The sequence below is a fragment of the Nesoenas mayeri genome (assembly GCF_963082525.1).
Source record: "Nesoenas mayeri genome assembly, chromosome: 1".
Lineage (NCBI taxonomy): Eukaryota > Metazoa > Chordata > Aves > Columbiformes > Columbidae > Nesoenas > Nesoenas mayeri.
In genome coordinates this window covers 36,310,244-36,598,601 of record NC_137541.1, presented here as the reverse complement: position 1 = coordinate 36,598,601, position 288,358 = coordinate 36,310,244, and the positions used below count along the sequence as shown (strand labels likewise).

At 41.7% G+C, this 288,358-nt stretch overlaps 3 protein-coding genes across 3 annotated transcripts; 1 reads left to right on the top strand and 2 right to left on the bottom strand.

Moving 5' to 3' along the window:
- Positions 1-57,440: 57,440 nt before the first annotated feature.
- MSRB3 (methionine sulfoxide reductase B3) lies at positions 57,441-141,162 on the bottom strand (the record flags this gene model as incomplete). Its single annotated transcript, XM_080363266.1, is given in 9 exon segments — positions 57,441-57,605; positions 62,754-62,851; positions 94,924-94,952; positions 105,427-105,504; positions 107,278-107,386; positions 121,066-121,192; positions 140,956-141,024; positions 141,027-141,071; positions 141,073-141,162. Coding segments are annotated over 9 exon segments (810 nt in total).
- Positions 141,163-143,025: 1,863 nt separating this feature from the next.
- On the bottom strand, positions 143,026-191,146 carry LEMD3 (LEM domain containing 3; the record flags this gene model as incomplete). Its single annotated transcript, XM_080348128.1, has 13 exons — positions 143,026-144,380; positions 144,631-144,709; positions 144,809-144,914; positions 145,402-145,483; positions 152,821-152,999; positions 153,226-153,328; positions 154,321-154,422; positions 156,496-156,644; positions 156,720-156,799; positions 158,644-158,711; positions 166,348-166,414; positions 168,754-168,791; positions 189,637-191,146. The coding sequence occupies 13 exons, from the start codon at positions 191,144-191,146 to the stop codon at positions 144,217-144,219; spliced, it is 2,727 nt and encodes a 908-aa protein (XP_080204254.1). The 3' UTR covers positions 143,026-144,216.
- Positions 191,147-210,131: 18,985 nt separating this feature from the next.
- WIF1 (WNT inhibitory factor 1) lies at positions 210,132-250,969 on the top strand (the record flags this gene model as incomplete). Its single annotated transcript, XM_080363295.1, has 10 exons — positions 210,132-210,264; positions 210,391-210,530; positions 233,675-233,783; positions 236,614-236,754; positions 240,655-240,750; positions 242,261-242,356; positions 243,696-243,791; positions 247,870-247,965; positions 248,549-248,644; positions 250,848-250,969. 10 exons carry the CDS (start codon positions 210,132-210,134, stop codon positions 250,967-250,969), a joined length of 1,125 nt encoding a protein of 374 aa, XP_080219421.1.
- Positions 250,970-288,358: the final 37,389 nt, after the last annotated feature.

The window sequence follows — 288,358 nt, the reverse complement described above, 5'->3', positions numbered from 1 at the left end:
ACATGTACAGCAAACTCATCTTAGTCCAGCTGAGTTCAGTTGGAGAACAACTGGCTTAGATCTGCTTCTACTATTAAGGGAGGAATGCCTTTATTTGTATTACATACGATGATTAGTTCCAATTATCTCTGAAGAACTTTAAATAAACATGGACTTTAGTGTCTGTTTAAAGAAATAATGAGCTCTGAGTTATTTATTTCATGTGAGTGGAATTTAGGGAAATTCCAGATCTGAACGAAACCCCAGAAGTCATGGTCCTCCCCTTTTATAAGGCATGTATGCAGTTTCTCCAGGCCCTACCTGGTCTTTCTCACATGGTGTAAACCAAGACAGCTTTGGTGGCATTAGTGAAGCAATGCAAGTTTCCACCAAATGGAGCTCTAGATCTATTTTTCCTGCCCACCTCTAAGAGTTCTTTCTGCAAATGGGCTCTTGCCATGATTGTGCTTCCCAAAAAGGACACAGCAATGCACCCATATACATTTTTCTGCCACCCTGTGAAGTATTTTGCCTTCCTGAGGAAAAGGCTCTATGCCAAAGCTTCACTGTTTCATGATACGGAAGAGTTATTTCCATACCCTTCATATTTTTTAGTCAGATGGTTTCCCCGCAGTAAACAGGAGACATGCATATGCATATGATCAAGGCCAAGCTTCAACCCCTTAAAGAATCAACAGCAGCCTTTTCATGGACTTCCAAGAGCTTTGGATGAGCAGAAGCAGTTAGACATTTCTTCTACTGCTTTCAGACTGCAGCAGAAAGATGTTTGGGGAAGGCTGGGGAGACATTGGCACAGCAAAGGAGTAGAACCACTATGGTTGCAATCTAGATTGACTCAATGGTAAGATTAAGATTTTGGTATTGACCACCAGAGAGACTAAACCAACTTAACAGCACAGGGAACCGAAGAAGTATGATAGGTATTTCCCCAAAGATTAGCTACCCACGTTGCCATTGTAAGGGAAGGAAGGAAGCTTCATGCTCTTTAACAAAGCTAGAAATGGATCATTAGAAGCAAGCAAACCTCAGAAACCTTGACCTGCCTGAGACACCAAGAATTTCCATGCAAAAGAGAAGAATGCGCTAAGGGAATGCACCAATGTTACCTCAAATTTCCTCAGAAAATCCTCAGGAAAAGGAAGCCTCAGTGTGTAACTAAAAAGAGATAGTAAAACTCACATAAAATATCCACTGGGGAGAAAGGCGGAAGGAAGCTAGTATGCATGGCCAAGAGCTAAGGGGAGAGACACAAAACCTAGCCCCTCCATGTGGCTGTGCAGGGGTAGTGTATGTCAACATACTATTACCTAGTTGAAAGAGGAGTTTTGCCCCATTCTGGAGGCTCCCCAGAATCATAAAGGAGCTGAGAAAGGAGAAGGAAAATCTCTCTAGAGTCTTCTCTCCTGAGCTATATCTTACAGTTGCTCTGTAGGAGGTTGCAGGCTGCCCAGGACAGCCAGTGGATAAATCACACAAGTGCTGCTCTGGTTACTGAGGAGAGGGTCTGGCTCAACATGCCATCATTTAGGTATGAGACATATGGAGTATGCACATGAACAGCTGAATCCTAAGTCTTAGCCTCAAAGGTATTTTAGTCTTTGAGTCCAATCTCACCAGAAATCAGAGGAACTAATTTTCTAAGTCATTTCGAGTTCAACTTTTACCTCATATAGACATTTTCCAAATGTTTAACCATCTCTTGATCTTTACAGTGCATGCAAATCTCGTCTGTTTGCTATGCCTTTTAGACACCAGGGAGATTACGGTCAAAGTTGGGGAATTTAATGTCTATTTTCATCTTCTTGGTGAAGTGTGTGTTTGTGTGAGTGGAACTAAGGAGATGTAGCTGGTAAGATTCTTCTATTCCAATATGATTGGAACAAGAGACCTATGAAAGGTTTTAGTTAGTATATAATATAAAATTTTAAATTGACGTTTTCCCTCCAAGGATCTCAAAATTAACAGACTGCAGAAAGAAACTTCTCAGGAGTGCAAATAAAATTACTTTTTGACATCTTGAGGAGCAGGTCTGACCTGGGCAGGTCCCTCTCTACTGTGGGAAGTGGAGCAGAAGGAGGGGGCACATATTGGTTGGTGAAGAGCCCTGGAGGGCCAGTATTATTGCCGCTATGGTAGATGAAAAAGTTTTGGCAAGTTTGGGAATTTTTTCACTGGATAAATTCAGGTCTAGGCAGGTCATCACCACTTTACCTCCTCTCTGCTTTATCGCTACAAGCAGCTTCTCTATTTGTGCTATGCCAGCACAGAGAAGCAGCACTCAAACCACAGCACAGTAGGTTAGAACAGAACATGATCAAAGACAATGTTCTTCTCTTTTCCAAAGAGAAGAAACGGAAGCAAGGTTATCAAAGCTGAGGTGCACAGGACAGCCCTTGCAACCTGCACTTTGCTTCCTGATTTCCTTAACCTAGGATCAATGGGCCAGCAGGGTAAATGAGATCAGTGAAAGCTCTTCTTGAAGACCTGAAGAGAAAAACTGTGTCACATCAGGTCCCATGGAATATCACCCTATGCTGTGCAGTGAATTGTCCGCATGTGCTGCAGACTTCAGGCTAGAAAGAAGCCCATGATTTTCCTCTGAATTTAATCTGCAAAATTAAAATTCACACACCTGGTAGCCCTTTCAAAGAGATGAAATTTGTTCCACCCTTCATGCAATGCCCCCTTTAACACTTAGAAGAAGTAATATGCTCTCCCACCAGTGATGTAGTTCTTGTGAAAGGTTACAAATCTGAATCTCAACCTTACTTTTACCCACTGTTGATGAAAGCCAACAGCAATCTGTTATTTCTGCCTTTTATCTGATGGGATGCATGAATGCACTTACCATTTGTACAGTACCTCTTCTGAAATACACCATTGTTACACACAGATAACTCATGTGCTGCTCAGATGAGATGGAGCCTAGAAACCTAAACACATCTAATAGGTCTTCTTCTGTGCAGAGGCACGGGTTCTTTCTTCTTGTTTTTCTGTGGAGCACAATGGTTTGGCATTCAGAATGTGGACTGCGCAAGACAAATGAAAAGCCACAGTTTAGCATTAGCTTTCTCTTACCTTCTAAGGAGTAAAGATATTTGCCCCAGATTCAACACCATTGTCCTGGGTGGTGATAGGGGAGGACAGCATGGGGATGCTGCTCTTTCCCTCCACTCCGTACCATGTAGCCAAAGCTTGACAGTCCTACTGCCCACAGGTTTAGAGAAAAGCTGTGGTATACAGGTGGAAGGACCAAGACAGCTGTGGTATGGTGGAGGCTGACCAAGTAACGGCTTGGTGCTGGGGGCAACGTGTCTTTATCCCCATGCCTCCCTCCTTCCCTGAGAAGGAAGCAGGAAGCCAGAGTAGGGGTGAGAGGATGAAGTGAGGACAGGCAGTCGGGGAGGGGGAGGGCAGAGGAAAGGGTGCTTGGCAGAAGGAGTAGGGTGAAGACCAGACAGAAAACAGAGAAAGCGAGGATTTCCATCTCTCCCTCTGACACACCAGCACAGTTCATGAGAAAGACAAGCTTTTGATAAGGAAAATATTTTATTTTCATTGTTAAGTTAAACATTTGCAGACCTCTGAGATCAGAGAAACACTTTGGGATGCAATCACACACTCAGACAGCCATCACATTAAAGGTAGGAATAAGCACAGCAATATTACCCCAGCATTATTTTAACCATGAACGAACAGGGTAGTCACCATACTGAGGACTGGGTGATTACAGATGAAATCAAGTGGTGGCTCATAAGTCAGTCTTGTCCTTGAGAGCAATTTCACACCCTATAAGAGCTTGAGCGCATCTGCAGGAGATTCGTCCCCCACAGACCTCGCCGCTATACCTCCACCAGATGTGAGGGCCTATGGGCAGCATCTGGCACTGCACAACTCCAAAAGCGAGTGCACCAACGTGATGTGAAAATCCACATCACACGCTGCACACAGTAAGTGAAAGCAGAGTGCCGCAGGAGAGGTGCAACATCAAAAAGCAGGCTGCCAAGGAGTGTAATCTTCCTTCAGGAAATTTATTGCCTGGAGGCCTTTGTGCTATTGCCACATGAAGATGTTTCCTGCTGGTGAAGCCATTGGCTTGCCCCAGGTGCAGCGGGCACAGTTAGGGTGCCAGGACACCCCACAAGCAGACAGGGGCAAGGCAGAGGCATCTGCTTCTCCTTCCCCAGGAAGCACAAGCGGCTGCACACCTGTGTATGGAGACACCCTGCTGACACTACCAGCCCCACCACCCTGGTAGTCCTTTTCTTGCTTTGGCTTCTCTTTAAGGACTCTATGGGTACATCTCCATGGTGGGCCACCCCTGCAAAATGGGACAAGAGCTTTTGCTTTATGCCCACGGAGAGAAGAGGGGTGCAGCTTGGGTGCTGGCGGGACAAGTCTGCTGATCTCTGTCCCCAACTGGGTACCACCACACAAAGTGTACTTTCCAATGAAAATGAAAAGGCAGCCCCCCCCACTGGCTGGGGACCAGCTCCAGGTGGCTCAGAAATGCTAACGGCATATAGTCTTGCTTCTGTCTTTCTCATTTCTGTTTTTACTAACCTCACACACACAAATGCTATTTTTAACCTCCGAAAATAAGTTTGTAGGAATTTTTTTCCTATTGGCTAAAAGCTGTGGTGAAATGACTTCATATATTGACTAGAGTTTGGCTCAAAACATGTTGAAATATTTGTGTGAGGTTTGTGTATTGGGACTCAGCAGAGTGCCATACAGGTTGATGCAAGTGATACACTGGTTGCCACGATACTGCAAACGTTGGGATCTGTTGACTGGCCCAAGCTCGCCTCAGTGCACAAAGCACTTCTTATACCTGCCCCTGAGCAGCCCAACCTCACACTAACAAAGGCTGAGAGTTCGTTTAGCTCATTGCAATCTGTGGATCCCAAACATTTTACAGCAGATGTGCAAACCCCTTTAGAAATGTCACATGCATAGATGGCTGAGCAGTGTATATGAACTTGCTTTGCTTCATCACTTTTTACACAGTTCTTAGAAACGCTTGGCTCCCAGGCCAAAAAAATACAGATTTCAGTTGCATGCATCGTTTCGGCTTTTTAATGGCTCCTCTTTGCTTCACTGACCATGCTCGACCAGAGGAAATGTGTCTTGTACTTAAACTCAGACAGAGGAGAGTTTGTTTGCTTCTCCTTCCAGTTTCAGGTGTCAGAGGAGATGCCTACTGTGCCACAGACTCTGCTGTGAAGTTTTTAAGCTGAGATTACCCCTGGATGGTTGGTGCTGCCAGAGCCAGCTTGGGTGTCAGAGATGTCTGGAGGGCACACTGAAAATCATCCAACCTGCGGGGCTTGGGGCTGCCCCATGTGGCTGGACCACCCGTCCCCAGAACGCATGGGGTGACATGGGTCACCCTGTGCCAGCCTGGCTGTTTGAAGGCTGGGACATATTCGTGGTGCTGCAAGGCAGGGGAAGGTTGGGAAGTCTTTGGGAAAGTGATTGCCTCCAGAGCCATCCCCTTTGCGTGGTGGTGGAAGGGATTGGTGCTGGGTGGACAGGCCTTGGCATCAAGTGTGTGTCCATCCTCTTGGCCAAACCATCCACGTTGCCAGGTTCAGGCCAGTCTGTGGGTCTGTGCTCGCAGTGACATGGAGGCAGCTGGCTGGACTGGTCCTTGTACTGCCAGGAGTGTGGCACCATGGCTGGGAGTAACCGTGAATGATCCTTTTGTCCCCTTTAACCCCTCCCCTTCCTCACACCAATGCATATATATTCTCAGGTGGCCAAGGCCCAGGGTATAAATTTGCTTCTCCTCAGTCAAAACTTCCACTAATTTGATCATGATTTTGCCAAGGAAAGAGTAAATATGGAGCAGAGACTTAGGGGATTTGAGCCATAAAAGTGAGAGCTGAGGAAGCCAAGACTGAAGAAAAATTTTGAAGCAAGCGGTCAGATCCAGGCATCCTGGCTGCTTCCTATACGTATTTCTGGCTGAACCTCCACCACCCCCGCTTTGACACCCCCTCCTGCACAGAGCACAAATTACCAAGTGCCAGTGGGGGGACCATGGGGCTGGGGTGCTCACAACATCCTGAGTTTCATGAGGGCCAAGTCAGCTCTAGGTCAGGCCAAGCAGCAAGGGTTGAGAGCCAGCTTTCTACTTATGACCCCATACACGGTGCTGCGCACAGCTCTTGGTCCCAAACCTCTGCAACACACAGAGCATGCCCTTACTGAGGCAAGCTGGAAATTTCACACTTCTGAATGCAAAAGAGGTCACTCCATACAATTCCCCCATTTGTGCAGGCCTATTTAGTGTTGGTGCCAGCATACACATATTACTAGGTACAACCTATATCCCTATCTTGTGAAAATTCAGACGCTTCTTGTCTACTGCCTGAAAACTTGAGATTTGTCTTTTCCATGTAAGATTTAATGTCCTGTCTAGGAGCAGTTTAAATACCCAGAGGACTGGGGTTAAAACCAGCTGAATGACCCCCAATGCAGTCTTAAAAATGAATTTCCTGTTCCCTCAGGTGGGGGAGTCCTTTTCATGCATCTGGGCCAATGAATTGGGGAACTTATTTCTCTCTCTCTCCTCATTTCCTCATTAGCCAGCATGTAATAAAGCACCGCAGGCATCAAGCATGATTTAAATCACCACTTCTACCCCTGCTTGATGTGCATTTCTGTGTAAGGCGCTTTTCTTGCTCTCTTTTCTGTTTCAATTCACTCAGGAGTATGCTAGTGAATACAAGGGCTTCAGACTGCAGAGAGTTGAGGCTAATTTTCTTATTCTGTTTGAATAAATGGCTGTTGGCTCTTACAGGAGCAGGTTAGCCTTCTCATGTGGTTGTAATCTCCTTAGTTCTCAGCCACAGAGCTCCTAATGCCTGTTGTATAAATAATCTGCCTTTCATACATGGCTGTGTTTGTCCTTGTTTAATTCTTTTTTTTTTTTCTGCATATTGTCTCTAAAAATGCTGACCCTGGGAGGGTCCCCTTGTAAAAGTGTTTTTCTAAGTGTTCTAGTTCCCTTTGCTCAGGTAGCTTTTACCACTCCCCCTATGTCCTACTACCAAAGGGAAGCTTCCAATACCATGGGAAAAGAATAAACCTCTTGCTGTAGAAAGCAGGGTCCCTGTGGCCATGAGTGAATTTCAGCACACACCCTGCACTGGAGAGACTGGAGAATGAGATCCCAGTTTGATACTAGCCTCTTCTGTAGTTCAGGATATATAATCTCCCAGGCCTTGCTCCTCCTGCTGTCCTTAGGATTCTTGGGATAACATGCAGTGAGTGCTGCAGAAATCTTTCAGGTGTCCCTAGGGATATATGGCTACCAGGGAAGCTAAACATGTAGAGCTCCAACAAAATTTACAGCCTGTCATGGTGTCTTTCCATCCTAGTAAGCTATGCACTGTGGTTATTCACAATAAACCTGGTGGCACCCAAAACATTTTTGACTTCTGTCATGGTTATTATGGTTATTGTCTATCAATATCCAGGAATTAATCAAGTCTGTTGCTCCATTTCACACATTTCCATATGGTAGGGTGACTGATTTCTCTCTCTGTAAGGACACGGTTTCTGGAAAGTGAAGTGTTGAGTCCTAAAGATGGAGGTTCACAGTCTCCTTAAATCTTCTAGCATAAGGCAATGCTGCTGTCAGAGTGGGAGTTGCACCCCAGATCCCTGCTCCTGGGACCGGCCCTCTGCCAGCGCCTGCCGTCACCAGCCAGGCAGCTGTGAAACCACACACCAGGGTTTAAGCGCTGCTCTGATGGTCTCTCCATAGGCAGTCCTGGCAGTCTGTTAGGGTTTCTTGGACAAGAAGTAGATAATTTTTTTACAGCCAAATACTGCTTGTGGATGTGAGCCAGCCAGTGGGTTATGCATTCACATTCAATAAGGCATTTTCAGGTGAGGCATCAGCATTTCTCAGTGTAAATCCATGTATTTGAACACAGCTAGTGAGATCTAAGGGTCTTCCCAAATGCCTAATACAATTGCCTCTGTAGAAAAACCTGTCTCTGTTTGGAGAAGTACAAATGACACCCTGAAGTATAAAATGAAGCTGCTCCTATATTTATTTCTTCTCAGTCATTATATAGAAGCAAAGAAAACAAGATGTGTAAATATTCTGCCTCTGAAACATCATAGAAAATTGCTACCTGTCAGCTATGTCATCTTTTGATTCATGGAGTGACAGTCACCTAATTTCACCAAGTCACCTGCATGGTACAGATGTTGCTGAGGTGATTGAGCCTCCAGGTTGTGCAGCCTTGCAAGGACGGGTCGCTGCGGCCAGGATGTGGTCTTCCACATCTTGGGAAAAGGTTTCAGGGGGGTGTCCCCTCCTTCGGTTATGCATGTCAGAGGCATCTGTGGAGAATGACAGAAGAGATGTTGAAGAGCACCATTTCAGTGGTCATAGACTCTGCCATCTTCAGGCCTAGGTGAGAGCTGAGAAATAAGCTTTAGAAATGACGGTTTGAGATTTAAATCCCTAGTGGAGCTAGCATAAAAATTTCACATTTCAAGTGGTTTTGTGGATCTAACACCCAGATCTTTGAAGGCCTAAATGCAGCACACTTGGCAATTAGTTACAGTGTTGAGAACCAGCTATGTACAATAAAATACCTATCATATTCTATGGATGATAGGGATTTTATGTATCATTTTAGCACTTGGGATGAAAAACCATGAGCATGAGGAAAACTGATGGCTATCCACCGTGTCCTTTTCACGACACCATTCTGTCAAGCATAAATTGGCAACGCATTTCAATTTACTTACTGTCCTGTCTCAACCATAAACATTCTGAAAGGCTTTAAACACTCAAACCTTGCCACAGCATTGCAAATCTAAGCCACAATAATGACAAGTGCAAGTATTTTGCAAGCTGAACAGCATTTGGGTTGTTAACAGGTAAAAGATACATAGCATAAATTAAAACTTGGTAAAGTAAACTTTGAAGGACAATATACTTCTCCTTTTAATATTTATTGTTAACTCAAAGGCTTCAGGTTAATTTAATTTCCTCCCAGCACACGAATCAACAGTTTGACTTTTCTAGATGGCACAGTTCTGTTCCTCTGAATCCTAAAAGCATATTGTTTACATGACATAATCAGCAAATGAAAATGATCTTGTTCATGGAGGGTCCAGTTCCCACAAAATATCCACACCCTTCCTTGCTCATGAATTATGGATGTCTGGGGTCTGCACTCTACCAGAAACTTGGCTGGGCTATGTAAAACCATTTTCTGGAGAGTGCGTTTTATTTTGAATGAAGCAAGCAGGCAAGAGGCCAGTAGGATTAAAATGGATTCTTTATTTAAAACAACTCACGGAACACATCAGCTCCTACCATTTTGTCAGTCTCCCCTATTTCTCTCCAGATCCCTTTTCCAGGCTTCGGCTGGTGCTCTCCAGTACAGTCTGCATCTCTCAGGGGTACCAGGGGGTGGCTGCTACCCAGGGCCGGTTGCCACCCAAGAGCCGGTGGACATGAGAACAAGGAGACTCTTGTGGGAGCCCCAGCCGCCGAGTCACTGGATCCGTTATCCCAACCCTCGCACAAGGAAGGGACATCCATCTTTCTGCTCCTTCAGCTTATGGGAAATAATTCCTCAAAGTATAATTCGGAAATACCGTGAAGCTTTAATTCTGTACCTTCATAACAAAGAGCTTTCAGATTTCCTGATGAAAAAGGGAATGCTCTATATCTGTCTAATACTACATTGCATCCAAGGCTCCCTGAATTTATTACAACAGTATTAACAGAAGTTTATTGAATACAGGCAAAATAGTCAATAAGCCCCATCCACAAGAGCTGGAATACCACGAGGTACTCTGGCAGTGCTGAGAACTGTCCTGCTTGACCAAGCACAATGCAGTCACCTTCTCTATTCTTGGCAAAATCTACATGCATGATCCCCTTTAAGTCGCTGCAACATTTTTCTACTGGTTCCCTTTCTCTCATGCAAACTAGAGAAAATAGCCAAACCTGAAACAGGAAGGATGGACCTCCTTTGCCAAAGAAGAGGTAACCTGACAGCAACAAACAAACAAACAAACTCAGGTGACATGAAAGATATTTAACTGAGTATTGTACAAAATGCTTCTGGCTACTATGAAATTTAAAACTGCCAAATCATCTAGCTATGACCTCTGACAGGAGAAATTAAGTTTGTGGCTCAGAGTCCCACCCCAATTAGTGTTTGAATGCCAGCTGTCCATCTGCTGCCAGACTTGGTGAGTGCCAGATCCTGCCTTATGTGTGTATCAGCAGAGCTGAAATGTTGCTGAGCTCAACCAACAGCCACTCTTAAACCCCTGTGCCTGCTCCTACCTGCTGCCCATTGGGTCCTCACCATACAGGATCCCTTCTAAGGCCACTGCCCTGAAAGAAGAGACCGTTCTTTCACCCCCCAGAGAGCCAAGAAATAACTTCTCCCAGACCAAAACCTCTTTCATTCTTTGTGGCACCCCCATTACAAAAGTGGCCTTTCCACCTCGTCAGTCACTGCTTCTTTCTTCTTATTTTGTCTTGCCATGTTCACTGCTTATCGGTTTACTCAGCTTTGAGTTTTAATCGGACTTTGAGTTTTAAAGGTTGTCAACACCGTAGGTGTCAACTCTTGCAGAGTGCCCCGAGTCATGGGAACCAGGTTTGCTGCCACCCTATGCCACCTCCCATCCCAAAACTGCCTCTTTACTGTGCTGTATCCCACAGCTGGGGCTTTGATGGGCAGAGGCAAGCCCTTCTGGGCTGGGACAAATGATATTTAAAATGAAGGGGAGAAAAGGAGAAAAAAAAAGCAAGAGCCCTGTTAGCTGCAATTGGCAGCCACTGTGTATACAGGAGGACCTAGAGAGCTCCAGAAAGAAAGCATTTCTCTGTGTGCTTTCCAAGATTTGTTTTGAAAAGATGCCAGGCAGAGCTCTGCAGAGCTAAGTGGAAGTAGCAAGCATGATGGTGACATCTTTAAACCTGGCTGGATATCAATGGGCTTTTACAGGGCCAGAGCGATAAGGCTGGTAGAAGATTATTTTCTTGTTGTTGTGAAATCTCATAGTCCTTGTTCTTGATAGCTGTGTAGGTATTTATCCAAGAATATGTGTTAAAGAAATACCTATGTCACTGAGACAAGAGCAGCCACCATAATTTATATGAGAAGGCTGACAATGCAGCATTAAGTAAAAAAAAAATCATTATTTTTGCCATTTTTAAATCACCTCTGGGCAGGATATCCAGTCAGACATTACCACAGCCCAATTAACCTGATAAGAGGAGAGACAGCAGCTGACATTCAAAAATACACAACCCTCTCCCCTTGCCTTGCGGGGAAAGAAAAAATAATGAGAGTGGGATTATAAATTTGTTATAATCAGCCCAAGGGCATGCAGAAGAGACCTTTTGACAAAGCAGAAATTAATAAGGAGTAGTTTAGGGAGATCTGCTTAGAGCAGATTAGAATTGTCTTTAAAAATGTTTCCCCCCTCCCCATAAGATGCTTGGAGTTGCAGTATCATCTAAGGGGGAAATACTGTGAAGACTGCCAAAAAAGCATCAGAAGAAAATTAATACAGAGAGGAAAGGCTGAGACAAGATGGTTTTCCAAAGGTTACGAGCTTAATGTTCAGAATGTCTCTAGTTCAGCCTTAGTCCTACCAACAAAAGGTACTGAGTAAAACTAAACTATCCTCTATTTCTACTTGCAGATATTACTGAATTGTACGTAGTAATTTATTTCCTACATTACATACTTTTTCGGCTTATAAGTGAACTAACATTGAGAGATCCACCATATCACAAAAAGTATGTCCAAAAGGGTCATGTCTCCAACTTTTTATTTCTGCTCTGAGTGATGAAGAAAATTATTTTGGCATGCAGGACAGAAGGGCCAGCTTGAAGCCTGTGGAAGTTAACAACGCTTCAAATCAGAGGGAAGAAGGGGAGGAATATTTCAGAAAATGAATACATGCGAAAAATCAAAGGTACTGGAAGTCACCACCAGACACTAGAGTGAGAACTGGGTGTTAAGGGTGTTCAGTGCTTCAAACAAGTGAGAAATGGAGACAGGGAGGGAGAGGGATAACAGGGCAATACTTTCAGTGGCAAATTACATCCTGGAGGTATATAAATACCCTTAGACAGACATGGTCAAGAAAAGGCAACAGACAAGAAGATGACCTATCCAAGAAGACAAGCAGTAAGACATGCTGATGAAATTATGTATTTTCCTGGTGTAACGCCACTGCTGCATATCCTGTTTCCTTCTGGTCAGTTAGGTATGTAAAAAACAAACAAAACAAAGCAAAATTCACTAGTCCCTTTTGTACTTCAAAGTGGAAAGAGAGGAAACAGAAAAAGACATGCTGATTCCAAGGGTATGCAATTAATCAACTTGTGTAGAAAAATGGAGGCTTATAAGGGTCTATTGCTGAAATAAATTCTCTGTGCATGACAAAGCTTCCTAGCTTAACGCTGTCACTGATAGAAGGTACCTTCTCCCATGTACATTAAAACTCATCAGAAGCAGTCTTGTAATCACACCACTTAAGTTATTGCTTCCTTTCCAAGCACAGTGTAATCAGGAGAGTGAAGTGCTCCTGCCCATCATATCCTAGCAGCAAGGGTGGTGTTACACAGAAGAATGGCTTCCAAATCGTCTACAGAAAACATGCTCAAGGGACTATGCCTGACAGCTGAACACAAGTATCAGCTTGCTATTTCTTTGGGCAGAGCATCAAATGGGGTGAGTCACCCTGGAAAGGTGGGAATAGAGTTTAAGGAACCTGGCAGGCATCCCCTGGTGAACTGCACAGCGGCTTAAGACATAGGAGTCCTTGTGCTGCTGCTGCCTTCTCTCTCCCCTGGAGAAGACCATACCCACAGCAGGGACTGTGTGCCCACACTGAACCCCAGTGAAGGAGGCTGCTCTGCAAGCCTTACTGCCTATGGTTCACCATGCACAGAGGCAGGGCAGGGCTGCTAGCTGTGAGCCAGGGCTGAAGCACACCGAGCACGGTTACCACCTTTCTGGTAATCTCTTGCAGCAGTGTCAAGGCTGCAGGACTCTTCTGAGATGTTGCTGGCTGCAAGGGCAAACAAGGTGTGCGGGCAGCCTGAGTCCAACCAGCATGGATGCCCAGAGCTGATGGCCCAGAGGCTGCTACATGGCCACACCAGGCTGAAGCCTGCTCCCTTGTCCAGTACCTCACGGTCAGAATACACATGTACTCTAATTCAGGAGTGACAGCAGCTTTTTGTGATTTAGCTTACACTGTGTGGGACAGGGTTATCACGTCTACTGGTTAAAATGTGCTTCACTATATGCTTCAGTGTACACAATTAAAGACAAGCCCTTAGTGTGAAGTAACAGCAAGTTTTTGTTTGTTTTGTTTGTTTTTTCCCCAGGATTCAAAGCACTACTATTTTTTTTCTATGATATTTGATAAGACTAATGTGAAGTAAAATAATTGCTTTGCAAGAAGACCCTAAGTAAGAACATTTGTGAGCAATTGCATGTGATAGGCTCATTCCTAAAAACCAAATAAACAACAACAAAAACAAACAAACAAAAACCCCAAAACCCACACCAAAAACCCAAAACCCAACCAAACAAAAAAAGAAGGCTTAAGTGCATGAGAGTAATAATTTACATGAAGAAGGGAAAGGTGGGCCACCTTTAGTTTCTACAGTGTGAAATTCTGTGTCTTTTCCTGTGTCTGTGGAATTTAACACATATTATCACTCAAACTGTGACAGATATGTTTTAGCACAGCAGTAAAGAAAATCTTCCCCTTTCTATCTGCTCTCCAAGATACCGTAGTAACACAAACCATTCCTCTCTCCATCTGTCTGTACAGCTCCTCATTATTAACTGTATTTCCCAAGGTTCAGGAGTGTCTTCAGTAACCTTGGAAAGTCTTGTTTTCAAACTCAAAATGTGGTTTCTTCCCTGATCCTTCTTACGTCCCCCTCTTTAAAATGAAAGGCTCCCATTCATAATTACCCTTTCTTTCCTCCTCTTTTGCCAGTTTTCAGTCCAATATGCTCATTGTCCTTCTATTCCATGACTTCAGACCTTAGACATTTTAACCAACAGTGGAGAATGTTGTCAAATGCTTTCTGAAAAACGGAGTCTATAATATCCTTTCCCCTTCCTTACCAGGGCAGTAATTTCCTCAAAGAATTCCAACAAATTAGTTAGGCATGATCTCCTTTCCCTGAATTGATGTTAGCTGTCTTTAATCAAGCTCTGCTTTTCCAAGTGTTCCCTATTTGATTCCTTAAAGGAGTTTCGAAGTCTTTCCCCTCAGTGCAGTCAAACTGACAAGTCTGATTTTTCCCAGTGTCTGGGAAAGCTGCCTTCTTAAGAAAAATAGATGAAAAATTAATGTCCAGTAATTTCAGCAGGCTCTCACCTAGAGACACTTATTCACTCAAATTTTTAAGCACAGATTTAGCTATCAAGTGGGGGGATGCATACTAAGAGGGTGAGAGAATAGAGAGACACAACACCACAGATGACAACTTTGTATTATTGGGTTGTATATTTTGAAAGCTGGGAACCAAATGATAACAAGTATTTCTGATGAAGCCTGAGCTTTGCTGGATAAAACTCATGTCCAGGTCCTCTTGCAGGCAAACAACACTGGGATCCATACCAGCCTACAGCACTTCCCCATGGACTTTGCTGGGGAACATTTGTTGGGATGTGAGGTGGTTTGTGTTAAAGCCTTCAGTGCATTTGTGTATTTATTGAGGCTTTGCAGGCTGTTCCCCGAACTAGGCTTTAACTTCAGGTGTGAGTAAATTGCGGAGAGGGGTTGTGGGAGATTAGCCCCCCTGCTGGCATCAGCATTGCCAGCCTGTGTGTGGCCTTGCACACACGTATGCTGTGGTGCATGATCTGGCTTCACGGTGGCATGAGCCTCTCCCCACGCACTGTTGAGAGCAACTGCATCTGTGTTGACATCATTTATGTGCCACACAGTGCCATAGCCTGTTTCCTGCTCCCAGTGGACATTTGCTGGCCATGGCCAGTAACCTCTGATGGCACTTGGGACCAGCCCTGAGGAGCAGGTAGACCACAGCAAGGTAGGAGGCAGCATCCTCACATTTGGACCTTCTCTGCCCAGCCTCACCTGCAGTGCCGCATCTACAGGTGGGGTTGCATGGGGAGCCTGGCACAGGGCGCTTACCATATCCTGCCACTCTCAGGTCTGAGTTTAGCTTCTTCTGTGGCTGGGTTTCACCATAATCTCTCCATAAATCATCCATTTCTGCAGAGGCAAGCTTAATTCCCACTGTTCTCCAGGGACAGAGCTGGCCCAAATGCAGTAGGAGAGCTGCTGCAGGGATGGCGACAAAGGCATGACCATGTATGGTGGCCTTGCACTTGGACATTGTAAAATGCCCCATGCATGTAATTGTATCTGAGAAAAAGAACCTAGAGGTTTTCACCACCATCACTGGTAGGAAAAAGAGAAATAAAAGAACCTTGAATAAAAGAAGGAGGTTCTGCTTCTTGTGAAGTAAGAGATCTGCTCCAAGTCATAGCAAAAAGCACATCCCATGATACATTACATTTTGATACAAATTTGAATTGTGTGCACTACATGTTTCTTAGGTTCCTATCTCTGCAAGTGATACTGTATTGATCTAAGTTTAACAATAAGAAATCCCTGTATCAGTAGGTTTCTTCCCAAAGTGAAGACAATTGTTGGATTCCCCTCATTTCTAAAACAGAATGTTAACACAGGCTGTTCTGGGAACACATCATTTAGTGCCCAAAAGGAAGAGATTCTGGTGGCTACACCTTTCACAGGTAAAGAGTACACAAAAATCAGTAATTAACTGTTTTACTCATTCTGTTTTAAACACAAGATAGCCCTCAAAGTTATTCCTTATGTTTGAGAGAACAATATCCATTACCTAGTTCTGACTTTTTCTCCTCTTACTTCCTTCTTGCCACTAAGCACTATTTATAAAGCATCCTGAAAAGGGACTCTTGGATCACTAGTTCTAATCTGCCAGCATCATAGGCAATTGCACTAAGTAATCCCTTTCATAAACTCTCTCTTAAAATCCTCTTCCTCTTAAAACAAACAAACAAACAAACAAACAAACAAACAAACCCCTTTGAAATAAAAAGACGGGTTATTTGCTCCTGGTATTCCTACAAAAGACTATTCAGAAATTAATCTCTCTCCTATTCTGATTTTCCTTCCTAGACTGCATTTTTAATGACCCATTAATGTCCATTTGTCTTTGTGCTAAAATTTTCCTTTGACTTAAATATATTGTCTTGTTTCCTGAAGGCCTCCTTTCCTTCTTACTTTCTCTTTTTACTATTCTCCTTCATTTCTTGCTTCTTCTCTCTCTTTTGCAAAGTCTTATCTCATGCATAACAGATATTGTCTAGAAAAAATGTTGATGGATCAGGTACCAAATTTGTTCCACTGGGCTGAGAGACTCTATAATTAGTTTTGATACATTAGCAGGGACATGACTCAGAGACATCAGCTGAACTGCAGGTAACTGACCTTAACTTGTGGCATATGTCAGGTAAATCATATCACTTCAAAACTCAGCAGAAGGGATTAAAACTAATATTTGAGACATGTTAGGAGCATAAGCATGGTCATTCAGTTGCATTGCTTAGACCTGTTCTGGAACAAAATGCAGCAGATATCCCAGCTTCTCTAAATCTTACTTTAATTTTGTAGTGGGAACTGCAGCTGGCAGCTGGTGGTTCCCAGCACAGTTCTCTCCCCAGCCCTGGCTGGAGACCAGGAGGGAGTGGGCAGCCAAAAGTGAGTTTCATAGCATTACTTGGGAGACCACACCGTACCAATCTTATTATTAATTCCTGCAATGCTAATGAAGGACAATCCTGCATGACTGGTGATGCAACAGAATAAGGGCACTTTTAATTATATTTATAAACTAGTTGGAAAATATATCATGTGTTGTCCTGGTTTCATGCAACAGCCAGATAACCCTCTACTTTTATAATCAGCAGCTTTTCACCACGGTGGCTGCACTGTGTTCCAAGGGCGCCCAGTGCATCATAGGGAACCCAAAAGAGGAGCAGACCCACTTAACCTCTGACATTTCAGCCTCATGACAGCTCCAACATGCAGCATTAACTCCATTATTAAATCTCAGCCCAACTCAGAAGGTGTTTCCAGATCTTCTCCAGAAACAATAAAATGTTGCTTTTAAAAACCCAGGCATGCTAGTGTTTTGATGGGCCGTTAAAAGACACACACTGCTACAATTTGATCATTTGCCTGTGTTACCAAGACCTACAGCAGCTTCTTCCTTTTATCAGGTTTGACATTTTCTGATAGCTTCCTGATCGACTGCACCTGGAAAATGTATCCTTGCTACATATCTGGCATCTTATTAAGATCCACATTCACTGTCTGTTAAATACTATGATTCAGCTGATTTAAAACACTTCGGGTTTGCCTTGAAAACAGGCCTTCAGTTAAAAACATGCCTCCTTTTCCAATTCCTTTTCATAGCCTGCTTTCCAATGCTGACTGCTGGCCTGGCTCTCAGTAGGCAACCCCACACCACCCTCCCCTAGTCCTTACCAGGACTCCACATGAGTGTGGATGTGAGGACAAGAACCTCATTATGTCTCTTTGATTCCCACCGTGTCCCTTATCCTGACTCAGCATCCTGGTGAGAGCAACGTGATGGCTGCCATCACTGTCGCTCACCCATCTGGCAAGGTTTCCCCTGCAGTTTTTTGCCTTCAAAGAGCACCAAACCACCTCCCTGGGGTCTACCAGATGCAGGTTAGTGGTTCCCTGCTTTGTACTACGTGCCCATTGCAAAAGGACTTTCGGAAGAAAACCACAGAGAAATGAACTGTAAGTGTATCCTGTCATCCTCCTATGGTGGGCTCAGACTCACAGCACTGTGAGCCTGCCTCAATGAAAAGTGATTTCTTAGCTGACATTTGGGCATGCAGAAGGCTAATAAGTGCTTGCACTGCTTTTCAGCCAGCTAACAAAAATCAATCGTGGTTTATATCTAGTCTTTACCTCCATATGCACCGAGGAAATAGTCACTGGTATTGTCCATTGAAGTCATCAGCATTTTTTCCATGGCCAGTCAACTCTCAATTTTATTCTCAATAGACTAATACGGAACATATGTAAATTGGACTGTAAGAACATATTTAGTACGTTTAGTTTTGAAAAATGAAGTTATGATGAACAATGAACATCAAGGGGGAGGGGGAGAAGATGTCTGGGAATATTTTTATCAGGGCACAGCTAATCCACAACCTGGATGCGCTGCTCCCAGGTGACCAAGATCTGACTGAGTTTCAATCACAAACGTGGCTCCTTTCATTTCTGCTTTAAACCAAAGTGAGCTTGAATTCTCTGGGCTAACCTACATCTTTTTCTCATTGCAGAACTTGGCACTATCCAGTACAAACAGCAAGCCTTGCTTGAGGAACTGCAAGAGTAATGAAGGCTGGGGCTTTTTGAGCCGTGCCTGAGATGCGTTAGCAAAGCTGTGGGGCAGTACTCGCAGCACCTGCTTGGGCTGTTCCTGGTGGCACTGGGAGCTGTTGGGTTTTCCCTTTCCTCATCCCCAGATGAAAACAACTTTTCAAGAGGTGGTTCCAATTGCATGTTTGATTTTGGCAAGTAATGGCTGATGCTTAGGTGGGAAGAAAAAATCATCCTTCCTTTTTCATCGCGACCTCTTTACCTTAGTTTCACTCCACATCTGGTCCTCTTAGCCCATGCCTCTGCCTCTGATACACCTTTTCTTCTCTTCGTTTCTCTCTCGTTATAACTTATCCCCCTCTTATGTTACCACATTTCAGAACCATAATAGCCTAACATGATGTTTCCTGCTATCATTCCCTCCTGACCTCCTCACCTGTGGTCCTGGTTGCAGCCATAATCTCTTTGGGAAATGGACTTTCCACTGCCTCCTTTTTGCATCTGCTGGAGGGGGGCTCCAGCCCTAGTTGCTCTATGCACTAATAAACATGACTAAAAGTAGTGATAACAAGTAGCAAGTTCACTCCTCACCTAAGTAGTTCCTACATTTTGCTTCTTTAGAAATTGCATATCCAATAGCAGAAAATGGGAATTGATCTAGAATATTATGTGTTGTCAATTCAAGGGACAGAAGTCACCTCACCTGAGCTGCGCTGCTGGCCTGACACAAAATTCATTTTGAATTTAAGGGGAATGAATTTTTCATTAACTGTTTGAAGATAAAATTACTGAAGAAATTAGTGAAAATTTTTGTGTAACAATCAACAACAAGGAAGTCCTGAACTGATCCTGAAGAGTTTGCAAGTCAAAAAAGTGCTGAACTTCATCCAATAAATTATTCATTGTGAATTGCTCGCACAGCTGTACTCTACTTACAAAGGAAGTTCAGGGGGTCTAATAATCCCACTTCATGCAGAATATTTTCTTACATGGGGAAAACGACAATTCAGAGGATGCTTAATTTTCATGCCCTTGTAATAAATTAAGAAAATATTTGATTCTGCATTTGTGAGGGAAACACTTTATTTTTCTTCATTGCCATGAACTATCTCAGAATAGTTATTTAATGGAAATTATCAGCATGGTTGCCATTAAAAAATGAGTGTTGGTCCAGCAATTACTACACAATCCCAAATAATGTAGTAGAGGAAAATATATTTATCCCTGAGACAGTGTGTGGTAACTTATGGTAAAAGTTGCTTCTTTAGGAGCAGCCACCACAACTCCATCTGTTTTAGCTAAAATAACTGTCCAAGTGACCCCAATTTCAACTTTATGAGACTCATATTAATAGGGAATCTGAAGAAAATGAGCCAGAGTTTAGCTTTATGTCACTACTCACATTTTCAAGCTCTTTATCAAGTATCTCTTAAAAGTGTCCTGTATGCTAGAGCTCCAAATGCCTGTCTGTAAGTGATGGACTCGTCTTTAAAGAAACAGGTCCACTTAATGTGTCCAGATACAAACATGAGCCTATTGGTGCATATGAACTAACATGTCACCCTGTGATTGATGTTTCCCTATTACTCTGCCAAAGTACATTAAGTTAAGCTTCTTTTCATCTCCACAAATAGTAGGGACTACAGATGGCCCTCATTTGTAATCCTCAGGAACCAGCAAAACCGAGCGATGCAAGAGGATGCTGGTACCCACTGCCTGCCTGAAACAGATTAAGGAGGCTTCTGTATGGAGCAGTGTTACAAGAATAAAGTAACGTAGCAAGTAGTAATGGAAAGGAAGGGGTGCTGAGAGTGGCTGTGAGCATTAGCAAACTGTGCAGACAACAATACTTTCTAAGCAGACGCTTGTATTTGGTGGTGAGTATTTTAGTAGCGTGCATAACTCAAATCTGTGTGCTCTTTGCCACTCATCTCTCATGTGCCATGATCAATGTGCACCAGGGGAAGCCACATCCACTGCTTTGGTGGCATCCTGGTCCTGCTGAAGCCCATGGCTAACTTACTGGCAACAGTCATGGTCAGAATTTCATCTTGGACTGGAGTTTGTCGAGGTCCTGGGTGAGAGGCAGCAAAAGGAGTCTAACGATTGATGGGCACCTCTCAAAGTGTTGGGTTTTTTTTCCTCTGCAATGTTTGTATAGGGAGCTTGAGTGACTTAGGGGCTGGCCAGATGACTACTTTTTAAGGTTATACAAAAAAAATCCCCTGAGGCTTTGCACTCAGGCTGTTTGCTGGAGGCTCCCAGAGTAGCTGTCATGGCCACAGTCGATCAGGGGAGCTGCACTCTGATAGTTCTAGGAAGAGGAGACCTGAGGCGGACTGCAAGGCTGTACCGGTTCAGGCAATGCAAAAAGGCCAGGAAACCAAATATTTGGGAAACTGAGTGCTGAAAATACTTTCCTTGGGTGGAGATAATACTGGCTTTTGCAGGACACCTCCAAGGCATACCTTCTCAAAGGGCTACACTGTGTCAGCAAAGAGAGAGGAGAAAGGTCCTCCCCTACCTTCACTGGGATGGGGACAGGCAGGACCCAGGCTGCCGGACTCTTTGCTTAGGGTTCTACACTTGACACTGACTGAAGCCAGTTTTGGACACGGCATATGTGTGCCTGCTCGCCAACAGACATGTCCTCTCACTGTCCTCAGAGCACAAGCGTGCAGGGTCCACATGGGCCAGCCCTCGGCTCTGGAGCCTGCCAGGGCTTCTGTGGGAACAGCAGGGGATGGGAGGGGGACACGGATCCTCCTCTCCCATGGGTATCATTTTACCTCATGTCAAAGCTATTTCCATCTCTCATGTAGAGGGAGCGCGTTGTAACACAGATGGTCTTCGCTTGACGCATATTACAAGAGTGAATTTATGTCACTTCGCTTTTTAAAAGAAGATAAAAAAGTGAAGAAAGCAAACGCAATGGTAGTTTTTGGTGAGGGATTTGCGAGGTGGGAAGTGAGCTCCCGACCCGCTGTGGCAGCCGAGCGACGCTCGGAGGCCAGACAGGAAGGGAGCCCCAGCCTCCAGACGGCATGAGAGATAACCACCATCTTTCCAGACATCCTTATCTACTCCAGCGAAGCACTGGGACTGGCCGACGGACCTTCTCCAGGGAAAGCCACACAAAATTCCTCAGAGGTCCGTGCTTAGCTGGGAGAATGAGCCTGGTGTGGGTTTGCGCTCAGAAACTGCAGAGACGGGGATATCTGCATCTTCTGCAGGGCTGCTGCTTGCAGCCACCCAGGAGTCTGGCTGAGCTGGATTCTGGCCATGTGCCAGATGAACCAATACCATTCTTCCACATTTTCACATGATGTAGTCTGTCCTGATTGAGGCTGAGAACAGAAAGGTCCTTCTGGAGCTGGTGCCAATCTCTGGTGCTGCCTCAGTTTCCCTTCTGCACCACTCACTGCCAGCTCCATCAGTGCGATGTGCTGCAGCTGGCCCCCAAAACCCAATATTTCTGCCATGAAAGTCACCATACAATACAAACTCCAGGTCTGGCTGTTCATCCTGGGTACTGACACAGCAATATGCCTCCCAACATCCCTCCTTTCATCATGTTGATGGTCATCACCTTGCATGTTCCTCACTCCTTTCTTGCCTCTCTGTGCAGAAAGAGGTGCACCAATGCCTGGGATAACCCAGGGACATCCCAGCCTTCCTCTCCCCATGTCTCAGCCCGAGCAGGCACACACAGCCTCTCTGTGTGTCCCCAAGGACAGGGAGCAGTTTCATGGCATCTTGCAGCCCTGGGTGGATTTCCCCTCATCCAGCACCCCAGTAGGATGCCCAGGGTCCTCAGCATCATGGCCATGGTTGACAGTTTCCCACCACCCTTCACCACTCACGTTTCTCTCTATTCTGCCCCCACCACAAAGAGTCTCGAGACCAGCTTTCAGGGGAGACGGGAGAGTTTGGAAGCTCTCTCTGCCCCCCAGGTGGAGAGACAGTGGGGGAAGAGGGAATGGTGGGCAGGGGAGGAGGAGAAGATGAAGTGGTGGGAGAAGTTGGAGGCTGGGAGCACAGTCTGCGCAGAGGGTGACTCTGAGGTAAAGGGCTCTTTCCCCCTTCATCCTAAATTGCAAGTAGCTTTTTCTTTCCATTAAATAGCAAACTTCATAGAATTGCATAAATTTTCTTGTCAGAGATTCAGTCTCGGATGTTGCATTCAATTTACTGGTGTATCTTTATCTTAATCCAGTTGAATTTAGATAAGACTTTTTTCATTATCTCTGCAGAACCGAGTGTCTCATCCCAGAGTCAACTGCATTTTCCTCTAGAATAAAGCAGTTTGTGTAGTAAAATACATTTTTTAACAATCGCATTTATAGATTCCAATTAGGACGAGGTTGAAAATAAAGATACAGTGAAAAGATAAATACACTTGGGTGGTAACTAAGTATTGAACATGCAACATCAAAATACACCAGTGATGACACAAGCATGTAATTATACAAGCAAAATATCCATATTTGGGTTATATTTGTGTGCATAAAAGCATGCTTCCTTCTCTTATCTGGAAAGGCTATAGGTTGAACTTCTGCATCTGCTTTTCGAAACAAAAAAGACTCCTGAAATGGAACTCATTAGTGCAGGATGGTCTGTATTTCCAGGATATCTGAAAAGGTAGTAAAAACAGAATTAATCCCTTCTCTTAAAATTTAAGTTTTGCAGATACTTGGATGTTTCATATCTACAGAAAGAATGTTCCCTTTTTGATACAAATAGCTTGATCCTGCAGCCGCTCTGTAACCATATGGAATGAAATTGAAAACAAAAGCCATTTTCATATCTGCTGTCAGTCTTCATTTAAAAGGTGGAGCTGAGTGAACCTTCCTGTTCACTTTCTCAAGAACATTCCTGTGAATAAAATTTTGTTTGCCATGGAGTCAAACAATTGTGGGCTTTCACATGGGGCACAGTTGGTACTGATGTGGGCATGTTCACTCCCTGGGTTTAAAAGGCTTGCATGAAGAATCAGGTGTTTTAAGCTCTCCCTCAGCAAAGACATATGTAGGTACCTTACTGAAGAGAAGGACGAGAGTCTTGGAGAGGAACTACACAATATATTCCCAAAAAGAAACCAAAACCTGTCTGTGCAGTACTGAAGGAACTTGAAGGAACCATGTGGGGAAACTTTTATTAATATTTTCAAATCTGATTACCTCACTTCATTTATTGTATCTTCTATGAGAAAAAAAGGTGGATCTTGCCCTCAGTATTTCTTTATGTTACACAGAAGATGCAATCCTGCTTTTCTAAACAGAAAGAGTATCACAAAAAAGGATCTGCTTTCTCGTTAATCTCCTCAGAGGGCTTAGCTCCTGTGGTGCAACACAGCTGCTCATTGCCACAGGATTCAAGGGTATCCTGGAAGGTGTCTGGGCCAAGAAGTTCAACCACGGATAATTCTGGGGAGCAAGGGACAAAAACTCTTGCACCAGGGGTATGTAGAGGCTAATGTTATTGAACTAGTAAGTGGTTTGCCATAAATTGAGTCGGACTTTTCTCATCACAAATTTTGTTATGCTAAAATAACCTAAAAAAATACAAAAATATGTCATTTCCAATGGCACACACAACTTCCACTTTTTATCAGCCAGTAGGTAACCTTTGCAACATTGTAGGTTCACTATGTGTCACTGTAGGAAAACAAACTTACATTTGCAAATGGTGTTTTTAAAAGAAGTGGAGACAAGCAGTTCACTACAAAGTTATTGTAGCTCTATAAAGAGTTCAGCTTTCCCCCTTCACTCTCTCTCTCTCTGCTGAAATCTGTTCTAGTTCAATGCATTTAAGTGGAGTCTGAATTTTCCTCTCCCAAATCTCTGTTTATAAATCTCAAATGCTGACATGAGCCCACAGTTTTCTCTCTTACCAAACATGCCCTTTCCATAGGATGCAGGTTTTTTTCCAGGGGCTAATGCAGGATTTCACACAAACGAGCCAGCCTTCTGCATCCCAGTGCCTTATTCAATTTCTGGATCATCTGCTCAGCAGCAGCATTTCAGCTGCTCATGGAGTTTTCTAGCATCCTGCAACCTCCGTTGGGTGCATCGAGGCTTTTATTCCGTTGTTGGTTTCCCCACTATGCTGCCAATGGCTGACGGCACACATATTCCCCCCGAGAGTGTGATGGACTGTGTATAGCTCACCAGGGACATCCTAGAGGTTTGTGAACCAATGCAGGAAATATTGTCAACTATGTGTTAGTGATATATCCCAGCTCTTCTCATGACTCATATCTTTAAAGGTTTCTTGTTTGTTTTTGTGTTTTTTTTTTCTTTTCTATTCCAGCAATTGGTGATGACTGGAACAAACTAAATCTGGTCATCAACCAATAAAGATTTAGTTTAAAAATATCTTAAGTTAACTAACCAATTTACTTTCAGAGGACCAATTGAGAAGTCATTTATTTAGTCCCTGTGATCATATCCTAACAGGATGCTTAATTTACAGCTGATTCATCATCGTGCATCTTTAAAAAGGTGACGCACCCAGGAGTTCAGCTGCACAAGGCAAAATGAAAATCAGCCATGAGGTGGAGGAGAGGGAGCAAGTGGCAGTGCTGCCTGGGGAAGGTGCTTCTCCTGCACCATGGGGCAGCTTGTCCTCCCTGAGCCCCCCAGCCCAGCCCTGCGCTCGGTCCTGGCTGCGGCTGGATGTGTCTTGCAGACAAATGCATCCTGCACGCTCACATGTACATGCCTTGCACCCTCACATACATGTCTTGCACACTCACATCTCACTCGCTCGCACACACGTCTGTCCCCAGCCTCCCTCCTGCTGTGGTATCAGGCCTTTCTTCAGCACCTCCAAGAGAAAAACCTGACAGTGAAATGAAGGACCTTTGTCTCCTGCAAATCTTCTCCTGGGCATGTTGGGAGGCAGTGCAGTGGAAGAAAGAAAACGAATTAATTTTTTCTAGTCAATCAGCCTTTGCTAATGAAGTATGAGCAGCTTTCTCTCTCCATGTCACTATGGAGAAATGTGATTTAACTGCAGCTGATTTTACTGTTGCTTTACCAGTCACAACAAAACAAATAAGGCAAATAGATGTGATTGTTGAGCAGTTGTCCGTCACCAATGGGTGGGGAAACAAAAGCAGAAGCAGAACCCCTGCCTTCAGCCTGGGGCAGCATCACCTACGCCAGCAGCCCTTTGAGCCTGTGGGTGCAGCAAGGCACTACTTGGTACCGTTTTTATGAAATGTTGTGCTTTCCTGATCCCAAATATCTATCTTCAGCAGGGAAGAGGGGCTGCCTACACAGCCCAGACATCTCTGGGCACAGGAATGAAGCTGCTTATAAAGGAGCCCAGATTGCTAAAGATGTTTTGGTTGTATTTTAATTGACACTGACTTCAGTGCAGTTAAGCAGCCAACTATCCAGAGGAATTTGGTTGATACCATCCTGGCTATCAGATATTCTCCCACTTTTCCACCAGTCCACTCCTGGATTGCAGCGCTGTGAGGCTTGATCACCTCCACCTTTCACCCTCAGACACACGGTGTGAACTGTGGGACTGTCATATGCAGGGACAGGAATTGAACTCAATGATCCTTGTGGGTCCCTTCCAACTCAAAACATTCTATTTTTCTATTTAATTTAATTAATGATTCTATGCACAGGCAGCGTGGGACCTCAGGCTGGGCTGAGGACACGGGGTGTACCTACAGCACAGAAAAAGGAGGGTCTGTCACTGTTAGAAACACACTGCTTTAAAAACAGCCAACTGCTTGCTGATACCTGCAGACAGCCACCAGCTCTTCAGTGGCAATTTGATGTATTTGTGATGGTTTCATCCAAATTATTAGTGAATCAGGATGAACAATACATTAAAAGATATCCCATAAACTTGGTGACGAGCTAAAGAGACTAACCACCTTCTCACTCTTTCTAGCTTCTGGATAAGTTCTATTGTCTGGACAAAGAAGATGAATTTAGGTTTTTGACAAATATTATAGTCTATTTAGTAAGCACAGATATTCTGTAAAAGGAGTCATTTACCAGGACACAATAAATCTGTTACAACTTGTTTGCTGGAATTCAAACTGACAGGCAGTGTAGCTAGCTGCAACTTCCCAGCGACGCACACAGTATCCCAGATCAGAGAAAAATCCACAAATCATGGAGAAGTGGTTAAAGCTATGATAATTGCTACAGTCATGTATTTTCTACTGGCAATGAAATCAGCCTATAACTCCTGTATGGAAAGAATTATTCCGTACCACTGTCCATTGTTCTGGATCATTACCAGGAAACAGGGTTATTACAAGATCAGGTCTCTTCTGTTAACCCTGGCAAAGAAAAGAGATACATTTTGTTTTTAAAATATATTAAAGAAAGAAGAAAGTAAAGCCTTTCTGAGCTGGTAAATGGCTACTGTACACATTCATCAAAAAGGAAAAAGTCTTTTTAAAGGACATCACAGGCACAGCATGAACCAAGCAAAACCAAGAAAAATCAAAGTTAAGGCAGGCGCTGTGTGCTCAGCTAAACCAGGGATAGTATATTAAATCTTTTCAAGAACACCAGAGCTGAGCTGCTCTGTGTAGCTCTGCTAGGGAGCAGCCACATCCATTATGGACTTTATAGCAAACACCAAGCATAACCCCAGCCACGACTCAGTGGGCTCCTACTCTGGCGCTGCTGCGGATGTCCTCTCCCTCCAGCTTTGATGGTGGCCTCCAACCTGCAGTAGTTTTGTGCCATGAAGCTCAGCATCTGTGCTGAAACACCTCCGTAACGCAGGAACCAGAGTCCCCTCCTGCAGGACACACCTACAGCCAGAACTGGGGTGTCTGTGGCTTTCCCAGCACTGGGTCAGGACTGCTGTAATGTGCTGTTTTGATACACTAACATTTGGGAAGTTTTGGTTCATTTTTTTACATTTAGATGAATTATAACAGTAAATAACAGTGAACACATGCTGTAGATTTTGCTGTAGTATGCACTTATACACCATTTGTTGCATTATAAAAAATAAAACAAGCAAGTCAAGGTGACAGTCATTACACATGCTTTATTTTAGAGAAGTGGAAGGATGACATTAAAAGGAGACAACAAAGAGGTCATTTTCAGCATCATTGCCTCCCCGTGTGACATTCTTTCTGGTGCATGGGAGGAAATGGAGCTGTTCCCATACTATTCCACATAACATTTCTTTTATCTGCTCTAGTCATCATTTTCAGGTGCTTTTTGTTGTTTGCTGCATGGGAAGCAGATTTTCCCTCCACCGACACGAAACCATAAAAAGGAAAGACTGCAAGATGAGTAGACAAAAGCTTCCAGCCTCTCTCACTGAAGTGAGAGGCAGGGCAAGAAAGGGCAGACAGGTTTTCACCACATGGACAAAACTGCCCTGGCCTATGTTGGGGCAAGAGGAGGTGCAGCAGGTCTGGGGGTTGCCCACCCTGCCTGCATGTACCTGAGTACCATGGGTGGACTTTGGAGATGCTGTGCTCAATTGCCCTCTCCCAGGAGCCCTACTGCTCCTCAGCCAGGTGCCATGGGCTCTCCTGCACCAGCATCGCGCACCCTGCCCACATCTGTGGCTTGGCTCCAGGGCTCATATCTGGAAAATGGGTTATCCTGGGCAGTGGGAACACCCTTCTGGGCACAGTACTCAAAAAGCTTGTATCCCATCTGGCAGGCTCACACAGTCAGCCAAATTTGCACATGTACACCCAGAAAACATGATATTTTAACGCCTCCTTTCCTCTCACCAACTCCCCTGCCACCCCCGTTGCCTGTGACTGTCTGTAGTTACTTGGATGTTGAATTAGAAACATTTAATATACTCTTTGATCCTTCACTAGAAATGGTAGCCCAACATATTTGGCTGTTGGCAGATTGTGGGGACTGTATGTACAGGCCTCTAATGCAAATATCTTTGGTTTTGTATAGAAACCCAGCTGTGCTCGTGCACGTGCCATGGCACATATTGCATTGAAGTGTGATGACAATTGCAACTGAAAACACAAGATGCTTTGAAGGTCTTGTAATTGAAGCAAAAGAAGAAAAGCCTGGGCTTAGAGCCCATAGTGATCAGTACCAGGCCATGCACTCAGCAGAAAACTGCCTTGTAACCGGCGGCATTTTACAGACTTTCTAATTGGCTTCCAGGGCTGGTGGCTGTTGCTTGTGCAGAATTGGAAATCAGAGCCATGTGGGGACAACCAAGCTGCTGAGGTCTGTGCTGCCTGGCTTTGCCTGCAGCCGAGTGGCAGCAGAGGCGTCCCCCAGGGGAGGTGAAGCAGGAGAAGAAGGGCTGGAAAGGGGAGGGCACTATCCGGGGCTGCTTGGGAAGATGCCTTGCCACACCACTGCCCTGCATCTTGGCCAAGGGAATGGTGTTTTCTGCTGGTGGCAATAGTTTCATGACATGCCTATGCCTTTTTGGGGTGGGAGACTTTTAACACGAATTCAAGATGCCAGTCCTGCTGCTGAAGCTGCCTGCGAGCCCATAGCAGCCTTGGCTGGGATGTAATTGCTGTGCCACCGGCCAGCACAGGCCTGTGTAATGGGGATTTCATGTTTCTTATCTTACCTTATTTGGCTTTCCACAGATGAGTTTACTCTTGCCCTCTCCCTGTCTTTCCCTCTTTCTCTAAATACATGTCTGTACATACCCTATAAGTATATGTAGACCAAAACACACTCATTTATGTAGTGTACTTGTGGTAGTGTTGGCTTTTTTCCCTAGGTTAAAGGACTACATGCTAAAGATGCCCATATATGCTTGAATATTCACGCAATCCTTTGGCAATTATTTATTGGCAGTCTGATGGGCTGAATTTTATTTATTGCTGGTAAAATTTGGTGTCATGAACTTAAACTTGCTGTCCAGAGACCTGGGAAACTAAATGCCACATGTCAAGGAGCAGGAAGGACTAACCTCTGTGCTTACCAGAATTTACCAGGGCTTAAATAAAAGAGGTTTACAAGAAGAGCTGAAACAGAGAAGGGAAACACAATAAAGCATCAGCTTGGAAAATCTGGTGAATCTGCCCAGACTCAGAGAAAAGTATGGAGAAAGTTGCTCTTCCGCACCTGAAATATGTGTGGATTCAGGGAAGACTGCAGTATATTCCAAGCAAAGTAATCACACCCTTATGGCTTGGCAGAAAGACCCAAGATATCTATGCTGGTATTTTTATTAGATTCAGACTAACACTATCTTGCCAGATACTTACTGCCATCTATCTTCTTCTTCTCCACCACTTCTTCTCCACCACCCCTCACTGTCCAAAAATGCTCCAAAGTACTCCAGCCTTTTTGAAATAAGGAGCAAGAGCACAACAGTGTCTCTTAGAGACATATCTGGGTAGTCAGGTATTCCTTCCCAGAAACCCTCCCCATTTCCTCATGTTAACTCAGCCCAAATCTTGCTTTTCTTCCTACCTCTGCTGGTCACTGGTGCTTCTGGAACATGAGTACTCCATTTCTCTTAATTTTTAAATGCAAGTATTTTTCACCAAAAGAAAATTTCAAGTTTGGTTGCAACTGGCAAAGAAATTCCAGCTGGTGCGGTCAGCTCTTTGTGCTTCTCCATCTCTGGCAAGGGCCTGTCTGGAGCTCTCCTGGCCCAGTTGCCCTTCCGTCTGTCCTGTCAACAGCCACCAGCACTGAGCTCTTTCCTTTTTAAGGCTTCCATCCCCCAGATTGTTCATATGCATGTGGGGAAAACAAACAAACAAACAAACATATATATATACATATACATACACACATACATGCATGTGGGGAGCCCATGGGAAAATGGAAGGAAACAGAGAATCCTCTGACTTCCCACCTACCCATGGATGCACTGAATTCAGGAACCAGAATCATCATGTGAAGTACCCCAATAATAATTTTAAAAGATTAAATGAGGGACAACGCACAGAGTCTGTGCATTGTAAACTAAAGGCACCCATGCCATGGACAGTCTCCAGGGAATCTCCACATTAGGATGGGACTCATTTTGAAGGCATAGCCAAGCTTTGCCATGTCTGAGGTTCAAGACCTGTCCAGAGAAACCCTGGCTGGCCCCAAGTTTGAAAAGAACTCTGCTAGTCAGAGTTCTACACAGCTACACAGCTACTAAGCTGTGTCTTTCTTAGCTGGCCCATAGCAGAAACCACGAAGCTATGACAATTCTGTCTGTTCAGCCACTGGAAAATTATACAGGACCAATATTTTCCTACTATATTTTCAACCCCTTTTTCAGAATAGCTTGAGGTCATGTGCCCAGTTTCATTGTTTCCCTTAAAAATACTAGTTCTATATAACAATATCAGTCTCGACTTGTCTTCATTTTCATAGAGCTTTTTTTATAATTAACAAGAACATTAAATCAAGAGAGCACTTGTTTAACATTTCAACACATTTTTGTCTGAAGTGATTCACTCAGCTTGTTTTCCTGGAAAAGGTGTTTTCTGGGCCTGTAATCCCCTAGGTATGTGTTTCATCTTCCAATATTGAGCTGGTATGGACACATGGAAATAAAATCTTATCTTGTTGAATAATATCTAATACCCTTTCCAGAAAAAACAATAATGATTTGGCACCTCTCCAGCCATTAATGCTTTAAGAGTAACTAACTCCTCAATATGCAGAGTTTTCATCCTTCTTCAGTACAGGAACAAAAAGTCCCAGGCACACGAGGCAGGAACAAGAAGTCCCAGGCACACCAACCAACCTATTTGCCAAGTTTCTCAAGCACCACATCATCATGTATTCCGTAGGTGTTCATTGTCATAACAAAGATCATGGTATATTCCTTGGTATTTATGTGGTTATCTCATGTAATTCATGAACTTGCTTGCTTTTTCCTTCTCTCTTCGGATTTTTACTTCAACAACAGGTATGAACTCTATGCATACTGCAGGGAAGGTATTTAATACACAACAGTTGTTCTTTTACATGCAAGTGGCTCCTATAAAAAAACCATCCATCACTGCTATATAATAAGCCACGTCTTTTTCTGAACGGTCTGTCCTTGTGAACTGACAAATGTGGAGATAAACAATATCCACTGCAAAACAGGGAATATGCAAATACCAAAGTTACTCCTGGAAGAGTTATTAAATTGAGATAAAACTACTGAAAGATCCCAGAGAGCTTATGTGTCTAAATCCCATTTGCAAAAGCAGATGATGTCTAGAACAGTAACAAGATGTGGATGTCTAACCAACACAAATAACCTAAACTCTAAGGTGGTTGCCCCAGACCATGTTTTAGATCTTCAGCCCTTCTGTCCCATACAAGCTGCATATTCAAACTTCCATTAGTGACATCCCCTGGGCTCATACATATCCATAGGATCACCTCAGAGCTTTTGAAGCTCACTCTTATTTCCTGCACAGGTTAATCTCTTTGATATATCTCCCTTCTCACACTGGTGACTGGTATGAGACCCACTATCGTGTCCAAGACCCATAAAGTTCTTCACTGCCCACCAAACCAACATGGTTCTTAACTAGTCAGGAATTGAAAATTCATGAATGGTGGTACATCAAAAACAATATGTTTCATGAAAATATTTTTGATTCTGGAAACTTTTGCCATTCACAGACTGAAGCTTTCTTGGCAGCCTTGCAGGTTGGTTGTCCTTTGGCAGAACCTGATAAGCAGCAAAGCTCTGGGTCAAGAGCCGGGGCTCCCAGGGTCTGCTGCAGAGCTGGGCATGTGGCAGGTCTGGAGGGACAAGAAAAATGGGACTGAGGAGTTTCAATCCACCACACATCTCAGGAGCAGTCCAGGGGCTGCTGCAGAGATGCCTCTGACACCTTTGCACTTCAGACTTGGCAGCCATCTGCTAAGACACCACCCCCAGTGAGCATGTCTGCTGCATTTGGCTTCAGAAGAAGTGGAAAACAATCTTTTGAGCTTCCCAGAACAAAATATTTTCAGAATTTCATTTCCACAGAAAAGGTAGAACTTTTTTAGGCTTTGTTACAATCCAGAACAAAAACTGTCTGGAAATGTCAGGATTTCCCACAGAAAGAAAATGCCAAGTTTTCACTCACACTAGCCCTAAGTCACTATTTTTAAAACCATTTTTTAAATGTAATAATTCACTCCCAAAGCATGGGAATATTGCTAAATATTCTGTGGAAACGGTAGCTTCAAAGCCCTTGTTCCATGTGAAGATATTTCAAATTTCTGCACCCACGTCCTTCACCTGGAAGTCATCTCATCCATACGTGTCTCCCCATGACTGTGTGTTATACTACTGTGTTGTGGGGTATTTCTGTCCAAGTGTGGAACTATGACAAGAAAGAGAATGTCAGCCTATCTGTTTAAACCAGAATTAAATGAAATTTCAATGAGCAATGTGTTACAAAACCATAATAATTTGCAAACAGAAAGGACCTGTGTTTTTCTGGACACCAGAGGGAATTTGCCACACTTTTGCTGATAATACAGAAGGATGATGTATGGTCAGGTCCTTTTGTATGCATGGGTTTCTTAATCTTTCCTTGCACAGATGTGGTGGGTTGACCCTGGCTGGATACCAGGTGCCCACCAAAGCTTCTCTGTCACTCACCTCCTCAGCTGGACAGGGGCTATAAATAAAAGCTCATGGATCAAGAGAAGGATGGGGAGAGATCACTCAGTGATTACCATCATAGGCAAAATGGACTCAACTTGGGGAAAATGAATTTAATTGATTACCAATCAAATTAGAGTAGGGTAATGAACAACAACATAAAATCTCAAAAAACCTTCCCCCCATCCCTCCCTCCTCCTTGGGCTCAACCTCACTCCCAAATTCTCTACCTCCACCCTTGAGAGGTATAGGGGAACGGGGAATGGGAGTTGTGGTCAGTTTGTCACACGTTGTCTTTGCTGGTCCTTCCTCTTTGTGGAGAGGGCTCCTCACACTCCTCTCTCGCTCCAGCATGGGGTCCCTCCCATGGGAGGTAGTTCTTCATGAACTTTTCCAACATAAGTCCTTCTCAGAGGCTGCAGTTCTTGATGAACCACTCCAGCATGGGTCCCCCATGGTGCCACAAGTCCTGCCAGCAAACCTGCTCCAGTGTGGGCTCCTGTCTCCACATGCCCACAGGTCCTGTCAGGAGCCTGCTCCAGCACAGGCTTCCCATGGGGTCACAGCTTCCTTCAGGCATCCACCTTCTCCTGAGTGGGGTCCTCCATGGTCCGCAGGTGGGTATCTGTCCCAGCTTGGACCTCCACGGACTGCAGGAGGACAGCCGACCTAACCATGGTCTGCACCATAGGCTGCAGACGAATCTCTGCTCTGGCTCCTGGAGCACCTCCTGCCCTCCTTCTTCCCTGGCGTTGGTGTCTGCAGAGTTGTTGCTCTCACATATTCTCACTCCTCCCTTCCAGCTGCTGTTTCACAGCAGTTTTTACCCTTCTTAACTATGTTATCCCAGAGGTGCTACCAGCATCACTGATTGACTCAGCCTTGGCCAACGGTGGGTCTGTCTTGAAGCTGCCTGGCATTGGCTTTATTGGACACAGGAGAAGGTTCTAGCAGCCTCTCACAGAAGCCACCCCTGTAGGCCCCTGAGCTACCACAACTTTGCCACACAAACCCAATATAACAGAGTGTGGCTCCTGAGCTATTGGTGCAGGACCTGAACCCCTCCTACATGCTTGGAGGCTCTCACTTGCTCCCATGTAAAGCAGCCCTATGAAGTTATGACAGCTGCATGTGGACATTCTATATCCACTTGCTTCCTTCACATGCAAAGTGACCCTGTTGGCCTCCTCAGAGTGGCTGATGGGAAGTTAGAGAGTAGCCAGAAAGCTGAAAGTATTAATTTCTAATGCTCTGAAAAAACACCAATTCTCATAAACACAGAAGGCTAGAAAGAATCAAAATGTTGCAAGCAAGTAAAATCCTTTCCCCTTCAAACATTTTGCCTGAAATTTCATACATTGTCTTTCAAGATGGCAAAAAGCCCTGGCATCTCCTGCCCTCCTTCTGCGTGAGAGGAAGGAACCTGGCCCTACACAGGACAGCCTCCTCCATGGGGATCCAGTGGTCAGCAAGCTTCAACTCCCACTGGCCAGCAGGGTCTCCAAACGTCTCATTTCCATCTTAGCTACATGTTCCACTCCTTGTTCTGAATCCCTATGTTGTGGCCTGCACAGGTAAGAATCTGGATATATAAACGCAGAATAAGCTGAAGCTACAAAATTTTTCTCTCTCCTTAATTCATGAAATTGGGTATTGCAGTGGAGGACATGAGTCTCACATATTTATCATTGTTATCTGGACATAATCACATGCTTTTGCTAAAGAAGATCCAGATTCTTTTGTGGACCTTCTTAACACGCCTTAACTCCTAGCTTCTTGATACCTGCAAGTGAATAATTCTGCTTGCAATAAAAAGTAATCTCCCAAGAGGCCCTCTGATCTTAAAACAAATGCTGTTTAATTCACCACTCATTAGGAGTGTATCTATATTGATTTATTGAGCACTTCTGACCCCAAATCTTTTGAACAGCATTCCTTCATGATTAAACTGGCAATGGATTTGGGCAACACTTCTGGCAGGCAGACTGGAAGAACACAAGTGATTCTTAAAAACATTCATATCATGTAACTTAATGAAAATATACTACATGTTGGCATGCACTTGGCCCAGACCAGAATGGATATGTTTTTTAGCCAAGGCTCAAGTAACTTCTGTAGTAAATATGGCCAGAACAATTCATTAATTATAGATTTGTGGTTGTCCCATCTTTGTGTATTTTGAAAATATGCAGTCACATTCAATCAGTCATAAAAATGGCAATATCTTTGGGTCCAAAGGAAATCAATGTTTTTGGTAAGTAAATGACAGACTGTAGCAGCAGAAAGTATTATATCATCTAGAGGAATCAGTTTCTACTTGCCGCTTAATATTCAAATAACAGAGAAATGCAAAAAAACTATCCCGGAAGGCTTTTATAAGTGACTGGCTACAGACAAATGCTTTCTAGATGAGAAAAACAAACTTTTTGCTAGTCGTACCCAAGTAATTACAAGCATGAAGAGACTTGGCCTCTGTTCTTTGAGCATGTAAACAAAAAACTTTGAACCTTGTAATAGGAACCAAGAGCGCAAAATATAACCGCCTGTCATATGCCTTGCCATTCTCATTTGGTTGCCAAAGCAGGATGAATCCATGGTTGCTGCATGGAATAGGCTGTTGGCTGCCTGTCTTGTTTGGCCAACAGAGGCATATGCAGTAAATCTGGTATGTGCCTTCTCTACACACAGTAGAGTGCAGTATCTGGCTTGTCTCTCCTTGCAGAGATCCAAGAGCAGAGAATTTGCCAGAATATTTGCATCTACGTAAATCATTAAGAGCAAATGTTGCTTTAGGTGCCACTCAAATGCTAAGCAATGCCATCAGCTCTCATGACTTTATCAGAACATTCCTCCAAAAAGTGAGCTATTATTTTTAATCAGATCTCACGTTTGTAGGAGATGAAGAAATTGGTGACAGGCTTGGTTAGTGATTTTCGAGGACGTAGACTGGGTTTATCACAATCAACTTTATGCACCGAATTTCCCAAATCGGGTGCCTATTTCCAGTGGGCTTCCCCTGTGCATAGTGGAGAGCAAGGGCTCCTTCAGACAATGAATTAGAAGACAGCAGGAGGTTACAGTGATTAAGGTCCTGAAGTAGATGCCTGTTGCTTGAAGTTAGTAAGAACTGAGCGGAAAAGACCTACAATGTCAAACACATGTCAACAGTAAGGATCTGATGGCACAAACAGAGGATTTTGCTGTGCAGTGTAGGCAGGTTCCTGTGAGCATGCTTCATCTGGGACATGCAGAATCAAAGTTTTTTCCCAAAAGAGGGACCACTGGGCTGGTTCCTCCAGCTGTTGCATTGGGTGTCAGAAGGGTCAGAGAGCAGCATCCCTTGCTCTGTGAGCATTCACATAGGTGGGAAGGGTGAGCTAGTTGGACAGGTACACACATCTCCCCAGGCCTCCCTGCACACAGGCTCCTGAAATGGAGTCAGGTTGTCCTCATCGAAGCATTGGTCCCAGGAGAGCTGACCCCTCCACAGGCAGCTCCCCAGAGCATCTCCCATATGATGAAGTTGGGGACGGCCCCAGCTGCTTGCGGAGGTAGGTGCCATGAGGAGCAGCCCATGTTTCTGTAGTGGCCAGAGCGGGTGGCTCTGAAGCTGGCCATGCTTCCAGTCCTGCTGTGGCATGCCCTGCTCCGATACGGCCGGCAGGCTCTCTTCTGAGACGTGGAGAGGAATGGCAGAGAGGAATGGAAACTGCCCATCTCCACACGCTGTCTCACCCAGGGAACAGGACTTCTCTGTAGTGCAGGCTGGGGAGGAATCCTTCACTCAGTAGGACCTCCACACCCAAGCATGACACAAAGCCATTAATTACCTTGCACTGCTAACAACAGGTGACAGAAAAAGCTTTATATCTTACACCTGCTCGCTGAAAGCACACGGAAAGTTTGTTCACTCTTCTGAGACCTTTCCAAGGGGCCACACAAGTGGTGAGCTGAATAAAGCCAGTTTCAGCCAGATCTGCCTTTCGCTTGGGCCTTCTGGATGAAAAAATATGTGGTACATGAAAGAGCTCTTTGAAGTGACTGATGTTGATGCTGCAGCGCATTTGGGTGAGTGCAGAGAATACCACAGCTGATGGTGTCGGGAGTCAGGGGGGCTCTTCCTCTTCGCACAGGGAGAAGCTGAGGATATCCGAGAGCCCTTTCTAATATACTATATATCTATATTTAAAGGACCGGGTAAATTTAGCTTCTGCTGAAAAAGGAGAAGGGTTCATGACACGGCGCTGAAGGAAGAACAGCATCTGCTGCTTTGCAGTGGCGCCGTGTCTTGTCTCGCAGTGTGGCTGCGTCGTTGAGCCCACCTTTCCCTAGGTGGCTGCTACAAATTATTCTGATGGTGGGGTAGTTTTCTGACATTGGAAAATGTTCTTCACAGATGTCAGTGAGTGGATTTATTTTTAACCTAAAGAAAATTTGTGATGTAGGGTCTCCAGAATAAAACATACAAGCACCTACAGTAGGTGATAATTTTAACAGCAACTCAAAGAGCTGCCAAACGATATTTCTTCTCTTCGTGGTGAAATAGTTAATCGTGCTAGAGAAGGAGTCTTACATGTAGATCTGCTGTAAGGTAATTTGAAAGAAAGGGAAAAAGAGCATAATGAAAAAATAATAAAGAGAAAAACATCAGCTTTGTGTCATATCCAGAGCCCCTAGAAAATCCACATCATAAAACAGACTGAAAGTTTGTGCAGTTGATAGAACTTTCTTTGCATTAGGAGGTATTTTAAGTGTTATTTAGAAAACAAATGTTTAGCGTCTCAGGCTGAAGGTGTAACCAAGAAAATCCAGTCTGCCCCCCTCCCTTCAGACCGACAGGCAACCACATCACCACCCTGTCCCAGCTAAACCCCTCCTGGAATGGCTCTGCTGGCTTTAGGACAAGCAGGTAGGGGTGATCAGTGGCACTTTCCTCTGGGAAGGCAAAGGGTGCAGAGGATGGGAGCTGGGTGACCCAGCAAAGTCCTGGCAAAGGAGCAGGATGGGGCTTGTGTGCAAAGAAGCAGCAGGAAAGCTGAAGAGTGAAGGAGATGCATGAGGTCACCTTTGAGCCCTTTATCTCTGCCATCCCTTTAAAAAGGGAAACTCTAGGGCATAAAGGAACCCAAAGATGAATCCAATCTGTTCAGCTGGAAGCATTTTCCCATTCATAAAGTCATGAATACTTCTCAAATATTTCTGTGTGATTAAAAAGAGGAAATGCAAATACAGTATAAGCTTTGGGCTATGCGATTAGGACTGTAATAGTTTTACTTTGCTTTTTAAAAAATGGGCCTGATCCTGTCCCAGTGAACATGATGGGAGGTCAGTTATCAAGCCACAGGGGAGAAGATAAAGCTCTATTTCAGTTGCTATTTTTTACCCTTCAAGTTATTCTTATTGGGCCCAGCCCAACTTCATCTGAAGTCAATGAAAAGACTCCTGCTGACTTTAATGGGAGTTGGATTGGCCCTATTGTCCTTTGTTGAGTAAAGTAATTTTAAAAGGTCAAGAGGTGAATTAAAAGAAAAAGAAACAACTACTTCGATAAGCTTTATTCAATGTGCTCACCTTATAGAGAAGAAGTGTTGTCTTAGCTGGTGAAAGTAGTTCAAATAAGTCCTTGTAGACTCCAGCAAGGATAACAAAGTATGGTTTTACTCAAAAAGACAAGTGGAAATGAAAATTGCTGAGTTCTGATTTAACAGTCTCCCAGTGGCTTCTATCTGCTCAATTTACAAATAAAACAGACCCTAAAGTTAGAGCCTAATCTCAATGAAACCTAACTTGTGCTGATGCAATTCCACTGACTTTAATGGATTTCTCCTCGATACTTGAATAGCTTTATTTTTGATTGACACTGATGTGAGAGCTAAAATAAGATGTTGTGTTTCTAATCACTATGGCTAGGGTTCAACTTAAACTATGGACACCTTGCTCTGCTTTCAGTGTGGTCACTTCTCCACTTGCAGCTGAAGAACCTAGTAGCCAAAGTGGCAGTGGAAAAATGCTGAAGGAGGATTAGTTAATAAACGTGTTGATGGTGTAAAAATGAGCACAGGTGCAGCTCATTTTCCAAATGCTGCCTTGTCTATGAAGGACTAAGAAGATAAAAAGGAGAGAAACCTACAGCATGTTTTCCAGTTATGCTGTGTGAACCTTCTGGGTTTTTATTTGTGCTCTGGTTCCTCTCCAGCTCCACATAAGCGGACCACAGGTTTTATCACCACACAGGCAGCAGATAAAACTATCAAATGAAAAGTTGCTATTTTTACACAATACCTTTTCAGAGTCAGTAGCATTGTAAATTACAGACCCATCTCCCTCAGAACAGCTCTCGTGCACCCGCTGTCGGAAGATGCTGTTGGCAATCAGCTTCACGAAATTTTTCTTTTCCAGATTATCCCTCTTCCAGGATGCGTTTTAGGATCCAAGAGCATAAAACATGCTGAATTTCCTGGGAAATGGCTGAAGGAGTTTGGTTTTGATTTCTTTGCATTGTCCTTCTAAATGTTTCATGCTGTGAAATTCGGATTGTCTTCTCTGATACAGGCAGTAGCAATAGGAAAATTAAAGTGTACCCTCCCCCCATAATTTATTGCCATTTTATATATTAAAGAAAATCTCTAGCAAGCTGAGATGAATCAGAGCCATCTTTCCAGCAGATGGTTAAAAATGAAGGGAGAGAAGGATGGCTTCATTGGGCTAATCCAGGAAAAGGAAAAGCCCTCTGAGCAGTTCCCTTTCCAGGCAGGTTAACAGCCCTGCGCTCAGCAGGTTCTGACCATCAATGAACTAACCCTTTCCTCCAACCTCACCTCCTGCTGGGCAGGAATTCAATGCATGAGCAGAGGTCAGTGTTAATGCCATCTTGCTAAAGGCATCCAGCTTTCATTCATAAAACAAACCACTTTACTGGGTTCAGAGGGAAAAGGAAGCAACCCAGAAGAAAAAAAATGCGCAAAGATTTTCTATTAAGTGAGAATCAGTTTACCATATAATACCAGTCTCAAAAGGGTTGAATCAAACGTTGATATAATATATCTTTAAAGCATCTTCTTAAGTGAGAATCAAGGAAAGATTATTTTGCCCATGTCTAAGCTTAATGGCACACTTACACAAATAAGATGAGAAACTACAGCTGCAGTGAACACTTGCACTGCCCGCTGCAGTTTACAGAACAAACATTTGGGATCTATCTGGCTAATCATGATATATTTTTCATGTGATCATCTGTTTATGCTTCTTTGGTTTATATTTCTTGGGACTGGGCTGTGTGCCAAGGGGCTGGGGGCTGGAGTCGGCAAACACCCCCTCAGCCCCATGGGACCCTCGGCGGGACCCTCGGCCACAGCTGCTCCAGCCCCACATGGGAACAGGCCCCCTCCACGCTCCTCCTGCCCCCCGGCAGCCCATCCCTGAGGATGCAGCACTGCTGGGAGCTACACAGCTTAACCCCTCCTTTTCTTCCCACAGCCCCTCTTGCGCTGAAGCCATGGACTGGGCATGCATATGTCAGGACATCTGCATATGCTGTTTAGTGCACATTTTAAGCAAAAAATTGCATGGTGCCCTGGGGTAGCTCGATCAGGAGGCGAGACCACCGATGGAGGCACACGTTTCTAGACTTGTTTCAAAAAAATCCTTTTTTTCCTATGTGGTTCATGCCCACCAATCCCCACTGGTCAGCAGCAGCATGGTGGACTTGCTGTGGTCACTCACCATGTCCCCAGAGGCTCTGTACCATGGTCTCTGCACCAGACCACCCTCTCTATGCATACATGACTCCCACGGCTGTTGTGCCAGTCAGAAACCTTCCTTTCAGCCATGTGCATCTGCAGAGGCTGTGCTTTCCACCCCGGATATCTGCCCTTTGCCTCCCCATCCGCAGTCCCACAGCCTGCTCATGCCCCCGGGTCCAAGGCTGATTTCTGGTCCCCTGGACCACAGCCAGCAGGACCAGACCATCCTGGTCAGGGGGTGGCCCAGATCAAGTCACTGGAGGTGCTGCTGTGCCCATCGCAGCCCCCATGGCCTCCATAGACTGGACTCAGTGTGTGCTCCTCCCTAAAGAACAGGTGCAGGAGCAACCTGTTGCTACTTTGACAATCAGATCGCCAAAGCTGAAGAAACAAAATCAGGGTGAAATTTTGGCTAAAGACTCTGGAAAGAGGCCAGCTGCATGTGAAAACTTCTGTTTCTCTCCCATAGAGGGAGCACAGCTTGTCCAGAAAATGCTGAAGCAGATGCAGTTACGAAGTGATTGCAAAATTAAAAAGTTAAAGGAACTAGAAATCAGTCAAATAATGGCCTATGCCTCCAGCTCAAAGCAAAGATGCTTTTTAGAAGTGGTGCTGCTGGTTGTCTGTGATGCAGCATAAGTGGGGTCTCCTCAACATCACAGCACTCCTGCCAGGTGGGTTCGGACCAGAACCTTAGGATGGTTCTAGTTTTGGCAAAGAACTAAATGACTTTGAGCCCCTGCCCAGAGTGGCTGGGATCATTCTGTACCTTCGCAGGCTACAGCACTTCCCTGCAAGCAGAGCTCTGTGTGTGGAGCCAAAGAAAGTACAAAAGAGAGAAGAAAATACAGAATGAACCTAGACAAAGCCACATATAGCTCCATAACAATGACACGCACTGTATCTGGTTACTCTGCTGATGGTCACTGAAGCTATCCACTTTCCTGATTAAGAGGCAAATAAATAATACCTTGTAGCTTCTTTCTTCTCCTTCAATTGTCACACAGCAGCCATGCAGCCCAAGCCCCATTTCTCATACAGCAGATCTGGGTCCAGTTCCATGAGAAGCAGAGCCAGTTTAACCTCCAGACACATCACCCCTGAGCCACATCAAGCTCCTCACAGCTCTTTCTGATTTGGAGAACTAGGGTCCCATTCAACCTAGAAAGCACTCAGGCTGCATTTCTGCAGGAGCCCTGTGGTTTTTTCATTGTTCAGCTCCATTTCCCAGCTATGACTGTGTTTAAGCAATGGTACTGAAAGGCTTTTGCTGCCTGGAGTAGGTCTATGGGGTAAGAGGAAGCCGGGAAGACCTTGAAGGCACACGCTAGGTACTCCTGCCCATTTCCAGCCTGCAACCACCTCCTCTTGAGATGCAACCTCGGCAGCTCTCCCAGCAGAAGCAGAGGACCTCAGGCAAGATGCTGGGGCAGGGACATGAGGCCTGTGGTGTGTTCGTGCCATGCGTCCTCTGGAGGTGCTTACCCCACCTCAGCCAGGCTGGGGGCTTGCGGGGTTGTCGCCTCTCCCAAACGAAACTTCAGCTGGGACCTTACCCTTTGCTGTGGCAGTGGCCGGAGGCCTCGTGGGTCCTTCTGTGTACACAGACACCGTGACTCTGGGGGTCTGGCTTATAAGAATGGGGGCTGTTATGTCCTGCCTGCTCTCCCAACACTGCAGGATTTTGAGGGATGGACATCACCTCGGCAGCCAGAGAGCTGTAAGCAGAAGTTGTCGCATCCACTCTCACTCCTGGCAGGATCCAAGCCATCGCAGGCAGAAAACAGCTCCTACTCACATCCCATCACCAGGAGAAAGACAGCCAAAGTCACCCTAGAGAGCAGCCTACTCATCTGGAGAGAAATGTGTCTATATTTTTCAAATGCCTCAGACCTGAGAGCCTGGCTCACAGGGCTCTGCAACCTCGGTGGCTCCTGGCAATGCCCAGAATAGCAGTGCTGCACATGGGACTGTCATGCAAAGCAGAAGGACATTAAATTCCTGGTTCAAAAGGGTGAGTGAGCATTTTCTGTGCAGTCTCTACCTCCCTGAAGATGTTTGCTTTGCTCCTTGTGCTTCCCCTCTATTTCCTTCCTCTCCATTTTACACCACTAATACGTTATGCATAGACTAGCAATGAAACTGAAGAAATGAAAATGCAGTCTTGGCAGCAACAGCTCTCAGACTATGCTAGCAGAAGAGCAAGGTAAGATGGGTGGCTGAGAGAAGGGAGCAGTGCGCTTGTCTGGTTTGTGGTCCCCTACAGGGAAGCCCAAGTGCAATGGGCTCTTCCTTCCTTATGTCCCCATAGTGGAACACTTAGGTCTGTGAGAACACCTTGCAGGTGCAGCAGATCAGAACCATGCAGATTTGACCCTAGCACAATCAACTGCCACCAAAATTACTGGTAGGTGTCCTAACTACTACTACACAGGGTGGCCAAGGAGTAAGACAAGGAAGCACAGTGAGGCACTGTCAGGAGGAAGTCACTGTCTCAGACTTGGGATGTCCCAGCTCACACACTTTTCTAGAGAACTTATTTTTCATCTTGTTTAGAGATGGTTACATAGTGTAAATCCTCTTCCTTGTTGTTCACCGTCATCACTGAGTCTTTCAGAGCCTAGAGGCCTTTTCCTCGTGTTAAATGTGGTAAGTCCCATGAAGGTGGTGGGGATGGCTGAACAAGAATACATTTGGCTGACAGAGAGGCGGGTGGTTGCTGCCTTGGCAATTTTTCCCTTCCCCAGCCATTTTTAGGCAAGCCAGGATGTCCCCTTCTCTCAAATCTCTACCTTAAAACACAAGTCCCAGATTGCTTAATGTTCTGGGTGTTGAGGGAATTTCAGTTCCCTGCAGCGGGACATACGTCTACAGAAACTCTTTGTAGTATTTAAAACTTTCTGTAATATTCAATTTTTTTCTCTCTTTCTACAATAGCAACATGAGAAAGCGCAAAGCCTCACATATCTGATGATTGCACAAGTGGGAATTTGGGGGGTGGAAATTATTTCAGTCTGATCTTTCTCCATTATTTTTTATTTAACTCTACATTCCTCAGTTCAGCTCTGCTTAAATGAAAAGTAGGAACAATGATGTGGCCCCTGTGTGAGGAACAGACTTGGAAGAGACAGTCCCTGGGAGAGCGCAGGTGCTGGTGGCCTCGTTTTATAAGAAGGGGACTGATATCCACCAGTATCTGGAAACGCCAAGTATATTCATACAAAAAATAAATCTCATGTGAAATACGGGCTTTTATGGATCATCTAGTAAAGATGAACGTTTTTTGTACCATATTGCTTACTAGGAAATAAAAAGCAAAGTGCACTGACAGGGTGCATCAACAGTGCCTTTTCTTCAGCAGATTTTTATGTGTTTTCCAGAGTCTTTAATTCTCTTATTTCAGAGTCCCTCTCACTGTGGATTTATGACATGTTTCCTGCCTCCCTCCTCCTCGTCTGTTCCCCCATCTCTCTTACTTGAACTACTTTAAAGTGACACGTTGACACATATCCATGTGATGAAAGTGAGCACATAGCTCCAGACCCAACAGAGCATGTTTCTCTGCGGCTCGGTGACCCCAGACCAGCCAACACACCCTGACAACGTCTGAGCCCAAATGCAGCAGACAGGCAGAGGGACACCCACCTGGCACGGACAGGCCATGAACTGGGAGATGGAAAATCCTGGCCTGCATGGAGCAGTCAAGATGTTGCCTTTTTCAGCCCCTTGGATGCCTACTTGGGGCTGCTGGGTGAGAAGTAAAACTTCTAATGCTGTTAAGTCACGACCCATGATGGCAGCAGTTTGATGATCACATCTGGAATAGCTGGCTTCTGGTAACTTCTGTTACCTACTACAGAAGTACTCACCTTGAAAACCCAAAGGCACCCCACCATCCACCAGCGCTGTCACCAGTGACACTTATTGTCCACCCGCAACCTCCCTCCTCGCCCTTCTTCTAAGCTCAGGCTACACCTACTTGATCAAACCTCAAGTAGGGGGCACACAAGGCCAGCATCCCCTGTGTGTCCCCTGCATGCCCATGCGTGTCTGGGGGCTAAAGCAAGGACGGCAAGTTAAAGATTCCCTGCTCTCAGCATTACTGCATGACTGACCTCAAACGGTTCATAACTGTTTTTGTGCCTTGGTTTCCTCCTACATAAACACTATGAGTCTATCTGTTCTCATGGCTTTTAATTTTCTTCCTTTCTCCCTATGTTGCTTCCCCATTCTTACAGATCCAGCTCAATGTCCAAGAGCATCTGCATTTGCTAATGTTTTGAGGTGAAATTATTTGAAACATCTTTTTAAGTCCTTCTGCTTCTCAGTCCACTGCATCTCATAGAGATGTGAGATCCTACCGCCAGGTCCAGGTCCACAAGTTAAGCACACCAAATGCTGTAGGAGATCGCTTCCCCATCCCCACCAGTGCTCATCCCTGTTCCCTGGCGTAACCCAGGGGATCCCATTCCTCACTAAGACATGCCTATCCTTAGGGCAGCCTCACAACTCTGCAAAAAGTGAAATGCTGAACACCTTTACAAATACAGTGTTTGTTAGTAGCTCCCAGGCAGCCTTTCCAAAGGAAAGCAGCAGCGATCATTCATCCCACAGAAAGAGCAACACATCGCAACTTGCTGCCTTTGCCTTCTGCTGGACTGAGGCTTTTGAGAGATTTGCAGTTTCAAGGGCTGTGTTCATTTACCACTGAAACAATATGGCTGCTTCCTGCAGCTTTAAAGAGGCTGCACATAGCCTGGCTACATCGTCATAGGGAAATTTCTTGTTCCTGGTCAGTACAACCAGAAGTTAAATCTCAGATGTTCTCTCTGTAAATGCTGCACCCAGAAAAACTTTATGGTGTCAGAGCCTGGAGTTTCTCTGTCCCATAATCACCACATGGAGGATGCCAATGCTATGTAATATTACAGCTATTAATGAACTTTTCCCTACCAATAGAGTTTAAAAAAAAAAAATAAAAAAAAAAAAAATTAACCATAATGCTTTCAAGCATTAGAAGGGGTTTGCTAGCTATTTATATAGATGGTGAAAGAGCAGTAAAGTTACATCCTACAACACAGCAACTTGGCAGCCCCATTAGGGGTGATACGTTGTTCCCAGTGTCCCTTCTTCCAGTCCTCCTAGTCCTAGCTCCTCTTTCCCTCTGCACTTGGCTACTGGATCAAGTGCTCACTTCACCCTGTTCTAAGTCAGTTCACATCAGCAGACCAAGTGACCTGCTTCTTTGTTGCTGAGTTAGTCTTCTGTGGCTTCATAAAGCTAAACCAGCTCAGCACCACTATAAAAGCAACCAGCGTGAGGGAATGGCAGGAGTGGGGGGACAGGGGCAGAAGGAGGGGGTGCAGGACCAGCTTTCAGCCAGCAACAAGCAGCCAGTGATGGGCCAGAGACACACTCTTGTTCCACCCACCATTATTCCCATTCCCCTCTCATCTTCTCTCTTACAGAGTCATGGAGCACACGGCACTGCGAGGGGTTGGGCAGGATAAGGCCCTCAAGCCACGAGAAGTGATGTTTTTGCCACATGCAGCTGAGCAGTCTCAAACAAACGTGCTCTGCGACATCGCTCACACAAACAGCACAGGGCTGAGGAGGCACAGAGGAACCATTTCTGCAATATGCTGTCAGCTGGTGAGAAACTCAGCAGGAAAGAAAGTCCACAGCAGCTCCCAGCTGCCCTGGGCTGCAGGCGTCAAACCTACAGGCAGCCCTGCTGACACGATATAATTGTCCACAAGTAGGGTAGTCTGAATGGCACCCTTTGAATCACAGACTTTCATGTCTCTGGCAAATGGAAAAGCAGACATCGATAGATGATGAATATAGTGAGAATTGTATTCTAATTGGAAATAAGACGTATATTACCTTGTACTGGATCAAATAACACGAAGGATTAAAATGGCTGTGCTGAATAATTGAGATCCCAGTTGTATAATTTTTCCTATCATTTTAGAGTCATGCCACGGAACCAGCAATATTCCACTAATAAAAAAAAAGTTACTCATGAAAAGGAAAAAATATCAAAGAGCCACCAGTGAATAGGAATGCTAGAGAGAGAAGCAGAATTTTCCCACTCTTCACCTTTTTGTGTCTGCAAGTACTACTTTATAGGCTTTGATTCTTTTATAAAATTACAAACACAAAGAAATTAATGATGAGCAGCTAGTGTACTCATACAAGCACATCGGATGTATGGTGATGCTGGTGACTTTCTCTTTACCCTTCCATCCCCACAATGCTGCGTGCACTTGAGGTGCTGTGCTGTAGTATGGAACTAGCAAGAATTGGCAAGACTCGACTTGATAACCAGAGAAACAGCTATATCCAGTTGTAAATCTGGAGGTTCAAACCAGAAATATTTGTGGGGTTTGGGCCAACTCCATCTGAAGGGATTGCTTTCTAGATCTAGGTGTGAGTAAACAGATTCCTTCATACTGGGGCTGCTTGCCCTCAGTACCGCACAAAGCAAGGGGCTGTAACCATAGGCACATTCAAAGCCTCTGTGTCATATTACTAGCAGCTTGAAATTCAGACTACAGCCTCTTTTAAAAGATAGTATTTTTCCAGAAATGTTTATTTTAAGTTTAGAGCTGTTATTGTTATTTCTTCTCAGTGGTGTAAAAGTCCAGTTGGAAGAGTTTTCTTTCCTCTGCATTGAGGTTGAAAATTCCTGGAAAGCCATGACAATATTCAGCATTCATGATTACACAGACAGACATATTTCATGAAAATTGCATAGGCCTTTAATACAGGATTATGAATGAGCTCTAATGTTGAAATTATATTAGATTGAATTTCAGAACGTATTTAACATATTTCCATACAGCAACCTTGGGATGTCTTTTCAGTAACAGTGATTATTACAGGCAGGCTGTTTTTTATGAAAACATTTGTTCAGGGTGGACAAGGCTTCCTGAAAAATGTTGTACATCTTTATGGCTGACGTTTTAGTTGTTTTGAACTAACTTTTTTCACAGCCAGAATGAAACATTTCACCATATAATTCTTCATGCATGTCTTCAAACACACCCAGAGACTTTGCTGTGAATTTTCTAAACTGTAACACCATCTCAGGCATGAAAACGCTTTGTGGCTGGAGGTGAGCATTTTGTCCCAAGTTATCCTATTACTCTCAAAATATAAATATTCTTAGCTAACGTCTGGCTTTTAAAAGCAGTTGTTGTCTCAGCTGATTTGAAGGCATCTCTAAGTATCATCTTGTTAACAATCCCAGGCTTAGTCTTACTCTTCTACAGGCCTCCTACAGCTGACTGCCCAGCCTGTGGATCTTGATAAGGACAAGCTGCTTGACTGAGTGGACTAGAGTTCAGATTTTTCTTTGCATAATGGCAAACACACTGAGATTGCACATCGCCCAGGACAGCGTCTGCATTTGGAAAGCAGAAGTCGACAACTCACCTTTGTGATCTGCCTGTGAGAGCAGTTTTCGCGTCTGTCACCATTGGCACGGCTCAAGGATGCTCCCCTGGAGTACTGGTTCAGCTCTGACATTTTGCCCTTTTTTACCTCCCTTACAAAAAGTCAGAGTTCATATTCCTCGTTTTGGAATGTCAGTGGTTTAAAATGTAGTTAATTCAGAAACATGTTTACTTTATAAGGCAATTTACGTGATTCTCTGCTGGGGTTGCTGGCCTTCTTCTCCATATTCATTCCCTGCCATGAAGAGCAACTGGACGACTGCATTACATTGATGCTGCATCCTGTCACATGGGTGTCAATCGGAAGTAACCCTACAGAAAACACTTTAATTTTACCAGTGAGAGGCACTGAAAGGCTTTCCCTCAGCCATTAGCAAGTTTGATAGCTCTCATTAGTCCAGTTTAGCCATTGGAGAAATGAGATGTGTGTTTCCTACACTGGTGGCATAAACGCTACCCTCACTTTTATACTGCTGGAAGAAATGTGTATTTTCAGGGCTAAAACAGTAATCCATTCACAGTATGCTTCTAAAACCGACCCTATTTTATTCACCTCTCTTAAATGGTCAAAACTGTGTAACTGGATGCCACAGGCTCTATACTCCTAACACCTAATAGAGATTCTTTGAAGGGATGTTTTGAAGACATTTGAAATAGGAAGCTCTGTGCCCTATCCTCACTGCTGTTGTGAAACTCTAGGTGACTCCACATAGAAGTGGATTTTTATTGCAGTTTAACACTTCTAAACACCATTTTGCTGGTTAAGAATGGGCTGAATCATCTAAAACTGACTTTTATTTTTGCCCTCTAACTTGACCAACAGAATGTATCTACTAATTAAAAGTCAACAGGAAACAAATGTCTTCACAGAGGGAAAGAAGCTATCTGTGGCAATTTTGGTTTGTGATGAAGAAAAATATCCATGTACAGAAAGTCACATACATTTTAAACGGTTATAAACTCAGGCATGGCCACCCAGCTAGGGATGGAAACGGCTGGAGACACACAGTTCCTCCAAAGCAGATTCAATAAGGTCTAGCAGACCTTTTCAACTGAGCTGTCCTCAGATGTGACAAGTTCTGTGGGCTTGGCCACTCACCAAGGAATTGTGCATCCTGCTCGATCAGCCTCAGCCCTGTGACGCAATTGAAAAGGGAAGAAAAACTGCTATATAAAAGTGCTTCCATTTGTATTAACAGTAGGAACCTTTCACACTGTTGTTTTTCTTGCCACTCTAGATCAACTTCTCAAAGATTCATTTCTTCTATTTTTCCAATAATGACCTAGAAGGAAATCTGACATGGAGAAATCTCTGTAGTCTGAACAGTTGAACTAACCGAAAGATGAAATAAAATACCCAAAGGGAAGAGGAAAACCTACCACCTCACTGGCATCTGGGTGTAGGAAAAGTGCTGCTCCATTATGACCAAAATGCTTTCAGATGCAACTCACTACTGGGCCCTGTCTCAGCCTTTCAAGAAAACACTTTCCACTGTAAACATTTACTGTTGTCAATGTAAAATATTTATTGCTCTCATCACATTTGAGTTTATAAGTGAGAATACCAAATATAATTCCTGTTGCATGTACATCAGTCAGCCCTTGGATGGTCTCCCTCTATGTCATGGTGTCAGCAAGGATGAGTGAAGCTGCCCTTTGGCCAGACAGCTGTTTGGTTTATAACCCTAGATTGGAGAGTTGCTAAAAGCACCTCCCACCACTGCTGTCCTTGTTTTCCAAAGTAAACAGCCTCTGGCGTCTTGTGACCTGAACAGCCCCAAGTGTCTGACCTTGAGAAACAAAAAATATTTTATTTTAAAAGAAAAACCTGCAGTCTAAATGATTTGGGGCTCTGCTTTCCTTCCGCAGCAGGATGCTGGAATGCCCAGGCTTTGGTAGGAGCTACTTACACACCACAGACATGCACAGGAACATATTTGCCCTCTAATGATATATTAGGCAATGGTTTTGAGTTGGCAAGCTACTAAAAGCTCTAGCCAAACAAAGATAAAATTGTAATTTATCAACACAGAATACTGAATTCATGGCCACTGGTGACTGCTGGGACTGATGGTAGCCCACAGAGCTGAGGTTGGCAACATGGAAACAACAAATTCTAGAGATTGCTTAGAATTTTCTCAGCTTTGGAAAAAATTGTTTGGATTTTTTTTTCCTAGAAATTGTTCAAACTAGGAACAAGACCAAATTACCACCTTTCTCAAAATCCTATCCAACAGGGCTGAAGCAGCAAAGGTGTATGAAAACACAGTGATTGCAAGGATCTTCCGCAGCACATAAAGGAAGGTATGAAAACAAGGGCAGTAAGGACACAGGCACAGGGGCAGCCGGGGACTGTCTACCGGGGGGTCAGCAGTGCTCTGCTTTAGCTGGTACAGACCTTTCTTTTGAGACCTTGGTCCACAGTTTTTAGGATTCCTATTCTCTGTACTAGTTATTTGGAGGAGTAGGGTTTTCCAAAGGCATCCTATTCCTATGAAAGATTTTAACGAGTTTTGAAAATATTTAAAGTATGTTGAGGAATCTTTCTCAGTAGACCTTTGTCCTTTCCATCCCTGCATATTCAGAGTAGCTTTGTTTCACTTAAGTCAGTGGTGTTAGATACTGGGATGAAGTTAAGAACTGAGACCTATTTTAACAGGGGCTCAGAAGCCTGTGTTATTTCAATTGTCCTGAGTTAAGGGTAATCTCACAGTGCCATGCTGGAAACCCATGTAATTTAAGATGAACGGGAGGGCCAAACAGCAAGGGGGAAAATGCAAACTCCTCTTTCCCCTTCCCCACCCTCCACCTACCCTTCCATCTCTTGACTGCTCCCAGGATAGAAACTGACTGCTCTTACAGCGAGGAATCCAATCTCCTCACCATGTGCAGCATCAGCGAGGCTCTCAGGGATACTGCCACAGTGTTTTCTGTGAACCAGTACCAGCACCAACTGATTTCACAAAAAAACAGCAGACAGCTGAGAAATCACCAGGGATGCTGGCTGTTACCGACCCAGGCCAAATGTGAAGTGGTGTTCTGGAGGTGAAAGGATCTCTACACCATTACAGACCTTCTAAGTTTCCCAGTCCCAGGGGTGTACTTTCATGGGAAGAAAAACCTGTTTCAGATCATGCCAGATATTTTCTACGCTGCCCAGCAGTTATACCTGAGGATGTTCTCCAGATGTTCGTGTTTGTATGAAACATACAATAATAAAGTTGTAAACTGGAGGAGACAATACCCAGACTGCAAGAAGAAGGACTTTAGGGCAGCCTAGAAAAACATGAAAATTAACTAGCCCACACACAAAATCAACTTGTCTGCTTTAACAGGATGATAAAGACTTATTTTGTTTGCTTTTCCAAAGAACTGCTACTTTTCCCAGCAAGTGGGCATACACAATTTGTCATAGTTATTATACTGCTAGTAGGTGATTGCTTGCATTTTGGAGAATAGTTATTCCTTCCACCTGGGCAGACAAGAAGTGAGAAGTACAGGGTCTAAGACAAGGTGAAGCCACAGTCCAGACAGTTTTTGGGCTACAGTGAAGAAAAAAACCCAAAGCAATACAAAACACCACAACGTTGTCTGGAATGCCAGCTATTGAGAAAAACAAAAAAGAAGAAAATCCTTGCGGCAACTGAAAATGGAGGGGATGGAAACAGACCTGTTGCATTAGGGCAGTAAAATTTCCTGGCTAAAAGAAGTCAGACCCCAGGTATCATCTGTACTGAAACTATAAAGAGCACCAAATGAGAATGTGCTGGCTAAGACATCTGTGGAATGAAATGTCTTCAGTGTTTGCAAGCTGTCTAACAAGAGGTGAATAAAACTGGAGTTTGACACTGGAAGCTTCTTCTCTTTTCTTTTCTGGAACCACTTCTCTTTTTCTGTTGGCTAAGCGAAAGGTCTGAGAAGGCTGGCTACAAGTCCTTGATCTCTGGGGAAGGTTTCTGAGTGTACTATTTCTGCTTAATTTGGGCTGCGCAAGCGGGTCCTGATCCCAAAAACATGTGGACATACCTGAGACCTTTTTTCTTAGTGCTTTTAATATTACACCGGTGGCCTGTACAAGGATTTTGGAACGCCACGTGCCTAAACTGCTCAGAGTTTGTCTTTTTCAGAGATTTCACTGATTGGGGTGCATTTGGAAGTCTCATCGCACATTTTTTAAAAAAGTGACTGTAAAACCAACATAGTTCCTGACTGCTGTCATGGCTTTGATCTGAAACGTATAATCAGGCTCTGTGGTGTATGACTTCTCTTTATAACAAAGCAGGAGCAAGCCAGACTGGAATGCGGCTCTTCAAATACACAGGACTAAATATTTTTGCAGGTTGATTGTGGGACCTGTAGATGGCCTCACTTTAATAGTCAATAAACCAAGAAGTATTAGTTCAGATTCTCAATGAGCTAAGCAATATTTTGTCTTATTCTACTGAATTTGGCAGCTGAAGAGGCTGCTTCTAGTGCCAATTAATACTCTGTCTTTTGTTCTGTACAGAAGTGGGTACAGAGCACACTGATTTTAATTCGGTTTTATTTTCATCCTTATATTTCTTCAAGGGTGGGAAGAAAGAGGGCATGATTTTGAAACGATTTTGAGTTAGGACCAGTAAAATAGCCTGTATCATGTATTTCACATTCCCGCCCCCAGACCACGGGTGAAGGAGCACAGGACTGCTGGCCACTCACTGACATTAACCACAGACATTTTGTAACATACCGAACAACAAGAAAAAATAATATATAGCACATATTCTGTTAGAGAAGGCCTAACTTCATGGCTTACCAAATTCAGTCGGGAAAATGGACTGCAAAACAAGCCTAAGAGAATTAAGACTGAGACTTTTCAGTACAATCAACAGACTACCAACATCCACATCCACACGTGGGATCATGTTTGTGACAATGTGTTCTTCAGTATCACCCCAATAGAAACGCTGACTGATGATGTTCTTTGATTTTACTGAGCCATTTAAGGGGTGAGGAAGAAGAGGAAATATAAATAGTGCCACAGAAAGCTCCATCTTTGTCAGCTGTTGAGAGGGGGCAATAAGCTCTCATGTCTCATAGGACCTTGGGCAGGTCCTATCATATGGGCCATTAGTATCACTATTTTGTGTGGGGCAAAGTTGTGTGCTTCAGTTCCATCTTGTATTTTATCCTGAGAGACAATAGGGCCCTCAGACACCACTTACCTGTGAGCACAAATAAGAGGCCAATGTATTACTTCACAACAAGCTCCCTCCCCTTTCTCAGAGTGACATCTTCGCTGCATAAATCCAGATGTCAGCCCACCACCATCCATGTGGGGAACACGCTATAGCTACTGTCGTAAGACCCCAGTTTTCACCAGTTCACATACACACACTTTGCTTTTTTATAGTGTATGAGAGCTGATACAGCTTGTGAAAAAGGCTTACTGTTAAAGTGCTTTTAATATATAGAGGCCATCTAGCTACAATGATAAGAGAATCACAAAGCGCTTCATTAACTGGCCTCACATAGTTCATCCTGCTGCCACTGCTTCTCCCACCCTGTGGCAGAGAGGGAAGCAGCAGAGAGAGAGTCTCTTACTAGAAATTTCCCTGGCTTTGAAGCGGTGGGGTGTACACGTCTTAGGCACAAAGGCACACCAAGCACTGCAAAGGGCAGCCTGCCCTGAGCTGGACTGGAGCACGGAGCTGTCCCTCATGTCTGCTGCCAGGCCAGCAGCAGCAAGAGGACCACACGCCTCTGAAGGTCTGCCCTGGCACAGCACCTCTGGGTGCCGACAGACTGGCCGGGTTCTGCTGGAGGTGCACGGCAAAGCCACTGCGGGGCACTCAGCCGCATCTCATTTTAGTGGGTACCAGTTAGTTGCCCATTTCAGCTATTCAAGTATTACGGTTCTGAGAGGGAACTACAGTGGGTGGGCAGGAGGGAGAGGGCTACAAGGGATTAATTTTTGGATTAAAAGGGATTACACTAAATTTGTAAGACAAGTGTTCAGTGTGTCATCTGTCACAGGACCCTCTGTGATGTTTGAGAACAATTAGCAACTAATTTTCATGTCACTCTCTGGTTCCCACAAACATAAAAATGAAAGTTGGTTTGATAACAGCCTGCAACCCCCTCATCGCTCTCTTTTGGAACCTACTGCAGAGCTGATCCACCAAGCAGCAGTAACCTACTGCCAATGGGCATTCCAAACTTGTATCCTTGGAGATGAAACCTTGACAGAAACCAGCTTTCCACCCAAATTCCTCCACTGAAGACTGAGCCTGGGCAACATAGGGCTCCTACAGCACACTTGGGACTCACTGCATCCCACACTGTGACTTTCCAAAGCAGTGAAAACTTCCGCCAAGTAAAAGTTGAGCCTTTCTCCAAACATTTACCCTCTCTGTTGGGCCTGGGTGTTTGCAATGGTCTCCTGAAAGCAGGTAAGTGCAGTGACACATGGTACCTGGCAGGGCTGTGTCCCTGCCAAAAACCTACTGGGTACATAATATGCACAGCAAGTTAAGGGAAAGAAAAGTAAAAGCAGTTCCCTAAGGCATGCGGCAGCTAGGGGTGCAAAAATCTGCCATAAGGAAGGAGATCAGCACTCTTTATAAAGAAATTTATTTTATATTTGCGTACAACAAATATATGAAAACAAATTTAATTTGAAAAATGTATACTCAATTTCTTAAAAGCATTGAACTCTCTTAAGGAAAGGTTTTAGTTATTAAAAAGGTACCGAATGCTAAAATTATACTTGGATAATATATGTGTGTGTACGTATATATATATATATATATAAAAACCGTGTGCAATTTTATATATATATAGCATATATAAATAACATGTGACTTACATGATATTTTAAGGTATGCTATTTAAACATCTGAGTAACAATAGAGATATTATAAAATATAGTTTGCTATTTCTATGCAGTTTGCATTCAATTTTTATAAGCATCTAGACAGTGCAAAATTTAAACATACAGAAATATTCTCCTGTTATTCTATACATTGTGTTCAGCTCCCAAGTTTCCTTTGTCATGATGATAACCAGACCGAACCAAACTTGGAGGGTTCAATACTAGCCCTTACTAGCACCTTCTAAGAGCAATAAGAGGAAATCTGTCTTACCTTGCACTGTGCTGTAGTATAGTTTGCGCACAAGACAGAACAATGCATTTCCTATGTTAAATGGTCTAACTCCCAGAGATCACATACACCTCACCATATTGACTCATTTCATTGCACTCCATATCCTGCAAAAATAAATCTCCTGTAGGACAGCATACATTACTGCGTACTGAAGTTTAAGTAATATATTTCTTTAACATAAGGCAGGAATATACTGAAATTTGATAACACTTAAATCCAACAGCAATCTGGAATTAAACCACATTTATGTACCACATTTTTATAGATGCTGCCTTTTTAATGTTTATGTCAGAAAATGTGGTAGAGAAAACCTACTTTTCTTTAAATAAAAGCAAGGGATAAAAGCAGTCTTTCTAGAAGAAAATGCTACAAAAACATGGGAACAGGAGAAACTCGACCGCCTCGAAACACCAAAGGTCAGTCTGTACAACCTTTCCTGCAGCTGACGAGCAACTCCTTGCATGTTATCTAGGGGAATATTCATCTGAGTAGGTGCTCACTGCAGCAAAGCCCGAGTGTTTTAGCTCTAAATATTTATCATCCTTATTGGCATCAATCTGATGTTAAGGTATTGCATGCTTTTTTCATATCTTTAACATGTTGCTAAAAAAAGGCAATTCTGACCATTCCATATACTTTTACAATAGCTATATTTTAACTGAAAGATGTTTGTACTTTAGATAGCATGTTTATTATCACTGACATAAAAACCTCAATCCTGCTTTCATAAAAATCAGTGGTTGCTTTGCTCCTACTAGAAATAAAATTGGATCCAAATACGTTAGTCATAAAGTTTGCTAATAAAAGTGAATACTATATTCATTAAATCTCTCAATGCTTAAAGGCAAAGTGGTGTTAGCAAATACCGTATCTTAAAGAACAGTACTATGCACATTTCTAGACAAACGATTACTCAAAAAAATTCTAAAAGCAGCAGTGAAAAACATCTGATGGGACAGCAAATTTTGATGTGAAAATTTCTGGAGCTCTGACAGGCTTTTTGAAAATCCATTTCTTAAACCAATCCCCTCACCCATGTCCTACGCTGCAAATGCACAAATTAAAGGCTGTGGCCTTGTAGGCAGTGTGCATCCACACCAGCTAATCTTTAAAACTGGATACTTCAGGAGGATCTCCCTCTTTCTGCTGCATTCAATCCTAAATTCCCTTTCAGCAGAAACTGTTGTGTTTCCAAATCCTTGTAGCAACCGACAAGATAAAGAGCCCAGTGTCATCCCTCATCTACTTCACTCCTCGAGTTTATCTCTGCACTTGTCCATATAATTACCCCCTGCAGATTCCAATTTTAATTCGGATTTGAGTTACAGTTGATGAACAGGCCTCACAAAAAGACAAAGCCTCATTAATAGCTCACAAAAACAAACCTTGCTAGTGAAAACCTTGACTTAAATGCCAAACAAAGGGGAAAAACAGATGCTGAGACAATGTTTACATCCTTTCAACCACACCCTCGACATTTTGGCAGTAAATTAGCCAAATGATGGGCTTTACATCTCATCCATCTCTTTGAGTTGGGAAGAACATCCATAACTACAAGTTTTTGCAGGGTGCGGCTGATGCAGGGAGATGGCTGAATACACATGACCAAAGGCGGCATGCCTCGCAAGTCACAACAAAGCAGAGATGTGCTAGGAATTCAGGATTTTCTTATGCCCAGAAGTTTCCTACAGACTGGAGATAAACACAAGTCCCATCTCCCACACAAAAAGCAATAGTGTTCAAACCTACAGTAAAACAGCACCAAGAAGAAACTAATAACTAATTATACCAAAGCCTCTCGATTTAAGGATTCTCCAAAGCAATCTCAAATAAAACAAAGGAAAAGAAAACCTGTGAAGTCAGTCAACATATTTTTCAATCCAATTATATAGCAAATGCACTGGCAGGCAAGGCCTCAGTTCCAAAAAGGTGAGGAAGAAGAAGGATGGTGCAAAATGCTTTCATAAATTTAAACATTCTTAGGATATTAGAAAGCAGGCAACTCAGAAAACATTCCTTGTGAGCTGTGTGGGATCAGCGCAGTTTTCAGCAGGCTTTGCTTCATCCTACAGCTCAGCTTTGCCTGTTTGGGCAGGACTGGCACTACCGCTGCCTTCTCCAGCGTTGTTCTTGTCTGCTGGCTTGAAAGATAAGGAAGCAGAGTTTGTGCAGTACCGTTTGCCAGTTGGGCGAGGTCCATCGTCAAAAATATGCCCCAGGTGAGCACCACACTGAAACAAAACACAATAGAGCATCAGTGTGTCTCTGTGCAGCTTGATGGCATCACTGTGATGTTAAACAACGATGAGAAGCTGCTTCCACGGAAGCACCCTGGTGCCTACATCGCCCTTTCAAGTGGGATTTACAACCTACATTTATTGGCAAGAGTGATCCAAGAAGATGATCTCCTGAGATACCATGGGCGCCTAACACTTCAAGCCCAAATTTCCTGGGTGTTTCCCGTTGTACCACTGCGTATGCTTGCTTAGGCCACTATTTCTGAGAAGCCGCTTGTCTCTGTAATGATCTCATGGCAGGAACACAGTTACAAACACAGTGGTGAGGGCAGCACTGTCCACATTTCACTTACTGCTATAAGGACAGCTGTATAAGAAAGGGGCAGCCCGAGCTCCAGGCCCTCCTCACCCTGCAGCTATCTGTAAACCCTCAGTAAGAAAACACTAAAACTCTTGAGTAATATCGGCAAGGACATAAAGCAGTAAAGATATTCTTTGGAGTATGTACTCGTACTCTTTTTTTTTCTTTCCACAGCCTGTCACGCTTCTGAGCATCAGGGTCCTTCTGAATGTACTGCTCCTCACCCCTAGAGGGGATGAAGCTCATCCACTACTCACCTCATACTACTTTCTGTAGTATGTAGGAGATAGGGACAGGTGACCAAAAAGGACCTGTAGTGAAGATATGTAAAATACTTCTGAATGAATAATCTTCAGCTGAGAGTAGTTATAAATAGGAATTATGTTGAATTTGCTTTTTGTAAGGAATATGAAACCACAGGTGGCCTGTTGACACTTTTGTTCTACATGAATCAGCCTCAGATACTTGCAGTGGTTGTCAGGGTGAACACTACTGCTCCTGTCTATGAAAAAGGTAACCGTCCCTTGCTTTAATGAAGAGGACAATATTTTGAAGAAGCTGATCCAATTGATTCTTATTCAAAAATTAGTATCACTATCACTGCACATTATGTCTGACAACTTATCTGGATAATAAGAACTTCTTGTAATTAGTCACTTAAATTCCACAAGTTCATTTTTACAACCTGCCATGAGAAATAAAAAAATAAAACCTTGCACTAGAGAAATATTTATCTTGAACAGGAAAGTCATGCTGCTTTACCAAAGAGCCTTGGCCTTTCAAGTCAATAGCCAATTCCGGTGAGAGCCGGAATGGTGTAACTGAGATCACAGGGCTGCTTGTGGGCTCGCAGTCAGACAGCAAAAATTAAAGACTGCAAATTATTTTTAACATTTAATTAATTCATAGTAAACCAAATGCATAGAGGCAATACTGATTATTCCAAACTGTGAATGAGTTAGTGATGGCAAATCTCTACCCTGCAGTTAATGTGTTGCTAATGTTCTCCTGCTGTTATGGCCTTTAACTCACCCAAGCAGTAGGAAGGGTGTCTGTAGAGGCAGGTAAAGTCATTGGCTTCAGGTTAAACTCTCTCAAAAGACTGAAAGGCTGGGGGAGGCTCTCACGCCAGCTGGGAGGGACAGAAACTCTTCTTGTTTAATGACAACTGAACCAATAATCCTCACTGATGCAGGAGCAGGACAGGTGGGCATGGGAAGCCTCAGTGCTCCGGCCCATCCATCCCACCCTTGCAGCCCCATCCCAGGGCTCCCTGCTCCCAGAAAAGTGTCACTGAAACAGCCCGGGCAGTCCAGCAAGGACCCCAGTAACAAATGGGGGTGCTTCTAGGCTGTGGTATCTGCAGGATGAACTCCCAGAGGCAGTGGGAAAAGGCATGGATGATTTTGGGTTAAGCAGCAGCTGCTCAGCTTTGTGAGGAAGGAAGAGAACACATGGCAAATAAGGAAAAGGCAAAGGAAAGTTGCACGGGAACTAAAGAAGACAAAGCTTCAAGTCTTGTTCCTGAAAGATTACTGTCTTGCCACCCTTTCCTCCATTCTCCACTGGTTATTTTATTTCATGTCATTTCCCTTTAGATTGAAGACTTTTCTTAGGCAGTCTGAGCAGAAAACCTGAGCTGTTTCTCAGAGTGGGGTCTCTAACAATGAGGCACTTCACCTGATTATAAAGCTTTTCCATACCTTGGGGAAAACAAACAAACAACCCCCCCAAAAAAAAACCCCAAACAAACACACAACCAAAACCAAACCAAACAAACCAAAACAAAAAAAAAAAACAAAAAACAAAAAACAAAAAACACTAAAAATCTTAAGTGTTCCAGAGAGAGTATTTTTCTAAATGTTCAGCATCCTAATTAAATCATCTAATCTCAACTAAGAATGCTTCAAAACCTCCTGGCTAGAAGTGTCAATCTTTTTCAGATTAACATTTAACCAAAGATAAATCATTGCCTCTCCACTGGACTGAAACAGAACAAGAGAAACCATAGAGAGAAATTATCTGCAGGGGTGATATACTCACATACAGACTAAAAAGACAATCTATCAAAAAGGTTTTCCTCACAAAACCAGAGAAACTGTGTGAGAGTCCAAGGTAGTCTCATTACATTTTCGTGTGATGGCAGAATCACACCAGGATTGGATTACTGCAAAATTTGTTACCTTTTGAGATTACCTCTCATCAAAAATTTATGTGGCGATTCTCTCTGTAGAGGACTCTATAACTCATCTGCCATGAAAAGAAACGCAATTCAATCCTTTATATCACAGTCTAAGAAACCTGGCCCTCAGCTGAGAGTACAAAGGATGACTTGATTTTGCTGTCCTCCCCAAACGTAATAGGTGACAACCATTTTTCTAGGACATATATACACATTTGCAAAGCCTCCCAAAAAGAAACAATCATCTGTTGCAGCCTTGGACATAAATATATTGGGCAGGATGCACTGGGATGGTGAAACGGTTAGGGTAAAGCATTTGAAGTATGTGTTTGGGAGCAGGAAAGGGGGGTCACTGTGAACTGTCAGTATGCTTGGATCTCTCAAGCCTCCTGGTTCTAATATGCTGCTGGGAGGCACGGAAAGCAGCTTGCAGTCAGCTGCTGTAGCCGAGTCCAAGCTATCCATGTGCAAACAGTACTTCTGTGACTACAGAATTTTACTGATATGTACAGGTACAAATAATAGCTAGGGAGACCTCAGGGGAAGGGACTCCTGAGCAGGAAAGAGAAAAAAGAGATGTAACCCATTTTACAGTATTCCTCAAATGCATTCGTAATTTACTTCTATCTGTCACTAATCATTGACCTTTTAAATATACCCAGGGTGATGCGTTTCCAAAAAACTGTAAAAGTTATTTCTAGGATAATGTCATGAATGTCTTTGATTAACATTACAGCAACTTCCCCCCAAGTGTTTGCTTTCTATAATGGGGAACATTAAAAGAGAAGGTTTTTTATTCTCTCAGACAGGTGGAAGGACCTTTAAAGAAAAATCAACCACTTTTTCATCTGCAAAAGATTAATAACGTTTTGGGTGTGGGAGAGGGTATTTCCCTCCAGTTCTACCAAGGCTTGCCATATCAATCCCACTGCTTTCCAGGCTGCAGTAAAACTGTTGGGTTTTTTTTTTGCAGCTGCATGTGCACATTCCTAGGGCTCCGAGGAACGGAGGAAATGGTTTTGTTATGGATACACAATGCGGCGGTATTAACTGAGCTAAGTGATGGCTGCAAAGATGCTCAGCACTCCTCAAGCTATTTTCCTGCATGACTTGATCATCTGTGGGGTTATTGCCCCAGGAAGCTGGAGTAGCTGGTAGGAAGTTGCCATTGGATTATATAGCAACCTTGGTCGTATTTTTTTCTTAATGCTTTAAATTCAGCTTTTGGTTTTGCTTTACTTTTATGGTGTCTGCGTGTGACTGCTGTGAATACTGCTGGCCTCAGGCCTGCTAATGCTATTTTGTTTGGCAACAGGCAAATGACATTCCCAGACTCCTTGGCCTGACCACAGGCTGCCTTGGGCTTCCCTCAGGTGAAACCAGGAGCTCTGGCCATCTCTTGAAAGGTGTCAGCAGATACAGGCTCAGGAGGTTGGCAATAGGCTGATTTTAGCACTATTCAGGCCTACTAAGCAGAGCTGAAGAGAGTGAGTTGCATTTTTTATTATGCCAGTAATCACTGGTGAAGCACGAGATCCCCACTCTGCAGTACTATTGCTACCTTGTTAGGGAATTTAGGGAAATGGATGTTCCCAAAACGTGTTAAACGGATCTTCTAAAGCATATAATCAATGTAAACACTACAGAATTAGGTAGTACACATGACATATTAGCAGACACACTGATTTGGACATTAACATGTTGGGCCAAACCCTCTACCCAGACTGAAGTTAATAGATTCTCCATAAAGATAATCTTGCCTCTTTTTGAGAAGCTTCTTCACTCACCCTGAGCATTTATATATGAAGACTGCCTGACTAGTAAGGATGCACATTCTCAAGGATTAAATCATTTATCCTGCCACCAATACTTTCTGGAAAGAGAGCAGCAAATAATCACTTTCTAAATGTAGCTGTTGCTTCTCTCAGGAGTTGGAGCACGTGGAGGTGGAGGACTCCAAGCTGCTAGGGACATCTGCTGAACGCCAATGCAGCAGCTTCTCACTTTGCTAGGTAATGATAGTGCCGTTCCCTTCACAAAGAGGAGGGCAGCACAAAGGATGAAAGTAGAACAAGACAGATAACGGAAAAATTGGGCACATCTTAAAGGACTATTGACTTCATTATTACGGCAGATGGGATTATCTGAGGCAGCCATTAGGACTGTGCTGGGAATGAGTGTTGGGAATGAGTTAGCATGGCTGCACAGTAATGCACAGTGACGGAATCAGCACACAGACAGTTGCTCCACTGCTTTTGACTTCCCTCTCAACTGCTCACGTGTGGAGCCAGTCAGGCTCAGGAGCTCCTTTGGAGGGACCCTCTTCAGGAAGACAACTTCTGTAGACTCAGCATCAAGTCCAACCATTTACATCTGCTCCGTTAAATCTCACACAAGACAACAATGTGCATTCCAACGAGCCCTTTGTGCCTTCAGCTCGTTCCACTCAGCTGTTATACCTACGACCCATTGTGCTTTCTCACAGTGATTACTGTTTAATGGAACTGAAATGTTTGCAAATCTTAGGGAAAGTACAGCGCGCGGTAATGATTTTTGCAGCCTTTGCCATCGGAATGGTCTGTGTGTGCTATAAACTAACCTGACTGCAGGATATTTCAATCCGATGCATCCCATAGGAGAAATCATCATTGAAAGTAATTGCATCAGGACTGATCACATCATAGAAGGAAGGCCAACCTGGAAAAGAGGAAGAAGATAAGTAAGAAAAGAGGGCGCTTTCATAGCAGACGGTATTGTAAAAAGCAAGACATAATCACGCTTTGAAAAGTGTTCAACTCTCTCTAGGGCCTGGAAACAATTGAAATGGAGATTTTGGATCCTAAATCACTTAGGTACTTTGGAAAATTTCCCCCCTAAATACAAAATTGTTTACAGGCAAAGACTGAGCTGCCACTAGCTGCCCATCTTCCACCTCAAGAGAGATGCCTGCACTCCACTGCAAGCAACCGTAGTAGGTTAGTTCAGGCATGAAGGTGGTTGCTCAGGTAAGCCAGACTCAGGCTCGCCGTCTGTTTAAAAAAACCACAAATTCCACGCTGAAGACAAACAGTGAGACTTTATGGAACACAGGTGGTTTTGCTTTTGCAGTGTAAAGGTACTTCAAAAAAGAGTAGGTAAGTTGCAATTTTAGAGCCCCAAAACCTGCCTTAACCTTTGCCTTCACCAAGGCATGGTCATGGATGTGCTCAGGCGCTGACCCATCACACATCAGAAGCTGTGAGATGACTACTATTATGCCTAATTTCAAGACAGTACTGAGTGCTTCAGATCAGCCATGGGCAGGTGGAGTCATAACTATGCCTACATTAGACACTAGTAGATGGTCTGCACGTGATCTGCATCCAGGACAAAACAATTGCACTCATTAACATACATGTTGAACACAGCTGTTAGCTGCGACAGAGCAGCATGACCTGACACCAGATGATGATGAGATGGTATACCTGATCTATCAGTAATGGCCACTTATCATCCAAATAATGACCTTGCACTCCTTAATTATTTCATGCCAAGTCTCCCCCTCTCTACAACACAGGTAAAAAACAACACAGATCTGTTCAGTGTCCCAGCAGATATCCATTACCCAGCTGTAACTTTTCAGCCACCCCTCAATAACCTGTCATCATATGCTCTATTTCCTGAAGCTGGGTTCCCACGTAAGAACCTGATAGGCTTCAAGGTCATGTCAACATCTACCAGGGCCCATCTGAAATCCCACTGCCTATCTGTCCTTCTCATTCAGTCTCTTGTCAAATATAACATGCACAGGCAGCTCTTGCTCTCTGCGTATTACACACACATCCATATATACAGAACTTCCTTGTTTTTTCTAATATCTGTTAAGCATTTGCTATTGATGATTTCATAAAATAACTTGCAATGAGCTAATAAGAAACACAGCAGCAGCTGTGAATCACTGCATGTAGATTAATAAAGGATGTACACAGCTTCCCATAAGTAAAGTGAGTAAAATTTCCTATACAGTAAAAGGAGGTGTAGAAGCTATCAGTTTTTCTGAATGTGGGTAAAGGAAGTGTGTAAACTGGAAAAAAACTCCATCTGTCTTCAGTTGTATCTTAAACCACTAAATATGGAAGAATACTTATCAGGATGCAAGTATAATAAGCCTATTTTTAAAAATAAAAGAAATGCTCAGAAATGCATTTCTCTTCCTTTTGGGATCACCCATACAGTCACATTTCTAAGCCCGCAACTTGACAGCATTGCAAGCCTCACGTCCAGTGCTCCCAAGGTGCCTACTACCATCACAAGTGTTTCCATCTTTTTTTTTTCTCCCAAAAAAGTATTGCAAATGGAAGAGTTGAAGACACCAGATAGACTGAAGAGCAAAAACTCTGAACAGGGAAAATATCCCGTAAGACAGGAACTCGGTGCAGCAAACACAACTGTTAAAAAAATTATATATATATTTATATAAATTCTTCCTCTCATGCAAAATATCCCTTCCAAACAAATACCTTCACAAACAGAAAAGGAATAAATGTATGACAAGTTTTGCAAAAGGGGCTATTCTGTTGACAGAAAAACTGATGTCTCCTAAGTGGTGCCCCCTTTCCAACACCATTCGTCATCTTCTTAGCTGGGCCTCTGTCTAATGAAAATTGAGCCAGTCAGAATATTTGTAATGAAGCCTTTTTAGTTTTTTAAATTTAGTTTTGCAAAACAGACATATCATTTTGCTCTTGTGTGATGGCAGAGAAGTTCCTAAGAGGGAGCTCTTTGGAGTAACCAACTATCTGATTGTGTGAAAGTCTTTGGAGGAGGAACACTTCAGTGCTGCAGAAATTCTCAAAGACAGCCCTGCCTCCTCCGTAACAGCAATAAGGGGGAAGCTTCAAAGGCTGCTACACAGAGATTGAAGCAATCTGTGTCTTGCTGAGAAAATTACCCTGTGAGAAGGGTTTGGAGGAGACGTGTTTATGTCAGCTTTGACATTAAAGAAAGACCAACCATCCTCCTTTCTCCAGACTTTTCATTTTGGACTTCCCATTCACCACAGAAAAATTATTTGCTTTGGATGCACTCCATGCACTTTTATAAAATGAAGTCATCTGAAACCTATATAAACAGGCAAGCTCCTCCTAAAGTAGCCTTTGTACCCAACTGGAGTGACTTCAGTTTTAGGCTGTCAGTTCGTGCTACACGTGACACGTGTTCCAAAGGCTCCACCACTGCCACATATGGTCCCCAAGACACGGGCTTTGCCTCCACAGCGTGGACTTTTAACTCTCAATCAAGCCATCTCTATTTGAGTGACATGGCGGGCCAGGCACTAGAATTACTGTGATGAACCGGTAATTCCACGAGGGTTGACTGAAAACTGTGCAAACTCTGCAACAGAAAAGGTCCTGAAGGGCACAGTGAGACACGCTGTCACTCTGTTGACCTTGAGAGGAAGACAAGTGAACTGCTCATTGAGTTGATGAGCCAAACTCACCAGGAAAATCAATCCCCTTCTGCTGCCTCATTTCCTCTCCCGAGCTAAAGTGGAAAACCCATTTGATAGTTTGCTAAGCCTTCTCTGGCCATTTTCTCTACTTCAAAAGCTGCCAGGAACAAGCTGCAGAAGCCGTCTGCTTGCCTGCACCTCAGGCAACTCCCAGTGACACAGAAAGCCAACCAGATCCCTGTGAATTCTTCATACAGTCTTTCTGTCTTTCTACGTGAATGACCCACCAGTGGCCTTGACTTTGCAAGCCCCAGGCAACTTCTGCTGTCCCACTGGCTGCTGCTCCTCTGCTCCTGTCCCCCTGAGCACCCACCTCCATCCTGCCATAAGGCTGCAAAATGGCTGGCTCGCTCTGCATTTTAGACAGCTCAGCCTGCTTTTGAAGGCTATCTGGCTGCTTGGAAAGGGCATGCTCCTGCAGGAATGCGGGGGGAGAAGCCCATGTTGCACCTCTTCTGCTGAGCTGAGAGAGAGAAAGAGTCACCCTTGGCACGGCAGCAGCTGAGCGCTGGAGGAGACCCTCTGCAAACGCCGGTGCCGAGGCTCAGCCCTCCGCGGGTGGCAGCTTTCTGTCAGGTCTGGCTCAACACGTCTGATGGGCAGCGGGAGTGGAGGCTGCTGTCTTTGGAAGGATAGTAAAACATAACAGCTAGGAAGAAATAGCTGCTGGAGGAAAGGGGCAAAGGGTAATTGTGGGAGACAAGATGGGGGTGGGGGGAGCCTCCCAGCTGAGTGAACAACTTCAAATGACATTTGTGCTTTTTTATGTGTGTGTGTGAACAGCGGCTAAAGTTTGTGAATACATTCATCCTTGAATGTAAGTTTAGTTTGAGGGAGAGTATGACACAGTAACAGTCAGCAACTTTTATCCCATTACAGACATTTAAAATGGGCTCATTCTCATCTTCACTATCACTTTGTAATCACACTGGTAATATAAAATTGCTCTAATATAAAAGGGTCTGCTTTGTTTGTGCTCACCCTTTATATGGGAGTCAGGCAACTATGTCATAAGGGCTAATTTGTGGTACATTAATAAGCTAGCTGGGGAGATGAGTAGTTTTCAGATGTATAACAAGTATCCTTTCCTGGATCTAAAATACACTAAATAAAGCAATGAAATTTTCTTCTGCCAAGTACTTAAGTGAAAACCATGTGTAAACTGAACATTACACTCCATCCTTTATGAGTAATAGAAAGGATCTTATGCTGCTGGGTGTCACACACACTGAGTCATGTCCCGTTCTTCTGGGACATCCCCCAAATATTTCGTAAAAGCTGCAAGGCATTTCTAAAATTCACCCCACACCCCCTCACTAAAACCTAACCTCTTGTTTTTCATAATGGTCCCTGCTCTGGCAAAGCAGAGACAGCGGTCCTTGCCTCTTTGTCAAAGATGCTTACTTCAGCACAGAGATGGCCTGGAACTGCCCAGGGCAGCCACAGTGAAGAACAAGGAGGAAGGGAAATGTTGGCTCTGTAACCTGTGCTGGATGCTGCTTTTGCAGCCCTGGGCACAGGGTTTCAAATCATTCAAAAGAGACACCTTCTTTCTCACTTTCAGCCCTCCTGTTCCAGGCACCTGATGGAGTCTGTATTACTAACGAGCTGCATTAAGGCAGGTACCTACACAGGCAGCGGGCAGAAGGTGGATATGACAACACAGGCAGCCAGCACACAGCAGTCCCTGAAAGCTGACAAATGGAACAGGTCTCCATAAACTGAGATACCAAAGTAGCTGTAACGCCTGAGTAAGGCAGCAAGAGCAAACAGCGTGCCCACAGTCCAGCCCGCTTTGGGAATTCCTGGTAGAGATATGAAACCCCAGCAGGAGGAGATTGTTTCTCTCACATTAACCCAGGATGCTCTAAAGCACTTCATCTTGTGGGCTCCTCCAGGACTCATTCTTGGGGCAATGCTGACCTCATACAATAAAAGAAACATTTTGTTCCCATAAACTTTTGGAAAGCAGACCAGCTGTTGATTGATTGATCAATTTTAGAAGCATCTCAAACCTCCTTCCAGTTTTGGAAGTTCACACACATTTTGTTGTAGTTAGTTCTCCAACTTCCTAATAAATGGATGCAAGCACTCAGACATCTAACCGTTAAAATATGAGTCTATAATTATTTGCAGAAGCAAAACGGCAGGCTGCTTTTGAAAATCAGCCCTGCTAGACTATTTTTTCTCCCTCTCATGAACCAATACTCCTTTTGACATTTTTTTGAACAGCACAATTGCAATCCCAAAGCATCTAATGCTCTGACATTATTCTCATTTCATACACCTGCCGACTTGAGACCTCCACAGTTTTTCAATAACTGCGATGCCTGTAGTTATGTTTTTCATTTTAGATCCCAAAGAGATTAAGTTCAACCTGCATTTTATCATTCTTCACTGTAATTATTCCAAGCATTTACTTCAGTGAGTTATTTACAGATGGAGAAGTAGGGGGAGACGGAAGATGTTAGAACTACCAAATGGCACCAGATGGAAAAGAGGATCTTGACCTGAAAAATACCCTGTTTCTCTGATGTGCTGTATTTTTAGAATTCTGATTCCCTTTTAACCTAATGCGGATTAATGAAAACCCAAAGGCTTTTTAAGGTAGAGTCTCATCATTTATCTTCACTGAGAAGCTATGTCTGTGTAAAAACATGAAGCGCATAGGATTTTTAAAAAAAGGTAATAAAGCTTCTGCTTTGAAACTGCTGTAAAGCTGAAGGGCCTTCACTTTTTTCTTTCTCATAGGTTTATTGAAACAGAATCTGAAAGACACAGGCATCCACAGCTGTAACTTCTCACATACAAGTTTAATGTAGAACTACAAAGTCACATACTGCTATTATGTAGAATGCCAGTGCAAATATAGGGCATTTTTTTGCCAAACATCCTGGGTTATTTTTCGTACTATCTCCATGACAATGAATGCACAATAAATATTCTTTCTTACAAATATTTTACCATCAGGTTACACTACTTTCAGTGAGGTTCATTTAATTTACCCAAGTGTAGCGACAAACCAAATCAGGCACAGAAACATTTTTGCTCACCAGCAAATGACTTTACAGTAGATATGTATCCCACTGGAAAGAAAACAGTTGGTCCTTTCCAGATACAAGAATGATGACATGGTCCTGTCTTTCAGCAGAACATTCAGAGTGTTGGAGTGGTAGAGAGGTAGGGGGTGGAGGGAAGACAGGGGGAAACAAAGACAAAATGAAGCTTGATTTTGGAAGGAAAAGTAGAGAGAGGGGTTATATCTAACATGCTGTCTCTAACAGCAAAGTTGGGTTACCGCAGCAGGCACATACCACTCTGACAGAACAGTGTGGGAAGGGAATTTTACAAAACAACTGAACTTCTAATAGCAGCTTTTATGAGACAATCGTCATCTGTTTTTTTCTTTATGTTTCTCACTTGGGAAATAAAAAAGTGAAAGCCATAAATAAAGGTAGTATTTGTTTTCTTCCACTATGGCACTCTGAGCATCAAAACAGCTTACTATGAAACGGCATATGCAATCCAGATTTATTTCTTTGTTACTGCGAGGAGGATTTATATTTGTTTAAAATGATCGTTAAGGGAGATCTGAAACTCTGCATCTACAATTTCATTTGACATCTGAATTTTTCAGAACAAGAGTGCCCCTGATGTCTCCTGAGCATGAAAGCAATTAATAACTGTACCACAATACCGCTATTGCCCCAGCTGCTTCCTTAGTCCTTTCACTGTGCTCTAAATACTGCTAAACATAAGCCGACTCTTTTAGAGCTTTCGTCTATAACAGTCCCAACATCTCCAATGTCTGGGTTGCTGCTAAAATCAACAGGTAGGCAGGAGCCGGGATGTTCCTCAAGTCTTCTTACAAAGATTGAGTTACTAATGGTTTCTTTCTTGGTTCAGGTTCAACAAAACTACTGAACCCAACTCACTTCCTCCCAAAGGATGGGTCTCTCCCCTCATCTGAACAGTGTCTCTTGTTACTTTAAATCACAGATAATGTTTTTAAAAATATATCTTACACATAAGTCAGCTGTAGATCTTCAGCATCAAAGGAACCAAACAGAATCATGTGAAGCAGTGTAACCTTGAGCTATAATTTTAAAATGCCATCAAGAAATGTCTCAAATAGTTCTTAAAATTTACTGTTGACCTAGTAACCTCAGTCCAAAGCATTCAACTTTGAATAAATGTTTTTGTTTTCCTTCCAAAAGCAGTATTGGTAAAACAAATGTATGTATTGCAAAACATCTTGTAATCGGTATACCTATCTGCACAATTCACTAAAATAACTAAGGCTTTCATACAGGATGAGTAAATCAGGATAGCAGTAGAGCTGGCAGGCCATACGATGGAAGTGATTTGACAAAATTGGAATCCTAATGCAGTGTGTTCACAGAGAAAGTAAAAACCCAGCAAAAGCAACCTTGTAATAATCAGCATCTGGCACTGAAATGAACAGCAGTCACAGATGAAGTACATATTTGAAAAATTTGTCATGGGTGTTTCAAGTAATGAATATCCACAATTTGTTTGTTGAAATATTTTCCTGTAGTACTGTTATGCATGTCTGGGAAATAAAGTTTGTAAAGAACAGCGTGAACTCAGTTACACACTAAAACTGAAACTACAGAGGTGGAATTCTGACAGAACTATTTTTAACTCAAAAAAAGTGCCATCTGTACTGTCTTCCTTCTGCAGTTATATTCCTTCTACTGAGCAATGTACCTCCAGCACTGAGTGCTCTGGCAGACAAGCACCCTCCTCATTACAGCTGGACAAACAGGCTCTTTACATTGCAGTTGTAAAGTTCTGAAACAAGGGAAAGAGTTATTACACTGATTAAAACAAAAAATAAGACAAGGCCCCCTTTCTTCTGTTTACTTTAGATACTGAATAAGATGTCTTGGTGAGGGAATGTGGTCACAAATACCTAAGAAGGCACATAATTTTCTTGGCCATCAAAGAAAGCTTTTGTCAGGATTTGGGCCAAGACTGGAGCAGTGTGCAGATGGCAACATCTGCCCAAGGTTGACAGAACGGAGTACTGAACAGCAAGGTGAACACAGAGCCACAAACCACCAGGTTTGCTGTTAGGGCCATTTGGCCACATGACAAGACTCTGTAGGAGGGTGGGATACGGCTCCTTTTGTTGCCACCATGAACAGGCAGAGAACACCCCTTCCCTTGCCCTTTGCCTAATATAACAGCTTATCCACTGAGCTAGTCTGTAAAACAGATACATTTCCAGAGCAGAATTTTCATCCCAGCGCAGGAACATCTCATCATGAGCTACAGGCTCATCAAACCTCATAAAGAACCTTGCCATGAAGCCCTCCTTCACCTGGAAAGTGCAGAAGCTACTCACTGCAGCTTCACGCAAAGACTTCTGAGGTACTTCTGTCACTCAGGCATGGTACCCAGGGTAGCTTTACATTGCCCTTTGCCTAAGACTTTGTCTTTACAACACACAGCTGAACACCGTGCTGTCATGCACAAAAGCATGTGACAGCTGTAGGCACTGTGGAAAATCCTGAAAGAAGAAAAAAACAAATTATTCGTAGAGTTAGATTGCTTTGAGTTAGTGTTGGGACGAGAGGGGGGTTTAAATCTTTATAACCTCTTATGCAAACAAGAGGAGGTAGGTAATAATGCTGACTAGAAAATAAAGACCTTTCTTCACAGAAAAGCCTGACAAAAACAATATACATGTGCACACACACTCCCACACACTCCTTTTCCTTAAAGTCTTCTGTGGAAAACTTCAGCTGTACTTTGAAAACTTCGGAAAATTGAAACTATTGAAATGGAAAAGTTAATATTTCAGATTATAATGTTCACCTTCTGTTTTGCTTTCTGTTGCAGTTTCTAAAGCAAAGCATGTCCTTTCTGCTAAACCCCATATTTTCTTTCAAGAAAGATTTCAAAGGAAAAGTTTACATAGCCATGCTACAGAGCCAGTGACACAGTCCAAGGAAAGAAACAGCAAAGTGCTTGAAAACAATCTCATGAGGACCTGTTCTCCTTTAGTGCTCTGCTGGGGGAATCACCCAAAGCCTGAGCAAGCACTAACACAGTTGCTGCGCAGACCAGCTCAGCACAAGTCTCTTATTTGCTCAGGTGCCTGCGCCATTCCTTACATGGGCACCACTTAGATTTCTTCTTTTTTTTTCTGGATTAGCCTTCTAATATATTTTTTACTTGAATAAATAATTTAAACAAAACAAACGTGCCATACACAAACTGCTCAAGGCATGGAATGAGCTTCAAACCTAAGCTAAGAGCATTTCTAATTAGGCACAGTAGGAATGGTCACAGTGGAAATCGATTATACTCACTAGATGTTTTTGCAGACAAATAATATTGGTTTATAAACACCCAACTCACTTCGGGGTCTTGTTTTCTTTTATGCTATTCTAGGTAAAGAAATACATAAAAAGGAGTAATGGGCTTGGAAAAGAAGTCTGATGCAATAAGCAAGAGGAGAAATAAGAGAAGTCAGCAAAAAGGAAATGGGCCAATGTGCAGGAGAGGGGCAAGATGCTGGGAGTAGGCATGCAGTCCTGTGACAGATGCCTTCAGCATCTCAAGGAAAACACTCCATCCCTCTGGGGGTTTGTCTCCATCACACAGTGCCTCCCATAGCACCAGGCCAAATGCAGTCCACATCATCAGCTGTGGACACTCTGTGTAACACCAGGCGATCTCCCCTGGGCCATGCAGACGTCCCCACCACCCTGCCGGGGCACAGCCCATGGCTGGGGGTCCCTGCAGCCCGGGCACAGCCAGCCCGCCCTGCAGCAGGCGGGCACGGCGGCTGCTCGGACGCTCACAGGCGAGAAGAGGCTGTGCCACGTCCCGCTGTTCCCCCGTCGCAGCTGCCCCGCGAAGGGCTGTTTGCGGCGCGGGGGGCCCGCGGCCAAAGCCCGGCCCGCTCGGGGGTCGCGGCCTCCCCCGCCCCGCCCGGGGCTGCTCAGCGCCGGCGGCCGCTGCTCGGTGGGGGAGAGCGGCAGGGCCCGCGGGCAGGGCGGGAGCGGCGGCAGCGCATTGCCTTGGCCTTGTCTCCACCTGCTGATTTTATAAGCAAATATACTCGGGAAAAGTAACCCTACAAATAAATACAATTGCCGCTTGTGTAGGAGCCGTGTTTTGGGGCACATATCTAGGACCTCCAGCCACAACCAAGCACTGCGATCTGGGAGAGTTGAAAAGACTAACATCCGAACGGGTAACCAGTTTGGTTGGTTTGTGTTTGGGTATTTTTTTTCCTGCTTTTTCACGCAGACTTCAGGAAAACAAGCATGGTGCCATTCTGCCATCTGCTTCCTCTTGTTCAAAGACGTTCAAAGGCACCAGTGAGCATCAAAACGGAGGCAGATGAAGCTCTTGTGCAAGCAGGCGAGCTGGCACTACAATCACTCGATACATTTCTGGAGCTCACATGTCAAAAAGCATCACTTTCAATTCACCCAACCCTTCAAAGAAGCACACACCAGGGCTCCAGCCTAACCTGGCACTCGCCCTCCTCAGAAAGGACTAAAAAAAGGCTGGGAAGGGATATACAAAGGCATTTCTCATCAACTGCTAAATGGTCCAATATACTCGTAACCTTAGCTCTCTGCTTTATAGCAAGTGAGTGATGAAAACCTGATGGGACAGGAGAGCAGGCTGCACTCTGAGCCACGACGGTGCATTTTTGGAATTGGACAAAAATATTCTGGACACCTGGAAAGGGCATGGGCAGCAAGGGGATATACTTGGGAGAAAGGAAGAGTTTAAAAAGATTAAGAAAAATTTCTGATTAAGATTTTAAGAGGTGAAGTTTTGGCATGGATCAGGTTTCCTGAAAAGCATGAATCAGGCTCTGAGCTGGCTTCTCAGATGCTATTTGGAGACCTCAAAAGCAGAACCATTTAGAAAGAAACTTCTTCAAGGAGTCCAGCTTAAACTACAAAGACATAAAATTCCAGTCAGACACAGGAAATTCTTAGGGGAATACAAGAATTTTATGAGTCAGAAGATAAAAATCCCTCTGAATACTTAACTAAACTAATCTAATGAAGTAATGACCAAGAAAGGAGTGTGATGAATCTGCATGTCAGGAAGGACAAATTTAAACAAACAGGAAATTGAACAACCTGAAGCTGTTTTCAGTTTTATTCCCTGTGCCCGCTCCCTTTTTTCTTTAAAGGTGCAAACAGAAGAAGCTGCCGTGTGGGTCTGACAGGACAATTTCGTTTTAGATGAAGTTTCAATTTAAAAGAAATAAATTGCCTGGCTTCCTTTTGCAAAGTTGGGAAGTAATTTATTTATGATTCATTATTTGCACTGTTGTAGACCCTACAGGCCCCAGTACAATCAACCCACTAATCATTACCAAAGAATACAGGGAAAGACAGTCCTTGATATAAAGTTTGTAATCCAAAATTTAGCTTCCTACCCAGCATGCAGAAGTGAGGCTAAATGCTTCCTATTAGATATTTTACCAATGCTGGTAGCTAGAGAAAGGCTTCAATCCTAAATGGTACAGCTAGCTCCAATCCAGCTTCACGCTGGGGCACATGCTTAGCTTTTGACATGGAGAAGTTGTCAGAGAGGTTTCCAGAGAGATCATCACATCCATAAGGGTCTTGACTTTAGGTACAGAGGATTCCAAGAGCAGCTGTGTGAAGCAATTTTAGACAGAATGCTGTCTCCTCTACATTGCGGAGCCAGGCGGCAGCTACACTTACGAAGAGGTTTATGTATGTGCAGTATTGCGTCTTGGATGCCTTTTACAAGGAGTGAGGAGCTTTTTCAATTTATAAACTTTTTATTACAAATTCTCTCATTTAGGAAATAAATTTTAGCAAATTGCAACTCCTAAAACTTCAAAGAGTGCTACTTTTCTAACAATGTTGCTTCTATACTAAAATTAAGTTTGCATTAAAGCTCTTCTGTTACTTCTTTTTTTACTTCAGCTTGAAAGAAATAAACTTGTACAGAAGACATATTTTTTTGTTTGTTTCAGTGAGTGTTGTGATTTCAAATGTCTTCATTCCACAACGGACAAAAAGAAAAAGGAAAATTCTCTTTACACAAGGCTTCCTCCAAAACTAGTCTTGGGTTAATTGTTTCATTATACAAAAAAATCATTATAAGAAAACCAAAATACTTTAATTTTGATTTTCATATGTGTGTGTAGTATTGCATCTTGTATGCCTTTTTCATGCTAAAAATTTCTGATAAAAAGTTGTGCTAAAATGATTTTGAGATGAAAACAAAAGCTTTCATCCCAAAAAGACATGCCACCAGCACAGCCTAATGTGCTGCTGTACACAGTAAGTCAGGCATATACTGAACTGACTTCAAACTACTTTTTAATAAATTAGGGCACTGCTTAGTTTCCTATCTGAACTGCCTGTTTAGATCCTACTATTTGGGGTTGATTCTGGACTCCACTTAAAATACTAATTGTTTATATTAAATAGACAAGAGAATGTGTGATGTATTTTAACTGTCAAAAGTGTTGTGAACAGCAGCAGCTGGAAGAGGAATGTTTAATTCACTCCGTTACCCCCAAGCCTTTTAGAATCCTGTATCAGCAGCTAAATCTTAGTCTTGCAGGCAAGAAAAACAGGGTATGAAGGGGTAGCACAGCAAAGCGGCTTCTACAGGAAAAAAAGGAGGGCTATGTGAAAGCCACAGTATTGTCATTATTCAGTCAAAATAGAGCATCACTAAATCTTCAAGAGCATTGATGCATCCGTGAAAGCTGTGCACGTTTTTGTGTGGAAAAGCTCCCATTTCGTGGCTCCTTTCTTGTGCTGTTTCCTCACACTTAGCTGATGCCCGAGATGTGATGCAGATAGCGATGGAAGATATCACTTGAACCATTTGCTATATGATACCCCTAGAAAAAGGAATCTTGATGCTATCAGTTACTGTAATACTCTTGTATGTTCTGGACAAGAGGTCAGAGGCTGGTGTAGAGCTGTGAGTAAGGGTAAGTTTCCTCCCTTGCACAATTTATTCTCACAGGGCACCTCACACACATACTCTGGACGCTTCCCCCGTGATAATTTTTTGCAGCATAACCTGGTGCTGGGACCCACAGAGCCCAAAACAAGGGTAAGAGTTGTTACTTAAGAGAAATTAATAAAGGCATTGCTAAGGAACAGCACCAAGTTGTTTTCAACATTTACAAAAGCTTCACATTTTAAAAAGTAGAAAAAAAAATCTAACCACAATGATACTATTTTGTGGATTTCCTTGAGGAAATCTTCGGAGTAAAACAGCAAATTAGCTGCACACAGACAAATGATCACTCTAATGTCAAGGGAAAGGAGGGTCTGAAACACTAAATGACGAGATGCATAAGCCTGTGCAAACTGCTGTAGTGCAGGTTTTCCTTGGGAGGCCTGACTTCAGCCATGTGATTTGGGGTCTTTTTTTTTAATGCCGCATTTACAGAACAGGTTTGGCATGCTCAGGAAAGGAACACTGTTTTTGTTCATCCTATCCATCTTTTACTTGTCCAATTGCCACTACTGTATTAGTAGAAAAAATAGACCCGACAAGGTGTAAAATAATGCTCTGCATTCAAAGACAGCGCTGTACCTCATTTCACTTTAATATTTACTTCAAAAGTAAACTCTGCTGAAACCTTGCATAAATAGCACTGAATGAGTTTGCAAGGTATTCTGAACTTACTGAAGCAAAGTCGACTCATGTCTAACACACAATTGCTTATTTGGTTCCTTACTGCCAAAACATCTGCCAAGAGAGCCCTGGGATGAAGCAAGTGGGGAGACAGAAGCAGGTGAGGCTTGACTGGAATAAGAATTGTTAACAAAACAGATGTTAGCCAGCAGAAACACAGTCCACACCAACTGACAGTAAGCAAGAATAGCAAAGCTGAAAAGTAGCTGCAGGCATGGATTTTAATTAGATTTTAATTTGATTAAATTTTTACTACCGTATGTGTCCAAATTCTCATTTTCAGCCTTTCCACTGTCTTCTGTCCATTACTTTTTCCTTATGCTGCAAGAGATCTTTCCTTCTTTTCTTTTTTCTCTCAAAAAGGCTGCAAACTGGGTGTCTGAGCTTCCTCTCAAGCAGTGTGTGCTTGGGAGTGTGAGGTCAAGGAACTGTAGCCTTGATTAGACTGGATTCTGGAAGGAGCTGTACAGAGATTTTGTTTAGGTTTGAAAGATGAGTTTGTGGCTCATTCTAAAAGTAAATTCTTACAGAGACTTTCACCAGAGAAGGCAAAATATAAAATCTTGACAAGGGGTCAGCAGGAAGTCTTCCATAAAAGCAGGTTTTCAAACAAAAGAAACATGAAATGGTTGCTTGCTGGAATCAAATGTTTTCATAGGGATGTCCCTGCTTCACCAAAGATGCACTCAGCCCAGAACAGCCAGTAACTTGCTGGTCAGGAAGTCCAGTGGGAGATGCATGGGAGGCTTCTGTTCTAATCAGCTTCTAATATTTTGCATGCAAAGTGGAGAAGCTTTAGCAAGGCTGACTTAAGGGAAGGTGTCATAAGATGGTTGAAGCAATCAATCAGCTTCCTGCCCCTGCTCTCAGCTGTATTGGTTCTGCTGCTTCCTCACCATTCACTGGCTCTGGTCTCCATTTGCGGGGAGAAAGTTCAGTTCACTAAACCAGCAGAAAATTATTCAGCTGTTTTTCTGTGCTAGCTAGCTGAAACAGTTAACTTAGAGGGGTCAAACAACCACTGGAGGCAATGCAAGGCCAGGGCAAGGGGTGTACGGATGACAGAAATACAGCTGTGACGACTTACTGCAATGTCCCTGATTGGCAGAAAGACTACCTTTAGAATAAGGTAAACCTCTGAGTTCAGCACTGACACTACATATTTGCACTAGTATCACAGAAACATGACTATAAGCTGACCATATGAACAACGGATTTGACTAAAAGTCTGCTGGAGGTCATTGCCTTTATAATTCAAATAAGCCTGTAATCCCTCTGTTCCAAAGATCTCTGTCTCAGCATTACAAAAGGCAAAGTGTGCAAATTTAGAATTTAAAATACATTATCTGGGTTATTATCTGGGCTAAATATTTCCTCAGAGAGCAGGTAGCAGAGGATGTGCTTTCCAGGAAAGGGACTGAAACATACTCTACTTTTCATTCTCTAAGCATGTTGTGAGAATTTAAAACAGATCATTCAAGAAAAGCTACAGTATGGCAGTTCCCAACCTTATCTTGGATATGACAAAATCTAACCTTTGACACCAAGCTACCCCAATACTGATCCAATTCTATTCAACAAACTCAGACCTTTTTTTAAATGCTGCATAACTCCCCACACGTACAATGTCTGTTTACTGAAGTTCTGAGTGGGCAAAGTGGATTTAGCAGCATTGCAACAATGGAAGTTGCAGGGATGGGGAAGGACTGGAATGCTGGAGGTTGCTGGGTTTTCCCTCTCTACCCTTCACACATTCATCAGATTGCAACCAAAATAATGCACATTCTGGCTGTGGAGCAGGAAAGGTCTGCTTTGGGTCACTAAAAGGGACTGTTCTGAGCAGAAACCTCCACTGAAATTTAAAGGGCATCTAGTACCCGAACAGTTTGCAGTCAACCCAAAAGCCTTCGTGTACCCCTAAACTTCTTCCCAGCTCTCCAGGAAGCTGAGGCACGCCCATGGTTTCAAATGCTTATGCTGTAATGCTATCACTCCAGGTGTTCTCAATAGGATTCCTTCCTGTGAAACAACTAAAGGAGTAAGATATGGTCCAAATCTCTGCAGGAAAAGAACAGAGCCAACAGCGCAATCTGATTCTGAAAAATGACTTGGTTCCCATGCCGCAAGCAACAGTCCATAAAGCATCTCACAGAAAACCCAAACAAGCCTTGCAGCTTCTGGCTTTAGAGAAAGAACTGGAGGATCTGGGGACCTCCGACCCACATTCCAAAATGGACCCTAAAAAAAGACTTCCCTCCCTTGTAGGCAGCTTAATGACAAGCAGATTTTCAGTACAGGCCATATGTGACATCAGCTTCAGAGCCTCACCTTCCATCAGATTAAAACAGTTGCACATTTTAATGTGAAACGGGATGGTGTTTCATTTGCACAAAGCACCATCTCATTGATCTGTTGTATTTTTGAGAGGAGAGGTGGAGTGGGGAGAAAGAATTCCTACTTTGTTGTATCCAGAACAGCTTCAGTAGCCAAACTTTCAGTGTTCAACCTTTACACTTCCGTGTCCAGCACAGGTATCACCACGTCTAATACTGGTTTCACACTGTTAGTCCAAGCAACCCATTTTTATAATCTACACCCTAAGACATGTTAGGTCTAAAATAGTTGCAAAACTATGAGTAGTTTTCTAGAAAGATCTGAATCAAAGTGATCACCCTTTGGAGAGCTATGTGTACAATGACTGATCATCTCTATTGTTGGCACTCTCAGGGGTGACTGGGGGCTTCAGCTGCATTGTACCAGGGTAGCACCAAAAAGAAAGGCCGTCACAGCCGGCTGGTTGTGCAATCTAGGAGACCAACCTGTGGGTGTCAGTAATTAAGCATCCAATTAATTTGGGCCTGAGTTTTGAGTTGATGGCAGGTTTGGGATTTCTTTTTTTTTAGTTTCTTTCTAAATAATAAAACTGCCTTAAACAGCAGTCTCTAGGGATCTAGAAAAAAATATTGAAAATTTATCAAATTTTGTAAAAATTTTGACTAGAAAAATGGCATAATTTGGACAAATTTCAAATAGCTCAACTGTTTTTGACTCTTCATTTTGAACGCATATAGTTCAAGCCTTTGTTTGAAACGTTTCCTTTCCAATTATCAATTTTTTGTTAAAAAATCTGAGGGCTATACACCCTGCTCCAGTTCGATACATTGAAAAAACCAAAATCTTTTATTTCTGCTTGCCAACTTAAAGAAAACTTCCCTGGACACACATGTCCCCAACCTGGTTTCCATATACAGGTTTGGTCCCCAAATAAAAAGTCCGATTGTTTTCACAGTTCTAGCTGTGGCTGCCCCAGCCTCTGGGACTAACTTTAGCCCCCTCTATTTGAACATTTTACCACTTTCTACAGTAAAAATGTATAGCAAAGGCCACACATCCATACAGATATGTAAACTGGGTGAGCAGGGGAAACAATAATTTTATTTGCAGCCTTGTACTAGCATCTTTCTCCTGCCCCTGTGTTTAACAATCAACTTTTCTATGTCCATCCCATGAGATTATTCTTATTTTTTTCTTCACTGATCTTTATTAGATCATTTAAATATTTACCCAGGCTTCAGTAAGTATTGGTTCACTTCCTGGGAGTGTAGCATTCTTCACTCTTCCTTTCAATGTGTTTCAAATAGCTGCTATCACTGCTGTAACTCTAATTCCTCATCATTCATTAGTTTTAAAACAGACTTGCACAAATAAACCACAACATTGAGCTAATGAGATGTGGGTGGGAAGTTTCTATAAATACAGCCTGAATTAAAGGTAGAATGTCTGCATAACTTAGATAATCTTATTCTTTACATCGCACTGAAGACGACCCTGAATGCCCTTCATTTATTAATCTTTATTTATTTGAAGAACACCCTGCCTTATTCTTTCAGCTTCTTTAGCAGACCAACTTTATGCTTTCAAATATATATTAACATGCTCCTATCCAAATGCTAAAGTAGAACTGCAGGCTGTAATATGTTTGATTACTTAGGCATTTTAACATTATCGTCCACTTCCATCTGTGCAAGGTTTTTAAGCCTGGCAGTGGCCAATACAGTTTATGAAAATTTTTAAAAATATACACGAACTATTGGCAGAGGAATGAAAGAAATACACTGTTACTGCTCGTACAAATTATGAGAAATTCATTAGAGCTCAATCATTTGTGGATAAGTAAAAACATTCTTAGAGGCAAAATGCCAGTGGAAATCTCATGGGTTTCAGCTTCTGAAGTTTCCCAATAACCCCCTTCGCTGTGGGAAGATGAAGATGGGAATGGATGGACAGAGTCTCTGTATGGTCCACATCTTTGATCTGATGAAGGAAGATCAGATCACCTTAAGGCCAAGGGCATTTAGATGAAGGTCTGTGTCTTCACTCTCACCCAGACACAGTCAAGTGTGTCAACGTGGGTTTCAGACTTGGACTTGTGCACAGTCTTCACAGGAAGTGGGGCGGTGGTCAGGAACTCATTCCCTCCTCCCCAAACATGAGCCAAGGAGGGGGCATGTCCCACTGGAGAGTCTCCTGGTCTGGACATGTCCTGACCAGGAGTAGGTCCTTTGGGCACAGATCTTCATTGTGTGAGAAAGCAAAGGGGAACATGAGAAGCTGTGTTAACGTATCATTAAAGAAATTACTTCTACAGCAACTAGAGCAAGGGAGTTAAGGTTACAGTTCTGCTACATACATTTCTCTACTTTTTTAGGAGTGGGACTTACTTTTTATCTTGTCTATACTGGGATGCCTGGAACCAAAGGAATAAAAGCAGCTGCCAGCATGCGTTTCAGAATCATGCTGTTCTTCAACAGTAAAATGCAGCCCTATTTAATCACACTGCCTCAATGACACAGATCCAGGTACACTTGAGATGTGTCATCGTTGTGGGGCAAAGGAAGAGTCTCAGATATGCAGACAGTAAAGAAAACAGAATTGATGAAGATGAGAGCTCCTGTAATTCTCTTCTCCAGCAAAGCCAGTTACCTGGGTAAGTGATGGCCAATGTAACTTCAATTTGCCACAGTCTAACACTAATACTAACTCATGACCTAAAGCTCAGCTCTGATAGTTCTCTTTTAATCAGGGATTTCTTCCTATCCTTGCAAGCAGGGAGGGGTGAAATTTCAGTGAAATACTGTATCTTCCCTTCTTGCCTTTTAAACTTGTTTCCAGAGCCCTAATGCCCCCAACACAATATTTTATGCAAGAGATTTTCATTCGCCCACACATGTTTTCCACCACTCTTCAACCTAAATATGTCTTAAGCAGTTTCCAGATATTCTATCAGCACTAACAACTGACATTCAAAATCCCATCCCTCTGCAAACCTGTATTCCTGGGACTCCATTTAAATCCCTTAAACATAAACTGTGTAGCAGGGCAAAAAGAATCACTGACTCAAAGGGAGAGAATAGTATGGAAGTGAATATATGAGCACTTGGAAACACCAGAAATCTTATGGGTAGACACTTTTAAAATGAGAATATAAACAGGGGAATTTTGACTAACTCCTTGAAAAGAGGCAGAAAACGAACACTCGTATTTCTAAATCTGAGTGTTTTAAAAATATACCTTTCAGTTTTTGCATCTGCATTTATTGTGTCAGGTGTCCTTAACTTGGTTAGAATTGTTAACACAGACTCAAAGACTTCAACTTCCTAAATGCTCAAGAATCGCAAAATAAAAGCAGCAAAATCTCTGCCTACTGAGCTTTTGGAAAATTCCACATACTTTCTGAAACATGAAAAAGACCAGCTTAATATTTGGACTGAAGCTAAATTTAATACATCTACAACATTTCTGATTCACTCTTGCTACCCGTACACCATCTCTCTTTCAGTTACATATTTCTCTTCCTGCCCATGAATGGATGAACAGTGATGAATGATCTATTTACAAACCACATTCTGTCAGTTTTTTCACATCTGACAAGTCTTAGTCATAACTCAAGAGGAAGAGGTGAAAATCGCTACAGTTCTCTGGGGTAACAATAACCGGAGACACATAAGCGGATTTGGTGGTTTTGGAGAAGAGAGAAAGAGAGAAAGAGAGAAAGAGAGAAAGAGAGAGAAAGAGAGAAAGAGAGAGAGAAGAGAGAAAGAGAGAGAGGGAAGGAAGGAAGGAAGGAAGGAAGGAAGGAAGGAAGGAAGGAAGGAAGGAAAAGAAAGAAAGAAAGAAAGAAAGAAAGAAAGAAAGAAAAAGAAAGAAAGAAAGAAAGAAAGAAAGAAGAAAGGGAAGGGAAGGGAAGGGAAGGGAAGGGAAGGGAAGGGAAGGGAAGGGAAGGGAAGGGAAGGGAAGGGAAGGGAAGGGAAGGGAAAAGGCATACATGTAGTAACAGAACTAAAATAATCACAGGTAAACTAATCCTTCCCATAAATAGACTGCACCCAGCCTCTGTGTATGGATGTTTTACTGACATTCAGCAGAAGAACTTGACAGTAATTGGGCAGCTCTCCTCTTAAATTTATTAATTTCTCCTACTACACCTCCACAGCAACAGCTGTGGAAAGTGACTTGGGGATCACACCCACTCATCCCCAGCTCTCCGAACATCCATTCCAGAGGGAGATGATCTCTCCCAACTTTAACCATAAGTTACATGCCCGACTCTAAAGGTGATGGGCACTCACAAGGGTGACTCAGTGCAACCCCAGACAGACTTCTCCAGCAGAAGGGATGAACCCCTCTGAGGATGTTTATATCTTCCAACTGACTCTGGATGAAGCTCAGAGGAATATGTTAAGGTAGATGGTTACAGTTAAACAAGATGATCCTGCTCCCCCTGATATGGTAATTGCTTGTACAAAATTTCCCTCCAAATGCAATGCTGCAATTTCTCCAGACACACAGGGACTGTGTGAAAGCTGGACACAGAGATAACCTGAAAAGGTTATTATGCAAATAATCAAAGCACATCAGTTGCTACAGCTAGTAAAGAAGAGTAAAGACTAGTGCTAAGTTAGATGCACCAGGGTTTATTCAGAACAACCAATTGCTGAGAATCTGGATTTTGTGATCTTGATAAGCATGCTATTTGGGGAAGGGCACACAGATCTAAGGTTGTTCAGACACCTGAACCATGGCTGATGACAAAGCTGGGACAACTTACTCTGTAAAGAACAACAGGCAGGCATGACAGTGCTATACCAAAGAACAGAGAATGGTAATTCAGCCTCTGATGGAAAACAAGGTTGCCAAGACTCCTGATCAGATCACATAGGGATGCAATTCATTCCTTGCAGAAATACTTCCAGCCCTTGTAACTTAATTCACTGTTGTCTGGCTTAAGACCTGATCGTGCTGTCCTTACTTGCATAAAACTCAGTGCAAATTGTGTCTGACTTAAACTGGCAGCATTAGACCTCATTGGTGTTTTGACCTAGGAATTAATCCGAAGCAGATGGGTGTTCACATGTACAATGGCAGCTGCAGTGGTATGACACAAACTTGTCTACCATTACATCTTAAAGGCTGCCGTTGCCACTAAATTAAGTCAACAAAAGACAAATTAATGTTCTTTGCTTCATACTCAGATCAACACTGTAACGATTTTGATGGTGATCACTGAACATGCCAGCTTGATTAAAAGCAGCTTGCATTTTTCCCTTTACTTTTAGCAGTACAAAACCTGAAATCAGTTTTGATAGGAGACTAAGATGTGAAATAGTAAAAGCTGACATATCTTTCATATGGTTAAACTTACAGCTCTATATAATGAAAGAAAAACATGAAATATTTTAATCTTTATTGAATCTTCTGTAATTAAAAATTATCACTTGGCTAGTCCGTACAGTCTAATGACATGAAACAGGTAAATTTTTTCAAATAACAGATTTCTTCCAGTTTCAACTAATATGGAATGATATCACTCTCATCATCTTGTATAGAAAAGATGCTAATGGTTTTTTTTCTCTTTGACAAACTCAGAGGGAAGAAACAAAAGCAGCTTTCACCTCTTTCTTGTTCAAATTCATGACCCCATAAGCCATGCTAATCAAAACAGATGATATGCCATTTTGGACAACATGCACTTAGCCACAAAGGTACTACTCTTAATGAGACATGGCCTAAAACCAAAACAGGGAAATGCACTTCACGGTAGTGAGAAAAAGAGTGGACACATTGACCATAACCATCCTGTCCTGTTGAATTCATCAAGGCACACAAGCAAAAACTACCTTAGAGGTCCTCTTTGCCCAGTGCTTGGCTGCTGACTGTCCCATAGATAAGCTATTGAAATCAAAGAAGCCATCTGACACATAGTGTATGGATGCTGAGGTCTTGCCAAGGTCTTGCCCTCTCATCTGTTCGAGAGGTCTATGAAGCTGGCAGTGTGGTGCTTGTCCCAGTGGTTTTACACAGCCCTAGATCTCCTCTGGGCCCAGTTTAGGTCACAGCATTGACAAGCACATCTGGATGGCCACAGCTTAAACAATGCTATTGCTGGCTTAAGTTGTTGCTGTCCTTATTGAAGCTGTGGATTCCTCCCAGAGCAGGAAGGGAGAGTCAGGGCGGATGAAGAAAAGCATCCTAAGCCATTCTTCTCCCTCGGCCAAAACCAGGGAGTTTGGTTAAGTTTGGTTTGATTTGGTTTGACTGTGAAACTGAAAAGACAACGTGAAGCAGCTGCCAGATGCTGTGGACGAAAAGATGGGAATGCTCCTCAGCTAAAGAGCCACATTTTTCATCATCTTCCTCTGATTCAGTAGGGCATCACATGAACAGAAGAACTTCCCTCCTCCATGAGAAGCCAAGTAGGAACTGGATTTTAGTATCTCACAGAAACCACTCTGCTTTCTCCTCTTTTGATCTGGTCTATTTTCAAAGAGGTAGTGCTATGAGGAGCAAGGGACACCTTTTCAAGGGACAATCGATGCAGTGATCCACCCAAAGAAGGGTCTAGGAATTATGGAGTCAGCATTTTATTTCCCAGCACAGCCTTAGTTACTACCTAAATCAGGAAAGGACCCCAGCACCACATCATCAGCTGCTCAGCCTCCAGAAAAATAAAAGATGAAAATTTTCATTATTCACCAGTAAACGGAGCAAGAGGAATTCTCAGGTGAGTGGGAATAAATGAAAAGGGAATGGAAGTACTTAAAATCTTATTAAACTTTCCCAAAGGGTGGAGCAGAGACCTGCAGTGGAGACTCAACGTAGACCTCTAGAATAAACAAGGCATTTACTGATTCAGAGTAAATTCAGGCATATTGGGAGAGAGACACAGCTTTAAAAGAGACTACTTTTTAAGGAGAGAAAATAAATTTCTCTTGAGAATCCATCACATTGTATCAAATATAGTATATATTAACAAACTGCTTATTGGAATTCATAAATATTCACAAGGTACTGTCTCTTTGATTTCACCTGCTTTTCCCTTCAAAATCAGTATTATTGCCACAAAAATGGAAAATGGCATAGAACTGATCCATGACAAGTGTGTAAGATCTTCACTTCTCATGGCCTGCAGAAGAGATCAGATTGCTCAGAATCTTGCAAAATTCAAACTGATGTCATGAACTGATGTTGACTAGAACATTTAACATCCTTCAAGCCCCACTATTTTAAGTGTCACTTGCATTTTCAAATACAAGTGTTTTCTTCAGAAATTAATACATGGGTGAATGATCCTGTGATAAATAGGTAAAAACCTGCTTTCTTAGACCTCTATCACTGATAGGAATATTATTCTTAAAGGGATTTTGGAAGTTTTACATTCCATCAGTATTTTCTGTCCTATGTGCCTAAGCCCTCAGATTATATTTACATGTCATTTAAACTCCACTATTATGACTATTAGGCTTTATTAGGCCTTTATCTACAGCCACAGTCATACATTCTGCTGCAGAAATCATGCTGTTCAATTAGGTGAGAGATTCTGGACCTGGGAAGACCATTTGCACAAACTGAATTTCTTCTGCACAGAACTGAGATCCCCTTGACACAAATTTTGTGGTATGGGTCACTGTGTAGACAGAGTGAAAAACTCTAATTCAGTTGAATACATTTACCATGCTGCCTTTTATATTGCTTTCCAGAGACTCTTTCTAACATAACTTCATTTACTCAGTCTTAAAGGAGACACTTTGTAAAGGCTACTCACTATTTGATTTTTAGCGGACCTAGGAAGTGATATAAACTGAGGAATTCTTTCCACTGCACTAGGTCTTGGATGCCTAATAGCAAGAGATAGGTCTTTCCCTGAAAACCTTGCTATATACACAAACTAGACAGACAATGGGCAGTAGGAATAAGGTGTAGGGAAAAAGTACTTTGCCCAAGATCACAGAGCTATCAGACATGCTGGAACAAGGTACAGAATCAGCAGATACCCATACTAACATTAAAAATATGAAACAGCCATCCTAATTGTGTCCAAACTTGCACACTCCAGCTATTATACCTATATACACCCAGATGGATGACGATAGCTTCTGCACCAGAAGACAATAGAGATGTAAAGAATTATTGTATCCTACAGAATTCTTGTTTCCTGGCACCACGCAGTGAGCTAAACAATATCCCATGTTGCCATTCTTCAAAATCTCTGCAGAAGTATGTACATGATGCATAATGCCGTAACACTCCACTTACAAAGGAATTATAGTTCAGCTTCCAAATTATAAAGCAGACAGGCAATTTTCCCCCCACACTTCATGGTTTAAGTGAACAGAGTAGTAATAAAGCAACGAAACAATACAACTGGAGCTCTACGTGGTGTGGGTAAGTTGCCTCTGAGCTATATAACTATTTCAATGAGCCACAGCTGTGACCAGAAACCTCCCTGCTTGTCCATTCTTGTGGCTTCTCTTGCACATACTCCATTTTTGGCTAATTAAATGGGACTACGGCAAAGTTAATTATCACAGTTAGTCTGTAATAGGGTTAATTTGACTGAATGAATTGTTATTCAACAGGAACAGAAAAACTCTTTACGAAGTTTGTATATATAGGCTAATTCAAAAGTATCACCAAAAATCTACTACTTTGTCCACTGAACAAAACTCCAATGCAAGTAGCTCTTGAAAAGCAATTAGGTAGCCTTGTTCAGTAAAAATCTGAACAATGATTAACAGTTTAAGCAAGAATCACATCATTTTTGTATTTAAGAAATCCAGCCCTCCAGAACAGTAAAGATGTTACGCTGCTGAATGTTGCTAACTTGAAAGAGCAATTTGCTAACTAACAATAACTAACTCCCCAATAGACCAAACCTATCTGAAGCAGCTTTACTTAGAATGACTGAAAAATACTCAAGCAATCTACTTCATTGTTTATAATTTGACTGAGCACCACAGTTTCCAATTCCATGTAATAAAACTATGATTTATATATTACTCATGTCTTCTCAGACTACATTTGCCAAATTGTTTCTTAAAGACAGCCTTTTTTAGCTATTTGTAATGAAATACAAAATAGAAAAGATTGTATTTAGCACTTAGAAAGAAGGGCAAAAAATTTCTCCTAAGTAAATCTGATGAATTTGTTTACATTAATGACATTAAAATGGAAAACCCAAGTCTAAATATTTTCATTACACGACCAATTTAAACACATCGCAAGATCCTTCTCAGCAAGATCGTCAGAGCAAGGCAAGAAAGAAGCAGCAATGATTATTAAAGTATACGTAAGACAAAAATAGAAAATTTTGTTTGTCTTTGTTGATATTATATTCCTGCCTCCAGGAGCAAGGCCCTTTCACACACGGCTCTTCCCACATGGGGACAGGCAGTGTGTGGTGCATGAGGGCACAGCGAGCATGTGCGCTCGCTCACAAGGGAAGAGCATTTTTAAGTCTTTGTCCCATTAATGACAAAACAAACAGGATTTTTTGGAGAGAGGAATATATTATCCAAAAAACCCCGCATTACACAAGTTATTCACACAAGAAAGATTTAAGGTTGTTGTGAGTCAGATCAATGCCGCTGGCCTCCGTTGGTAGATTCATGGACCTAGCTTATGGAAATGAACAGGTTTCCTATTGTGCTACTTCGACAGCTGGGAAGAATCATGCCAATGACAGTAAGGAATAGCCCAGCTCAGCTACCAATAAGATGAACAGAGAAAATAGGAGAAAAAGACCTCTGCAACTGCAAAGCCAGTATTAAAATTTGGAAAGTTACACATTCTGGCAGCTGCCTTCTTCAAAAATCCTAGACAAGCAAGCTCACTCGTATACTTACAAGATTTTTAATCATCCCTCCATAAATTAAGACGTTGCTCTATACATCTAAATAATCTGACCAATTTTGCCATCCTTTACAAGATATATAAGAGAAGGGCGATGGTCAGTTATCATAGGCCAGTGCAGCTACAAGCACATAGTTCACTGGGATGTACTCAGGAGATGTACCAGCCATCTATACTCCAAATTGCATTCCAGTATGGCCCCCAAAATATTCAACAGATGATTCAGCTTGCATCTGGATCTAAAAGCTCATCTCACTGCTAAACAAATATAATAGACCATGCTTTCCAGCTATTGCACCCCTAATGATCTGCTTGTAGAGCTGTTAATACCAAGAACAAAATAGTACTGACAAGTAACGACAAGTAAGATCATCTGAACTGCTGTTCTGCTTATGTAGTTGCTGTCTCTCTGTGTCAGCTCATACACCTTTTCAAGAATCCATGTGCTGGTGGTGGCCAGAGAGAAAGAATTAATTCCTCATAGTTGAAAGAGACTCTGCTGAGGTTACTTGCCTCACCCTGAAAGCTGTGGAGCATCCTTATTCTTCAGTATCTCTTGATTTTGCCACCTTTCCCTGTTACAGACTCTTCTTACATTTTTAAATCAAGTACTCAGTTTGTAGGGTGACTGATGAACTTGTCAATATGATCTTGTCATGAACACCAAATGTGTCTTCCCTGTTCCTGAAACTACTCAGGCTTTGCTAAGAAGAAATTAAGAACTGCTCTATCACAGCATGGGTGAATAAGCTGACATCAATAACATTTAGGAATTGATTTGTTCATTCTGTACTTAGATGATTCGATTGATTAATGGACGATATTAATAAGTGCCCTGCTGCTTCAGGGACCTAAGGTTTCACACACGTTAAGTTTCTTTTGGGTTTCCCTAGTAGCAAGTGTCAGTAAGAGATGATCACTTACAAGATGCCTCTTGGTTTTCATTTCTTTCTTACTCGAGTGAAGAGTCCCTTGTGCTCTCAATAGTTGCATCAATGACTTTCATAAATTGGGATCGCTGACAGGCTAAGGGAAATCAGGGATGATAGTGAGAGTTTTGAAAATCTATTGCTGAACATCTGGAAGTGTAACCAAGACAAATTTATGAGAGGAAAACATGTGGACACCCCCAACCTTACAATTTTCCTCTGACTGTTCTCTAGCACCTGTGCTGAATCATGCAGCCTGGCAAGTCAGGATATCATAGACGCCACATTAAGGGAATGGTACCAGTAAATATAAGAGGTGAGAAAGGAAAGGATGGCGACTTTGATGGGAATAGAAGGGTGGCATCACTGTGCAGTGCTGAAGACATGGGGACACACTCATTCTGGTGGAAAATGTGATGTGCAAAGAGGAGAAACAACCTGTGGAGTCACTGGCTGGCACTGTGAGCCCAGACAAGACAGGCAAAGGAAATTCCAGGAACTGTTGGGGGCTCCTTGACTTGCTTTGTATTTGACTGCTGGGGCAGCAGGGATCCAACAAAAGCTAATGTGTAGATGTCTCTCAGCACAGCTTCCAGCTGCACAGGCTGCTATTATAGCTTAATTCCTCATACTAATTGGAATGCTTCCAAAGTATTGACACAAACGGTGATACGAAATCACACAGGTAATCTCTACATTTCATTTGATCTGTATAGAAGCAGGGAGACAGAAGAACGGCTCTTGGAGATGCATCTCTCATTCTGAAGGAGGCAGGAAGCTGGCACAGAGGATGGTGAAGAACACAGCTGAAGGCAGTGCGTGCCCCTGGGCACTCCTCTCTCCTATGCCAGGGCTCAGATGTGTTTCAACAGCACAGTGCTGCCACAACTGTCACTTTATTGCACCCTGCGCTCTCTGACTTCCTCCATCCTACACTCTGAGTGACATATACATAAAAGAGACTCCACTGGAAGCCAAGTGTATTGTCTGGGGATTTGTCCTTTCTTTTTAACAAAGAACAAAACTCAAATTTCTTCCCCTTTGTGATTTCACTGCCAACACTATCACTTGGATATCACATGGCTCACCTCCACAGTGACATGCAGGATACACCAAATATTACAGAAGATGCCACAAGAAAGCTCCAGCCCTCCCACTAGGTAGTAGGAAACTCACCATTACCATCCCTTGGTGACCAGTGAGCATGCTGAGACGGTTGTTTGCATTTTCTATGCTTATTTGTCTATTACTAAAGTGGGATTAACAGTGTTCAGTGACAGCTTTTCAGACCTACAAATTCTTCCTGTTATGGAAAAGCATCATGAGACCTATTTTTCCCTAAATTAAAAAAAAAAAAAAAAAAAAATCTTCCATTAGCTGATTATTCAAATATAGTTCTTATATTCTTAAATTCTAAAATTTGCTAATTAAGCACATAGTGCAAGAAGCATTTTAGACACTACCAAAATACTAATAATTAGAACAAAATTGTTTCAGTTGTGGTTTTTGTGGTTTACTTTGTTCCCTAACAGATTTTGAGAAAAAAAAAAAAAATCCTACAATCTTTTTTGCTTTCAAGTACTTTTTCAGGGGAAAAAAATATCTATTTTCAGTACCCGTGTAATTCATCATATTATGACAGGAAAGCAAAATTGTTTCATTTCATAAAATTTTCTAACAGCATGAAGCTAACCCCATGGTCTCTGAGACAGAAATTCTGCCAGCTATAGACTTATAAAGAATCAGCAGAGAAACAGAAGTTTCTCAGATGGAACTGTTAGTCATGATGTGAAGAATGTGTGTCCCCTACAGATGTTATAGCTATTTATATGATAAATCCCGATCATCACTATAGGAATTTTACAGCCTTCTTTTAAGTTAATGCTGAAGTTCAAATTAATCTTTTTTTGACAATGTTTGCCTAATATTTCAGTGTTGAACAACATTTCCAGGGTTACATTTACAGTGAGCCTACTGGGCACTTTTAAAGCTGTATTCCAGACTTTGTACTTGCTTCAGAAAGACTTATTTTAATTCTTCAGTGCTTCACAAATTTTTGTAGGAAACACAAGCGCAGTAAGCATTGATAAATGCTTACAAGGGCACATCTAGACTTGCAAGTTCATTGGAATTAACACCGGGGTTAATTTAGAGCACACGACAGGTTGCAGAACAGCTCCCTGGAAGAAAATATTCATTCTAGAATAAAATTACCTTATCCTCATAATCAACACTTGATCTGTTTGAGTAACATGAGATAAATGAGAACAAAGCATGTTTGTTCCAGTTTGCAGGATCATCGGTTTACTCAGGAATCACAGTCTGGGGAATTCAAAATGAAATGAGGGATATGAAAATACCTTAAGGTGTCTCTAAGGAATTCAAGGTTGCATAAATATAGAGTCATTGGTGTCAAATAGCAGCAGCCCTTTTAAAACCAACGCTACATTTACATACTTCAAAGGCCCACGTTATACAGAACGTGGTGCTACATAGGTCACTGCATCCCCCCATACCAGAGAAACACTTTCTTATGAGGATGTCTCTCTGCCATCACCAACACATCCGTCCATTCCCTGCCTACACCCTCCTGTTCGCTCACAGGCAGCAGGAGGTCTGGGCTTACTGTCTGGTTTTAGAAAAGGATGGCAAACTCTTAGGTAGGGAAACAAAAATAGTGATGTTTTATTTGGGTGATACAAGTTGACTTGATCTCAGTATCTCCACTTCTCCTCTGCTCTCTCATATTGGGAACAAAAGATAAACTTGCAGTTGCTTGCACTATCTGACTAGAAAGAAAAGCTTCTTGGTGGAAGAACTGAGTTCTATCCCTGCAAAGGGAAGGCTGGTGTATTTTTCACAAAGATAAGGGTTTTTTCAGCCTTGGCCATGAGATGTGCTTTGAAGTTATGGAGTTTCTGTGACTTCTTTTTTCTTAAAATGCCATTTGAATTGTGTGCTTAGTATGTTTTTTTCTACTATCTTTTAACATCTACCCTTGGTTGTTACCTGAAACCCGTGATGAAAGAGGTAGCACTGATGAGACCAAGGCGTTAAACTTCAGTAATTCTCAGTTCCGAGTACAGCATTTGGGGCAAAGAACACAAGACCAGGAGCCCAGGTTGGTCTGGCCAGCCACACACATTGGTAATCCACAATGGATCACCAGGTGAGGAGCCGTAAAAACCTTGGGGGTGGCCAGGGTCCCATAACGGTAGAGTCTGGACTATTCCAACCAAAGCCTTCCCCATGGATTTAGGGGAAAGGCATCAAAAGCAGAAGATGAAAGTGAGGCTCTGCAGAAAAAGGAAGAATAAACCTAAGAAATTCCTCAGACCTAGACCTTCCCATACTGTATCCCTGACAGTATACAAAGTGCTTTGATGTTCATGGTACTTGTTCATGGTACTTGCTGACATTGACACTCAGCAAAACAGTGTTAATCACCTGCTGCAGAGAATCCTGGTGTGCATGCAGGGAATATTTAGGTGCAGCAAAGAAAGAGTGGAGACAGAGAAGATCTTGGGTCTTTTACTGCTTATTGACATTGATATATAAAAATATTTGTGTAGTCCCCTGTAAAAGGTCTTTACTTCAAAATCCTTTTGCAACTTTTGTGTGCTCTGTGGTCTTGGGGAAATAAAATTGTCTCAGGCATTCACAAGGCCAGAGCTCTGGCCTTGTAAGAACCATGCCTAAGGAGTGTCTTCAGAAGAGCAGAGCAGGGAGAGCAACTCTAGTCCTCTGGTCTTTGGGCAACTGGGCTTTCCAACACATTTGTGTGAGAAATAAGAGACAAACTGAAGGAAAACAAGCCTACGGAGCTCACACAGATCAAGAGGAGCCATTTAAAAGCTCATGCTCATCCTACAGAGTCCAGTCACAGAGGCCTGGTGACATCGACTGAGCCGGCATTTGCCACACCTGCAATAGTGCCAAACTTTTACAGCCACCCTGTGCTCCCTAGGAAATACCAAACCCTTGTGGTCATCACCCAGTGCCCCTGACAGGAGAGCTGCTTCCAAAAAGAAAGTCAGAAAACTGCTTATGGCTTAATCAGCCAAGCAAATCAAAGCTCTGCAGAGGGCATTCTCCCCTCAACAGAAAAGTGAGACGTTTGACACTCTGCTCCATACCCTAGTTTTGGTGACTTTACTAAAAGCAAGGGCGTAACGGCAGACAACGGGTGAAGCTATCCCCCCACGTAAAACTGTTTTGTCAAGATCCAAGAAGCAATCTTAGAACAGCCATCATTCAAGCAATATTTAAACCAAGTAACCTCAAGCTCAGAGACTAAAATCATAATAGAAGCAAGATGACTCAAGTATACAAGATGTAGGAATTTGCTCTATAAATGCTTCCTGCTGTAGATACCATTCCCATATAGTTCCAAAGATAAAATCTAATGTGGAAAGAAAAAGCAATGTAATACCTCACATTTCAAACCCAAATCATGTTGTATCTGGGATAAAAGGAAACATGCTATTTCATAAATACACTGATTAATATATATAATAAAATTCATATCATTATAAGCAACTACAATCACTGCATTAAGCAAACTATATAGAAGATAACATTGGCCTAAATACAAAATTGCCACAATAATATCAGGTTTTCTGCTTAAAACAGTCTTTTTTCATCTTAACAATTTTGAATGACCTTTTCAGGTAATGGATATTTCAGCTAGTTTCGGGACAACGGACTGTTCTTAATTTACTATTGTTTAACTTTAAGGAACACCCAGGAATAGTTAACTGAATAAATAACAGTCTGGTATTAGGATATCTGTCTTTTCCCCAACTGTTCCCCTGTTTGCTGTCCTGTGTTTTCTGTCTTGTTAGATACACATTAACCTGTTAGACTGACCTTCACTTCCCTCCCAATCCCTACAGCACATTAAAATTCTTTAAAAAGACAACTTGAGAGAGATTGCCTTTTGGTAAACCTCCTAAAGCGAGCACTACAGACTGGTCTGGCATGCATTGTGTACATGCATCTGTCACGAAAATTTGATGACAAATCATCTGTTTCCTGACAGATAGGCTGCACTGACTTCAAATTCCCATGAAATGTCTTTGTCCACCAGGAAGAAAAACATTCTCCTTTAAAGCAGTGATCATTCTCAAACTTCACTTCAGTCCTCCATTTGCTTTAAGTCTGTACTATCATTTATTTGTACTATAATTTTTCTGGATCAATTAAAGCCTGTTGCAAGATACATCTTCCTGATCATCTTTTGGGAAAATGTAAAGAGACAGGAACTAATGAAAGGAATGAAAACAAATGTTTCACAGTAATAATGCTGTTTTCAGAGGGTGAGAAATGAAGATCCTTTTTAAGACTGACCTACCCCAGTTTGTTTAAAACTAAACTGAACTTGAACTGATAAACTACTCTTTTGAGATTAACCTGAATAGTGTACATTCAGCAAAACACTGTAAATCTAAACATACCTGAATTGGAGTCAAACTTTGTTTCTGACCTGCAAAAGAAAATAAAAGGATCGTAAGTTACAAGAACTGCTTTATGCCATAAAAGTCATTTGTCAGACTGATCACTGAGCAAATATCGTCTTTAACAAGACTGTCTGCCTCTGTACATTAATACTTAATGCATTCAAGTGGATTTGAACCCAAATAATAACTATTACCTTTACCATGTTAGGTTTTTTACAACATAGAGTTATAAAGAAATTTTAAAATACAAATCACAAAATGAATGCAGAAAATAGAATATAAATTTAAAACAGGATTAAATTATATGCTGTGAATCCTGCAACACAGTTGTTCCTATGAAATAAATATTGTCTTCATTCATTTTCATTTTTGAAAAGTCATTAAGAGGATTTAATTTATTCATGAATGTTTCCAATCTATTTTTGAAGCAGATACCGTTTCATTAATGTCATATGTATTGTATCCAATGATCTGTACTTAATTGTACAACATCCTAGGAGGGTTTTGTTTGTGTGTGTCTTCAATTTACTTACTCTGCACTAGGAATAAGCGGTTTGATTTTCTTAAAAGTGGAAAGCAGGGGGTGGGGGAGAGAGAGAGAGGAAGGGAGGCAGACCTAAATTTTAACTTGTTTTAAGTCTTTGCAAAAAGACAATAATGTGTGCATTATGCATCATTAGTTTTAATTGTGCACTGCAGATTTTTCTCTCTCTAACAACTAGTGTTTTTTTCTAAGGGCTTAGCACTTAGCAAATGAACCCTATAACCTGTATATTTAATAAAAGGAAGAAAAAATTAGCCCTTGTGGGAACATCATGTTTCAGATATAGGTTAATAATACTTGTAAATGTAGAAGCCTTTGAAGATCTCAATTCAACTGTGGGAAAACTTAAGTTGGGTAATTACTCTCAAGATGCTGCTGATGTGCTGTCAAGCAGAATTAACCCTATGACTAGGCCTATCTACACAATCTGCTATAAGACAGCATTGTCTGTATCGAGCTCTCAAACCAATTAACAGGCATGTTCCAATCAGATTTATATTGCCCACTAACAATGAGTTTTACACATGGTCATGTCTGTCACAGCAGGACACGAGGTCTGACCAGCAAGAGACCTGTTAAAGGATGTTACGTTGGCAGCAAAATGCATTTCCCCAGAAATTCTAAGGAGGAAGTACAATGTTGGATCCTTTCACATTGCATCAGGAAGGGGGTGTATTTTGGGAAGTTACAGTCCTCGTTTTTTCAAAAATAAATGACCGAAGCTCAAGAACTAATTGCAGACTTATTCTCTTCTTTTATTTTATAAGCTTGTATATGCAGGTACATGTAGATGTATTTTACACATACTATATGTAGTTGATATAATTGGCATTGTAATCCTGTACCAAAGGTCTGTGCTACATCCAACAAATATCAAACCAATCATGATATAAAAAATTAACATGTTCACACCCTTAGTTACAGTTAAAGCCATGAAAAAGGAAACAACTCTCTTCTTCTTCCTGCTCATTCTCCACCTTCCCCCACCGCTCACAATCTATAATGTCTTCCATGTAACTCTCAAGTGATGAATAGATGGAAGGGAAAAAAAAGCATAACCTATGCTCCTAGTTGGTGCTTATAAAGTGCCACCAAAAGCATACAACAAATACATTATGTTGCTGATGTACAATCACTGCTCCTGTTGGTGGTGTATTTCAGCTGGCATTTACACAGTAACTTCCCACAGGATGAAGTCCTCACCCCATGAAAGGTGCACGTTGGTAACTGGGGGAGAATTCCCCTGAGTTCTAGGGAAATCCACTTAGCATTTTATTTACAATATTCTCCTCACGCTGCAGTATATCTGTCTAGACTGTTCTCTCTTGCTCATCACTGTATCAGCACCACCTCACTACCTACATAGTCAGAGACAACGTATGAATCTCAGCCTCATCATCTGTTTATCTCCACAATCAACTTCTTTGCTGCCTAAATTCTAGATACTTCATGTTAGCAGGTCAAACAAAGACCCTGCTTCTCAGCCTGCATGGCTTGGCATGGACATATGCACTGCAACTTGTGGCATCAACAAACTGGCTAAGGGGCCAAGGTGGCAGAGAGGACATGGGGAGGAGGGTCACAAGGGTCACTGGGTACTGCAATGAGTACCAAAGCTTCAAACAGTCATAAATTATTGGGCAACAAATCAGGGAACTGATACGGGGCAATAAATGAATAGAACTTTGTCTGGCAACAGCAGCATAGCTATGAAAGAAAACACAACATGGGAGGTATCCCTAGGAGCCAGCAGGAGGAGAAGGGTCACCTGCATTATGGTCACCATGTCACTTTGGGAAAACAATGCAAAATTTAGGACACAGTATTACAGAATTGTTAGAGATCTTAGAAAGGCACAGAAAAAAAGAGAGGAAAATAATGAAGTGTCTTGGGCATTGCAATTAAGCAACAACTAGCAGAAGTGAGAGAAGCACTCTGCAAGAATACAAAACCATCTTGACTATCTGAAGGACTGACAAAGCTTCCAGCAATTTCCATGCAACCAGCACTTTTCCTCTAGATCTTCCAATATTGACATCTTTTTCTTGACAGAAGGCTAGACAAAGATACTAGAAACTAGTTGCATGTAGGTATTAAAAATATGCAACTGAAAATGAGCCAATAAATAGGATAAAATAAAATGCTGAAGGTATGTTCCAAAGGGACATTCTGCTACATGCAGAAATATTCACTCTGGCCCCTTTATACTTTTAAAACTACATTAACTAGAAGGAAAAACTTTTCTGTGCATTGATTTTTATCATTGTACATATTCCGATATGCAACTTAAGCATCCTACCAAAAATATACATCTTACAGAGCCAGGCACTGACTTCACAAACTGTCTTTTCTCATCAACCACACCAAGAGAGGAAAGAAACCCCAACAAACAGCAAATAACTTTCTGCATAGTTTCTCTATTTTTGCCCCACAGGAGTACTCTGAAAGTCACAGAATCATTCATAAATATAATTGGAAAGGAGTCTATATGCATAAAGAGAACAAGAGAGTATTTATAAAGTGCTTTCCAACTGTGATGTGACTTAAATACACACATCACACGGCAATCCAAATGCCAAGTAGTTCATCTACTCACACACAATATGCAAGGAAACAGTGAGCTACTGCAAAGGTTTAGCTCAGGACAAGGTGCCATGATACTTTTAAAGATCCCAGAAATAATTAAATCGAACACAAACTGAGGCTGCATCTGGAGTACTGTGTCCAGTTCTGGGCTTCCCACTTTAAGGACAGGGAAATACTGGAGGGAGTCCAGTGGCAGACTACGAAGATGATCAGGGGTCTGGAGAAGAGACTGAGAGAGCTGGGTCTGTTCAGCCTGGAGAAGGCTGAGAGGAGGTCTCATCAATGTTTATAAATATCTCAAGGGTGGGTGTCAAGAGGATGGGACCAGACTCCTTTCAGTGGTGCCCAACAATAGGGTGAGGGGCAAAGGGCACAGACTGAAGCACAGGAGGTTCCATCTGGATATAAAGAGAAACATCTTTACTTGGAGGGTGCCAGAGCACTGGAACAGGCTGCCCAGAGAGGTTGTGGACTTTCCTGCTCTGGAGACACTCAAAACCTGCCCGGACACATTCCTGTGCGATTTGCTCTGGGTGAACGTGCTTTAGCAGGTGGGGTGGACTAGATGATCTCCAGAGAACCCTTCCAACCCCAACTATTCCGTGATTCTATGAAACAATAAAATATATGATGGTCACTTTATCTGTACTGCAAAGAGGCGCAGGATTTCGACCTGTTCCTTTTAAAAGGCACCGTAAAACAGATGTTTGTACTGCCAGCTACTGAGAGAGAGAAACAGAGTACTGATAATCACCATGTGTTCCTATAGTGTGAATTTTAAACTACTACTTTCCAAAGTATGACTGAAGTGCAGTTTTTCAGCGCCACATACTATGGTGTGACTAGACACACTACAGCTGAAGCTAACACAGATCTCCTATTGCCAGAGATGTGGGCTTTTGGCAAGGAAAAGGGCAGAGAGAACTTGCCGCAGAACCTCTACTCTTGTGTTACAACTGCCTTTTTCTTTCACCCTTCTTGAGGAAGTCTTTTTCGGGTTTATTCAGGTTTTGTTGAAGCCCAGCATTGGGAATAGCCTTTGAAAGCCCCACAGCTCTCTCAGAAAGCACCTGATGAAACCTCTACAGTTCTGATCTTTTTAATACTGAAGAAGTCATTGACTCCTCTTGGCTTTCTTACACCTCTGCATTAGCAATTTATACCAGGTTTAATTTCAGGTACACACATACACATAGTAAAGCATAATGTAGGTTAAGACTAACTGAAAATTAGTTCTGACAAGCAGGGTGACTGAAACAGTCTATACAAAGCAGTGTGAATGTCAAACAGGCAATTATGTATCAGACTTAGAAGTTTACATAGAATCCATTGAAATTTTACAGTTAAAATATCAATTAAATTCTCAGTAAAAGCAGTAGAAGGTAGACATATAGACATATATAGACATATATAGACATATATAGACATATAGACATAAATATGTCTATGATATGGGAAAAATTTGCATTTCTTTCCTCTTATTTCTAAGTGCCTTCAACAATGATTTGCAATTCAGCCGTGCTCAGCAATAAGTAAGTCAAAACAATTTCACAGGCTTGTCTCGATGAGACATTGAAGTATTTAATGTTACATTTCAAGTCCCCTTTTCCTTCTTTTTTGAATCCTGACACATTTCTCTTAGGAAATCTACATCAATATTTGCCTTTTGGAAAGGATGCTTGCTGAAATGTACTCAGCCTAGCAAACTGCGAGATCCACCATATACCCTCTACTTGTTTTCACTGTTGGAAATGGCACCCCTCAGAGAACACAAGCAGAAGGAAATTTCAGGTTTGCTGTTGTATTGGCTTGTAGCTCATTTGACTCGCTCCTTGCCAGTGACCTCGGTGTGCAGTGATTCAGACAGTGCCTTGATGCATTTGTGGGCAACAACCAGCTCAGTACAGTGGAGCTGAACGACTGAAAAAATAAGAGTACGTGGCTTGTGGATCAAGGAAAAAAATGAGATGAAGTGTTTTTTTGTTTTCCAAACTTGCTCTCCTAGTCCTTAACATAAAAGTCTTTCCAGACTTCAGACTTCATTGGCTCATTGCGGCAGAGAAATGAAGGTTCAGCACCAGCCAAGAAGCTGCCTGTTAGAGGATATTAAAAACTACCCATGAGCTGATTAGGAGCGCAGAAGCATTTGCTGTAATGACTACAGCTTCTCTACTTGCCAAGCATCCAGTGAAAGAAGCCTTTCCCCAAGAGCCGCAGAGCAGATCCACCCAAGGCCAGAATTGTACTGTTCTTGCTCCAAGGGGCTCTTGAGGACCAGGAGGACAAAGTCCTGTTCCAAACCACTACAGAAATTAGTAATCACCAGCTCAAGCTCCCACGATGGCCCCAGGCTACAGCTGTGATAAGCTTAGCACATTTTCAGTATTTGAGTACATTCAGATGTGGAAGATGCCATGGACTGTATTCACAAAGCAACTTTACTGAAGGGATTGCAGTAAATACAGCATTCATATTGAAGGTCATCCTCAGAGGTGGACTAAACTGCCAGATTCTAGATGGCTCCAAAGTAGATGAGCACTCTCCTGTTTTCATTTTTGGTGAGGTGATTAGGACTGCATAACAATTTGTCATCCAGCAGTGACACAGTAGACTCAAAACAGAGGCTTCAACCAAAAACTGAGTAAGCAAAAGGAAATCAGTGCTCAATGATAACAACGTTACCGATTTGTAACTTCACCAGCTTTTTGTAGGGGACAAAAAACCGTAGAAGTTCTTGCAAGTTTTAAGATCCTCAAGCTTCTTGGAGCTACAAAAAACCTATTAAAAATCTGAGTTTGGATGAGAACTGGTTGGTAATACTGCCTACTGACCAACTCTTACACTGCAAAAGCTTAACTTACTCCAAACAAATTTTATTAAACAGAAGCTCTTGGTTTTGACACACAAAACTACAAGTGTTTTGAGAAAATGGAGAGTCAGTCAGGGCAGATGAAGTTGCTCAAGTGGTTCTATCAGATCTCATTAGAGATACTACAGCAGTTACTTCATATGGGCTCTCCTAACCATATAGCCAGTCCTGAATTGTCATTTGGCCGCTCAAAGGATACGAAGACTATTAAGAAAGCTTAGAGGCCATTAGTTAAGCACTCAGCACCAGGGCAAGGAAATTCCTTGTATAGATCTAGCCTGGTGATTGAAATCCTCCCTTGTGTTGTGAAGACGAGTGGTATAATGCTAATGGCACTGCAGCATTGCCCAGCCGCACTTTGCTTTTCTCATGATTTGCTTTTGGATGTGTGAGAGATGTTGAGAAGACCCGACACAGTTCAACGAAAATCAAATGAAAACATGACAATGAGTAAGAGTGTTGCTATTTCTCCTAGTGCATGTTCAGAAGAGCCAACACCATTACCAAGAATTCCTTCCAGGAAGCAATAAAGGCAGCAGTGGGTGATTTATGAAGACTTGGCAATTCATTCCTTGGCCCTAAAAATTGGAAACTGACACAACAATAATATTTCTTTTTTTAAAAGGAAATCATTCTCCCAGGCTTCCCAATTGCCATCTATACCACACCTTTCTCGCATGGTGCTGCATGTGGTTTACTAAATATGGAATAGATCCTCTCCTATGGCAATAGGGTGAGTTGCAGATTTTACTCTGGTCTGTTCTAACCTCCTTTTGCCACGGCTGTGGACAGAATGGTATTTTTTGCATAGTGTACAAGAAAATGACTTGAAAAATTAAAGTAGGTGCAACCTTGCAAATACACTTGGCCCTTAGAAAACACCAAGGATTTGAGTGGCGTAGGTGCTGCTCTATGAACTGACACAGAAACACAGAACCTTGCTGCATGGGCTGTCCAGCCATGATAAACATGGCTCACAACAAATGAACAGGAGCAGATACAGCTGATAAGCATGACGGTTTTTTCTTTGGCTGATTAGTTTTCTATCAGATCAACGTGCTGCATTGAGACACACTCCAGCCACATCAGGCGAGGTCCCGTGAAGGGGAAGCCTTCCCCTCTACTCTGCCCTGGTGAGACCACACCTGGAATATTGTGTCCAGTTCTGGGCCCTTCAGTTCAAGACAGACAAGGAACTGCTGGACAGAGTCCAGAGCAGGGCAACAAAGATGATGGAGTGGAGCACCTCCCTTATGAGGAAAGGCTGAGGGAGCTGGGGCTCTTTAGCTTGGAGGAGACTGAGGGGTGACATTATTAATGTTTAAAAATATATAAAGGGTGAGCGTCACGAGGATGGAGCCAGGCTCATCTCGGTGACAACCAATGGCAATGGGCAGTGGGTTCAAACTGGAACACAAGAGGCTCCACTTAAAACTGAGAAGAAACTTCTTCTCAGTGAGGATGCCAGAGCACTGGAACAGGCTGCCCAGGGGGGTTGTGGAGTCTCCTTCTCTGGAGACATTCAAAACCCGCCTGGACGCTTTCCTGTGTAACCTCATCTAGGTGTTCCTGCTCTGGCGGGGGGATTGGACTAGATGATCTTTTGAGGTCCCTTCCAATCCCTAACATTCTGTGATTTTGTCTGAAAAAAACACCCTAGAGAAAGGTGGGGGGAAGAGAGCTGCTTCTTTTTGCATAAGCCTGCAGCTAGATTGGAGTCATTTTAACACAAAACCACATAAGGGGTGGCTTGCAGAAAAAAAGGAGGTCCTTGAGATTAGTTTATTGTCTCTCTCATTTATAGCTTTCTTTAGGCAGCTGTACTGGGATGTAGGAGACTGTCTGGTGTGAAAGTTCAGAGATGGAATCATTAGATTCAATGTCATGATTATGGATTTTATGTGTGAGGCACCTTTGATTGTGGAAAAAGTTAAAGTATGTTATCCATAAAGCTTGGGAGGTTTCTCATAACACTAGTACAAGCAGGTAGATGAAGAGATGTTAAATTCCTAATTGTTTCTTTTATCTTTCCTGTGATAGAGACAGAGTTCTGTTTTAAAGACGTACCAAAACCCAGGTCTTTCATCTGGAGTGTAAAATTCATGTGTTCCTTGACCTCATGTGTCACATGGTAATGAAACAACGTAAATCAGAAATGTTAAAAGTTGAAGTTTGTTAATATTACTGCTGAAGCTCCAGTCTCTTTCCTGGTTAAACTGACAGGTCCATAGTCCAAATATATATATTTACAGATTAGAACAACACAAGAGAAAAAATTAATGGACACCCAATAAGAAACAAATGGAAATGCAAGTTTCAGATTACTATCTGGAAATAAAAAATAAAAATTAAAAGAATATTTTAAAGCCCTGAAACTACCACAAAACCAACTTGCATTTTTAATGTGGCAATGGACTTTCTTTGCATTGTACTACCATCTTACTCCTAAGAGAATACTTTGGTGATTCACACTCTCTGGGGAAAATTTAGGAAACGGGATACATTTTGCGTTCTCTTATCTGTGTTTCCTTCTCACTTTTTTTAGCTGTATGGGCTGAAGCAGTCACCAAGATACAGGAATGTGTCTTTCTGAGTTGAGGAAGACATTATATACTGATATTTTGAGGTCAATACACAAAAGAAGATGGACACCTATCAGCCTATCCATTTGTTCCTAACCTTGCCAGCAATTTCAGAACAACTGGCTGAATTTGATGTAGACCAGAGGTGGCAGGAGCTCACAAAGCAACACAAAGACTTTGTGGAGATTGGGCTAAGGCCAGTCAAGCCTTGGGACACAACCAGTAAGGTGTTTTTTTCAGGTGCTCACTGGCCTGGGATTTATTAGAAATAAAAAAATGACTTCCCTCTTTCCCTCTCTCTCTTCCCATAAAATCCATGGGGAGTCTCAAAGAGAATCTGAAAACAGGGACATTTCCATATAGCTCATTTCACACAGAGAAGTCCAACTCATTAACTCAGAAAGTCAAGACTATGCCAAAGCATACTGCGCACTTGAGATAATCACAGGTTAAGTCTCATATTGCAGTTTTTTCCCGTATTAAATGGATTGTGAAAGCAACTGGAAACTAGTTCACATTCATTTATGTGAACTATTGCTGTCCAAATCTCACCCCACAAAAAACGTACTCTTTCTCCAGCAGACGATGGAAAGGAAGCCTGTCTTGAAGGTAGAAGGTGAAATCCTGGCTCCATTGTATTCATTTGCCGAATCTGAATTAACTTCAACAGAGCCAGGATTTCCGCCATAAAGATTTAGCAGTACTAGGCAGGGGATGTCTAAATGGCAGAGTAGGAAACCAGGTAATGGGGACTTTAGATCCCCACTTTGTAACCCCATGCTGGGCACCACAGTAACACATGACATGAGAATATTGCCTTGGCTAAGTTCGTAACGATCAGTTTTCCAACTCAAAAGATTCACGTTATTGCTGAAGTTTCTGCAGGTAATCCTCCTAACACAAGGAAGGAGGAATCAAACATAACAGAGATGAAATGCTTCTTTCATCTTTACAGACAGTCTCTTGAGAACAACTATCACTGCCACATCTGGTGATCCTGGAGCTACATCAATTTTATTTTCCTTTGTAACCTATTAGTGACCCAATTTTCTCTATTATTAGCACTATCCTGACCATCCTGCTTCATGCTGCTTTAAAGGCACCTCTTCAAGTGAGGGAGCCTGAGTCAGTGTGAAGGACAAAACAAGCAAAAAAATTAAATTCTTCATCAGAATGAATACAAGCAGCCAGAAATAAGAAAAAGCCCATAAACAACTGAATCTGTGCAGGACAATTCAGTGACTGAGATAATTCAATCAGCACTGCTTCTAGCACTAAATTTAGGGCTGTAATTCCCACACTACTTCTAAAGAGTATTTTTCCTGCAAGACATGAAAGCTGTTATTTCTTTCTTAATCATTGCTTCCGTTCCTAACCTAGCTCTCCATGTGCACTAATTGGGATGCATGAAGATTCAATAAGCAATGCTATTTTCCTGGATTTCGTTTTCTTAACTGCTTGAATTCTAAAAAAGCACCTACTTTTTTCTCCATTATTGGATACAATGCTGTATCATGGGTGCAGCATTGCTGGTCAGGATCTAGATATTAAAGCTAACTGTGATTAAAGCTAACAGCCAAAAATCATATCTAGCCGTACAGTGAAATACTGTGTTAAAATTACTTCACATGGCTGTATAAGAAGAAGAAGGGAAAAAAAATAATTATTAGTTTTTACAGTCAATTACCTATTTCACCAGAATGTTATCTTATTTATTTACTACGTTTTTATCTCTACTGTAATACTCATTTTGCTATAGCATTATTATTTACACTGCTTCTCATGTATCCTTTGTCAATTTGAATGACTTAAATGATCTGATACAATTGCGTAAGTACTGGAGTTTACACAAGATTATACGGGAACACAACACATAAACTAAGAAACAGAAATCTCAAAACTGTGTTTAGCATACTCACTTGAATAAAGGAGTCCCACAAACAACACATTTGTATATTCCTTGAGCTTTATGGTGTGTGTACTCCCCCTCAAAGGCACTGGGAAAACAACAACACTACATTTTAAAAATAAATAAAGGAAATTTGGGGGTTTTAAAAATTATTAAATTAGCTAAGACTTTAGAAAAATGTTACAGGAAAAAAAAAAAACAACCAAACAACCACGATTTAAAAGTTGGCAGTTGTTTTTTATTAAAGGCAGCAAATAAAGCCGGCACAGGAAAAGGGGAATGTCCCCATTAGCGTGCCTCAGGTGTTATGTATCATGCAAGAGGAAGCGAATTGTCCCACAGTTCAAAGGACAGAACAACAACAACAAAACGGGAAAAATGGGGGCCTCCCCCAATTTGGCAAGTGAAATGCAAGTTTTCATAAACACGGGTTGTTTGACACGTAGCTCAAGCTGAGGCACCGCTCTCAGGCCTGTGTCGGGGACACGTGTGGGCAGCGGGCCTGGCCGCGGTGTGAGGCGCGGGGTGCCGGCCGCCCGGGAGCCGCCATGCCGCGGCGCTGGGGCACGGGCAGCCCGCCATGGGGGCTTTGTAGCTGAAAATGAAATAATTGGTCCACGATTTCAAGCTGTGAGCGCCTTATATTTTTAGTTGAAAAGCAATATTACAGCTTTAAGGGAATATTTTTCTAAGTTAACAATCTAAAAGGCTAGGAGGTCATTCATCTAATACGAATCAGCTGCGCAAGCCCAACAAAAAGCCTATGTGCTCGGCAGCTTGTTTTTATTATCCTTTCACCCTTTTTATGAGGTCCAATTTTTTTTTTTTTTTTTTTTTATAAACAGGATTTTTAAGAATGACCTAATCTCCGATTGTTTGTGTGCATTAAATCACGTTGTTGGTCCTGTACACAGGAGTGAGGAGGGTCGGGAGGATGGCAGGGGCAGAGGACGAAGGGGGCCGGGGCGGAGAGGGCAGTCGTGCCCCCTCAGCACATCCAGCTGCACGCCGTCAGGAAGGTGCTGCTGATCAAGCGGGACCCCACGTGCGGCCGAGAGCCCTTTGCAGGTCATGAATGAAAACAAGCAGTTACATCATTAGTACGTTCAGAGCAGAGGTAAAGCCAGGGCCTTATGCCAAGCTCAGTGGTATAAATTAGACAACAAAAAATGGCTGGGCCTTGGCAAGTTACCTTCACGCTGGAATCAGCTGAGAGAGACTTTATTCACTAAAAACAGTCTTGGAAGCGAGTCTTTTTTTTTTCCCCTCCAGGACTCAGGGCTGGCTTCCAGCGACTAAAGCCATGTGAGGGCAGTTATTGAAAATTTTTGACATTCCAACCACAAATGAGCCAATAAATACCTTCTCCACATGTGCTTCAAAAAGAAATTGGAGTGGGGTGGAAAAGAACTAAATTATGCTACCTTCTTTCTGCAGCCAAAACGTCTATACTTACAATGGCCACCTTCAAAACTTCAGCCTCCTGGCATGGGGCCATTTCCCTCGTGGTTCTGCTTACTGCGATGTCTTCCAAAAAAAGTGTACCTAAACCACTATTACTACCACATATTTTGTAGTAAACTAAAAACAGACTTTAAACATGAGCCCGGTGACTTTATAAGACATGCAGTGTTCATTAAAAGAAAAAGTCACACAAGACCCCTGGCCTCGGCCCCCGTGCTGCAGATGCTTGTCTTTGCAGTGGTGTTAATTTGTAGGGGTTAGTAAACAAGTGCAGAAAACCTGGGGAAAAAAAAAAAATGCCCAAACCTTTGCGGAAAAGGTGAGGAAGCCCCACTAAAAGGAGAGAAAAGGAAGATGCCTGTGTTTGGAGGACTGCGTTTCCTTCGTCCTGCCTTACCTTTCGGTCCCCTTCTCCTGAGTGACATGGTACTGCAAGGGTGTCAGCCGCTTCCTCAGCTCCTCCTGGGAAAAGACCACCTTACAGTCCTTTTTATCCCTACATGACCCTGCAAAGGGAGAGGATATGGGAGAAGGAGCCTTTTTAGCTTAAATCCCGAATAATTGCTTTGGCAGACGGCCACAGCATAGCTTCTGCATTCACTTGTCAATGACCAGACCGATCCCTAATGCACGAAGAATGGCTCAGCTGAACTGCAGCTGATTATTTCTTCAAATCCAAGTTTAAAAATGAACTTGGCTTGACTGCCAGGTGATTCCACTGGAGTAGTGACCATGTGCTACAGCCAAAGCCCTTCGGTGTGTTACACGCTCAATTGTTGCGCACACAATCATTCACAAGCAAGTAACATTTTTCCAATCGTTTAAAAAAAAAAAGAAAAAATCTGCAAAAAAACCCCAACAACTATGGCTGAGACGTTCTTTACAAGACATCTATATTGGAGACTTACGGTAATGGGCATATGATGTTCAGCCAACAATTTCATTACCCTTTAATGTAGCTGAAAAACAATTCTAAATCTTTAGAATTCCAATAAGGTTGATTTAAGATCTAGTCGCATCCTCATCCTTCTACTTTATAACATTAACCATTGTATTTTCTCACTCTTGAAGCACTAGAACTGGAGCCCTGAGGAGCAAGTCATTTCCTTACGCACAAAGCCGTACGAGGTTCAACAATAAACTTGTCGTAAAAATTAGGGTTGCTATTGAAATTAGCCTCCTTTGAAAACCTCACCTTATGTTTTGCTTAATTCACACAGAAAATCCAAGGAGTACATAAGGATTACTGTAGGAAAACATTTGTATAGTGCAGAAATTCACACCACATCAGGCAAGAAAAAACAACAAGAAGTTTGCTTTTGAGAATGAAAACTCCCAAAGTAGTAACAGAAATTGCCAAATATTCAAGTAACTTTGATAATTGCTTGCAAAAATTAGCTGACAAAAATACAGCAGGGAAAAAGCACTCTAATTATGACAGTAATTCAAATACGGCACAATTAGAAATAAACAGTCCCAACAAAAATATTTTTTGCTAGTAATGTATATACACTCATAAAAAGACCAATTGTGCTCCCGAAGTAGAGGGAACAGAGCTACCCATCTGTATGTCATTTAGTACAGGAGAGGCAATGGCAGGTTTAAATTACATGGTATTGGATTGCAATTTCCTAACATTGGATGCTTTTCTGCTTTTTTACCTTGAGTCATTACTAAGGAGTGTTCATAAAAAGTAGCTTAAAGCACAGATGCTTGCAAATCATTTAAGAAAAGATGTTTCTTTCTTCCTCCCCCTCTTCTTTTCTCATTTTTTTTAACGTGTGGGGGTGGGTGAATACGGGAGAGAGAAAAAGAATAATGCTGTTGGTCACTACTGACTAACCCTAGGAAGTATTTTCAGGAGGAAAAAAGTAAAATTGAAAACATCTGATTGAAGTAAATAGTGCAAACATAAAAAGCTTTACTAGTGAAAGAAAGGTATTGAAAAGCGACTTTATTTCATAGATTAGAAATTACTTTTGATCTAAACATTCTTAAAAACAGATTGTTTTCCACTCCGAGCCATCTCATTAGCTGTGCTGCAGAGCCTTCGTTTTAATGGCAAGCTTTGAAAGAGCACTGCTGTATGCCTTTGTTAGCTTCAATCTTATTTGGGAGAGGGATAAAGATTTCATTCCAGGTCTCTTTGTTTGTCTTTCAAGAACCACTAAAGCAGTATTCACACAAATTTTGCAGGAATGTGCCCTGTGCCATAGCTTACAAATTATTTGGTTTTGGTGCACTTAAAGGTCACCTTCCAAATTAGCAAAATTTTCCTACATCCTGGCTTTTCAACCTTAAATGTAAATATTGTTTCCTAACTGTAAGTGAGGTTTGTTCTTTATAACATTTGGTTGCTTATTTAAAGATGTCAAACTTTGGAGGTTTTTATTCTCCGAACATGCAGGGCTCTAGGACTAATAAGTCTTTCAAAGTATAGCTAACAGGGAAAGGAAGCATATGCATTATATAAATAGCTATTGTTATGTTGCATTACACAGCTCAGAAAGAAACTGTTCAAGAGACAGTCTTTCATCTAAAATTTCAGTATTAAAAAGTAGTGTAGAGAGCAGCAACGACTCTTACAAATCAACATCTCTTCACCTTTAAAAATATCTTGCAATTGTTTTTTTTTTTTTTTAAATTCTATTTGCTCTTTAGATGTTGCAAAAAAGCAAACTAAGCATAACTTCACTTTGGAAAAAGCCAGAGAAAATAGAGAATGTTTTAAAGAATGGCCAGTATTCCCTCTTTACTCTCCTTGAATAATTTTTCATCTATTTTAGAAATCTAGTGTTCTTCAATTAATGGGCTCACTATCTGCACAGAAAAATAACTATTTGATCCACAACATAGATCAGAAGTAGGAAGCGTGTTGGAAAAGCTTTTTTATCCCTATTGTTTTTAATAATTAACTGCATGTTTCACAATACAGACAAGTACTTATGTCTACAGGGGAATTTTGCCAAACTGCAGTGGGGTAAACTGCAACCTACCCCAACAAAGGACTCTCCAGGTTTGTAATTTAACGGAGTATACATCAGCAAAAAGTTGTAGTTGCACTACAAATCAAAAAGGAAATCTCTTGGTCTAATGCTCAGCATTCAAGAACAGCCCTATTCAATTAATTGCACTTATTACTTAACTGCTAGCAACAAAACAATAGCTTAGTAAATTGGTTGCACTATTTCTGTATTGCAAAAGAGCCAAGGAGGTAAAACAAGACTCACCCCTGACCGCGGAAGATGTCAGGATAGGTTATCTGAAACAGGGCTAGACCACAAGCCTCAATAAAATGCAATGAATCCTAAAAACTACTGGATGAGATTTGAGAAATACAGTCCTTTGTTCAGGAAAAACAATTACATGCAAGAGGAACAGAAGTGCTCAACTTGCAGTACAAGAGTGGCTGCTTCTATTTTTCCAGCTGCTCCTTTACAGCATATATGAGATGTCTGCTGCATTCAAGCCAAACGTCTTTATCTTTAGAGGGGACAACATAAAGCTACACAAATACATGCCCAGTATGAGGGAAACTGCCTCTAGAGTAATGCAGCTGTTATATTGAACTCATTATTAAAGGAGAGAAATAAGGTGCAGGCTGAGCACCTTCCTCAGCCTGGTTGCCCAAAGGGGCCAGGTTTGAGCTGTAGAAAGGGTTACCGTACAGGCAACAAACTTCTTTGGCAACTGAGGCATAAAAGCAGGCTCATCGCTCATTTGCATATTATACAGTTCAAGGCAGAAGAGAAAAAAGGTCATAAGTTTTACAATAGCACAACACCATTAAAGGTGAGGCTAAATTAAATACACTGTGAGGATAACAGAGTCTGGATTCATTAGATCTGTATTAGGACTCTGGATTGGATTTCACTTGCTCTTCAGAGGTGATGCTCTCTCAGCAATGACTTTTAGAAGGGCCCAGGACAGCTATGGTCCTGACTCCAGCTAGATCCCGCTGTTAGGAGAGGTGAATAACAGCAGACAAAATTCCCTTTACATACCACTGCAGGATTGGAGGACAAATTTAATCTCTCTAACCAGCGCACCTCGGTGCCTTTGTTGGGGTTGGTGCTCATTATAAGAGAAACACGGGCAACTGTTCCACAAACGGGCACCAGTGTTTCCACATGAGACCACCTGCCTTTAGCCTTTTCCAGCAGCTACAGCTGCCCTAAAAGCCACTAAGATTCCAGAGCAGGATGGAAGGCTTTGTGAAGAAAAGGCCAGGCTCACAAATCTTAATGCACAAACATTAAAAAAAAAAGCTGAGGAGAGTAAAACAAACACCAGCACAAACCCTTTCAGACTCTTCATGGTGTTCCTGTGCTTAGGAATGGCTTTTCTGCAAAGCAATGCAGTGCACACTGCCATTTACTATTCACCCACAGCCTACGGGCATTTCAGAGTTCAGCTCTGGGGTCCTCTGTATAAATGAAGTGAACAGAAAGTATTTTCTGGGTGTTGACCTGATAATGAAGACATTAAGCATCTCACCTCACATATAAACTCCAATTTCAATTACCTTTTCAAATCTGTGGTTCATAACACAGGCATGTGCTATTTCCTTCCACATAAGCAATCACAAGAAAACTAGCAAAGAGCTACGTCTAGACAGACGGACACAAGTTAGCAGACCATTACTCCTCACCACTCAGCCCTTCACCTGCTCCAGCATGCTGGAGGGTGGTGATTATTGTCTGACATGCCCTGAAATATCATGGCGTTTTGCCTGATGGCTTTCCCTCTTCAAATAGTCTTTTGAACCGCTGAATGATTTTCTCTTAGGTTTTGTTGCTTCCTATCACTGAAATTAACTCAAGATTTCAACTGCGTGGAAGACACAGCATACATTTTTCGCCCTTCCTGCATGCTTATGTTCCACTAACATTAATGGACAATCATGCACTGAGCACATACCATTAAGACTTCCTGAATTAAATACGGAAAGGTCAAATATTCCAGCCGAGCACAGCCATATAATAAATCGGGCTTCTAGTTTTCAGTGCTACTTCTTTTAATATAGCCAAGCAGTTTTTTAGGGGTGTCCCAGCATATTTTATTATTCATATACCACCCCAGCCCCAATCCTGCAATGTGACCTGTGTGGGCAGACTCTTGAGAATACACATAGCTCCAACAACTACATAAGGGTCTACAAATGTAAATTAGATTACAGGATCTGGCTCTAAGTATACATCTCTCCTTCTCAAAGCCTGTCCCCTCATGAGTGGGTCATACCTTAGTCACCGACGGTAAATTATTTCAAACTGACATTAAGAGGAATCCTGCAAGGTTAAAAAATATTTGCAAACATTTATTTAAATAAATATCCTTACATACGCTGTCGCTAACATTCAGTATTTTTAAAAGCAGAATATCCCATTTTTATTATTTCAAATTTAATTTACACCATTTATGCCCTTGTTTACAGTTATGTTTCTCTCTGTGCTTAAGAAAAGACAAATGTACAACCCTCTGTTTCGCTTATGTTAGTCTGTTCTCTGCAGCCTTTAGTCCACAGCCTTGGGAGAATGCCACAGCATCCTCTCACTGCAAACAAGCCAGGAACTGCTCATCTAGTTAAAAAAAGGAAAACAAACTAACCAAAAATCTTGAAAATGCAAATGGATGCAAATCATTCTATTGGCTTGTAAGGTGGAAAACACTGTTTTAGAAAACCCATGTTTTACACGATGGATCTTTTTATAATCCCATCATAAGCCATTTTAAATTACACAAGCATGCTGCTGACTAGGATAGATGCTGCAAAAGATCTCTGAAATGCGGGGAGATAAAGTTTAAGTAAAATCCAAACTTCATCATTAAAAAAAACCTTATAAATGTTTTACATGTTGCAGAACAGATCTGTGTTTCTTCGCTAAGGGATGGCTCCTCTGCTTTCCTGCTGTAGGTAGCTAACTCCCACCTGCTGTTGAAATACAATTTGCAGTTTCATGCAAGCATTAGGAGCAATGGGGCGAAGACCATTTCCACTATATTGTGCATAGAAAATCCAAAAAGGAGGGTACCAGGGCAATAGTTAAAATTTTGGGTCAAATGCCAGGTTCTATCTTTAAAAAGTACCACCCCCAAATTAATTGTATTTAAAAAAAAAAAACAACAACAAAAGAACTTATTAACACCCAGAAGGGTCCCATGGCCACAAGGGAAGGGCAAGCCCCTTCTTTGTAACACCCATGCAACACTTAACAGACCTGTCACATTTATTTTTTCCACTGGGTCATCTACATGGCTTGTGTTTCATATACATGTATATATTCTGAGTCACCATCAGAGCTCTCCTGTATATGAAAACAAACTTCTCAAGCACTAAAAAGACCCAACTATAAACTCCCAACTAATGCATCTCCCCTGTGCACCCATTTTCTTTCCAAATAAAGTGGTACTGGAACTCCCGTGGTCCCAATACAGGCAGCATCAATGGGAAGGGAAGCTGCCTTGTTGTCTCCTCAGGTCTGCAAGTATCTTTGCAGCAGGTTATATGGCCAAGATAGCCACACAAGCCAAAGAGACATTCCCTGGAAAAGAAATCTGAAGCTGCCTCCCCTCCCTGCAAATGTAGAAAACATTTAACAAAAAGACTGAAGTGTATTGTGAAGTGGGGAAGGGGGAAGAAAAGCAGCTCCATTTGTCTTCTCCAAGGATGTCTACTTTACTTCCTTATCTCACGTTGATGAAATAAATGTCAGTACCAGCTACAATCTTGGTCTCACAAGCTTTCACAATTCTAACCACTGAGGACTCCAGCTGCACCCTGCCCTGGCTGGTGGAGGTGAAGGCGGCTTCCCCTGGGGCTTTTCAAGCTGTCATCTTCACCAGCACTACAGCCGTGGGAGCAAGCGGCTGCTCAGCCAAGGTTGGTGAACAGAAGCAGCTTCAATTAAGTGGAGCAAAAGCTCATTATGTTATAAACTGCCACTTTTGTTAGCCTTTCTGCTGAGACGGCCAAAGACGGAGTACACGGGGCAGCTGACCTATTTGCCTTACTCTTGGATGCAAACCAGGCAAGACAAGATCAAGATCTATTGGTGCAGCAGCAGAGGAGGGAACATTAATAATGATGGATTTCTCTTCCTCTCTCCCCGATCAGATAGAGAGACTTCTGTTTTGCTGATATGATCCTAGCACCTTTCACAGGCACTAAAGTTTAAATCCAAAATGAGTAAGGCAGAGACAGTGAGCACTCTGTATCTGGTCAGTAGATTTCTGTCAGAATCAATAAAAGGGTGCACAACATATGGAAAGGCATTTTATTAACAGCAGAATTAAGCTGAATTTAATAAGAGTGCTTTATGCTACCTTTTGCATTTAAAATATTTCAGTAAGCCATCAAAATAAGTTTATTCACACGGCTTTAATAAAGGTTTAACCCTGCAGTGGAAACAATTAAAAAGTCAGCAGTGCTGTGTAGCTTATTGTGGCATTCAGGCTGTTGCTAAATCCTCCTGCTGCTTCCTCCACAATAGTGATGTGTGGCCTGTGAAATGAACACTGCGTTTCAAGAATCAAGGTGCCGCAATTTACACTTGGGGTGGGAGTGGAGAAGAAGGAGCAGAGTGGGGAGAGGTCTCTCTTCTCCTCCAGTTCCCTACAACAGCCCAGACCTAAACCCCTGCAAAACTCAGTCTGTCTCCAACTGTGCAGGACTCCTTTAAGCACAGACGCAAGCAGGCACAGCCTGCTCCATGGCCTTCCATGCCACATCTCCAAGTGCTGAGGGACGTACTCAGTATGAGGACAGGAACAGCTGGAACACACTGTGCTCCAGCTGTTGCTCTGCTATGGCTGCTATGGCAAACACTATTGCCCCCTCCCCTCTCAACTTGCTTCAGGACTAAAGGTAGAGAAGCAGCCAAAAAGGTTAGTAACTGCCAACTTCTTTCCCTGGCGGACCTTGCGGACTTCCCTGTGTTTCTGTAAAATTCAGCCATGCTTTATGGGTCAGGAAGATGAGGTCAAGCCCTAAAAAAGGGCTTTAAGAGGACTTGGTCAGGCCCTTCTCCTGCTCTGCTGTCCTTGGGAGTCCTTGATCTGGGCCAGGGTGTTGAGCAGGGAGACCTTACCTGTGGTGCACAAAGCTGCAGCGCCAGAGCAGGGCTGCCAGCAGCTGCCGTCCCATGAGAACCTCTCCTTCTGCTGGAGCAGCGGGCACCTCCATCCCTCAGCCACACACCCCTTTCCAACACAGCTTCTTTTGAAGGAAATCACGAGATGAGACACAAATTTAGCTTGGAACTAAGAATAAACATTTTCTGCTTCTCAGCCATCTCTGGGACAGAATTCCTCTCTACTCACTTTCTCCCAAATCATGATCTATGCTGTAGCAACCTGCAGTTAACCTAACAGTTAAGCTACAATAATGTCTGTGTCACTGGTACCTGACTCCCAATCCACACTCTCTAGACCCATTCAAGGTACCATCAAATTCTACACCTCCTAAGCTGCCCCCTGGATCATCTCCTCCATCACTTCCAAACACACACCCTCACTGACTTCAGGGTTCATGTGTCCATCCCCCTAACTTGCACCTTTTCTTGCTTGCCCTCCCTCAGCTTAGCAATATATAAAATCTCCTGCCTTTTTGTGTGCTGTCATTTCTCCTTTACATCACATTCTTCTCTGCAACCTTCATCACATACTTCTCAGAGAAAGGACAAAGCTGGGGACTGCTTTTAATTGAAAAAAGTGAAGGCAGTCCTTAAAGGACTCTCAGACCTTCTGTTATAAACAGACAGTCCAATAAACAAAAACGTAGCTTTTCATGGGAGACTTTAGAACACAGAAACATTGTTAGTGCTGCAACTTCATTTTTCCATACCCAACTAAGCAGAAAATGCAGTAAGCCTGAGCTGCAGAGGGCACAGGAATGGAATGCAGGAAATTTATGAGCTCCCAGAATTAAAACATTCCTGCAAGAAAGGTAGAAATGGCTTGCGGTGGGTCCTTTATGGAAGCAGGAAGGGAAAGCAAATGACCTTAAGAGATCCGTCAGGGAACATATGAAGGAACTGGCTCTGTGCATGGTCTGGGAGCCCAAGAAAAATCTCATCATCCCTGTGCTACTCAGTGCCAGAGTCACTGAGGAGCCTCCTTCCAGACGATGCAGGGACAAGTGACTTCTGTCTATCCAGCCGACGAGAGAGAGTGCAAAACTCTGCCAGAATAAGGAGTTAATAAGGGGAGAAAAGCAAGGTACAAACATAAAGGGTATATTAACAAGGAGGTTCTGGTCTTCTTTATGATCCCAACTCTTGCAAGCATCAGGCACAATAAGTGTATTTCTCCCAAGGAGATATCTACAAATAAATTTCATTCTAAACTGTATTAAATAAGACAATCTAAATGGAATACTATTGTACAAAAGAAACATTTGTAAATACAGAATAACATCAAATATATATTGCCATTAAGACCACTAGATACACAAAGATAATTTTTAAAGCCCATTTTCAAGCCATTCCAAAAATATGATAATGTTATGCTCTGTTATGATAATGCTACTATCACGTTATGATAATTCCACTATCACATGGCTAGGAGGCAGGCATGCACACAGACATTTGTATAATAATGACACACGAACAGCTTCACATGCTATTTACTGTTGCGCTCACATACTGCTTGTTTTCAAGACCCTTCTCAAGCATTTATCAAATTCCTCATAACTGCTGGGAGGTAGTCAACTAGGTAATTTGTACAACTGTATTTTAAGTTAAAAAAAATCAATTTTTGTTCCAAATAAATATTTGCTTATTTAAAAACAATAAAAAATCAGTGCCATAGAATTTAATTTTAATTTTTGCCCCCCAACCTGTTCTGAGGAACAAGTACATTCAGCTGAGACTTTGTATGACGTATTTAAACCCAGAGCAAATTTTTATGTTCAAGATATAAACCCCAGAAAATAGGGATTTATAATGAAAACATTGCCAGGCATTTAACCATAGCCACACTAGCAGGTATTGCTATACAATGTATCAGTCTTACTTTTATTTTCTTTCAGAGCATGTGAAGAGACATCTGTAACAGTACATCTTTGGTGATACACTTTACGGAAAGCTATGGGAAAGTTATAACATACATTATGGAAATTATATCTGTAAACATAAAAACATGCAGTATGAAACGTTTAGACATACTTAAGTAACACAAAGTTTGATAGCAACTACCATACTTCGAATACAGGAGACTAAGGTCTGTTCTAGAGTTTTTGTTGTTAAAGCCAGATCTGACAAACACTACACACAGAGATAACTCCACTGACACGAGCAGCTTGATTGTTCAGAGAGACACATGCATACAAATAGCTCATGTATGTAACTGTTTGCAAGATCTGCTCCTAAAAGCAACACTTCATGCCAACAGATTACTACTAAAAATCCAATTCTGAAATGTGGTAATTTTTTGTTCACTAACAATTCATTTCCATTTTATGGAAAGACAGTATACTGAAACTTGGAATTAACAAAGATTTAATAAAACAAGTTAGGAGAAACTATACTACATACATTTACTTAATAAAGACTTGCACCATATGCCCAGCACCATCTTCATACAGATGTATTGTACTTTAATCCAATCCTAGAAAAGTATGGTTTCCTACTAGTAGTTATTTTAGTAATTAAACACTTCAAAACAATTTAATATTATCTAGGACTTTATTATTTCATACAGAAAAAAACCTCTAAGTCTACCACTGTAATTTCTTCATCATTACTTTTACTTAACTTTACAAGCACCATAATTTTCTTAGATCTACAGGAGAGGAAAAGTCAAATTATCTCATGCAAAAAATGTGATGTAAGCAGCACAACATTCAAAGTGTTAAAGAAATAAAGGATTTTTTAAAGAAATTAGAACCCATAATAATTAAAAGACACAGCAAAGCAAAATAAGCCAACTTTTTACTTTATAGCTTGGTGGTCTGCTCCAGAAAACTTATGTACATGGAATGTGCATAATCGTTACTTGTATCAGTTACGTGCTGGTGTTCACTAAAGCAGCTGAAGTAGTTTTTACATTAAAAGTTTGGAGGGTTTTGTTGTGGGTTTAGGGTTTTTTCAAAAAAAAAAGATTGAATTTCTGTGAACTAATCCTGGCAGGTGCTGAGTGCATCCTACATTTCCAAAGAAATGTAGAGCATTCAACTCTAATAAAGGGGGCTGAAGGAGCAACACTTCTCCATCGCACAACAGACACAATGGAGCTGTAATCATTCCTGAAAACTAAGAAACCTTGAACCAACGTGAGCGTAGTTTGTGTACAAGCAGAGATTGACGTGATTTTTCCCAATGCTCACGCTTTTCTCAAAATACTTGTAAATGTTCATAAGGTCTCAGGATGTACTTTATGTATGAATGACTCCTAAATGGGAAGCTTTTCATAAAGTGCTAAGCATGCACAACAGCATATGCTTAGTGCCATCTACTGGGAATGTCTGCTTGTGCTCCAACTTCACAATGTCAGCTATAAAAAATGTTACAGGGGCAAACTGTGCACCAGGTTTGCACAAACTGAAACGTTTAGTCCTAACAATGGATTTAAAAAGTATTTTAAAATACAATTTGGAAGAATAGATCGGCACTCCAGGTGCTGATATAGAAAGAGAGCAAGTGAAAAAGCTTCACGAGCACAACTGTTAATTCGGTTTATGAATAACCCAGCGTAACTCGCACACATGTACAAAATAGTGTTTCAAAGAAGAGGCAGGTCACTTCTGTTCTAAGACACTTCTTAGTAGTACTTCATTTATTTAACTTTTTGGGGAAAAATAAAAAAAAAAAAAAAATCACTTGCTTCTGATCTACAACTATCACTTTATACTCATCACTTTTTTGTACCACTTTGTTCCTTACAGGAAGGACGGAGGTTCCATTCCAAGCATAAAAACCAAGGTGATACTTTCATTCAGGTCCTTTTCCTGCAAATTTTTAACCGCGTGGACTCTAAAACTGCTTCTGGAAACCAAATTTACAGCTCTGCCGGCACTTTTCTCCCTCGCATTGAACGAGCAGGGGTGCGAGAAGGTTAGAAAATCTCCTTCCATATCGAATTTGCCATTAAACCAGCAGAAGATCAAACTCCACACCACTCCAGACTTGGTGGGGACACAGCGCAGTGCTATGGTTGCAGGGCTGCAATTCACACAGAACTGGGCGGTGGGAAAATTACTAACTCAAGTGTTGTGTTATGTTATGAGAAAGCCATGAGAACCTGGGGCGTTTTCTGTGCATTCAAAAGTTAAAGTCACAGTGCACTGTGGCATTTAAGCAGATGTTGGCTCCAGATATTGTTCCCATGTTTAATTTGATACATGCTATACTATTTACTTGCAATCCTCTCCATACACCCACTTTGCACAAAAAAAAAAAACCAAACCAAACCAAACCAAAAAAACTAACCAAAGGCAAAATAAGTCTACATTAATTTATAAGCATCTGGGGAATTTAGATTACTCTTAAAATATGTGAGATATGTGATTGTATATTATTCCACTGCTAGTAGATGAATATGGGTTTATTATACATATATATATGCACATAAAGTAGCCAGTCAGTGGAACTCAATCTATTAATGTCTGCACAGTTATGGATCAAAGAGACAGGAATAAACAGCAGCGTTAGGAGCTTTTTATTCCAAAATGTGACTACTGGATTGTGTCAGAAAAGCAACTTGACAAAATAGCTAATAATGTAATGCTTCGCAAACAGATACACCATAGAAAAACCCTCCCACAGCTTGTGTTTCTAGCTGACCAACTTTGAGATCTCATTTTCAGAGCAGGAACAAAATAGCCAGCAGACTGACTGCCCCCATTTTAAGGTAGACACCAGCAATATGAGCGTGCATCCAACAGTCCATAATGAGGGCTAAGGAAATTTGCTTACCCTGTATTTTTAGGATTTTAAATCTGGCTCAGCAGCAAATATAACAGGAAACCAAGGTCAGGCTGACACAATGCGGGCTATTCTCTCTCTTCCTCAATATGTGTTCGCAACTCCTATCTAGGTTAATGGGAGTTTTGTGCACATGTGGGGGGAAACAGAACACAAATGCTACAAAATTGGATGCAGATTTAGTTCAAATAAAGTGTAATCAGCTCTAGAAAAATCCGTCAGCTTGAAAACTGATGTCTTATCACTGAAAAAATCTTTAAAACATCACCTCCACATGGTTTTTAAATATAGCTCTGGGAAAAAGTGCTCGTAACATTTTGCACCCTTATGAACCAGTTGTGAGTGAAATATAGACACCCAAGCTGGTTCTTTTTTGATGCTTCAACTACTGATCAGCCAGGATTGTATCTTTTTTAATTTGAATGTCAAGAAAATTCCTAGTAACGTTCAAAATTAGCTCAGTGCAGCTTTTATTTTCTCCCACATAACCATGTACACTGACATTACTATGCAGACATTAGATACTGTTGCTGTTTCAGTGAAAAACAAAATAATTAGGTTCAAGGTTTGCATGATATAACCAATTAATGTAGAAGGAGTCTTATGGAACCCTTCACAGACCTAATAGGAGATCCTGGACCTTACATGAAAAGTGCAGCTGCATCTGGGCATTCAATTGCAGGTTTCCATTTATTTATCTAAGAGGAGTGTCACGTAACTAAAGAATACGCTGTCAGAGGAACGTAAGAATTAAGTCTTAAATTCTGCACACTTTTTGTACATAATTTTTAGTGCAATGTATTTGTTTTATAATAAAAATGTAAAAAGGGATACATGGAGTGTAACTATAATATACTGCTAAACATTTTGGAAAGTATTTTTAAATCCTTTGATCTAATAGCAATCGATATGCTAAATTCTTTTATGCATCTTTTTACAAAAAATATATCAATGGCATTTAGTAAATTATTTCCAGTTTAATTCTACTATTTTTTCTGAGAATTAGGAAAACAATATAAAATTTAAGAGGAAATATGTTGGACAAGGAAGTCAGACAGCATTTCCAAGCATCATAAAATCTCGTATGCGAAAACCCTCACTCAAGCCAGTGACTTTTATCAAACAAAAAAGCAAACAATCTTCTGGTTCAAAGGAAAACTTAAACAAACCAGAGCAAACCATAGCACATAGTTTCCTGCAGCAGAGACACCCATTCCTACAAGGGCCTTCGTTACGCATGACACAACAAGCAGCACCCATTCAACCTGAGGGAAGCCCACAGGCTCGCAGGGCCACTGGCTGGCTCTTTGTCACCAAATGCAGCAGGTTGAATGCAGACATCACTGTGATTTCCTCACCAACAAAACCAGAGGCAAAGAACAGGGGCAAGAGCTGAGTAGGGAAGAAAAAGAAAAAAAAAAAAAAAGAAAAGAAAAGAAAAAAAAATATGAGAACAAATTAAAACATCAAAAATGTTAAGATACATTCACAGTAAAAACAATGCTTACAATTTCATGAGACCATCACGTGGGAGTATAAGTCTAAGTGCACTTTTCTTAGTATGTTTAGCCCATTTCTGACACATCCAACCCTAATATTTTGATATATATTAAATAGTATTCAGTGAAGCAACTTTCTGTGCTACCAAGCAAGAGGGAGGGGGCATTTTTATAGAAGGCATTCATAACAGCTGCTTTACATAACAAACCTGGAGCAACTCGGGGTAGCAACCTACATAGTCTCAAGTGAGGAGGTACCTCGGTAAACCTCAGGACCTCAGCTAGATAGCAGGAGTCCTGCTTTGAACACCCAGGAATGCCTGGCAGATCAAACGTGTGGGCTTTTCTATTTATTTTATCTAAAACAAAATCACACTCCACAACATTTCTGAATAGTGAATGCTGGAAACCAGTCACTGCTAAAAATTGTTCTTTTGATGACTTGTTTGAGGAACGTGACATTTCATTGTAATAAACTTGCCAGATATCTTAAAACCACAACTTCTTTTTTTTTAAGGCAGGAAAAAATTCGCATTGTAAACTGTCCATGAGATATATTTAAACAATCTTCCGGCCAGTTTAAATATAGCAAACACAGAGATGGCAGTTGCAGGATTTTATTTTAGAAGGATTTAATGCATGAATACTAATTGTTTCATTTACCCACGACGGAAAAGAGGAAACGCAGCTGCCCGGCAGCCCGAGCTCCCTTCAGGAAAGTATGTGGCACCAGGGGTGGGAGCCAACCCCACCGAACCCGATAACGAATCTCTTGTGGACTCTGGTGGGGGCAGGATCAGGCCCCAGATCACTACCGAGCAGCGGGGCACAACTCCCCATCTCCTCCCAGGTGTCCTCTTGCTTTACAGCGTGTGGCAGCACAAGAGCTGCAGGACGCTGGGTCCAGCCATGGCCCAGAGCAGGAGCTTGTCCTTGGGCATCTCCCCAACCTGGGAGCACCTGATCACAGCATCATCCTGAAGAACAAGCCCGCAATACCCGGCCATAGGTATTACAGACCACTCTGGGCTGTATCTGACGGAAACCTGCTCGCATTGACATGCCCGAAACCCCGCTGTGAAACGCGAACATCTCTGTGCTGCTAAACGGCGGCAAAGTGTGTAGGGGGGGCGAGGGGGAGGTAGGGGTGCACGGCAGACAGCCCGAGAGCATCATTGCACAGAAATAAACCTCTCATTGTCACAATGACATGGGGGGTCACAGGGACATGGGCGGGTCACAATGATATGGGGGGACATGGGGAGGACACAGGGAGATGCGGCGGGAGCGCGCAGAACAAAGCGGCGCTCCGCCAGCCGAGGCGCCGCCTGGCGGCCCCGTCCCGGCATCGCCGAGGTCTCCGCTGCCCCGTCTCTATGGTCTCCTATAGGTCTCCGTCGAGCCACCCAGCGCGGGCACACGCGGGCACCCACCGCGCACGGCGCAGCGGCGAAGGGACGCACCGCGTCACCTCCCCCCGAGCAGCCCCGCGGGCCACCAGCCGCGCTCCTGGCCGGGCCTCCCACACCAGCACCGCGTCCCTCCCCTCCCCCGTCAGGACCCCCAAGTCCCCCAAGTGTAAACAGCTTAAAGGAAATTATTCGAAATTCCCGAGGATTATAAAATAGATCCTGACCTCTTGAAAATGTCAAGTATTTCAGCGTTCACCAAAATGTTGTTATTTAGTCTCAAGTATTCATAAAGACTCCGAGGATATATAAGTCCTGAAAGCCCAATAAAATAGAACTGAGTGTTCATGAAAGTATTTTATTGCAGTTAACATTTTATTCTTTTATTGCTGACGTTTTGATCACTGTTTTTATTTACTCTGTACGGTACAGCAATGCCCAGTAGGGGACCTCCTGGTGCTAGGTTCTGTATGCACATCAACAAAGCCCTTGCCATGGGGAGCTTGAAGACCAAGTTTAAGAACTGCTGGCAAATAATCAGTAAAAAGAGCAAAGTCAGTCTCCTTGCAATTAATGCATTTGTTTGGAGGTGCTTCACACCCCATCTGCTGATTGCACAGGTGCAGAGAACAGGCTGGTGGAGAATGACTGTAAACATCATTGTGACAGGTTAAGATCTTTCCTTTGCTCTTTCTGCAGCAGCTGCAAGCTTAGCCACCGCCTTCCACGGGTTCAGGAACTAGGGCTGTGCCTCTAAATTATTAAACAGGAACAGTCAGAGCACGACAAGAAACATGGGAAGAAAACACCATCCTGGAAATACCAATGCAGGTGGTTTAAGCGCCTGCGCTGTGCACACTCAGACCTTTCCACGTTAAGCAAAGACCCCATGCTGGTGCTGGAGGTGCCCACCCAGCCCTGGGGGAACCCAGTCATGCCAGCACTTTCAATCCAAGAAAGAGGATGCTGCTTTTCTACATCATTTCTTGTTCTTTGGTTTTCTTTTGGCTCCCAGAAGATGGACAGGATGCTCAGACATAGCTTGTAAATCTTACCAATATAGATCATACAAATATAGCAGTAACCATGTGGACTTGAGGAGCCTTTTGCTGGGATGATATACATTGCAACTCCAGGAAAGTCTTTCTTTTAGGATGCTGATGTCCTAATGTTGACATACATTAAAGTCCTGCCAGCTTTTAAGAGCTTCTATATTGTAAACTGCAAATGTTCACAAATCACAAGTTCAGCCCCCAAACAAACACCGTTTGTCAAAAAGTAACAGAGGTTCTGTCAAATTTGTACTTCGGAAATTAAGAACTTTGTAGGTACTCAGGTTATGTTTTCTCAACCTCTGTCTGCAACTACAGAAATTTATTTGGGGGAAGGACAACATATGAGATTGAATTCTGATATTATCACATCTTGCTTTTAAGAGCTGTAAGGGAAACATCAAAGGTCTCAAGAACTGATAACACGACTGGTTTAAGGTTTTCTATATTCAGAGTTTTTCCTGATGATTCAGGTCCAGAATTCCTAAAATCACAGGAGAACCCCAGCTCTCACAAGACAAATGTGAAGTTTTATCCCCTTACAAGTAAATTTTTAAAAAGGACAAATTCTTAAGGAGCAATCTTTTTTTTCTTGCACCAATAATGAGACCTTCACAGTGTGAAGCTTCTAATATTTTTTCAGTTTCCCTGCCTCCACTCTCAAGCCTCTGGCTCCATTTTGAGGGCAGGAAGCAATTAGAGATAGGTACATGCCAGCCACAGAGCTGGGATCTTATGTCAAGAATTTCTGTCACTGGAAAAAGCAAAAGATCAAAAATATGCCACGCTGGAGAAACCCAAACAACCACAAGTTAGAAGACAGCAAAGGCCTGTGAATCTTCTATACTCAAGTGTTACATTAACAGTTTAATTTTAATTTCTATTTGCTTTGTTGAGTGTCTCCAGTCCAGAAATAAGTTCAAACAGTTATTTTGCAAAGCTTTTATTTATTTAGACAGAAACCAAACTATAACCAAATGTTTCACTGACAAAGCTTAGTGCAATATTTAATATATACATTTATTTCAGCCTCAGCATTTGGATTTTTTTTTAATTTGGCTTTTGCTCACCTAAAGCTGCTGCCAGTCAGACTCAGCAGACAGAAGAGAAACCACCAGCCATCGCAAGAAGTCTAGCCTAGAGAGAACCACATGAGCAAGTATTTCAGTATACCATGGATTTGCGTCTAAACAGTTATCTACTCCCTAATAATTTTCTCTTAACACATTCTCTTCCAATGCCAAAGCCCTTGGCATCTCCTGCTCCCTGCATTGCACTTGGTAGTTTTTAGGGACTTTACAGTTCGCAGTGAATGTCTTTGGTTTGTCATGATATGTGCTGAGGTGGGGGGGTGGGTAAAGGCAATGTTTTGTATCTTCTAAGGAGATGTTTAATGGGATCTGGTCCAGCTGTGGCAGGAGACCAGAGCACAGGAAAACTTTTCAGCAGGGGCATAAGGACTGCCATCTATTTGTTGGAGAAAGGAGAAGGGAAGAGTTCCAGATCCCCCTTCCGATCCAAGAATATCTCTGATCCTGAAACTAGTACCCTTTGCAGTGCACCATCAGGAAGGGCAGAAATCAAACTCTTCTCTTTAGTGACCAACGACAGAACCTGAGGGAATGGCAGGAAGATGTGCCATGGGAGGTTTAGGTTGGACTTTAGGAAAAGGTTCTTCACCCAGAGGGTAGTGGACACTGGAACAGGCTCCCCAGGGAGGTGTCACGGCCCCAAGCCTGACAGTGTTCAAAAACAGACTGGACAATGCCCTCAGACACTTGGTGTGAACTGTGGGGTTGTCCTGCGCACAGACAGGAGTTGGACTCGATGATTCTTGTGGGTCCCATCCAACTCAGGACATTCTATGCTAAAGTGTTCTCCTCACACACACAGACCTCACTACCTGGGCTAACAATCCCTTCTGTCCTGGAACTACCAATGAACAGCCTACTAGAACAAGGCTGCAGCCTCCAAGCCCTCAAAAGCTACACACTCTGTAACTATGCATTTGTGCTTTGCAACTGTGTTTTTAGAGAGCAGCATGCTTCAATGTATTGTACTGTATTCGAAGCATTCAGCAAGTAATTGCAAAGGTAATTGACAAAACCTTTGGAAATTCACCTTTAAAGAGAGATTTTTAGGCTCTGGAATTTCATGTGCTTGTACATCAATTGATAATGCAAACAAGGCGTCTTCACAAGTTCAAGATTTGCTATTAAAATACTTTGCAAAAGCTTGCTGTCTGATGAGAGTAAAATACTTCAACCATTAACAGCTAACAACGTGCAGCAAAACATCATAAGGATAATTTTAAATATAAGCTGCTCAAAGGCTTATTGAAGAAGCACAAGACGTTTTAAAAGAAACTAATTGCGCTAGCCTTACAGGTCTACAAATGTACCAAAGCATTTAATTTACAAGCTTGTCTGCATATACCTTTTTCCCCCTCATACAATACCAGCTTCTCAATTACAGCCACAAAAACCAGAAGTATTAGCCCTGCATTCCCACTTCACTTCTAGCACTCCTGATTGAAGCCTATTCTCCACAGCTGCTTGTCCTAAAACACGTAAAATGAATGGCAATCCAATCTGCTTTTAGTAACTTTACATTGTGCCCTGATAAAGGAGGATATCACTGCCATACCTCATAATATTTGAGTGGAAAACCAGGAAATGTCAAGCTTTAAACTTGAAGTCAGTACTGCTATAAGAAAGGAGTCTAAAAAATTAAGTTTGAAATCTTTTTGCTTTCTTGAATTTTATATCTTTTCCTGTGCTCGATTTTGGTTTTACATACTTCCCATAGCAACTGAGTGTATTTATCATAGAAATTCAAACCTAAAATATACATCTTTCTGCAATACAAAACACACAGTCTAACACATAAGTGATTTTTAAGTATGACTTTGGATATCATCTGCTTTAGGATAATGCCAGATCCAACTACAGGCACTTTAATGTCCCTTAAGGATGCCTAACAGAGGAGTATACTCAGTATCTCCTAAGATGAGCTGCAATGGTTGGGTGGGCTGGAGCAGGTGTGTGCCTGCCTGGGACACCCAGCACAGCACCTGCTGTGGCTGCTCATGCTCGAGGGGCACAGGGGCCACCCCAGTCCTACAGACCAGCCCTCTTCATCACATGAAATGGGGTAACATGGCCCACGGCCCAGTCTATTCATGGGGTAGTGGTTTTAAACTAAAAGAGGGTTACATATACAGACAGGCTACATATAAGAAATTTTTTACTATGAGGATGGTATAACACTGGCACAGTTGCCCAGAGAGGTGGTAGATGCCCCATCCCTGGAGACATTCAAGGCCGGGCTGGATGGGGCTCTGAGCAACCTGATCTAGTTGAAGATGTCCCTGCTCATTGCAGGGGGTTGGACTAGATGACCTTTGAAGGGCCCTTCCAACCCAAACTGTTCTGATTCTAGGAATGTAATTGACATTCTAGGAATGTTATTGACCATGGGGCACAGGTCTGATGAGGAGCACTTGAGGGAACTGCAGTTGTTTAGCCTGGAGAAAAGGAGGCTGAGGGGAGACCTTACTGCTGTCTACAACTACCTGAAAGGAGGTTGTAGCATAGAGGGTGTTGGGCTCTTCTCCTGCATAGCAAGTGATAGGACAAGACGAAATACCCTCAAGTTGCACCAGGGAAGGTTTAGATTGGATATTAGGAAAAAAAAAACTCATGGAAAGGGTTGTCAGGCATTGGAAAAGGCTGCCCAGGGAAGTGGTTGAGTCACCATACCTGGAGGTGTTTAGAAAACACATAGATGAGGTTCTTAGAGACATGGTTTAGTGCCAGAGTTAGGTTATGATTAGACTCTATGATCTTGAGGGTCTCTTCCAACCAGAATTATTCTACGATTCTATTATATCTTTTTGATATTCTAGCTGGGAAGCTTCAATAGCAACATATTGCATATTCAGCATTTTAACAGCTGGTGTAGGGGAAGAGGAAGCAAAGTCTCGAGGTTGAGATCAGACAAAGAAATAGAAGAAAGCAGGAAAAGAAGATGAGGAAGGATCAGACAGCATGGAAGCAATGCTCTCCCTTTAGCAGGAATGTACATTCTTGCCTGCTTACCCTGAGTCCCCACCCTATAATATAGGGTGACAAGCAGAGCTTTAGGGACAAACCACCCTCCATATTCCAACCTTAGGCTGCATGTAAGTTTCCCACTGAGATGAACTGCAGATCTTTTTAGGAGTGCAGTTTTTAGGCTGTGCTTTATTATCCAAACTTTGCTCTTTTATCTAAGAGAGAGATGAGATTACCACAATAGATTCTAGACTACTGTGCAGGCTAAAATAATTATATTTCTAATAAAAAAATTATTAAAATCTCAGAAAATAAACCAGATTCCAAAACCTATACACACAATTCAGGATAATTTCACTGATTTCAACTGTTGAGAAAAAATATGCTAAGTAAGGAGGTAGAGTTCCATATGTCTGTGAATTTGCATTTATATTAGAAAAGTTACCCGGAATAGAAAAAATGGTTTGTACTTATAAAAGGAAAATACTGCATCCGAGCAAAGAAGAAATATTTTTATTTAATTTTAATGTAATTACCAAATTGAGCTAACATTCTCTTTTTATATGCTGAACTGGCTGCTGCATTGCCCCCCTCTCCAGCTAGAGAAAAACCAGTTTGGCAACAAAGAGGCTGGTGTGCTGGTGTAACTGAAGCCCAGAGGTGTGTCCAGGGACCAAATTCAAAAGGCCTGAGATGTGAGAGGATAATCAAAACAAAGAGTTTTTTAAAGGTTGTAGTCTTCTGAAAAGTAAGATGAGGGAGAAAAGTGCATTAATGCCTCCCTGGTCTGCAACTGCTCCCATGGAGGAGAGAACTGCAAGGCTGAGTTCTCCTTATTTTCCTGTTTAACACACAGCAGGGCAGTGGTACCAGTCCTCTCCGAACAGCCAAAGGACATGGCCTGGTACAGTGGGGATGGAGGGGACATCTGTGCTACACTGAGTACAAGGGGAAGAGGGAGTTAACTAATCATCTTTTACGTAACACAAAAATTAAGAGGGTCCTTGCACAAGGGACTCTGGCTTGGTCTTTAGGGAGGGATGTAAACGGAAGGAGATTTCATTACTGTAGAGACAAGACACCACAAGCCTTGTGAGTAATGGATGAAATTGGAAAAGTGGAATTCCAAAGAGCCAAGAAAAAGCAGAGAGACCCCAAAGATGGGAAGAGAAGAGGCCAGTAAGGAGTCCCCAAGCCTGGGACAGAAGAGCATCCTTCGCTAAGGGCAGACGATGGTGAGTCCCTGAGCCTTGCAAGCGCTCACACATCTGTCATTTCCAGATTCTTTCCCAATAGTTATGACTGGAGATACTTCCCAAAGGAGAGTAAACACAGGTCATTTGGGATTTCCCCGCATCTATTCCTGCTCCTCCCAGGTCTGAAGCACTAAAATAGCGCTGGGCTGCACTTTCATTTTCCCTGCCTTGGTAGCCTGCCAGTGCACAGCCCATTCCTTTTACGGCAGTGAGTTTATAACTGCAACAGTCATAAACTATTCTTAAATGGGTCTTCCCTGAGAATCACGATCCGTTCAACATCTTGAAAAATACATAATCTTTTCCATCTCAGGCAGCCCTCTCCAGCACAGTGGTAAAGATTTAATTGCTTCTGGTGCTCACATGATGAGATATAAGTGTTCTGGAAATAACCTTTTAATTTAACAATTCCTACTGGCAAGCCTGAAAGCTTCTTGCATTGCTCACTGATAAGGGACTCATTTTCAGTACTAAAAGAACAAAAAAAAAGCTTAAAAAGTTCTCTTACTGCTGTGGATGGAGCTATCCAAGAGTACCCTAGCACCGAAGACATGACACCTGCTTTTACTAACAGGTCAATTTGAGCAGGTATGCTCTCCCTCACCACCAGTATTTGCCTTGTCAAAGATAAAGCTAGCAAGCTTTCTATTTTTAATTCAGGACAAATCCCACACATCATTTACTATAACGTGAAACACAACTTTCTTTTCTAGCAGTGAACAGAAGCCCTTGAACAGGAATTTCTATTCTGCTTTTCTGAAAAAAACTGCGTACTAGTTTTTACTTCTCAAAGAAAAAAAGACTAATTTTGAAGATTAAACAAATACATTGTTTGGAATTAGGGTTCTTTTAAATGGTGTTACACAGTGCTCCATAACTCAGCAGACTTCTTCCTTGGCTTACAAAGCTTATTTGCATGGTTAACAATACACAATAGATACGTGATCCGAGCTGTTTCTCTTACGTAGAAGAGAAATAAAAATGAAGCAAAGAGAAATAAAAATGAAGCAAAGAGAAAGCCTCCAGATGAAAACTGGTATGACTTAACAGGACTTCCAACCTTAAACATCAAAAAAGTACACTGCCTTGAGAAGAGCATTGTCTGACTTGCTCCTAAAACGAGAGGAGTGAAAACCAGCCCTGCAGCTGTTTGCTGAGGACACTCCTGTCCTGCAGGGCACAGATGGCCTGAAGGAAGCTGCCACTTCAGCTGCACAGAGAAGCTGAACTCTGAAACATCGCAGATCAGTTACACTTGATGACCTTGTTTCATGAGGCACTGTAAGGAAATGCAGAAATGTCCAGGACCACATCAGATCTAAAACCAGTTGTGATTTCAGCCATGGTTTTAGCCTGCGATGTAATGAGCTCTCAGAGTAAAACCTGTATCAGCGAATTGAAAAACTCCAAAGAAACAACACTTCCTGTCACAGCAGCAAACTAAAGCATCCTCAACACAGCATCAGATGCCATGGAGTTATTACTGTGTACACAGGAAATTACCAAAAAGTAACCAGTAAGTCTACAGCCAGCAGATTTTTAAGATTTTCAAAACCCTTTTAATTGAATAAGTAGTTGGTGCTAATGTCCATCTACATGTATGTGCATATAATGCCCCTATAAATGCCACACACCCTACTAGAAAATTAAACTTCTAGTGTAAAAGACACACGCAGACCCACATCCTACTGACATCAGCCTGTGCCATTTCATTCAGCATTAAGTCTTCAGCACAAACCATTTTGAAGCTGATTTATCTCCCTGTATTTTTATAATTTACTACAAGAGAAAATATAATCCAAAAACCAAACCTGAGTTATATTTCGTAAAGACACTCATAAGTAAAGCATTTGGTTTACAAAATGTAGTTAACATCCCTCTGTCAGGCAGCATAACTGCATTTCAGACCAATTCAGGTTGGCTGTTTCTTTTTTTATCATCCCAGCTACTAGAAAAGCACTTCGACTCAAAGACATCATAGCTGCCCATCTTCCCCCCCCCAGTCTCCCTTACATGGAAATTTCCTGCGTGGCTCCCTCTGAAAACCAATTCCGCCCATCGCCACAGAGAGGAGCCATCACCCTTCCATAAACTCAGAGGTTCCACCGTTCCCCTTCTAGCAACATCCTTCAAGTAACAACCTCAGCACATAAAAGTCTATGCATACGTCAAGGGAATAAAAGCACTCTTTTAAAATGTACCTTTGATCACACAGGTTGTGTCACGATCGTATGCAGAGCGGCCTTATGAATATACAAGAAAACCTCAGCCTTTTATCCAAAAATAGTTTAAAACGAAATTACAGCACGAAGAAATTCTGATACTGCACCAAAAAAACCATACAAGAACATGCTGTCATAGTAACATTAACAACTCTAAAACCAAATAACTTTTATGCAGTTGAAAAAAAAAATAATTTAAAATATCTAATCCACAGCAAAATAAAATTCCATCAAGTAAACCAGAAACTCCCATGTCTTCCCTAATCAGTGATGTACTTTTATTTTTATGAAGAGCAGTGAGAAGACACTACAGCAAGTAATGAAAGAGTATTTATCTTTATACTTTAAATATTCTTCGAACTTACAGTACAATCAGATGTGTTAATGCTGAATGTCAATGGCTGAAAAGTGAGAGAGCAAAGAACTATTTCTGTCTTAACGGCAATAAATTTGATTGAAATACAAAGATGATTTTATTTTAAACCACTGCCCAAGGTGGGTTAATTTAACAAATACTTTTATTGCAATGTCTGTAACACCATTTTCTCAAAACAAGTCTTCACTTGGTTAGGCTATCAATAATTATGTTGATTAGCAAAAAATACATAACATTACACTAATTTTTCTGCCACTATTTAATAATGAATATATGTGTACCTACTTGTATTTAAGTAACTACAGGGATAAAAATATTTATTCAGGACTCTCCTTCCTTCTCACAAGAGAAAATGTCCAAAGCTTTTTCAATGAAAAACATTACTTGGAATCTATGTGAGCTGAATTCCAATTTTCATTCCAGTTTAAAAATGCACAAACATAGCTTTTTTATTTTTTTAATTAGCTAAATATATTTACACTGAGTGTGCATCACAAGCATCTGCACCTCCAGGCAACCTAAAGCTATTTTTCAGCTCAAGAACAAAAGTAGTATTAATTCCAGTTAAATATATTACTTTAAACCTTGCTTCGATTAATTTTCTTCTCTTTCAAATGTCCAGAATGTGAAGGTGTCTCTTCCATCTCTTTAAAACAACTGAAAATATTAAACCTTATAGCATTCCAATTCACATTTCCCAAACCTGAATGCAGTCAAGATCCAAGAGACTCATCCTATACCTGCCAGCTGGACTTTTACCCAACAATAACCATGCAAAACCTTTCTGCACAGCAAGAAGTACTTACCTTTGGGGAAAAATGAAAACAAAACAAACCAAAAACAACAACAAAAACACGCAACAGCAACAACAGCCTCCCCCCACATAAATACTTTCTCCTGTTCTGTTAGCATAAGCCTACAACGGGGCTAATATTAGACTTATCTCCAGGGTCAGGTCCCGTGGCCTCGGCCAAAAGTCACCTGCGGGCAGGGGCAATGCCACCTGCCTGCTGATGCTGGGGCTGGATCAGCCCCACAGTCCTGCCCAGAGCCCTCCAAAAGCACAGACCAGGGCTGAAGCAGCTCCACAGTCCTGCCCAGAGCCCCCCAAAAGCACACACCAGGGCTGAAGCAGCCCCACAGTCCTGCCCAGAGCCCCCCAAAAGCACACACCAGGGCTGAAGCAGCCCCACAGTCCTGCCCAGAGCCCCCCAGAAGCACACACCAGGGCAGGAGCAGCCCCATAGTCTTGCCCAGAGCCCCCCAAAAGCACACACCAGGGCAGGAGCAGCCCCACAGTCTTGCCCAGAGCCCCCCAAAAGCACAGACCGGGGCTGAAGCAGCCCCACAGTCCTGCCCAGAGCCCCCCAAAAACACACACCAGGGCTGTAGCAGCCCCACAGTCCTGCCCAGAGGCCCCCAGAAGCACACACCAGGGCTGCCCATGGGGGAACAAACCCAGCTGCCAAGTTCATTTTCCTCTTCCCTCAGCCTTTTGCTAGTTTCAAGGCTCTATAGTTCAGCTTCCCATCTGCATCGATATTCTAAGATAAGTTGGGACATTTTCTTTGCATAATCTGTTCTTAAAAGTGACATCTGTTCCACTTGCATCAGCAGAGGCAGCAGCATGGCAGCCGCAGGCAGCCCCTCCTGCCGAAGCCTGCTGTCAAGAACTTCATTAAGCCTTGCCCCAAAACAGTGTGTTTCTGTCCTACTTGGACTCATGCTCAAAAGCAAAGAAAAAGAAAAAAAAAAAAAAAGGAAATCCTACACTTAAAACATTGGGAGTCCCTCTTTCCCCTGACATTTCACAGGACTCTTACTGACACATTACAAATTGCTCAGGGACTCAGCTGTGTCCCCACGGTGCCCTCGGTCCCCAGCACAGGACTGTTCTCGTCCCACAGTTCACTGCAGAGCATCTCAGTGCTGAGCACGCCGCCTTCAGCACCCCTTACCGAACTGAAATGACAACAGACATAGCAGCTCTTTGTCCACACTAAGGTTTTTTGAAACAGCAATTACTGGTTAGAATTCTGATTTATTTGTTTGGAATGTTATTTTTATAGCATTGGTATACATATACAGAAAGACTGTCATTCTCTTACACTTCTATGTGTACTTAAATAGATATTCACAGATAGAACTCCTCTAGATGTTTACAAATTTTATGTGGCTGCTAGACAAAACAAATAATAAATAAGTCATAAGCTATGGTGAGTTAAGCCTAGCTGCAAATTTCACTACTTGTAATCAAATACAAAGAAAACAACAGACATAATGGATTACCAGTCTGGAAATAGACTGACTGCCCAGATGACCTTGCATGACAGTATATTTGAAGGGAATTTTTTTTAAGAAACAACAGAGGTAATAATCTGAGGTAGTTTCAGTAACTCATTTCAAACCATTCTACCACTGTTGCTCAGACTTTCCTTTGCACGCACATGGTCAGCAGAGCCTGACAGTCACTTGGGTCTGCACTGAACTACCTTGTCAATGAAGATGTGAGGGGTTTTTTGACAGACAGAGCTTCATCAAAAGATAAGCTTTCCTTCTCACTCTTAGGAACTCACTTCAGGTGCTTTAGCTGCATAAATAGGAGACCAGTTACCAGAAATTAGTCACACTAATGTTGAATCACTATATTCCCAGATGATGGAGCTATTCTGTGTCTATAACCTTTGTCTGAGGCTCCTATTCCTCCTCTGCCAGGTCAGGAAATTTATCCTACAGGGCTCGTGTAACAAGCTGGGGCCATCATTCAGAAAAGAGCAAGCACCGTTCCAAAATCTGAGGACTAAGCTGACAATATCTATTTTCATAGTAACAAGGGAGAAAAGAGCGACTGGTGAACTACAGAGCTATAAGCCTACCTTCAACAGCCTGAAAGCCTTTGAAACAAATCACTAAACTACCCATCAGCAGGCAACTGAAAATTAGAAAGCAGTAAGCTACCAAGATGAACTTGACAAAATCTAACCTGAAACAACATACTTTCTGTCTTTCTTATTCTACAGGCAGGAGGAAAGCAGCAAATCCAAATACTTTTTGACAGAGCAAACTGGAAAAGCACCTTCCTTCTGGATCAAGGTCCTAGAACGTGGGTTCAGTGCTCCTCCTACTGACTAGGGTCAAAACCCAGTAAATAGGGTCAAAACCCAGCAAGTAGTCTTACTAAAACTGCAGATACAAGGAGTGTGAAACACCTCAAAGAGCTGAGCAGAACTCAAGATGGTCATAACAAATTGGAGAAATGTTCAGAAATCAGTGAGATGGAACTCAGTACAGCCAAGTACAAAGAACCACATTTGGACTTTAAAAGAAATCCTCAAATGCACAAAACCCAAAGGAAGAATACCAGACCAGCAGCAGTACTGCAGAAAAGGATGTCAAGGTTACAGTGACAACAAATTGAGCCAACAGTATGATACTATTTAAAAAAAAAAAAAAGACAAATGACAATTGGAAGTTTATTAAAAAGAGAAGTATAGCAGGGGTTGGAGAGGAAATCTGCTCTCTTCAGGAAGCATTGAGGTACCAGCTGCAATACCCTGCTGCTGCAGGGCATAGGACAGGACAGAGAGTGGTTCAGAAAACCAAATCCCCATTAAAAATTCTAAGAACTTGGTTTGTTTAGACTCCAGGAGTGACTGTGGAAATTGGATAATGCTCTGAAAACCTGCATCTTGTCTTAAATGGCATTACATCACCCAAGTATTACACTGTCCATATTACTGTCATAGTTATTACTTGCTTGTCCTGTTTTAGATGAAAATGTATTACTCTGTAATTCATCTGTAATGGAGCAACAAAAAAAAGGCTTGTTTTCCCTCAGACAGCTACTGTATTTTATATTTTAAAGGACATTACAGGCAGAATCTCACAGTCTTGCAAAGTACCAGTTGCAATCCTTCCCAGTGCAGGTCAACAACCGCTCAAATAGTTTGGTACAATTCAGCACCTCTCTCAAGTTCAGCGGCAAGCAGCAAAACTGCCTTGAGTTTTTGGATGAGGGATGCCAGGTTCTGTAGAAGATCAGAAACCAGCAGTGTCTGGTTGGTCCCTTCCTGAGTGCGCCACTAATTTGCCACATGAGTCAATGGACATCATGTCCCTGAGGTGTTCTTGCTTTTAAGGAAATGACCGAGCCCACAGAACAAGTATGTACACAGATAATTTGGTTTCTTCTTATGAAAAGAGATTTTAAAAGGTGTGCTGTCAGCACGGAGTACCTTTCCACTGTATATACAAAAGACATAATGAAACACCAATTTTAATCCTGAAAACAAGACGAAAAATCAGGTATACAGTTTAAAAGTACCCACAAATGGTGCTGATTTTCCTGCAACCATTAGAAAGCAGAGATGATGAAGCTACAAAAAGTTTCTGCATTTGCAGTTGGCTGATCTACCTCAACTTTTCCACCTGTTCCCAAGCTGGCAGCCTGCGCATCTGTTCCTTTCTTACTCCATTTTCTCCAACAAACCTGTGCTATGCCTACTGCTGGTGCTGTTGGAGTGAAGGAGCAGAAGCGCCATCAGTCTGATCTGAGAGCTTTGGTTGCACCATCATTAAGACTGGATTGGTGCACTGTTGGTCACTCACTAGTACAAATTTGACCTCAACTGGGTGTAAGTCATCACTGTTCATCATTGGGACACATAAGGAGGGACCTGCCTTGGTTTTATGTTTAGTATCAATCTTACTCCCAGCAGCACCATGGTGACAATCTGACCAAGGTGGCAAAGCCTGCTTGTACAAAGTCAACCATTTTTCTTAGTGTGGGGAATCACAGTGATCTACATCAAACCAAGACTTGCTCTTGCACCAGCTGCAGCAGCCCCAAGGCCAGGCTCACTATGCTGTCAAACACCCGCCACATGAACTGACCGGCTCTCCCATGGCTCTCACCCCAGCCCACCCATCACCCGGGTCCTCAAAGTGTTTAAAACCACCTGGAGCCTCTGTGCGTGCAGCTGGTTCCTGAGAACCATGGAGCAGGGAACAGAGAGGAACAAGAACAGGGCAACCCCTTGGCCAGACCGAACAAACGCTCTCTGGGCTGTTTTCTTTTGGCGACTACTGGCACAGCCCACACTTCCCCAGGAAGCTGCTAAGGTTCCTTCTGTTGAATTTTTTTTTTTTATTTTCCTACTTTCATTGTGTGGTTGGAGTGAAAGCGGTGGCATTTGGCAGCTACTTTCCATCGGCACTATTGTTATGCCCTGCTAGAAGAGATTTGTTTTCCGTCAGGTGAAACGCAAAGGCGTTGTCCCTGTTTGCAAGAATAACGAGTTAAAGAGACTTCCTGGGGAAACACTTCCAAATGCCATGCATGATGTGACTCTTAAGATTTCTCGGATGTGGTTAACACTTCCCAGCAGAACAATGCTTTAGCACACTATGTATGTTTTGCTACACTGCTGCCCACATTTCAAAGAAATCATTAATCCTGATGCTCAGAAGCTACTGAAAGAGGGAACTGGGGAGCTCCACAGAAGTCCCGTCATTAAACTTTGTGCAACACTCAAAAGCTAAATCATGTTCAAATGCAAGACACTCTGTAACTATCGTTTCCACCGCTCACCGCTCATAAATAAAGAAGTATTTATGCTACTAATCACATCACAAAACAATGCTAAACTATAACTTAAGTCTGTGAATACAGCAAAACCGTGTTAGCACCTTATAAGTTTAAGCATTGTTGTGTCTGTTTTGGGCTAGTATGGTTCAGTTGCTTGGGTCTTAAACTCCTTACTGAGAAAAGCCTCTTTATTCCCCATACCAGTTGCTAGATTGTGTGGTTTTCACATAATGCTATTGGAATTGAGGTTGCTAAATAAGAACCAGAAGGCTAGAGCTAAGCAGATAAATTATAATTTCCAATTACCTCACCATAAATGGGGTTCCCAAAGAATTCTTCTGCCCTATTTTCAGACAAAACACTTCTTCATAGATTAAGGACACAAAAATCCCTGTTAAAACCCAGAATTACATTCTTCATCTTCTGGTAGAAGTTAATGATGCAATATGTGCTCTCTTCCCTTTCTTAAGTGGTTGGTTGGAAATTACTTTTAAAACACTGCTAGCTTGTTATACATTCACAAATTTCAACAGAGGAGGACTTAAATATTTAGTTTTGTGCCTTTTTTTCTTCCAGCTAGAACTTGTTAATAGTTTACTGAGAACTTAAGATCTTTCTGAGGCAAATGAAGTATCCAAAAAGATAATAATACAATCCTACAGAAGGGACAAGAGTGAGGGAAGGGAAAGCTAACTTATAGCCACTTCTTATTCTGTAAGACAATTAAAAAATGCACCAAAAGCTGACAGGTTTTTTGTTGTTATGTTCTACAGACCTCTGGCTTGTGTGGAGAAAGTAGCCTCTAAATAACTCCATGTATGGACACAATTATTCCAGAGAAACACTCTATTTCCATCTAGCCTTGGAGTCTGTTCCAAAACAAGCATACCAACTTCAGAGTTACTCAGAGAAAGATAAATCTGTACACTACTTCATTCTACATTAATTCCTAAACACACTGTCATAAATACACCAGGAATTTGCGAGTCCATTTTTCTGGGGTCTTTTGGCTAAAGGAACCCTTAAATAAATCAGGACTAGACCAAGCTAAAATTAGGGTGATTGTTTATCCCACTTTCCCATCAGCTAAAGCCTCCACAGCTTAAGTTCATAGCCTGGGCGCTGCTCAAACTGTGGCTTTCAATGGAAAAAGAAAAATAATAGAAAGGGGAAAAAAGGGTCATATTCCCCACCTATGACTAATATTATATAACGCTGCGTGTAGCTTGAGTATTGCTGTGTAATGAGGACACACTCACGTGAATTATGCAGCTCAACAAAGCCATCTCAAAATTGGATGGCTTTACTGCATCGCGAGCTTGTGGCGATGCCAGTCAGATGCAGACAGCAGACTTCTTAACCTTCTGGCTGAGAAGATTAAATCCTTAGCAGAGCGATCTCTTCTCTCCTCCTTCTCCCTCCTATTCCCCCATCTTTTAAAATAAATAACAAAGGAACCTTTAACATTGCACCTAAAAGGGAAATTTAATTTTCTAGTATTTCTAATGTAATCAGTAGGCTGGACCTCCGATGATATAGAAATAAGTATCACCTTACAAAGCTGACAAAACATGAGTAGGTAAACAAGATCCTCCCATACCTTCATAAATACCAGGGCAAAAGACCAAATATCTTCCTCATGTGCCAGGTTCCTTTATCAAACAGCTGTAAGGAATTCTTATGGTACGTACAAACATAAAAATAACCAAATCCGTGTGAGAGCATATAACCACCACCACTTGGAAAAATAAGCAAGGTCATCCAGTCAAAAGATTTTATTTTTGTCTAGGATCAACTGCTTTATATGGCTTTGCTACCAAATATAGAAACATTACCCCACATACAAACGCACTACTTTCAGAGACGCTGCTTTTTGGGGAAAAATAGAAATATGTTTTCCTTCTAGAAGACCTTTTTGAATGTGCATTATAAAATTTCGAGAAACGTCAGACAGGAAAAGGATCGACCAACCACATTCTGGACTGAACTATATATGGCTTAACTCCACTAACTTTAGTGGTTTTGAGAAATCGAGGCAGAACTTTATTAAAAAAAAAACCTTTCATCTCAGAATTCTAGGATTATTTAGTAACTCTGGTTAAGCTATTCACCATATTTAATTCCCCACATAAATTTTAAAAGACAATTAAGAAATACTGTTCTAAAATAAGCCATGTCCACAGCAAGGCAGGCGATTCTTTTAGAAACTATGAGCAAACGTCTGATTAAGATGACAAGCCACATGGAAACTACTTCCAGAATCAGACTTAAAGGGCACAGTTACCAACCAAATTTGGCAGACAAGGAATCATGACGAAGTGCGAAGGCACGCAGCAGCGCAATAAAAAGTTGGGGACCATCATTAAATAAGACGGCAAGCACTTGTGTCAATTCAGGGAGGGCAAGAACATAAACAGGACAAATTCTAAGCATTAAACACTGGATTCTGATGAATGGCTCGGTGCCACAGCATGAGGGGAGTCGGCTCTGCCATTTCCAGACCGCTTGCCATAAACAAGCTGTATCGGTAAAGCAAGTATCTGCCTATGCAGATATCACATTCCGACATCTTTCTATCAAGAGAGCACAGTTTCAGAAGCATTTTAATAGTAACAACAGGAACATTAAAAGAGAAAGAACTAAAAGCATGACATATATAAGGCTCTATACTTTCCTAAAAGCTGCACTTAAGGTCAGAACTCTGACAGAGGTCTGACGTTTATCGCTAGATAACAGTAGGCATCTAGCCTTATCTGTAGATACTCATCATCAGATTTGTTATTTTTAGTATGTGGTTACCCCTATTTAAGATCACTGCACCTTCAGACAGTCTTTATGCTTAGGGGGTGATGACTGGAATTTCAGCTCAAGCAGAAAAGCCAGCATTATAGCAAATTTGTCAAATATTACAGGAAGTTAATTGAGTCTCATTTCTATTTCCAGGAATATTAAGAAGCATCAAGTACAACTGCATTAACTTGGAAAGGGGGCAGTAAGAAACAAATTATACTTTATTCTTTGCATCTACTACATTTGTCAGTAGCGTAACACGAAACAAACCCAGCAGGCACGCACATTGAACTCCCTGGGAAAAAAACCATCAAATCCTGAATGCGTATGTGAAGTTTAAGCTTTTTCGACCAACAAAGCACAATTTACCGACCCGGCGACCGTAGCAGAACTGAACTAATTACGCACTCGGTCAAGCGCTGCCGCACCAAGCCAACTATTTCGCTGTACATCCCAGAAACTATTTACCTCGTTTCTGAGTCAGCAGCAGCAGCGACAGCAAAGGGCACCCGGAGCCGGGGGTCTGCGCGCCGTGTTCGCGGGTCCCGGCGCCGCGGCGGCCCCGGGGACAGCGGAGCCGCACGGCCGGATGGACGGAGGGCAAACCTCGCCGGGGCCTCGCTGCCCGAAACGGGGACCAACCCCAGCACCGACCCCGCCCCCCGCCGACCGCCGCGGGACCCCAGCAGGGTCTCCCTCAGCGCGAACCGGCTCCTCACCCGCTCCCCACCGCCCGGCGGCCGCCCCGCCACCCTCCGCCACGGCCCCAGCAGGTGCGGCCCGGCCCCCCGCGCCGCCGGGGCAGCTCCTCCCCTCGCCCCCGCTGCAGCCCCCGGCCCGCCCTCCCCGCGGCGCGGCGGCCGGGGCCGGCGGGGGCGCGGAGGGGCAGCCGCCCGCCGCGGCTCTTACCTGCGGCTCCTGCGGCGGCCGCCAGCGCCAGGCAGAGCGCGGAGACGAGCGGCGGCGGCGCAGCGCGCATGAGGAGAGAGAGGCCCGAGGGAGCGAGCGAGCGGCCCCGGTCCCCCCCGCCCCCCGGGATCGCAGTGACGGGCCCGCCGCCCGGGGAGCATGACGGGAAATTCCTGGGCACCGGCGGCCAACGCCAAATATGAACATGAAGCCGCGGAGACACCCGGCCCGGCGGAGCGGGAGCGGCCGCCCCCGGCACCGCTGCAGGGGGAGGCCTGAGCCCGGGCAGCCGGCGGGACCGCGCTCGCCTTTAATTTAAAGGGTGCGCCCCGGACAGACCAACCGAGCACCTTCTCGCTTTTTAATTTTTAAATTAATTTCCCTGCAGTTCCGAAGCGGCGGGGGACAGCCGGGCGCACGGCCCCGACGCCCCTTCCCGGGGGGCTACCGCTGACCTACCTGGCGGAGCCCAGGGCTGTGCCGGGGCCGGGCCGGGCGGCGGCAGCCGCGGCGCTGCGGGGCGCGGTGGCTCCGGGCCGCGGCTCCCACTGGCGGCCAGACGCCGACTGACTGAGCTGACTTCTATCAGAGACAGCGAAATTAAGACGGCTCTTAATGCCCCCCTTCCGTATACTCAAAAAACCAAAACACAACAGGAGAGGGAAGCAGAATTGCAACACAATTCTACCTCCTCCCATTCTCCTTCCACAAGGAAGAGCTAGAAGTGAGCTAGGCAAAAGCATGTCCATAACAGACTAATGCACCTTCTTCGGTCTTCCTTCCTCACAACCCTTCAATACAAATCATCACCAAAACAATTTTAAAACAGTGGAGTGTAATGACAGAAGAAAAGCCTGTGCTTTGTTATCTATCAAAATCCATTGGAGGACTTTTCCTATCTCAAAATACTAGAAATAAGCTGCAAAAACAGGGCTAAGACTATTCACCCCATCACTTAACACATCACCTTCCCCTGGACTTAGAAATCAAGGTAACATACCCATACCCATACCCCCCTGTATGATCTAGACAAATGACACACTTAAGGGAAGCACAGTTGTGTTTTTCAACTCCCAGCAGCATCTGCTCCAGCTTCAAATCCTAACAAACATTAAAAGTTAGGTGGCTACGATGAATTAGTTTCCCCCCCCTCACACCCTAGAGATGAAAAAAAGTACTTAAACCCAACGGACATCCAAATATCTAGAGGTGAGACGCATATAAAAGCCCCTAATAAACCTTTAATTCGAGTTTAGTTTGGTTTTTTTTGTTTGTTTTTACAGGACAGGGTAACAAATTACAACAAACATCTGATTTTTCTCTAATGTTCAGGTATTATACACATTCCCCTCTGTCTTGCAGGAAGGGATATTGGTCAACTTAACAGTTTAAGGTAAAATAAGCTGCATAATAGTACATATTACAATAATAAAATGTACAGTGTTTACAAGAAATATATTTCAGAAGCAAGATAGATGCATTTGCATCGAGGCGACCTTTTAAAATGCCACAACTATTTTTACATTCACTCTTGCAACAGGTCACAAGATGGGGTGTCACTAAGGTCAGGTTAACAAATCACTATGATGCACATCAAATACAACAACATTAGTTTATATACATATATATAATACATATACATGTATATTATACATATACATATATGTATATAGTAAAACTCATCAAAATCTACCAGACCTGGCACAATCTACTTACCCATCAAAAATATGTACTTGTCCTTGGTAAGTAGAATTCTGCATGGCTGATTATATATTATATATACTCATTCATTAGCATCTGAGACATAAAACTGAGGATTTAAAATTTTTCAGTTAACAAACTCTCCAATAATAAACATGGTGCCCACAAAAGCACAAAGGTAAGGCACAATAGGATTTTCTGTTGCAGAATAGTGTGCATCATGTTTACTTAACCGTAATAAAAACGTGCATTATTTGTGCAAGTTCATGCTGCAAATCCATCATATCTACAAAGCAAAGTGAATTTCAGTAAAATCTGTGGGACTGGTGTGTTTCCAGTCTCACCTTCTACAGGATATTCAGCTGGATAATTAGATAAAATTGTTGTAGGAGTGGGGATTAGTAAAGCAAATAATCTCAGATTTGCAACTAAGCTTCTCCGCAACAATTTTGTACTTCTAGGTAAATGTTAGTAAGTTTACAAGCCTGGAATCACAAAATGTACTGCCAGATGTACGTCTAGTTCACATCTGCCAAAACTGTTGCAAGGAAGCATGTACCTTTTAAAATTTTAACAGGTAACTGGTTCGTTAAAACACATTATAATGTATTGGGAAAGTCACTTAATCCCAATGGTATTTTGTCACAGCCCTGGCAATTATAATAATAAATACAGCTTTTCACAAAATATTTTTCCAGTATCTGCCAATTGTTTCTTTATTGCTCACAAATTTGAATTCATTACAATTGGTATCAGACCTTTCACACAAAATCATAGTCAGGTATTTTAATATAAAACCTATAAAAGATATTTAACCTGTATCTAATACTTCAAGGTATTTGGCCTCTTGTCATTGTACAGCCAAAACCATATAAAACATTAGGTTTTGAATAAAATAGGAAGCTTATTCACTGCTTCAATGCAGACATCCTCACAGAACACAACCATTTTTGCCACCACCAGCATTTACATTTATATACAAAGCCTAGTACATCCGCACTCAGTCTGTTTTCCCTCACACTTATATGCAACCACTAATGCCAGATTAACTTTCCCCATACCCTAGCTGCAGAAAAAGATTCTTATACAGCAACAAAAAAATAAAATTGACTGAAAAAGAAATCTTAACTTATTCACCATCAGGAACTGTAGGTTGGTTGTTACAAAATACCCACAAGATTATTTCACAGGAAACTATGGAAATACAGGAAGTTGTCATTTCTCCATGCTTTCGTATTTATCAAAAACACTTCTTGGTGCAAAAATACAGTCACCACATCTGAAAAACATATGATGAAGTTGGTATTCCTCATGCAAAACTTAAATGAGTTGGTTTACTATAGTCACGGAAAAACCTCCTGAAGCAATTTTTTTTCTTTTGTCAGCTCAGTATTACTGCCTCATTGCTAAGTCCCTTTGGAAACAAGATTTCTGGAACGTTCAAACTTTTATTTAATTCATTAAAGTATTACATACAAAAAGCACTAAAAAAGGAAGACGGCAGCCAAACAGGAAAACTCCTGTTGCAAGTAACAGTCCCAGCAGTTGTAGAAAGTCTTCTCAGGAACTTCCCTGAGAATTAGTTGTGCCTGTCCGAAGACGCAGATGTGACATAGAGTTCATGTGTTTGTTTGATGGCTTCAGTGGAGTGTTACAAGTAAGAGCCTGGGGAAAACGATGATGATACCGATCTAGCCGCAGGTATTTTACTGTTACCAGCTTTCCTATGAGGCAAAGAAATAGGAAAAGAGAAACCTTCTAGTTCAGCATTTATTACATTTTCCTTCAGGACGTCACACACACAATCACATCGTTACACTGAAACTGGTTTCCCCATTCATGACTACTAAAAAGATCCAGTTTTTTCTTACAGCTCAATACTTTATATATAAAACCCTTCACCATTTAAAATACTTGCAAATGCACCCATCTTGTCATTTCCACCCATGTTTGCTATAAACCCCCAGTTCTTACCATCAAACCAAGAGCCATGTAATGCCTTGAAAGCCTTTCCAGCGTACTCTGGAGAGAGACACTTCACGTATACACAACCCTGCATTAAGAAAAAAACAAACAAACCACCAAACCCTTTCTTTAAGTCCAAAAGACAAGAATAAACAAAGCATTAGGATGCTACTGCAAAGACACTTACCTCACGTGAATTTTTGTCAACAGCAATATGAACAATTCCATCATTATCACTACATTTCTCCAAGATTGCTTCTTGAATTGCTAGGTGCCAGTGGTCACCTATTTCCCTATGCAAACAATGAAAAATTTAATTAAGCACATCATTTTTAAACGTCGACAATCTCATCCTTCCCCACTGAGTCTGGTTTCTCTGTAAGTTGACATAATTTTCTGTTAAGTTCCTTTGGGACAGATGTAGTGCTTTAGCAATTGAACATTCAGTAAATCAGGTTTTATGGTCCATATTAGAAAATCCAACCCTGACCATCAAATGGAATAATCTGTAACTGAGGTGGGGGACATGTGTATCGTGCCCTTTCAGCAGCCTGCCATCACCTTCTGGTCTGAAATCACAGTCAAACTCATCTTCTCACACCTGCTCCGAGATACTGGCCATCATTCCAAGGAAAAGGCCACTCCTAGGCTGTTCATACTGCCATGGAAGAGGAGCAGGAGATGCAGAAGAAGAAGGGGTTCTGCCCCTTTACTCAGAGTCAAAAAACGGACCTTCCCAAAAGAATACAGAAATACGGATGGATAACTGGTTTTACTTACATAACTGGATCAAACATATTGCGAATCTTTAGACATGGTGTCAAGCTGTTCGGTGGTGAATTTCTTCTATCTAGATGAAATGCTACAAAGAAAAATAAATGTAATAGTTTTTAATGACATGCAAAATATCATCTAGTTAACAACTGTCAACTTTATACATTATAACTTTTCTGGGTTTACTCAGAAGAATACTTTCCTTCATATATGAAAAGTTTCGAGCAAATTAAGGTCCCCACAGTTGTGTCCTGCACTGAAAAACACATACCACACTTAACTGAATTTTTTAGATTTACAACTTCTACATTTTAAAAGATAATGCACTCCCTTACATCCAGGCCATAGTACATGGAAAGAATTCAGGATATTTTAAAAAAATACCATACAGATGAAGAGAAAATATTTGCATTACATCTCCACGAAAAGACAGATATTCTTAACATCTGGAGCACATTTTTTGAGCTGCAGGTTAACCGTTCAGTTTTAACTGCCTGATGAATTTTCATTTCGTCCTTTTGGGGCAATATACCGCCCACCTAACTAAGAAATAGGGAGACACTTAGATGGATGTTGCATTGCATCTCTATTGCAATAACAACAGATGTGAGAAGAAGATGTAAGAAGAAAAACGGAAGTGAAAAGTAATGGAGTAACTCTTTCAAAGCTGAATGATCCCATGAAACGCACTCTGAAGTTCTAGAATAAATATTAACTTCTCTAAAGTTCACAAGTTCTGCTTGTGAGAGTCACAACAGAAGACTGCACCATGAGCAAAGGAATAAAGGAGCCCTTCAGATAAGGTAGTTCCACACCTTGAGGAGGGCCAACAAAGCAGCAACAGAAATGGAAGGGGATAACTTGGTAAAACAACCTCCAAGGCTTGAAGGAAGTTTTGCTTTGAAGACTTGAGATGAGTAGATTCAAGAGTTTAAAAATAAGATTAAAGATCTCAACAAGACAAAATAATGTTCCAAACTGATGCTAATGCTTCTTCTTTGGAACCCCCACTTCGGAAAAGTCTGACAGATTCAAGATCTTATGTTCCAAGTGTTAGAAGTCTCAGTTTGGGCAGATGAAACTACATGCCAGTGCTTCTTACTGCTGATCTTTTAAAATTAAAATCTTGCAAGTATATCCAGAATACATGAACTGCATGTCACCAAACCAAAAACCCTGTCACACAGAAGAAATTCAGTCATATGGAAGACATCGCACATGAGAGATGAGCACTAATCAAGAGAAAATTCACTGTCTGCGGATATGGCGTAGAGAAACTTGCACCTTAAAAGATCCCTGAGGCAAAAAAAGATTACCAACTAGAAATTAGAAGAGGTGGCCTCCAAATCTCATATGGAACCTACCATAAGTTCCTCAAATAAATAAAAAATGTTCTTATTAGAGTATACACAGAGTCCAAGTCACCAACATCTGTAACAACTGGTTTTTTTCTTAGGAATAGATTTCTAAATATGCTAGTGACACTGCATCTATGTCTGAGCTGCCTATAGTTTAAGGACAAGTCCTTTTTCAATAGCACGTGGTTTTGTAAAGTTTTTTGCCCTTGATTAAAAGTTATACATAGGGTACACAATAAAAACTTTACAGAACTAAGCAACATTGAAAAATAAATGGACTTACCTTACTCATGTAGGTTGGCTCCAGCAGATCAAGGGGAGGGTGAAATGTCACCAGCATATTGTACGCTGGGGCACCACACCATACTGGAGGAGGTGGCCTAGTCATGGACCTGGACCTGAAAAGGTGTGGGGTTGATGAAATTATGTGCTGATTGTTAATAGCTAGGTTTATTCAGCACATGGTTTTAATCCAAGGATAGAGCATGGTGAGGTTATTTGCAGAGACCCTAGGTCCAGAGGATCAACATTTCTGCAAGCTGTTTATGAACTCCAAAAAAAGCCACCATGTTGTTGTTTAAGGCAGCAGCTACATCACTGAGCTATACAAAGGTAACTATATGGGGAAAGCACACTTCAGTGCAGATACCTATAGAACCGAAGCTCTAATTTCTAATAATCTTGAAGTGATCTTGACTGGAAGATCTCAAGTGCTTGCAGAGATGATTTCAGCAAGAGCACACCATCAGCACTGGCACAAAACTGATCTTCTACTAACTCAGTGTAACATCATACTAGTAGAGCAAGTGGGCCCAGGGCAGTGCAGTACATGAAAATAAAGATTAATTCTGCTTTTTCTCAATATCTCAAAGTCATCATAAATTAAAAGAAAGTTTTGCAACTTGGATGGAGGTTTTTGTGTACAAGGAAATAAATGGCCACAGAAATCAGAGATGTACAAATAAATGCTAGCACAGTAATAAGCACTAAAATGTATGCTAGAAATGGGACCAAAAGGAGAGGCTACAAAAGACACAGGCAAAGAAAAAATAATGCTGTACCTACACAGCACAATTCAAAATAGCATAGTTAACAGATGTCTCTTGAACTTCATTACACACCTATAACAATTAATTCGCCTCCCCCTGCCATGTTCCTCCCAAAAGAGCAAGTTTAAGCAACAAACCTATTGAGATTATAGTAGTGATTATTTGAGAAATTACACTGGCATGGAGCATACAAAATATTCTCCTCCCTATAAGAGCACATGCAGGCTTCTTTTGTGATGCCAGTCTAAGCTACACCTCACTTGTCATTTCTTTTCCTAAATAGGTCTCAACAGTAAAACTTGCAAGATGAGGGTAAAATGGTGGAGATGAAATAGGAAAGCAGAACCACAACTTTGTGCGATGAGTCACTGACAAGAAAATTTTTAGGACTTTCATAAATTCCCCTTTGGGACTAGTGAGCAACTTCGAGAAAGAGATGTCACTTCGTATTTCAGTCATAATGTACTTCGTTTTATTGCCTTAAACTGAATACGACTATCATTCCAGATTCAAAGAACAGCAACAGCTAAAAGTGAGTGCTTTCAACAACCTCTCTATTGCTGTGACTGGAATATGTCTATGATGGAAGAATTGGCTCTTGCAGAGACTTCAAAATTAACATCTAAGAAATTGTAGTATACCTTCCTAAATGTCCTGAATTGCTACTTTATTCTTGCAGTGAAGAGATTCCGTAGTATCACCACTATGGATTACAAACCAGTCCAATAGATCTTTAGATGTGAATTTGATGCAGCTGATAGGATTGAAGACTTGCATCAAATATAGGTAACCACATTTCTGTAGAACAGATTTATTCACGTTAAGCCACAGATAACTGTAATTTATTAAGCACTAACCCTTCTTATCAAAGGTAAGAACAAAAAGATGAAGCATTTAGTTGAAAATGTCAAAGCTACACACTTTCACACAACACAAGGTTCTTCAGTAAAGAGGAAATCAAACTGAAAAGAAACTGAAATAAAAATATTACTAAATGTTATTACCAGAGGAGAGTGTGGTTGACTTGGGGTTTAATATTGTCAGGTTGAGTTACAGAAGACCAGTGTGGGATTGACACAGCGTTTTAAAACAAGCATAAAATATTTTCCACAGTTAAGAATAGAGCTGCTTTTTTTAACATTGAGTCAGGATTATATTCTCACAAGCCAGGGAGGAGGGGTGTCATTCACCCAAGGTAACAGGTTACCTTCCACGCTGCAGGATGAAATATCACCCTAGATGTGGCACTTCAGAGAACCTCTTTATCTCATCTCCTAAGCTATCAAGGAACTTTAGCTACTGCTCTTAGCTTAGCTACATTGGAGCTTTGCCTACCTATTTCTTTTTTTTTTAGAGCTCTAGTTATCAACGGCATAATAGGACAATAGTATCTGCTCTTTCAATAGAAAACTGAACACACTAGAAGTATTTATTTTACCCACTGATTTAATCACACTTTGGTATGATCAACGTGGTTTTTCAGTTGACAATTTTCTAGTCAATTGTTTTCACAGCATCACTGATATTTGTCCATCATCCTACAAGGAGTTTACCTTTTTTTCGACATCTAATGTATCCAGTAGGTAATATTTCAAAGGAAGTCCACTCAACTCTATTCTGACCCAGTGAAATAAAACCTCCCGAACTGTCTGTCAAAACAAGCTGCACCCTGAAGGACTTAGCAAAATGCCACAGTGATGCTTGAATTCTAGATGCTAACAGACAACAGAGCCTAGATCTTCACACGTGCTACAGGTCCCATTTGCAAAATGCATGCCATCATCTACCAATATCCTAGTACACACTGACAGGTCAAGAGGCTTACTTTTCCAACTGCATATACTCTAGTTACTGTGCACTACCAGATCACAGAGGATAAAATAAATAAATAAAAATTTGTAACCTTTACATTTATTCACAAGATTCAAACCCAACAGTTCATTCTGATTTTGTAAGTATTGAGTTTGCTCAGGATCTAGCAGTCTTGAAGAGCAGATTTATGAACTTCTCAAAACAGGAGGGCAAACTTAGTTCCGGTTGATTTATACTTCCAAAAATGAAGAAAGCGACACATACATGTAGAATTCCTAACATCAAGAAGGAAACAGCTGTGCAAAAGTAAGAGACTTATGTAATGGAACTATTTCCAACAGTCATAGGAAAACAAGGAATGCAAAATAGAAAGAGCCTTTGCATGTGAAAATTGGCTTTGCCTGCTGACTACTAAGGTATACAGAGCCCAAATGACCTACGTCATTTCAGCCACTCCTATTTCCATGCCCTTCTGTTAGAGCTAAAGTATGCAATTTCAGTTCTTCCAAGATCTTTGATGAACTACAAACATAATAAGAAAGGAGAAAATATGCTTTAAAAAGGACTGAAACAGGCCAGGTCTTAATATATCCTATTCAACATAAAGCATAAAGTCTGAAGTACATATTCTAGGCAACACAGAGCAAAAAGCTACAGCTGAGAGACAAAATTATGCTGTCCACATTCACAATATGCTCAAGTAGGTACAGATGCTCAAATTTAGGTGGGATCTAGCACTAGCTGCTACAGCTACTGTCTTTCTAGGAAGTTTTGGAAACTACTGTTCTGTTGGGAGTCTTGAATGTATATTCTATGCAGCAAAACAGCACCTGAGCTACCACACACACTGAAAAGTCTTTCAGATGAAGTAAAATCCAGTCAGATTTCTAACACAGGACAGAATGTTATGGAGTGATCTACATTGTAACTAAAAAGGACAAGAAAAACTGAGAGCAAAGGAGAAGTTCCAGAACTGCAGTGTCATGTTTCACAGCCAGTACTGAACAATAAACTACACAGAAGATTCAGCTTTCTAATATACATAGTTTGCAGAAGCTACATTCAACTTAAGTGTTTGAAAAATCAGTCATAACAGTATTACAAAGATGGAACATAAACAGCTGTTGACAAAACCCACCATTTCTGCACTACACCTAAAGCACTTGTACATCCCTAATGGACCATGTCTTACAAGGAAAATGCTCTGCAACTCTCAGAATAAAGTCACTCTTCACATCGCACTAAAATCCTGAGAAACTGAAATCATGCAACACAGTTGTCACAGCAGAATGTCAGGTTACTACTACTGCAAGGCAATGACTGCCGAAACTCAAGCCTGCCATAGTATTTATAAAGTATATTAAAAAAGACCTCATTTCCAATGAATGACTTAAAGTGAGAAACATAATGCCAAAACCAGCAGCATAACCTTGAGTATATAATGATATACCAAAGATTTTAACTAGACAAGCAAGAAATGGGTCCCAAGACAACAAAGACCTGCATCACATAACATTACAAGTATCTGCAAATGTCTCAAAATATTTGGCATTTCAAGTTGACAAAGAGAATTGTTCATTTTTGCTTTGAACTTACAGGAAAGCAAAATTTAAGACCTGAGGGCTAGAAGCATACATAGAACTTATGAAACATGCAAGTGGACTGGGACAAAACCAGAATGTTAGCAGTACTTTTATTCGGGCAACCAAGCTTGCTACAGTAGAAATGTTCCAGGCCACAAGGAAGCTCTTCCTGTCTTTGGAAAGGAAATAATCACATTGGAAGGAGCTACTTTAAACTGTCGCCTCCTTTATAGGAAACAATAAAAATATTGTTTCTTACAAGTAAAAATGTATACCAGTAAAAAGCAAAAGGAAGCTTATTACTACTTACATTAGCTAAACTAAGACCAAAATGAGCATATTCCAGAATTCCAGATGAGATCGTAGTTGCTTGCAAGTGGGAATTTTTAATTTAAGTGGGACTAGAAAGGGCAGAAAGTCTGTTTTTTAACTAGGCTTTTTTCAGTGACTAGTTCAATGCTGTAGAAGTAATGCACAAAACAACTTTGATAACAAGCAATTTAAAAACCTGAACTAAAAACTGGAGAAGCAACTACTCCCTCCTCCCTCACCATCAATATAAACTGATGAGCTAGAAACTAGGATTCTGCACAGCATTTATTTCAGTCCCACTGGATAGATAATACAGCATTACAGAATAACATAAGGCAAGACAGACTCTTAAAGAATCACAACTTTTAAACAGCTGGCAATTAAAATTTCACTTTAAACATTTACCTTCCCACTCATTGATACAAATGACTATTTTTTTATATTGCAACCTAGAATTCAAGTCTTATAGTTTCAATTTTTCATTGACACCTCATCCCCTCAAAAAAACCCCAAACAAACAAAAAAATAAACACCAAACCAAACCCACACACCCACAAACCTGAAGCTTAAGATGAAGGAAAGCAGAAAGGAAAAGATGACCACTGCAGAGAGACAACTGCAGACACACTGGATTCTTGCCACATGGCTCCATAACAAAAGTTGAAAAGTGACAAATCACTGCAAAAACCATGTATGACAGCCTCCTCTATTAAAGCAAAGGCTTTGCTGCACCACAGAGCTTGAAATACAAATGCAGTGTAGAAAAACATGTATGACATAAATGAAGCAATACTAGCAGGTGCTCAAAATCCATGTTCTGCTGATTGAGGATTCTTTTGTCCCAGCAGTTTCCCTTTCAAAGCAAACAAATGTTTCTTCCTCCAAACTCCTGTCTTTACACATCTGACTTATAACAGTAGTAAACTCAAACCTACAAGCTCCAATTTACCTACTGTCAGATAAAACCAATTATATTACTTCAAATAAGACATGTCAGAATTTGACCAACTAAAGAGTATTTATTTTAAATTCATTCAGAGGAACAAGCAACTCACTTGGGCTACACAAACTCTGCTGTATTTCTGCAGTAGCTATCACAGAACAGCTCATTTTGCTTGAAAACAAGGCAGACACTGAATGCACAGAAAAACTAAGTCTGTTGAACAAGACAGAGACATAGCACAGACAGTTCACAAGAATACTTAAAGGTGTGAGAGAAGTCTTTCATGTTCAAGCAACATAATACCATCTAGAAGCTAGACAGAGAAATGTAAACAATTATATTTACAAAATAGAACTAAACTTCAATACCTTGGCCTTGCCACACTTTCGATGGTATTACTAAAGTTTTGTCACACGCTGCAGGAGGTTGCATCCATTTCCAAACCAAGAACTCAGTGCCACCTATTCTTCGTGTCTCTGTGCGAACTCTAGATTCATTTGCTGCAAGAAAATCAACTGCTCTATTCCAGACTTTCTTCATTTTCTTCCTTAAAAATTGAAGCAAGGATTACAAAGTTAGCATTATAACAACCTGCATCGCTGACATTCAACATGTAAGAGAAATCCAATGTTTTTTACCCCCACCTGCATCAATAAGAATCTCCAAAATAGTACACAATGCAACCTACCAAAATTAATTAATTGACGAGTTTGTTTTTACTATTTTTCCTTACTTACATATAAAGAAATTCAGTACTTCCAGTGAGAACATACCTGTCCTGAGGTGGTATTAGAGAATCACGCACATGTAAAATAGGCATGTAAGGCTGCAAGTCTTTGTTTTCAGAACAAGCCTCACTGTGACTTCTTAGAACATCTGAGGATACCATAAGAAAAACTGGTAACTATGTAGTTCATGCAAACATTGAGAAAAACATCAATGCTGGCAATGCACACCTACTCTGAAGACCCCTCTCAATTTCAATATTTAGGGTGGTTTTCACATTTTTAAAGTATTTTTCCTCCTAACCATGCTGAAGGCAAATCAAGAAAACTAACCACACACAGTGCCTCCAACTACCCCAAATCACCCTGGAATAAAGAAAAGGAGTTCTTGCAGTTCCTCTTGAATGGTACTTTTAACTGCTAGCAAAGACAGCCACCTTTGAAAACAAAGTGCCTTCCCCTCACCCCAACAAAACTTGATTTGCAAAAAAGGTAGGAAATGTTAAAAAACAGGAAAACAGCTACAATTTATGATGATTGCTATGAATGGAAGTAATAAGACAATTTCAGTAAAATTTCATCCCAAAACAGAGCTTAAAAACTACTGAAAACATTGCAGCTTCAAGTAGAAAAGCAGAATTTGAGAAGTCTATTATGCATTCTCTTTTAGTAACATTATTTCTGCTCAAAGTGACTAATTAAAAAGCTGCTTTTTCTATGAAATGCCATTAAGGATGGAACTGAGAGCTAACATACATTTTAGAAGTAGATATTTTAGCTAAAGATGGCTTAAAAACAGATACAGAAAGCAACGTGTCACCATGCTTCTAGTCAAACATCACATTTATATTCGTTTTCAATAATAAGATGAAATACCACCAAGTCAATGAGAATTTTTTTACTGCCATGTTGATGTTATTCAGAAATTACAATCTTTTTACCAAAAGCTTTGATGAGGTTTAAAGGATTAAAAAAAAAAAAAGAGAGAAACAAAACATATGAAGCACACATTTGACTAAGAGCTCTAACAGCATGATGACTGACAGCTACACAGGCAGAAAACATAACTGAATTAATATCAGTACTTTGAAAGCTTATACAGAGCTGATACAGATACATCAGATGTGACTCAAGAAGCCATACCTATGATTTTTACCACCATATCATACATTTGCCTCGTTTCTTCTTCCTCTTTTGCCCAACGGTATTTCATGTAGTGCAAGACTCCCCAAACCATTGCTACACCTGCATTAAGATGTATAATACTATTTAAACAGTACTAGAACATCAGTTATTTAACAAAATTTAAAGCACATACTTCAGAGGTTGGTTGAATTAGCTAACATTTTGAAGTACTTTAAGTTCAAAGCTAGTGAAATACACTGTACTCGCTGTCAATATTTTCTATTTTACTAACACAGCAACACAAAAAGTCTTGAACTCTGAAGAACAGTTACCTTTATAAAAACATGTCATTGTTTTAACAACAGCCTGGTATCCCATGACTGTGGTTTGAAATTTTACCCATTCGTGAAGAAAATAATAAAACAATTTATTGGAAAAATTCAAAGTCATATCAAAAGTCACATAAACTAACAATTCAAACATGGTAAGATTTTAAAATGTACAATGTTAATGAATTCATAGATAAGTCACATTCTTTAGATATCACAGAATTATAGAATGGTTTGGATTAGGAGAGACATTAAAGATCACCGAGTTCCAACCCTGCTGCCACAGGCAGGGACACCTGCCACTGGACCAGGTTGCTCAAAGCCACATCCAACCTGGCCTTGAACACTCCCAGGGATGGGACATCTGCAGCTTCTCTGGGCAGCCTGTTCCAGTGCCTCACCACCCTCATGATGAAGAATTTCTTCCTTCTATCTAATGTACCTCCTATATAAATGTACCCTCTTTCAGTTTAAAGCCATTAGCCCTTGCCCTATCACTGCATGCCCTTGTAAAAAGTCTCTCTTCAGTTTTCTTGTAGGTCCCCTTTGGTACTGGAATGCTGCTATAAGGTCTCCTGGAGTGTTTTCTTCTCCAGGCTGAACAACCAACTCTCTCAAGCTAATTAACTTGGACTGCTTCAGTTCAGCTACAAATCTGTATTTCTTGCAACAAAGTACTGCATGCTCTTTTTCTTTGAAGGACAATCTACTTAGGAACACCAGCATACAAACTGAAAATAAAAACCTTATTCTTTCTTCTGTCTCAGGCTGAGGGCAACACTACACCTGTGATCTCTTAGCAATTAAAAAACCCCACAAAACTAACACCACGCATACGCAAATTATAGTTACATAGTTTGTTTCATATACCAGTGATCCCAAGGCAAAGTTAATTGATACAAAGACTGAAAGACACCATTGTAGGCCACAATGGGTGCCAGTTAATGACAATACATATAACATTTATACAATAGTTTATTTTTGAAAAGGTGCTCCATATTAACCTTATTTACAGATGAGAAAGCTGAGAGACAGAGCAATTTACTCAGTTTCATCTCTGCATCTCAATTCCATGCTCATATCCACTATTATCTGAAAGACGCCAATCTGGGACAGTTTGCCCTTGATTCTTTTGGTTTTTCAAAAGGCTAGTGAAGGAGGCCTCAGGTCTGCTCATAAGCATGAACTTGTTAAGATATTGGGATAAACAATTTATTAAATATTCAATAGGTGCATGAGATGAACTCTGCATCTTCAAAATTTGTAACCAGTCACATGGAAAGGAGACAAGTGTCTGCACTCAGCTGTACCACATTTTTATGCTGCACAGTTTTCAGTATCGTTAAGGATTAAATAAACTTGAAAGAATTTGAAACTTAACTAGACAACTGTCAAAGACTAAATGAGTAATTCTTACTGAAGGATTAGATACATTTTTACAACATAGTCATAGAAGTAAGAATTTTTTGGTGATAATCATGTTGGGTATCCAACTTTTCCTAAAACCAGGAAAATCATCTCTTTTGTAGTTATGTTTCCAAAGCTCCTGGAACAACAGTGAAATGGCCTCAAAATTAAGGCTATAATGTCTTTTTACTGGAATTTTTGAAAGCCACAAGGTATTGCTTTGTCAGGGAAAAAGACAGAGTTCCCAAAGAAGGACTTAGTTCACTGACGACAGCAGCAGCAGACAGTAACTGAAGTGAAAATACAGTGGTGCGACAGAACTGCATTGTAATCACGATACTGGTAGGAACTCCAGGTTTTATGATTGAATAAAAGCCTTCTCTAAACATGGTGCTTACTTTTCCCCACGTACTTACAATATTTAGCAAAAAAGTTTGATTTTTTTAAATTAACTTACCCAAAAGCAATATTGATAATCTGTGAGTTACATTAACAAATGCACGTCGAAAACGACACCTGAAAGACATCTTTGGACTAGTGGATTCCAGATACTTCACATCTGTCACATTAGTGACATCCATCTCATTAGGGTCATTGCTGAGACACCTATTCAAAAATATACAGTATTAATGAAAAAGGATAAATTCTGTCAAAAGAAATAAAGAAAGAAAGACCACTTACTTTATGCCAACATCTTCTCCACTACTCAAGATCCATTGTAATGCTTTGTTAAGTACACTTTCATATTCTGGATCTAAATTCTGTCAAAAGACAAATACTAATGAGTAACTGCATAAATAACCAGAAAGTTATCACACCACAATAAAATTCAAAGACCGCACAGATTAGTAACCAAAACTGCGGTTTTGTTCTTGATTCTTCAGAATTTGCACAAATGTTCACTACAAAAAGTGAATCTATACACACTATGAGCAGCTATCAGATTTACTAGCATAACTCAAGGACTGTTTGAGAACTCACACCACATCCGTTGTTTCACTAATTCTAACCTATAGCAAGAATTATTCAGCCACTAGGCGGTGCTCATTGAAAATCTACTTCAAGAGTAAAGCTGAAACTAGATAATGCACCCAGCTGACAATGGGTCCTATGAAAGCAGTTCAGGTCTTTTTTTCCTTTTTAAGAAGCTTGAAGAAAATAAATTTTAACTGATATTTTGCAAATAATCTGGCGTTTGTACTTCAAGAACTGACATTACTATATGGAAACGGACTTTTTTTTTTTTTTAATTGGTTGGTACCAACTATTGTAGGAGAACATTCACTGCTGTCTGTGCTAAGGCTGTCTCCACAGTTCATCTTAGATGTTCTTTTGCAGAAAAAGAAAAGGAAAACCAGAAGTTACTATTGTATTTGAAATTACACTCTCCAAAAATATTTATCTCCATTTTTCCTTTTGAACTTCCCATAATGTAACTGGCCTGGAATTACAGGATAAGCACTTAAGAAAAAAAACAGTAACTGTTTAATTTTCACTTTGAAAGTAAAATATTAAAGTTTTATTACTGAACTGTGAAATTCTGCAAAGGAATTATATTTATACTCACAAAATGAGGAACTGGACGGTTAAACAAGACTTCATATGGAGTGACAAATTTTCATATGAAATTTGAGCTTATCAGAGCTAACATGGTTGTTATGATAACAGCTGGCATTCTTTCAGCACAATAGATGGGTAAGACCCTCAGTTATCTGACATCGACCTCATTTTTTCCAATGTATTCTCACAATACACTGGGTTTAACAGATATAGAATATCACTGCCAAACCATAAACCAGTGTTACCAGTTTCTTTGGGATGCTCTTAACCTGTCCCTTTTTGTCTACTATGTAAACATTTGCCAAAAAGTAAAATTTCTGTAACTTGTATATTTAAAGTCACATCAGATTAACTCCCCCCTCCATACAATCAAAGAAATCTTATACTCTCAGCCTTTTAAAAGCTTCAAGTAGTTTTCCACTGAAGGGTATACCAATGTGGGCTAAATTAAACCCTACAGCTGTCAAGACGAGGCAAGAGTCATCTTTTATTTGGGGAGCAAGGCAGGGGAACGACAGCAGAGTGAGTGGAATTTCATAATACTGTCCACCTATCAAATTAACAAAAAGGCCTTTTTTGACCATTTCTATTTAAAGCATCAGTGAATGGTGTCTTCATACAGCAGTTGCCTGTCAGGTCCACTGCACCGATCCACACATCAGCCTCTCCTCCCAAAGAAAGGAAGACAGTATCCTTTTCTACAAGTCTCGTACCAGTATAATGATTTTTGGACAAGCTTCTAGAGATTCAAATTTCATAAACTTATGATTTTTGTGTTGGTGAACTGTTTCTATCAATTCACATTATGTCACTTTCATCACAATTAAGCCATTTCATTCATGTTCCCTCTCCCCCAAAACCTCACTACATCCCCAAATAAAAATCATAAGTAGCACGTGTTAAAGATATCAATTCCAACCATTTCCAAACAACACTCAAAACTAAGTCAAATTTAATCAATACACTAGATATGTAACCAGGCCTTACAAGTTGCAGCTCATATAAATGTTACATACAACCAATGAAAAATACCTCATTTGCTTACTTTTAAATATGCAGCTGCCTCCTGGACGGTAAGATTTCTTTGAATAGAGCTGCCACATTCATGTTCCCCTGGTAAAATAAAACTTGTGTTTATTTTGATCTACTTATTATTGCATTATATAAAATAAAATCACCTAAACACAAGCTGACAGTTAACACAATCTACACAAGCAGCAGTAGCTCACTAATTCTCACAAGTTCCACTAAAAATATGGGAAAAAATACCCACACTCTGGACAAATTTCTCCTTCAAAAAAAGTTAAAAAATGGAAGATTGTCACAGCTAATAATATGGACAAATCACATCAATACAACTTCATGCACTGGTCAGAAAGTACATTTTGGTATTTACACTGAAATTAGAACAAAAAACCACTATGAAGAAATATCAAAAGGATGTTATAATAAAAGCGTTGCTGTACCCTGACTCAACTTCTTCCAAATAATTTCCATTTACTCTGAAATTATTATATTTTATACGGACCAAGTTAGTTCCAGTTGCAATGTATCCATAATAGTATTTCAGGCACTATGAAGCTACTACATTTTAGATTGATTCCTGAATAAGCACACAATCTCAATATGACCTGAAACTGTGGGTTTTACTATCCTCCTGATTCTTTTGGAAAGCATGCAGAAGTAGTCAGGAAACAAGGTATTACATGCATAGTCAGCCCTCACAGCCACATGTCATCATCTTCCTGATTTTCTTTGATAAACTGAAGGTACTTGATTCATGGAACAACAACAACAAAAAAATGCAGCAACAGTCCTACCAAGGCAAAGTCACATGGAAAGTGTCTAACACCAGTTTTATCTGTCTCTAAGCCATCATTTCTGAAGAACTCCCAGGGAGTGGCAAATGCCTTTTTTTCCTGACGTTTAAAAAACAAAAAAAATCATCTTAACATCTCTAACTACAATTTTACTGTACCAAAACAAAGTAGGAAACAACAAATCCAGTCTTTCCCTGGCTGAGGTTATACCTGCCTTACCTTCCTAAATCCATGCCAAGCTGTATTATTCTCAAAGCAACAGCAAGGCTAGGAAAGTTTAAGATATTAATGCATATACAAAATATGAACTTTTTCTTATACTCCTACAAAGTCTGTAAAGTTGGAATTACTCCACACTGGAATACCCTTTAAATGGAGCAACAACACAAATGAGAACATTTGAGGCAATCTGAGCAAAAATTAGGAAATACTAGCAGGTTATGGAGAAGCATCTTCATGTCTAATTCACAGCAGGGAGTCACAAAGAAACAAGTGTTTTTACGATGCTAAAGCAAAGTTTTTTTCAATACACTTCAACAGATTTAAGTGAATTTGGCCTTGCAAGCACATCACCATAATAGGGATGCTCTTCTCTTACTGCTGGGTTACAGAGGAACAGGAACACTGTTTTTAAGAGAGTTCATATGTGGTCTGGTCTAGAAGTGCTGCTGGAACTACGTGCCTGTGTGCATGTACATACTTTCAATCAAGCACTGAAAAGACAGTACTTCAAAAGTGGCTTCACTTGATAATTAACATACGACACCTTAGATTTTCAAAGTGCATGAGTCTACTGTAACAGCAAAACTCCAGAGATCACTGGTGTAAACTGACATGGCCTTTGCCAAATAACACGGAATTCAGAAGTCAGCACAACAACTGGAGTTATAGGCTATTCTTCTGTGTAATTTTGGCAGACATTCTTTTTGTGCAGCATAAACTCTACAACATGTAAATTTACATGTGTAACCATCAGTGGTTCTGTGTTTCAAGATTAGCAACTTGGGACAACTATGTATCCTACTCAGTCTCTGCTGTAAACATAGTGTTTTAAAATCTACAATTGATGGAATAAATACAACAAAACCAAAATGTATCTCTGTAGAAGCCATATCCACAATCTCAATGAGGTATTATGTTTTATGAGGAGCAAGTCTGATGGGTATTCATCCATTTAAGCTTTTTTGTTGTTGTTGTTCAGCAAGACCTAAGCCTTCCTGAGGTCTTTCTAACACAGAAAAAGGACCTTGGCCATAATTTGATTGACCAAAACAGCTTGTGAGAGCAGGGGATGAGATTCTTCTGCTTAGGAACTTTCATTTGTTTGCTTTTTTTAATTATCTAGACAAGCAGGAAAACCCATTTATGAAATAAATAAGAAAGACTAGAAAGGGTGAGGCTAATACACAGAAAAACAAAACACACTAGCAGGAGGATCAGATTGTGAAAAATGAATTCTTAAAAACATGTTTTAGGATCAATTTTGCGTTTTCAGTCTTATGAGAACACAATATTACCTCTTGTAAGAGGACAAAAGCTCCCTTAGATGAGGGACTACTGTATTACTTCAGTAGTTTAAAATTCTAATCTTATTTGCATTCTTCCAGGAATTACATTTACGCAGTATGCAGCCAACACACTAACTTCAGATTCTGGTCTCATCTTCGAAAACCAGCAGACAACTTCCTCGCAGTCCTGCTTCTGAATTTTTTTCAGACTGTATTCCCCCTGAACAAGTTTAACAGTTAAAAATGCCTTCCCTGCCTAAGCTCTAACAATGTCTAAGGCCCATCAGTTCAAATTACCCTCGTGCAAGGCTGGGTGGGGGGAAAGAATCACTTTCATCTTGCCTCCCACTCTTGAAACAAGAAAGCTAATCAGTGTTACCGAGTTCAGCCCCGTACAAAAAGCTGTTGGAGATGCAGTTTCTCATTCTAGCCCTGCTATTGCTAAGAACCACTTAACAGCTTTTTTCTGAGAAACTCATGAATTTGAAAGCCTGCAGAAAGTTAGGCAATTCACAAGTCAGACAGCCTTCTATTTTACTGCAAACAGCAGGATATTCCTATATGCCATTTCAGTCACCGCTTTAGCTAATAGTTCTGCAAATGAAGGCTTATTTTGAATAACTTTGGTGCAATCATTAACCACTTGGCTTGGAAACCCACTTTCCATAGTCTGAGCCAAAAATATTTCCCAACTGTTCCATTTGAGGCCCTATATCCAGGAATAAAACTGAAGCAGAGGCAAAAACCTTTACACAGGTCTGCTGCAATATAGCTCTTTGCAAAATCTGTCCCTCTGTTAAAATGTCTATTGCAAGTTTAGCGAAAGTATGGATCTTTGCACTCAAACTTCCCTTGGGCACAGATCACTTCAGTTTCAAGTGCAGAGAACCATTCTACTCATCTTTGTAGGGAGGCAAGAAGTAACACACCCCAGCACGGTTCTGGTTGATGGCAAGTTGAACATGAGCCAACAGTGTGCCCTGGCAGCCAAGAGGGCAACCGTGTCCTGGGTGCATCAAGCACAGCACTGTCAGATGGGCGAGGGAGGTGATTGTCTCACTCTGCTCTGCACTGGTGCAGCCTCACCTGGAGCTCTGTGTGCAGTTCTGGGTGCCACAGGATAAAAAAAGATATAAAGCTACTGGAGAGTGTCCAGAAGAAGGCTGTGAAGTTGGTGAAGAGTTTGGAGCGGAAGCTGTATGAGGAGCAGCTAAAGTCACTTGGTTTGTTCAGCTTGAAAGAGACTGAGGAGATACCTCATCATGGTCTACAGCTTCCTCACAAGGGGAAGACGAAGGGCAGGCACCAAACTCTTTAATGATTGACAACAGAACTCAAGGGAACAGCAGAAAGATGTGCCAGGGAGGTTTAGGCTACACATTAGGAAAAGGTTCTTCACCCAGAGGGTGGTGGAGCAGTGGAACAGGCTCCCCTGGGAGGTGTCATGGCCCCAAGCCTGACAGTGTTCAAGAACAGACTGGACAACACCCTCAGACACATGGTGTGAACTGTGGGGTTGTCATATGCAGGGACAGGAGTTGGACTCTATGATCCTTGTGGGTGCCTTCCAACTCGGGACATTCTATGAATCTACATTAGGTTACTTAGGCAAGCCACGTAAGAAGTTGAGTTCTCCTCTAAAATATGAACAGAAAGAAACTAAAGCCTCAGTTCTAAAGGAACATTTATGTCTGTTCTCACAATTGTTTTCAATACAGAAAGTAAGTCAGATCAGCTTTTCCATGCAGGCTAGAATTTTTGAAACTGACTTTCATTTGGGCATTTATCTTAATTTACAAGCTGCACCATATAAAGTTAAAATTCTGAATATTTCTGTTAAGTATTTCCTTTACAATGTAAATCATTATTTTAAAGTATCAGAATAAAAACCCAGTGGAAATCTAACACTTTAAGGAATACATGAATTTAGCACAGATCTCTAGCTCACAGCTTGATGTGATACAGTCAATCAATCCAAAAAGTAAACAGTGTATAAAACGTTTAGCAGGTCTCATGCTTCCAGGTTACTTGCAGCAGGACACTAAAATGGGTAGCTGAAGAAAAGTAAGAGCAGAACAAGTGTTGCAAGAGCAAGTGAGAATACCTGATCTCCCAAAGGCTAATTCAACAGTTTAATAACACTGCAGAAGACCAGAACTTGCTAAATAGTCTCTAAATCACTGGTTGGAAACAGCACAATATCAATCACCCAAAGAACTAAAGATTAAGGAGAACAACAGAACAGTGAGCCTGTGACAGCAATCAGATACAGTAGTTGACACTTGCAATAAATATTAAGCAATATCAGTGTTTTGCCAGGATTTTCCTTCCAGCTATGGATTTATCAGTAAGCCTTATTACATATGGGAGTCTAATTCACCCCTGCATCTCAAGGACCCATGCTGGACATTAGTTCAGAAAGAAACAGTCTCATAGATCATCGCTTAATGGAGAATACCAAGCAAAAGCAACATCTAACTACAAAAAAATTCTTTATGTACAAGAAAGTAGCGTCATACCCATGGGTAGCTGACTGCTTCTTGTAGATATAGTGGTTACGTTTATTCATTTTGCAAGCCTAACTGAAAATGGACTACTGAAGTCTCTCCATGAAAGACCAAGACATCCAGTAATTAACATAAGCCTGAAGGAAGTCTAATTTACATAAAGCACATATTTTGGATTAGGAGAAAGTGTTAGGCACTGAAATACATCCTGTCTATAACAAGTCACTGCTTTGAAGAAAGGCTGAACCATTAGGCAAGAACACAGGAAAACAAACTTCAGCTCAGAACTGGATGAGCAGATACTGCTTCTCTGTCTAGTTTCTTGTGAGGTACGGTGTTACCATTGGCTTGGCAGACTAGTAATTCTGAGAACAATCATGCACTAAAGGCATTCTGTTTTCATATAGGATAATTAAATCATTTTTCATCATATCAGAGCACCACAGTAGAGAATAGGCATCTACAGCTGGAACATAGTATATTAAGGCAAATAAAACTAAAACACTGTTATCCTGACTTTTTCTTCCTTGAAACAATTTCCAGTGTTTTACCCTCTAAAATAAAAGCCCCATCACTTCCTCTCTAGTTGAAGTTGACAAGGCAAGAAACTAGCTCAGTAGAAGTTTAAGAACTCTAATAAAACAAAGAGGGCTAGAAACCAAATTCTGAAGTGACCATCTACATGGTAGTCACGATGTTGAATAAAGCTTAATCGAACAGCCTCCTGCATGTTTCCAGCCTGGCTTTTTAATATTAATATTTTTAACATGAACAAATTATTCATAGTCAAGTCTGAAATAAGAGAAACTTTTCCAAGTATGTGACAGAGAGACCTGAAAAGCGCCACTTTCATTAAAACTATATTCCTTTTGAAGTGGTGCACTATGTACAAGATCGACACTCTTAAACCCTACATCCTCTAGCAGCCTTCTGTGTTCTATGACTTAAACAGCTTCCAGACATTGTGCCAGGTCTACATCAATATGGTGTTCAAAAATGGATGTTAGACTTGTTCTTCTCATACCTTAAGAAACCAGGCATCAAGGATAATTTTTAAGTACAGAGGAATTAGGTCATTCTTCAGACTGCACAAAAGCTATTCTGCTGAGCAACCAGGTAATTTCAGAACTCAGCTTCAGTTTGGGGATCACCTAACCAGAAAGTATAGCTGTATTTTTTGAAAGTAAGTACTGAAGATTTTCCTGGCCAGGAACAGACTAATAGAGATTAACGCACCTGAAGAAGAAAGCAGTCATCTTGAAGCACACAAATTTCTCTCATAAGGCAGACAGATAAACATTCTTGTAAGTGTACATGCACAGAAGTAAGCCTCAGCTAACAAAGAAAATTCCCTTTCTTTCACAGCCAAACCTTTTTTATCCAGGCAAGTACATTGTTTACTGTACGGCCACAATGGACCAAATGACACACTGAGGGAAGAGCAAACTTATATTTTATTTTCAAATAGAGGAAGAGAAGTAGCAGAAACCCATTACTTCCACTTCACAAAAGGCAGTGCTCTACTACGCACAGCTATGGTTCTTGTAAGACATTCCTACACACCGCAGTTTGGCTATCCCACATGGAAAAAACAACAACAAAAATCTTTTGCTTCCAATGATCTATAGTACAGAATTATCTATTAAGTATGAAATAGTTTTGAAATAGATAAAAATGTAGCAAGATGTAGCTGACCTGTGAAAGATCTACACTGCAAGGCATTCACAGTGAGAAAGCAACAAAATGAAGACTAAAGCCAACTATTACTTTGCACGCACTCAGGCTAAACATAATTCTTTCACTATTTTTTGGGTTAAAGATTAATGTAAACAAGAAGAAATCTGTGGGTTTTGTCCAAACAGCTATTTCATGCACTGTGGATAGTGTAAATTCTCTGGAAACAAAAAGCTTCTGCAGGAAGATGACTCTTGAAATTTGAAGGTATTACAAAGCTGCTCAAATTTCTCACATTTCCTATAGAGACCTGATATTAAATTGTCAGCCTCCTATCTTACACAGAGTGGTTTCCACATTTTTTTAATGTTTGAGAAGTGTGGAAAAGCCTTCTTGATGAAACTTGCTGTTGCAAAACAAACAGTTGGCACAAAGAACAGTAAAGCTTAAAAACTGAGGCACTGCCTCCTAAACGCATTATGGACTCAATTAGCAGGGATGATAAATAAATGGCTTAATAGCCATGAAATAGGTTCTGCTGTAACTCACACTCGTGAGATGACAAAGTTATAAACACAGTCTTAACTTTGCCATTTCCTGATTACAATGTGTAAATATCTATGCAGTTTAAAGCTGTGTTAATTATGACTTCAGGCAAAAGAACTGTATTTTTTACTTTGAATATTCAATAACTCCTACTAATACTAAACATAATCTCTGACATGTTACTATACACAGCACTTTTCATTACAATATAATTAGTATGGTTAGGTTGAACTATTTTGTCTAACAAGGCAATCTTGTTCAACTGCTACTGTTCTTTGTATTAGTAAGTATTTTCTAATTGTTGTAAAATATTGTTTTTCAGACATATTTCCACTACAGTGAAATAACTACCTTTAAAAGAAATATACATATTCCTCTCCATATATGGTATATTTTAAAAATTTAATGAAATCATACTAATAAAGAATTAAGACATTACATAAAAAAACATACAGGATCAAAATATTCAACAGTCTATCCTGTTTAACAAAAAATACTGCAACAAAAGGTACTACACTGGTGAAAAAGGCAGTGTAAGTGAACTAGAAATGGGATTTCTAGTTTCCCAAAACAGAACTCTAAACGGCTGTCAGGGCCTTGGCATATATCAGTTGCTGCAAATCGCTATCTGAGCATAGACTTCTTTGTAGCTGTTGCCATAACACTCTTAGTCACAATATTTTTCAAGTGTTACCTGCTACTTGTGCCAATTTATCATGAAGTGCATATAGGCTGTTCATCATGAGACTTATTTCATCTTCCTAAAATTAGAAAAACACATTAATGTTAAAACAAACATTAGTAGAGATTTATTTTCTTCCATTTAGCAAAAAGATCTTTATATACTATGAAAACAAAAATAAAAGGTTTTCACATACAGGAGGAAAACTGTAGTGCTTCACACACCAACAAGGATGCAAGCAATAGGTTTTGAAACAAAGTATTCACACTATTGATTTTTCAGATCTTGATTGAAAATAAACTAGATTGCAGCCTGGACTCTGATGGATCTGCCAGTTAAAACTAAAAGCTCAAAAAGTCATTTTAATGTTGCTAAGAGAACAGTACAATGACCCAAAAGAAGTTTGGTGGGTGGGTTTTTTTACATATTCACTATGTAAAAAATAAAACACTTTTATTCTTAATAAATGTGCAGTGACACTCCATACAAGCCACACTAAAGAACCATCTGGTCATATTCCCACATAAAATTCACAGAAAAATAAGATTTTTTGCTGTCTATCTTCAAACTACAGTAAACTAATTAAAAAACAAAATAGAACAGAAAGCTGTGGACAACAATCTTGCTGATAGTTCCTGCATATGCTACTAGTATAAAAAGCCCTAATTCCCTAAACAAGCATGAATATGAAATGCCATGTAACTGTTACTTATAGGGGAGTTAAACTATCAAGATATTGAACAAATTCAGAAACATTTTATATTATAATGAATTATTTAAAATATGAAGAGGAGGAACCTGAAATTATATACACCTAGTACAAAAGGCCATTCTAGAACATGTTTAGGTGGTTTTTTTTAAGTTGGCTCTGACTCCTGGGGCAGAGTCAAATGGCTGAGGTAAGACCAAAGCATATTCAGAAAATATGCAAGGAAAGTTATTTTCCAGTTTGTGCATTTGCTAATTACACTCACACTGAAAAAAAATATACTTTAATTCCTTGATACACCAGCACTATCTGACAGAATTTTAAAATTTGAATGCTACATTTTTCTTTCTGTAAGAAAACTGCTACCAAAAAGTAGAATACTTCTTTCATTGATCAAACATTTGACAAATTTATTCCCATAGACAGTCTCAACAATTACCAGCATCACCTCTCCCTATTCTGGTCCTATAAAACCCCAAGCGAGATTGAATTGCTATAGTTGGTACTCTCTAGGAAAGTAACCAATTTTATGAACTCATTTCCTAGCTGGAAAATACTGGGCATGGCAGAAGAGGAAAATCAGTCCTCTATGCACACAAACAGCAGTACTCCAAGTTCCATTTATTTGCCTGAAGTACACCCATGACTTCACTAATAGCTACACTGAGACAGACACATGAAACATGTTTGCGACCAAGCTCTCTTTTCTTAAATTAATGGTCAGATGACATAAAGGAAGGAACTGAACAGTATAACCTTCGTAGCCAACAAGCAATCAATCATGGAGCAGGATTACTATGGAACAATACACAAGAAACATAGAAGAAAGTAACATTAAAATGGTTCTCAAGCTGTCAAGTGCACAAGACACATTCTCTCTGCACTAAAGTCATTCTGAAAGAATCCTCATAATTTACCTCACAAAATTTTATTTGTTCAAAAGATTCAGAAACATTTTCTTCCCAAGTAACTAGCCAAGTCTACCTACTTAACATACACAATCATTCACTTTTGGAGGGCTCAATCCTAGACCAAAAAGAAATCTCACATAATTATCTTGCAATACTTGCTTATATATGCCTAGCAAAAGCAGAACACTGTGTTTACAGTCCAAGCAAAAAGACTGAAGGCCAGAAGAGAAACACCAAAATACATGTTGCAGAACTAAGAATAATAGAAATACCTTCAAAGGTAATATCTCAAAAATGGTTATCCAAATATTCCAGTTGAAAGACTGAATACAGAAGCAAGTTACAGAACAGAGTAAAAATTAAAAAGACAAACTTTTAAATTCATTTCCTCAAGGAGGTTAACAATTGCTTTTCTATGGCACTAAGACCCTGGAGTTTCAAGTGAATCATCTCTTATCAGCTGCCCTTTCAAGGTTAAGAAGCCAAATGGTAACAATTAAAAAGAGAAACTGACAAATCTAGCCTCCAAACTTACACTACCACTGTTTTTCCCATAGCTCTAAAACACAAATAAGGTAACTTTTTTCAGGCAACCAACGTGCCACAACCAAATCATGTAATCCTAGTTATATTGCCTGAGATGGAAAAAAAATTAAAACATTAAAGTCACAAGAAGAGCATTCGTCTCATGCACAACATTCTGAAACTGCATCCTTCTGAACACATTTAAATTGTTTTTATATAATCATTTGACAGACTAAATAAAAAAAACTCTCTATTTTAAGTGGTTTTACTTACTTCTATTTTTGGTAGTTCTTCACTGAAGGGATTCTTGACTGTCAAAAAAATAGAAAAAAAAATTATTCCCATAGAGTCTGAAAATATTACAAAGGTATACCAACACTGTAGCTTTATGACAAGACTGTAATCTTTAGATAAAAACAAATGAGTCTGTAATATGACAAATGGCAATTAGACAACTATCAACCTTTGACTTAACTCCACATTAGATACTACATTATACTAGCATTTACATTAAACCAGAATCCTGTATGCTTGCAAATTTCACAAAACCATGTTTGTCATTTGCCACTCCTGCTTTAATGACTCGGTTGCGTTGAAATAATAAAGGTTTTACTATCTAGTTTTAAAAAAAAAAAAAGAAAAAAAAAGTAGAACTACTTTCTTACTTAGCAATAATCCATACCACAAAGTTGTATAAGTCATCAGTATTTTCTGTTTTGACAAGAGAGATGACACATTGAAAGTCCAGGTGAAAAGTGCAGCATGATTAAATTATTTAGAAAAGAAAGACTGGTAAAAGACTTTCCACATCTCCTGAAAGCATAAGGTTATCTGTTATATTCCTCTTTGTTACAAAAACATGTTCTTCAATAAAAAGAAGCTGAAATCAGACAAGTAATTTGTGGTATGCTTCCACTTTCAGACTGACCAGCCGGTAACTAAAAAGTTACCAAGGCATGATGCTATTGCCATTAAAGTATATTGCCTTGCCTTTCTAAGCAACAAACACAGTTTGAGTTTATACAGAAATCAGCAGTTCTACCTGCTATTCAAACAGAAAATGAAGGTGCTACTGATCATAGTTCACGAAGCACAAACACAAAAATAATTTTTTAAAAGTATCCTAGGAAACCTGACACAAAATTGAAGGTCTAGGTTGTTAATGTTATTACACTGATGCTGAAAGCACCCCAAGAACAGGTACCCACTTGAAGAGGTACACTGTTCCATATACAGCTCTACCAAAAGTAGAGTTCTTCCGAACAAAAAAGAGCACTTTCCACTACTTCTAGGTCTGGTGTCTGTGCATAGAGAATGTGGAATAAATCTCAGTCTGCAAAGAATTTTGTGCATTTTGAAATCCTGCAGTTCAACTTTCTATACCAAGGTACAGTAGAAGACAAGTACCATCTTAAACAGTGACCAAAATATGTATATTCATTTACATTATATAATTACACCCAGTCCACCACCTCAGATATTGCAGCCATTTACACAGCATTTCTGCTTGCATCTGAAGGTAACTCAGTAACAGCCTCTGATAGTGCTCACCAATTTGATTTTCTTTTAAGGCACTCCCATAGGTAAAAATATTCACACAACATGCCTCCCCAACAGTCAACTGTTTTACACTTACCTTGACTCCTGAACCATAACCATGATTATTAAGCTGAACAGTTAATTTAGTCATAAATGGGGGAAAAAACAAAAAAAAAGAGAAATAAAGGTGGACACAAGAGATCACATTCATGGCCCAGATTTCTCATTTAGGACAAATGAAGGATACAAAAGAAACTAGGGACCAGCTTATAAACCAAGGGTTCCCTAACCTTTGCCAAGTGTAATAGCATTTGGACAAGTAACTGGAAAAATATATAGATATATATAGATATATATATATACACATAAAACAAGAAAATAATTATTTGTAAAACAATGTAATTTTTATTACCTGCATAAACTTTCACAGCACTGCTGGCAGCAGCCAGATACGGCAATGAAAATGCTCTGAGTGAAGAAAGCTTGACTCTGAAACCATGTCCATGTGCCAGCTTCTTCTGACACCACAAATTAATAAAAATTAAAAAAAAAAAATCCCACCACACACACAAAAACCAAAACCACCGAAACACAGGGACTGGTTTTCACAGACACCTGAATACTTCACTCAGATATCAGATCAATTAAAACTGATAGAAGCAGATGATGTTCAAGCGCCCTTGTAAACCAAACCCTATGCCACTTTATGATTTCGTTCTACAGGTGCACATTCTCAGACACTGCCTACTAGATTATCGACTTTAAAAAGCTTTTCTGTATTTCATTTATTAACTTAGCAGAACATTCCCAGTACACTAAACTTTTAATCTGAATAGCCTAAAATAGGATTAGAGAAACACTGCCAAGGCTCTAGATGACTGCAGACCTTCCAGTTTGATCATTAGTTATCCAGACAGGATAATTATGTAATTAGGGGGCTCTTCCCAAGGTCAATCTTATTGAGCATACATGAAATCTTGATTATGTGGTTTTAGATTGGAGGGGGTAGGGAAACGGGGGGCATGAGACACAAGTGTATAGATTTCAGTATACTTGACAAACATACATTTTAGTGCTAATGAAAGCCATGAATACGTACATATGCAATACTTCATGCCAACGAAGATGCAAACTGAAAACTGTCTTCTGCGATTCTACATACACTAGGACAGTACAGCAATTGAGTGAAAGCAACAGGGTTATTACACTCAGACATGCCGCTCATCACAATCCCAGTGTAAAGTCAATCTCACACGTGAGCCACTTCGTATTTGGATAAATTAAAACACTGAATTTACAAAGCAATACAGATGTTTGCCTCTCCTTATCACAGAATCATAGAATGTCCCGAGTTGGAAGAGACCCACAAGGATCATAGAGTCCAACTCCTGTCCCTGCATATGACAACCCCACAGTTCACACCATGTGTCTGAGGGCATTGTCCAGTCTCTTTTTGAACACTCTCAGGCTTGGGGCTGCGACACCTCCCTGGGGAGCCTGTTCCAGTGCTCCACCACCTTCTGGGTGAAGAACCTTTTCCTCACGTCCAACCTAAACCTCCCCCAGCACATCTTCCTGCCATTCCCTTGGGTTCTGTCATCAGTCACTAAAGAGTTCAGCGCCTTCTTGCCGTTCCTCCTCCCCTTGTGAGGCAGCTGTAGACCATGATGCAGTCTCTTCTTAGTCTCCTCTTTTCCAAGTTGAACAAACCAAGTGACTTTAGCTGCTTCTCATACAGCTTCCTCTCCAAACCCTCCACCAACTTTGCAGCCCTTTTCTGGCACTCTCTAGCACCTTTATATCTTTTTTTTATACCATGGCTCAAATTTGTAGTAGTTACAGCAACAAACAACAGAAAAGATGGACTCTCTCTCTCCAAAATTATCTATCATAAAAACTTAATCCTTGTAATTCATTAACTACCATTACAGGATTTCCATGAAATCCCTCTGAAGTTAGTGATTTTATGGCAAGTTAACCAATAAGTGAGATACTTTTTATGTAAGATGTTAATATAGTTCAAGATGCCTGACATCTTAAGAGGCAACTAAGCTAAATGCAACTACAGCAATTTATCACCTGCATATGCAATTAACAACTCTTAATCAATCTGCATCTACTTACTACATAACCTCCATTAACTCCAGTTAATAAGGCCACTCCTTAACTATTTCAGTAATTCCTGTTTTGAATCCACCCTTCTTTCTTTTGTCCAGGATCTAAGCTCTTACCAAATCCTCCTACTTGCTCCAGCCACAGATGTAAAGTTCTCTTCTATGCCAACATGTCTAAAGTATTTCAATATACTGCATCAACATTATAACATTATTAGTTCAAAAGTTTCCTGACAGTTCTTAAAATGTATCAGTATAGTTTGGAGACTAACAAGTTCTTCTTCTACCAAACTAAGCATTAATTTAATAATTACTAATAGAAGAGTTTCCTATGTGACAATATCATACTTTCAAGTCTCCTCCTCAAAAATGGTTCAAGACAGCAACAATCACCAGCCTTGAAAGCGGTCTACCCATCAAGCTCACATTTTTATGAGCTTCAAAGAAAAATTCTCATCTACTTACACTACAAAGCTAAAAATTACAGGATAATTTTCTAAAACGGGAATCTCCTGACTGTTGTCCTAGGGGTTCTTCTCTCCAAGTTAGCCAACCACTTCCATTGCCCTCAAAAAATGAGGGATACAACAAACTACCGGAACATGGCAATCTTGTTATCCAGCAGAACTCCCCAGACAGCAGCATGGTGGCTTTACCTGGCCACATGGCAATACTAGTTGCAGGATAAAAGAGCAAGAGCATTTTCACAGAAGAAAAGCCTTAAAAATTTGACAAAGGGAAACATACCAGCTCTCCCAAAACACTGTAATAGCTAAACATTCTGCTTGAAAGTTTGGTGCCTTGTGAGAAGAGCTTTATTCCTGGCAAGGTCTAGGAGTACTCTTTGGCCAGACATGGAAGGAAACAAAAAGTAACCACACTAAGGGACATCATCTTCACATGAAATCTGACTTCAGAACAGGAAGACATATGTTATTCTTAAGATTTTTTTTTTTAAGAAGTGATCTTATTTAAATGCTAGTTAATCAAGAACAAGACAATAAGATCACCAAAAACCTGCAAAAGAAATCAAAGCAACATACAAATGGTGTTCTGATTAACTGAAACAACTACTAATGACCCTTAGAAAGAACTAATTTACACATATTACTATTAGGACAAGCTGTAAACGATGACTTACAGACTACTAGTATTCCTCACAATGGCAGAACTGGTCAGTCTCAAATAACAAAAAGTTACCAACACAAAGCTAAGGGTCACCGCACAGCTCCAAAGCATTCCAGCCAAAGCTGTCAACACAAATGCGCATACCACGTCATCACAGATACGCTCAATTTTAGGAAAACAAGTGCAGTCAGTGTCAATATACAAGGTTAATTTTCACTAAAATACAGAAGCTTTCATCTTTAAAGCAACAATAAAACCACTCACCACTTCAGCCTCCATTTTCCTCCCTAATACATTGGTAACAATTGCAGACAGACACAATATTTACAAGGGTCACGTTTTCTTCAGTAAGACAAACAGGGAGCACAGGACCTCCTCTTTTCCAAAACATGCTTTAACAGACATGAAGTTGCAGCCTAATTGCAGATGTTCATGAACGCACAAGTCAGCTTTTATAGAGCCTTAATGGGACAAGTTCCAAAGACTGACCTATCTTCAAGGGTGTCATACCTGGTAAGAAGACATGAACAAATAAAAATACCTTTGTTTAGGGCATAACCTAACTCCATCACAAACATGGTACAAAAATCTAGGCTTCTGGTACCTTCTGGTCACTGAATTAGGATGCCAAAAAGTAGCTAATCCTTCCACTACAGCTATCTCCTAGATGCCATCATGCCTTGTCCTGAACAGTGTTATCATTCCTGCAGTTTCAGTATTCAGTGCACTTCAACAGATAACATCAAAATTGTAGTACGAAGAAGCAGTCACACTGAGACAAGCCAGGGATTCAACTAGCCCAGAATCCTACCTCCAGCAGTAGCAAGTTTTACTCTTTTCAGAGACACCTGTCTCTAACTGGAGGGAAGAAATCAAGAGAACAGTGGCAAAAATGAGTGTCAGAGCAGAAAAATGTGAAGTATATGCAGCTACTTCAACAGAAAATTCTCCCAGAAGCTTTCTGTGACATAAGTGGCTGGCTACTTTGGCTACTTCTTTTCCTAAATGATCATCTCCAATGTATTTTTTCCCCTACCAATTTGTCTAGCCTCATATTAACCCCAAGCAAGCTTTTAGCTTCAGCAACTTATGGTCACAAAGACTTCCACAACTTAAACGCGCATGTGTGAAAAACCAGTTTCTCTGCTTACTCTGAGCTTGCCACTTGTTAACTTGAGAAACTCCTCCTTGTATTAGAGGAGACAGTGAGTAATCAGACCCTACTCACTCTCTCCATAATACTCATGCCTTTACTTCATTCCTCAGTATTTCCCTCGGTCCTCACTCCTTCGCACTTAAGAGTCCTATTCCTCCTTGCTATGAAAGCAATACTGTGCTTTTGATCATTTTATACACTCCGAACCTTTTTGCAGCTCTGCTATGTCCTTTCTGAGGCTAGGGATCAGAGTTGGACACATAAAGGAACACCAGGAATTATAAGTGCCATACTGACATTCTCAAATATATCCTCTGAAATATAATTTGTTCTCAATTCCCTTCCTAAAAAATAGAAAATCCTACCGTTTCCTTCTTGACTATTACTGCATATTAAACTAACATTTTTTACAGAATTATTGTAATGCCATAATTTGTTTCTGAATGTACAGAACATCTGATTTTACAACCAAAACAGTAACTTTCAATAGAACCTTAAGGAGCCATAGCTGCAGAAACAGGAATGATCTCAATTACCCTGTAAGCTTTTCATTTCTCAATGTGATGATACCAAGTGCCAAATACCATCCACACAAGGATTCAGAGACTGCATGCTGCACCACACGCTTCCAAGCTAGTGACTTCTGCAGAAGAAAGAATGTTCCTCCCTGCAAACAGCAAAGTACTTTTCTCCTCCCCACCCACCACGTCACAAGCAGACTAATCCCAAAACGGCAGCAGTATTTTTTCCAAAATTTGTCCTGTAAAGGTGTGTTCAGTAAGTGGACAACCTAATGCTTTCCATTATTTTTTATTTTTTTTAAAAAACCCGACACACCACACCGAACACACACAAAAAAACAACTCCCACAGAACACACCATTAGTTGGATAATCTATTGCTAACAGAGGAAGCAACAATACTAGAAGGACTGCTATCCAAAATGGGCCTTTAGCTCAGGCTTTTTCTACATGACCTTGGAAACAAGTTCTCAATAATTTTACAATCCAAGTACTTTCAACATCAACTAACATATGTAACTTTTATCAATAAGTTTGAGATCAAGTACTAATTCCACTCAGTGACATCCTGCACACGTCAAGGACAATTTTAAAACATTGTCTCTTAAAGCTCCCCAAACAAGTTACTACAGGAAATAAGTTCTTCCAGAACTCCACCTTTCAAACAGCTTCAATAAAATAATCCTGCCTTTACTGTCCTCACTGTAATTACACAATGCTCAAAACCAATGAACAGTTTTGCATGGCCTCCACCTCCAGATTTCACTAATTCAGGAAGAAACCACTTTCAATCAGTAGGCTAAATCTCTGTGCTTTGATATTAAGACCACAAGTCATAGATCAAGCTGTTTAAGCCCTTCACTACAGATCTTTGTGTGCTTTGGAAAAAGTTTTTCTATTTCTAAATCAGTACACCATTACAGTTTGAATAGTCCCGGGCCATGCCAATTTTGAACAGCAGCACAATCTGCCACAAGAATTTCAAAACCAGCTGAATCTTTCCAGTCAGTTTTTTTTTTAATTGCCACAGTTTAGAGAGCTTTTATTGACAGTTTTTCCCCAATATCACTTGAATTCATTCTGTTTGTGAATAGGTGATATAGAAGTAAATGATATAGCCAAACTATTTCATAATCATTTAATAAAAAACAAAACAAAAAACAAATAAAAAAACCACAAAACCCTCCTCTAAAAGAACTAAAACTATCATATTTGTGATAGACATTTCAGTTCGGTTACATTTTCTATCAGCCCTGAAAATAGCAGTCTTCATTATTTTAGGTAAAAGGGTGGGAAATACCAGAATTTCTCTTTAGAGGTCTTCACTGCTTCTTAAAAAAAAAAACCTCTCCATATTTTAGCTGTATCACCTCTTCTAGAAACACTCAAATCTATTCCTGCCTATTTAAATACTGTTTAGAAGAGACCTGAATGTTTAAAGATGCTCTTGACAGTCATGTCAATTTGGTCCATATTTAAGAATAGAGACTAGTGATTTGAGAGAACTTCTCACTAGATTATTCAGTTTTGCTACGGAAAAAATAGTAGTTTCATTCTAGTACTGGTATTAATGATTGAAAACCTACAAATCACAAGTTTTGCGCTTAAAAGATTAAAGTAAAATATTTTAACCTGTGTAGTGCCTGTAGCTATCCCAGCACTGCCAAACTGAAACAATAGTTGGCTGTAAGCCAGTTCTTAAGAATGTCACCTTTTCTAAGCAAAAAAAAACTTTAAAAAAACCAATTTCAGAACTGAAACAGCTGCCGAGACATCAGAGCTGACTTTAGAGGAAGTTTTCACTACTTTATTGCCACATTCACTCCATGAATACTGCTGTCAGCTAGAATCTACCCTACTGAAGCACCCATTTCAAACAGAGTTGATACCTCAGACTAACACTTGCAAATATTAACAAAGAGCCTTGTTTGCTTTCTTTCAGGTCTCCTGTTTCCCAAGTATCACCAGCATCCACAACAAGACTCAGGAAAAACAAACACACAAAACCTACAACAAACTCACCCACAGAAAACCCAGAGACCTACAGTACAGACAGTTTGTTTCAAAAGGAAGAATGTGCAACCTGCCTGTGTGTATGAAGCAAGCATGGAAGGGCACTTTTTCTATAAGACAACACTGTGAAAATAACTGCGTGCAACAGATGAAGGAACTAGTAAATTAGTCCAAAGAAGAATCAATGCAGTGACATCAAGAAACAGAACAAACTTCAGAACACCACTATCAGCAAGAAAATATTACTGCATTTTAAGTCCCCAGTTCCATACACAGATCAGAAATTTGGACAGAAGAAACTCGGGTGGTGTTTCATAGGCCTAACTCAGTGAGGCAGGAGGGGGAAGTGGGAAGGGTTGGGAAGATGTATCAGAAATTTTAAGTGCAAGTCACTAAACACTCCAGACAACCCACGAGAAACTGGTTTCCACCCTAAATTCTCTCCTCTATGCATACATTAATCTCAATGAAGAGTACATACTCAGTACTAGAGCAAACTTAAGAAAGAGCACATTTGTGGAATGCTAAAGTGATTTTTACAAAAAAAGTATCCTCCTCTTCAGTTTTATTTCTACTAGTATATGTTTTATAGCAATGGAATTTGCATGCATACTCTTTTACATTATATTACAAAGCATATTATGGTTCCATGAAGAAATAGTCTGCTCTATTAGGAAAAAATAGCTCAAGAGAAGTGCATTTGCTATGCATTGTAAAAATTAGGTTATACTAGATTCTTTGCACAGTCTCCATTATAGGTTAGTGTTAGTATAGGAAGAAAAAACAAACACACTAGAACAATTTTTATCAACAGTTGCAAACAATTATCAGGAGGAACATTAGACTTCAGACATCTACCAACATTTCACAATGGGTAGAGAATAACTCCACTTGTAAGAGAATTGGAATAGGCTTCTGAAATAGCCCTTCTTCCTTCTTCTATGCTCCTTCCCAAATATTTTTAACTCCTTAGTCTTTATAAGGTAAAAAAAAAAAATACCACCCTATGATTTTGATAACTGAACACAAATGAGAAGAAAATCAAGACATTCAGAAGCAGGGGAAACTCTACCTCTAAACACAGCAGCGCAAGCAGCTCAATATTACATTGGGAAGTGATCTGCTTTTCTCAAATCTCAAAGTTCAAGATGGAAAGCAAACCTCAAGGCAAGTGTTACTATTTAAGAATCAATGGGAATCTGCAATTAAATACTAAATCTGTCACTCTGCCAAGGGGCCCAGTCTGGACAGACACATGCCTGTGATCTCATACAAGCAGGAAGGATTTCTGTCTTGAAGAGTTTCCAATGTAAAAATACCCAGTTATAACCTCCTCTTTCACAAAGACTTCAAACACAAAGTATTAGTAATATATACTATAATGGTATGAACACTTTACAGCATACAAAGGTAACACTCAAATGGAGAACACTGCCAGGAAAACTCTTAAGAAACTTCTCATTTACAAGAGCAACGACATTAAAAAAAACAAAGATCACACAGGGATTTTTCATATTTAAAACTGAGGTTCTACTGTGCCTGTCCTTTTAACCATTCAGCACACATTGGCTTATCACTGATCGCTGCAGTAAGAGCAGCAGAACTGCTGAACAATGATCCATACAAGCTTAAACGCAGTAGTAAAACTCTGCAAATAGGTGCACTGGTGTATGCTAGGGAGAAAGAAGAGCTTACTCTACACAGGACATGCAGAGGTAGCAGCTAGCAGGTCTGTCATGACAAACACAAGCCTTCACAGACAAAGCAGCAGCCAGCTCATCAGAAGTGTCTACACTAGCTAGAAGAGAAGGAAAACTGCCCACGACACACAGCAGAAATCTGCAGAGCTCAAAACCAGGATGAGCTCAGCAGTAATTCAACAAATAGCACCATGTGACTGGAAATTAATAAAAACAGGCAATATTCAATAGCTCCCATTTTTACTCAGCTGAACCACGACTCTAAAGGATTAGCTAACCTTCCAGGCTGCCTACCATACAGGCTGCACTTGTTTGATAGCACATACTGACTGGTTCAAATTAAAAAAAAAAAAAAATATTATTTGAAGGGAACAACTGGACTACCACACAGTCACACATCACCATTGTCCTTATATATATGCCCTGCCATTAGCTCCTACACTCAGCTGAAGAGTCTGCTTGAATTAAGGCTTCAAATATTGTTATTATAATTGTTTATTAATTAAGTAGGTTACGCCTATTAGTTAAAGGGTCATGTCATCAGCTCATGGATTAAGTTGATCAATCTTCTAAAAGTACTGTATGCACTTTTGAGCCAGGTGGATCTAGAGAGGAGAAAGAACCTATCTTAGCAAGAAACTCATCTGTCATACAGAAACAGGGGAAAAAAAAGAATGGAAAGGAAGACATGACTCTTACTGAGATCTCAAACACTGGGGACAATAAAATCTTAACACACCATTGCCTCTTTGTAGATATATGAGAACGCTGTAGTAACCAAGTCACTACACAACAGTACAAAGGTAGGTGCTTAAACTATAAAACAAAGTTTACAAAATAAGGTCTTAACTCTCCCTTCCTCAAACCATTTATCTTCTGCTTAATGAAGCACAGCTGGCCATGTATCTACTAGTCTCAGGTCAACATTTGTGTAAGAAGCTCAACATGTTCCCATCTCTTGAATGACAAAGAATATCACATGCTAATTCATTCTGTCACAGACAGGACAGGCAGACCCTATTTAGCCTTCGGTCCTCAAATCACTAGGACAGCTCCTTCCCAAGGCTGCTGCTTGCTTTCATGTGATTTCCCTCCACAATTTGCTCTCCCTCCAAAGGAATTACTTATAATACTACACATCCCATCCAGCAGAATAAAAGAAGTCTGGATTTAACATCCCATTGGTTTTTTTCTTTCCCTACTTTGTATGCATTTGTACTCAACCTGCAGGTTTCTGTTCTTAGCTCATAAGCAGCACCTTTGGTTGAATGTCAAGAAAAACATAGTATTTAAAGCTATAAATAAAAAAAAAGCATTAGCCACTGCACTGTCCAATTCCAAAGTACACAGACACATTAGTGGCAATGTAAAGAAGGTAAAAAAAAGTCTACAGCATTTCTACAGGGAGTACCACCTTTGACGGAAGTCAAACTTAACAGCTGCTGGTCATAATACACTACCTGGGATCACCAAGTCAGACTATGCATATATACCTGCCCATTCTGAATGAATGAGCTCTCAGGAGTACTTAGAAGGCTGGTATATCTGGTTTTCAGTGAGAAATTAAAAACTACTAGCTCAAAGGACACAGTACAGACAGCACAATAGTATGGCTCTTTCAGATGTTCTCAACACTCAATTTTATTGAGTTTTAATCAAAATGAATGTGTTTGCTATATTATATACAAAATGTGAAGTACACAAACATAAATATACCCTTTAGATACAGCTCAGATTCCCCATTTCCTACAGTGATTTAGGAACACCTTTATTCAAAGCTACTTTCAGATACACAGTACTTCACATGCTTACAGATAAAAAACAAACCCCAAAAATAAGTAGTGAGACCAGTTCCTTGTCCAGAAGGAAATCTGCATCTCTAACCTCATTTTCTTAGCTAGTGAAAGTCTCCTCAAGACAGCATAAAGTTCCTTTGACCAAAAAAAAACAAAACAAAACAAAAACCAAAATCACAACAACAACACCCAAACAAAAGAAGAGCCTTTTTGACCTTTTCCTTGAAATACCAGAAGCTTCCTTAGATCATATACCAGGGGGAAATCAATGCAGAAACATACTAGGATAAACCTGACATCATATTCTCCTCTTCATTTCCAGATCCCACCAAGGAATTTCAGAAATCATTTTCTTATTTACAAAGTAACAGTAAACTACTCCCAATGAATTTGCAAGAACGAGAAACAGCACAAGCAAGACTGCCAGACTGGCCCTTTCCCAATAGTTTGGTTTGACTGTGGATCACCATTGCCTGAAAGAAGCCTCTCATGTGTCTGTCACTCAACAAAATTAACAAATACCCTCTTTAGTTGTCTGAAAAAGAACAAACAGCCCACTAAACTTTTAGATACACATCAATGTCAGATATGAACAGAAAATTTCATAATGAACATTTTACCATTTCCAAGAAAATAATCTGGGGAATTAAAAAAAAAAGAAAAAAAACAAAACAACAACAAACACAACACAAAACCACCAACCAACCACACACCACTATAAAGAGTTGTTTCAAGTAACACTAACAAAACAAACAAAAACAATCACACATCAACCTTTTGGTATTTGAAACCCCTCATTCACAGTAAATGCTGCATTACTCAATATCTATTGACAGGTTTCAGATTAGTTCTATCTAGACTTCTGTTCCGCATGACCAACAACATCTACACATTCAAAGAAAAAAATGTTTTATGAAGTTGCACTGTGAGATATGGGAATAAGGAATACTGGACATGAGACGCTCATGCCGTGCAGCTTGATGATGCTGAGCAGAGAGTGGGATAAATATTACTGAATGAGTGTGCTGTGAAATGTTTTATTGCATAACTACATAGTGAGATGACGAGTATTGAAGGGATAGATGGTTAAGGTGAGTGGCTTTGACACGCAGCATATTAAAAATATTTTAAAACTAACATAAGCAGTTCTGAAGTCAATGAACAGTCTGAGGCTTCTCCAATAAGCAACTCACAGATTTAACTGACTTTCAAAGAAACACTTTTCTGTGGAGAAACGGAAAATTAAGATCTAGATGTAGCCTTAAAATCAAGTTTGGAACAACACTACACTTAACCAACTCATTCCAGCAGTCCTCTCATGATAAAGTTTTGTTCAGTTGACTGCCTGGCAAGGACAGACAATGTTGCATTTGCCCAAGATGCCCTGAGTCCAAGTATAGAGTCTCTCGTACTTCTTCAATAAAGAAAAGCTTAAGGGGATTTGATCTGTATATGAACCCTGTATTAACAATCAAGTTAATAAATGTTGTATGAAGGAAGCTTAGTATGTATATAAAACAACTATTTTCTAACAAGTCAACTTCCAATTTTTAATTAAGTAAATGGCCTTCTCTAACACAGAGAAAAACTGGCCTAGGAACTGGTCTACAATCCTTCATTTATGAACAGACTTCTTACTTACATAGCATATCACTAGAATTCAACGGATCTTGTAGACTACTTAGTAAGTTTTAATACCACTTAATTCAATGTTAGACCTCTTTTTTTAATTCCCTACATCTTCTCCCCACATTAAACAGCCTTCTATATAATCCAGTCTGGCACTCAGAGTTCATTTAAAGCACCTAAAGCAAAACTCTAAAACAGCACCTTTATTCAAGATTCCTGTGTTACAGTATGACCCTCAGCAAGCAGAAAATTATCCTTTCCCCTGCAAAAAGAACTCATCTCTGCAAAACACCAGACATAACAGCACACCTCCAACAAACTGCACCCAACAGGCACAACATCTTTGCCTGCTTCACATTTAGTACACATCCACATTCACTTGCTCCTTACCCTCTCACCCTCCACAATAGACTGTGACACACAGGAAAACAGAAAAATAGCACTAAATAGCATTGTGGGAAGTACAGCACAGTAGCAGGGAAAAGGCAACAACAATAAGGATACTGGAGAAAAGGAGCCACCAAACCCAAAGTACAGCACTTTGGGGCCATACAATTTTTTTCCTAATTACAAACAGTACCTCTTGGTGAAGACAAATTATTTGGATTTATTATCCATGCCATGATATGCTCAAGTAATCTAAGTATACTTGATCCAGTTTCCATCTCCATTACTTAAATTTGTCTCCAATTCTTCCAGCTAGGCTGAGAATCTTACTGAATGGACAGAACTGTACAGAATCCCTAAAGCTTCTAGAAGAGAATGCTAGAAATACCTCAGACTAGAAATGTGTGAACCCAAAACACTGCTTGGCCTGGATCAAATACTGTAGAAATACTGAGATAACATCAAAGCAGTGTCTTATCTGAACAGTCAGCTACACAAAGAGGCCATACCTGCATGGAGTCAAAGCATCAAGTCTGCTTGTCTATCCCCCAGTTTTGAGGGACAGCACACTGACATCAAGTGTAAAGCCTTCATGTCATCAGTTTCATTCAAGAAGTTGTTGTTTTTTTGGTTTTTTTTTTTCAAAAATATTTTTTACAACAGGACCCAACATCATATGTTTTAAGTTGCAGCAAACCTTCCACACAGAAGGAGTCTAAATAAGATCAGCTTTAAGTTCTGCAGTGGCTCTTTCATCTGTCCTCACATCAACCAGTATGCTTCTTTCTATCAGTAACACTTCCCTTTACCAAACTTCTCTAAATCAGGATTCCTCAGTGGGCAGAAGCTTTCAAGGTTACTTTGATCAGTGACAGTTACACCATATCTCATTTATTATAATCACAGCAAAGGCATTACCACCTTTGCCCACAAGCCTGGACCTACCAGCAAGCAACAGCAGGAGCCAAGAAAGGATGAGTAAGGACAAAGGTACTACTACTGAAGTCCTTAGCCAACATGCAAGTCCTCTGAAAAGTCACTTTTTCTTTTTAACGTACCTTGATTTCACAATCCCTTAAGCACTGAACTTACTCCCCTCAATCTACCACAAATCACAACAGACAACTGATTTTTCCAGAGAATACAAATACCGACAGGGACTTTAAAGTTGTACGGAATATATGCCTCATAATTACAGTGGACTCTGCTTCTCCACAGCATTGGAACAGCACTTTCATCAACAAAATCTGACATACTTGCTTATTTTACTTGCCTAAGCTTCTCCGTTAAGTGACCAAACAACCTTCTCAAACAGCAGCTCTCATCTGTTCACATGTTCATACTATTTTTGAAGCACAAGTCTAGAAGCATGACAGGGATCAGTTTGGTATGACTCCAGCACTCCTGCCAGCTTAGCTGGGTAAGCAATCAAGCCAAAGTTCTGTGACCTGCTACTCCCAGATGAAACACAGATGTCAACAGGAGTTAAATACACATGATTTTTTAGAAACACAATTGGTCCCCAAGAATAGAAAGACTGCAGGCCTGATCCTCCTCTCGTACTGGGATAATTAAAGATTATGAAACAGCGCAAAGTAGGGCTCATACAATGCTAAATTTAAGTCCTTGGGTACCGTGAGCTCTTCCTTAAAATATTTCCACTGCATCCATTATCACTGTACGTATCTGTCCTAAGCAGAAAGAAAACTGCATCGCTACTGAAATGCGCTATTAGAGTTCTTAGTAGAAGGAACACAAGTTTGGTTTTTGCTTTCCCACGCCTTTCTAGTCTGCAAAGCTTTATAAACAAGGAAAGGTTGAAACCATATCTTCTTTTATATCCTAGATCACCCTTCATTTTCTCACATCAGACACCAAATTTTCTTTTGAGAAAACTACCATGCACTATGTAATGGAGTGCAAACTTTCAATCAGTTTTGGATACCTAGTGAAAACAGATCCTGGGTGAGCTCTTCTACATCCCTGCTCCCCAAGTACGTAATTTTTGTTCCAATTTCTCTTTATTTACTTCACAAAAAAAGCATATCCTGCAACAGTCAAGTTTAAAAATGTCATTGTAATAGTATTTAAAGTCATAAGGAAAGTTCTGTGCACACTGGCAAACAGAAGCACATTTAAGGTATGAATGCCAAGTAAGTTCTAAATACTCCAAATGAAGTATCAAACACTGCTATCTCCTTAAAAAACAGACATTCTGAAGTTGTACCATTTTTGTTTCAAATACTGATGATCAATTTTCATATTTATCCTTTATACTACAGATCTGCAGCAAAGGTAAACAGGCTGTTCATGAGCCCTTAGCTGAAGTTGTCAGCTAAGATAAACTATTTTGTCCTACATAACAATTATTTGGACTTTCCTGGGTACAAGTCTTGGCCAAATTTGTTCCTCATTTTTAAGAGTTATTTCTGATACACCATATGGAAGACTAGCCATATTATTTGACTATGTCAAGAATCCTAAGGAAACTTAACTATTCTGCCTATCTTTACCTCATGAAGGCAGCCTGGGATTTTTTTGATCTACTGATCTTAATCCGAAACTCAAACTACAGAAGCAAGATCCACTACAAGAGAGATTAGTCTTCAAAATGCACTTCAGGATTTTCTTTTGTATCACCTAGAAGATAAATACTTGCTAACTAGTTTAAAGCAATATACAGAATATGCAACAGAGCTATATGCTACTATGTCAGTAGAAGAAGTTGTTATATTATAAAATACAAGTCAGAGCATCACTTGTAAAGCTCAAGCAACATTAACAGCCGCACAACACAGGAACTCTCTAAATCCTTTCGTTTTGCTTCCTCCCTTTACTGACTTCTCTTCTACAAATATTTCTTATCCAAAATCAATTTTTTTCCATTAAAGTCAACACTGTCAAGAAGACAGACTTTTCTGAGAACATGATCTTAGAAGGCAAGTAGATTTGTTGCAGTTATCTGTGAAATATCACAGCACTTTAATAGTCATTTGCAGGCCAGTGAGCATAACAGTCATCTTCTTGTCTTTTACAAAGCAAGTCTAACTTCTTAACAATTAAATTCCCTGCATAAAATTTCATAGAAGTTTTAATGCCTGAGAGATTTAGAAGAAACAAAGAAACATCAATGGCATAGAATTAAACTTTAGAATTGTGATTTGCATAAGCTTCCACTTGCAATATACCCAACTGCTAAGTCTCCCTGAATTAGCATTTCAAAAACACAAGTTGAAGCAAATATAGTAAGGATTATCCTCCCAGCAGTTGTTTTGTAACACCTATCATAGAAATACCAAAATCACTAGCAAGAGATGTCACTTTCAAAAGTCTCTGGTAATAAGAGCATAAGGTATTAAACAAGACCTACACCTGGAAGTTTCAAGATTACTTTGTTGTAATTGTTGTTATTTTTATTGCTACATCAATCACTCTCCAGGTAAAGTACCTGAGCAGAAACAGTGAGAGTAGCTTAAATGCAACCTGTTTCAGATTGCTGGTGCCCTGATCTTTCAGAATGAAACCCACACCTGATAACAACATCTAATGATCTGGTATTGTTATCAATTTTCCACGAAAAATAACTTCAGAACTCTCTCCCAGGAGCAGTCACTTGAGATGCTCAGCATCACATCAAAAACCAAAACTACAGTTGGAAGAGACACCCAACTCTTTTAGGTTTAAAGAAACCTAGGAAGTAGACAAAAGTCAATTCTATCACTTTCCTGACAAAATACTAGTCTGACTTGGCAAGAAATTGATAAAATTCCAAAGTATTTTGAACGCAAGTGCAGGCAAAACATGCTTTACGGCAAGCGTCACATGAATGAGGTTAACAGCACCACACCCAAAGTGATCTTTCTTTTCACATACACCACTGTCACAGAGAGCAAGCATAATATGCGATTATGCATTAGTTGGTCTTGTACGTAAGCTTCAAGAGTTGTTTAATTTCATTGGTTTAAGATGCTTTAGGAAAAGCCCCATAGATATTTACCTGCTTTTTAGATGGCTATATGTCTGAAAACCTTACCTCAAGTGACCAACCATATGTAGGTTAGACACAGAAGAAGTAGCCCCAATTCCAATTCGTCTTTGAACATTTTATGACACGTGCAGAAAAACTAAAGCACTTTACAGCTATTTCAGAGCTCTGAATAAGAAATCGTTTGGACATTATACATGCTCTAAGTGACAATCCTCTTCTGAAGTTTTCTGCTTCCAATTTCTCAACTGTATTTTACCCGGCCTACATTCAACCTCAACACCTAGTTATAAGCCTCCCCCACTACAAGAACTGTTCTCAGATTACAGCCTGACAAATATCGTAAGTGCTGATATTGGGTGTACTTGGTGACAAACATTTTTCAGTGTGACACATGTAACATCACTTTATTTTGATAGCATTTCATCTTAGGTAACGAACAATTAAGGCAACCAGCACTAAGCTCACTGTGTACCATTCCCTGAAAAGATAAAATAAGAAGCCACCCAAATATACAAATAATTAACAGCCATTTTTTGTTTCTTACGTAACTATGTTTATTATGGAAATGGGTATAGTGCAACTCCACTGAATCCTAAAACCTTTTATGATAATAGCTTGAAGTTGAAAATAACTGAGTTTTTCATAATCAAATCACTCTCAGCCAACAGAATCTTACCTACAACCATGTAAAAGACGGGAAAAAAAACAGTGTCAAACCACCTAACTGAAAGGTTGTTCCTTGAGATATGCCATTTTTTAAAATAAAAATGTATTAATCAGTTCTGCTTCTATAAAGAAAACAGACAATACACCCACACAAGCATCAGAGCCAAAGGACTCGCTCAGATTATGTTTAAGCTTATGGAAGCATCTAATAGAAGACAGGGTTCTTTACCTTCCCAGTAGCAATCAGTCTTCATTGGCCTGTCTTGTCTGTTCTTGCCTGTTCTACAGACCTACCGTATTTTTGTTGCATATGGCCATTTGAGAAATAAGAATTTGGTGAGCACATGGGCAAGGTAAATCCCTGCTTACTCCCACGCTACTTAAAAAAGTGCCTGCTCCTGTTGCTACCAAAGGAGCTAGCCACAAAACCTGCTGTTTGCTTCTTCCAATGGGCCCTATTCCCCCTGTTCCCACCATCTGTTGAGTTGCAAAGCCCAGGGCTGTGAGGAAAGACAGATGAAGTGTGAGTGCCACTGCCAGAACAATTCTCCAGGAAACTCACTTTCTGGAGTTTCACTGAAAAAAGAACAAATAGGAAGAGGCCAAGAGATGGCTTATATTGAACTATCAAGCAACACCGGGATACCAGACCTTTGGCGGGGCAGCCTAACCTAAGCAAAAGCACAGAAGAGAACCATTTTCCCTGTATATCAGTTCCAGCTGGGCTAACTTTTTAAGAACAATACACTTAACACAGTGATCACACATGGTCTGTAGGAAAACTCACATATTCAAAGAATGTTTTCTTCCCAGACAAAAAGTTCAGAGTAGATTTCTTTTCACAGTATTATTGCTATCTGCATAGGTGAGACATTCAGCTTTAAAAATTAGCAAGGTAGGTGAGTTTTAACTCAACCACTACATTTGACAGTTTGGAAGTTCACTCCAGTAGGCTGACAGACCTTCTTCTCTATTAAAAAGATCATGAGATTTCAAGACCAGAAAAAAAAAAATCTAATACGTGTTAATAGAAATACACTGCTTATCAGTACATACAAAAATTTATGTATGTCTCTAGCAGTTACGGACAGAAGTTGACCATAGAATACGAGTACTCCCAATAGACACACTGCACTATATCTAATTTTAGCACACCTGCATATGTTCACTGCCTTACCAAAAAAATCAGTCTGAACAGCAGTCAACAGCCACATGGACAGCAATTAAACCACTGCAACTGCTTAAGTCCTTGCTGCTACCATCCTTCCTAAACAATAAATCCTTTACTCTCCCCTTCAAACAGCACAAAACAGAATTAAGAACTATTCTGCTACAATCATGTAATGAATAACATTCGAAAGGGAGGGGGAAAAAAACAAACAAACAAACAAACCACACAAATACAAGGCTGCCCATACTGCTATTTCTGCCCTGTACCATCTAGCAGATCCCAATCTAACTGTGGGATCACTCCTTATAAGGCACTATTAATATATACATGCCCACACGATAGTATGCAAATCCTCTACTATCTCTGTGACGAAATACAGGCACATGTATACACTCCGCATGCCTTCTTCAATAATTTCAAGAAAAACGTCCAGTCCTCAGGACCTTCTAATGCTCTCATGTCCTAAAACTAGCTTTTTGCATGATTTTCATCACTCTTGATGAGAAGTTAAGACAGCAAGGGCATTTTTCTTTCTGATGTTAGAATCTCCACTGTCCATTTCAGAGCCGTAAAGAACTGAATTAGCATGAATCACCATCCTTAGGTGGTATATTTCCATTTTCGTATGGTTTGTGAACAGAAAATGGTAGTGTCTAAATCCATTCCAAGAAGTTGTTTTCACATATTAAAGAGGCTCCCAAGTAACTCAGGATTAATAAAAGAATGCTCTGAAATTCAAACTAAAGCATAAGAATACTGCATGTATAAACAGACTCTCAAGTAAAATTAGAAAAAAAGTACTTATTAGAAAACAATACACAATAGGTCCAGTAGTCACTGCACAAAGTTTGCTGCAGCATGTTAACATCACTTCAACCTAGCATTCTTTTCAAGTCTCAGTGCACATAAATGAAAACAAGCTGCTTTATTACCAAACAACTACAGTCAAATCTTAGCCCTGCAGGAGTCCCAGGTATCTAAATGTGCATGACTACTTCTCTGAGATTAGCATAAAGCTTCACCTTGTCAATTCTCTAGTAATCATACATCTGCTATTGAAAAAACACGTATGATTGCTTTGCAAAGAAAACATGGTAGAAAACGATGTATCAACACAGTAGAGCAGGGAATGCCAGGATTTGAACTTATCCCCAAATGTCTTGCAAGCTTATTCCACCAACTTTCAAGGTACATACTTAAGGAAAGACAATTTCTCTGTGCTCCATCCTATATAGAAAGATGGAACCCAGAACTGCTCAATAAGGGATGTCTGAACACACAAAGGTGAATCAACAGTTGTACATCCAGTTGCAGAAAGAAACTGCTCTTACCCTTCACCTAATACTTACTGTTGGCTCCCATATCCTCAGCTACTCCAGAACCTCTCATTCTCAGGTATGTGAATCCCAGTATCAGAAAGAACAAGCATGCAGCAGTTAAGAGGAACATGGACAGGTAATGTGCACTGAAGCCTCCAGTGGTGGATACCTCCTCTCTTTTGAACTGTTGGAGAAGCTCCTCCTCGGGCTCCGAGAGATTCTTCTTGTAGGTGTTTTTCAGGTAGGTATGATTTGAACCCGTATGATTGGAGTGGTTGAGTCTAAGGGAGGAGGTGGTTCCACCCGGGGGAAGGCTGTTAGTAGCTGAATAGATCCTGGATTCAACATTATAGCTATCAGCAGCACCGCTGAGAACATGATTATTGGTCGCTTTCCTAATGGTGCCTGGAGGGTCAGTGATTTTACTGCTGTCCACGTCCGTGAGCGGTGGTGGCAGCAACAATACTGTTGGGGATTTTTTTGGTAGGCCAATGCGGTATCTGGGGCTGGGAGGACTAGAGTCCAGATTTTCGCATCCTCCTCCTCCTCCCCCCGCCGCCTTCTCCTGATTTCTGCCCCTGTCTAGACTCCCGGCAGCAGCCGCCTCCGCCGCCGCCGCCCTGTCATTCGTTACGATTACACCAGCACCACAGCCTCCGCCAGCCCTTTCTTGGCCCGTCTCCATCACACCAGCACCGGCTGCAGCGCATTTGCTTGTTATGAATGGAGCAGGAGACTTGCTGAGGCTCCTTCTGGGCCGGCGAAGTACAGACTCCTCCTTCGGTACCTGCTGCTTGGACCTCGCCTCCTCCTCCGAGTCAGAGTACTTGTCCCTGCTGCCGCCGTAGGAGAGGAGCCGGTTACCGTTCACGGTCCGGTTCTTCCACCGCTGCTGCTCGCTCTCCTCCTCCTCCTCGTCGTCGTCCTCCTCTCCCCCGTCCTCCTCGCCGTCCCCGGGCTCCCGCACACCCAGAGCTCCCGCCGGTCTCCTGGCCGCCGCCCCCCACCAGGCGTTGGGCTTCCGCCGGGCCGCCTCCTCCGGGGGGGAGCTGCTACTCACGCCGCAGGCGCCGTGGGGGGCAGCGGGCCTCGGGCCGCGGAAGAGGGGTGCAGCCCGCTCCCTCCTGCCGCTGGCGCCGGCCTGGCTCCGGGGACTGGCTTCCACATCCGACTCGTCCGAGCTGAAGCCCAGCAGCACTTTGCCGCCCCCGGCAGAGGGTGCTGCGCGGCTCCGGCCGCTCCCGGCGGCAGCCCCGGGGAGGTAGGGGTGCTCGGCGCCCACCAGCCGCGCGCCCACGCCCGGGGCTGCTCGCCCGGGGCCGCCGCCGCCCGGCGCCGCTCCGGCCCCCGTGTTATTGTTGTTGCTGTTCCGGGTCTTGTTGGCGCCGCCGCGGGCCCCGGCCCGCTCATCCTCGCGCAGCTTCTTCAGCTTCTTCAGGTAGACGGGCCGGGTGCTCTCGGTGACCGGCCCCGGGGAGAAGCCGAAGCGCCTGAGCTCCGAGAACAGCTCCTCGTCCGTGAGCTGCGCGGCCGTCGCCATTTTCCGATCCCCTGCCGCCGCGGCGTTTCCTACCCACGCGCCGCGCTCCCCGCCGGAACTGACGCGTGCGCACTCGGCTGTGGCCTAGACCTGCCTGTCACCCCGCGGTGCCGCCCGCCGGGGCAGACGGGGAAGGGGGCGGGGGGGCGGGGCCGCGCGGCGCCGGCGGCCCCTCCCCCACCCCGCCGCACGGTGACGGCTGGCGCGCGGGGCGCTGGCGCCGGCGCGGGGGGCGCTGGTCGCGCTGGTCGCGTCGCTCCTCGCGCTGCGGCGGCGGGTGCGGGGGCGGCCCGACGAGTCCCCCGCGCGTCCCCCCGCCGGCGGCGGCGGCGGCGATCCCGCTGCGGCGGGTGCCGGTCAGAGGCGAGGAAGGGCCGGCACCCCGCAACTCGCGCGGAGCCTGCGGGAGGCCTCGCCGGCGGCTCGGGGAGTCGCGCCGTGCGTATCGCCCGCGGGCCTGGGGGCGGCGGAGTCCCAAGTGCGAGAGGCAGAGGCGGCTGGGATGTTGGAGGTCGGCTTTGGAGCTGGAAGCACTGTTATGCACGCCTTTAAATAGACGTTAAAACGGGGAATTGCTTGAGAGTCCAGCGCAGGGCCACGAAGATGATTAAGGCAGTGGAGCATCTCCCTTAAGAGGAAAGGCTGGGGGAGCTGGGGCTCTTTAGCTTGGAGGAGACTGAGGGGCAACTTCATTAATGTTTATAAATATTATAAAATATATAGAGGTTGAGTGTCAGGAGCATGGAGCCAGGCTCATCTTGGTGACAATCAACGAGTAGACAAGGGGCAATGAGTGCAAACTGGAACAGAGGGGGTTCAATTTAAATTTGAGAAGAAACTTCTTCATGGTGAGGGTGACAGACACTGGAACAGGCTGCCCAGGGAGGCTGTGGAGTCTCCTTCTCTGGAGACATTCAAACCCGCCTGGACACATTCCTGTGTAACTTCACCTAGGTGTTCCTGCTCCTGTGGGGGGATTGAACTAGATGATCTTTCAAGGACCCTTCCAATCCCAAACATTCTGTGATTATGTGATTCTGTAAAATGTATTTGCTAGCTGAATGTCAGATAATTTGGGGATAAACTGCAGTGAGAGGTGTCAGACTGAACACCCTTTAACACCAGTTCCAGGTTACGAATTTAGCCTCACAGTGGCTGAAGAAATCCAGAGAGCCTATGTGTGCACTATCGGGCCTTTCGCAAAGGTGGCAAGGCAGTGTGCTGGGTGAACTTTCCTCTTTCAGAAGCCCGGCATCAGGACAAGGCAGCTGTGAGGAGATGGATGTAGTGTAAGGGGTTGAACACTCTGGGAAGGTGCATTCTCACTGCCAGTGGTTGAGCACCACCCTCAGTAAGTTTTTAATTAGATTTAATTTGCTCTTTTCTCTGGGAAAAGATGGTCTTTCAGATACATTACAGTTGAAACTATCACTGTAACTATACACAGAAATGTCTGCTTGTCACAATGCTTGTGGCAATATAAAGAGATGGCATACTGGCATTTCTCAGAGCAGGAGGTGTGTAATGGTGCTCTGGATTGCCCCTTCGGCCACAGAACTGACAGACCTCACATGGAGGCTTCAAAATCTTATTCTGACCGGTGTGTCTGTACTCATCAATCCTGAATGACAAAATCATGGACTTACCTACTGCTTATTGCATCAGAAATGCAAGAGGCTGCGTTTCCATTTTGACCTCTGACTGGCCTTCAAGTGGTTCAGAACCGAGATCCCACTGCAGGAACAGTTGTACATTCCCCCTCACAACCTGCTGCAGTGAGGGCAGCATGGAAGTGCCCTGCTAATGTCAAAACTGAAGCTGCTAGTCTTTGTATTGAGGAACATTTGCAGAGCAGGAGCTCAGGTGGCTGTGAGGCAGCTATGTGCCAAAGATCACGCCAGGTATACAGAGGTAGAAGAGTGGCTTGAAGCCATCTTTCATGATGATGATGATGATGAATGATGATGATTAACTTCTGTATCCCAGCCTCCATTTCTGACCAGCAATGCCTGGGAATGCAGAATGTGGCCTATTGTTCATCTAAGCCTCCTTTAACACAACTCTTCTGAGCCTGAGAAGCACTGGACAAGCGTCTGTATTACAGGTGTGCGCTACATGGCACCATGGTGCACAACCTCCTCCTTGTTTTCCTGGCAGAGGAACCATTTCATATACAGCAGTATTGTGCATTGGAGCAATGCACGAATTCCAGCTGTAAGGAAGGTTACACTCGACGTGAACTTCATTGCACATTAAACCGCTAACATAAATGCACCTGTTCTGACCTATCTCCCAATCTATAGTAGCTGATTGTTATCCCACTTGCCATGAGAAATGCTTCCAACATTCCACTCCTCCTCAGTGAGAAACAACCACACCTTACAGAATGTCACAGAATCAGAGAATAATTGGGTTCGAAGGGACCTTGAAAGTCATCTAGTCCAACCCCACCACAATGAGCAGGGACATCTTCAACTAGATCAGGTTGCTCAGAGCCCCGTCCAGCCTGACTTTGAATGTTTCCAGAGATGGGGCATCTACCGCCTCTCTGGGCAACCTGTGCCAGTGTTTCACCACCCTCATTGTAAAACATGTCTTCCTCATATCTAGTCTAAATCTCCCCTCCTTCAGTTTAAAACCATTACCCCTTGTCCTGTCACAATAGGCCCTGCTAAGAAGTCCATCTTCATGTTATAGGCCCCTTTAAGTACTTAAAGGCTGCAATAATGTCTCCCTGGGGCCCTCTCCAGGCTGAAAACCCCAACTCTCTCAGCTTTTCCTCATAGGAGAGGTGTTCCATCCATCTATCTGATCGTCTTCATGGCCCTCCTCTGGACTTACTCCAACAGGTCTGTGCCCTTCTTATTCTGGTGGCTCCAGAGCTGGACGCAGTGTTTCAGGTGGGGCCTCAACAGAGCAGAAGGAGAGAATCACTTCCCTCAGCCTGCTGGCCACACTTCTTTTGATGAAGCCCAGCATACATTTGGCTTTCTGGATCACAAGTGCACATTGTGGGCTCATGTCCAGCTTTTCATCCACCAGTACTCCCAAGTCCTCCTCCGCAGGGCTGCTCTTGATCCCTCCATGCCCCAGCCTATATTGATACCGGGGGTTGCCCCAAGCCAGGTACAGGACCTTATACTTGGCCTTGTTGAACCTCATGAGATTTGCATGGGCCCACTTCTCAAGCTTGTCCAGGTCCCTCTGGATGGCATCCTGTCCCTCAGGCCTGTCAACTGTACCACTCATCTTGGTGTTATCCACAAACTTGCTGAGGGTGCACTTGATCCCACTGTCTATGTCATTGATGAACACGTTAAACAGTACTTGTCCCACTACAGATCTCTGAGAGACACCACTTGTCACTGGTGTCCATCCAGATATTGAGCCATTGACCACTACTCTTTCAATGTGACCATCCAACCAGTTCCTCATCCACCAAACTCCATCCATCTCTCTCCAATTTAGAGAGAAGAACATTGTTGGAGACTGTGTCAAAGGCCTTATGGACATCCAGATAGACAACATCCACAGCTCTTCCTTTGTCCACTGATGTAGTCACTCTGTGAGGGAGGATACACTGTCTTTGACCTTCCTTTTTCTGACTGACATACCTATAGAAGCACTTCTTACTATTCTTTGCATCCCTTGCCAAGTTCAGCTCCAGCAGTGCCTTGGCCTTCCTGACCCCGTCTCTACACAACTGGGCAGTGTCCCTATATTCCTCTCAGGATACCTGTCCCTGCTGCCACTGCCTGTGCATTTCCTTCTTGCCCTTTAGTTTGACCAGTAGGTCTCAGCCCAGCCATGCCAGTCTCTTCCTTTCCCAGTTTCTTACACCTGGGGATCAAGAGCTCTTGCGCTCAATGGAAAGTGTCCTTAAAGATCTGCCAGATATTTGGGATACATGTTTGAGTATGCCCCTTCACATTCAGTGCTTGCCTCTGGCTGCCTGTGACACTGGCCAAACCAAGAGCAGTCAGTCACAGATCAGATACCATTCTGACAAGTGCACTTCTGGCTAACAACCTCTTAGATACCTTCCTTCTATTAGAAGAATGCATGCTGTCCTACAAGAGTTGAAAGTCCTGTCCTTACCACTGTAACTCATATCTTCTGTCTGTTTATTACAGCAAGAGCATGAGTTAGTTTATAAAACTGTTTACTTAGCAGCAGGAGGGCAGTAAATACTGTAAATTGTTAATAATTGAATCATCTGCAAAACTATAGCATGTAGATACACACAACAGCTGACTGAAAAGTCTGCATATTCCAAGTCACGCTTTAAAATTGGTGTGCCAAAATATTTTGAAATGTTTCAAAAATATATCTTCTGGTTGATACTGAAGTAAGGGTATTTCCACTACTTATCCAAAATCTCCCCACTTCTTTAATAGTATACATTAGTATCAATAGTGTCCATTCCTCATCAGTATCAATACTAGTGCATTTTTAAGTAGATAGTGAAAGCAGATACTTTTTTAAAGGTAAATGTTGACTGCAGGGAGTGTGGAAACTGTTCATCAGGAAAAAAATGGTGGGTTTTTTTTTTAATAAGACATTTTGGTTTATATTTTCCATCTCATCCTTAAAGGACTGGTGCTCTCAGGAAACTGCCAGTTCTGCATTGTGTTAAAAGGTGGTGTTCAGGAATTTAGCAACCATACTTCTGTCAACCTCATTTGGACTAGGATTTAAAGTTGTATTTTTACACCTCTTTTACTTTTTTCCCCCAATTCCAAGTTTTTGTGATGTTTATGCATTTTTGGAGGCACTTAAAATCTGTTATTGACAGCTGTCTTTCTAAGGTTAGCAGGCCTCTTACTGCAACTTTCTCTGGTGACTAATGCAACCCAGTCTCTATATAACTCACTATTGCATACCTGAAGCATGTAGAAATCATGAATCACATCTAAAAGAAAAATGCTCCTCTTGTAAAACTCACAATATTGTAAACACTGGTGTAATTTCATTTACCTTTTGATTTTTGAGCCTTAGGGAATGCTCAAATCACATTCACATTCTATTATGAATGTGATGTTAATAAACATGAATGTTAATGAAGAGTAGGAATGTGCTTTTCCTTTATTTTTTAATAAAAGTGGAGACTGTCACACAATCCCAGAACTGCAGAACTAGTACAGTTACTCTTAAGACAGTATGCAGAGGCAGAAATCACTCTACACTGTGAAAACAAACTGTATTAGTTTACTTTTAAACATATTTACTCTGATTAATCCAGTTGTTTCAGATACTACATGATGAACATGAAATAGCATTCTGCTTATAAAACTGAATGGACTTTTTACTAAGTAAACTAGTTGTAAAATATTATAGTTGCTGCCACCATGCTAATTCTGTGTAGACAGACTCACTTACATGTCCCTCTTCTAAGTTCTTATTTCTCCTCACTCAGCTGTTGGTCCCTAAAGCCTTCTTGCCCTGTTATCTTGTGTCTCAGAGTGATTGTTGTTAAAAGACTGCTGGATGCTGTAACAGACAGTACTAAGTAGGTGACGAATCAGTTGTGTAATTAATTTTCTAAAGCTTTGCAGTAGATTACATCCAGAGTATTTTGTTTAAATTTGAAGAGGAAAAAGCAAAGCTGATCTGGGTGGTCAGGCAGGATATTTTTCATATTGGTTCACTACTTGTGACATACAGAAACCCTGGATAGGTAAAACAAATATTTATGAACCAAAACGGGCAAAGGTACTTCTACATACATATAATGCCTTATCAGCACAATGGCACAATACACTAGTCTGTCTTTTGAGCAATACACTATCATGGCAATACACTATTCTGTCTTTTTAGCATCTGCTTTCCTATTATCAGGTATCCATTTCAAATATTTTGAAGATCTAAGGAATGATAAAAACTAGAGATGCATTCTTAATACTGGGAAGGGATCCTGTCTGTCTGAAATCAACAGAACCCTGAAAACCTGGAGATGCCTCATTTCCTGCATTCCTATACCTTTCTTACTTATGGAAATACCTGCGAACAACTTGTAGGATGCAGACATGTTGAATACACCTGACAAGAATTTTTGGTCGTGTCCTAAACAACCTTTAATATAGGTGTAGACATGGCACTCTAGCCTGGGACCTTGTAGTGTTTGGTGGCAACATGAAGAGCAGTGTAGACATAACCACAAAGAGCTCACTGTTTACTCTTACATCCCTGACTTTAATCCAAGGCTAACATCTCAAAAAATTATGCTTATTTCATTCATCTAATAATGTTTAAAAGAAGAGCCATCATTCATGGAACAGGAAAAAATGAAGTTTACATTTTACATTTTCATTTAAGGCTAATTGCCTAATGCATTTATTGTGCCACAAAGCTCTAATTTCAGTTTATTCAATGAGCAAGCAGGGCATAAATAGATACAATAGAAAAAAATAATCAAATCAAAGAAGTTCGAAATAGGTCCACAATTCTGCTTTCCATCCATGTCATTAGGCTGCTGCAAAGCACCAAATTTAGTGTGTTCCAAATATTTATCGGTATTACTGTCTATGCTTGTTTGGCACTTGGAGATCTGACCCATTATCATTGCTGTCTTGTATCTGCCACTGTGCAAACACCAGAGAAGATACTCCCTGTGTCTTGAATACACACTTGCCTACATTACCTCCCACCTGAACTCCAGGCAAGATGCATAAACCTTAGAAAATCCCACGTTCATATACAAAGCACTTGTATGACTCAGCAGAGCAAACTGTCACAAGCATGACAGTCTCCTGCTCTCAGCTTCTTATTGAGTATTGAATCAAGCCTTTTGTTGCGAGTGCTTAGTGGTGTGGGCCTGGCATATTTAAAAGATTTCCTTAAGCTGTGCAATTTCCACTGTCAATAACTCCACCCACATAGAAAATTTCTCTCATAGAGGAAGGAAGAACTTCCATAAGACCCCCTCACAGACAACAGGAACAAGGTCCCACTGTCCTAGAGGACTACTGTTTCCCACTCCAAGTACATGCCACATTTTTATAACTTAGTTTTCTCTAGGAAAAATCCAGTATGTTATCCACATCTCCATCTAAAGGCAGCTTGAATCAAAGCTGCTGTGTCACATATCATCTGTGATACTCTAGCATGCCCCACACACTCTGGTTGTCCGCCACATGTAGATGACATGGTTGTTTCCTTCAGGGAGAATGATGAACTGAAAGTTTTCCTTCACCGCTGGCTAGATGTCCTCCCCAAACTATTCTGCTAATGACTTCTGCCTCATTGCTTCAGCCTCTATTCTGTGGGGCATGATGTGGCAGCAAGCCCAACAGTGGGCCACGTGCATCCTTTAAAGGCGCTGAACTCAATGTGCCAGGTCACTCAACAAGAAACAGCTCTTCCAAGTGTTTGGGCAGTGCATGGCAGAGCGGACCTGGTTCCACCACTTTGAAAGGCATCTAAGGAGTCTGTCCTCTGCTCAGGAAAAGGTGGCTATAACCCCAATACACGTTCTCCCCCTACTACTCCTCTTAGGTTGATCCAAATGTGAGCAAAGTAAAGTGTTCTTCAGAGCCAGGCTCCTTTGTCAACACTGCAGAGCATCTTGGTTGGAGAATGGAGCTAGCAATGCCAGGAACCTCATGCCCCGGTCCCACAATAGTGTCCTCCAGTTGGCCTATTGTTCTTCTCTCCACATGCTTGTTACAGACCAGAGTTTTGCCTCTCTTCTTTGTCAGGCTTCATATAAAGGCTGTATCCTTCAAGACCAGGATGTACAATGTAACATCCTGACCAAAAGCATTTTTTAATTTCTCTGACCAGACATATATCTGACAAGCCACTCTTGGTTATTGTACCTGAACTGGAAAAAAGATGTCCATCACCTTCCTGAACTTGCATTAGAACTGCAGTCCTTTTACTGTAAACTGTTGGACCAGCTCCAAAATTACTTCTGGGAAATCCTCGCACCAGCAAAGCCCTAGTCTTCTCCCTGCATAGCCAGACAAGAGCAATACTTTCTGCCAAATCTCCAGCTCACCTCCTCATGCTTTTATGACAGTTTGGGCTAGCGTGGAACACATCCATTTTGTTGTGGAGAAGAAGCACAAAAAGGAAAAGGAAAAAACCAACCATCCAACCAACAAAACCCCACAGAAATACAAAAGTGAGAAGATATAGTAGAAATAGGAGAAAGAGTATCAAAAAGAAGGAAGGTAAGAGGAATAGAAGCAAGCAGAGGCAACAGCAGAAAGTAGTAACATCAAAACACACAATAAATTTAGAGCCAAATACTGAAATGAGTGCTTTATACCACATGAGGCTTTGTAGGACAGTGCAGAGATGTTCTTATGAAGAATGCTAGAGGAAATATTTGGAGGAGCTTTATGTGCAAAGGGGATGAGGTGAGGCAGGGGAAATAAAGTGGTTTTTTCAGCTATTCATGCACACTGTGTAGGGAGTAATAGGTGGAGGAGAGAATTCTCATCCACACCATGACTTCATCTGGAGTGCAGACAGTTGTGCTCCAGGTGTCTATGGAAAAAGAAAACGGCATTTGCAAGGCTGAAGAATTGGGGGCCCATAGCACATAGGTAATATACCCTATGAGCATCAGAATAGACTTACCACTTTCTGTCATCTATGGACACAGGTTTACCCTGGCTAAAATTAGTCCTTGTGAAAACTTTCTGGGAAAAAATAAACACAGCAGGAAAAAGAAAATATTACCTAATATGACAGTGCATGGATCAAAAAATTCTCTTGTGTGAAGAACCTGTGAGAAAGAATGAACCATCCATGTATGCGGCCAATGTACTAGTGGGGGATTTCCAGCCAGTTGTGATCTTAAAAAAATGCTTAAATTAAACATGCACTTCAGTGTTAGCAGAATAAAGGACCGAAATTACTCATGTAAGGTCATAAAGAAGATTGTGGCAGAGCTGTAAACTGAGTTAATGTCATGAGGACATCAGGCAGGAAATGAAGAACCTTGTTCTTTGCTCTTGGCTCTGCCACTGACTTGCTGTGTGGCAAATCGCTTCCTCTTCAGGTGACTCAGTTTTTCCTGTAGGCATATGCAAATAATGATTCATCCTTATAGAAGTCCTTCAAGAATGAAGATGGAAAATGTTATAGAAGAGTGAAGTAGGAATTCATTCCAGTGCTCTCCACAGCCCATCCTTGGTCCTCTTCTTGCTGGATTTTTTTCAGAATGATGTCTTTGTTACTGTGAATGGTATTTGTTAGAGATAATAAAGCTGCAAATTATACAGCAAAAGCATGTAAATGAATTAAATGCTGGATGATTTCTATTATATACTATAAACAAACAGAAGATGTGCTAAAATAAAATTGTGTTGCAGAGTCAGTCATGCAAAAAATGAAATACCAGTTTGCTACTCATATGTGACTATGTAATTTAAAAAGCTGTCGTAATATAAGCAGAAACAAGGTGGGCATATACTGTTAGACTCTTAGAGTTGTGCTGAAACAGGCACAGATAGATGAACTGAATGAGAATGGTTTAGATCATAAAAGGAAGATTATAATTTTAAAGTCCACAATCTTGTTTACAGCAGAGACAAGAAAGCATATAGCAGTTGAAGTAAGGTGCTACAAGAGGACAAAAAGCAGTACAGGCCTTACTTTGTAGGCTGATACCCAGATAAACTGAATTAACTCTGCTACAAGCTTCAAGAAGTTAAATGGTGAAGAAATGCAAACCAGAGTTTTCAAATGAGCCTTTTGTAGTATGTTGCTTATCTTCCAAGTGTCCAGGTTCAGATATACACAAGACTAGTTTTTGGAAATGCTAATCATTCACAAATCTAAACGAAATTAATTGGAAAACCATCTAGAAAAATAGAGGGAAACTTTTCCAGTTAAAAAACTATAATAGCTATTATTAATTAATTGAATGAAAGTTTTTGATATCATACATGCATATTTGCAACCTAGTGTACACCTGCTATTTGTTATAACCACATGATAATCTACAAACAGCCAATTAGCCTGCTGTATCATAAGTTAACTAAGATAGTACCTTCAAATTCATGATTAAATGTACATTTTATATATGCAACTGGGCATAGATAATTTAGAAATGATGTTTTGATTTTATTTATAAAATGTTATAAACCCTCTGGCATTGAGAATATTGTGCAATCTCCGTAAAAAAAAAAACATGTCCAAAAGGTGTTGAGTATAATTCTGTTTTGCTCCAGCCCAGGCAAGTTTTCCATGCTTCTTTATGGATCCTAAGCTTGAGGAAAACTCCATGCCCATTCTTAGATACATCTGGACCTATTTTGATTGCCTGAATGAATATAAATACATGTATGAAGCTGAATTGTTCCACGAAAACAGTAGTTGCTTCAATTACTTCCATATATTTTTTATGATGCTGTGACATTTATTTTATATCACTGCCTTGTAATTTGGTTTTAGCTTTCTTTTATAACATATCTTTGCTTTCCATGGCTTTTTTACTGTCTCTCTCTGGAGCATTTCCTATTTAAATTATCATTTACTGAAACCATGCTTTAGGGCTTATTACTCCTTACTCCTTCCCCTAGGAAACATTTTACTATGCACAGTTCAGCATTTTTTACATCATCTTACATCATTCATGTTGACGTTGTGTTGGCTGTATGAGTTCCCTCATTCATTCTGGTAACTGTGGAAGCCTAGGCCCTTTTAAATCTATCTGCAGTTGTCATTAGGGTTTTCTGAAGAACTCATGCCATACAAAAGTCTCTAAATATATGTTGTAGATAATGTATACATCTTAGCACTCTCATTATCCATCTGTTGCTCTCAGAACTCATATTTTGCTTCCAACTATTCCATAATCTCACATTATTTCTTCTCCTTTTGACATCTGGTAGTGCTGTAGTACTGCAACTTATATAATGAATGGATTGCTGAGAATACATACAAATTCCAGATACTCCATCACTCCCTTCACTGAATTCCCTTCCTTCTATGTGTTTCTCTATTGCATTTATTATTCTTAGCATGGCCACTCTGATTCACCTGTTTGGTACTCACTGTGGGGTACTCAGTACTACATGAATGATGCGATTCAAGAACATGCTGTGTGTAAAGAACATTAACCTGTTAACAAACACACACTCTGCTTCAGGTGCTGCCTGTGTAGTTTGGAACCAAAAAGGCTCTTTCTTGTTCTCTACGATCTGCCACTTGGGTAAAAATATTTCTAAGTCCTGGCTCTTGAGCAAACCTCCATCTCCAGGAATCAATATGACAAAGAGAAATCCCCATGTTGAGCTCTCTAAGCAGCACAGTCCTCTTGTATGTCACACAGGCACCCACCATCACTACCTGCCATGGACATGAAGTAAGAAGTCCTCTGGAGTGCCTACTGCTTTCTGTAGAAAACCAGCACCAGATGTCTGCAGAGATTCGGAATTCTCTTATTTTCTCCGGATATCCTATTTTAATTAGATAATTTTCAGAGCTGTCATTGAGTAAATCTGGAAGAACTTTAATGCAATTTAAAAGGTTTGTAATTACTGTATTTAGTGCCAGGCATGTCATATTCTCTTGCTGACTGGGTCCTCTCATAGTTTTTGAATTTGCCAACACCCTGTCCTTCTGCATGTTACTGCATTTCTTCTCTCAGCTTTCCTTTCTGCACACCGAGGATTACAACCCTTGGCATCTAGTTTCTCAGCTCCTTTACCCTTCATTACCAAAGGGACTGAAAAGCCTTTGCTCTTAGTCTAGATGTTTTGATCCTCTGTATCCACTCCCACACAAAACCCACGTCTTAGTCTGCCCCATACCAAGACAGCAGAAAGTCCACAAAGATTTTATTCCTTCATCTGCAAGAAATTAAGCTTAGCAAGTCTAATAAACTTTACCAGTAAGAAAACAAAAAGTGGCACAAGAATGCCCAGGGAACAGAGAAATTAAAACTTCTATGGCAGAAAATAATTTGCTGGAGAAGGAATATTCCACAATTGGAGAATGCAGGAGGCCCTAATTATAAGTTCACTATTTTCACGGTATAGTTCTTTGTTGTTTCAAATCACCTCAGGGTGTCATTTTTTCCCCCTATCTACCTTTATACAACTCAATATACTTCACTTATTTCTAAATGATGTTATGTTACACAACTGGAATCGTATTGAGGCATGTCATTATATCTTCGTCTGCTTCCCATGTAAGCAGAACTACCACATGTCCTGTCCTCAACTAAAATGGTGGGTTTGAATGGAGCTCCTAAAAAGCATTCCTTCCAGGTTTCCTGTGTGTATGCTCTCAGCTCTCTGGCTGCATGGCAAGGAGGGCAGCAAAACTAAGGAATTTATGGGTTTTTAAAAGAAAAGTAACTGTATTCCCTTTCCTGTAAAAACATGGCAAATAGGCTGTGTTTTAAAAAAAAAAAAAAAAATAGTGACAGGAAGGAAAGCTGACAAATTAGCAGCTTCACACAATGTCATACTCCTGACACCACTTGAAGTTCACACGTGTGAAATGCACAGTCCAGGCAGTCCTGCTCCAAACATGAACTTGATGTTCAGTCGCATCTCCTGATGCTGTCAGGAGAGCTCTGCGGTGTGGCTGTGCCGGGCGATGCCTCAGCAGCTGCACAGTCATTCCAGGAAGATGCGAGCGTCGAAGATATAAAGGGAGACAGAAATTCTGGGCCCACTAGGTCAATGGCAGTTTTACCACTGCCTTTATTTAGGCTAGGATGGCATCTCGTGTGCCTGACTCATATTGTACTGACCCCCTGAACCGTGTCAGGATTCCTGCCCCGCCCATCCTTGCTCCTCTGTCTCCTTGCCAGTTCCAGCATGGGCAAGGTTTGAACTGGGACATGAATAGGGCCGTGTTCCCTTTTCTTTAGCACTGTTCAAAGTATTGTGTAGTTTCTCATATAGTATGTCTGGATCCTGCTCTGTGTACTGTACAAAGGCAGCAGGAGAATGCAGTTGTATGGCTGTACTTCAAAAACCACATAATTTTTGGATTATTTTGTTCTCCCATGCAGTTTGATGCCAGAGGAGAACATATGGCTCAAAGTGATTTTTCCCACTTTACAATTCACATATTCTTTACCATATGTGAGGCATTATTTCATGCTATGGCATATATAATCCCTTCTGTGTCTATTCTTCCCTACTGCAGGGCAGACAATATAAATTTTGTCTTTCTGCTCTTAAGGCACTGTCACTCTGCTGGTCTTTTCAGACATTGTTTGTAGATTTCCGTGAATGTTCCTAAAATAGTTTGATGTGCTTTTTGATTATCTCCCTGAGAAACTGTAATGATATCTCTAGTTTTAACTTTGATTCTGTAAGCGCTTAGAGCTTTCTTGCTAGGCAAGTCACAGACCTCTTGATCAGTTATGAAAGAAGCTTGCATGATCCCATAGCCACAGAATTTGAGCTTCTAATCTCCAGCGTATGACAGATGCATCAAAGGCTTTGTGGGCAGCCACATTCATCAACAAATTATATAGCTCTCCTACATTTAATTCCTTTTCAGTGAGCAATATTTATCAAATCTGCCCATTATCTCCTCCAATAGATGTTGATGTTAAACCCTCTGAAGCTGATGTTGCAGGTAAGTAACTTTGATGAAAGAGATAGCTTCCTTTGGTACAACACAAGAATAATTTTCTAAAGGATGAGTTTTTGTAAACTGTTATTCATGTTCTCTGTCATTTTTAAGGTAGAAACTTAATTGCATCCACTCTTCTCCCCTTCTTCCCTTTCATTTTACACTTTGCTGAGATCTTCTAGCTTTCTCTCTAAAATCCCACTAAATTCTCTGTTGCTTAGCATGACACCATGTCCACTAGAATGGAAGAAATAAATCCCAGTACCTCTTCATAAGATCTAAGATGATTTGTCCCAAACAGGCATAAGCAACTGAGACTGTTGAAAAAGAGCTAAAAGAGTTTATATAAAAATGGGATAATCAACAGTACTGGCCATCTCAGAGGGTACTGAATCTAACAGATTGAATTACTATAGTTTGCATCTGATGATTTGTTGATTTTCCATCTGCATTTCCCCCTGCATTTGGGGACATCTAGGGAAAGTAATTCTATTATATGTAATAATGCATGAGGACAGAGTACAGTTCTGTCATGGGCACGACATTTAGAGGATGACTCTTTTTTTTTTTTTTTCCTGCTCTGCTACTAACTGCTTCCAATAAGATATTAAATATGCTTTGGGAGTATATTATACTTATCTGCCAAAATGGATAGAAATCAACTAATCAATTCACAGAAATTGTGCATGTGACACATCCATGCATTGTACGATGGTAGCTAATAACACAGTTGCAGAAAACAAACAATGCCTACTTGATATTCATTTTCTCCAAACTTTGCATCATCTGGCCCTGATCTTCTCTGCTGTACTATCTTTTCTAAAGACAAATTATGTATTTTTGTGCCACCTCTGGGACTACCTGACTGGATTCTGGGATGCTGTAGACAAGACTGAAGATCTGATGTCAGGCACCCAGAAATGAAGAACAGAAATGTGTGACTACCTGGGAAAAAAAGAATGAAGTAACTTGCCTATGGACACACAGGAACGTGACAGAAGCGAGGACTGGAACATCTCTCTCTGGCTTCTTTAGTGATGTGATAATTTTTACTTCTGCAAACTCCTGTCTCATTTGCTTTAAAACTTTTCTACTTCAGCAATAAATGAGGCAACGGCTCTCAAATTAATGGTCTTCTTCAGCACCAAGCCTGGTTCAAAGCCAGGTCAATTCCATGCTCTCCAATGGATGAACCAGGAATATCGTAGGGAAAGAAACAGAACGGATAACGAACTGTATCATAAGCGATATGAAAGACTTATTTCACCTCTTGGGTGTGTGACATGACCACCTTCAGCGTTGCTTTAACATAGTTTTTAATACTACAATGTATACTATGTTCTAAAATAAATAATTGGAATGTTATATTCAGAACAACTGAAGCTGGGGTCTGTAATTTCTCATTTCAAATTTCAGAGACTTCAACATATTACAATTCTAGCAAAACTGATTTTTCTAATAAAAATGGTTATATTATTTTTTATTTTTTCCTGCCAGCTCTTAATGCCAGTTGTTTTGGCCTAACCAGCAAGAATTTCAGGGGATCTAGTTCCTACTGAATAAACTTTGGGTTTGCTGAAACTGGCAGGAATTCTGTGATGCACCTCAGTGAGTAAACCCAGTGAAAGCTGAGCACTTCTGAAAATCCTGGTGCAGTCTGGCATCTTTTTCCTTATTTAAATTGTGCAGGTGTTAGTTATCTGTGAATGTTTACCACAAAGAAACAAAGAAATAAAAAAATACATGCACTATTTCTCTACACTTGAGGGGAAGCAGTATGTTTTGAGATGAAAATTGTCACCTCGGGTGACATTTTTGCCCATTACTGTTATTATTTAGGCCTTTTCTCCCCTCTTTTTGTATTACTCAACTGATGATCAAAGGGCATCAGGTACTGACTTCCATATCGCTCCCTAGGTTTATCATCATTCAAACTCTTTGTTCATTCATTCCAAGGCTGCCATCAGGGAGATGCAGTCAGTCACAATGAATGTCAGAGCAGGCCACAAATCCACTATAGATGCATTCCTATGAAAGTGGATCTTGAAGCCACATTCACAACATAGTCCTGTTTTTGTGTACATTTTCCTTTTCACTAAACAAAGAACCACAAAATGTTTGCTTTTCCAAGTATATTCCAATCCAATCTTCATAGCGCTCTCAACTCACTTAAAAAGTGACTATTATTCCCTAAAATATGTCAGGTAAATTAGGAGGAAGGGACATTTAAATAAGGGCTCAAGAAGAAATATAACAAGCTTTTACCTAGATCTTCACGTGGAATGCAAGCAGGCAGTATGAACAGGAGCTCTACAAAACACATCCTCAATGAATCTCATAGGGGTACAATAGTGTAATAGAGAGAAACTAGAGAGAACAGACACTGCAGTACAACAAACCATCTCAGCACTAACGTGGAGCTCACCTGTGCCTTGGTAGATGTCACTGGAGAAGGGACACACGGACTGCAAGCACAGACAGAGGTGTATATGGGCTGGGATTGTCTGTAGGTACAAACACATACACACTGAACAGCATTTCAGTCACTTGCTACTTATTCCTGCAGAAAGTGAGCTGATCTCTACTGCATTTTTTACTCACTAGTTTTTACCATCACAGTTTCGGAAATGATGTTCCCTTCCTTTGCTAGATCTTGAGAAAGCCCCTTTGAGGGACAGAAAACAATGTAAATGATTTTATTAGAATATACACAATTTGTATCTATAATTTAACTCATTTTAACCTCTTTCTAAAAGCTCTATATAGTTCAGATGTTATTTTTCCCCACTACGTTTCTCTTTGGTCGCAAACTTAAAATTGCTTCTATATTTTGAAGCTAAGAAAAAATAATCATATTTAATTCTTAAAATGTAATTTTTTGTGCTTTCTGAAATCAAATCCATTAGTGATAAATTAAAAACAAGAAAAAAAAAAAAAGTGCTGTTCTTGTATACGTATCTCAAATCTCCGCGTCATACAATTTTATTTGGTATGGGGTTTTTTTGAACATCTGCGGAAAGTTATTCTCTCTCTCCCCGTTTATCAGGTTATTCATGAGAGTCCCTGACAGTCCAGCCCGTGGGGATAAATCCCCATCAGGCTGCCGGAGCCAGGGGTGCGGCGGGACCCGCAGAGAGCCGCCCTGGGCGGGGGCAAGGAAGGAAAGAAAGGAAGGGGGAGCTCTTGCAGCCTTCGCTGCAGCGAGCAGCTCCCGCCGCCCCGGGGCTTGCAGGGGGCGGCTGCGGCCGGCAGATCGCGCCCTCGCACCGGCAGTGCCCCGGGTCCCGCCGCCGCGGAGCCGCCATCCCGGGGCCGCCGTCCAGGGGCCGCTGTCGCGCAGCCGCCGTCCCGGAGCCCGCAGGACAGGGGGAACGCACCGGCTGAGCCCTTTCAGCAGACGAGAAGTGTGAATTCGAGAGCAGCCTCACCCACAGGTAGCCTTCTAACCGTACACAGTCAGCTAGGGGTAAGCACAGGTGAGTGTGTAAGAGAAAACACATTTTTATACAAAATAAATAACAGTAAATAATTACCCATATCTAATAAGGATCTAGAGGTGGGGCGTTTCTGTTACAGTACATATGCTGACTCCAGCTTTTGGAGCCTAAGGTTTTCCGGCTGGGCAGGTTACTGGGGAACCACCTGAGGATTTAGGACAACTGTGTTCCAGCCTATATTTGCCTGCAAATGTGTTGCCCAGGTAAACTTGTACAAGTCACTGCCTCTCCGTGCCCCAGCTCCTCACCTGTAAAATGCCATGAAGCTTTGAGGAAAAATGTTTGAAAGCATTGGGAAGTGCACAGGTGCCTGACCTATACTTGTATACAGAAAATTTAGAGATGTTGTTTTAATGTTCTGCTTCAAAATTATGGGTTATTTATGAACATATACATATATATACACATACACACAACATGTAAGTGTGTATGATTCTCTCTGGTAGCCATGTGTGCTGTTCTGGGAAATTTGACTACACAGTCCTGAGCACAGAGAACAACAGAAATAAGGGAGAGACACCTACTCCAGGACAGAAACAACAACACGGAATTAGTGATCCATTGATGGTGGGAGATGCAGGAAAACTTACAGTACAGCATGTCAGTTGGAGGGCGAGGTTACTTCATGTGTTGAACCATAAACTTTTTGCTTAAAAAAATCACTTACCAGTTTGGCTATGCTCTTTGAATATGAACATGAAAAATGAAGACACAGCTCAGAATTTTTTCTGGATGTAAGCTGCCATGGCAATCGCTGCTCAGATAGACCTGTCTGGAAAAGCAAGACCAACTTCATCCTGTTTCCCATGAGCTGAAGAATTCAGTTTCAGGCAGCTAAACCAGAGGTAACTTTTCCAGTCACATTAACAGTGTGGGATGGAGCACAGCAGCACCCAAGGAAACATTCAGAGGCAGAAAATACCCTCCAGCTCCTTCCAGAACATTACAGACAGAAACTTTGGGGTTTTACTCAAACTTTATCTACTCTGGGTAGTTTTAGCTTTTAGGCTTGTTTTTTTCCTTATCTAAGAAACCAGCAAATCAAGAAACTACTTTTTCCTTTAAAAGGCACAATTCTGTTTAAATAACTTTTTGAATAGAACATTTTTTCAGCTTTACTAAGTTTCTACATTCAGTAGTTTCTGTGTAAAAGCCAACATTTCAGTGTTTTTCAGAGTTGCCACTCTTCTTGAGACCAGATAAATGCAAGGCAGAAGTGTTTTCTCTCTTTAGAGTACTGTCACATTCACTGTGCAGTTCCCTAGGGCTGGGAAGAGCCGTCCTGCTGTGCTGTGGGGCTGATGGCTTGCTCTGCAGTCTGGCCTGCCAGTGTGGGCAGCCAGCTTGCCCAGCTTCACTGGATCCAACTGGGAGCCCTTACCCAACTGTATCCACATGTGATTTTGGTGATGCTTCCCCAACCCCTAACTCAAACGCTGCGTGTACCAGGTGACTGCAGCGTACAAAGCTAGTTTCTTGCCAGGGTGAACACCGTGGGGTGAACACTGGGAGATGGCCAGAACACGCAGCACCTCATGCACAGCATGTGCCGGGCACGGCGACCCCGTGGCACGTCTCCCGTGATCGAGGACGTGTCAGTCACGCACCGTGTCCCGGCACTCGGCTCTGGCTGCGCAGGAGCGGGCGGCCCTCTGCAGCTGCGGGGGGCGGAGGGCTGACCGCCCAGCTGCAATGTCGCTACCCGTTGCCCCGCCGTGCAGCCGCCCTCGGCAGCGGGGGAAGGCGCGCGCCTCAGGGAGTTCGCAGCACCGCGCTCCTCGCCGTGCGTGGCTGCCGGGGCGCCCACCGCCCTCCTCCTGCCCGCCCCGCCCCGCGCCCCCCTCCCGCCGCCGGGGCCGTCCCACAGCGGCAGAGGGCAGGCGCGGCCGGAGCGGCGGCGCGTCCCGGGCGCGGCGGGCGGGCGGTGCGGGAGCATGGCCCCGGCGGGGCGGCTGTGCGCCGCGCTGCTCTGCGGCGCCCTCAGCCTCTGCAGCCTGCGGGCCGCGCCGTGGCAGCCCGACACGCTCTACATGTGGATCGACGCCCAGCAAGCGCGGGTCCTCATCGGTAAGCGGGGCCGCTCCCCCGGCCGGTTGCCGCGGCGGGGGCGGACGAGCGCCCTGCGCGGAGCGGAGCCCGGCCCGGAGAGGCTCGGCGGAGCTGCCGCCCATCGCACCCCTTTGCCTTTCCCAGGCTTCGAGGAGGATATTCTGATCGTGTCCGAGGGGAAAATGGCCCCGTTCACCCACGACTTCAGGAAAGCCCAGCAGAGGATGCCCGCCATCCCCGTCAGTATCCACGCCATGAACTTCACCTGGCAGGCAACGGGACGGGTAGGTGCAGAGATGGGGCCGCGGCAGGGGCGGGGACGGCTCTTTAGACCCAGGCAGGTGGTTTGATTTTTGGAATAGCTGAAGAAACCCTCCCCGAGGCGTGCCAGGGCGGCCCCTGGCGCGGGTCCGCTGCCGTCGTGTCTGCTGCCGTCGTGTCTGTCGCCGGACCCGGGTGGGCAGCGCCTTCAGCACCGGCGCCCCGCGGGGGCCCGGGGCGCGGGCAGGGCCGGGGAGGGGGCGCAGGGGGCAGCGAGGAACGCGGCCACATCGCTGGGAAAGTGTGTTTGAAGGTGGGGTTGTGAAGTGCGTGGGAGGGCCGGGTGTCTCGGGCAGCGGAGAACCCGGCAGGCTGGTGCGGTGCGGGGAACAGTCAGAGCTCACCATGAAGACAACCAGTTGCCTTTACTTTCAATAAAATTTTACTTGACGGTAGTTATGTGGATGCAATTTTCTTTCAACGTTCTTTAGCTTATGGACAAATACTACACGTACTTTATTGATCTCTATTTACTAAATGTACATGCTTAATGTGTAGTCCTTGGAAGTAATAAGTCTCTTCTGTAGACTTACTTTTACCAAGTTTAACTGCAAAATCACGTAAATCTGCAGTGCGTTGAATACCTTTGGATTATTTTGTTGGAAAGATAAGAACGCATGACATTTTCATGAAGACACATATGCACAATTAGACACACTGACAACATATGTTGAATTTGCATAAAGCTGAACGATGTTAGCATATGTTATCATGGATACAGAAAAAAATAATTGTAACATAAAACCAATTTACAATGCTGAACACTGACTTCATACAATAAAGAGCTTGGCAAAGATGAAACAATATTTACATGCAAATATTCAATGAAAATTGTTTGTATAATTCAGCTAATTGCAGCTTCACAAATTTGTTTGTGGTTTTGGTTGTTTTAAAATACTGTACATAACTACAGGACTTGTTTGACTTTGATGTACTGTCTGTGACCCTTGTAATTTTTGCTATCCTCAGAAAGCCTTTGAGTTTAGGAAACACTTTACCTCCTCTTTTAGAGAGGAAGAGAATGTGGAGACAAAACTTACTCACAAAGGCTGAGTGACTTGCTCGAAGTGTTTGACGTTCCACGCCAGCTTTACAGAGAAAACAACTTTGTACACCAAGGCCTGGCATTTAAATAACTAGAAATAATTAGTGTGTTTTGGGACTGTATTTCCTGCTCCATTTCTCTGTCCGCTTCAGTTGCTGTCCATGATAAAACTGTTTTTGGACAGGAAGACTGAGATGTTAGTCTGAACCCTGTCGCTCTTCTCTTGGCCTTTTTTCTTGTGCTCTCTCCTCCCTTCTTTGCTGCCCACAGGTAACTCATTAGGAAAATATTGTAGCACTGATTTTAATGAGAAGAGTCACAGACTTACTTAGAGACAGCATAGGCAAGTGTTCCCCTTGATGCAACTTGCAGGACAAAATCCCTTCTGAGCAGTGGCAAAGCTGTCTAACCCATTATTCCTCTTCCTCCTCTTTCCTGAATTACTGAATTCCTGTTAGATAAACCATAATTAGTAAGTGAAATACCTAAATGGTTAAAGTAGCATCTTTGCACTTCTGTGTTCCGAGAACAATGTGTTAACTTTTGGGTATTTATGGGTCAAACAAGTGTTAAAACCAAGAGACTCTGCATTTGGAGATTTTACAGCCACCTGTAGGGTACACCTTACAAGTTCATCTGTGTACAGTCAATACAAACATTGGCACTCCAGTGTTGTGGTTGTGGATATTTAAATACTTCTGCAGGTCTACAGATGAAAAGCAGGGTTTCAAACAGCAGTCTGAGCTAAGAATAGAGTTTCAACCCTCTGGTGTTTCAGGAGTCGGGGAAACTTACTTAGCATCCTAGAGAAAATGTCTAATTTTTGGTAGCACAAACAGTCCTGTTGATTTTTGCATCCCTTAGAGGTGTTTGAATACAGCTACCTGTTACTCATAGTTCTTGTGAGCCCCTGTGGAAACGAGGGCACTTAGTGTCCCTATGCCAGCCAGACCTTTTCCTGAGGAGAAGGGATGGGAAAAAATATGTGTATTTCTTCTGTAGCCTGTAGGAAGACATTGGCATACCTTTTTATATGTTGTAATTGAACAATGCCCATAGTAGCATTGCAAATAGAGTCAGATAAAAGTTATTTGTGGCAAAAGAACACAGTTTTGGTTGTTTTTTTCCCCAGCATTTCCCATCTCTCTTTTTTTTTTTTTTCCCCCCCGGCGTTCTGTTTTGGTGTTGAGTATACAGGTTCTTAGAAGTTTCCACTGACAAGTCCAGGAAAGTACTAAACACTTGCTACCTTTATTCTGGCAGAATACTTTTGTCTGAGAATTTCCTGAGTCAGGGAAGGGGAAGTGGGAAAGGGAATGAGGGGAGAGGAGGAGGGAAGGAGGGGAGGAGGAGAGGAAAGAGACCAGAAAGGAAGAAGGAAAATGTAAAATATACTAGTTCTCTTTGAAAGAAGAAACACATTCAAGATAATGAAGTACTAGACTGCTTTCTGTAAAAAAACCCTGTTAACTAGCATACAGTTGTGTCCTGTTTAGTAAAACTGAAGTAATTTCTTCAGTGAGTCTCGTATCTTGTGCCTTATAGACTCTTGTATCCCACCTGAGATCTAAAGATATTTCTCTAGGGTTCCAAGGTTTTGAGTGCTGTCAGTAGCATATGCCATAGCCTCTAGCAGTAGCTAGAACCCTTTTGGGTCTGTAGCTATCAGACTTCTCCAGGAGATCCTGTCTGTGTCATTACATGTTTTCTAGCCCTGATATCAATAAGACAGGGGAATGAGAGAGCAGCTGGGTGAGTGCCTGGGATCTCCAACAGAGTAGGGCTGAGTCTCTCCTGAAATGCACCTTGCATCCCTGTTTACACCTGTGGAAAGTGGCTATAAATATCCTGTGGGTAGATTTCATCTACCTGGTCCTGGGATAAATACTGATCCAAGTTATAGGTGAGTAAATAATTCAACCTTGGAAGTGGCAATACTTCTCAGTCCTGAACTGCTGCATTTGTCCATATTCTAGTTTAAAAATGTCTGTTGAAAGGAAGATTTTAATGACTAGATTATACTCGTATTTGATGTAAACTGAAGTGATAAAACCCTACTACGTTTAGATACTGTTTCTAAAACAGTGGCCTTTGTGCCCTGTAACCATTTTATGTGGAAAAGATTTTGTATGGTAAACAATTGAAGCCATTTTCACTAGAAAACATTAACCAAAGAAAAGCAGTTTCTTAGTCCATTAGTTCTAATAAATATTAGGAAAAATTAGGGGAAACCCCAAATTTCTGAAGGGTCTGAAGGTGCTGAATACCTGCTTTTTCTGATGAAGTCAGGATGAGCCAGGGCTTACGAGAAAGCTAGAACACTGTGGAACAGAATTGTTACGCTTTTATGCACCTTATGTTTTCACCTGTGAATTTAAATGTAAGATTACAGATGTTATGGTCTCTTTAGAAAAAAATGTAATATGGGTAAACTGGTAGTTACAAAGATTGCTCCTTGATTTGAAAGGTTTAAAAAAATGAAATTCAGTGGTAATATATAGCATACAGTAGGCATCTGTGTAACCACTAGAGCTCACTGGTGTGCTTCTTGCTCTTATTCTGTATGTTTTTTGCGAAACAAAGAATAATGACTTTTGGGGATCTCATCCTCTGGGGAAGACCGCACTTCAAGACTTGCCAATGAGAGAGGAATAGACCCTGTTATGCTAATGCTGCAGCATGTTGCACTATGTCCATCAGTGGAATGTGCCAAAAGTTGCAGTGACAACAGAGATATTCAATCTCTGAATCTACAAATACCAATATATATGCTGAACTTTCAGTGGGACTTCTGACAGTGATAAAATTAAGCTTATATGTAAGTATTGGTGGGAGAGAACCATATTTAAAAAAAAAAAAAAGATTGATCAGTGCAGAGGAAGCAAGTGCTCAGTGTCAGAGCAGCAGTCGGATTGTTTTAATAGATGGGACATGAAAAAAGAAACCAAAAAGCAAGTTGGAATTTAGCAGTCCCTACAAAAACAATCAGTCTCCCCCACAGCCTGCCCAGGCTGCTTTCTTCCTTTCAAATACGGGAGAAGTATTTGGGGTCAGATAAATTAATGTAGCTGCTTGCTTCCTACTCCTGGCTATGGAATGTACCCAGGGCTTCTCTCCTGTTGCATGATTGAATGAGTGTCCATGAGGTGACATCTGAATATTCAGTCCTGTGCTGGTGAGTGAATGGGATTTGGCGCATGTGACTGGAGGATGCACATATACACAGAATCACACACAGAATCACAGAATGTCAGGGACTGGAAGGGACCTCAAAAGATCATCTAGTCCAATCCCTCCGTCAGAGCAGGAACACCTAGATGAGGTTACACAGGAAGGCATCCAGGTGAGTTTTTAATGTCTCCAGAGTAGGAGACTCCACAACCTCCCTGGGCAGCCTGTTCCAGTGTCTGTCACCCTCACTGAGAAGAAGTTTCTTCTCGTATTTAAGTGGAACCTCCTGTGTTCCAGCTTGTACCCATTGCCCCTTGTCCTATCATTGGTTGTCACTGAGAGGAGCCTGGTTCCATACTTGTGACACTCACCCTTTATATATTTATAAACATTAATGAGGTCACCTCTCAGTCTCCTCTAAGCACAATCAATCAGCCTTTCCTCATAAGGGAGATGCTCCACTCCCTTAATAATTTTCATGGCTCTGTGCTGGACTCTCTCCAGCAGTTCCGTGTCTGTCTTGAACTGACGGGCCCAGAACTGGACACAATATTCCAGATGTGGTCTCACCAGGGCAGAGTAGAGGGGAAGGAGAACCTCTCTTGACCTACTAACCACCCCCTTTCTAATACACCCCAGGATGCCATTAGCCCTTTTGACCACAAGGGCCCAGTGCTGGCTCATGGTCATCCGGCTGTCCACCAGGACCCCCAGGTCACTTTCCCTTACACTGCTCTCTAACAGGTCATTCCCCAGCTTATTGTAGAACCTGGGTGCATGGATATTGCATGTATATTGCGTGCTAAAGATATATCCAGCCTTTTGCTGCTGGCTGCTTGCCTTTTTGTGATATGGTAGTGGTGGTCCTGCCCTACGACAGGAGAGATACATGTGCACACAAGGAGATGAAGTGCTGGAGGAAGAAAGGCCTTTGGTCTAGGAGAGTTTTTGGTCACAGGAGCACAAGGATCAGGAGGGAAGGGGGCATCTCAGTGTGTAGTTCTTTGGCAATTGAACCTGTCCTTACTGGAAAGCCTGGGTTACTTCTAATCAAAGAGCTATTGATGATCATGAGTAAAGCAAAAAGATGTCCACCTCTTAGGAAGAGGAGATATATGTCATCAGTACATTTTCTAGCATAATTTCTAAATTGTGAAGTGCAGCTTGGGAATGTTATGTAATTCCAGCTCCTGGAGGCTAGTTCTGATCTCAGCAATTTGACCATCAACCTGAACAGCTCGATTGCTTTCTCTGGAGTTACCTTGTCTTGCTGAGATGTAGCCTGACCATGAAGATAAAATGGAGTATCCACCTATGATGGGAGAAATTTTGTTTCCTTATCCAGAGGAAAGCTAACAGGCTTCTCATTTTAAGCCTTATTGTTGCAATAGGGTGCTCCACTCAAACTTTACTATTTCCTTGATAAACTGAAAGAAAACAAAACCTGGTGAATTTCAAAACACATAATTCTTCAAAGGAAACTTTTCTTCAAAGAGGCCGCTAAACTTTTTGTAAATATTTTATTCATACTCAGTGATTACAGTGATGCTTTTCAGCTTTAAAATGTCTCATATGCACAATTCAGGTTTTTTTCCAATAAAAGTATGGCTATTCTGGAAGTCTGGTCAAGGCAATCGCATAAACTCACACTCTTGGGATTTACAGTAGCACCTTCACTGTGGTTTCATGTCACCAAACAGAGGAAATACTTTGTTTTCTGACCTCTGTACCAAAATTTCCATGTGGAATGTGAAGATGTTTATGTCCTGTGAGCATGATTTTTAGACAGAGGGTTCTCATATCGAGAGCAGAGCTCCAAACCTTTAATATTTAGATTCTGCTCAGCTGTGGTATTTTGCATCTCAGTGTTGTAGACATGCCACCAGGGATCAAAGTAATGCTGTAGAGATCCCACTTTCTTAGTAAAGCAGGCATGTGCCAGCCATCTGTTGTATCTGCTGATAGAAAACAGCAGTAAAGTTTCTCAAAGTTTTGCCAAGAAGAAAAGGGGGGGATTTATTGCTCAGCAGAGATGAGTTACAAGGCACCTTGTAGTGTAAGCTACATCTGGTTTCCATAGTAATTTACACGGTATATGTATAAACTACACAATTATTCTTTTTACATGGCAGTGTAAAGCTGCATTAAATAAGTCATTCTTCAAGATTTTCATTGTTTCTATAAATATTTTAATACATTTTTAACAAAATCATAAGTAAGAAAATATTTTCACTGCTTTTACAGTAGTATCTGCATTGTACAACATAACTGTTGAAAAGCACTGGAACTAACAGGACACCCCAAACTTCAAGACTGTATTTTGTGAAAAGATACAGATTTCTCTCTTGATGTTACTAGAAGTTTTCTGAAATATAAAATCCTGGCTGTGTTGCTTTCCTCTTCTTTGTGTAACTGAAAATGTTTTCTCTTCACAACACCTCTTTTTTACAGACAGTTTCCTTAGTATGTTCTTAGTGTTCTAAAGTTAATGCCATTACAAGTAATGCCATGGAGTAAAAAGAAATTAACCATAACAAGAACTAGCAGGAAGAATTTCTTAATGTATTTAACTTCTTCTGTTGGCATCATGCTTTCCAAACAGTTTTTTAGGTAGTTATAAAACAAATACAATAAGCCACATTCTTCCTAGGCCATGTGCATATGTAAGGAATATGGTATGACCCTGAGCTTCAAAACAGTGGGATGCAGTAGATACTTGCATCATGTTGAATAGAACTTTAAGTATTGTATATCTTAGCTCAGAGCATGGAGTTTCCGATCAGTATTTTTAAAGCTTTCAAGAGAATGCATCTCAAAGCCTTTTTTATTTCACTTTACTGAGGCTTTACATTTGGCTTGCCAGAGTCTGTTCTTTTATTTTCTTTTTTTCTCTTTTTTTTTTTTTTTTCTTTTTCATACAAATTCCAGCTTCGATAGATGCTGGTTTACTTCTGTTAGTCACATTTATTCTGCTGTTAGACCATGTTGGATTTTTTGTTTTGCTGGCATTTTTTTGTTTTCTTGTTTAATTTTTAACTGTTCGTTTTTGGACAAACTCTTCCCTACATCAGACTGTAAGCCAGGCATGGTGGAAAGTGCAATCATCCGAAATGCCTAGTAAAGAAGAGATAGTTGCATTGCAAACCTTAGTCTTTCCATAACAAAACACATCATGTTATTTGCAGTGAATTGTATTTCTGAAGTGTAGTAGATGTCTGCTGCAGGTGTACGTTTCAGTAAAAGCAGAATATAGCTTTAGTGGTATTTTCTGTTACATAAAGTGCTTTTTGGAAAATTTTAAATGGAAGAAACACATAATCAGTCATGTTTTGGATATGTTGTTGAATGCACAGTTAATTTGCATTTTTTTCCCTTCTGTTTGTAGAGACTGCCATTCTGAAATCTTAGTTGTAATAAACTGTGATTGTAATAAAATATATGTAATAATGTGTGTAATAATAAAATGAAAGACTGGCTTTTATTATACAAAATAAAGTTGAGATCCATGTACAGAAAGCATCGGGGCTATCTGTGACACTTTGAGCTGAGCCAGTTATATAAAGTATCAGAAGTCCTACTCAATGAGTACATGTGCATGGAGATCAGCTGTGTTTTCCCCTTGGGTGGCAGCCTGGCAGGTGATGTGTGTGAACTGACAGTCGTGAGGGGCTTCTGCTGGCCTTCGCGGTCCTCACAATCCCTTATTAGACCTATCAGCCTGCAGAAAAACCTGCCGAAGATTTCTCTCTTTCCTTACACTTCCTTCATAAAAGAAAGAGCCAAATAGGGAAAACCAGACATGTCTTCAAACTTCTGAGAGGCATGTTCCCATGCCTTCATGCCACTTCGCTGGACTTGCTCAAATATGTCCCTGTTTCTCCTGCACTGGGGAGCCCAGGACTGGACTCAGCACTCCAGGTGTGTCTCACCAGTGCTGGGCAGAGGGGAGGGATCACCTGCCTGGACCTGCTGGTAACGCTCTACCTGATGCAGCCCAGGAGGCTGTTGGCGTTTGCTACAAGGGCACATTGCTGCCTCGTGGTCAACTTGGTGTCCACCAGAACCCCCAGGTACTTTTCTGCCAAGCTGTTTTACAGCTGATTGGCCACCAGCATGTATTGGTGTATGAGGTTGTTCCTTCCCAGATGCAGGGCTTTGCACTTCTCCTGTTGATCTTCATGAGGTTCCTGCAAGCCCACTCCTTCCATTCCTGTATCTTCTGCATACTTGATGAGGGTGGTCATCATCCTCGCAACATCGAGCTCATTAATGAAGATGTTAAAATAGTATGAGACCTAGTATCAGCCCCTGAGGCACACCACTAGTGACTGGCTTCCAGCTGGACTCCGTGCTGATGGTGATAATGCACTGAGCCTGGCAGTGCAGCATTCCACCTCACTTATGTAAATTTAACTTCCCTACTTCTTCTGTGACGATGTTGTGGGAGAGGGTGCTTAAAGTCTTACTAAAGTCCAGATAAACAAAATCCACTGTTCTCCACTAATCCCCCAAGCCAGCTATTAACACAAAATGGGCCAGGCAGCAACACAAAACTGAGACAGACTTGTACAATCACAGTGAACCAGCAAACTGAAATGTGCCTCAGAAAAACTAATATATATAAAGCCAAGACTGTGATACTGTTGTAGAGATAGATGCACTAAGAGGACTTTATCCGGCTATGATACCTGAAATCCACCACAGTATGTGGATTCATAGTCCATTCATAGAAGACCACCTAGCTGCACAAAAATGCTGAGGAGGAGTTACTCAACAAGTCTGACTTGGAGAAGAGGCACACATGGGATAAAAATGCCTTAGTAAAGGCTTACAAAGATTTAGGGTGGATTTGTTTCGACCAAGCAACAAGAAAACCTCTGTATTTTTTGCATTTATTCATGAAAGTTTGCTTTGTTTTGCAACCAACTGGTGGAATCCAACCTGTTTGGCCGTACAAGGAAAAGTGGGCAATAATCTTCCAGTTGCTTCAGTACTTGCTGCCATCACTGCCAAATACTCTAATAAATAACTTAGAGACCAAAAAGCACTTTCAGAGCTGGTCCCACAAGTCCTCTGAAGTTACCCCTCGGCCTGGATAAACAGCTAGCTCAACCCAGCTGATCCTAAAGGAAATAAAACCTGACATCAAACCTGGCAGTCTCCTAGCCTCAGGTTTTGGCCAATCACCAGGGAAAACAAACTTCCCAAACAGCAGCCCACTGATGAGAAGACCTGTCACCAGCTGTGGGCCCTGAAGCACAGAAACCAGTAGCAAGAGCAGCAGAGCCAGCCTTCACAGCGATGCCTGGCCAGAGCAGGACAGGGAAAGCTCTTGGACCATCCTGACCATCAGAACAGAGAACAAGTTCAGAGCTTTCAATACGGTGATTATGAACCTATTTTTCTCTGGGAACATGAGGAAGACATGGAAAGATCACAACTTGTTGATGAGCTGGAAAAGGGCTCTACCTGCAATGTTTTCTAGCTGCTCTCAACTTGGAAATGTGAATATTGATATAGTCAATGGGAATATGAGACTAAAAACCACACAGGCAAATAATCAAGTCCACTGAACACCTTCAGTAAGGAGTACAAGTATCACCTTCAGACTATTCCTTTTAAACTGCAAGAAACAGTGCTTTCATTTTTCCAAGTTTGAACGTTAGCCAGTTCCCTTTCTTGCAGAGGTTCTGGGAAATAAATTGAACTGTTGAAACGGAGTCCACTTGAGTGACCAGGTTGCAAGAAATGTATTTTTTTCCTTGTGAATCCACAGATACATCAAATAGCTGCAAGCAGCTACATGCCTGCAGTATTCCACAGAGGGACCTTTGGGGAGAGCAGGCGGGTTGCTCAGCAGAGCACACAAGCATCTGCCAGAGAGAAGAGAGGCAAAATACAGTCACCTGGATCTGTAGTCACAGACAACAGATGAAATGCATAGCCATATTAAGAATTGCGAAATCATTTGCTAACAGGGCATGTTGATCATTACCTTAGTTGATTTTATATTTTTTTTTTTAATTTATGCTATGTTTTTTCTCCTCCTTCCAGTTTTACACAGGAACTTCTATTCAGATTTTATAGGCATGATCAGATTTCTGCATTGGCAAAGGAGCATTGCTGAAAGCTTACAGCCCAACATGTTGCTCCCCTCTAGTCAGAGCTGTGACGTATCAGTATTAGGTACAGGGTGGAGAAGCTTACACTGTCCTTCCCAGACAGAAATTAGAGGCCTTCATCACGTCAAGAACCACTTGGGTTTCACGTTTTTACTTGACAGAACATTAGCTTCCCTTTGACGGCACAAAGTCTGCACCTTATCCTGCCCACTAATGTAGTTCACATTTGAATTGTATCAGTGTGAATATCCTGTTTACTTAAAAGGCCCTTTTTAATTATCCTGCCAAACATTTGCAGTCAAGTAAATTCCATAATTTATATAGTTGGTGCTGCAATGCCACTGTTACTATGATTTGTTTATATAACAATTAATCAAAATCTAATGGTAGGTTTGCAAGATTTAAAACATTTCTAAGTATTTAACATTTATATAAGACCTTTATTCATTCAAAAGTAAGGTTTTCTCATGCTGTAAAATACTATTAAGCAGTATAAGTTTATTCAATTAAATTAATGGGGAGACATTTAAAAGGATGCAGAACCTGAAAGTTTGCTGGCAGAACGAACGGCTACCTGGAGGTATAGAGCTTTCAGACTCTGCAAGTTCTCATGAAATCTCTGTTCCTCTACCTCTCCACAATCCCAGCAACTCCAAGAGAAACTTCTGTCTTGTTCCTGTCTACAAATATTGAGGTAACAGCAGTGAGGTCTTTCTCCCCTTCTTGGCATAGGGCAGGTGGTGGAGCATACCAAGGTTCTCCGGGATTTCTTCCCATCACCAGACCAGAGGTGTAATGAAGAATGGGAAGCAGAAAGCCAGTTTTGTGAGATGGAAAGAAAAGGGATGGCCATTGCCCTTCTGTGAAAGTGGTATTGTGAGGTTCTTCCCTGTCTGATTCCTTTATAACCACTCCCCATCAAAACAGAAGAGAGCACAAAAACTAACCCTCTCTGCTCTGAGGAGAGAGTTGTGCCAGTCTGTGTCTGGTGGAGGAAATCAGCCAGTCTAGAGGGGCTTCCCTACGCGTGGCAAGACATAGAAAGGAGAGCAGGAGCTTTTCTTACAGCCTGAGCAGAATTTCTTGAACTGATATTCAACTGTGAGAATCTGCAGCTCTGTTTAACACATTATTATTATGCCTTGACAACAAATCTGGTTTTGCTACCCCTGCCACATTCATGGGACAGTTTACTTTAAATGCACAAGTGTCTACTCTGATGATAATCAAGCAGCAAAGAGATGTTTGGGTGAAGCTTGCTTTTTATCTCTGATTATAGACTTCCATATAAGCCACATTTAGTAATGGTATGCTTAAATTAGTTTCTGTGGTGAAGCCCAAGTTATTTCTGGCAAGCATAAGATGAGATACTGACCACTCTCAATGCATAGAAAATATTTGGAGACATTTATTTGAAAAAAGAAAAAGCCTTGGATTAAAATTTGTACAACCTGTATGTTGAAAATTCAACCATTAACTAAACATATCTTCCAGTATATCACTGAAAATGGACCTTCGAACTGAGGTATGTTGTTCACCTGTAGTCCTTCAGGAGTCTGTTAATACCCTAAAGATAAATAATAATTTTTCAGAAAACAGATTTCTGCTACTTTAAAAATCTGCATTTGAAAACATTTGTGGATATTTGCATATGACCAGCATGGTTTGGGCTTAGGAGTTTTTTCCGTACACATTTCCCCAGAAAACATTTCCAATGAATCTTGTGGTCAGCAAGCTGTGGCATTCCAGTCTCTGCCACCCCTAATTCATATGCATGTCAGTTTGTTAAATACAAATGAAAGGTTACAGAAACAAACTGTTAAGTCAAGGTAGTTGGTCTTTATGTACAAACATGTTTTCCTTAGACCTCTGCATGTCTTCTAAAACACACCTTGCAACTGTGTGGTTTACTCTGTATTTTCATGTTAATGTTTCCATGACTTAATGGGGCAGATTTTCAAAGGCTTCTCAGCATTTGTAATAGCCATTCACTCTGAGGAAACCCACAGGAGTTCAGCACCAGGTTTTTTGCCTTTTACCTGTATAAGATTCACAGTTACAGAAGAAGCTGCATGATGTTATGGCTAATAGATGAGAATTAGTATGGGATCATATACTTAATGAGGTTTTAATGTCCTGTAAAAACAAGGAGACAGAGCTATGTCTGTACATACAGCATTATTCACTGGTATTTCCTGACTTCTGGCTGCTTAAGTGGATACCATTAGACTTCTTGAAACTTTTTTCTTGTTAACACAAGAGGGATTTTTATAGCATTTCCTTTGTTTCCTAAAACAAAACAAAACAAAACAAAATGAAAGCAGAAAGGTAGAAAGGATAAGGAAAAAACCCCACTTTGTGTTGACAGCAGTCTAGACAGCAGTGTGTCCCTTTGCTCTGAGCAGAGAAGGGGAGAAGGGATCTCCTTCCCCTCACACTGGGGAGGGCATGGGAGGGTCCCTGTTCTGAGCAGAACTGAAGAGAGCAGGTTGTGTGGTGTCTTCCTCAGCTGCAGTGCTCCTGAGCTGTGCTTGCATGGTCCTTCTCTGGCACATCTTAGGAGACCCACAGGAGGGAGCCCATATGCTGCGTGCATCACCGTAGCGGCAAAGGCTGCTGGAGAAGATCAGCCTGTCCTGATTCGGGAGTGCACGTGTTCCACCCTGGTTTGCCCGAGCACCTCCTGCGCAAAAGCAGCAGAGCACGGGCCTCACCTTTGCACCAGAATAGCATCGTCTTTAGCTGAGACAGGTCAAACCCTGACCAGTGGATTTCCTCAGTGACAAGCACCTAATGTACATACAGTTGATATGGTCACAAAAGCCTCCTGGTGCAGCATCCTTGTCCACTCTCTTCTGTAACACTCTGTACAACATTTTCCTAAGGTATGGCAAGACAACCCCTTGAAAACAGATGTGCAGCCTATCCTCAATTCAGCCACACGGCATGCATAAGTGGCATGTCACAATTGGAAAGGTGGCACTTGGCATGTGTCTCACTTTCCTGAGAGGTGTGTCATATTCCATTTAAAGAGTACAGCTCCCTGATCACATTTCAGAAATGTGTTTTTAATCCAGAGTTGCTCCAAATAAACCTGTTAACATGAACTGCCTCAAACTTAAAAACATGACAAACATGAGTCAACTTGAATTATTCCCAGTGTATAATCTTAATGAACAACTGCAAGATCATATGACTGAGGGTGGAATCATGTGTTTGGATCTTTCATTTTTCTTGGAGCTAAAAAGCCTTGTGTCTACATGACAGCTCTGGCAGTGCCATCAGAAATGTGCGTGCCCTATTTGGGTGCAGGTTCTGTTGGTTTCAGTATTGCGTTGGAGGAACAATCATTTTACTGATGATTCTCAGCTTAGTTTCTTCCTCACTCCAAGATAATGAAATTTGAGAGCGCGGTGAGAAAAGCTGGTGTCTGTCAAAGGCACAGGAGCAATTCTACAGTGCCATTCTACAACAGCTTTGGCCAGGCTAGCAGCTGACACGATCCTGTCTTCTTTCCCATCCCTGGTCACACATTTCCATTCTCTTTCTTGTGCCAGTGCTGAGTGGCTGCTCAGAGAGTTGCTCTGGCTGAAAACTAGCCCTACAGAAAGAAGTGTTTAATTTTTAATTTGGTCTGCTGTCTCAGTTAGCTCACCACTCAGCCGTGTCTGAAGAGCGTAGGACTGCAACAGCCCAATCTTGGGCTGCCTTGAGCTGCCCAGGTGCAGTCCTGCTATGATGAACTACAGAAAATGTGGCAAATCAAAACAAAAGACAGAACTCCCAGACCTCAAGCATCTTCTAACAGGCAGAAATTGAAGCAGAACCAACAAAATTGACTCAGCTGACTGGCATCACAGCGAGTCCCGCTGCAGATGACAGGGAGGGTTTGACCTATGGGCTGCTGTGCTAAGCACGGCGTTTCTGTAGGGATGCACATAGCAGATCCAACAGCTCAGCGAGGTTTGCAGTGCAGGATGTCATTCTGCTTCTGTGTTTCTTTCTTCCTGAAAGTACCATGGACTGCACTCAGCCCAGAGCTACTCACCTCATTTAGTCAGTAAGGGGGATTTGGAGAACCTCCAGCAGGCTCTGACTTCAGCAGAGTTTAGAGGCTGTCAACCCATCTGGATGTACTGAGTGACAAAAAGGACAATTTGGCCTTGGTCTGCAAGACCAGACCAGGTTTACCATAGCTGTGCATCAAGGAATAAATCACATCTCTGATCTTAGCAAAACTCTTTAATCCCACGTGGGGCAGTTATCTCAAAGCAAAGTATAGACTTCTGCTGTCATCATCCTGCTGGTTTTTCATCAGAGGTCAATTTGCACTTGAGGAGGTCCACACATTCATGTCTGAAGCTGAACTGTCCCACTGGAATTTTCTCTAATAAAAATCAGGTTAGGGTCTCTGCAAAACATTCTTCTAGGGAACTTTCAGCTGCTGGCACTCCCTGACAGGGTTTATACGGACAGGTGATAGGTCACATTATCCAGAGTAAAAACAAACAAACAAAATAGAAGGATGGCTTTCCTAAAATAAACTTCATACCTTTCTGAGTAGGACTCATTCTGCAAGTGTGTGCAAAGGGTTCATCTGGAAGCTCAACTTGACCCTGACTGTCATAACTCTTCCTAATTTCTTTCATCTTCCTCAAATAGAGGATTGACCTGGTCATGTCAAGCACTGGCTGTATCAGAACAATACTTTTGTCTTTCATCAAGTTCATATGCACAAAACCTTTTACCTAGAAAGTGCCAGGACTATTTCTTAATCCTGTTGAAGAAATGGGCTGTAGCAGAAGGAGACAAAATGAAAACCAGCATGGCTCTTTTCCCTGTTCACCATTCGAATCCCATCTAAAGAAAGATTGTGGCAAGAAGAAGGGCAAGGCAAAGAGGACAGGCCTTGAAGAGTAGCAAGGGGTTAGTACACTAGCAATGGCTGGGGGCAGAAGGATGACATTTTTAAAGAGAGGATTTCTCCACGTAACTCTTACTAAAACTCAGTAAAATTATATCAAGTGCAGAGAGCTCTCTGTGCTCTGCAGTGCAGCCCATGTGCCACAGTGAATTTCAGGACTTGCCTCATCTCTGGGCTATGACTTTGCTAGAAAACTAGCACAGAGAAAGTCAGCGCAGTGCGGGCTGGTGAAGATGCCTGCACTGCAAATAGACTCCATCTGCATCCAGGGAGAGAGATAAAGACAGTTCAAGACAGCAGATAAATCAGAATTCTGACTGGACTGAATTTTCTTCTGCAAGTGCTGGTCTCTCTCCTCTGAGTGTGGAAGAAGTCAAGGAGGAGCTGGCTTTAAAGAAGATACTTGATTTAAATGCTGGCAAATACATTTGACTGTTCTGGACCTTAACTCAAAAGACTGGACCCTGTGAGACTGATGCTGTAACCAAGGGATGAATCTGTGCAGAGGATGCCTATGGAAACAGACGTAGAAACAGGGAAGTTGCTTGTAGAAACTGTTCAGTTCTGAGCAAACTCCTTAATTTATATAGTTGGTGCCACGATGCCACTGTTACTATGATTTGTTTATACAACAATTAATCGAAACCTAATGGTAGGTTTGCAAGATTTAAAACATTTCTTAGTATTTAACATTCATATAAGACCTTTATTCATCCAAAAGTAAGGTTTTCTCATGCTGTAAAATACTACTAAGCAGTATGAGTTTATTCAATTAAATTAATTGGAGGTAATACTTCCCTGCTTTACTATGAAGATAAGTCCATCTTGCTTTGAAAAGTTCAGAGTATAGTTACAGAGGACATAACTATATGGAGGCCTGTGTGGTATATGGAAATATTACAGTAATATATGTCCACATACTGGGGTCTTGTCTCAGTATACAAAGCAGTGTGATTTCAAGTACAACAGCAAACACACAAGTTCCTTTTCAGATAGACTGATCAAACATTCTATCTAAATAACGAATTTAGTTCTTCTTTAATGGTAGTATCTAGAATTTGCTTTGGTCAATGGCAGTGTGTAAAACAAGAACAAAATCACTCTGGATATTCCAAAAAGCATTTGAAAAATCAATCCAGCAGATGTTAAAAGAGAGCAGTGTTAAGGAAGTCTTTCTAACAACTAGTCAGGAAAGAGTCGAATTTTTTAAAAACATTTTCACCATAACTTTTAAACACTTGTTTGCTTGGAATACAAGGCTAAAGACCATTATCTACTGAGCAGTAAATGAAGAAATTCCCACTCAGAGATGCTACAAAATTTCTGTCACTTGAGCGTACTGAAGTGGAAGCATCTCCCTTGGAGACTCTAGAAGGACTCCAGTCTGACACAAGTTGCTGTGAGATTTCATGACTTTTGAGAAAGTTCATTGCTTACATTTTGGGGAGAGATATTTATTGTACAGGAGTGCCAGTTACAGCCAAGAGTGAAACACATGGACTCAATAAAGGCCCAATTACATGACCTTTGCTGTTTGCCACGCTTTTAACTTGTGTGAATTATTGATTGCACTTTCATGAGATCATAATCAGAAGGTTGTTCTTTGGTAATGGTGTGCTAGAGGAGCTTTGTCCTCAACTTCAAAGCTGTCCCGTGAGGCTTAAGAACAAAGCGTTGGAAGTTTGAAGCACGGCCAAAATGAATCTGTGTGCAATATCTATGTTTACCACCATGCAAGAGGCGGATTAGCTTAATCTTCAGCTATGAACTTTCTCTCATCACATCAGATGAGCCATTACCTCGAAGGTTTACATTTGTGCTTTTAGAAATACTGTTTAATTAAATGTAGTGTCCGCTCAGATCTCCGTCATCTAAATACTTATTAATTAGCTTGTTAGTGCACTCATTTCTCTAATTGTAAAGGTTTTATTGAAATTTTATTTGACATTCTCTGAAAAGAATTTTCAGGCTAATCTATTAATTTTAAATAAATGTATCCAGAGCCTGAAACTGCAGACAGTCTGTAATCTATGTAAAGATGCACTCCCAGGATCAGCCAGCCCAGGTTTCCACTTACTTTTCAAGCTGTGAGGGGAAGAAAATAACCTCACAGTTTATTTTCAATGTAGATAGAGCAACCGTGTTGCAGGTGCCAGTAGCAGACCTGTACAGAATTTTTTTGTTGGAACTAACCTGATGAGACAGTATTTATTTTTTTTTTTCCAAGGAACAAGGTTAATGTCCCTCTTTTTATTAGCCTTAGGAAACTGGCATTTTGGACATCTTTGATCATGAAATCTTCACTGGAGAGAGCACTGATCTTTTGCTGAATCACAGAAGAACAAATTAGCCCTTCTTGTGCAAGAACAAGACATTACTTTTCAGCAGAAGAGCTTTTACCAGTTTTTGGGATACCAGACAATATGTTTCATTAAATATTTGTAGATAATGAAGGCTTATGTATATCTTCTTCTTCTTTTTTTTTTTTTTTTTAATCTGAACTCTTAATACCATTTCTCTTTTTGGTGTACTGCTTCCTTCTGTGCTCTTCCCCTTCTAATTTTAATCTGTAAGACATAGGGGAAAACAATTTAAAGGAACCTTGTGCACCATGTATACATCCCAGCCTGGTTCATGCTGACAAATATCGTTCCTTGCTAGAGATTTTTAAGATATAATTAACTGTGCATATTTATCAAAACTCTAATGTTTTTGTCTCCTTTTAACATATTTTGTTCAAAAGTATGTCTAGAGACATAGGAATAAAATATGTTACAGAAAACCCATTAAACAAGAAAACTAAATATGAGGAGTTGTGCTCTCTTGCTTTCTCTTTTTTTTTTTTTTTCTGAATAAAACAAGGTAGAGAAGGAGTGAGAAACTCCAAGTCTTTCCTTAATGAAGAGCTGTAAATTTCTTGTGACTTTGTTTCTTAAGAAATCCTGCACACCACATGCCTTTATAGCAGTGTACTTGTACCTACCTGGAAATGGCTGTGGTTGTGTTCACCCAGACACTGCCTTCCAAGGCTTTGGCCCCACTGTCCCCACCGCAGTTACCTGCTGCATCAAGGGATTGACTCTTCTCTAAACCAAAATCATATTTTCATTAGCAGTCTAATGATGGACAATGGGTATTTATTTGGCCCTCTCTTTGAGGTAGCCTGCTTTTCCTGTGCATGAGGATGAGTTTCAAAGTTAATGCTCTGCTGGTGTACTTGGATCTGTCTTTTTCACCGGTGTCCCTCTCGAACCCCTCTCTTTACATTGCTCATTACAGCTGTGTCTAGACTGCACTGCAGTAACAAAATGTGCTGCTGACATATGTACCCATACTCTGGCCAGACTTCTTCAGTGGCTTGATATGTGCAGTATGGCTACGACCTCCCTTCTTTGTTGAAATTAATCTCATTTTCCTTCATGCTTCATCTTGGAACATAGATGAACCAGTTTCTCTGACCTAATGCATTTAATATCTTGGAGAAGAAATGGTCCATGCTGTAAACACCTGACAAACATATACATTGCCTCTACTTTGTGATTTTATTTGTGGCATATGCAGCTGTGAGCATCTGCTATGGATAATGCATGCTAGAATCTTCCAGTGTGTGCATAGTCAGAAATATCCATGGATCTGGGATAAAAAGGAACTTTTAAAATTAGTTTATTTCTTTAAATGTAGAAAATTTGCACTAGGGTATATTTATCATTTAATTGGGAAGAAAATAGAACATTCAGCACTGATCTCTTTAACATGATGAGAAGAAAACATAGTTAATTTCTCACATCTACTTGCAAAGCTAACACACATTCTCTTTTCTTGTTAGAAAGGTTGCAGATGTCATTAGGTTATTGAGCTGTGACATAACAATTTAAGCTACTCTGCCTCACTTTCAGATACTGCCATTACTTCTAATCCTATGTCTTTCATGTAAAATGAAGAAAACATAAAGCACATTCTTGTGAATGTTTTGATTAAATATGAAACAAAACAAAGGTAGGCACAACATGGCATCTGAGTGATAAGAAAACTCTAATGCAGTAGAATTTATACTGAGGAGCGGAGTTCTGTAGGAATTTTAAGTGTATATCATTTAAAACTAAACTACCGACAGATGTTTGCTACAATACTTGTTAGAGGGCTTCGTTATTTTTATAACCTTTTAAATTCCTCTGATTTATAGAAAACAGCCATTTAAAGTCCATAAAAGTTAATCCTGAGCATGGAATTATTTGCCTAAAACTAAATTTCCTCCCTTTTCTGAGGGCTTTGCCCACATGGGGAATGGTTACAGGGCAGCTGCGCGGGGCTGCCCGCTGACCCAAGGCACCCAGTCCCCGCACTGCTCACGCAAGGTTTGCAGGGGCACTTGCCTCCATTTCTGAGGGTCTCAAACTAAGTCTTTACACAAAAGTAAAGCATATTCTTCTTAGGGTGCTTCCTGGAGTCAAACCAAACCCCAAAAGTCTTCCATGCAGGCAGAGTGTGCAATTGTCAAAGATCTGCAATTTATCTCAAACCCTGTTTCCTCCATCAACTCTGATAACACCGTTGCTCTAAGATTTATCTTCAGTACCAAATTTTGCCCCTCATGTACCAGACAGTTCATAGGCTGGCTTAAAAGAAAAAAAAAGAGTTATGAGAATGTTTTTATAATGGAAAAGGGGTTATAGATTATGGGGTTTTCCCATTTATCCCCATTATTCCCATTTATTCCCATTATCAACAATATCCAATGAGATTTTGTTCTCACTACTAGGTCATTCACTTTGAACACATACAGCACAAATTATGGTAGTCACTAGACAATATTTTAATTGCACAGACCTGTCTCTTCAATTAACCATCATGACTAAATTTCATGCTAGGCTGGAGCATGATAAATATTTGCTGAGAGTATGTTGTTTGCTCATGATGATTAATACAAGTTAATTGGTAATCAACTCAAATTACAGCAGGACAATACTGGAGACTGGATGTAGGGATTGTGTCAAGACAGATTTTTTCCAAATAGAGAGGATTTACAGCAGCCAAACCTTGTTTCAGATTGACAGATTTGAGGAGTTAAAGTACTCTGCTACACTGTGCAGTCTCTCTAGACTGTGTTTTTTGTATATAACTTTTATATCAAAACTTAACCAACCCAGTCCAGCACACGTGATTTGCAAACATACTCTGCTGCACATGGTTTCATAACCTTGAAGTCATGTTAGCTGGATCTACCTGAGGTGTTTCAGTTCTTTGTAGATACTATCATTTCAAGAAGTTCGGATTTTGTGAACTCAGCAGATGTACAAACCTTTGTACAGAAATGGTGAGAGCAGGTATCTCTCTGCAGTGCGATGTGTGACTTTCCTCCTGAGCAGCCAGTTGCTTGTGCAGTGTCTCTTCCCATCTTTTTAATGTGTGGGCAGAACGTACTCCTGCCTCAGGCACTAATCACTGCTATGCCTCTACTCCGGTTAGAGGAATTCCTTTGTTGAAAGGCAGTGAGTATTGTGGCTCAGGCAGCAACTGATTCCCTTTCCCACAGCGAACTTCCATTTTGACTCTAGAAAATGGAATTCCAGTTCCTTTCCTACAAATCAGGTCTCTGGCTCACAAGCTGACCTGCTACCACAGTGTGGCTGGAGTGGAAATATGGGAGTGGAGCTATTTGGTCTAGTTACCAGTTGTTGTTTACTAGAATAGTAAGAACATAATGTTTTAATATTCCAACCCATTATGACCTGGTTTAGATATAACCAAACATCAAAGCTAACCAATGAGAAACAGACAGTATGGCATTGACTCACTCACTGTACTATTCTATAGATGTGTGGAGACATATAATTATTTTTCTGAACCAAAATTTTATTTGAAAACAAAAATGTTCACAGTCTGACTTTATAGCTTGTTTTCATATTTTGGCATGGTATATTGTATTGGAAAAAATGTCTTTAATTAAAAGCAGCCTTTTGAACAGTACACCAGACTTCAGTTTTCATCTCCTGTTTTACTGCTTCTCTCCGTGCCCCCTCTCCCTCCCACATATATTCCATGTATTTAACCCACCCTTAAAACTTTTCATCGCTTCCTCCCCTATTGTTCTGCAAGTCCTCCTCTGAGGTCTCTGTGCCTACATAACATCCTCTGAAGACTGTCCATGCGGAGTGTAGCCCTTGCATGCCGTTTGGGGGCTCCTTGCTGTTCCCACAAAGCAAATGGATGGGATGTGCTGCCAGGGCTGATCAGGAATTTCATAATCACCTTTCTGCCCACCTCATGAGTCCTTTGCCAGTGTCACCACGAACTAAAGGGAGGTGGTCTCCCACATGCTTCCAGGGCTGCTGTTCAAGTTAGCAGAGCACAGCATCACAGAAGGGCCAAAGCTGATCTTAGACCAGATGGTCTGATCTCAAGATCATCTAGTCCATCTTTCTGCTCTCCCTCTTCCTGTATGTCAGATGCTCTGGTCCCTTGATTATCTTTGTGGCCCCTCACTGGTCTCACTGCAGTTAAGTCCATGTCTTCCATGTCTTCCATGCACTGGGGAGACAGGATATTGTAGGAGAAAAGGGACAGTCTTCTGGCTGAGGACATTGACTGCCATCTTGTATACAGAAATTAAGTACTATTTGTCAGCCCAACGTGCTCATAAAATTTTGGCTTTAATCTCTCTTTGTTTCACTATATTAGCTAAAAAGCAGACATAACAATACTCTCTGCTATCAGTGTGTTGCTGGATGAAGACACATTTTTGCCAGTGCCCATGCTAAGGTCTCAAGTCCTTTTCTGAGAGCAACAGGTACAATTACCTGCTTCGGGGTGGATGAGAAGCCACACTTTAGGGAGAAGATTATTTTCCACTTGCTTTGCACATCAGCAGCTGTGCCATTGACAGTAGTGGAAGTCTCCAGTGACTTGCTAAGGTGCAGACATCTCAGGGATACATGGTGTGTACAGCTATGCTGCAGATGCATGACATTACTTTGCATTGAATATGAAGAAATATTGAACAGATGACTCAACAGAGATGTCAGGGTCCCATGGAATAAAGTACCACAGCCTACAATCCATGCCACAATGCAGGTGCATATCAGGAGGAGGATGGAGGTAGTGGAAAGTAGCTCTTAAATAATGCCAACACCTTTTGGGGATTGCCGAAACAAATAATGTATGTTCTGATTAATAATGACAGACATGAAGCCAACAAATCTGTAGGAGAGCTCTCAGCTCCACCTTTGGAAATGTTTAATAAACTGAGGTTGAACAAGGCAGTGTCGAAGCTGTAAGCAAGATGTGTGTCTTAGTGTGGTGCTCCAGCAACGTCGCTATTCACTGCCTGGCTCTGCATCCCCTGGGCAATGCGCTGTGCTGATCAACCAAGAGCAAACTCAGATATTCTCATGCCACAGTTGCATGATGCATGTGGGTATGTCATTTAAACTACACTTGTGGTGCAGGCAGGTCATCTGGGCTCACCAGTCAGTTTCAGGAGGATTCTGCCCAAAAAAACAGCTTTAAGAATTAGCCTGATGTTCGTACATTTTTGTGGTCTGCCAGATGAAAGGTGTGGGTTCTCTGTCTTCTCTGTATAACGTATGTTCACTGTATGCTTGTCATTGTCCTTGCTGCTATGCTATGTCCTGATTACTGTGTGGTCACTAACAATCTCTGAAATAAGAGGAAATTATCTGAAAATTATGCTTAGATGAAGAAGCACACAGGGAAATAATAGAAACAAATTCAGTGAATGCCATAATGAAAAGTGTACTATTTTTCTGCTGTAGTTGATATGTTAAATGGTCTGCTTCTGTGAATACAATTAAAATACATATCAACTTTTTATTTATTTTGTTATAGGCTGAGTACTTCTACGAGTTCCTGTCTTTGCGCTCTTTGGATAAAGGCATAATGGCGGATCCAACTATAAATATTCCTCTGCTTGGAACAGTTCCTCATAAAGCATCAGGTTTGTGCTGTTGATATTATAAATGGTGTTCCTGTAAAAAGTATCCCACAGCCAGCAAAGCCTAAATATTTTATCATGAATTACAGTTCTGAAGTTTATTGCTAAAGAAATGCTTGCCACAGTGCTTGACACTGAACAGTGTGTGTGTCTTGCAGCGTATTTTGTCTGAGCCAAGTCACACAAAACTTTTATGTGTAGATAAATCAGCAGAAACTTCTGCAAAACTGTTGTATAAAACTCATGTACATTAATATTATTACCTATGTTGTGCAGCTTTTGGAAAAAGAAAACTTTGATCAGTGTAAGGAACAGTTATCATATTCTGTTTCTCAGAGGTTGCAATTTGTGGACATTTTACTTTCATTTGGGGTCAGCTGTTGTCATCAGGCATTCACGTAAAAGACACAAGTTCTAGTTTAGGATATTATAATTTACCACTTTTCCCATAGTTATGCATTCTTAGTCCTTCACTGGAACTTACAGGTCCATAGAAGAGGCTGAGCTCAAGCCAACATGACTGCTCCAGAAGCACCATGGTGCACAGTGATCTGGGTAGAGTAAAACAACTTTCCATGAGAGGTTATCAAATCCACTTTCCTCTGAAGTGGATGAATAACAGCCAACATGTTCTGTTCCAGGGCTAATGTGTGGTAGTCTCTGACAGAAAGGCAGAAATGTACATGTGGGTGACAGTAGTGTCTTAATGATCTTCATGACCAGCCTTAGCCAGCCTAAGACCATGTGGGATAAAATGGGAAAGAAATAAGAAATGGAACAGGAAGATGGGGCTGCAGATATACACTGATATGCAAGTTTATATCTTTGGCCAGTCCCCTCTCCTCTCCTCTCCTCTCCTCTCCTCTCCTCTCCTCTCCTCTCCTCTCCTCTCCTCTCCTCTCCTCTCCTCTCCTCTCCTCTCCTCTCCTCTCCTCTCCTCTCCCCTCCTCTCCCCTCCTCTCCCCTCCTCTCCTCTCCCCTCCTCTCCTCTCCTCTCCTCTCCTCTCCTCTCCTCTCCTCTCCTCTCCTCTCCTCTCCTCTCCTCTCCTCTCCTCTCCTCTCCTCTCCTCTCCTCTCCTCTCCTCTCCTCTCCTCTCCTCTCCTCTCCTCTCCTCTCCTCTTCCCTCCCCTCCCCTCCCCTCCCCTCCCCTCCCCTCCCCTCCCCTCCCCTCCCCTCCCCTCCCCTCCCCTCCCCTCCCCTCCCCTCCCCTCCTCATAACCTACCAGGATCCAAGTGCTTATTGCTCACAGGAGGGTCCTTTACTGCGTGTCTGTGTGCCTAGGGGTTTGGACATCTGGGAAGACCAAAAATGCAGATGCTTCCAGGGTGAAGAGGGCTGGAATAAGGGGTTTCTGACCTGTCGCCTCAGACTTTAGCCCTAAGAGATGCATGTCTGGTCTTCGCATTAAACCCACAGCCAAATCTCGGGCAAGATCAGGGGTTTACTACCAATTCAATGAAGTCCAGATATGACTGTAGCGCAATCATTAAACTTTTGCTGTATCTTCCTCCCCATTAGCAGTTTGCTCAGCCAAGTCACACATATCCTGATGCAAGCACTGATTTCCTGCACTTGCACTGTAAGAAGGTTGCTACAGTTTAAGAAGTTCACTGCATTTAAACTATGTTTAATCCACTGTAAGAATTTCCTTCTTACCACATGGTTGCATGCTTTTTGTACCAGCCTTTTAAAAGACCAGTGTAAAAGTACTTCAACAGTGAAATTGCTTTATAATGAAAACTGCAACAGACCTTTCAGTCTGTAGGACTTACCAGAAGCAGAATGTGTTTCAGCAATAAATTATTCTATATTATACCAAAGCAACAAATTAACAAAATGGCCCAATTATGGCTTGCAAAATTTTTTGTAACAAGCAATTTGAAACAAACCAAATGTAGGGCCGTTAGCTCAGTATTTGGTCTGAAAACTCAGGCCATCTTCAAAAGAAAGAAATAAACAATTTCTGTTAGCTGGATCTAACTTATAAAGCAGCTAGGAAGAGCCAATTTTGAAGAAAAGAGATAAAACTGTTTCATCTGAAGATTGTTTAAGATCACTTGTGACGATCACAGAAGAGCATTCCATAGCTCTGAGGTAGCAGGCTTGCTTCCTCATTAAAATACCCCAGATTTACTGGCCTTAATTATTTACTAAAACTCTTTGTAGTTCAAAACTGTTTGAATACTTTTCCTGGAAAGGCAATCTCCAAATATCACTAGACTTATCAAGTTCTGTCAGAGTGATATGTCTCTGTCTTCTTTTCAAATAATTGCACCCATAATCTTATTTATCAAGTCTACCATCTTGCCAGCACTTTATGCAATAAATTTTGATTAAATCAGTATTTTGTTTATGTATTAATTGAAGTATCCAAAACAGCAAACACATCCAAAGTAATGTGTAAGGTGTTTTTGCAGAAGTTGTGTGAGAGCTTGGAAAATTTAGACTCAGAAGTCATCAACTCAGCTCAGAAAATTAAATATAAGCTTCCAGCTTGTTTTGATGTGTCCTTAGATACCTCCACATGAGTAGTTGCCTCATCTGCAAACAAAAGTATCTTTTTGTCGACTGTCTGTGCTGCAGACTATTGGGGTTATGTCAGTAAACAAGCACAGGCTCATCTCCTGTGCGGCTGTACTTGTAGTCCTGGAGCTGCGTATGAAAAAGGTTATCTGTGTATCTCTGCATTACAGATTTTCATCAGAGCCATTACTCTAAAGCTTAAATATAGATATTATCTATATATTTTATCATTTCTCTGTATGCTTTTATATTTATGTAGATATATGCACATGTAAATATAAATATTATTGTTATTATTCTCCTTTAAGTCGTTCAGGTTGGATTTCCTTGCCTTGGAAAACAAGATGGGGTCGCTGCATTTGAAGTGAATGTGATCATAATGAATTCAGAAGGCAATATTATTCTCCAGACCCCGCAGAATGCCATCTTCTTTAAAACCTGTCAGCAAGGTAACGCTAAAGAGAACGTGCTAAGATACCATTAGACCTGGTCACCTAACTTGCTTATGTTTCATTTAGGAGAATGGCTGGAGAAGATGGAAATAATGTGCTCACACAATGTGTAGCAATGGTGGTGAATGCCAGGCTGTTTTGGCTCTGCCTGTGCATTTGCTGTTCATTTACCACATGTTTACTAACCCTTTCCTTACTGTCAGCTGTGTCTCCCTTAGTAGACTGAGTTGGAGGCGTTTCTCCTGCTGTTCACAGCTCATCATATCAAGGAGGTTGACAGAAATGTATCATGTGAGAAGCGCCTGTCAGCAAATGATTTTTGATGCTTGAGGAGAGCTAGTCCTGTGAAAACAAGCTGAGGCTAACATTTCCAGAAGGGGTGTAGGATTTGGAGAACTGAACTTCTAAGATCTGTAGTAAGGACACTGACTTCAACAAGTACTGTTTGATGCCTTACTTCAACAGTTCCTTAGATCTCAACTTGCACATACAAATGGAATGCAAAAATCCTAAATCAGAACATTTTTGCAAAATCTGGCTTTGCCTTCTCTGGAGCTCCAATGGCAACTTCTTGGATTTGGATATAGGTAAGGTGGTGGAAACTGGTCCTCGATACTTGTAGTCATCAAGCAGTAAACACAACAGAGGATGCACTAGGAGAAGAAGAGCACCATGAAGTTATAGCAGTGTTTACTTGGAAAAGAAGAAACCTATTTAATCTATGCACCATAAACATTATGTAATAAGACTTTCTGGATTAATTTTATACACTACAAACAGCTATAATTATCACTTTAAACTGAGGCTGTGGAAATCGAAAAATCAGTATCTTAAGGCAGTTATCCCATGCCATGTGCAGTTGCATTAAATTAACCCATGACAGGCGGCATACAAAGAGTGAGATTTTTATTCTTCTATTAAATCTTTGTTCTAGTCCCATGCGTTCTTCTCTGCACTCTTTTCTCTGAGCTAATTGGCTGTAGTGTGGCTTCAAACAGCAAGCAGCAGGAGCAGGAGTTGTTTATTCTTTGAAACCTCACTACACCTAAATAGCAAAGCTGCTTGTCTCCTTTGAAGCCTTGCTGCTGCCAGGGAAAGCAGGGGAGGGGGAGAAGTGGGCAAAGGAAAATGAGGGCTTGGTGGAAGGAAAATCAGTCAGTTCTCTTGTACAGATTTGGGTGTCTGATGTAAATGCAGCACAAAATATTTGCTATCTTTTTATTTTCAGTTTAGTTCAAAGATACTGAACTTAATAAACTTAAGAAATAGTGTTGGGGTAATCTAATAGGGAAAGCAGAGTTACAGATCTGTATTGTGGAAAAACATGGCTTAAATAGAGAGGGCTCCAAACCCAGTTTAGTAGTAGCATTCATCCAGGTTATCATTTCTGCGCTATTAGTTGTTGTTGTTGTTGTTACTATTTCGACGTGAGGTGTAATATTTAACAATTTATCAGTATTTCATTATATGGTCTCTCAGGAAAGCTGGGGGTGATTATTGTCTCAATCCTTTTTTCCCGGAGCGAGCTGAGAGATGCAAGGAGTATTTCCCAAGCTCAGAGGAGGGCAGAGGAGGAATTTTTCTCACCTTGTCTCTTCCAGACATACTGGGGTAATTCCCGCTCCTGCCCTCTCCCTTTGAGGCGGACACTGCAGTGTTTTGGGACAGATGCTAAGAAGGATGAGAATGTCCTTACTGTTTGGTGTTAGAGTAGGGGTGAGTTTCCTTCCACTGAAAGATGTTCACGGCGAGGAGCTCTGATTCCTTCTGCCAAGCCCCCGGTCACTGTCTCCAGTCATTCTTGGCCATCCAGAAGGGCCCCCACCAGAGGAAGTGAGGAGACCAAGGGAGCAGTTTTGTGGGAGAGGGGAGGCTTTGTTGTGGTGAAGAGATGGCTACAAAAACAAATATGTTTTCCTATTTTTCGGTTTGAAATGGTATGTATTTAAGCATGCATTTTCTGTAACGAATAGCAGCTCTGCATGTGGGTACAAAGAGATAAGCATTTCCAGAAAGAGTCCTAGAGTACGTTGTTGGAACACAATAAGACAAAAAGGCATTTACCACCACCATTACTGCTGCAAACAGCTTTACTTCTAAAGCAACACTTCTTGTTTTGTGTTTCTATGGCCTTGGATGGAAGAATAATTTTTAAATGACACTTTTCCTGCTCTCTCTTTCCTGTTTGTTTGGCAGTGTACACAGCATCCAGCCACCTGACTGGTGCCTTTTTTTCTTTCTTTCTTTTCACTTAGTCTCAGAGTTACCTTTTGTGTCCCATTAAATAGAGAGCTATAACATGAGTGCAGCAGAATAGTGCTTGTAGTTATAGCAGTCAGCATTTCTTGTGGCTCTAATCAACTATTAGATACATTTTGAAAAACAGAAGTTTATTTATGTATGAGTTTAACTAACAGATGTGTCACCTGACTCAAATATTAGAAGAAGGAAGGATCATTCAAATTTGTTTAAGTCCAGGGTTATGTATTCCTCTGTATTAATAGGAGTTGCAGTTTAAAGTATCTCTGTGGGCTGCAAAAATGTTTCAGGCAACATGATCCTCTTAAATTTATAGACATCTCACTGCTCCTTACCACATGAAACAAGTGCACTTAAAAGGCTATAACTTGAATTTGAACTCTGGTATTGTTCAGCTAAGAATCGGTATGAATCAGTGGCACATCTTTATAGCCTGTGGTCAGTAGGTGACGGCACTTCTTGAGCAAATCAGATGACAAGGCAATGGAGGAGAAGCGAGGATGCTCTTGGAAGGTGTTCTTAGTCACGATGCTTACACGGCTGTTACACTTAAGGAAAAAAAAAGACCTGATGCCAACATTAAAGCCAATTGCTGTCTAATAGATTACTTTCAAGTTTGAGTTGAGATGGTTGCATTAAGATTGCTCTCTGAGTTTCAGCGTGCCTCGGAGTTTTTTTAACCTTCTCACTTGGAGTGTCACCCAGCATAACATCAAGATGAGAAGGTCACGCCTACTCTGCTAAACTTGCCTTGTGGCCCTGGTACCACTGATCGTGAGCAATGTTCACATTTTCTATAGGGAGTAGGCAGCCTCTCTTGCCTGCATCCTTCTCTGTGACACATCTAGGAAGGTATTTTTGAGCAATTGCTTTTCTACCCAGCGGTCATGTCTTCTTGACCTTCCAAGGGGTTCAATTTGTTTTGCCTCTTTTTCAATGGACTCTTTTGAGGATGGTGATGGTACCCAGAGGTATTTCTCATCCTTGCATAATGCAGTCAGCTTTGCTAAATGCTTTAACCAGTGTTTGATGGATAGTTGAGATGTGAATGAGTTGCATGACAGCATAGGACCACTGTGCAGGAATGCTTTCATCTTCCTTTTTGGCATTCTTTTTCTCTAGCCTTGAAGCTGAACTCTTTCATTTGAATACAGATTTCATCATTTTGTCACCTTGGTAGCAACAGATATAGCAATTAATGCAATACAGGTTGCAGCGCAGTCTACTTAAGGCTGCGAAATTGAAACTGGACCTGCATACTGAGGGCAGGTCTAATCAGCAATGCAAGCCCTGCACTGCCTGCTTGTTTCCCCATGGAGGAGAAAGTTCTGGATTGAGCAGGGCAGCCACATTACTCTTCCACTTACAGAACAGCAGAGCAATGGAAATGCGCAGTCTGTCAACAGCACATTGTGCGTTTGTTTGAACACATGATGAAACCTCTATTTGTAGACTAACAAAAAAGAAACTAATTTCTCTTGAGGAGGTCTTAGCTGAACTTCTATTTCTGCCAGCATTTGCCTGTCTGTCAGCAAATATTTTTACTGTTGTGTTAAAGGAATATATTGATCCTACCGAAAGTTGGCTGACATTGCAGTATGTAATATCCAATTAAGATTATCATTATATTTTATAAAGCGGAGTGTCCAGGAGGATGCAGAAATGGAGGATTTTGCAATGAAAGACATGTCTGTGAATGTCCAGATGGATTTTACGGGCCTCACTGTGAAAAAGGTAATTAAAAAAATATCTTCTCAGCTGTCTTCTTTACCACAATCTCAACAAAACTGTAGGTACTGCACTGTAGTCTCTTCTAAAAGAATGGTCTGTTCTGAAGATTTTATATATTTTGAGTCCACACATGTAAGAGAATCCATCTGGTAAACAGATTAAATAAAATTCTTCTCCTAATGAGGACTAGCTGGGAAACAAAGCACAGGACTTTTGTTATTCAGCATTTGTTTATTTGGAGATAAAATCTAATTTGGAGGTAGGCTGACAATGAATATGGAAAGATGAAGGAAAGAGTCTCCCTTTCTGTTAGTGACTAATAGCCCCAAATGACAAATCCAGGAGTGAGGCACCAAGAAACTGAGTGCCTTCACAAGGAAACTAGCTCTTCTTCCTACCTTTTCCTTCACCTCCCCCAGTGGCAGACCCTCCCTGGGGTGACCTGAGATGGAACAAACCATCCCTGTGGGCATCCTATTCCAATGGCATCCTTCACTGAGCTTCCAGACACTCTGGCTACACATAAAATATTAAGTACAAAAGATGAGCCCTCTGGCCTGTAGGCCAACTGGGATGGTGCAGTTTGCATTTGTATGTTTAATAAACTCTTACTCTCCAAAAACCCACCCTCCAAATTCCCTGCTGGGAGGAGCCTGTGGCTACTGCTCACTCCAGGGCCATGCCCACAAGGGTTTGCTGGGTGACTGAGGACAAAGCTGTGCCAGGAATGACACTAACAATTTCACAAGGTGGGTGATCCTGTGCCCCAACTTTTCCCTATGCCTGGCTACTGTTTAACTGACTGCTATGGACCCAGCCTCAATCAGTGGTCCAGTTGTGGGCAATCACAAAATGAAGCATTACCACCTGATGTGCCTCCCTGGAAGAGCCTTGTGGGGTGGCCGCTACTGCAGAGAAGGCTTGGCAGAGCACAGGGGCTCTGGAGAAGGTTCATGGGGAACATGCAGGACAGTTTGGCCACCAAACCAGGCCACGTGACAAGCTCCCCTGGCCTACATTAAGTATCCATGTTTATGCTCAGGTATGCAGAGGGAGAAGGGAGGGATCATTATAAAGCCTGCCTGGGAATCCTGCTGCATTGCTGACATCTCTGAATGCAGCAATCTCCTAAAGAGACAGTCCTGTCTGCAGAGCTGAGGCTCCAGCTGCAGCACCAGAGTCCATTTATAGAGACTTAAAATATCCAGAGGGTGTAGATGGACCCTTTGCTCTGCCCAGTTTGGAATTAAACTGCACAAGAGGCAATTTCTGCTTACATATGAGACCAGATTGGAACATAATTTAATCTTCATTTTTTTAGTACCACTGGATACAGATTGCCAGATACAGACCAGAGGTGCAATTGATTTAACCCACTTACAAACATGCTTTACAGAGGTGACTTGTACATTCAGCAGAAGGAAAACTAGCTTAATAAGGCAATGTGCTGTGTATTCAAATAGACAGTTGCTATCACACCAGTGATGTTGTTTCTGTTCTTCCTGCTCCTCAGCGCTCTGTGCTCCTCGCTGCATGAACGGTGGGCTCTGCATTACCCCAGGCCTCTGCATCTGTCCCCCAGGGTTCTATGGCATCAACTGCGACAAAGGTAACTATGGGTTAACCCCTCCCCGGGCTCTGTATTCAGCAGCCTCTCTATTCCCATGTTAGTTTCCCTCCAAGAGTGGATTTTGGAAAGTCAGGCAAGTGATGAAGTAAATAAGTTCTTAAAGTTTTGTATCTCTTCGTATAGATTCTTTAGCACAACCTGGGAGCTGTTGCAAGTGCTTTCGCAGGTGAATGTGCTGGCATACATATACATCAGCTCCGTGAAGGGTAATTTAGATAATCACTTTAGTTGATGCACTGATATCTGTGGGACTTACCACAAAATTCATTTCTATTTCTGGCCTAGGAAAAAAAAATTCTCTCTATTTGAACTCTAGTTTCCTGGAGTAAAGATAGTTTTACTAATGATTTAGTATCTTAACTTGCTGCATCTGAACACATGAAAAAATAAGCAGGCTATTCATTTTTTGATTGCTGCATTGTGGCTCAGGAAGGATAGCAAGGATCAATCAGTTATTCAGAACAGTAATTTGTAACAGTCCAAGCTACCACACTGAAAAAAAGAAAGTAGTTTCCTGCAGAAATTTAGCTGACCTGTTCATGGCAGAGCAGATTACAGAACATCACATTGCACTTATTGTTGCAGAACTGTATGATGTGAAGGCTAAACGTGAAAGGTCCTAGTGGACTTTCCAGCACAATAATGGGAACCTTCCCAGGCCTTTAGTTATGCTTACACAAACTGTTGTCAATGTCCTTCTGACTCACATTGAGTCCTTGATGAGACTTTTATCACTTTTTAAAAGTGTTTCAAAAGTGCATTGTAATGAAAGGCTCCCAGTGGCTTGAAGGGTTAATATGAATCCCAGCTTTTTGGTGAAAAGTCACATCTAACACAATGTAGGTAATTTAGCAGGTGAGAGACACAGCATTTACATCTATGTAACCACACAGCAAAAACTTATAAAAGTTTCTTTCTGGTCAAGGCATTAATTAAGAACTGTAGTGAAGTATCCTCTTGCAGAAGTAACTTCCAGTCCTAGGTTGTGCTCCTTTTATCACACACTGACAGTTTCAACAGCAATAGTGACTTGATCTTTCAACGAGCTTTACATGTGAGGATTGATAAAGATGTAACACAGTCTGTCCTCAGGGATCTCATTGCTGTATTTTTCACTTGTCTGTTTCTATACTGACTTGTGTGTGTGCCCATGCAAAGCATTATATAGGAAAAAACACATTTCAGTCTTCCTTTGTAAACCAGATGAAAAGATGTTTTTAAACCTATTCAATGTTTATTTATGATGAGCATCAGAAAAGGCCAAGTCAGATTGAGTTCATATTAGTGACTTAGCTCACTCCTGTTTTATTTGTTTCAGCAAACTGTACAACAACCTGTTTGAATGGAGGAACATGCTTCTACCTGGGAAAATGCATTTGTCCTTCAGGCTATGAAGGAGACCAGTGTGAAATTAGTGAGTAGCATCTCCGTGTGCTTGCTTTTGCTTACATCAACTTATTCTGGTGTCAGTGTCTGAATGATGAAGTGCTGCCTGCCTCTGCAGGGCTCACAGCGAGGATCTCACACAGCTATGTAGATGCCACATGCCTTCAAACACATCTCCTACTGATGTTTGACTCACTGCTATATCACCTCATCCCCTACCTTGCTTTGTTTTTACTAGTAACTGAGCTGGGTAAGAACCCTCAAGCTGTAAGTGTGCAGGCAATACTGTGACAGATGGATGTGCTGCTGTGCCAAGCCTGTGTGGAACAGCTGTTTTCAAACGTTACTGCAATTCGTAGCTGTGTAGAGCAGATCAGGTTTGACCCCGCGCCTCTGAAAGGGCCACTATAAGCTGAGAATAGAAAGGCTTGGAGTAGAGGGAGGGCTGAATCATAAGAGCAGAGAGCTTTCACTTAACATATTAAGTTGCATTCACATGGCAACTTGGAAATCCATGTCACAAACATCAAAAGACTTGCTATTTTCAGAAGTTTAGCATCAAAGCAATTCAAAATATTTTAGCTCATGGTAGATCTAAGTGTGCTCTGTAAAGTTGAGGGTAGAGATACAGCCAGGCTGGAACAGATCTGGGAGGTCAGCTGTCAAGTATTTGATCTCACTAAAAGAAGAGTTTTCTCATAGCTCAGTTAAATTGGATTACTTCTATAGTTCCCCACACTTGAATAGAGTATGAGCATTTCGGTTTTGAGAACATACACCCGGGCTTTTCTTTCTGGGCTTAAAGCTTCTAGTAGGATGCTGTGGAAGGAGCTTCTCCTGCTGTAAATAATCTCGCTGACATTCCCTAGTGCCTTCACGGGAGTGCAGAGAGCAGCATTTGGCCTGGGAGGGCCCAGAAGATCTGATTTCTTAATGTGCATCAGTAGAGACAGGCTTTTCTCACAGTTATGAAATTTGTATCATCAAAGCATTTGGAAACACATGGAAATAAACTGTAATATCAATGTGGGAAAATAAATGAATTACTGTGCAAAGAAAGAGCACATATACCTAAGACCTACATTTTGCACAGTATTTACATGTAGATAAAGAGTAGATGTAAGTAAATGTTTCACGATATCTCTATCCATTACAAGGAATTTTGTAACTCCTTTTTACCTAATCAAAAATGAAGCCAAATGGAAGCAGTAAAGTTTCATTGTTATTAAATTAATAAAGATTGCTCTTTGATACAAATTCAGATCAGATGTCAGTGAGAACAGCAGTGTGGATTTTCACTGAATTTACCTTTGCTTATATCAAGTTCAAATTTGACACTCTGACAGAACCTCATTTCTTTCTTCAGTCTCCAAGATGTCAATGCTGATACTTCTCAGATGATGAATGAGTTCTGGTTCAAAGTTTGAGAAGCACGTATTTTATGTCAGTAGTGATTTTTTGGAGGAAAACTCTTAGAACTGATACCACATCATGCATAATTAAGGGTGCTCCACTTAATTGGTCTGTCCCAGGGGCTCTTGAACTTATAGTTGTCTACTGCTGCTTTGGACAGTTACAATGGACTTTGGCTTCTGGCAAAGGCTTACCTGTGTGGCTCAAATTAAATTATTGAAATACAGACAGTGAAGTAGTTTCTGTACAAAAGAAAAAAAACTCAGGATCAGAGTATGCTAAGAGCTTAGCTGGGGTCATGTTGATGAGAGCAAGGAAAGCTATGCACTTCCTTTGGCTTTTGTAAAGCTGGAACAGCAATTGTTAGACTGTGATTGATGGCTGCTACCACCTCTGGGCACTGTACCAGTGCCAGCACAACAGTGGAAGACTGCAAGAAATGCTAGACGAGTCTTAGAAACACCAGAGGAGAAACATAGCTCAGACTCTTTTCTTAAATCCAGGGCCAGCTACATTCAGTCATGAGAGTCTTGAAATAACAAGGGGAGAAAACGTTTCAACAGGCAGAAAGCTATCTTCTGAAAACTGCATTTTTATTTTTTTAAAAAAATTGTTTAAAGATTTTGACTGCTTGTCTAACAGTTGAATCAGCCTCTAAGACTCCTGGGAAATGTACTGGACCCAGTCTACAATACTAACAAGCATTCAGTCTTCCAGATTTTTTCTAGCTACGGTTATGCATTGACTCTAATTAGCATTTCAGTTTGAGTGCAGAGGGTCTTATTTTGTTTTGGATTCCTCCCCATTTGTTACCAACTGTATTGTTCTTTTTCCACGTCTCAGTCAATAACAGAGAGGGTTATTACTCTTTCCTTCAATTTGTGAAAAAAATCTTAGTCCAAAGTTAATTGAGCTGTGCTGAGCCAAGTATTTGCCTAATGCAGTTCTGTGAAAGTTGGTATCATACCCCTTGACTCATATCCTTCATATTTACTTCAAGAAGTAGGAGAATCCCCAGATTTCCTCAGCACTTCTCCTTTCAGTCATTAATTACTTCAGATCCAAATGCTTGCAAATTAGAGTACCTACAGGTTCCCTCTCCAAAGGCTTCTGCAAGGAAATTATGCTTTTGCAGAAACTCTCCTTAGCATGTTTTTTTTTAGTCAACTGGTTATGAAGCTTGTTTCAGGGCTATTAAGATAATTATGTGCATTAGGAACAAATGTCTCTTTTATATTGATGATACACACATGCATTGCAGAAGTCTGATGGGGTTGAAAGCTGAGCAAGCACTAGCAGGTTATTGAGCTCCCAAGGGAAGTGCCTGTGACCATGATATGAGTGCATTCACTGAGGTTTTCAGCACAGCGAACCAGCAGTGGAAAGGATGAGTGTTGATGCTTAAATTATGATGTGCAGGTCTCAGTTAATTTCCTTTTTTTTTTAAAAAAAAAAGGAAATAGTTTGCTGCCCCTAGTTCCAGTTTTTATTTGTTCATAGATTCAGGTAAATATTAGTGCTAAATCTAGGAAGGTGTTGGGGTTTTTTTTTGCTGTTCTGAAGAATTCAGAAAATATTGTGGTATTAGAAAGGATGCAACAAGGTTTTGTACAACAGTGAGAAAAGCTGCACTGGTACATATGGCCACCAAGGAGGTGAGAGGTTGAGGGTGCAGCTCCTGGTGGCCCAAGAGTGGCCAGGGAGGTGGCAGAGAGCCCCCCTCAGCCTAGGGGTGGCCTAGCCTGTGGGGGCTGTGCTCACCCTTCCCAGAGACAAGCAAAGATTCAACTAGTCCAATAGTGGAGATAAATTCTAACAAGGGATTTACAGTCTGCTGATGGGAAACCTGATATTAAGTCTGAGGAAAGCCCTTGGTGTGAGTCAGGCACAGCAAGAGCGTGAGTATGGATCTCCTCCACTAGCATGGACCTCATCTCTCCCAGGCGAATTGGGACCAATCAGCACCATCAGACTCAGTCTTTTCCTCTGGCAAAACATGAATGTGAGGGAAAGTAATTTCCGGACCAAAAGCCTCAAAAAATGTCTGCAAGTTTTAATTACTGTTGCCAAAGATGCTCTGCTCTTTGCAAACAGGAAAGAAGGGTGTGCTTTTAAATGCACCTTTAGTTTCTGAGCTGTAGTGTGGAACAGTCCTCACTGCACCATACACAGCATCGTGGTGGTCAACAGCCACAAGATGATACACCCATCCAATCATCTACTGTCTGCAAGTAGTACCATACCTGTCAGTAACTGAGTTTCCTAAAGCTTAAAATCTCTTGGGCATGCCACCGGATTTCCTTTTGCTTGTGCCCTCTGGGTATGGATCCCACTCTTTCCAAACACCACATCCAAACACTGCTGCCTCCCCCACAAAGGGTGAGGAAAGCGGGAGGCAATACTGGCTGGTGGCATGAGGGACTCGGTGGACTCCCAAGTGGCACAAGTCTGAGCAAAAGCTGCGTGGACACACGGGCTTTGGCTGTGCCAAATCATTATCGTATTTTCAAAGCAGAAGAATGCATATAAATTGGAAGCATAGACTTGCAGCAGAGGCTTCCTGATGGATCAACAATTCCCACTCCTCTGTTAGTATCCAATGAGTTTTTCAGGTACAAGGCAGGCTTCTCAGACACTTGTCTCCAGTAGATGCAGTGGACTAAGACCATTGGTTTTGTGCTTTCAATTTCTAGGTAAATGCCATCAGCCCTGTCGAAATGGAGGCAAATGTACTGGTAAGAATAAATGCAAGTGCTCCAAAGGCTACCAGGGAGACCTGTGTTCAAAGCGTAAGTATCAAAACCATTGTATCAGTCCTTGTTGTAGGAGCATCAAACTAGCTGTACAGTATCTTCATACACAATGTCAGAACTAATAGTTTGTTCAGGTTATTTTACTTTCTGGACATACAACATACACAGAAAAGTTTTTTACAAAAGCCTCCCCACAGTTTCTTTTGTACCCTGAGTTTCTATAAATCAGCGATGTGTCAGCTTACTAATAGCAGTTTAGTAATAAAAAAATGCATAATAAAACATCAATACATCGCAATGTTAAAATCCCATGGGAGCACTTTGTGGAGGGATGCTGGGGGCTGCCCTCCTCTCCCACTGGTTCTGGTGTACGCTCAGCTCTACTGTTCCATCTGCTTCTCCTGACAGAGACTGAGCCAGACCTTGCCAGGGAATAGTGGGGGTGAAATGTTTTGGGACTCTGCACCCATTCAGTGCAAAGTCACAGATTTACTGTGAGAACCCTGGCCTGTGACAGGACCAGCCTGTCATGAGGAACAAAAGCAGGGAAAGCACATATGCAACCCTGTCTCTGGATGGAACATCAGGAGGTCAGGTGTGTGTGCTCACTATCTTACAGCTGTCTGTGAACCTGGCTGCGGCCCATATGGCACCTGTACTGAGCCCAACAAGTGCCAGTGCAAAGAAGGCTGGCATGGGAGACACTGCAACAAAAGTAAGTGAAAAGCAAACCTGGAGAGTCCCTGTTGGAGCTCTTATACATCCGATGCCACACAGAAATGACTGCTCCAGCAGCCTTTCCAGCCTTATTAATGATGCTATGCTCCATTTTTTCCTAATGGTTAATCCAAACAATAAAATGAAGATTTTCAATACTTTATAATTTTACTTACTGGAAAAACCCTCAGAGTTATTTAAAAGTGTTTTAGCAAGATTGCCCTTGTATTAGAAATTCCAGAATCTGGCATCAACCAGGTTTCTGGGTGACTTCATGTGTCTTCCACCCATGCTGTGGAAGGGATCTACAGTCCTTCAGTACTCCTCAGTAATGTCAGCTGGCCTTAAAATGTCAGGTAGGCATTTTTATAAAAAAAACTCTGTCAGATTTTAAAGCTGATTAAAACTTAGAAAAGATGTAATGTCCTTTATAAACTTTGGGGAAAACTTGAAGAGTTTTGTAAAATCTGTGCTTACTGACTCTAAAGTTCTCTTCCCCACCCATGCTTCACACACCACAAAAGATATTGTCCCAAAGCAAAGTTGAAGTCCTTAAAACTAGTTTCTGTTGTGCTTATTGACCCATTTGATCATTTCACTGGATTTAAAATGGCACTATAAAATTATTTGAAATACCATTGTATATATCCAGTAACAACTTCAGATTCGATTTTATATTTCATGTGCAACAGTGTTGTGACAGCGGATCTTCAGGAGACATTGTGTACATTCTCCTATGAGGTATTAATGTTTAGTTGAAACACTGTTAGCTGGTGATTCACATTCAATGTTCTAAGTGGCGATGATAAAAAAGTTGAAAAAATTTGCAGCTATAAAACCTACCAAATAGCCACAAGGAATGTGAACCTTACATTGCAGCATCAACTGAATATTATTTTTTTTCTAATTCTGTTTATGCCTATGATTTGTATCACATTAAAATATATTAGAATAAATATAGCTTTTTCATTAAAAATTAGTATTATCTAACTAAAATGGCTTATGCTGTTAAAATTAAGTTTGGGAAGTCCACTTTTCTGCTGTTAACTGGTGGATCTGTGTGTAAGAATTTATGTCATTCCCTGAAGGAGAAATACCATCAATATAAGTTATGTTTAGAAAAAATGGAAATCAATATGAACTTCCTAAGTTCAATATGAACTTTTTCTTCTTGTAATACTCTGTGAAAAAAAAATAATGTACTATGGATGACTATCCTCAAAGAACTAATTACCTGTACAACAAAACCAAAACTCATAATCATGTTACAAGGAGTCAATAATCACACAGTTTTCCATCCCTAATTACTTGTACTTTGGGTACAGTCCTGCTGTGTTTAGCACTGCAAAACTCTCTTTGTATTCAGCAAAGAAATTGAGATTGGTTAAAATTCATCCCCATTTTAAGGACCCATGTAGGGCTTAAATTGCACAAACAAGTCTGCACACACTTCAATTCGCTCTCTTAAAATAAAACCAAACCTCTCCTGATCTTGAGAGGAGATTTATAGCTAATTTGAGAGACTTGCTTCATATTACATCAAATCAATGGCTCCTTGGTAAAGCTGTTTTCTTAAAAAGAAGTGGTTAAAAAAATTGAACCTGGAACTCAGTTTTTCAACATCGTTTCCATGAGCTTTAAGTAATGAGATGGGTAAATGAAACTATAACTACAACATAATACTTTGAATTCCATTTTTATTGTTCGTTCTCATTTTCCACAGCAAAGCAGCTCTGCTAAGCCTGTTTCAGACTGGGTTTTTTTTCCCCTGTAGGTGTTTATTGTCGCTGCTGTTCTTTCTCTTTGCGTTCAGCCTTAAACCAAAGCCAAGCTCAGGTAGCTGGTGCAGGTTCTCCCTGGGGGGTGATGCTTACGCCCTTCTTCAGAGCCCAGGGCTGGTGGAGCGGTTTCCCTCTCCCTCCACTCTGGCGTGGCTGTGCACGTGTGAACCCAGGGCTAAGTGACAGCCCGGGCACACTGATTGTCCCCTGGGCTCCCTGGCAAGGTGAGAGCATCCTTGCTTTTGGCAGAACCTCGTCTGGCCCCGGAGTGGGACACAGAGAGGGGTGGGCGCTTGAGTAAGGCATAGCAAAATCTGTTGTTCAAACGTGCGGGGAGGACTATTTCCACTTGAAATATTAGTGGTGGATCGTGAGCTCGCTTCTGTGGTTTCTCTTCTCCTGAATTGGATAATTTTCCAGGGTATGGAGCCAGCGGTCTGAGCGCCCTGAGGCCAGCAGGCAGCAAGCATAGGCAGCACACGCCTTCACCCAAAAAGACCGAGGAGAGGCATGTTCCACCCGAATCCAATTATATCTGGTGAACTCCAACATCTGAAACGGTTCGTGTTACACAAAGTTCATAGCCTTCATTAACCTCTCATGGATTGAATGTTAAAATGCTGTTCATTACAGTTGAGATTACCGACTGGAATTTTATTAGCTTCGTTATAAACCACTGAGCTGATATTTACTATTCCTTTTAAGTTTTATAAATACTTCTATAGCATGATTATATAGGCTTCTTCTTTCAGTGCTTTGGATGGTGTTTTGTACTATACTTCAATTATGTTTAAACTTTCTATTTGATTATATAGCTCCAAAAATTAAGTAACAATATTCAAGCAGAAAACCTCATAGATGCTAACCTGAATCATTTCAATGACTACAGATTTAATTTGCCTAAGACAAAGGAAGGGTGCCTATTACATTTTTCCTTTTGTGTATTTAGACTTTTTCCTAAGAAAAATAAATAAGTTGCCTGATTAAAAAACGGAATCATACAATTCAATGTTATTTTTGGTCTTACAGTCTGCAATGTACCATGTATTAAAAATACACTGCAGTGGTGCCATTTAACCAACATAATATATTGTAAACAAAGTACAACTATAATGTATGAACTTTCTGCATCAGCTTGAAGCAATATAATATATTGTAAACAAAACAGCTCTTGTGTAATAAACTTTTTATACTGACAGTTATGTATAAAATAAAGATGCCACTTTAGTTTTTCGAGTACTTCTCTGTGGTCTCATCAGCACTGGGTTGGGACACTGACTTTTCTAGAGCACCCTCATAAGTCAGGGGTACAGTGGGGTTGGTTTCCCTGTCTCTGCTCCAATGATCTTAAAAATATTCCAGAAGAGCAACGTCTTGTGCGTTTGCAAAGGACAGGGTAGCACCAAAGTCCAAGTGTTTCTCTCCCTGTATTTGCCCTCCACCACCTCCTCCTTTCCCCAGCCAGCCACACCAAGCTGGTGTGCCCTCTTCCTGGCACCTCTGGTACCCAGGATCTTCTCCTCAGAGCCTCTGTCCAAGCAGGTAATACTCCAGCCCTGGCAGTGTTTCCTGATCAAGGGTGATGCTCCCATCTCATGTTGTGTTCAGACTGTATAAGGTTTGGGCAGCCAAGGGCCACACAGTTTGTCATGTGCTGTGGCTGGGAAGCAATTAAGAGCAATATCCACTTCAGCAAATGATCACTGACCCTTGCTGTACTGCAGTTCTGAGAACCTTATTATGTGGAAGATAAATTTAAAAAAAAATAAATAATTAACACATAACTTGGGGCATAAAATTTATGAGTGGGATGTTTTGAGTTGCAAAGAAATAAACCAGGTTTAGTAACCTGACCTTGAAGGTCTTACTTAGTCAGTGGACCCGCAGACCAAGTAAAAAACTTGCTTAGGCCAGAGGACAACTCTCTAAGGATCCAGTTTTACATTGTCCTTTGTACAGTGGGACTGCGGATGCTTCCCAGCAAGCCTGATCCAACAAGAAGCCAACCCCGCTTTGCCACACATGACTGCAGCCCTGCAGGTCCGGTGCAGGGAGAAATGTGGCTGGGGAAGGAGGAGCAGGGCCAGACTGATCCCCCATTACACCCCAGGCGATAACAAGAAACAGCCCAAACAAGGTGGTTTGGCCGCTTGCCTGATATCCTTCCCTAGGGATGGCAGTAAAACAGCTCAGGTTTGCTGAAGGAGCTTTCTTAGCATGGCTGTGTGTAACAGCTGTGGCTGGTGTGCTCCAAAGTGGTGGCCCCCTAGCCCTCCAGTCTCACACCTCCTGTGGGTCCCCCAGCAACTCCCCAATCTCCAGGGGAACCAGGGAGATGCTGGGGCACGGGGCACTCGGTTGGCAACGCGGGGCAGGATGTGACCTGCAGCCAGCTTGCCCCTGTGTGCTGCATGGCTGTGCTCCGGGGATTTTGAAGAGTAAACCTCAATCCTCTCAGCAGCCCCCATACTCCTTCCTGTGTCCTGGTAACCCGTGGATCTCTCCCTCACACCAAAGCTGTGGTTGATTGTGGTGAAATCAGCTTTCCCTTAAAAAGGATAATCTGCTGTGTCTACAGGCAAGAAGGCAAAATACCAGCTGCTGGTGTGAGCTGGGCTTTTCTCTTCACCGGGGCCAGCAAAGGGGGCAATGAGGCAGGACAAGAGCTCAGCTGTGCCCTGTCACTGAGCTCCCAAAAGCATCCTCTTCAAGTCGAAAGAGGACAGAAAAGAGGAAGCCTGAGGTACAGGAGAAGATGCTTGGGTAAAGAAAACCCAGGGGAGGTGTTGATGATGGAAACATTTTTTGAGGTTTTCCTTAAAAGTGATGAAAGAAGGAAATTAATATTAAGCTGAGGTTAAATGGATACATGCTCTGTATCTCCAGGGATGCCCCAGCAGCTGTTTATAAACATGGATGTCACATTTACTAGCCTTTTGCTCTTTCTGTAGCAAAGATTGGCTTAAGTGATTGGTCACACGCTACAGTCAAAAGCACAGAAATTTCTTACTTAAAATTCCTCAGATATTTTGGCTGAACTTTTTCTGCTCCTGTCAATTTCTTAGAAAGTGCTTCTTTAAAAATAGTGAGTGTATTCTTTTATATGGAGTAATTTAGTTTGCTACTTGTTCTGAACACACTAAATGCTGCTGCTTTGTTTTCTGAGTTTTACCACTGATTTTTGGAAATATCATTAATCATGAGAAGAATAGAGTCAGAAAGGTTATGAAAGGAAAAAATATTATTCAAAGTGCACACTGTAACATAACTCTTTTTCATAAATAACATCAACTGTCTACACACAAATTTTCCACCACTTTGCTTTTAATGACAGCATGAGCACAAAGTTTCCTGTGTAGACACAGTCCCCCGAGCCAGGGAAGTTTTAAGTCAAAGTCTGGGATACCTGATAATGCTGAAAGAAGACATTAATTCAACAGAAAAAGTCAAGTAGAAAGTTGGAAGTGATTTTGCCGTTAGAAAATAAACTACAGAATTTATCCTAACACTCTCACTGGTCATGATATAAGTATGGGAAAAAAATACGTCTGTGCCATAGATGACAATCAATTAAAGAAAAATAACACAAAAAGTCAAAATATCAATCTACTACAATAGGTAAGACAGAAACTGCCTTTTCAACAATGTTCAAAAAGTTTGTATCTACCCAGAGCAAGATGCCAAATATTGCACTTGTGAGCAGCAGACAAGATGATCAAAACTGGTAAAGAACACGAAATGTTAAATCTCTGTCCCAGAAATCCCAATTTAAGCAACTGACAAAATTATAACTTAATAAAGTACTTCTAATAGTGCTTGATAATTTGGATATCTAATATTAGTATCCTGCTGAGTCCAGGTGTGCATAGCAGTTCAAAGAACAAATACATAAGGCACAGAAAGAAAGCAGATTTTGAAGCCCCCAAGGGCAAACTGCCTTTTTTGTACCCCTGCCATTAGGGAACCAATGCACATGCTTTTTGGGGTGGTAGTCTACAGTCTGGATTATTATGGCCTTAACTCCAGCTATACCACTTGATTTAAATGTATCACTTTTAATGCCTCCTCACTTGACTTTCTGGGAGCTGGAGAGCATTTGCGCCTTTTCTTGTTTGTGCTGTGCTTGAATTAGCTCCTGCAAAGGGCTGTGCCACAGGGGTAGCAGGGAGCCGACACCATTCTGAACATGGGGTGATGCTCACGGGTGTCTCAGACTGGGCGGCAGCGCTGGCTGCCGGGACCCGGCAAACGTTCCCCATGTGCTGTGAATGTATTGTCCAGGTGTTTTTCTTCCAGATTCAGCTGCATTTCAAGGAATATCAAGGAAAAAATTATAGAGAAAAAAATTCCAAAGCTGTTCCAGATGACTCGCTGCCTGTAAGATTCAAACTCCAAAAGGCAGGCTCAAAGATTTGGCCAGACCTAGTGCTATTAGTTCAAACACTGCAGCTTTGTTCTGCTGGACAGATTTGTTACCTTCCCCTCCCTCTCATGTCTCTACATCACCTGTTCTGCTGAGTCTGCCCACTATGGAAGAAAATCCTGCTGGCAGATACTAAAGGAAGATCTGGCAGCAGCAGAACGGGAGCTGCTTGAAATGTCCCGAAGCTACACCAGGGTTTCCCTGGTGCCTGCCCTGCCCATGGCATTGCATCCAGGGGTGTCCGGGCACCGCTCATAACCACAGTTCCGCAGCAGCTCTGGGTCTCACAGTCATTTCAGCTCAAGTCTAGAGAAACTGCATCAGCCACAAGTGTTCTTATTGATAAGAGGGATTAAATCCTACTAAATCCTACAGGTCTTGCAGTGTGAATAGGACTTCATGCTCAGTGAGGTGACGAGGTGCTGTGATTAGCCAGGCCATACACAAACCTTAGATCATTATTAGATCAGTGACACCCTCTCCAGCCTTAAACTGTGACAGCTCACATTATGCTTTAAATGAAAAAGCACCTAGTTAAAAAATATTCTCATGTGAAATGAGTCCCGGTTGTTGTTTGTATTTTCCTGCGGCACCCCGATGGGATGGCTGCTGAGCTGCAGGCCGGTAACTCATGTGTGGCTCCCAGCACCCAGCTCCTGCTGGAGCACGGCTAATGGTACACTCCTTGGTGCCTGGCTGGAGGCAGCTGCCCAGCCCGGCCGTGCAAATTCACCGACACTCAAAAATGATGCAAAGCTGAACTGGACACAGAATAAGTGAGTTGGGAGAACAGCAGGGTTTGGAAAATGCATGCATGCAGATTTAAGCAGGTTTATTGCTTATTTCTGTGACTTTCTAAAGTTTGCAATATTCGGACGATATTAATTTAAATGAACCATCACAATTTTAAATTTTTTTAAAAAACCCATTCTATATATCTGTCTTAGAACAACATATGCTTTTTTTTTCACACTAGTTACAGAATTGCCCTTTAATCCCTTTCCACATGACCCATCAGAGGACAGGAACAGCCTTGTCGCACAAATCTTTCCACGGCAATGTGAATTTTTCAGACAGTTTAGCACACATACCCTGTCTGGCTAAGCCATAGCTCATACACAGTTCAGATACTTATGAAGGACATCCTCAGAAGTCCTTCACCCACTCCACGGAGTCACTCTACCCAAGCTCCTCTCTTCCCCCAGCTCCTTCTAGCCATACCCACTCCATGCATGCAGACACTCCCCTTTTTGGGTGACATCTGTGGCTTGCAAGAAAGGTCCTACCCATCATCCTGCCCATCTCATGCCCTGGGTTACAATTTTAACATGTAAAACCTTTCACTGAAAGAACATAGTTTCCATTGTAAAGTCAAATACTCAGAGCAGCCGGAGCCAGGTGGCTCTGCAAGCCCTCTGCAGCTCCCCCCAGCAGGTAGGTATCTGACCTAGTGTATGAGCACCCCTGTGTCCCTGAAGGCTGATAGCTTCTGTCCATGTACACAGTGATAGGGCAGCTCCTCAGGACTCTCCATGGCCTTCTGCATGGTGCCTCCCCAGGCTTCCCTGCATGCTGTCTCCACTCCCCTCTCTGAGGTGTTCACCACCACTATAGGACAAATGGAAACATATTCTTTATCTCCTTCTGTATTCCCCATCAGTTTCATGAGAATAATCTCATGAAACTAATAAGGGTCTAGAAAAACATTAAGGACATTGCTGAATGCTCAGCTGTTCATTATTGCCAACTCATCCAAAATAGCACACCCAGTTTCTTCCATTCACTTCATATTTCTTATTTTGCATTTCATTAGAGCTCTTCCTACCAGCAGTTCCAATAAAAGTCCAAAATTTGGTCATCACATATGAAGTGCTTGGAGCACTGCTCCCGAGTCAGTCATGTGCCAATACACATCCCTCCATCATTGTGTTCCTGTCATGCTGCTCCCTGCCCGATGAGCAACCCCAGTGATACTCACACATATGCGAAGACCAGCAGGACTCCATTAATTCTCCAGCAGTCAGTATTTAGAGAGGTCACCTCACAGTGTTTATACCTAGTGCACCACATTTCAGCATCTTCTGTTATCCATCATGCTCAAGTGGAGCCCACCATGGCCCTGGCCTGGCATATTCCCCAGTCCTCACACTACAGATTACCAGACTCTGTTGGATGAACTTGGCTACTGTGTGAACTCCTTGCGTGCTGGACTCTGGCTTGCTTCAAATTAAATTAATCTAAGCTGAAAGTCAGAGGATTCAAAGTCCTGGCTGATTTTGGCATGCACAATTCTACCCTTCAACAAGAAGGTGGTGACGGTGGGCATGACCTCTCCCCTGGTCCATCTGGAGAACAACTGCCCCACCTGTACATCTCCCAGATGGTGCCACTATTAAAAAAGTTAAGTGAATGCTCAGAACAGTTCAAGTCAATTTTTTAAATCACTTTATTATATAAAAGAATAAATCTTTCTGTCCTTTTACAGGTACAGCCACAGTAAATAGGGTATTTTCTGAACCAGAAACTTGCTATTGTCTATACTGCTTCACTTTATTTATCATGTATAAGACAATGATTCAGTAGCAATAATTCCACCTCCAAGGCTTATTCTTAAAAAGAATCAATTGTGTTAGAAATGCAGCTGAAATGCTGACCTACTTTGACACTTTCTCCCACCCCAAAAATTACCAGCACTCCTGAGTGTTTCAGATGCCACAAGTTACATCAATCCACTTAACAACGAGATGTGAAGGTTTTCCAGGGAGAGGTGGGTTTGGGACTTTTATTCATGTCTGTGTACCTTTGAGATCAGTGTGAGCAGGAACTTCCCCAAGTCCAGAGGAGTCTCATCAGTTGTTGTCAGGATAAGGACAGCAACCCCAGGTGAGGTGGGTGCACTGACCTTTGGGAATCAAATGCATCTTTGTTGCCACCAAGCAGCTGATACTGGGATCATCAAAAGAACCCTGGGTCTCTGCAGCTGGTCCTGAAACCCTTTACAATGTGTGATTTCGCAATACAGAATCACAGAATCATGGAACTGTTTGGGCTGGAAGAGTTGGAAGGGACCTTTATGGACCATCTAGTCCAACTCCCCTGCAATGGGAAGGGACGTCTTCCATTAGACAAGGTTGCTCAAAGCCCCATCCACCTTGGCCTTGAACACTTCCAGGGATGGGGCCTCCACAAGTTCTAGGCAATCTGCTTGAGTGCCTTACCACCCTCACCATAAAAACCTATTTTTTATGTCCAAGTCAAACCTAATATATTTCAGTTTAAAACTATTGCCCCTTGCCCTGTCGTTACAGGCTCTGGTAAAAAGGGGTCTTTCTTATAAGCCTCCTTTGTATAATATACTGAAAGTCCATAATAAGGTCTCCCTGGAGCGTTTTCATCTCCAGGCTGAACAAATCCAACAGTCTCAGCCTCTCATTAAACATCAAATACTTGATTTATGTTTTTCCCCTCTGCTACCACTCCCTTTCTTTTGGTCAAGTTAAAACTCAACAGCTTCAAATAAACAAACAAACAAACAAAGACAAAGATACCACAAGTAACTGAAAATTCACAAGAACAGCATCTGTTCAGAATTCATCACTTCTGGCCTATTTAGAGGAGTCATTCAATCCTGCAGGAACACCGTCCTTAACTCTGCGCTTATCCTTGGCTGTGCAATAACACTACAATGTTTTGAACACCTTGTGGACCACCCACAAGCGAAAGGAGCAGCAACCATGTGGCCAGCAGAATGCCTTGGATGTGACGTTTCCTTGGGGATTCAGAGCACAATAAGAAATGTTTGTGGGTTAGGATTTTGACTGAAACAGGTTTTGATCACTCAGACAAGTCTGTTCTGCTTGAGAGAGTACAGCCTTCTCTGAAGCAAATGAGTAACACAAACACCTAAGTAAAATGGGTGAGCTGTTAAGTACAGAAAGTACCTGAAAAGAACCATAAGGGTAGTTAAATATTTAGATTCCTGCTCACTTTTTAAGTGGTTTTGACATACCCTTGTGCAACAGCTCTGACTATGCTGCAGTACTCCTATATCCATGACAGAGTTTGCTCTGGAAGAGTTTAAGATAAAAGATCTGCCGAATACAACATCTTGATGGAAAGAGGAATGGAAAATCCCACATTTCTTTTTAACCCTGCTTCCTCTCCTAGCAAAAACAATTCCTTTTGTATGTGTTCCCTTCAGCATGCCAGAAAATAGAGAGGGAATAATTACAAGGAAAGGAGTGGCTAATTGGGAGGTATTCTTCGTCTGTCATACGCAGGACAACAAGTAAGGTCTCTAAAAGACAAACCAATGAATGTCCCTTTGAAATTAAGGGAAGGCAGGGGGAACAACCTTTTAAAAACCTTGCGAGCAATTTATAGTAATTATAATCTCATCTCTTATTAATGCCACCTTCCTATCCATCATGCAATACTCCACTCAGGCTTCTTCCTCTTATAAACAGACAGTGACATAACAGTGTTATTGCATATCTCTGAGGTTGTTATTAGAGGTAAACAATTTTGCTGTGAAACTGGAGTGCAGCTATAAAGCTGCTGCCTCCCTGCTTTGGATCTGAAAACACAGCTGCATGGCACAAACTTCATTTGGCTCTTGATGGGACATAACTGGAGCTTAGAAGTAACTTCTGCTGAATGCATTTAAAGTTTGTTTGACTTTCAGGCCATTTTAAGTCAGCTGTGTTAGCCAGGTCCTGGAGATTGTCCCAGCCTCAGGGACATCTCGAGCTGTTTGATCCTGCCTGCTTTTCCCAGCTTAGCAGAGCTCTCCCTGCTGAGTTACCCATCAAAGTACAGAGGGGAGCAGCAGCAAGGAGCCGCCAGTGGCTCTCTTCCCTTTCAGACAGTATGGAATCATCCCTCACATGAAAGAGCAAGAGATGACTTTGCAGCGATGTTGATGTAATTTTCTATGAAGACAGAATTAAAGATCTCAGCCAGATGCTGTTATTAAAGAGGTGTAGAATTAGCTCCAGAAAAAAAAAAAAAAGGCAAAAAAAATAGCCTGCTTCCAATATCCATATTTCATAAGAAATCTTGGAATATTTACAACAGTTGAGAAGAATAATGGAAAAGTCTGTTGAAGAGTAGTAGACTTTGAACAGGATTCAAGAGGACTGGCTGAGCTGCCCAAATTACTCCCTATGGCTAGAGGAGGGGCCTTTCCTTCACCCCGTGCACCGTCCTCACCAGAAAAATGCTGTTTTCTGCTGTTTAGGTAAGATCAAACAGCTCTCCATCAGATTAGCAGAAGGGAGGAAGAAAATCTTTAAAAGATATCTCATCCATGGTCTTCAGCTATTTGCAGGACCAATTCCCTTTTACAGAAATACCAGCGGGGCCTAAAATAAATTAAATAAATTTCAGACTGGATCCAGGGTACACATTTTTAAAAGTGGATTAAGCAGCCATTAGGTTTCACCTGGGACTGTGACAGATTCCTCATCACCTGAGTCTTAAAAGCAGGACCTTCTAAAAGATACTCTTAAGTAAAGATGAAGTGACAGGCTTGATGTAGAAATTATAAGATGAGGTTCTGGTACCTTCCACATTGAGTACCTCTCTATAGTTTCACTCCAGATTTGGATGAAGCTTATTAGTGACTGAAGTCGCAGGTAGGTGCTCTTCATACACTGATATTTGGTCCATAACAGGAACATTAAAACTTCAGCTAGCAACAAAGCAAAGAACTCATGGCTATGTCAAACCCTGAAATACATGATTTCTGAAGAGCTGTAGCTTTTTCATTTCCTTCCTTGCTCCTGAAGTATGTTTTTTCTGTCCCATGGCAACTGTTTTCTCTTCACCCTGTTGCTATGTGTGAACTGGGATTCCTAAAAGCTATTTTGAAGGAGTTTTAAGAAAAACTTCAAAAATTCACACCATTTAAAGATCAGGAACAGGGAAATTTCAAAAGAAAGACAAAGAATGTCAGCGAGCCTGTGATATGAGCCTTCATAGAAGCAGCTACTCACAAAAGCCCCACAGCAGAATGAATGTCTTGGTTTATTTTAAATGAAGCGGTTTTGTAGATATCGTCACAGCTGTATGGCTTTCATTTTCCAGGGTACCAAGCGTGGGTCACAGTGGGTTCCATGATTGCTCCTGCCTATCTTGGCACATCAGGTTTGCCAGTCCTGACCAAACTTCACCCTGGACAAGTGTTGCCTTCATTTGCTGGCAGATCATTCAAGGGATCTTTTTGTGCAAGTGACAGCTGAAAGGCATTAAATTGTACAGTAAATCATTTAGCTAGAGCCTAGAGTGTGTGAACACCAAACCACAAACTCTAACAGAAGAAAATCAGGATTTATTTCATGTTTTGAACAGTTTTAACATTAATGGCCCAGTTTAACCACATATAACAAGCATAATCTGTTCAGTTTTCAGCAAGGTCTTCAACTGGATATTGTATACCTCTGTGGTGGCTGCTTCTAAATTATTTGAGGTTTCTTGCTTGTGATTTTTATTGTTAAAATGAATTTTATTCTCTTGAAAGGTGGCAGAATGCTAGCTGGGGAAGACAAAGTCTGTCCACATCACAGTTCAGCAGAGGCAGTAGCAAACCTTGCACACTTCCCCTGCTTCCATGATGCAGGAACAAAGGATAAAGAAAGACAATCTGGGATGAACCGCAAATAGCTAATGACACTCTTAACATTCAGTCTTGAATTCTCCACATCTCGGGAAGGGTCTGCATTTTTCTTCTTGGTTTCAAGAAATGCTTTGTTTTGAGAGTTTTATTTAAATGAAAATACATTCTTATGTGGAAAAAATGTTGATTTTGACAAATCAGTGTTTTCTACATGAGGCATTTCATCAAAAACTCCTAAGTCACTCTGTTCAGAAAGTAGCCTCATCCAGCATCCAGCCAGTTTGGATTCATATAACCTCAAAAATGTAAGCCATATTCTGAAGTCAAAGGGAACCAAGCCAAGGAGAAAGCCAAAGGCTGAAGGAAAGCAAGCTCTGGGCAGGCAGAAGAAGACAGCTGTGAGAGAGAGACCTGCTGAGGCCATCCTGGGAGCTGTGAGCAGATACCACTCCTGGCAGGAGGGACAACAGGCACTGACCGATATATCCTGGCACTGAACTGCCAGTTATTGGTTATAGTCCCTAACAGCTTTCCACACAAATTCAGCCCAGCATTTCACTTGCACAGCTGCCCAAGACAAAGCCTTGGTTTGTGGGATGTTGGGGTGCTGTAGCCAGCCAAGGGCTTGGAAAGAGGCAATGGCATTGAAGCTGGAGCATCCAGCCACCTGCTCACCTGGCAAGCTGGACTCCCCAGGACCTCCTGCCACAGGAGGAGATACAGCACTTGCAAATGGCCAGCACTGTGTGGATGTACTGCCTCCTGAACAGGCCACGGCCATTAGGCTGCCTATGCCCTCCTCTGGCCTTGCCTTCTCCAGCCATCTATACATTTCTCAGCCACAGCTTCCAAGTAGACAGAGCCCGTTCACAGTCACTGGCATACCAGACCTCTGGGTTTAGTGACATTAGGAACCAACTTCCATACTACAACAAAACCCACAAAAACAAATAAACCCCAAGACATCGCCAGATGTGAGAGTCTCATGAGCAGAACAGTGCCAACACGACCCTGCTCCAGGCGCTCCCAGGCCCCGCCATCAGCTTCATCTTCACCACCTGCTTCTTGCAGCTGGACCTGTTAGTGCAGCTAAGGGGTAATCAGAGGCTTTGGTTTCAACCTTAACACTCATTTGCCCAGAGCCAGGGGACACATCCTGCTGTTATTCCTTCCAGCAGCTGCCCTCTCATGGACAAAGGATCAGTCCCTCTGCAGCACTGTCTGCAGCCCCCCTGCCACCACCCTGCTGGGCTCTCCAGCAATCCTGACCTCTCAGAAAGACACGCCAAGTGCCACCACGTTGCAGAGCCAGAGAGCAGAAGTACTCAGTGTGTGTGCATCTTTGGTCCTGTGAGGAGGCACTGCCAGGCCGCCCCATTGCTATTTGAGGCTCCCGTGATGGGGAGTTTCAGCCTTTTTGACTTCCAGCAGTTTGGATGCCTCCTGTGTTTGAAGCTGCTGGAACCACATCAAACGGCCGCGAGCAAAGAATGCTGCCAAAGGATTTATTCAGCCTGTATATGAGTGTCGCTGATGGGAGAGAAGGGAACAACAAAGATTTCTCAGCCACCATTGTGATCGACCCATTTAAAAATATTTTTAAAAAAAGAAAGGTTCATTTTACTATCAAAACCATTTGGCTCAGCATTTTACTGCAGACCCTGAGCAAGTTCCAAATTGCCTGGCTTACATAAATAACTCTACCACCAGTGCGCCTTTACAGAAGGAAAATGTTTATAACTGAGTGGTAAAGCTTACTAAGTGACAATCATGGGATACAATACATTTTTTAAAAGCCAAGTGTCAGGCTTTTGAATTGAAAACCTACAAATGGAAATATAAATTCTATAACAATAAGTAGATTAAAACATGACTGTAAATAAATTAGTTTCGCACTAGTACAGTAACGCATCTGTGTACCAAAGATAATAAATTGTAACTTTTTGTACTTAGGGAAGCTGATTTTTATAACAATTCTTTTTCTTAGTTCTTTGTCTTTTTTCCACACTTTGTTTCAGACTCAGGGAAGAACATCAGTCCAACACACTTCCATCTTTATGTTATGTTTAGTGCATTCAAGAGAGAGCAAAAGCCCAGTCCACAAGCACATTTGCACTAACTAAATATACCCATTTTAAAAACTAGTTTGCACATTAAACCAGTGTGAATTCCCTTCCCTCTCCCTATATAAGTCCAGTTACATCTCTTTAAACTGGCCATTTTCCCTGCCTTCTCATGCTGGTCTTTTACAAGAAGGCGAACCATCCAGAATGATCTGGAGTGATCTGTAGGGCTTTTTGGAGTTACTTGTACTGCCCCTGCTTTAGCACTGTGTCCCATTACCAGGTTTAAGCAACACATGTTTTCTCTTCCTTGCTTTTGTTCTTCCTTCTTTGCTGCCATTATAAAGAGTGCACCTAAAGGGAAAGTGTAGAGAAGATGGAGACTGGAGTCTTTCAAGAGGTGCACAGTGACACAAAAGGAAGCAGCAGTTATAAGCTGCAACAAAGGATATTATAATTCAGTAAAAGGGGGGGGGGGGGGGAAAGGACTTACCATGATGATGGTCAAACACTGGAGCAGATGTTCAGGGAAGATATGGAGTCCCCACTGTTGGGTGCATTCACATTTGCACAGACACATTCCTCTGCAGCCTGATGCAGCTACCAGCTGGACCTGCTCTGAACAGACCCTCCTGGAAGCCATGCTAAGGCACATGGAGAACACGGAGGTGATTCAAGACAGCCAGCATGGTTTCACCAAGGGCAAGTCCTGCCTGACCAACCCAGTACCCTTCTATGATGGAGTAACTACATCAGTAGACAAAGGGCAGGCTGTTGAAGTCGTCTATCTGGACGTCCATAAGGCCTTTGACACAGTCGGCCACAACATCCTTCTCTTTAAATCAGAGAGAGATGGACTTGATGGTGGACTGTTTGGTGGATGAGAAACTGGTTGGATGGTCACATCCAGAAGGTAGTGGTCAATGGTTCGATATCTGGATAGACACCAGTGAGAAGTGGTGTCCCTCGGGGGTCCGAACCGTTTAGTATCTTCATCAATGACATAGACAGTGGGATCAAGTGCACCCTCAGCAAGTTCGTAGATGACACCAAGCTGAGTCTTGTGGCTGACACGCTTGAGGGACACGCCCGGGCCCATGCAAATCTCATGAGGTTCAACAAGGCCAAGTGCAAGGTCCTGCACCTGGGTTGGAGCAACCCCCAGTATCAACACAGGCTGAGGGATGAAGGGATTGAGGACAGCCCTGCAGAGAAAGACTTAGGGGTACTGGTGGATCAAAAATTGGACATGAGCTGGCAATGTGCACTTGCAGCCCAGAAGGCAAATCTTATCTTGGGCTACATCAAAGAAGTGTGGCCAGCAGGTCAAGGGAGGTGATTCTGCCTCTCTGCTCTGCTCTGGTGAGACCTCACACAGAGTACTATGACTAGATGTGGAATGCTCAACAGGGGAAAGACATGGACCTTGTTGGACAGGGTCCAGAGGAGGGCCACCAAGGTGATGAGAGGGATGGAACACCTCTCCTATAAGGACAGGCTGAGAGAGTTGTTTTTCAGCCTGGAGAAGACTGGGGAGACCTTATTGCAGCCTTTCAGTACTTAAAAGGGGCCTGTAAGAAAGGTGGGGACAGATTTTTCAGTAGGGCTTGTTACGATAGGACAAGGGGCAATGGTTTTAAACTAAAAGAGGGCAGATTCAGGCCAGACATGAAGAAGAAATTTCTTACAATGAGGTGGTGAGACATTGGCACAGGTTGCCCAAAGAGATAGTAGATGCCCCACCCCTGGAAACATTCAAGGTCAGGCTGAATGGGGCTTTGAGCAACCTGATCTAGTTGAAGGTGGCCCTGCTCATTGCAGGTGGCTTGGACTAGATGGCCTTTGAAGGTCTCTTCCAACCCAAACTATTCTATGATCTCCCGAGGTGCTTCCCAACCTGAATTACCATGCAGTCCTGTAATAGCCCTTAATGAAGGCACACAGACAGGTAAGTCTGGGATCTGTAATGAGATCACAGATGGGTATACACTGTACCTACTGTCTATGTGCTAGTTCCATACATCATGTGAAGATAGGTTTGAGACAACAGATAAAGCTATCCATAACAGACAGGTCTGACAGGAGCAATACCCTCAGAACAGTTTTGTTTTTTAAAGTCCTTGCAATGCACAAGCATGTCCTATAGTGCTCACACCAAAACTTTTTCTCCATATCCATCCCTGAAGACATCTAGAATTTAAAATAAGTGTGTGTATGTTCAAAAGACAGCCTTTGTTGAACACCTTTGACTTATGAACAGCACCATAAGTTTAAGGTGCAATTTGACCATGATTTATCATGCTCTGCAATAGGCGTAATCTCACTTGTCATTAATGACCTGCTTCATACACAGCCATACTTTGCAATGGACGTAGTCCTTGGAAGTGCAGAGTTTCTTCAGAGTTTGTTGCAGTCTTCCCTGCTGGTCGCTGGGTCAGAGCAGGAAAAGGCAGAAGGTGGTTGGAAACAAGACCAAGATGAAATAGTAGGGCAAAAATAAATGCCTACCAAAATGTCTAACATTTACATTTTGTTTAAAAAAGGGAGAGGTGAAATCAAGTGTTGCTGGCTTGGCATTCTTTTTGTCTCAGGACCAAAAGAATTGTCCAAGCAGGACTGACCTTGGAAGGTGAAGAGCAGAAACAAATTAATGAGAAGACAGATGGGAACCTGAAATACCACCTCAAACCTTCCTGCCTTTCCCTCTGGCTGGTGGCCACTTACCTCTGATTTCGCCCTGCAGCACACAAAGCAAATAACCTCTCCTTGCAGTGCTTGCTTTCTGCCTGGTGAGAGCCACAGTTCTAAAATACCTAAGTTTCAGTTAGTATTTCGTGCTGGTTTGGAAATATGTCAGGGGGGTTTTGTGTGTGTAATATAAATACCTCCCACTGCAATTAGTCTCTGCTACTGGGAGAGGAACAGACTGCATCAATATTGCTTTTTGCTAAAGTGCTGCTGTAGTTTCAGTTCATCCTACAAACGTGGCATTGTCTCCTAAAATTACATTACTAATTACAGCTAATACACTCAAGCCCAGATGAATGCAACTTTGATCTGAGTAGCACCCCTACGCAATCCCTCTGGCATGCAAATGGCAATTACACAACAGGGCTCAAATACAACTTGAAAGCAAAGATGTAAGGCCAATTTATTTAGTGCCCCTAGACTAAACAAGGTGCTTATTCCAGTGCCAGATTATGATCGATTGAGATTTACTCACAAAACTTTTCCCACTGAGAATGTGTGACAAACTGCAATTATTACCAGTCCAGTTGGGTTTAAAAAACTAAAAATAAATTTTAAAAAAATTAAAAGTCCATCTTTAGCTGCAATTTTGGCTGGGCTGCCTGACAGAAACCAACTGCCAACTACAGCAGCAGAGCAGGCTGTAAGGAGTAGGTGTGGGGGTACGAAAACCAGACCAAGACAGGTTTGGGGCATGTCAAGGAGCAACAGGAAGGAAATAGGGAGAGGAGAGAAAGGGAGAGAGAATATAGTTGAAAGGGACAAGGAAAAAAGGATAAAATAAGAGAGGTTAAAGGAATATAAGGACACAGAAAGCAAGCACAGAAAAGAGAAAAACAGATGTGAGAAAATTAAGGAAATTGAGAAGGAAAACAGAGTAGACAGGTATAAAAAACCACAACAAAACAACGAACAAACACAAACAAACCCCACAAAAACAAACAAACAAAATAAAAACCCACGAACAAAAAGAAAGACTAGCCAAAGATGGTTTGCTTGAACACTTGCCACACACTAGCTCAAGAGCAAGAGCTGAGGGACACACTTTCAGCTTTTGGAAGGAGCAAGTTTATGCTTCTTCTGCTGCAATCAAGCACGTGAAATCCCCATTCCTCATATTAAACAGCTACAGGCGTGAGCTCAAGAGCAGAGCTCTTCTCAGTGCAGCTAGAAGAGAAAGCGATTGCCACGTGGCACCTGGTCCCAGACACTTTGTGTGTGAGCTCTGCCGCAAAACCTGACTGAAAAAAGACTTTAGCAAAAAAGAAACGCAGGGTCAGTAATTTCGCAGTACACCGTGACAGCACGGGAGAGCTGCAAAACAGCCATACACATTTGATTAACAGGTATGTAGCAGCTGTACTCTGGAGAAAACAAAATACCAAAGGAACAGAATTTTTTTCACTGCACATAACCAGAGATAAGCTTTTCTGAACATATCAGAGTTTCAAGAGGGGGTCACAAGCCAAAACAAAAGGTTCCTTTATAATGTCAGCAAGGAAAATAAGTCATCCCAGACCTTTGGTTGATGCGTCAGAACAGAGCTAAGGTGGAAAAGAAAACTGGCATTTAACTGGAAAAAACCTGAAGTAATCTGAAACCATTTACAAATTCTTATTCATTTGAAGAGACACCAAGAAGTGGATTTAGAGCACATAAATCTGGTCTTGCACCTTTTTCAGATTTTTTTTTTTTTTTAAAAAAAAGAGCAATTATGTCAGAAAGACCGAAGTGAACAAAATAGACAGATATTTTCCGTTTGCCTTAACATGGAGGGTGATGCAAAACCAAGATCTTGATTTTTAACTCTGAATGACTCTTCCTTTTAATTCTTATTTCTAGGATTTAACACCCACATTTAAACACACCAAGACAAAGTCTGTGGCGCTCAAACAAAATACAGCCCTTTGCCATGCAAATAGAAGAGTTATTCAAACATTGATTGAAAGGCACATAAAATTGTCATTTGCAGTAATAAAAATAATGCAGGTAGCATAAAAATCCTTATGAAATTCAAGCTGAGCAGAAGCCATTTCAATAGCAACCAAATGGCATTTTTTAGCAGGAGTGAGGGACTAAGCTTTGCAGGAATATCAAGTCCTTCTGATGACTCACCCTAAGCTTATGTACTGAAATTCTGCATAAATATTCAAGGTAATTACTACATAATCAGTAAGTCGCGCTGGTACATTGATCTAATTTGTTTTGAGAGAGACAAAAATGTGAATTGTATCATCAAGCAAGAGATCAGGGCAGGAAACCCTACGGGAAGGAGTTTGGGTGCTTATTTGCCTGCATTATTGTTTTCAAGTTAAATAAGTATAGCCAAATTCAGAGAGTCCTCATTCTGACTACACAATAACGTGTTCTCTTTCAGTTCTTTGGCACAGTAAGCAGAGTTTCTCTCTATTTTCATTCCCATTCAGAATATCCTTTTCTTATAATTATTTAAAAAAAGAAACAAAAACAAAACAAAAACCAACAAACACAAACAAAAAAAACACCACACAAAACCAAAAAAGCAAACTCCCAAAAAAAACAACGAAAAAAACCCAAACCACCACTAAAACAACAAACAAGAAATAATTAGAATACTTTAGTAACAGAATTGCTAAAGTCAAAGGTTTCCTTCCATAACCTTATGTAGAACTTAAAAGATCAAAGAAAACATATACCTTTAAGACCCTTTACAGCCATGGGTCCAGGCTTAACAGGGCTATGCTTTTATTAACTAGTTTTAAGGCATCCACCACAGAGGGAAGGTGAGTGTGTAAATCAGACTTTACCAGATGGGTCTCATCTGTATGATTTTAAAACAAAAAAATCCACTTCTCTTCCCTTGCTGTTTTATAAGAAATATTGCTATAGAAAAGCAGCAAAGGCTTCTATGTTGCTTTTTCCCTAATTGAAGGAAGAGCCTCTATAGTTAATGTGCTAAACTGAGTCCATTATAGCAAAATCAAGCAATGTTATGCTGCATATGCTGACTTGGCCATGCACCGAAATTTTAGTAAGAACTGAATTACTGTGGTGATGGCACTGAAATGAAGAGCTCTGGGTTTGGCTCTCTGCTCTTATGCGAACTTGGATAGTGAGCCTGGGCAAGAGACTTAGCAAATACCCGCCTGTCAAATGAGGGTAATAATTGACTGCCACACACTTAGATTTGTCCATTTGAGCCTAGAACAAGCAGATCCTCAAAGCCTACTATGTGTGGGCAGTCATGAAGACACCAGGTAGCTGGAAGCTCAGAGTTTGACTGAGAACTGTTTTGAGAAGCATCTCCCTTCTGAAGTAAGGCACCCAGGGCAACAGGACTACATCAATAACAAACACTGCATTCTGTGGTCTTTTCCTGAGCCAAAAGCAAATGTCCCCGCAAAATATGCAATTAACAAGATGCTAAAATTGTTCTGTGGCTATGAAAGGGCTTGGAAACATTCATTTTCAGCTCTCAGATTATTTGGGTAGACTTTTCAAGGGACTGGATAAACACAGTGGTCCTGTAAGAACCGTTGTCAGTTTCGAATTGGTGTGCCACCTTATTCTACAGCTGTAAATCTTCTGAAACCTTTAGATTCCCTCTCATTAGCACTGGTAAAGCAACCAAGATATAGTCATCAGATACATCTTCACAGAGCTCCCAAATCCAGCCAAAGCCGAGAAAGTCTAAAAGGGGAGTGGTGGTGGGTGCTCAGGCTGTGCAGGGGTGCCACAGCATGTGGAATGGAATGGGCACTGGTGGCTGCTTGATGCCATACAAACAGCCATGGGACCAGGCATTACAGGACAAGACACCTCATTTCAGCTGCTGAGGAAGGAGTTAACTGAGCATCCAGATTTGGGGTTAAAGGCTAGATGCTAACAGATTCAGGATGGGATCTGTGAAGTGAATAAAACACTTGGCACCCAAGAGTCAAGCAGCTTCCTGAGTAGGAACCATGGAGCTCTACATACCCCTCCTGAGCCTAAAACTCAGAGTAGCTCAGGACATCAGAAAGATGAGGGGAGATATTTTACTGATCCCCAGGTAAATCCTAAATACTTGAAAAAGCACTTGGATTGTTTTTATGGATTTCATTTGCAAATCTCCAGTTCTGAGGCTTCCAGCCACCCGAACCACAGAGTTCAGCAAGCTGCACTAGGTGTTCATGCCTTCTGGGGGCAGCTGGTCTCCAGCTCTGTGGCTAACACAGACACCTGCAGATGCCTTTTCCAGTGCCTTTTCTAAGGACTCCTGTCCAATTCATGTTTTGCATAAATCATAGGAGCAGGGTTAGGAAAGGTAAGCAAACCCTGGGACTGTTTCCTCCCGGTGAAGGCTGTGGTCACCAGCCAACACACACTTTCCTACATCATTGTTTCTTGAATTCTTTGGCTTTGCATATCCAGCTCTAACCTCTCAGGTGAGCACTCTAACCACCACATTTTATAACAACGAGGAAGGACAGCAGCAAGCATATTTTTGAAACCATGTTTAAGCAGCTCTGGCACTTCAACCGAAAGTAATGGCTTTTTTACCCTATATGAATGAAACTGCCTCTCAAAACCCCAAGTTGATATTTGCTGCATTTAGCTTCCTGGCCAATATGCTAGCTACTGTAGGTCTTTTTCTGAGGGTCCTGGAAATCTTCTTAGATGTTTAGATCAAAGCTTAGCTTTGTTTATGGATGTAGTCATATGGCCAGAACTGCCTGGTGCCAGGCTGGAAATCCCAGCAGGTTCTCAGGGAATGGTCCAATGCAAAGTCCTGCTGAGCCATACATAAACTCCTTTTAAAATGCAGCTATTGTTCCAGCACATAATTAATCTTTTGCCACCCCTTTTTGTGTCTATCTGGGGACTCCTCAGAATAATGCTTCTAGAAAAGAAAGAGCAGAAGCTCCAGATTTTGTCAAGTTCCTGAGAATTTCTCCTGTAATTTAGTTCTTCCTCTAGGGTTAGAAGTCCTTCTCTACTCATATGTGCATATGATAAACATATGGATGGCTAGGGAAAAGGGCATAGTTTTCTTTCCTCTTAAATCACTTCTTCAGTGATCTTTTCACAGAACATAAATAAGTTTATTTTTATCTCCTCTTTAAAACTCAGATCCAGTGGAACACCATGCAAGATGCAGCTTTGCTTAAAAAAATAGTGAAAAGAGTTTATCTCAGGAGCAGAAAGCTTTGCACATAGTGGTTTTCTTCCATCTTTCTCCTGCCCCTTCCAACCTATATCAATTATTCAGTCCCAGAAAATAACAAGACTTTTACTTGGTTGTTCTTAGTTCCACCTTGATCTGGGTTCTGTCAGCTATTTCTTGCCAACTGCCTTGCAAAGGGCCACCTGTCCCAGCTGTGGTCATTCTGACAACTCATAACCAAACAAAAGATATACAGCAGCTTGATGAGAATCAGTCATGACTGTTGTGCTCTACAGCAGACCCAGCAGCACCCAGGGTTTATTGTAGCCTCCTCTCCTAAAACAAGAATGTCTTAGACTAAGACCATTCAAAAATAAATGAGTAATCCCTTAGGCACAAAAGCTGTAGATCAGATTCTGCCCTCCACTGTATGCATGGGTTTTGGATAAGAGACTTAATGTTGACTCCCTGAGACCATTTTGAGTCAGTGGCATCAGCTGTGGTGGGTTAAGTCTCTGAACTGGGAAAAGTGGAAGAAATCAGAGGTCTCCTGGTGGCCATGCCTGGGAGGAAGGAAGAGGGTATTTCTGAAGTACCAAGACAGCAGGTTGCATACAGAAGGCAAGACATTTTTTTCCTCTAATATGTCCAAACCACTTCCATTATCAGTGGAGAAGATAGCAATACATATTAGAGTTTTAAATGATATTTTTTTTCTTTGTGAGAAGAAACAATTTAACAAGGGGAAGTGTAGAGTCCTGCATCTGGGCAGGAACAACCCCAGGTTCCAGTATAAGTTGGGGAATGACCTATTAGAAAGCAGTGTAGGGGAAAGGAACCTGGGGGTCCTGGTGGACAACAGGATGACCATGAGCCAGCACTGTGCCCTTGTGGCCAGGAAGGCCAATGGCATCCTGGGGTGTATTAGAAGGGTGGTGGTTAGTAGATCGAGAGAGGTTCTCCTTCCCCTCTACTCTGCCCTGGCGAGATCGCATCTGGAATATTGTGTCCAGTTCTGGGCCCCTCAGTTCAAGAAGGACAGAGAACTGCTGGAGAGAGTCCAGCGTAGGGCAACAAAGATGATCAAGAGAGTGGAGCATCTCCCTTATGAAGAAAGCCTGAGGGAGCCGGGTCTCTTTAGTTTGGAGAAGAGGAGACTAAGGGGGGACCTTATTAATGTCTATATGTATATAAAGGGTGAGTGCCATGAGGATGGAGCCAGGCTCTTCTCGGTGGCAAACAATTATAGGACAAGGGGTAATGGGATCAAGCTGGAACACAAGAGGTTCCACTTAAATTTGAGCAAAAACTTCTTCTCAGTGAGGGTGACGGACACTGGAACAGGCTGCCCAGGGGGGTTGTAGAGTCTCCTTCCCTGGAGACATTCAAAACCCACCTGGACATGTTCCTGTGTGACCTCATCTAGGCGTTCCTGCTCCAGCAGGGGGATTGGACTAGATGATCTTTTGAGGTCCTTTCCAATCCCAAACATACTGTGATACTGTGAAAAATATTTCAAACTTCAAAGCCAATACAATAACAACTACTTTGTGATTAAGACACTGGAGAAAGAGGGTCACAGCTAAGAAGGAGAGTGTTTGCAAGGTTAGCAATGTGGCACGATGCTGATGGCCATGCAGTGGGAATTAGGGAAATGGCTGTTTGTGAAAAATTTGAACCTGCTTTCGGGACTAGGCAGGAAACATTTTGAGAAACCAGCAATTACAGATCCTTGGTTCATGTTCAAATCATCCCTGACTTTTTAAATTAATTTTGCAATCAGGCTTTTTCCCGTCAAAAAATAAAAAGAGAAGAAAGGAAGACCTTGTTAACCTGTGGCAATGGGCCTTGCTGCTGGAGCTGTGTTCCTTGTCTGGGGCGATAATGAGCTTGAAACATCTAATAGTGACAGCAATGCTTCTTTTCTAAGTAATGATCAAATTTTGAAGGTGTGGCAGCTCTACCTTTTTGTCAGTGATTTGGGGCAGGGGGGTCCACCTTTGCAAACATAACATTGCGTTTTGTTGCCACAGCTGCTGACTCGGGACAGTAGCTAAGCATTAGTGTCTGGTGTGAAGGCGCTGGGAATGAGGAGATGCACCCATTTGGTCTGTTTATTTTGAAAGCTTCCTCATTATTGCTGTTTTTGTGGGCTCAAGTACTGCAGGCCTGTCAGGAGATAAAGAAGCCTTTCCTGGCTGCTGAAGCCAGTCTCCAAAATCTACCCCACCCAGAGGGAAGGAAAGCTATATAAAAAGAAGATAAAAAAGCCACCCCAATTGTTAGCTATTTGCTAGTGTGTTTAGTCAGTGAGATCAGAGCGGTCAAACTGAAGAAAAGTTTGCTCGGTTCTGATTAAGAGAACCAAGTATCTTCTGGCACATAGGTTTTTCATCTTACAGTAAATCAAAGGAGTCTCTCATGAACAAAGCCCTTTTCATATTTCACAAACTATAAAACACTCCAGTGGGTGTTTACTTGTAAATGACAAAAGGAACGACAAGCAGATTTTGTAGTACATTGGAAAACACTGGTCAGAAGTTAGTTTACATTTAAAAGCAGTTATTGTAAACTCGATTGTATAACATTCTGATCTCTAACAGCAAACATCTGCTATTCCTCTCAGACATTTATTTTCCCCCTTTTCTTCTAACAAAATGTTTTGAATACTGGTAACAAAACATCTCCATGCCCTGTTCAGTCTTCACGCACTTGAAGTCAATGTGTGAGCTTTTTCTGGGGATATCACATGAAAGTTCACGTGGTTTTACTACCAGCAATGTACTGCAAAGCTGAGATATATGTCTGCCACAGAGTACAGGTAAACAGAGCTTCATTTTCATGTCTCTGCTTCAAAAGGTTCTTCTTTAAACCATGCCACGCTGTCTCTAACCTTTGGAATACTGTCTATGATGGAAAAATGATGGGAAACATTTGCTTTCAAACCTGGTTCTCTAAGGCTGAAAATCTACAGCACACATTGATTGCAGACAAGAATTGCCATCCAGTACATATACAGGAAGGACATTGTCGCTGGGTTGCATATCTGAAGACCAAAAGTTTAAATGTCCATATTAGCAAATGCTCTTGTCACCTTTTATGATGGTGATGGTAGGTTCAAAACACTAATCTGAAAAGCCCCACCAAAACCTGGAAAACAGAGCAAAGCCCAAGCAGGGCTTTTTCTTCCCCTAACTGGGTCAAGAGAACCTGGAGCTATCTATCTGGCGGGTGTAATTGTCATGCCAGCACAGCTTTAAATTAAAAACAAACAAAAAAACCACAAACAAACTGCAGGGAAATCAGCTTCTGGGAGTTTTACTCAACCCCTTTATCAACCATTCCTGATTTCAGTGGGATTTATTCAGGCTGCATTAGGGTGAAGACACTGTGTCATTCAGAAGATAAACTGGCAGCAGCTCTTCAGCACCTGTGGGAGCTAGGAACATGGGAAAAGCAACATGTTTCGTCCTCGAGGGAGAAAGAGGAGGAGGAGGAGGAAGAGAAGGTGCCTCATGTTACTCAACAGCAATGTGAATGGATGAGTAGGTGCCACGGCCAAAGGGGGCCCCTCCAGCTGCCACCACAGGAACAGCTGCAGGCAGGGCTCTCTGCAGCTTGGTGCCCCATACCAGATTGGTTTGGCACCACACTGAAAACAAGAAAATAGTGGCATCCCTGCTGACTTATCCCTGGGGAGAGAGGACAAGGAACAAGTGTGACTGCCATCCATAGATGGTAGGTCTCATTTTATTTGATGTTAGGCAGTGAGTTAAATTTATGCTGGCTGCTACACGTTCCCTCCCTCGTCTGTGGAGCCTATTGATGGAATGATTGCTGTGTTTGTTTGTTTGTTTAGGATGGAGAGAATCATGCTGCGGAAGTGCCTGTTCCTCTCCTTTAATTAGAGATGGCATCTAGAATACTCTTTCTGCTACGAACATCTACACTGGGCATATGAGATCCTTCTGAAGCAAAAGGTCAGGAAGGGCAAGCTCAGAGCATTTGGGTGACTTGGCCAGGACCCTAACTACATCTTTCCAGCAGGTATGAATCATGTGGCTGGGGACGGCTCAAGTATTTCTGGGAAACAACATGATTTGGGTTTTACTTAAAAACATGTAACAAAAGAGTCATTATGCAATGCTTATTCTCTGGTCTGCTTCATCGGTAGTGTGTACCATGTCATTAACCCAGGCAGTCCCATTTTCTAAATGGAGACACTGAATGGTACTAGTAGTGGAGGAGATGCAAAATTAATGCAAAGGGCTGATGCAAGGACAGGCCTGGGAGGTGCTGGTGTGTGTGCTAGGTGAGGAGGCAGACTACTTTTGGATGGGGCCTTGGAGCAGGGGCTTCCACTTGCTCCCAGAAACCACCTAAACTGCATTTCTCTACAGTACATTTCACTTGAAAACAGGTGAGAAGGATGGTGGAGATAAAGCATCCTACTTGACGGTATTTTCCTGGAGAACTGCATTGTAGAGGGGAGGAAAGAGGAGCTACAGGACAATGGGGCTAAGATCAAATGAGGAGAGAGAGGACTTGCCTCTTCTCCTACCAGCCCTATAGCTAGGAGGATTTCTCCTGTCATTTTTGAGACAAGGAACACAGAATGGCTGCATCCTGCAGATGCTCTGTTATGCTTAGTCTGCTCAGACAACAAAAGCTGTGGCCTTTCAAAGATGTGAGTTCCTCAGGATGCAAGAAGGCACATTTTACAGATCTACCTATGCATTTATTTTGCACTGCCTGCCTGCGTGCTTAGCTTCATAGCGTCTTTAAAAAACCTGACCCCACGGGAATTCAGTCTTTTTTCTTTTAGGGCTCAATATCTTGCCAGTCTGCTAGATGGAATCATCTAATACTAACTCATGTGCCCAGAGCTGTGACAATATTGAAGCTGAGAAGTCAAAGGCTGAGTTAAGGAGATTATTTTTTTTCAAAGGAGTTGTGGCACTGAGATCTATCTGTCTTCCAAAGCTGGAACTCAGGAAAAGTCCAGAAGGGCAGAAGTTCTGTCCTTCTGCAGAACACCCTCTGCTCTTTCAGGCATAATTTTTTGGTCAGGGATCCTCTTGACTGAAAAACATGGCAGATTTCCAGAAGGATAAACACACCTGATCCTTGTTTTTTATAGGCAGCCACACAACAGCTCAGTTATTGAGGGTTGACGAAGTCCTCACAATCGCCCCTGAAGTCATGGCAAATTAAGGTGATCAACCCTTTTGAAAAATCTAAGCATGTTTATCCACTAAACCTCAGAGGCACCTATCTGGAACATGGTTAACAAAGTCACAGTAAATTGAAATCAAGAAGCAGCATTCATGGGTGATATGATGACTTTGCTGCATAGTCTGGGAGGACAGTTTTTCACCCCTTAATAGATATAGTCAAGCTCTAGGGGCAATTAGACATTTAATTTCCTGTAGAAATTAGTAAAGTTAAACAGCTAGACATGTATGTGGGCCTGGCATAGAGGTATGTGAAGAATTTCCTAAGCTGGGTAAAATTCCTCAGGGTCTCCAGTACATTATAAACCAGTCTCAGGCTTCCAAGCTGCTGCTGTGCACTGCACCAGCCTTTATTCAAGCCGATGGCCAGGAAACTTTAAGGCAAAAATGTTGCCACTTAGAAAAGTGTTGCCATTTAGAAAACACACACTAGGGTTGCAGAAGATTTCCCGTTTTTTTTGCTCTGTCGAAATTATTCTGTGGTTTCTGAATGATAAATCACGGAGTAGAGCTGAAGTTGTATTAGCTGTACTCCACAAACTCTCTTCTGCAAATGAATTCCCTTTAATCCATTTATACCCCATGGTGGAGTTAACACATCCACTTGTGTATTCTCCAGTTGGTAAACACAGAGCAGGTGAAATCAGGAGGAAATTTAAATAAGGTCAAAAGATGTGTTCAAAGGAAGGGCTTAAGCCATCCGCAATCCCTCAGAGCTGCCAGTCACATGAACAAGACCCCGTGGCATCCTGAGTGAATTTGTTTTCTTCTGGAGCTGGAGGAAGTTCAAATGAACACTGGGCTAATAGTTGGCACTTTCTTTGTGAGGAGATTCATTGTTCAGGGAGGTCAGGCACAGATTTCCAGGACACACAGATTCAGACCCTGAAAGGTTGCTGCTTTTGTTTAGGGAGCTCTTCAACATAGAAAAAAAGTGGATTACTCCTTGTTTTTCCATTGTTTCTTAACATACTCAGACTTGTCCTTTCTTTAACTGAAGCAGAACAAATCTAGGAAGGCCACAGGAAAATTTGTTTGGCTGTTTGCTTGGAAAGACTCTTTATTTGAAAGAAGCAAAATAAACTAAATAAGCCCCAAGCCTTTGATTTCAGAGAAGCTGGTCTGACTACATGGTAAGTAAAGAAGCTATGGACTGCCCTGCTATGATTGGAATAGTGTGTGCAATTCCATGACAGAATGAACAGGATTAGAAATCTAAAGTAAACAAATATGCATCTTTAGTCCTGAAGTCAAAACTGCAATTACAGAGAACCAAATACTTTAAACAAACATCCAACAACATTTACATATTGGGAAGGAACACTGTGCTCCTCCTTTCCCCAGTCTTTCAAAACAGGGTTGGCAAAGAGATGCAACATATTTAAGACATTCAGAAATGGATTCAGCTCTGTCCTTTTGGTGACCTCTTTATCTCAAACATTGCATTCAGAAAGACGTGCTCCTGGGAAATGGGGACACTTCATTACAGAAGAAATGTATTCCACAGGGGTGTTTCTTGTTTTGGGGGAGGAGCAGGGCAGTGTACAGAAGTCTTCAGCAGAAAGAGGAGCTGGCTGTTTGTGGGGGACTGCCAAAGGATGGCAAGAGGGCTGTCAGGTGCATTTGTCTCTTTACCCAGCTGCCGAGACACCCCAAATCCGAGGTAGATCTTCTTAGGTACTTCTATGCTGAATTTCAACTATATCTGAATGAGCTTGTGTTTGCTCTAAAATTCCCCCCATTTTATGCTGCCTGGAACTGAGACACTCTCCCTCCACACTCCAGGGGAGAGATGCGTAACCCAAGCTGGTCTATCCTTTAGACAATGGACAGGAGAGACACAGCTGGGGCTGTATCTGTTCAGCCAGTGCCTACAAGACCTGCCACAGTGCTCAGTGATGCTGGTATATGGCTAACGCCGAATCCAACACTGCGTTCCCCAAGGCAACGCAGAACCCAGAGGCATCATGATGGTGTGGGCATGAAGAGCAGGGTCCCGAAACACAGGCCTCCAGCCTGCTCCCAAGGACAGTGTAGATGTAGTCTTCAGCCTATATTTATTTTGGCCTCAGTATATAAATGCTTATATTTGCATGGGATATTAGAAAATATTTCATTATAATAGTGTCTCTGAAGTGGCAACCACATTCTGGAAGAGCTCATAAAGTAAAGCAAAGTAAAAAAATCCTTTCATGTCTCCAGGAGAGACTTAAGTACACACGTCTCTACCATAACTGAAGCCCACAATAACCTGTGTGTGCTGAGCAGTGTTTAATAGCCTAGGAAGTAATAATTTCAGTTTTAGAAACACGGGAAGACTGTATCAACCACACACATTCCTAGAAAACAAATACCTTCCTCTTCAGAATACATTATAAATCCAGACAGACTTTCACTAGAGCACACAAACATATCCTTGAGCAGCAGACTGAATGTTTTTAAACAACTTGCTGCTTTAAAATGCCTCCTATTTTACAGGATTTTTGTATGGTTTTGAATAGAAAAGCTACACGCACTGGTGGCTTTCAGCAGGCAACTCAGAAATCGCCTTGTTGAATACAAAGAACTAGCTAGAAAAGCAAGTCCTTCAGCACCTTCTCTAGTTCCCACTACTAAAAACATGGATATATGCAAGTAATTGTAAAAAGAATTGACTACATCTTCTGATGTTCTATAAAACATAAAAAACAAAAAGTAAAAATTCAGAATTAAAGAGGGAATAAGCAATGTTTGGGTTAACAAACAAGGAGCCTGTGAAGCAGTGGAGTACTTGCAGCAGGAGCAATTAGCAATAGCTCTTTGCTGCAGAACATGCCATGGTATGGTAGGAAATGTCCCTGTGGCCAGTTTGAGAATCTGTCCCTGCTGTCCTCTGTCTCAGCTGTGCCCTCTCCCAGGGTCTTTCCCATCCCCAGCCTACTTGCTGTGGGGACAGAGTGGGAAAGAGAGAAAAAGCCTTTATGCTGTGCAAGTATTGCTCAATGGCAGCCAAAACATTGTTGTGTTATCAACACTGATTCAGTCACAAATCCAAAACACAGCACCATACACACTGCTATGAGGAAAATTAACTCCACCCCAGCCAGACCCAGTACAGCTGAATGGTCCCATCTTTCTCAGCCTTTCCTCATAGAAGAGATGCTCCAAATATCTTCATGGACCTTCACTGGACTCTCTCCAGTATGTCTATGTCTCTCTTGTACTGAGGAGGACCAGCACCGGGCTCTGTGCTGAACTGCATCTCATCAGGCCTGAGCAGAGATGAAGGATCACCTCCCTGGACCTGCTGGCAACGCTCTGCCTGACACAGCCCAGGAGGCTGTTGGCCTTTGCCGCAGGGGTGTATTGCTGCCTCATGGTTAATTTTGTGTCCACCAAGACCCCCATGGCCTTTCCTATGAACCTGCTTTCCAGCCGGTCAGCTCCCAGCACTTACTGGTGCCTGAGGTCTGCAAAAGAGCCACCCGAGGTAGCCTAAGCAGAGACATGGCACTGCAGCTGCTTCTCTAGTGGGAGTGAAAGGGCTCATAATTTTCAAACAAAAGAAAAAAACCCACAAACCTATCAAAGATACTTTGGTGGATACTTTCTGCATGTAGGGAGATGGTGACTGTGTGTAAAAATGGAAACTTATTCATAACTTATATTAATGATGTAGAGAGCAGACTGACATCCCCTGGCTAGACACTGAATCCACAGAGGATTCAACCTACCAGTAGCACTAAGGTTCCTCCTTCAATAACTTCAGGGGATTTCTGCCAATTAGGGGTCCTGAAAGTCAAGCTCTTTGTGTCTAACATACTTTGCTCTGTAGAGGCTAATCCTGAGACCCTAGAAAGTATATCAAAGTTTGCTGGCTATTGAAAAACTTCATGTTTGTTTTTCATGAAGTGTGAATGGTTAGAAAGTGTTCTGTATTCCGTCTAATTGATAATACTTCCATGACAAAATGACTCATGTTTTGATGAGGTCAGAGGTCTGGATGATGGCTGACTCCTACAGGACCTATCTGTAATATTCAGGAAGGAGAAAATCAGTGTTTCAGGGCTCTCATGCTGCAAATATGAGTTTTTACTTCATTTTTGAGAATCATTGACAACATCTGAGTTCAAATATTATACCCAACATGGGAAAGATTTATATGTAGCCCTCCTGTTGACACAAAAGCCATTTACAGAATTAGAAGGTAGTGGTAGTTTAGGAGCCAGCGATCATTATTTGATTACCTTTGTTCTGTGTAAATAGAACAGAGTCCAAACCAGTAAACTCTATACATCCTTGGGATTTGAAAAGGGCCAACTTTCTACCAAGCTGAAAACAATTGACTGAAGTCAGTTGGGAGATGACTCTAAAAAGAAAAATGTTAATTAGTAGATATTTAAGAATCTTTTACTAGATGTTAAGAAAGCCACAATACCACAATTGGAAGAGAAGACTGGTAACAAAATAACCTGATTTAGAAGGAAAGCAGAATAAACTAAAAGCATTTTATTTTAAAAAAAAAATTAAAAAATAAAAAAATATGAATTTATAACAACGAATACAGATTAGGAGATATGAGCTGTAAAAAGCTAATAAGACAAACAAAGATGCAGAGGTAGAATTCTATGGCTATCATGTCTGAGAATAAAGAGGACTTTCCTTAACAGATGAAAACAGAGAAGATGATTAACCATGGTGCTGGGTTCTTATTGAAAACAAATGGTGGCTTTGTTGCTGTAGAGGACCAGTGATTTATTCTGTATTTGAGAAGAGAGCCCATGGACAGCAACTGTTTCCCAACCCCTTCACTGACACATTGAAGACCTTGAAGACTTAAATTCTCCAATATCTAGGCTCTGGTACTCCTGTCTCTTTTCTGGTCTCTGCTTTCTCTTTTCTACACGGAACCAGTTGCCCTCAGTTCTTTTCCACTTTCTACCACAGTCTCATATCATAGGCTGCAGACAGGAAAGCAAAACACAAGCCTAATTCCTTGCCTTACTCATGCAGCCTTCATATAACTTCTCTGCTTTCAGAAGACTTGGCTGACTTAGCCAGCACCCTTTCAAAAGAAAGCTAAGCCACCGGCAAGTGTCTGCTGACACCATTCCTTGTACAGCTTCAAGTGACACCAGGACACCCACTGGAGCTCCTGAGATCCATTTGTCCTTTCCCTGATTGCGTGGGATGTATATCCCTTTTTGGAGAAGGTACTATAATTAATACTGATCCACATAGGCTAGCAGAAAACAGAATCTGCTGCAATTTTTTAATGAGATTAATAGTTTGGATGAGAAAAGCAACAACACTAATGTAATAGATCTCAAGGTGGCAAAGCCACTATGTTGCTTTGTATAACTAATGACCAGTTAAGGTGTTGTAACAGTGCCAAGAGAACATGGCAGTGCATAAATGAAATATAAACTGGATAATTTAGGTATCAAGAAAGGTGGAAGGATCACTCTTGAATGACTCTTCAGTACTGCAAGGTCCTGTACTCAACTCTGCTCCAGTTAACCTTTTTTCAGCAATGACTAAAAGAAAGAAAATGAGGACACAGAGTTTCTTTGATGGGTGAAAAGATTTTTTAATGGCATCTTACACTTCTGGCACAACTGTTGTTTACTGCAGCAAAAGTTCTCCCTCCTCAAGAATTCAAAATTTGGCTGTTTTTTAAAACCTTAGGGTTAAATTGGAGCAGAAGTTGGCCAATAAGCCACACAGCTAAGCCTGACTTCTCCCTTTTCAGTTACAGATGGACTTACTAATGTGGAAATGTCATGACTACATAATGGTCACAATGATCATTAACATTTAACAAAGAGTAAAGAATACTTATTTTATGCCTTTGGCATCATTTCTGTAGTCTGAAGGACATTGAAAACATGAAGCAAAATTCTCTTACTAAAATCATATGATGATCTCTACTCAAGTGCTCTCCTTTTCTGCCTGCAACTCAACTTGAGATCAGCAGGGAATATCTGCCTTATAAGAGACATACTCGAATTCTTAAGCCAAAATCTGTATCCTCTGGTGGATAATTCAGTAGAGACAATTTTGCCCTTAAGTGCTCTAATATGCTGGTCTTCCTGTGACTACAACAGTTTTATGACAAGGAAGGCTCTTCTTTTGTTCCAATAAAGAACTTTCAACTGAATTTTAAAGACAAAATGGAAACATGTTACAACAGGGCACCATAGGAGTGAGACACTTTCTGTGCTCAGGGAAATGAGTTAAAGATAGAAAATAAATGAATCTGAAACATTCCATTTTTGGAAAATTGCACATAATGTACGTGTGAAAGGGCAGGGATTAAAACAACAGATTTGTGCCAAGATACGCTCAGGAGAAAGAAGTTTATTCACATAAGATGCAGGACCATCCACGTATTGTGAAATGATGGAAGATTGTAACTAACATTCCAGAAGTATGACTGAACGCAGAACTCTCAGAGGTAGGGCACATCTTACCATAAACTGAATTATGTGTTTTTCAAAAGTAAATAAACATATATAAAATTGATAGTTCCAGCTTTAGTATCCAAGCAACAAAAGGTATAATTAATGAGACACTGGAAGGAACAAAATCCCACAGTTATTACAAAATTATAATAGTCTTCAAGAGACAGTGCCACTTATGGACACTAGAAGTTACCAGCTTGTACCCAAGAGGAATCTTTTTTGTTTTGAATTGGTTGTTTTTGAAGCAAAGAAACAATTTTTATGGTTGTATGTGAGCCTGGAGATGAGGGTGGCTGGGTTCAGCTTCTTGTTGGCTTTGGCTTACTGCGCTGTACTGAGCAAGTCAATTAACTTCACCAAGCCTGTGCCTCTCAGATGAAAAAACATCAGTAACTTCTAGCTGTGCAATCTTCAGTCTGTACCGCAAATTCTTCTGCTGTCATTTAATATCAATACCAGGCCTGCCATAAGGAAATGCTGATTGTGTTGATCCTTCTTGATGCCATAGTATACCATAACTAGAGCAGTGACAGTAAGGACAGCAATCATGGTATACATAGATCTACACATCCCCAAGCTGAGCAATTCGTTCCTTAACAAAACAAACAAAAATACTGTTCAATTTTATTTTATTTTTACCTTTAGAGTAGCTGAGGTAATACTAATCACAATGAGAAACTCACTCAGTAATGGCTGCCAGTGATTAAAAAGATCCTGAAACAACCTTTCTAGCAGATAACCCTCCAAGAATATCTATCTCTACAAGAGGCATAGACCAAAATATAACAACAGCCCACGAAAATTCTGGTAAAGACTAGTTATAGGAGCTGCTAAATAAGATGACTGACTAAGCAGTACTGGTAACAGAGTGAGTGACCTTCCTCTATCTGTCAGGAGTTTCCTTCAGTTTTTTTATCCTATATATTGTTCTGTTATACACTCATTATGCATTAGTCAGTTATAGGTTTCTACCTACATCTACCATTAATGATAATGCCAAGGAATGACACAAGGTGGGGCAGGGGCAGAAATGGATGTGGAAGAGCTAGAAACAGACAACTAGGAGAAAAGCTCATGGGTAGAAAACATGAAAAGGAAAGCTCCAGAGAAAGTGGAGTTTGCTGTAAACACAGTGGACACCTTTAGGGGTTCAGCCAAGAGAAAGAGCTCCAGCTCTGCCAGGAGGTACCATGAGAGGCAGGAAGAGAAAGGAGTGGAAAATAGCTATTTTTGTGATGATTCAGGGTCAGAAGGAACAGATTTCATTATAAAACACCCATTCATTAGAACAGCCCTATTGGGTTAACCCAGGGGTTCACCTGGCCCAGACTATGACATTGGCCAGAGATATCAAGGAAAAAGTTTAAGAACAGGGTAAACACAGTGATATTTTCCTGGTTTATTCTGCAAGTGACCAGCAGCCCTGGAGGTAAAGGTCACATCTTCCAGCTAAGTTAGCTAGAGAAAATGAGCCTGACTACAGGCTCTGTTATAGAGATTTTAATGGCATTGTACTCCTAGAAATAATAAAACATTCAGACAATACCTGTTTTGTAAGAGATAAAAACATTGAGGTTTTCTCTGAATCTGAGCTTTTGAATCAAATGTGCGTGACAAGAGTTACAATGGGACTCAAACAACAACACACTCCCTGACACCCCCCCCCCCCCAAAAAAAAAAGGGCGGGGGGCGGGTTTGGGGGAGGGATTTGCTTGGAGAATCTGACAACCTTGGGAAAAGATGCTTGCAATTGCTATGCTTGGAGCTTAAAACCAGCTTGAAAGTTTTAGAGAGGAAATCAGAGACTGTGGCAGTGCACTCAACCAACAAACCACGGATTCATAGAAACATGCAGAGGCAAAGTAAAACTTAAAAAAAATGCAAGGATTAGCTCGCAAGAAACAAAGGGACAGATTGCACATGCTTCTAAGCAAAATCCGGCCTTTGGATAGTGCCATTTTCCAAGAAAAAAAAAACTATTTTCATATATGCATATACCTAAAAAGTGCAAAATTATTGTCTGCACACCTGTCAAAATGGTTGAGGAGACAAATGCTTCCAGTAATTAGTTAGTCTTCTGGAAATTAAATAGTCTTCTGGAATATCAGTGAGGCCTGGTCTAGGGAAAAAAAGTCACTTTATCCTCAGAAGCATGATCCAGGAGGAGGACAGTCATTCACCCCAGGCCCATTGTTACTATGAAGTGCCTCAATTAATTTTGGGGGTTGAATGGCAATATCATGAATCCAGCAGGAGGGCAGCCACTCTCTGGCTCTGCATGTCCAAGGCAGGTTGGAGGAAGATGAAAGCTCATTTATATCTGAGTTAAGGATATAGATATCCACAGGTGGAAGGAGTAAGCAAGCAAGGGTATCTGAAATATGAAATAAAGTAAGTCCAGTCTTCTTCAACAGAGAAAATGTGTAGGTGTGCTCAAATCTATTGTCATGCAGGTGTGAATACCTCATAGCCTTTTATGAGGACATAACAAGGTGGATAGATTATGGCAAAGCAGTGGTTGTGGTCTATCCTGATTTCAGTAAAGCGTTTGACAGTCTCCCACAACATCCTCGCTGCTAAATTGAAGAAGTGTGGTCTGGATGATCGGGTAGTGAGGTGGGCTGGGAACTGGCTGAAGGAAAGAAGCCAGAGAGTTGTGGTCAATAGGGCAGGGTCTAGTTGGAGGCCTGTATCTAGTGGAGTACTTCAAGGGTTGATACTGGCACCAGTACTATTCAGTATATTCATCAATGACTTGGATGAGGGAATAGAGTGTACTATCAGCAAGTGTGCTGATGACACCAAGCTGGGAGGAGTGGCTGACACGCCAGAAGGCTGTGCTGCCATCCAGTGAGACGTGGACAGGCTGGAGAGTTGGGCGGGGAGAAATCTAATGAAATATAACAAGGGAAAGTGTAGAGTCTTGCATCTGGGCAAGAACAACCCCAGATTCCAGTATAAGTTGGGAAATGACCTGTTGGAGAGCAGTGTAGGCGAAAGGGACCTGGGGGTCCTGGTGGACAGCAGGATGACCATGAGCCAGCACTGTGCCCTTGTGGCCAGGAAGGCCAATGGCATCCTGGGGTGTATTAGAAGGGGGGTGGTTAGCAGCTCAAGAGAGGTTCTCCTTCCCCTCTACTCTGCCCTGGTGAGACCACATCTGGAATATTGTGTCCAGTTCTGGGCCCCTCAGTTCAAGAAGGACAGGGAACTGCTGGAGAGAGTCCAGCGCAGGGCAACAAAGATGATTTGTTGGGAGTGGAGCATCTCCCTTATGAAGAAAGGCTGAGGAAGCTGGGTCTCTTTAGCTTAGAGAAGACTGAGGGGTGATCTGATTAATGTTTATAAATATGTAAAGGGTGAGTGTCATGAGGATGGAGCCAGGCTCTTCTCAGTGACAACTAGTGATAAGACAAGGGGCAATGGGTGCAAACTGGAACACAGGAGGTTCCACTTAAATATGAGAAGAATCTTCTTCATGGTGAGGATGACAGAGCACTGGAACAGGCTGCCCAGGGAGGTTGTGGAGTCTCCTTCTCTGGAGACATTCAAAACACCTTCCTGCGTAACCTCATCAAGATATTCCTGCTCCAGCAGGGGGATTGGACTAAATGATCTTTTGAGGTCCCTTCCAATCCCTTACATTCTGTGATTCTGGGATTTTTAGGTGAATCATACAGAGTAGAAAGCTCCTCTGTGTCTAATCCAAGCAGTAATCAGAGAAGCATGGTTTTCTCTTAATTTTCCTTTGTCTATGCTGTTTGTATTTGGTACTTCTGTTTCTTATTCTCCACTTCTCTTATCCCGGCTGGCACCAGAGTGACTTTGGAGTATGGTAAACACCAGGACTACTCTATCGGTAGATGTGGGGGTGGTGAGGCACTTCCGCAGTGCCCAGTACTACCACTTGCTGTTTACAGAACTACACAGGAAACAAAACACTCCTTCACATCCCCATGTGAGTATTTGTGCCTTAGTAACTCTGAGGGAGACAGCAGTAGAGGTGTCTTTGAGGGACAAATATCAGAGATGTAATCACCTGGAAAAGTGATAGCCAAGAGAGGACCTGAATTCTGAAGGGGTTTTGAGAATGTACAACACTGAAATTCAGTAGGAATTTTTCCGAATGGAACAGTGTTTTCCCACCCTTGTAACTGGATCAAATTTCTTTAAAAATGATCCTCAAAGGATGCTGCCTGAGCTTACAAGCCTGTTGCACCTGTCCACCCAGCATGGCTCCCATGTGCAGCAGCTGCACCAGAATGATGCAGAACACATCAGGAACTCCTTCCCTGAGCACTGGGAAAAATCAGCTGCTAAATGCATTGCTATGTATCAATTTCTTCACTGTATGAAACGTGAGCCCTTTGATGCAAAGTTAAGGGAGCCTTTGGTGTCTTAGAAGGTTAGTCTAACAGAGAACATATTAATATTATGCTCATTGGTTAGAGTGTTGATCCTTCTCTTTTGAGAGATGTAGAAATCCATCCTGATGCTCAAAGGAGTCAAGTGCAAATCCCACATTGATAAGAAAAGTCCCAGGGAAATGTGAGTTCATAAAGACCCACCTCCTTGATGTTTTGTCCTACAGTCTTTCTGCTCATAGTTTCGGCACAGTTTTATGTGAACTTCAAAAAGCATAATGTTGTTCTAGCAAATAGGACACCATCTATAAATCTCTCAAAAAAAGCCCTTCACTTTCATTCCTGTGTGACCAGGTCACTGTAGCTACACAGTAGAAATTACTTAAAGAAAATCCAAAAACTTTCAAACTTATGTGGACTAGTGCTCAGGAAGAGCGAATAGGGGAGCTGTGCTGGTTTCTCTTCCAGCCATGGCTTGACACCTAAAGATAAACGTGATGAAATGCAATGCAAAAGTTCTTTAGGAGGCAGCTCAAAGCAGCATAAGATAAGCCTTGTTGCTCACTGTGTGATCTGCTGGCTTTTCTTGCACCACAGGGTGGGAACTGCTGGTCTAGCTCATTACAGAGGCTCCTTGCAATTCATTTCCCAGAACTTGTTATCTGAAACAAGTTGAGGGTCCAAGGATGCTTTCTGGAGTAGCTCTCATCCTTTGTTGTTTTGGGGTGCTTAGGAGCAAGACAGCCACTCTAGAGAGGAGAGGAAAGAAAGCTTTACAATGACACATTATCTCCAAGCTTCCATGTATCATGGAACTACAACTGCCCTGGACAATGACAATGAGGGTATTTATCCTAAGGCATCCCTGGATAGATGTCTCTGCCAAAGGGCCGCGGGCAAAAAAACCCCACAGAT